The sequence below is a fragment of the Onychostruthus taczanowskii genome, unplaced genomic scaffold, assembly GCF_017590055.1.
Source record: "Onychostruthus taczanowskii isolate IOZ18803 unplaced genomic scaffold, ASM1759005v1 scaffold4, whole genome shotgun sequence".
Taxonomy (NCBI): Eukaryota; Metazoa; Chordata; class Aves; order Passeriformes; family Passeridae; genus Onychostruthus; species Onychostruthus taczanowskii.
The window spans coordinates 8,203,948-8,431,425 of record NW_024501459.1 but is presented as its reverse complement, the minus strand read 5'-3'; the positions used below and the strand labels follow the sequence as shown (position 1 = coordinate 8,431,425).

The 227,478-nt window shown below is 39.2% G+C and overlaps 7 protein-coding genes, 3 long non-coding RNA genes and 1 other non-coding gene across 18 annotated transcripts in view; 8 read left to right on the top strand and 3 right to left on the bottom strand.

Annotated features, from left to right (window-relative positions):
* Positions 1-1,869: 1,869 nt before the first annotated feature.
* Positions 1,870-62,802, bottom strand: CSPP1 (centrosome and spindle pole associated protein 1). 3 transcript variants are annotated; one of them, XM_041412983.1, is made up of 31 exons: positions 62,735-62,802; positions 58,536-58,639; positions 57,868-57,964; positions 53,675-53,775; positions 52,961-52,984; positions 50,621-50,701; positions 48,059-48,160; positions 44,229-44,671; positions 40,497-40,598; positions 39,775-39,857; positions 37,191-37,284; positions 36,170-36,227; positions 32,339-32,529; positions 31,282-31,400; positions 30,196-30,274; positions 29,735-29,855; positions 27,564-27,699; positions 25,362-25,508; positions 23,119-23,231; positions 21,889-22,038; positions 20,529-20,675; positions 19,684-19,788; positions 18,529-18,595; positions 16,989-17,109; positions 16,141-16,286; positions 15,450-15,590; positions 11,645-11,700; positions 10,166-10,229; positions 7,240-7,349; positions 6,943-7,093; positions 1,870-2,612 (listed from the first exon to the last, which is right to left on the bottom strand). In XM_041412983.1, the coding sequence occupies exons 2-31, from the start codon at positions 58,635-58,637 to the stop codon at positions 2,398-2,400; spliced, it is 3,666 nt and encodes a 1,221-aa protein (XP_041268917.1). In that variant the 5' UTR covers positions 58,638-58,639; positions 62,735-62,802; the 3' UTR covers positions 1,870-2,397. The 3 variants fall into 3 exon arrangements, with proteins under 3 accessions (XP_041268917.1, XP_041268916.1, XP_041268918.1); XM_041412982.1 differs by having other exon boundaries at positions 7,234-7,349; positions 16,141-16,283; XM_041412984.1 differs by having other exon boundaries at positions 16,141-16,283.
* Positions 62,803-63,554: 752 nt separating this feature from the next.
* Positions 63,555-73,798, top strand: COPS5 (COP9 signalosome subunit 5). Its single transcript, XM_041412893.1, has 8 exons — positions 63,555-63,852; positions 63,957-64,191; positions 66,701-66,829; positions 67,320-67,385; positions 68,806-68,891; positions 69,698-69,809; positions 70,525-70,673; positions 73,403-73,798. Exons 1-8 carry the CDS (start codon positions 63,695-63,697, stop codon positions 73,485-73,487), a joined length of 1,020 nt encoding a protein of 339 aa, XP_041268827.1. The 5' UTR covers positions 63,555-63,694; the 3' UTR covers positions 73,488-73,798.
* A 15,188-nt stretch (positions 73,799-88,986) lies between these two features.
* Positions 88,987-102,366, top strand: PPP1R42 (protein phosphatase 1 regulatory subunit 42). Its single transcript, XM_041413011.1, is given in 7 exon segments — positions 88,987-89,157; positions 90,408-90,574; positions 91,021-91,159; positions 93,781-93,897; positions 99,159-99,276; positions 100,846-100,974; positions 102,158-102,366. Coding segments are annotated over 7 exon segments (1,008 nt in total). The 5' UTR covers positions 88,987-89,028.
* Positions 102,367-118,138: 15,772 nt separating this feature from the next.
* TCF24 (transcription factor 24) lies at positions 118,139-121,403 on the top strand. The gene is made up of 2 exons (XM_041412972.1): positions 118,139-118,522; positions 121,290-121,403. The coding sequence occupies exons 1-2, from the start codon at positions 118,139-118,141 to the stop codon at positions 121,401-121,403; spliced, it is 498 nt and encodes a 165-aa protein (XP_041268906.1).
* Positions 121,404-124,359: 2,956 nt separating this feature from the next.
* Positions 124,360-127,874, top strand: LOC121340097. The gene is made up of 4 exons (XR_005953257.1): positions 124,360-124,469; positions 125,987-126,094; positions 127,017-127,120; positions 127,534-127,874. It is a non-coding gene; the product is annotated as an uncharacterized LOC121340097 (long non-coding RNA).
* Positions 127,386-127,466, top strand: LOC121340370. Its single transcript, XR_005953290.1, has one exon. It is a non-coding gene; the product is annotated as a small nucleolar RNA SNORD87 (small nucleolar RNA).
* Positions 127,875-128,998: 1,124 nt separating the features above from the next.
* On the bottom strand, positions 128,999-138,525 carry MCMDC2 (minichromosome maintenance domain containing 2). Its single transcript, XM_041412520.1, has 14 exons — positions 138,416-138,525; positions 138,199-138,329; positions 138,047-138,106; positions 137,541-137,736; positions 136,462-136,584; positions 136,188-136,295; positions 134,771-134,899; positions 134,019-134,250; positions 132,158-132,363; positions 131,705-131,871; positions 131,195-131,371; positions 130,390-130,532; positions 129,758-129,867; positions 128,999-129,268 (listed from the first exon to the last, which is right to left on the bottom strand). Exons 1-14 carry the CDS (start codon positions 138,513-138,515, stop codon positions 129,102-129,104), a joined length of 2,049 nt encoding a protein of 682 aa, XP_041268454.1. The 5' UTR covers positions 138,516-138,525; the 3' UTR covers positions 128,999-129,101.
* On the top strand, positions 132,188-138,608 carry LOC121340098. 2 transcript variants are annotated; one of them, XR_005953259.1, is made up of 5 exons: positions 132,188-132,313; positions 134,099-134,301; positions 136,779-136,890; positions 136,986-137,180; positions 138,509-138,608. It is a non-coding gene; the product is annotated as an uncharacterized LOC121340098 (long non-coding RNA). The 2 variants fall into 2 exon arrangements; XR_005953258.1 differs by having other exon boundaries at positions 136,717-136,890.
* A 4,220-nt stretch (positions 138,609-142,828) lies between these two features.
* LOC121340094 (serine/threonine-protein kinase Sgk3) lies at positions 142,829-198,247 on the bottom strand. 5 transcript variants are annotated; one of them, XM_041412517.1, is made up of 18 exons: positions 198,015-198,247; positions 183,003-183,021; positions 168,662-168,866; positions 163,803-163,886; positions 161,842-161,914; positions 158,938-159,013; positions 153,192-153,279; positions 151,233-151,282; positions 150,124-150,181; positions 149,325-149,408; positions 149,097-149,228; positions 147,647-147,759; positions 147,398-147,434; positions 147,199-147,285; positions 146,342-146,437; positions 145,348-145,503; positions 144,213-144,302; positions 142,829-143,756 (listed from the first exon to the last, which is right to left on the bottom strand). In XM_041412517.1, the coding sequence occupies exons 3-18, from the start codon at positions 168,737-168,739 to the stop codon at positions 143,586-143,588; spliced, it is 1,473 nt and encodes a 490-aa protein (XP_041268451.1). In that variant the 5' UTR covers positions 168,740-168,866; positions 183,003-183,021; positions 198,015-198,247; the 3' UTR covers positions 142,829-143,585. The 5 variants fall into 5 exon arrangements, with proteins under 5 accessions (XP_041268451.1, XP_041268449.1, XP_041268450.1 ...); XM_041412515.1 differs by lacking the exon at positions 183,003-183,021; XM_041412516.1 differs by lacking the exons at positions 183,003-183,021; positions 198,015-198,247 and adding an exon at positions 175,933-176,112.
* A 9,845-nt stretch (positions 198,248-208,092) lies between these two features.
* LOC121340224 lies at positions 208,093-211,763 on the top strand. The gene is made up of 3 exons (XR_005953273.1): positions 208,093-208,326; positions 210,538-210,617; positions 211,223-211,763. It is a non-coding gene; the product is annotated as an uncharacterized LOC121340224 (long non-coding RNA).
* Positions 211,764-214,500: 2,737 nt separating this feature from the next.
* VCPIP1 (valosin containing protein interacting protein 1) overlaps positions 214,501-227,478 on the top strand; it is an 18,023-nt gene continuing 5,045 nt past the window's right edge. The window contains exons 1-3 of the mRNA XM_041412555.1: positions 214,501-217,405; positions 222,393-222,479; positions 225,411-227,478. The exon at positions 225,411-227,478 is cut by the window's right edge and continues 5,045 nt beyond it. Of these exons, the coding sequence (XP_041268489.1) occupies positions 214,717-217,405; positions 222,393-222,479; positions 225,411-226,282 (3,648 nt within the window). The 5' untranslated portion in view covers positions 214,501-214,716 and the 3' untranslated portion in view covers positions 226,283-227,478. The remainder of the gene's footprint in view (positions 217,406-222,392; positions 222,480-225,410) is intronic.

Here is a 227,478-nt window from a genome sequence, read left to right as displayed (position 1 = left end):
CTCAGCCTTGTCAGCATCTTCAATTTTGTTAGTAAGAGTGGAATTGGATTGTTCTCCAGTGTGTTCCCACAAAACTGACTGGCACAGGAGAGCAGTGTAAAGAGCAAGGTGTGTGAGTCTCCTCTCTTTCAGGCCAGTGTATATTCCCACAAAACTGACTGGCACAGGAGAGCAGTGTAAAGAGCAATGTGTGTGAGGGAGTCTCCTCTCTTTCAGGGCAATGTATCTGCCACAGACATTCGCAGCAGGCTCCAGAAATAAGTGTAAGTAGTTCAGTGAAATAGCTATGGGAAAAGCCAGAAAAGGGAACTAAAATGCTTAAAAAAGGGATTTTTACAAAACACATGCTATGACCTGTGGTTCAGGGTTTGCTCACAAACTTAATTAGGGTGGAGCACAACCAAATAGCAATTACCAGAGTCAGAAGGGGTAGAACTGAGGGTATTTGAATTAATTGTAGCCTTTCCTCTCGGGCAGTATTTTACTTGTTCAGTTTGTTGTGCTGTGTTTTAGTCTTAAACTGCTGTGTTAGGCCAGACCTAAGGTCTTTGTCTGACAGTGACCAGTAATAATTTTTACAGTGAGTATAGTGTGTCCCATCCAATTCATTGTCATACTCTTCCCCCATGGCTTTAGCCATGTTCTGACCATTACCAGGTGTCCCTGACACTGCTGCCCTGAGCACTATTGAAACAGCCACTGTTCCTTGTGTGTCTGCCCAATTGCTTTCTAAGCATCTGTGTTCAAAATAGAACAGTGAGTACAATGAATTATCTAAAAACTTGGGCAGTTGGTGTTTTGGGGCTCTTTCTGGTTTTAAACCTCACTACTTTTATTGTTTTGTTGTGTACTCCTCTTTAGTAAGAACATTATTCTTGTATAGCCTGGCCTTCTCATGCCTTATTTATTGCTCATGTGAGCAAGGCCCAGTAGTTGTTTAATTTTGGTTCACTGGGAGCTCAGCCTTGGTGTCATTGTAACTCTTCTGTGCCCCTTTAGTTCTTGCAGTGCCAGAGCAGCACCAGGTGTACTCTGGGCGTCAAGTTCAACTTGCAGCTCTCTGAATGCTCACATACATGGTAACTGTCAGAAACCTGGGGTCAGGGGCAGAGAATAAGTTCTCTTTTAGTGATCTCAATATCCATCAGGTCTGGGACTGCAGGTACATTTATTTTGCGGCAGGCTGTCATGATAAAAGGTTAGGGAGGCAGAAGGGCCCTGCCAAAAAGCTGAACTTTGGAGCCATGCAGCCTGAGGTACTGGCCCAGGTCAGGGATTGCACCAATGCCCCTGCTTGAGTGGCCACTGCTGTCAGACCCACACTGTTGAACCTTCTTACTGTTGAGCTAGAAATTCAGGGTAAGAATTTTCCTGACTTGGCAAATCCTCTCTGGAAAGGAACGTATAAGTCATGAAGAAGCTCAACACCACAAAGGTTTGAAAGTAGATCTGGTTAGCAAACATTGCCTGCCACATCATGGAGCTGCTGTAGCCTTCTGACAGGTTTACAAAAGCATGAAGGTGGCAATGGAGTAAAAATAAAAGACCTTGTAAAAAGTTCTTGTTTCCATCAGTGGTTTATTAGGGTCATTTTTTCCTCCTGTTGATCAGGTTTAGGCCTCTGGAAAAAGGAAAGGAAAGTTGCAGCATTACCTCTGTTTCACCTTAGTTGTGTAGTTCACTGAACTAAAATCCTGCTCCATGTCCTTCCTGAAGCTCTGTGCTCTCAATGAACAGATTTTCCATATGTTTTTATTTCTTTGGGGACAGCCTTAACACTCCAGTTTGTTCATGAGTAGATGAAAGCTGAAGCAAATCATAAATTAAGAAAATTGAAGTTGGCTTTCACAGTTTTTATAACAAAAATAATTTTAGTAACAAAATACTTTATTAACTCTTTAATCAGAAACATAAATATATTCAACAATACCTGTATTTTCAGCACACGACAAGTCAGGGAATGTAAGACACATTGTTAATAGTGATTTTCTTCCCATGAAAGTGTTAGCTGTGCTTTCATGCAGGACAGCATTTATCCTGTATGAAAACCAAGTGTCCTCGTTCAAGTTACTCTTTGGGTAAAAACCTAATGCCCTTCTGCTCTTGGGCTGCTCTAATACCAGAAAGTTTTGGAGTTTTACTATAAACCTAAAAAACATCTTTGATTTAATATCAAATTCACACACACACCACGCTCTGTTTCTGAGGCTGAAACTTAAGTCGTATAAAAAGTGCAAAAGCTGCCAAGCCATTCCTCCATAGAAAACATCCCCGCGCTCCAGCTCCGTTCCGCCGCAGCGTCTGATCCTTTATTATTGCTGTTTGCAGTTTCACGGGGCTCCACGCTGTTCAGGGGAGAGCTCTCCCTGCGGCGCTCCCCGGGGGCGCCGGGCAGGCTCAGCCGTGCGCGGTGGAGAGGCCCTGCCAGCCCAGCGGCAGCGCGGGCTCCGGGGACAGCTTGGCCGAGCCGGGCTGCTCCGCCAGCAGCCTGCGGAGCGTGGCCGACGTCCCCGGTCGCAGCCAGGGCTCCGTGGCCACGGTGTCGGTGGAGCTGGCCTGGGACTGGGCGCGCTTCAGAAGGTCGTCCACGTCCCCTAAGGAAATGTCATCACCTGAAGAGGAGAGCAACACGTGTGTTAGACGGGACAGAAGCTCTTCTCATCACGACACGGGACAGGCTTGGCTGCAATCAGTGCAGCAATAATGCTTCTAAATTTTATATATATATATATATATATATATATATGTATATGTAATGCTTTGAAATGATATCTATAATATTGTTTTTAAATGACATTTCTACTTGGCACACGTTTGCTGATGTTCTGGCGAACTGGGCCTCAACAGTTCCCCCCAGCAGATCAGCAAGGGGATACGGATACAGGCAGAGGTGGGTGGGCTCGGCAGAGGGTTCTTGCTTGCCAAAAAGCTTCTATTTAGGGAGAATCAAATCTGTCAGTGCCTGTATGCATAAAAATGCACGTGAAAATAAGGCCATTCAATTCCAGTGGCCTGACTGCACCGTGTATAAACAGTCTCCTGCCGAGGAAGAATTGTTTTAACTTGGTTTAACAGTGCAAATGCTCCTGTGCACCCCAGTGACTGTCATGCTGAAACTGGCTAAGTTGGGATCTTCCAGCTACAAAACAAGCCCCGCCTAACAAAAACCAGAACTGCCTTGCCTATGAACCTGGGGTCGTTATCACTCTGAACTCTACTGTTACTTCTTTCAATTCTGTCAGCAATTATACATACATCTAATACCTTAAACAAATAGTTCTTAGTGTGCATTATCAAGCAACATACATTTTTACTATATATGAAGGGGTATAAAGATGTAAGTTCCTCTGTGCTGTTCATTTTTTGGCTTCACAGCATCTAATTTTTTACTTAAACAAAAAAAATTATGCAAACCTTCTCTATCCATAACAACTGAAAAATGCAATGTTTTCCTCTTAAAACTGAACCACGTCAATGAAGAGGTTCTGGTTTCTTGGTGATAAAGGTGGGCAGAAACATGTTTAAAGCCTCTTGTGGGGTCGTTATCACTCTGAACTCTACTGTTACTTCTTTCAATTCTGTCAATTATACATACATCTAATACCTTAAACAAATAGTTCTTAGTGTGCATTATCAAGCAACATATATTTTTACTATATATGAAGGGGTATAAAGATATAAGTTCCCCTGTGCTGTTCATTTTTTGGCTTCACAGCATCTAATTTTTTATTTAAACAAAAAAAAATTATGCAAACCTTCTCTGTCTATAACAACTGAAAAATGCAATGTTTTCCTCTTAAAACTGAACCACGTCAATGAAGAGGTTCTGGTTTCTTGGTGATAAAGGTGGGCAGAAACATGTTTAAAGACTCTTGATTAGGGAAAAAAAACCATTTTTGCAGAAACATCCTAATTCAAGCAAAACAGAAATGTATACTCTTTAGTGATTAAATAATTCACCTAAGCAATTAATAATGTAATTTAAATATTTGGATGACTTTACAAATTTCAAGGTTTTGTTCTGCGAAAATGATGACTTTTAAAAATGAGATTTTAAACCAAAGCTTCTGTGAGGATTCTCATTAAAAACTGAAAGTTGATGGTCTAAGCATGGGTGTGAGAGCCCAAGGCCTGGAGAAGCAGCAGGCAGGCAGGTGTGCAGGGGTGACGGGAAGGACAGAACTGCACAACCCCACTGGGAGCAAGGGCTCAGTTTCCCTCTTTGTCTGTTAGGTGGGATTGCAGGTTCTAAAACAAAATGCCAAATACTTTTTGTTCCAAAAGAACTTGGCAGGAATCATTAGTTCTGTCACATCAAACAGACAGTGATCTGATCATCCTCCAAGCCTTCCCAGTCTGGATAAAACTTGTCTGCAACACTAGAAGTGAGAGCAGACCTCCCTCTCTCTAGGGCCTGGTATCTCCTGTGCTTGAAGCTGGCAGAGTGAACCTCTTTGTCTCCCAAATCCTGGGTCAGATCAACTCTCCCACGGGTTGGAACCCACAGTTTTCTGCATATGTAGGTTTAGAGGGGTTAACAGCACACAGCAGGAAAAGTGATACCTAAAGAGAATTAATTTTCTGTTTGCTGCTTTAAGAGATGATATCTAGCAACAATAAAAATAAGGTTGTTTAGAGACAAACAAACTGTGACTGTCCAGGCCAGAGGGCTGCATTTCCCCACGCTTAACTACTCCTGCCTTTAAAGCAAAGCCTTTAGATCTTGCAGATGCCAGAGGCAAGAACAGCTGTTCTGCCAGAGCTAAATCACCGTGCACATCACTGGATCGGACTCACCTGGTGCTGCTTTGAGAAAGCACAGCAGATCAGCTGCTCTGCAGAACTTCTTCATCATGAATTTCAACACTTCGCACACTCCCTAAGAAACTGTCCTTAATTGGGACACACATCAAGACTCTTGATAATTCAGTTTGCATGTGGAGGCTGAGGCTAAGGAAAGCTTTTCCTCAGCATAAAATCCTGGTTTAGAAATGCAATGGTCTCTGGATTCCTGCAGAACACCAACAGCAGCACATCTTGTGTGCCCAAATCTGTGAGAATTCCCTCTTCTGTATCTGAGCCTGCTCTTGCTTGTGCCCTTAGGAACACACATACCTTGCTTGACAGAGACTCCATCACCCAAATATTCACCAAGTCTAACTGATGGAAATTTTTTTGGATGTGTAAAAATGGAGGAGAAGGCCTGACTCCTTTTGTCTTATTTTCCAATTAAGAAAACAATATTTTGATGCCTTTAGGATTCCCCACATCAGTGCCATAGGAGAAAGTGAACTGCTGGGAACAGAGCCTCCTTATTGAACCAGATCAGCTCTTAGAACTTATCAAAGCCTGTGAATTGCCATCTCTGGTCATTTCAAGGGAAGATAACCAGGTTCCTTAGTTATATATTTGAGAGATTTGTTTTCTCTCAGCAGTCTCTGAGGGCAGAGGAGAAATGACAGTCCTGGCTGCTCAGAAAGCAAGAGATGCCACAAGGGTCCTTTCAGACTGTTAGGGACAAGGACTAAAAAAGCTTGGCTTCACTCATTTTTTCTGTAACATCCCTGAGCACAAGGAGGGAACAGGAGGGCAAGCAGCAGTGCAGCCTGAACAACCACAGCTGAGCAAGAGGATCTACTGCTGCCTTTCCAAGAGGCACAAATGCCAAGGATGAGTGACGGGTCCCCATGTGCTCCAGAGAACAAGCTACATACAGACATATAAATATAAATCTATATATATACACACACACACGTATCAAAATTATATTTATCTAAAGGCTGAAGCTCTGGAGGCTGTGACAAACAGAAGGCAAGCAAAATAAAAAGTGTAGTGCATATGATATGAGGTGAAATTATAAAAGAGGTGAAATACAACAAAGATACTGAAGTAGTAGTAGTTCACATAGCAAATATATCTGGGTGGAGTAAAATTAGCAAAGAGTTTATTTAGATTACAGAAGAAAATTAGTATGAATAGAGTTTATTTTTTTAGTGACTTAAAACCACAGTGAGGTGGTTAAAACAAACAAACAAAAAAAGGATGAAGTGCTTGTAAGAGTACCCATAGCAACAGAATCAAAAATACTGCCAGCATCTGTACTCTCTTTAAGTTTATAAAAAGGGTACTGATACTGTAATTGCCTAAACAGCATAGCAACTACCTCCAAAAAAAAAAGGGAGATTTCAGACTCGTATGAAAGAATCATTAGCATAAAGTGTATGAACTGGGTCTCAATCCATGTGAGAAATTAAAGGCCATTAATGGTTGCCATGATTGGTACTTCATACACAAAAGGGATCCAGATCAGTCAGCCAGCATTTGGAGATGTTCCAAGACAGCTCCCAGCACCTCATATAAGAAACTTGGAATGAATTCAAGTGTGTGTGTGCAGTGAAAGAGGTATCAGTATCAAATACTCACATGCTCAAATACTGAACGATCATTAATATTAACAAACCACTAGAAAATTGAATTAACTAGAAACTGAAGTACTTCATCATACACAATTCTCTGGCGTATCTTCATGCTGGTTGGACCACAGATATCTGACTCCCAGGAATGCCAATGAACTCACACAGGCACCTCATCATCATTCACCACCCGGGTGCTTTATTTCTTCCCACTGCCCTTTCAGCTGTGCAGCTGGATATCCCCGTCCTGCTGCCCACACTGCAGTGCTGCTCACAGGATAAGTAGAAGTGGCTGGTCAGACAGGAATATGAGAATCTTTTCCTACTCTCCTCCTCTAAACTTAGTCTAAGCAAGTTGTGGTGAGGCGTGCTGGGGAAGCCCTTGTAGCAGCTACAGAGCTCTGTAAATAACTCCTGTGTTTGATTTGATTGCTCACTGTTCTGCTGCATGAAGCCTATTATTATTTGTTCCTTTAATGATTGTAATTACTCAGTGTTCACTACATCATCTCTGCTACAGGGAGCATACCCAAGGAAGGAGATTTCTGCTGGAGCTCGGTCAGCCTGTGCAGTCGTTCCTCATTCTTGCCTTTCACCTGATCCACGTCGAGGCTGAAGTTTGAGTGCAAGGAGAGGCTGTCGGGCTGCAGCAACGGCGTCTGCCCTGGTGGAACTTCCTCCTGCAGAGAATGCAAAAATGTACAAATCCTCCAGTTAAAGAGCACCCTTTTTAAATACACGTGTACTCCCTCAGGAGCCATAACATGGAGTCACTGTGGGAGCACAGAAACTGTCTGACATTACATCCGTGAGTTCTTACACGTACAGCGCTCTCCAAAGCTCTCTGCTTCAGTCGTCTCCTCTCCCTTGCAGAAAGTGGATGCTGTGGTAATAAATTCACTTCTTCTAAGGCAGAAAACATTTCCCCATTAGCACCTGGAAAAACAGGTGAAATAATTTGCAAAGAAATCGAAATACCAGAGAGTGCTCCAACCTGTTTATGTTTTGAAACAAGCCAATATGTTGTACATGACTCTATCACAGCAATGTATTCATTACAAATGTTGTTTATACCCAGACCTTTAAAGCAAATGAGTACTCAAATGAGCACAGCACCTCTGCTTGAAAGGGAGAACACTTGGAAAATCAGAGTCATAAATAAATATGTTACATGAAATATGTAATAGCATTACATGGACTGAGTGTTACATGGAATATGATAACACAAAATCTATGCTTTTATCACGCATCCTTGGTCATATCTCTGCCTTTTCATGTAATAAAATGTTAGCATCTGTTCATACAAGAAAAATAACTACACTTTTTGATCATACTTGTATCACATTACAGTGGGAGGAGTTTAATCTCTTTTTATAATACACATGAACCCTAAGGTCATGTCTCTGCTTCACCCTTGTCTATTTCCCCCTCTTTTGCTGACTCTGGAAACTCAAACACAAACTGTTTCAAACAAGTATTCTGTTTTTTCCTCCAGGAGCAGTAACCCCAGCCTGGGGCTGGCTGATGGCTTTGCTGCTGCTTGGTGCAGACAGTGGGCTCTGTTTCCTACTGCAGCCCCTCTGGCATCTTCAGGAACAGAGGCTCCCAGGAAAAGGAAGGGCTCTGCTCAACAAAACCTCTACAGAATCCACTACCACCAACTACACTTTGTGACAACAAAGTCATGGTTTGGAAAAGGACTTAGTCCAGTATTTGCTCCCAGGAAAAGGAAGGGCTCTGCTCAACAAAACCTCTACAGAATCCACTACCACCAACTACACTTTGTGTAGTCCAGTATTTCACATATAGTAAAAAAAAAAAAAAAAAAAAAAAAATTAAAGGATAAATGTGTATAAATTCTAAACATAAGAATTAAACAATTATTTTGGTTGACATTATTAGGTTTGAAAAATAAATTTGATTGATATCAAACAAGTTCAGAAGAACAAAAAGAGGTATTTTTAAAATTATTTTATATTGTCAGTTGGTTTTTTCCCTAAAAATACATTTTTTATTCTCCTCTCATTTTTTCTCTTCCCCAGTTTCAAAAACAGTACTCATGCTCTTATCAAAAATGTTTCAAAAAAAAAAAAAAAAAGCATAATTTTGAAATGGTGTAAGGGTAACAAATTATGTATCAGAATTCCAGCTACAAGACCAGCTGAACTTCACTATATTCAAAACAGTGCTATTACTTGGAATATAAAAAATGGTTTAACAATGTGAATTTGTCACAACAAAGGACAAGCTTAAGAATTTATTTGTACCATTATTGTATCATCAGGATCAGATGCTACCTGTTCCTGTAAGCATCTATCATTCAGATGCTGCTGCACAGAGATGCTTTTAAATCACTGCATTAACACTAATGGATTCTAGGGTTTTCAATGAGGCAAAGAAAGGAAAAAAAGAAACTAATTTATTTCTAACTGCCTCAAACACTTTATTTCTAACTGCTTCAAATTTCTGAGCCCTAGATAAACTCATATGTAATGCTGACATAATAGATTTCAAAATTGAGTTGGATTTTAAACCCAACCAAAAAAAACCTGAAGCAAAACAGAGGGTAGTACTAATACACAGTAATCCTTAACCTGAAAAGGAAGGTATTGCAGACTACAGAGAGAACCAAATGCACTGAACAAGGCTGAAAGAGCCTGCGCTCTTCCCAGTGCCAGGTTCTACCCTGTACTCCAGGGTTGCATGTTAACAGAATGGGTTTGAATACACTTCAAATGAAAAATTCTGCTTTTAACCAAAGCCAGAGATAATAATCATCAGTTTACAGAAACACTGTTTCATTAAAAAGTACCTGCAGAATTCTACTGCATCTCCCCTATAGCAAAGAATAAAAACCTTGCAAGATGATTTCCCATAGATGACTGAAAGAAATTTCAAGATACTGAAAAGCCTGCTAATGGAAAATAACATGTAAAGGCCTAACTGGTTGGGTTTTTCTAGTAACTGGAAATAAACCAGCACTTTTACATCCACGCATGTAAAGGTTGAATAGAGAGACATTACATGAGGCAGACTATACAAAAGTCTTTAGAAAACTAAGAATCTTCTGCTTCAGATGATGAATAAGTGACAATATCTATAAGTATAATGTTGCAAGTGAAATGAAATAATATGTGAACAGCAGAAAAGTGACTAATTTAGAATGAATTGCTATTTTATACCCATATAATCATACTTAAAATCAAGCATGCTTGTACATCAAAAGAATAACCATGAAAAGAATTGCTGACTGTCTAAGCCCTTTGGATTTCACTGTGGGCAGATTGCAACTGTAAGCTGTGATTGTCAATAAATTATTTGCAGCAGAACAATAGAAAAGCATTGCCAATGCTACCATTGTAACACATTTCCTGAATAAATATTAGCTTTTCCGTATCCAAAGCTGGGAAGATGTCAAAAAAAGCCCCTTGACAAGACTAACCTCCCAGATGAAGCACGAAGAGCAGAGAAAGATGCTTTCTTATGAAAAGATGTAAGGTGGCAAAGGGCAACTGATCATTAAATTTAGGTGTCATCTACACAAATTTGCTGCTGTAAAATTTCATAAATCACTGCATTTTAATTTGGAGACATAACTTCCTAATCCTTCAAACCAATCACCATAGCTACAACCACTGCAACTTCTAAAACAGTAATAATCATTTTAGAGACATGGCTTTAGACTAAACCATTGTGGTTGTCTGTACATGTCTGTACATCCACAACATGGTTAAAGGGAGGTAGAAACTCACCAATAAAAGCACTATCCGATTCCAACAGTGAATTTTTCTGGAATTCATTAGATTTGTTCCTGAACTACAAAAGTGAAACAGAAAAAAATGGAAATTCAGAGGCTGTAGTACATTTCTGAGGCCAAAGGATAATTAATGTAAATTAATTGCCAAACTTCTGCAAAGCAAAGAGCAGCTCTACTGTGTTAATATTCTACTAACCCTGACTTTGTGGTTCTAAAAATCCAATACATTTTTAAAGAATTCATATTCTTTTTAAGCATTAGGGTTTGATTTTTTTTTTTTTTACTTTTTGGTATAAATCCCATTTGCTGAAATTGCCTACACATGACAACTGTTGTGGTAATTTGTGTAACACAGACATTTCCATCAAGAAATTGATCTGTGTCGGTCTGCAAAAGGCTCAGAACAGTCAGTGCTCAAACTGAGCTTTGCACTTAAGGTTTGTATGAAGTATTGATCAAATGAAGAATGATTTCTTATGTTTAACTTATCCCACCACATACAATCTTTAAATAGACATTAAAGCATTAAAATAACAAATTTCTACATCATAATATCAAGAACTAAGACCAATACTCAATGAAGAATGATTTCTTATGTTTTACTTATCCCACCACATACAATCTTTGACATTAAAGCATTAAAATAACAAACTTCTACATCATAATATCAAGCACTAAGACCAATACTTATAGCTCACGTCATAGTTGCAACCATTTATTACAGAAATCCTACTGAGGAATAATTTATGTTGAAAACCACTCTAAAATCAAAGCAGTAGAAACTATCAGAGGAAACAGAATAAGAGAAAACAAATCTTTTACTGCAAAGCATTGTTCTGAATGATAATTTCAGGCATTAAATTACAACTATAAAGTGCATTAATGTGATTATTTTTCAAATAAAAACCGTTTCATTTCTGCATTTAGTTACAGTGTTATCCTCAAGGCTAATGTCTTTGCTGTTGCACAGTCTCCTGTTTTTCATTGTTCCACATTCCCATGAAATACAATTGAACTCTGTTATTCAGTATTTGGTGTTAGTGCAGGATTCTCATTTGACAGCACTTTATTTTGCTCTTTTCACCAAGTCAGAAAATAAAAGTTTGATCTGAGAACAGATCCAATTCTTGACTGGCCAAGTGCATCACTTAAACCACCTGAATTCAGAGCAACTGCTTCTGCTTGGCTTTTTCCACTAATTCTCACCCCCCCAGCAGCAATCTAACATCATATGAATATAAAATAAGTACCAATGAATATAAAAGGAAGAGAGTTAAAGAATCAGGCCATCTCTATATACAAAGATAAGCAACTTGTATGTCAAGTTTAAAGAAGCTGTCATTGGTGTGGATCAGAAAAAGAAGTAAATGAGTTTGCTGTCTTGTTAACTGTCATTCCTTTCTCCATATCAGTGAAAGACACAATATTTCTCACACTTGAAAAAGTAATATAATAAAAAACCTTTTATTCTTACCAGGCCCATGGTTTGTGGGTAGCTGTCCAAAGCAGAATCTTCTTGATCATCAAAAGCTACATAGACAAGAGACAAAATGACAGGATTGACATAAAAATAGTTAATAACAAATCATATTTATTTTATCAGTTTATTATTGCAAAAATGAAGATCAGTATGCATCACATCTTTAAATATACATAAATTGTGCTGAAGGAATGGGTTTTTAAAATATTTGAATGCAACAATTATTCCAGTTTCCTTACGTAAATTTAAGTAGAATCAGAGAAATCAAACAGAAGTCTGCAGTCTATTACTTCTAATCTGGTTTTTGGTTCCTGGCAGGGAATAACAACCACAGCAGGGACTGCAGAAAGGCCCAAGAGTAAATGTACATTCAACATGCTAAGCACACCACACTTCCAGCCTTCAAAGAGAAGTTGAACCAAACAGAGATCATTTCAAAGAGGAAAGTGATAAGCATATATATGCTTTTATCTCAGGATAAAAAACTCAGTTCTGGAGAGCACAGGGAACCATCCTACCTGAAAGTTAAGCTAACAATGACCCAATGCATGCTGGAAATGCAAAGAAGCAGAACTGAAGTTACTTTTCCTAAGTTTAAGTTTTCAAATAAATTATTTTATTAGATTGGTTTTGAGGCAGAGATTCAAGAAACAGCACCTTACTGAGTGTGTAGCTGACCTTCTGTCCAGCATCAGAGCACAAGGGCTGTCAGTCCTCCTGGCCTGACTCCCAGCCCATCCCTGTCACACTGCTCCAGCCAAGCAGCACCCAGCACTGCAGCACAGCAACATCAAACCTGCTCTTGGAGCTTTCTCTCACATCCCCCAGAATAATAATGGTCCAGAAGTCTGCAAAAACTGCCTCCTTTATAGGGACACAGCTAGCATTTAAAAACTTGGCGTATTTAAAACACTGACTTCTCAGTTTATAGTTTCATTAACAGTCAACATATTCCTCTTTCACATAAAGAGAAAAACAAACATATCAGAGGGAAAACTCTATAAAAAGCATGTAAGGCAAAGAACACTGCTTACACATAGTGGGTAAAAAGGTATGCCTTTGCCACAACAGCCCATAACACATTATTTCACTCACAGTATAAAAGTACATACTAATTAATTCATCTTTCTTGCTGCCTTAAATCAGACAATAAAACCACTCATCTATTTTCAGCAAGAGGAAGGTGAAGAATTTGTCTCTGAGGAAAATAAACTGGAAACAGAGAGATGGAACTAATTCTCTTGCTAAGTACTCAGTGACAGACTATAAAGTTAAATGATGTTGTAAAGCAGTAGGAGAGAGAAAGAGAAAAAGCTGTTTAAGGAACCTTTAGAAGCATCAGTAGAAAATTATAAAAATCAGCTGCCCATCTATAACTAATCTAAGCTAACCTGAAGAGGCCTTTCATTGAATGTCATAATGGAAGCCTACATTATCCATTAGTAGAAGTCTCAATGACTCCATGTGCTTGAAATTAATGGAAAATTAAAATCTAAATATTAAATTAAAACTTTCTCAGACTGGTCTACTAAAAAATATTCTAATGGCAGAAAACCAGAACCAAGCCCCAGAGAGATCTCAGCTGAAGCCAGTGAATTATTTTTCAGCATTTCAGTCAATCTCATAAAGAGGAAGACTGAAGTCAAGCCTATACATTCCACTTAGGCATTAAAAGATACTCACAACCATATAATTAACACAGAATGTGATACAGATGTGCTTATTTGCAACTGTGATGTTCTATTATCCATAAGCAGAATGGCCCACATTGCCTGAACACCAGCTCATCTGTCCAGGATAGAACAGGAATCATCTTTAACACTCAGCAGGATACTGAACAAAACACAGCTGTCACCCTTCACATCTTGCTATCAATTCTGTTAATCTTACAGGTCTGGCAGCAGCTAACAGGTGCAAGCCTCAAAGCACCAGTGACCAGAAAAGGCATTCAGTTTTTCCAAAGCAGCATGCAAAAATGTAAATATTTTCCTTCCTTGTGTGCTTGGTTTTATTTAATGCCCAACTTTCACCTAAGGCTAATAAAGTCTAAGGGGCAGTTCCAGGGGTGACTGTGGCAAGGTGGGGGGCTGTAGGAAGATGCCAGGGGATACCCTGTGCTGGGCACAGCTGTTGCCACAATGGAGCTGCTGCAGGACACAGCAGGGCCTATCAGTCATGTTTGTGATGCCTCTGCAAACAAATTTGAGAAAGAGCAAATCAAAGCAAGGCAGTAGGACTGAGGACAAATCTGTGAGAAGCAGCCCTGGAGGCACCAAGGCCAGAGGAGGAGGAGGAGGAAGTGCTCAAGTGCCAGAGCAGAGATTCCCCTGCAGCCCCTGAAGGACACTATCTGCTCTATCTGTAGGGCAGATTGAAAGGTGCAAGAAGACAGAAGCAGCAGAGAGAAATTGCTGTGTAATGACCAAAGTGCCCCCTTCCCAAGCCTGACATCACTCACTGCATTGCAGAAGTAACTTGGTACCTGGGGTGGTAGCAAGGAAGGGGAGCAGGGACACTGAGAATGAAGGAGTGAAACTGGGCACAGGAAAGGGGCAGAAAAGGTGCAGGCTTCATGCTTTTTATTTTCTGCTACTCAAAGTCAGAAATCAAATATTTGGGCTTATAGTAATTAAAAATTTCCCCAAGTCAGATCTGTTTTGCCCACAACAGCAGCTGCTAACCAATCTCCCCATCTGCACCTTGGTCAGCAAGCTTTATTCTTCCTGTTTCCCCAAAGGGCAGGAGTGAGGAGACATAAGCAAAAGAGCAGCCATGTGGGAGTCTGGCTGCTAGCAAAGGCTAAGCCACCACAGAAATAAAGTTACTTTCTCTTCAAAAATTAGTTAGGCCAATCTGAATTACAAAGGCAAACACTTTTCCAAGAGATCTGAATCTTGCACTCAAAACTGAGGTCATTTGTATAGGTTTAAGCAACTCTCATTATAATTTTAAATATCCTCTAAAACAACTGGAAACACTGCTCTTTCATGACTGTTTGTAAAAGATACCTGAATGAACCTTCCATTTGGAATTAATTGTAGCATGCAAAAAAAGGGATAATACAACTACTTTTCACTGCTTCTGCAACATACAGCCAAAATATTTTCCATGTTAGGCTGCTAATGTTTACTATCTGTGTTAGGTGTTTAGGATCATCACTATTTAGTGATACAAGCAACATTTTCCTTGCAGAACCTCCAAGTAGTTACAGTATCTCACATGTGGTTTCTAAAGCAAAGGCTTTTTATGGATACACGTTTCTGTATAAATCAACTCAAGATAATGGAAATTAAAAAAAAATTTCATCCCTTAAAAGGTGAAGATACACTGGCTGTATTTTAATCCATTCACAGTTCAAAGCCATCCTACTTCCTCCATGAGAACTCAAGAATTGCTCCATGGAACTTAGCTGCTAACATTTTTTTCACAGTTCAGCAAAAGAGTTTCATTGTTCTGTGGTTTTCTCCAAGAAACAGTAACAAAACTACTTTTCCTTTAGAATTTTTGAAGTATGAAGAACTATTTAAATTACTTCCAGGGAACCAAAGAGAAACAGTCATAAGTCATTAAAAAACCCCAAAACTAAGTATAAAAGCACAAAAGCTCCCCCAAACACTCTATCGTTTTTATGTTTACATTATGATAGACTTTCAGAGTTCTGGTGTTTTAGTGTTTTGTACTGCACTGCTGACAGTGCACTTGAAAGAAGTAAAACTAGTGCTAGTGGGTTTTAATTCTTATCAAATACACACCAGATAATTTCAAAGTTTTTGTTTATCTCAGAACATTAATTCCTTACCTTCTGTTTCTCTCCTCATTCTCATTTTATCAAGTTTCCTCTGCTGCTCCCTCAACAGTGCCTGCTGTTGAATCTCTAGAGTCTGGTCATCTTTTGGAGGATCAGGATACATGTGCCTCAAGACCATACGTGTTTCAGGATCTACAGAAAAGAGATGAAATTTACATTTATTCCCTAAATTAACATTTCTGAAAAGCATTTTTAAAGAAATATCTAAGTCATAAAAAAAACCATTTTAAAAAATAGTGTTAACGGCCAAGAGGATGAGCAACTTAGCAATGATTTTACAATCTTACTATATTAAAAATACATGTTTTCTAGTAAAGAATAAACAGAAAGTTACACAGAAACATTATTTGTTGGTTGGTAAAAAGTCAAACTCAGTCTACTTTCAATAACACCATGATATCAAATGCACAAGAAGTTTAAGCAGCAGGAACTAGAAGACAGGTCAATGCTATGAGTGATCCCACAGCATTGTGAGGCCAAGAATTCCATGGAATTGCAGGAACAGCCCCACAGAGAGATACACACACACAAACAAAATACTGCCCACAAAGTGCATTGCATGGGCAGTAGCTCATGAAGAGCCTGATTTTTGTTTTTGTCTTTAAATCCTGGAATGGAAGATAGAGGAGAAGGACAGATGTTTCCCTACCCTTCTTCATCAGTAACAAGAAGATCTACCTGCCTTTGTATTTAAGTTCATTAAATTCCCAGATATTCTGTATATTGACAGGATCTGGTGCCTCCTTTAAGGAAGGTCGCCGAACTGGGGCCTGCAGACGAAGCCTGGCCATCTCAAATATGTCCCTTGGATTCTTCTCTCTCCTCCTGCTTGACAGGTTTGTAAAACAAGCAGAAAGCAATTTAACACCATACTATTAATGAGCTGGATGGAAACATAATACTGAAAATGTTCAGATCTTTTATCTTTAAATAAAGCTATCAGAACAGGAAAATAAATTTGGAAGTAATGACACTACACTGCATACTGTGTTATAAAAAAGAGATAACCCACTTAAAATAAAAAATCCCTCATACTTTACAGAGTAGAACTAAGGCTGGTAATTAGATGTGTCTTTTCCAGCTAATTCATATGATTAGCTAATACATTTTGGAAGCAAACCAAATTTATTAAATAAAGAGAATATGATTTTTCAGTACGAAAGAAAGTACTTCCTCAACAGTACAGTATTCATAAGCATATTCAGCAGTAGTACTGCAGTTCACAGGCACAAATTATGCCCTAGAAAAAAAAGGTAATGAGAGATAATTCTGCCTTAGACATCTGTTTTAGACCACTCTTCAAGACAGAGCATTGCAACTTCCTATCTCACCAATACAGCCATTCACAAATTTTAGGAAGAGTCTTGGAAAAATCCCAAACACATTTGAAAAAAAATGAAAAATATTTATATGTAAGTTCTACCTTGATATTTTCATTCTACTCACGTACCTTGGTCAACTAATACTAGCTAGTGATACACAGTAAGTTCCTGTGAAAAATCTAGCTTTTGAAACAGATTAAATTCTTACCGTGTAATTGGTACATTATCATGACTGGCCACATTTAACAACTGTTCCTGCAGTCGCCTCTCTTCACTACGAAGCTGTTTCCTCATCTCTGATAATTCATTGATCACATTCTTCCTTTCCTCTGGAATTTAGCACAAATGATTTAAAAATAAGCCATGTCAGAGCAACTTTGCTGTCTACTTTAAACATAAGTAAAAAATAAAGGGAAAAAACAGATATGAGGAAATGTTAATTAAAACAAGGATTGTACAAACACAAGAATCACAATATTTCATACACCAGAAGTAAGATCAGAGTTTATATTTTGAGACAGCACAAGACCAGAACCCCTGAACCGCAGAAAACATACAAATGTCACTGGAAATGTTTCGCTGTATTTTAAAAAGGAAAAGCTGTGGAATACAAGCGGGTGTTGCCAGCAAATAGCCTTAATCTGAAATATGCAAAGCTACACAGTCCTCAGATAACAAGAACGGCAGTGGTATCTTTTTTTTTCCTGACTCAGTATTGGATATCTGTCTGTCTAGTGCAGATTCTCTTAAGTGGTCAAGAATTCTAACTTCAATTTTTATTACATGCTTATGTTGACTTTTCAGACCTGCTTTGGGTCTATGTTGTTTTTTATGGTCAGGACAGCATTCCTCCACAAGTTAAAGCAGTTTCAGAAATTCCTCACTTTCCAAATAACATACTTATAGTTGGATATTTGACTGACTTTTAGACTTTAGTGTCCAGAACTTAGCAGGCAAGTCTTATTAGTTTAAATCCTCAGAAACGAGACTCAGTTAATATGTCTTTATTTCTCTTGTGACAGAAGGTCTGAGCCAATCAATTTCCAAAGGCTGCATTTAGAACCACTCTGCCTTCCATTTAGTGGAAAATCCACAAACCCCTGGAACGGTCTCAGGTACTTTATGCTGCAGGATAGCAGCATTTGTAGAACATCACTTACTGCTAGATTTCATGTGATGTTTCTTATATACTTGTAAAAAAAAAAGTATCAGCAGAAAGATTACTGATTTCCACCCACATATTGCCAGGATAACTAATATTAAAAGAAACAAAGGAGATCCTTCCAGCACATTTGAATTTCGGAACAACCAGTGAGAATTAAGAGGAATGAGGAGAGGATTAGGCAGACTAACAAAGGTAGGTAGAATTTAAGAGTTAGAGCTGCAATGCTCTACACTCTGTTGGTCTAATCCCATACTAGCAAATCCAAAACTTTCCCATTTTGCCATATTCTGGTCACAGTGGTACCCTGTTCCAAGAGATCCAGCACTTCCCATGCAGACTATTCCATTATCAGAGTTTTACAAAAACATGTTTCCTTATGATGACACACAATGAATGCATTTTTATTTTGTCTTAAAAATTCAGACATATCATAGTAATACATTAATAGTACTAAGCAAGAGAAGACACCTAGACAGAAATGAAAATTTTAAAGGACTCTTCTTTTGCAGGCAAGAAAAGGAACTGTAATAGAGAAGGGTTTGTTGTAATAGAAAGTGAGTTTGCAATGAAGACAAATACCCACCTAATGAACGCAGCTGATTTCTTCTAGCAGGGACAGGTGGAGAAGGAGCTCTGGGCTGTGGAGGATCCTAGTGATCATCATCAATATGAAATGTCATTTGTAAAAGGAAGAAATTTTACATTTCTTTATTTTACAGCTAACTTACATTAACAGTTGAAAGTCAGAACAGTAACCTTACAAGTTGTGAATGCCTAAGGTTTTTTTTAAATCTGATCTTTCAAAGTATAATCCAAATTACTATGACAATACCTATAATGCACTACTCAGAGTTCTAAACAAATCTATTCCAAGTACTGCTAAAGAAATAAACTGACCTACCTCCAGAGCATTCTTCACATTTAGGAAATTTAGGGATAGCAATGGTTTCAAGTGTGACAGAAAATATTCTCTGAAACTGCACTATAAAGTATTTAGCTCAGTTCAGACAAAGAGTTGGTAAAAAACAAACAAACAAACACTTTCTCAATAGAAAGACAGAAGTATGGCCTGAGATTCAAATATCATAAATAATTATTTAATCTACTTTCTTCTAGGAGAAGTTTATTTTAAAAGCCAAAAAAGCCCCAGAGAAGACTATAAAGTAAAAGAAATGAGAGGTCTCAGAACCACTACTGTAACGAAGTAAAAGAAATGAGAGGTCTCAGAACTGTAACTCATTTGTGATGCAGAGAATAGAGCAAAGCATATTAGGAGTAATCTTCTTGTACTTTGAAAAACATAAAGATTACACAAGAATGTCAGTAGCTACAAATCAACATTAAACTTCATGCCTGAGCGAAGTTCTTCTGTGAGTGAAAATTATGAGCTGCTAGATTATATGTAAACTTTCTTGTCCTAAATCTTGAGATCATCACACCCCTGGTAAGGGTCTGGACAGTGTATGTCCTCTCCAAAATGAGGTACTCATTCCTACAGAAAATGCACATGCAGAAAAAAACCTAAAATAACACACCACCAAAAAAAATCTTCAATACTTGAAATAAAATTGAACTTTAAATTTCAGACCTCCAAGACTGATTAATGTAAAGGCTGTCTCTTTATCCCTGCATTGCAGTAAAAACTGGCAAACTTTAAAAACCTGGCATGATTTAATACACAGTACTTTCTTAAATAAACCAGTAAAGTTTGCTCTAACAATCTTGTGCTGTAACATACTTGTGCACAGTAAGACAGACGGCTCTCAGCAGAGGGAATCCTTTCTTCTGTTCTCACTGATTTGTTCTGCAGAGCGGGAACGACGGGTGAAGATTGTCGTGACAACTGCAGGGAGGAAACCAAGACTGAAACTACATCCCTGCAGCTCCTGAATAAAGTGTTATTTTGGACAGGCAGAGTTTTGTTAGTGTCTTCCCTCTGATAGAAAGAAATTTTCCTAAGTGCATAAAATGACTGCAAAAATTATTTCATGTGATTTTTGTTTTCTACCTATAGAAATTTTAATACTTTTTTCCTATGCTGCAGGGTGTTTTCTTAATTTATATTTCAGTTATATATCTTTTTTCCTCTAGACATTTTCTTTATATCTGTCTATTTTAGAGAAATTACATACATTTAGTACAAATTTACTTAGATTTTGTCCATCAGAATTCTCTGTGATGGATTTCTTACATCATCCAGGTCAAAGGAAAAATAATTCAATTACCAAAAACATTATTTTTTTTTTTTAAGATGAACAGTCCTACCAGTCCTCCAATAAACAATTTGATTTATATTTACACCTCAGCAAATGCAGGTCACAGTATTTCACAGCAGATATAAAAATTGAGTGCAGATTATTCATCTTGCTTTTCCTGTTTTTTAATGCAAATTTCATCAACAAGGTAAGTTTCTACTGCAGTATGACTGATTTTTCCATCAGCTGTTCTCTGTGCATTAAGTATACTGCAGTTTGTTAAACTGAGAGGGGAACAACAATGAAGGTAGAAGTCTAAGAAATCAGGTGATTTTCTTAAAATCCAGTTATTTTTTAAAGTTTTCTAGGAAAAGTCACTTAAACATACCATCTTCTTTTCCTCTTCCATCTCTTTTTTCTCAAAATATTGTCTAAGCTGTTCCTCTCGCTTTTCTTCTTTTTCTTTTCCTTGTTTTTCTGCCTCTTTTCTCCTTTCTTCACCTAATTGAATTACTTCTTTATTTTTCAATCTTCGCTGTAACATAATTAATACATAAAAAAAAAGCTCAATTAATAATCTGTTTTTTTTTGAGAAGTTAAAATTACACATCCAAGTGATTAGTATGAAATAAAAAAGCATATTTCAGTAGCCTGACTTCAAATATCCAAATTGAAGTCTATCTCATGTAAATATCAAACAGCAGCAGCCCTGGCTTTGCTAACATCATGAAACAGAATTCCTAATAACTTCTATAAACACCAGTTTGTGACCCCAGATCTGCCATCAGCTAAGGCTAAACTGTAGTAGACATTTCCAAAAATCAGGATTCAATTAAAACATACTGCAGACATGCACCACAATATCACAAGACTACAGAGAAATGATCATCTGCTCTCAGTTTTAGTCGTGTGACTGTGACTAGCAGTGACACCAGGTAGCTCCCTACTCTCTGCTACAACAGCTCTGGTATCCAGAAGACAAGGCTCATCCAACTAATCTGCTCATACTAGGGAAGGAGAATTTAGAATATAAGATAAATGTTACACCTTAGAAATTTTCAAGTCCTACATCCTAATCTTATCTTCCATAATCCCATAGGGCACTAAAGGACTCTTCCTTTTCTGATGGCCTTGTGTGCTCTTCCTACAATTATTTATTATATTCTAAATAATGTAAATTTATTAAAAAATGCAAACCCAAGAAATAAAAATTTGGGGTATGAATTACCTGTGAATTAAATCCATGGGTATTGATAGAGGTTTGAATTTACCTCTGTGAAAAGTATGCACTAGATGTGCTTGGCATTCGTCCAAAACAAATTCTCCTTGCCAATTCAAAAAAAGTCTTTACAAAATATTCCTGCACAGGTACATTTTTCCAAAAAATCTATGAGAACTAGATTTAAGACAAAAACTAGGGTGATATTTTTTTAATTCATCAATTTGATAAAGCTTTTTATTGGCCTTACCACCAATTTCTTTTAGTAAGGAGGGCACCACTGTCATTTATAAAATTACAGTTTTTTCCCTGAAAGAATTAACAATACTTCAAGTTTGTAGTACAGCATGAAGAGTGAGAAGAATGAGCTAGTTAATGCTGACAATCTTCCACCTCTCCTCTGATTAATGCAGACCATTTAAAAGCAAAGACCAATTCATAGGACACTTCTTGGCTTACCTTCTACACAACAAATATTACAAAGGGTTAGTTTAGGATGGAAAGAAGTCACAGTATCAAAATACTACACCTCCTCATCTTTCCTCCTTTTCTCTTCTAGCTCCTCTTCATATGCTTTTTGAATCCTCATCCTCTGCTCTGCAAGTCGTTTTTCCTCTTTTTCTTCTTCCATTCTAAGTTTTTCTCGCTCTGCTTCTTCCCTACGTCTCTTTTCTTCAATCTTAAAAAACAAAAGAAGTATTCAACTGTCAATAGCCAGTAACAATCTGATTAACAACATTTACCACCATGATTTTTGCAGTACCTACTTGCAAAATCAAAAGCTATATGGTGCAACCAAAAGAATCCTAGAGCCTGTCCTATATTTCAGCTTCAGAATTCCCTTAAAATGAGATTCTATTTTACTATTTCTTTTTGGCCATCAGAGCCACCCCTCTACAGGAAAACTACTTATAAACAATACTAGTAAAACCAGAGTATTTCCTAACACTTGCTCTATTCAAGATGTGGTGGAGTAACACTTATTCATTGATTAAATAATAGAAGATGGGAAACCAAAAAGATATGGTAATTATCTTTTTCCATTCCACAACTGCAGTATTATTAGACAAAGTGCTGACTTACTGAAGCAAAATATCTGCCCATTCTTTACTCTATTTGGCAGCCCTGTGCATGGAAAAAAACCCTTGATCTTTTCTTTTCAAGAGATCCACATCAAACGTGACTTTAGTAGTCTCTTAAATTATCTATTATTTCCTTGATAATGGTATTTAATTTCACTGATATTTAATTAATGCAGCATAAGATTAAATGTGAAATATTATGGACAGAGGACATAAGCTGGTTAAGGAACAACCAGGTTTTATATACCATCAATAAATAACTACACTGTGACTGATCACCATTTCATTTTGATGAATGTGCATTTTTGTCATGTAGACCTGCAAGGGCAAACACCTTGGTTTCTGTAGTCATTTATGTATGCAAACCTTTACTCTATGCACAGTTTCAGAACTCAATACCATATTTAGAGACCTGTACTTAAAAAAAAAAAAAAAAAAAAAAGATAGAGCCTAGATTAAAGAAACCAACTATTAAGAAATGCTTGTCTAAGTGATGGTACTATGTAAGCCAAAATCCAAGAAACTCTGTAGTATGTAGCTTTTAGTACACCTCTTGTGTGCAGAATTGGCTGTGATAGCACAGGTAAGGTCTTGGATGGGCAGTGATGATTTACTCTGAGTGTAAACCCTCTCTTTACAATTTATTTCACAGAATGGTATCTGGCACATGCATTCACCTGTAGACGCAGGAAGTTCTTGTAGGATTCCTGTCTCTTAAGCTGCTCTGGAGATGGAGGTTCACCAAACACATTACCTCGAGCAAAAGGAGAGGCCTGTGCAAATGTAATACCTAAGGGAGGGGAAAGGTTACAGATAACAAACAAACTTAAGACAGGAAGCCAGAATGAGGAAGGGGGAATCTGAGACACTTGGCTCAAAAGGAAGCTTATGGCAGTCGTAACTCAAGGCTGTAGCAGGGCTTGAGAGTTCTTACATTTTCTGCCTGCAATAATTGCCAGGTTTTAACTGTTTAATACCATCCGAGTGAGCTGCATTTCTACAAAATAACACCTACTAAAGTCACCTATTCTACCATTCAATCTGCAGCTTAGTATCTAAGAACATTACCGAAAATTAATTAGAATAGCAAACACTTTACAATTTGTAGCTTTACTGCATGCAATTCCTTTTACTCAGAACATACAGTTCTGTTCCTCACGTTTATTCACTCTTTAAAAGCAGAACATCCTAATAGAACAAATATTTACACAAAATAGCAAAGGATGCTACAAAAATCAAAGCCCCAGACAGGCAAATAAAATTCTAAGCAGTCAGAAATCTGAATTCTGTCAGTATAAAATGTTTTCTGTACTATAAAGTTTGAAGTGTCAGGTTTCCTTTAGCCCTGAGTTACGACCACAACATAACCATACCATCCCCAAAGCTCTAGATAGGTGCATTAATTCAGATACCACACAGAGCAGGTTTTGCAGAACAGAATCCCTACAAGAAGCAGAGGAGAAAGAAAGGAAGTAAAGGAAAAGCAGAGTGGGTTGTGTTAACTTTGCAGCTCATGCAGCATGTTCTTCACTCATATCATGTCTGTTCTGAAGGATAGTGCCTCAAAGATGTGCAAGAGCAATAGCTCCACTGAGCTGAGATGAACATTACATTTCCCTATATGGTAACACCCAAGTCAGATGAAAGCATAAATAACACATTAAAGTATTCCCATAGGAATGCACATGTTTACTGCTACAGCCTAGCCTTAGGAGCATGTGTTTGCATACCAAGGAGTACACTTTGAGATTATTTTTCCTTACATGGAAGCAATGCTTGAATCCTTCCAAAATAGAACTAAATTTACATGTGGCTCTTTCATGATGGAGATACTTCCATATCAAAAAGCAGAATAAATTTTGTATATCATTTAGAAGGCATGGGTGCAAGACAGACAAGTTACTGTGAAAGTATCAAGGGAAATGCCTGCTGTGTACCAGCTACTATCCTGCAGGTTCCTCTTTTAACAGGGCAGTGTACCAAAAAAAATCCCACAAAACCAAGTAACCAAACCCACCAAAACATACACAAAGCCACTCTACTACATGGCTGATTAAATTCAAGGTGCAAGACTATAAAGATCCCATCACTGATGTGCTCCACCTTCTGATCCCAAAATAAGTGATCTAAACAGGGGGTTCTTGGCTGTTTAACATTATTACTTTAACAGCCTTCCTGTTTCACTTCTTACTAAATGGTTAAATACACAACCTGTATATTGTAATACTATGAAATTCTTTATTAAGAAGTGCAACAATTCAAACAAGATAAGGAAAAGTAGCATCTAAGCTGAGTTGAGAAGACCATCACCAATCCTGGCCTTTGCCCATGCTAAACTAGGGACAGGTCTGGAGTAACACAGTGCTGTCATTTAGATGTCTCAAAAAATGTAAGAAGATAAAAATGCATTAGCTTTAAAATATGAAAATAAATCAAAATCCTTAGAACTTGGAGGCAGTGCACAGGGCTCCATATGTACCCAATCTACCTGCAACTTTTTAGAATTTGTTTAGCTAGTTACTGTACCAATCTCACCTTAACCTCTAACATCATACTCCTGAAGAACTCCTTTTATTCCACAGTCTCACCTAGTACACAGCTGTATTTTACTGTGTCATTTAAAAATAAGACAAACACGTACAAAGATTTAATTAAAAAACACCAAATTTGGAAAACTAATATACTGATCCTGACTCTTCAGGGCTAAAACAGCTTTAGTTATCATTACTGACAAGACAGATAAGATTTTAAGAGTACAGTGACTGCAATGAAGAAATTTGGGAAAGAAGCATGGTACTGACTTCACAGGTAAACAGCACTAACACTATCAAAGGACTACCAGAAAGAGGAAAAGAACTATGGAATTTTGATCACTAAGACTTATGGATAGTTAGAGGAATAATACAGTATTCTTAAAAACCTGCTATTTTATTTGTAGATGCTTCTGAGTTCTCAGGTCTTGAGGAGGCCAAATTTAGGTCAACAATAGCCCTTTTATCTTCATATAGTCTTGCCTCTGGATTATGATATGCCTCTCCATTCCGCTTGTGCATGACATTCAAGTCCGCTAAAGGAAAGGGGAAATAACTGTTTATGGTGTTTTAATCTCATAAAGACATATTCACTGTAGATTCTCCAAAATACAGGGGGTTTTGACCAGATTCCACTTCTCCTGAGCATATCTGCTATGGGAACAAAAAATTCAGGCAAAGACAAGAACACAGAGGCTAAGGATGAGATTCTAATAATAAGGTACTATTAACTAAAAGATTAGAAGAGTCATTTTGTCACTTTTCTTTTGTCAGGAATGATTCTTCACAACAAACCTCCCTTCTCCCCTGCCTTAAAATGCTATTAATTGGAAAGATAAAGAACTCAAAGACAAAATTGACTGTCAAGTTTGTGTTGACAAGCAGATATTTAGAAACCACCCTTTCTTCTATCTCCTTAAAGCTGTAAGATACTTTTGAGTTTAGTATTGATATTTTAAGTGCTGAATCTCTCTAATTACTGTTGAGGGAAATAAGTGCAATTGAAGCACTGAAGCATATTTTGGTCTTCATGTCTTCAGTAATAATCCAGGTGCATATTTCAATATGTAAGCAAATCAACATTATGCAACATTTTCATCAAAACTTACATGGTGCCTGATTAAAGATGTTAATTTCAGCTGATTTTGAAATGTTTCCATACTACACTTAGAAGGCTCATTTCAAAACAAAAAAGCACTGAAAATTTTCATATTACCTTTTGAAACAGTGTTTTTGATAATTATGAATTACTGTAGTCACTTAAGCACACAGATTCTGAGAACTCTAAATTCCATGCCTCCCTGTAAAGCAACCTTTGCATATATCAGTCTCAAAAGCTATTTACAGATATTCTTAAGAGGATAAAATGACAAGTCTCACCACATAAAAAAGACATGTCAGAAAGCATCTCCTGTTTCATGACACTTGACTCATAGCTTATCCATCATGCTGCCAAGCTATGCTGCGAAAAATATTTTACATATTTAATTCAGGAAAACAGGGTAAGAAGCTTCTCTGTCTTGGTTTCTCATTTACAGACAGAGATAAACTTCTCAGCAATTATGTGCAGAGCTCAGGCCAGTATGAGACCTTTACACTTCCAGTCACACCACTGTTGAAGCCTAGAGGAAGAAGCCAAACACATAAATGCAGCATCTGAAATCAGGCAGTATGAAAGCCTCTATCTGCCCTGAGGATAAACACATGCTTGGATCCTTAATACAAGCTTCTAAACTTTTAATTTGGCCATAAAATCTTTAAAAAGCATTTAAATTTTGCTCACTACTCTCAAAATATACTATTAATTTTGACATATGTTGATCAGGTGTCATACTAAAACTAAACTAAACTATAACTAAAATTAATCACCTTTGTATATAAACTGTTATCCAGTAAATATTTAACAATTTACTGCAAGGGTAGATGAACAACCTGGATCATAGCTACTTTCCAGCTCACTACTCCCATCTTGTATAAAACACCACTTGGTAAAAAGCAAGCCTTAAAAAACATTACTGCTTAGTGCACTTGATATAACCATTTACCAGCAGTGTTACTTTGGGAAGTATAAATATTCCACTTAGCTTTGTGTATTTATATAAACCCATTTCCATTTTTCATACCACAAATAGAGATTTCTAAGCCTAGAAATCATTAAAAAAAAAAAAAACACACAACTAAAAATCTGTTCCTAGGTTCTAAGCCTAGAAATCATTAAAAAAAAAAACCTAAAAACCTGTTCCTAGAACATGCTTAAATAAAAATCTTCACAACAGACTTTAGCATATTTGTATTGCAAATGATTCTGACAGCTTGTTTTCCTCCTTCTCCCTTTACAACTGCATTGTGTCTTCACTTATAGTTGACATATCCTGTGTTTCCCATTTTGTTTGGATTGTACTCTTTGAATGATTCTACAGAAATCAAAATAATAACTCAATTATTCCTGGAGTGCATCTCCTTGAAACAAGTCTTATTTGTCAAGGGCTACCAGAGTTACCAAACAAGGAATAATATGGCTGAATAAAGCCCTTACGAGAGCAAGAAAACATCAGTCTTGAAAAGACAACCCATAATTTTCACAAACATACTTATCAGATTTCCTTCTGCATCTTTGAGAGGAGCACCACCACCACCTCTTCCCCAGGGATTGTAATTCTTCATTTCTGCTTCTAACTTCTCCTTCTCTTCTCGCTCTTGTCTGCGTCGCTCTTCTCTCTCTCTTATCTAAAAACAAACCAGCCAAAATTATTTCCACAATAATATCACATTAAGTAGAAGTTTAATAAAAAGTTAACAGAGAAAACTGAATGCTGTTATTATCTATTTCCCTCATCTACAGCAAGCAAAGCCAAAGTTCACCATCTATACTGCAGACAGTGCATTGCGTTCTGTTGTCAAAACACGCTCGTCCAGTTGTGCATAATCAGAGAAACATCCTACACATTATAAAACTGCCAAGTTCCAGCAATGTCCACATGTGACATTTGCACTAGATCAAAAGTTCCATATCTTTGGATCTTTGATACAGATGTTTATACTGGCTGAAAATTAAAAAGGCAAAATTCTACAATATTACTGCACTTACTTCTCTCAATCTGCTATGTTTTGTTTAACCAAAATGTAGACTGGAGATGACTCCAAATAGTAAATGCCTTAAAAGAATGTTACACAATTCTATAATCATTCATAAAATAGTTTTCAGTGGTTATTCACTATGATCTATATATGTAACATAGGAATGTTCATATGCTTCGTTCTTGTTTTTCTTCAAAATCATTCATGGAATTAAGTCTCCTAACTTATAAAATTTATAAAGTGAACAGCTGTTAAAAAGTCCATCTTTTACTGAAAGCTTTTAAAATATAACTATTTATGTATTTGAAATATATTAATGTATTTTTCTTAAGTTTATTTCTCATGTGCATTAGGAAAACATTTCATTAGATAAATATAATTAGATAAAACACAGTGAGGGTGGTGAGGCATTGGAACAGGTTGTCCACAGAAGTTGTGGATGCTCCATCCCCTGAGGTGTTCAAGGCCAGGTTGGATGGGGTGTCACACAGCATCGTCTAGTGGAAGGTGTCCATGGCAGTGGGGTTGGAACTAGATTTTTAAGCTCCCTTCCAACCCAGGCCACTTTATGATTCTTTAATTTCCCTTCATGAAGTAATCACAATTCCATAAGAGATATAATGATTAAACAAAGACCCATCTAGCCCCTTCAACTGTTTACAAAATTCATCAGTCAGGCTTATCTATAGCAAAAAGAAGAATATCCTAACTGCTTTCAACCATAACAACTATGAAAGACTGTATCATGCCATATTTATTAGACTTTTACGTTAAATTGTGAAGTCTCTCATATAGGAAGGTAATAGTTAGGACTATAGTGAGAAAAGAGAACTTCTCTGAATGCCTTCAGACAACCACAGGTACAGTATCTGCCACTCTTCCTAAATGGTTATTCTATTCTTTATTTCCCCTTGGTTGACAGCCTTTCCTTTCTCCCTTATGCACAAACATAATTAGAACTACAGTATTTTTACAGGTATTATTTACCTCTACCAAGGAAATACATTAAAAAATAAGGTAAGAAAATGTTCACTGCCCCTGAACTGGGTTCTAGGAAAATTTCTGCAAAAGTAACATGTTTCATCATGGTGAAATACATTTCATAACTATAAACTCCCACGAGGTGCAGCAGCAAAAGGCCACTGAAGTGAGTATAGGACTCAGATGTCTGCTGGAACAGGAGACCAAAAAAATTTGCCTAGTCTATCAAAAGAGAAGCTAAAAAGAAGTAAGACACCACCTACAAACACACCTGAAATAAAAATGAGGCAAACATTTGAATAAGTGTCCAAATGATCATGAAGAACTTACAGAAATTAGACTGTTCCTAATAATTATAGACATAATAGAATATCAGAGCAATACAAGCCATTCCTTTTAAGATGCAGGTTCTTATGTTCATAAAAATAATTATATAAAGCTACATGCCTGGAACTGATCTGTTTGCTGTAAGATTCTTAACATTCTCTCTGCCTTTGACAAAGATTTTGGAGAGTTTACTGTCCACCTGAAGAGCTGAAATGAGCTAAAGTAGGGTCAGAGGAAGGAAGTGATGAAAGGAAGGAGAGTCAAAAAGCCTTTCATTAGTAAACTACATAAAAGTCTCTGAAAGAGTACTATAGTTACAACCATTATATGTCAAAAAATAAAAGAATGAAGAGTGAGAAGCTGTATCACTCAGTACCTGCTGCTGTAATTCTTGTTGATAAGATAATGTTGCCTCTTTGGAAGGCTTTGTTTTTTCTTCAGAATACACACCTATGCTTCTTTGTCTGTCTCCTGTGTTCCTCTGTCCAATGTTACTCCTAAATTGAAAAATCACACATATAAAAGAAAAACACCACAGGGTCCAGAGTAGGGTAAAAAATGTTTTTAAATCCTTTCCTGAAGTATTTAAAAGCTGTTGTTTCCCACAGCCTGGCAGTTTATAATCGCAAACATTTTCTTAAATCCATATGAAAATAGTAGTTCACTGAATTATTCTTTTATTATATGGATAGGAATCCTCAATTAGAAGTTTGAAGAGTTGTCTTTAACACATTTTATTTCAAAGGCATATCTGTTCTCAGCAAAATATTACCAACACAAAAAAAGTATCAATATAGATAAATATACACAAAGAATATGAAAATAGATAATACTTACATGGGCTGCTCTACTGGAACTTGGCCTAAAGGAGGATCCAGACTAGGCGTGGGTTGCATTCCCATCATACCTGTACCATCTGCACAGTAAAAATCCAAAACAAACCATTTTTTAAATTCTGAATGCTCAAATATAAATATTTGTCATTATCTAAAAGAAGAGAGTTCACCACTTAAACTCTGTGAGTATAGAACATACAGAACTCTCAGCTTCTATAACAAACTTAGCCAACTCTTAATACCCTCTAAAGCAAGAAATACAATGCCAAGGTACAAATCTATTTCTTAAATTCAACTAAATCCCTTTACATTTTACAAATTACTTCATTAACATATTCTACATCAAATAACAAATTTAAATTACTCGCTTAATGGTGACACATCCTCATTCTTTCCAAATGTCATTCAAATCAACTAGTAAAAGAGTTATTTTTCTAATTTTTTTTCTCCTTTACCTTTTCTATGAAAATAGCACAAAAAATTTTAAAGTATTTCTGGTTTTTTCTCCAAAAAAGCAAAAAAAAAAAAAAAAAAAAAAGAAAAAAGAGAAAAACACCACATAATCCAGTCCCTCCCTACACAAATCACAATAGTTTCAATCATTAAATCATAATGAAGCAAAGGACAGAAAAAGGAGTTCTTAAAATATAAAAGTAGACCACTTCATACATTATTTTAATACATTTAATGTATTAATAAATATCTTTAAAGTATTGATAATTATATCTGAAATTGTAACAACACCTAAACATGTGATTAATTATTATTTAAGTGATTTTAGGAAATAATGTTTTAATTATCAATATTATAAAGAAAATTATCTGAGAGGAGTAACAGCAAAAAATCTGAGACTAGAGCTTGTTCAAGTGATGAACAAGATTTCAGGAAGTCACAGCCCTTTTTATTGCTGGAGAAAATTACTTCATTCAAAAACAGTATGGAAAAAAAAACCCTTTTCATTCAATACACATCTTAAAAATGGGTTTAGTTTGCTGTTACAAGTTCTACATTGTTCATAATTTAACTAGATCACAAGCAGTCATATGATTCACTCTTAGAACCAAGCCACCTAAAATCATCAACTTACAGTATGCAAGAGCAGGATCCAAAGGATTCCTAGCCCCATAAAAGTAATAAGCATCATCATAAGGTGTTTTATAGTTGTCTGTCAAAACCGGTGCTGGAGGCGGTGGCAACGGCGCAAGCCTTAAAGAAAAAAGGGACACAACTCCTTGGTTTCTTGTACAACTGAAAATATATCATCAGAAGTGGGGGGAGGAGAAAGGAGAGGGAGGGAAAGAGAATGGAGCAGGGCCAGGGATAGAAAGAGAATTCATTACAGAAAAACTCTAGATTTAGTTCAGCTGAAGACCTCTCATTAGTGGCATGCAGGAGCAAGACACAATGAATCTCAGCAGGGAACTAGCTTTAGTTCAGCTGAAGACCTCTCATTAGTGGCATGCAGGAACAAGATGCAATGAGTCTCAGCAGGGAGTTAACCTTCCCTGAGGGAGTAGTAGGTGAACCCAGACTATTCCAGAGATCTAAAGAACATAAAACAAGCACGCCTTTAAGTGGCTCATTAATGGTACTTCCTGGCTACATCAGTAAAGAAAACAAGGCAAGATCTGGTCAAAGGGTGAATAGCACAGTACAGCTTCAGCCACATGCCTGAAGCTCCTTCTCTCCCTGAACAGTTTAGCCACAATCACAGCACCTAGTGGAAGCTTGTCCTCAGCCCTGGAAAACTGCTTAACTAATAGGAGCCAAACTGGTGCCATACCAACCTTCTGAAAACATGGACTCTGCAGGGCATGGGCCCAAGCATTCTCACAACATGATTCAATATTACAGACATGGACATAATTTCTACAGCTCAACCCTTATCCTACACAAACATCCACTATGAGAGAGCTGCTTTCAGAGATAATGCAGCCTCCATGGATGCTTTCAAACAAACTATGAGGAAACTGACATTAAAAGTTTACTCCAGTTAGTTTGCTGTTAATTATCAAAATATTATTTCTACCTTCATCAGTTCCTTGGAGAAGGATCAACACTACTACTGAGCTCTACCTCAACAGTAATAACATGCTAAACAACAATCTTACTTAACATGTAAAATGAAAATGATGGTGAAGCACCTGGGAGCTACCATTTCCCCAAGACTGCTGACTACACCCCTCTGAAATTCTTTATCACTCTGAGAGTCTTCATTCACTGGAGAGGCTGAACGGGCTGGCATTGGAGTTTGGAAAGCCACCCTAGGCCTTTCAGGAGGTACCTTCTCTTCAAAAGCTCTTGCTGTGAAACCAAACTGCTTCAATCTATTTGGCTGAAGGGAAAAAAAAAAAAAAAAGAAGTAAGAAAAAGAGAGAAGGAAAAAAAAACAAAACAGTTACCTTATTACTGGGAAATATTCTGAACCTCCACTTACATTGAGTCAAACACTTCACTGAATCCCAACTTTCAAATTTCAAATGTTCAAATTTCTAGTAACTACATTTCTTTCTCCCAGTGATCTACTGGGAATCCACTATTACAAAGAAATCCAGGAATTTTATCAGATATTTACAAAAAGCAACCTTATCATTGGTTTCAGGAAGTATATAAATCTAGTTAATGTCCAGAAAAACGAACATTTCCAGAGGTGTCTGTAGAACAGATTATCTACAGCTGCCAATTTTCCACAGTGACAGTATTCTCATATTATGCATAGAAAAGTTTCTGAGATCCTTCCCCTCCACCTCAAGATTGAAATAGTAATCAGTAAAAACTAAAATAAAATACACACTGAGACTTTTTCCAATAAACATTTCCTTGCAATACCATTATTTTATTTTTTAAATTCCTTTGATCTTATTAATTTTTTCAACCACAAAACTTACAAGTTTTTGGGGGGAGTTCTTTTTAAACCTGAAGTAGCAAATGTTTATTGGTAACTGTCAGCCTCAGAAGAAAGTCAAAAGCAACATGCAAAAAATGTGAAGGCATGCAAGTCAGCTTCAGAACTATCCTACTACACCCAGAAAGCCCTTACAGCAACTGCTCTGCATAACTATTCTAATGTTTGTTTAAATAAGGCAATATAATAGAAGAATGGGAAAAAATCATACACTATATAAATAAAAGAGATTTTGTTCTGAATTTACTGGTCCTAATATTGAAGCCCTTCAACTAACATGCATTTAGAGAAAGTAATACCTGAAACCAGCTACATATTAAATATCTACCAAAAAAACCATATACCCTACAATATGGAAATATTTCAACAAAATATTAAATCTTTACCTCCTCGTCATTTAGCTGCAAGACAGTGTATACAAGGCAGTTAGTACTCACCAATCAAGGACTACAGTTTAGATAAAAATTCTCAAAATTTACTAGACATGAATATTTGCTTATAGCATTTAACTACAAATTTCTAGATGTGAACACAGATTTAGATAACAGATACTAGCTAAAGCATTTGAATTTTATAAAGCAGTCTACAGACTTTTTGTCTTTTCAAATCCAATGTCTTGGATTTGAATGTCTTGAGCTGCAGAACATTTAAAACAGCCTTTCTCACTAACAACTTTAATATGAAAGCATTCCCAAAGTGCCCCGGATTTCAGCTCTACTGCTGATTTCAGATGTGACTTCAGTACTCAGTTCATCCTGGGGATTGTTTCACTTTAAACAAGCAGCACATACAACAGTCTACATTTATAGATTCTTAATCAGGCAGTGCTATTTAACCAACCTGTAATTAATCAAGAAATGCACCTAATTAGAATCTCTCCCTGAGAGGCAATTTAAAGCTAACAGTGACTGATGCTTAATGAATGTAGCAATTCAACTTAATTGAAGGCTTTCAGCTAAATTAGTGCTTTTAAAACACTATGCATGCCGTGTACTTGCTCTAGATAGAATTTTGTTCCTACAACAGGCACTTTGCAGACTCTGACTGAGATGTGTATGGTATATTGAGTGCTGCAGCACAGCATGCTTCTGCATAGTCAGCTTTGATTACACAGAACTGTTTACACTGCCCTTGCAGCCTGCTGAGCCACAAGAGCCAGCATCCTCTGCTCAGTTCTGCCTCCTCCCCTGCCTGCCTCCCAGCTGTATCCTCTATTGCTCTCCCTTTCTCTATGTGAATCCCCGATCAGTCAGCTGACCCCTCTATACCAACTAAAGCAGCAAAAGAAGTTCAGATTTCTGCCAGATAACAGAGCTGAATGAGTTTGAAACAGGGACTAAACAAGCATGACAGAGACTTTATGCAGTGAAGGCAGGAACATGCAACCAGACAGGTGGTTTTCCTTCCCTTTTAGGAGTAAGAATTTTGATTCAGCTTCATTGCTTGTCTGTGTGCATTCTCAGTCTCCTGTCTACCAAGTTTCATGGAAAGAAAGAAATGGTTTCACAGAATATTCAGAGTTGGAAGGGACCCACAAGGATCTGACTAATAGTATCTTACAGCTAGCTATTCATCCACCTTCCTTTTCTAGCAAAGAGGACCTTCTTTCCCCTCTACTGAACACTCCAAAAATGGCACAAGTTTCAATCTGCATCAAAGCATTCCCCAAAAAGAGACCGGTGATAATTTAAACCAGTAACCAGGTAACTTAATAACCAATCTATTCTTGCTTGAAAGTTACCACCCTACATCCTAAACAGCACGTCTCCACCACACCCAACCTGCAATGGTTTGGGCACATAGCAAGCACATGCAAATCACACAAGTTCTGTCAGTCTCTGCAAGACTATCAGTCTCCTAGTAATGTAACTAGTGCTGACAACCTACTCCTGGATGCATGCTAATCAAAATTCTTAATGTAATCATCACCTTACGAAGGAAGTGGAGACAGTAGTAACTGAATTGTCTTACAAACAACACAATACCAAACAACTTGCTTTTTACAAAATCCTATAAAAATGCTTGTAATCCTAAACACTATATTGGATCACTTTTAAAAAATTACAAATTTTAAATTAAAAACTGTTATAATGAGAGCAATTCATCTGCAAAACAACTTTTTTTTAATGAAGAGAAAGCTTTCTGCAGTGTACTTTGCATTCCCAAAGAAAGGTTACTACTGTGTGCATTTAAGAGGCTACCACTGGACACTAAGTAATTCTTTCCATGATACCCGCTGTTGGTACAAATTTGGACACAGCAAAACAAAATGCTCAATAATTTCCATGAAAATATTTTCCTCTGATGCTGAAAGTATGTTTAATGACTTACAGCCTGTGCTGCTTATGGCTGGGGAAGAGTTAATTTTCTCCACAGTGTCTGGCGTGGAGGTGTGTTTTGTATTTGTGCTGAACACAGGGTTGATAATATAGAGATGTTCTTGTTATTGCTGAGCAGGGCTTACACAGAGCCAAGACCTTTCTGCTTTTTCTGCTGCCACACTGGTGAGGAGCCTGGGTGTGGCTGGAGGGCTGGGAGGAGACACAGCTGGGACAGGCAACCCCAACTGAGCAAAGGGATATTCCAGACCATAGGACATCATACTCAGTACAAAAAGTGGGGGGAAGAAGGAGGAAGGGGAGGATGTTTGGAGGGATGGTTTGTCTTCGCAAGATGTGTGCTGAACACCTGCCTGTCTATGTGTGGCTCTGAATTAATTCCTTGTTTTGTTTTGCTGGTGTGTGCAGCTTTTGCTTTCCCTGTTAAACTGTCTTCATCTCAATCTTTGCACTTCCCAGCTTTTACCCTTCCTATTCCTTCTTTCCCCAATCCCACTCATGGGGAAGTGAGCAAGCAGCCACTCGTGAGGCTTCGCTGCTGGCTGGGTTAAACCATGACACAGCCTCATCATCCTGGTCTTCAATTTTGGTGTACACTGATGCCCTGTTAAATAGCCCAACATTTATCATTTTATAGAAACTCCACAGAGTTTTGTGACTAAGCAACCACAGTGTGCATGTGAGAAAAAAAGAATAGGCTATCTAGATGAAAGAAAATCCAAATTTCTTACCTTCTTTTCTGGGTCTTGAGCTCCAGAGGCAGCAACTGAGAGTTCAAGTTCCTTCTCACTGTTTTGTTTTTGTAAAAAAAAGAATCAAATCAGAAAGCAACTAACAACTATATTAATTCTTTCAAAGCACAAATTCACAACTCTGTAGTTAAAAGAACTCTGAAAATACAGGATAACAGAAGACAATGATTCCACTTGAATTCTTCTGGAATCAGGGAAGGAAATTATATAATATTTGTAAATACAGAGAACTCTCAAGAAGTATCTGGCAATCACCCATTTCACCTAGTAAAAATCCAGCTACCATAAAAGGAGAAACCACCACAATTCTTTTTCACTACAACTTTTCAGGACATTCCTAAAAAATTTGTCTTTATTCACATTCAAGAAGTTAATATTAAACACACTGAAATTAATTATTTAAAAGTGCAGCAATAAAGCCTGTTTTGAAATTTCTGGGCTCAGGCTTGTTCTGCATGTACAATTTTTGTCACAATGAGACTGTCAATTGTAACCAATTGTTAAGTCCTTATCCCTTCTCTAATATTGCTGTGTGTTTTTATGTATACAGATTATAATTCAGTAGATAGTGACTAATAGGTAAAGAAGAATTAATATTTTATTATTCTGCATAAGCCAGATGATCAAATGCTTTAAAAATGAAAGGTTACTTTCCAAAATCGGAGGGCAAAAACAAAATAATTTTCAACTTTGCCAACTACTTAGGAAATCCTGTACCAGCAAAAAAAGATAACTTTAGTTAAAGCTTCTTTACTCTTAAGAAACTAAAAAATCATTTGTAAAAATGAAAACGTATCTGGGTTTTCTTTGGTTCACTGAAAGCTTGTGAATACGTTCATTAGAAACTAAAGTTCTCAAGACAAGTTTAATTAAACGCAATATTACTCAGCTGCCTGGAATCCCATAGTTATGAAATGGCTTCTTACCACACTGAATTAATGGAATGCCTTTAAATTTCAGCCATTATCTTTTAAAAAGATAGACAGTAACTTTCCATTACCGTCTCTTATTCCGCTGTTGCTCAGCCATCTGTTCCATTAGCTCTTGTCTGTACTTCTCCTTTCTCCTTTGAAGAAGTTCTCGGTCCTGACCACCTAATGGAAATGACCACACATTTCTGTAAATGTTCCACAAAGTACACAAAAGGTACTGGACAAAAACATTGCCTTTCAGTCAGTTTAGAAACTGAAACACAGCAGACTATCCATTGTATCTCTACTGACTAAAACAAAAAAGATATCTAGTTTTAATAGCCCATTTTTTTTAATATGATGATCAAAACTACTAACATTTTTATTATTATTTTCCTGGTTTTGGTAGGAAAATATAAATTTTCCTAATTTATAGGAAAAGGAAGCTATAAATAAATAAATAAATTTCAAAGCTATTTGGTACAACAGCAACTACAAAAAGTAACTTAATTTTTTTTTTTCATCTAATGTTCACCTAAGGAAGATACACTACAGCACTCCAAAATTATGAGGCACTGCTCTGCATAAAACTGAACATTAAAACTGAAGAGAGTCAAACCCCTGGGGCGGAAAGTAAATTGCTCCATTTCTTTTAGGATGGTTCCCATGACTACTAAGAATTAGCAAAGTATCAACAGATGTGTGTATGTAAAAGGAAATGGCGATAACAGCTCACATAGATTTTAAGGAACACAAAAACTTTTCGTTTGTGGTGGTTCCCCCACAATAAGTGCAAAAGTTTTCCATTATTTTAAAAACAAACCCCAAAAAACATCAGCAGCACCTTCTGTATTGTATGCCTATCAGACACAAAGACTCTTAACATACTCTGTACACAAACTGCCTGGACGTCTGGTGAAATAGACCTGAATAATAAAGAGAAAGAAGCTGAAAAGAAACTAAAACAAAAGCCAAATAAGCAACAGCAACAAAACCTGATGCATGACTGACTGATTTCTTTTTATTTAACTGTTGTGCTGGGACTACAAAGTGACCAGAATGCGCAAGATAACCTCATGGCTTGTGAGTTTGGGGGAGTCTGAAATCACTTCCTATCTTCAAAAAATTCCAGTTTTAATTTACTTAATCTTTACACACATAGTTTACAATACTCTTCTAACCAGGACTGCTAGGAGTACAAATTCACACCTCTGTGTCCTCATGTTACTTCAAATGAGATGACTGAGCAGACCAGAGAGTGACCCTTGTGACAACACTGGTTTAATGCTGCCTTTAAACAGTTTCAAAAAACTGACCTGCTACATACAGCTTTGAAGATCAGGTTAATTCAAATGAAAAAAAAAATAACAGAAATTATTCTGACAACTGTTAATCTATTTTGCCATAATTCAAAGCTAGCATGCCTTCAAAAGCTCCCATCTGAAGAACTACTAGAGTTCTTGCCTTACAGTTTCCTGAATTCAGCTGAGAATGCTATGTCTTCACCAGTATTTCTCTCTATTACACTCAATACTAGTGTTTCCTGTTAAATTTTTCTGGCTACAGGAGAGATAACAAGAATCATTTTTCACCGTACCGTTTTTCATATTTCTGCAATTAAAATTCACTGTAAAGCTGTGTCTTTAACAATACAGAGATTAAGATTTCTCCCATACTTCATTTTGGAAAAATAATTTAATCACTTATCTGGGCCTTAAAATATTAATGAAATCTAAGAAGAAACTTGGGTGCTTCAAAATTAATTAGTAAGTCAAAAATTAATTAGTAAGTTACATAAAGGGGGAAAAGGAGTATGTTTTGCTTTAGTTTCTCTTTGCAAATAACACTTACTTACAAGTCTTGGAGACAACTAGCAAAAGGAAAAACAAATGCTAATTTTTCTAATTTTTAACTATTCACATGGAGAAATAACATATTGTCCTAGATTGCAAGGTAATGTGTGTATTCTATTTGCCATCTGTCAGAGGTGTGACAATTATCTTCTGTTAATTGGGCAGTTTTCTTGATCTCTTCCACAAACCAATCCTCCCTCCAGGAGACATCTTCTGTTAATGGGCCATTGAGTGTCACTGCACGGCTGATAAAAATTACAGCATCCCATTGTGAGGTGCACTGCCCAGAGGGAAGAGCCACGCATTCCTAACTGGACATAATCTGAGATTTTGGGACACCAGGACAGCCTTTCCACTGGATTCCCAGAGAAACAGCTGCCTTTTCCACTGGATTCCCAGAAAAAGACCCACTACCAGATCTTCAGAGGAAGACTACACCCTTCTACAGGATCACTGCTTCAACATAACCACACCTGCCACTCCAGGAGGACTGCAGCCACAATTCCAATTGGACTGCTACCAACACCCTGACCAACAGAGTGTCAGGTTGTATTCTGACTCTGTCAGTGTTGTTTTGTATTACTGCATGGTTTATTTTATTTTTATTTTCTTCCCCAATAAAGAACTGTTATCCCTGCTCCCATATCTTTGCCTGGGAGCCCCTTAATTTCAAATTTATAACAATTTGGAGAGGGGGAGTTTACATTTTCCATTTTAGGGGAGGCTCCTGCCTTCCTTAGCAGACACCTGTATTTTCAAACCAAGACACATATGCAAAGAAAGTCTAACTCAGTGATATTAGTGAGGTTTTTATACATACCAAGAACAAGGCCTGTTGCATACCGCCTTTCACCTGCAGACTTGGCCTGTTCACTAGCTGAAGAACTGATCTGTATCTGATTTCTGGCAAAGACAAAAAAGAAAATGGAGTGATCAAACTCACGAATTTCCTACACAGTCTGTGAGAATCATGACAGACTCACTTGCATCACTATGTGACACATTTGTGACAAACAGTTTTCCTACAATCCAAAGAAATATCCCAAGCAAAAGAAGAAACTGCCTGGCAAAAAACCATTTCTCACAATTCCCATTTGCCTGTGGTTTCTGAAGCCATCAGAAAAACTGACTCAGTTGAGCACTTCACCCATGCTGACAGCTGAATGGTGCCAGTCAAGAGTTTATGTAAGGACTTTACAAGTGTTCTGCTTCTGCCTCACCCACTTAGATCATTTCAGGATGTGCAAAACCAAGACAAGAGGAAGAAAAAGAATTTTAAAACTACTATGAAAACAGGATTCCACAGTATTACTTAATAAAAGTCATCAGTTGGAGAATGGGTGCTCTATTAATTCAAAATTAAAACTTGCTTGCAAGCTTCAATGGCCATTTTCAGAGGAAACATGTCTTGTTATACTATATTCTAGCTGCAGGAAAAACTATCAGGGATTTCAGATAATGTTTTGGGATTTGAAGTCAATATTTTTGTCTCACCATGATTTTGCAGTGCAATTATCAGAAAAAGTACATGATATACCACACCTAGAATCTCCAGTTCTTGAGAACGGCTGCACACGTGCTCTCTCCTTTAATTCATCTTCATAATCTGCAGGTACATCTCTTACCATTCCATTCAGATAGGGCCTTAAAGAAATAAAAAATACTCAGCTATGCTTGCCTAGAAACAGCCAATCTGAAATGGAAGGTTCAACAGTTTTGTGCAAATGCATTTGCTGCCTGAATGCACACTGGACAGCAGAACCAGTCCTGAAAATATCACAAAATATTCTAGAAATAATTCACTTTGCTAGCACTGTCAGGGCAACCCTCTGTCTGGAATGTGAATTCCCAAGCCTGCTTTTCTGCAGCCCTTATCTAATGAGCCTGGTTAAGAGTTTTGAGAGCTAAAGGGCTTTTGACACTCACACTCCATTAATTGAAACAGATCTTGCTGCTCTTAATCCCCAGGAGCCAGCAAAGTCTTCAACAGGTTTTGGCACACAGCTCTTGGGTAAGTCTGGTGAAACAGCCAATTCAGATACTCAGATATGAAAAGCTTCTTCAATGACAGTCTACACTTCCCTACACACCCGATAGACTTTAAAAGGGCGAGGTGACTTTTGTTCAAGGCAAAAGACTGGCAACACCGTAAATACAAAAATTCAGAAGCTAAAATTTGAGTCATCTACATAAGTGAAATCGTATGATTGAAACTTCAAGTAACTTCAGAAATGCCAAATATTGTATAGACACAAGAGAGCTGTTCCTGAAAAGATCTGGGGTAGTAGAATTTATAAACTTTTCTTGACTTGCAAAATAACGGCTCTATAATGAGGACTTCAGGTCATCATGACAAAATAGGACAAAAATAGTTATTCAATGAAAAACAAAGTACTCAACAAATGCTATCAAAGTTATACTTTTTCCAGAGCTGGACAGAGCCATGGACTTCTCAGTATGCAAACAAAACAAAACAAACAAAAAAAATCCACCAAAAACTAGGTAAACATGGGGAAAAACCTCATTCTTTTACATAAAAAGAACCACAGCTCTGTCAATCTCTAATTTAAATAGAAGCCAATAACTAAAGGCAAAAGGATGCAAGCAGATTATTAAACATTGATCTAGCATCTTAACAACCGACCACAACAACATGAAAGGACATTTACCCTCTTGGTGTAAAATGATCTTTCACAATCAAGTTCATCTTTATGACAACAATCAATCTGCTCCTTACAAGGCTGGTCACATAAGACTGAAACACAGCCAGGAAACAGAAAGCCAAGTCTCCAGTGTAATGGAAGGACATAGGAAGGAAGCAAAAAAAAAAAAAAGCTTGGAGTTTAAGAGGCAACCTTTTTTGTAAAAAGTAGCCAGCTTAGCACAGCAGGCCCAGACACGTTGGCCCAATTCAATCAAGAAGCTGCGGTCCCCTGTTTACAGGACAGAACTGACAGCTGGGGATGGACTAAAGCATTCCACTCCTAAGAACTAAAACATTTTGCAATTCTCTCACTTCCCGGTCACCATTTCTGTTTGTTGAAAAATGCCACAGACCTTGTGCCTCCATCAAAACAGAAAGCCTTCTGAAAAGTCCTGTTATGAACACCTGCCTCTCCAAACTAATAAACCCCATATAAACACCCGAGAGCTTCAGTAGAGCAAATAAAAATATGCCTCCTTTTGAATTCAGTATCCACCATGAATCAAGTGTGTTAAGGAAAAGTTGACTTTGCCTGAAATGTAGAAACACCATACTTGCTGATGTTCTGTTTATATAGTTCTGTACAAATTCTTTCTGAAACAAAGTAAGCCCTCAAACATTATCAAATGGCTACTTTTATTTAAATACTACACTCTGTGTCCAGCTGCATTAGACAGTGGCAAACAGTTACCTAACAAAAAGAGGACACATCCTTCTGAGTATTAACTAAACAGAGAATTAATTACTGCTGTTAGTTTCAAAAATATTTTCATTGTTTTTGTTAGACATTGAGTTAAGCTTCTAATTATTTTTCTTACTGAAAACAAGTCCACTCTATCCTAAAACCTCATTTGCTCATTTCTACCAGTAATACACTACAGAATGGAACAAATTTTGAATTTTGCAATATTTTCTCTGAATCTCAGCAGAAAACAGGCAATCTTGTTTCTCTCATCTATTTAACCACTGTTTCCATTTGCTACTCTTTTTCAGAAACACTGTATGAATAAATACACTTTTTTTAGAAGCACACCAGAACACACAGTCTGAACCTTAGCAATAACACTTTTATTAGAGTCTGCCTCTCCCAAATACTTCCAGACATTTCATTTTTTCCACAGACATACTTCCTTTACGATTACTTTTTTTAAAGGCTGAAAAAGAATATCAAGAGCTATTTTTGGAGAAAAATTATTCTAACTCTCTTGGCATTTGAAACTGGAAAAGAAATATAAGTTAATTGAATTCAGAAAATGCTTTTCTAGTAGAGGAGCATTTCCCCTCCCCCCAGTTATTAATTTGCATACTATCCAGAAAATTATCCCTGTAAACAATGACTCAAAAGATCATTTAACCCATCCACCAGCCACTAACAACAAAACATAATAGTAATATTCAACACTGTTCAAAGTGGTACAATTTGCCTTTGTTTTCCTAGAAGTATTAATTCTAGCAAAAAGAAAAAGTGTTTCTTTTGCCTTGCAAAGGAACACTGGTGGTTTCTACATTGAAGCAACAGCAGGAAAATAATTCTGGCAACAGGCTTAACACAAATAAAAATAACTACAACACTCATGTTCCCAAGACCTGGAAAGGGAACAAATTAACACTTTTAAAATATCATTTGAAAATTTATTTACAAAAAAATATGCTTTGTTTAGCTGTATAAACAAATTTTCAATTTGGTGCTGTTTCAGACCACAAGCCATCTGGTTTTGAAAGCAACCAGTTCTTACAATGGAATATCTAAAGGTGGCCAGAATGCCAAACCCTGAATGACTAGGAAGGTTATACTTTTTTTCTTTTAAATGAGTAAGCTAAAAGAGAAAGATTAACAATTTATGTCAAAGTAACCCAAGTGATGTATCAGTTAACACAGTAAAGACTATTTAATACTGAGCAGTACATAATATCAGTTTTCCCCCTAAATGATTTATATAAGACACCCTCTTTTGTTTGGTTTGGGCTTTCGCAAATGTTTACTCCAACTGTGTAGTTATTACAGAGATTAGCACCTATTAAAACCATCAGGATTTGGTTCAACTACACAGATGTTTAAAGCCTGTCATTTAGCAAGACATGGAGTAAAAAAGAGGATTTTTAAAAAACAGACTTTTACGTTTTTTATGCATAGTCACATATACCAAAAATTGAAGCTCAAACCAATTTTGAAATCTGAACTGAAAACTGATTTGCTGTAACTATTACAGACTAAGGAAACAGAGGTAACATCAGGTTCTCAGTGCAGGGGTTTGCTTTCAAATATGTTTTCTGGCAAACCACTCTTCATAAAAATGAATTGTGGACTGCTGCTTCTGGGGTCATTTCTCTAGTATCCTTGGTTTGCTATGATACATAAAATGCCTCTTAATATAGCGTATAGTCTTAGGGACTGATCCAATTCTTCAACACTTTTTCTATAGGTTATTGCAAAGGTCCTTTTCGTAAGTACTAAAGTAGGTACAACAATCCTGCTGTCACATGGGAATCTTCCCCAGTATTTAAAGACAGTAAACCATGGCTATCAACAAGCACTACAGAAATAAAGGAGAAAATGGAATTAAGAATACCTTTCAGCATAGAAACCCCGGGGAGTTTTTCTGTCATAGGTGCTTTCGGATCTAAATCTAGGGTCCATTTCTGCACTTGTCTCAGGATCATAGTCCACTCTGTAGTATCTTCTACCAAAATCACCATCTTCATCAATTCTGTGATGCTTCCTAGTAGGAATTACAGACTGGCTAGCAAATCCATGTCTTTGATTGGGAACATCCAAATCCTCATCAAATCTTTTATTTAATAGTCGACTTCTCAATTCAACCTCATCATCTAACCTGTGGTACCTGTCTTCCTCCAGCCATCTCTTATTTAGCAGCTCTTCACAACCTTCTGTGGAAGTAAAAGCATCCTTCTTGGGAGGTTTTGCACCTGTATTACAGGGCTGGACTTCTGTATGTAATTCTGGCTGGAGCCTGGTAACAGCAATAGGTGTTTTATTCCTGTGCATCTCATTCTGTTTAATGGAAACAATATTGAGAGTTGAATATAAACAAATCACATTCAGTAAAACCTTAGTTTTGTATTTCTTCAAATAAACCCAAAACAAGAAGAAAGACAAGAGCTGAACAAGGAAAGTACTTCAAGAAGTGCTTAAAATCTAAGGTCTTATTCATTTTTCTTGGGGGAAAAAAATGTAGTCTTCCTTTTACCTAATGTCTTTCAGGAGAATGGCTATCAATACTGGACAGATCTTTTATGAACTCCAATCTGACCTTCAGTTTCTGAGGTGCAAGGAATCAAAAAAACACTTCAAACTTTACTTCATCACGTAGTAGAGACTTGATATCTTCATTCTATCCAGATTCAGGCAAGCCTGTAATACTTCTTACCTATGAGCACAACCTTTTAGCCTGAGCATTTTTTAATCTATTTCTCTACTCCTCAGGAAATGTCATTATGAGAAAGGACAGTTAAGCAGATAAAAAACAATGACACTCTGGACTAGCGTTCAATACACAGTCCTTACAAAAACAATGGTTTTACATAAACCCTGTAGTATTTCTGTGTACTAATCTTTGATCTAACCTTTCTGGTATGGAATAAAGACAACAGTAACTCATACTTTACCGTAGTTAATGAAAAATAAATTAAGGATGTAAATGACACCAAACTGGGAAGAAGGATCAATATACTAGACGGTATGGCTGCCACACAAAAGGGTCTTGACAAACTGGAGAAACATGCTGAAAAAAGCTCATAAAAATCAACAAATGCTAAGGAAAATCTCTGCATCTGGGACAGAATAGTGCCATGCACCAGGACAGGCTGGGCACTGAGCACCTAGAGAGCAGCTCTGCAGAAAAAGGCCTGGGTTAGTCATGGGCAAAGAGCTGAACATGAGGCAGCTGCGCATGCCCGAAGTGATGGCTGCTATTCACACCCTGGGCAGCAGTATCTGTGCAGGTCGAGGCAAGTGATCCTTCTCTGCTCATATTTATCTACTATTTAGGTTCTGGTGTAGTGTGCCAAGTCTCTGCCTCCCCTCCTCACAGATACTGATGACCTGGAGAAAGTGCAGGGGGTGCCTACTGAGATGGTTGAGTATTTGAGCTATTAAAGGAGAAGCTGACAGAGTTGGGTTTATTCAGTCTGGGAAAAGATTAAGGAGGTTGTGGACAAACTAGTAATTGCAGTCCCTGTGTAAAAAGGTAGTTACAGAAATACCAGTAGCCATGGTTTTCAAAGAAAAAACAGCCACAGTTGCAGCAAAGGAAAATTCCAATGGGATACAGAGGGACAGAAGTTCAGATCAAGCAGTTAAAGCAGTGGAATGGGTTGCCCAGAGGACTGTGGATTCTCCATCCTTTCAAAACTCTACCAAATAAAGTCTGACCAACCTAATCTAAACTGTGAAGGTAACACTACTCAGACCAGGATTTATCCTATGATTATCTAAACTGCTGGATCAAATTTTGAACATCACATATATAATTTGACTCTCACTCCAAATTAAATACCCTTCAGAGGTGGCATAACCCAAATAAATCCTGACATTTTTTTTTCTGTTGTTCTTTTCTGATAGTAAAATCATTTCTACACCAGAATACTAAAAATGCATCTTAAAGGTCCAAGTGGATAACAAATAAAGCAAAAGAAAAAAAACCCTTGAGTCGCTAAATAGATTTCATTAGGTAAGTCAGCTTAGGAAATGTAAGTGCCCAAACGTAGAAAAATTTTAGAGATTTTTAGACTCAGTTGCACAAAAATAATCTACATTTTTGCCAGTGTTTCCTAGGGATCACTGCTGTGTAGTACTTCAAGCCTTGAAGAAGGAATTAAGAATGAGATATTGAATTCCAACATCTGAAGGAAGCCCGAATGCTGCCTTATAGATGCATTCACAAATTGAAACAGTTTTCAACTATATGAAACTGAAGTGCACTTGAAGGAAAAGATGTTTTGCCTGAGAAAACAATCTTTCTAGAGATAGACAAGAAACATTCTTCTAGACAGAAATTACAAATACAGGGGGATTTGCACTTGCCAACTGTTGTAAAAAAGACAATAAACTTCCAGATTTTTGGGTACAAATACAAGGTCTTTTATAGAATGACCTAGCTTTGACACTACTGTACACTTTAGAATTTTCATATTAAAAAGAAGTGGATGGACTTCTTAAACTTTTCTTCTAAATCTTCTAAAAACTTTCACTAGATGAGAGTCCCAAATTATTACAGTCCATCGCTAAACTGAGACAAAAATATTTTTAAAAGAAAATTGACCTATTCTAGAGAAAATTTTAAAGTTAAGAAGATTTTACAGATCAATATATTGCTTCCAGCTCACAACAATGCTAATCAGATCTAAAAATTCCACTTGCTGTTGCACTAGTTTTGGCTGGGACAAATTTCTTCATAGTACCTTGTATGAGGCTAAGTTTTAGATTTGTGCTGAAAACAGTGTTGATAAGACAGGGATAATTTAATTCCTACTGAATAGCACTAACAGAGTGTCAAGGGCTTTTCTGCTTCTTACACTGCCCCACCTGCAAGGAGGCTGCAGGTACATGGGACATTGGGAAGGGACACAACCAGGACAGATGATCCCAACTGACCAAAGGGATATTCCACTCTGCAGGGGTTCATGCTCAACATAAAGGAAGGGGGACATTCTAAGTAAGGCATTTGTCTTGCCAAGTCACAGTTACATGTGAGAGAGCCCATCTCTCCTGAGGATGGCTGAACACCTGCCTGCCCAGGGGAAGTGAATTAATTCCTTGGTTTGCTTTGCTTTGCTTTGTGTGAGCAGCTTTTAATTTAAACTATTAAACTGTCTTTAACTCAACCTGCACTATTTCTCACTTTCACTCTTCTGATTTTCTCCCCCTTCCAACACAGGGGTGTGTGTGTTTGTGTGTTCCTAGCTGCTTACTGCCATACAAATCAAAGGCCTCAGGTCAGAATTGGACTATACTGTGTCTAGCTCACTTTCAGCAGTAAAGGCTTCTTGATTTTTATTCACAAATGTACAGCTCCATATTCTGTATGGCTGCTACACTTGCCTGGCCTTCTACATGACAGAGGAAAAAAGCATCTACAAACAAAAGCTGAGGAACACTATGTAGAGTTCAATATTTAGTTCAAATAGATAGCTTTTTTGGATATCACTTTTATCATCAAGAACAACTCAGGGATTTGTTTCAGACACACAGAACAATGAAAGCATCCTTCTACCAGACAGACATGATGGAAGGAGGAATCAGGAACTGCACCATGTGAGTTGTAACCAGAACTTGCTTAGATGCATTAATAAAAATGCAGCCTAATTGAACAACATTATTTGTGTATTTTGTCTTACTTTGTACGTCTGAGTCAATAATAAGACTATAAGATTGTATTACCTCTCTGTTTTTCTTCCCTAATTTCCTTAGCCTTTCATTCCATTCTTCTTTATCCCTGAGATATTGATTGTATTCCTTGTTTCTTTCAAGCCGTAATCTCTCCTAAAATAGGCATTGAAAAGGGCATCATAATTTTGCATTTTTAGTAGCTTTTAACTTCATAGAACTGCAGTACTAAATGAATATGCAAACTGTGTGTTTGCCCCCCCCCACCCCTTCACATTCTTTGTGATGTACAAGAAAGGCTTGAATTACTTTGAGGTTTTAGTTTATTTTCTCCTAGCATAGCACTTTCTCTTAATCTGAAATCTGTAAGTGGAAGTCAGCCTCTTGGGCACAAAGTCTAATCCTCAGAGACGCTACTGTGTATCAAGATCCAAGATCCATCTTTAAAACCAGGTAGGTTTCCTTCTGCTAAGCCTATTCCAAAATTTACCAAAGCCTCACTCTGACAATTAGGAATTTCCAATCTGAATGTATTTACAGCTGATTTTCAAACATACAATTTCTTTTTTTGTGTTAAGGTTAGTTGTGACTTGGCCCCCTCATAATTAAAACAGGATAACAAATAAATTAAAACAGGATAACAAACACAAGTGTACACAAGATGTATCAATTACAATTTGAACTGTCGAATTCAAGCAAGCAGATAAACGGACTGCAAAAAGTCAAAAGTGTGAAGAATGCAAGGAAAATCAAGAAAAACAGGATATATGCTTGTTGTCCCAGCTACTTCTGCAACATGATAGCATTTATAATTAGCTTTCTCAGGTCTAAAAATATACATGAATTGCACATCAACAGCCTAATAATATAATATGAAATACAAAAGTCTCCAGATAAAGAAAACTCTAATTTGTATTATTTCTTGAAATTAGTCCCCATTTAGAGCATGGAGTATTTCTTACGCTACCTCATTCCAACAATCACATAAAGGAAAAGAGAGAATTATATTACAGTATTATGAATGAGGCTCTTTTCCACTGCAGCATTTACCAATAAAAAAGCAAAAGTATTTACAAAATCTGACCATCACACATAAATTTACTTTCTCATGAACAAATTTCCAACAAAAATAATTTATATCTCAATCATCACATAAATACCAGATAACTAAAAGTTTTGCAGATTAGACTAATCCTCTCCAAAACTGTTTCATTTTTTGGGGTTTTTTTTCAAGAAAAAAAAAAAGTTGTCTATAGGTTTTCTAACAGTGACAATATAAAGCATGCAGATAGCCATGAAAGCTGCACTGTCTTTAACAGATAGCAAAACACTCAGCAGAAAATTCAATATGCTGTGTGACTGCACATTTGACCTAATAAAGCAAACCAAAATACAAATGGTAACCTCTCAATATTCTGCCCAGAAGCCAAAGGATTAACAGGGCACAGTGTGACATCTCCTGGCAGCTTTTAGGTTCTGCAAGAGCAACCAATAGATGGCTAAAAAGGATACAACACACCTGCACAGAGCTGATATGATATAAACCCATCAATGACAGGACATGTTTCCAGTACTAATACTTATTTAATTTCCACAGAATTAATTAAATATACTTTATTTTTCACTGTTTCAGCACATATACTTGCAAGGGTTAATAAAAAGTTCATGAGAACCTGAAGCTAACATAAACTCAGTACACGTGCACGCTGCCCTCAGGAGTCCTTTCCCCCTTCCTGGGTGTTTCATTCTTGCTGCCTCCTTTTTACACTTGTATAACTTGCAGTTTAGGGCTTTTTCATAAAAGCAATTTTCACTTTGAGGTCTCACCTGGCTCCTCCTACAGCCAAACCAAGAGCACAAGAAGGGCAGAAAGTTTAAGTACAAGGGCAAGGCCAACCCATGCCATAGGAGAAGTCTTGCACCAGATTCCAGTGACAGCATAGCCCCAAACATAGATCAACAGAGCAACTTGAAGACAACAAAGGTTAAAAAATAAACCAAAACCCAATAAAACCTTGTAGTGTGCAAATGCCTAGTCCTTCTCTAGCAACACAGGTTATCTTATTGCCTTGAATCTCTGCTGTGCTATGAGCAATCTTAACAACCAAACAGTAGTATTTGTCAGAAAAAAATATTGATAAATTACAATGTTTCTGCTGATTCAATTTCATGGATCAAATTACAAGCAAATATAAGAAACTGGGACTATAAAGCCAACAGCATGAGGGCAGGAGATCAGATCAATAGTGATTGCTTAACAAAATCCAAGCACAACCACTAGAGGTTTTCAACAGATCAAGTGCTCTAGAAGTGTGCATCAGAGGTAGCAAACCTCAAACTAGTATACAATTATATCTACATAATAAAAACCAAATATCTAAAACTTATGAATACAGGTAACCTAGGATTAATTTTTTTTTTTTTAATTGAAGGAACAGACTTTTCTGAGAATTTACTAATTACCACTTCTAAAAACATTCATTTGTGTAAGAAAAAAAAGAAAAAACCCAACCAAACAAAAAACTTAAATGGAAATATTTTTTTCTGTAATAACCTCAACACCCAGGTACATTTTCAAGTTATACTCCATTTAATTAATTTCCTTCATATATTTACCTTGGCAGATCTTCGCTCATCAATAGGAAGAGATAATCCCTGAGTATATGGATCTACTTCATCACTAGTCAGATAATTTTTCTACATTAAAAAAAAAATTAAAACCATTCAATACACTTTAAAATACCCATTAAAGAGCTGTTAGGTAGTATATTTTCTGAAGTAATTTGAGCAATTTGATGAAATAAAGACTGAAGACAACCTTCACATTCTGAAAATGTAGGATGTTCTTGGAACACATAAATGAAGTTAAGGAATGCAGGAAGTAAATGAAATAAAAGGAATCTTCCAAGACACTTCCTTACTCGAGATGAAAAATTGCTTCTTTTAACAGCAGAAAATATATGTCTGCCTCTTATTTTGACAGATGGAGTTCATGCTAATAGTAGTACACCTCTATCTCAACAGTGTTTTCCACACCAGCTGTGCCCAAATTTTCCAGGATAATGACCCACCACCAAATCTTGTAATTCTTTATGGACCATCAGCCACTTTCAGAGAACTTCTCATCAAAACCAGTTTGTTGCTCCACACAGATCCCTGGGCCACAGCTTGGGACCTGGGCTGTGCAGCAAATCAAAGTACCAGCTCTTCAAACCAAATACCAGTGCTGATGCAGGTCGTTAGATTCCAGGTATGGAGGATTTGTCATACATCCCTCCTTTATTAAAAGCATACACAGGCCATTTCCAGTCAATCATATGTTTTATAAATCTGATTAATAAAAAGATAATCTATTTGTGTGACAGGAGCTGAAGAGGGGAATGGTGAGATACAGTATTTCACTAGCATTGTTTCCTTTCCTTATCTATGTTGCAATGTGGCCTGAATGCTTAGAGGAATGTCAAGAAGTAAGAGCTCTACCTGCTCCAGTACTAAACCACATCATTATAAATGATATTTCAAACTAGACATTAAAATATTTAAGGAATTTAATAATCATGCAATGATATTCAAGCACCAAGACAACTAGATGTATATGGAAAACCAAGTTATTTCTATTAGATAAAATAGAAAATAAATTGTAATCCTCATTATTAAGTAATTCTTTGCATGCATTTTGAAGACATCTCTAGAGGTTACCTCTTATCTTACAAACATCCTTTCCAAAATCAGAACCTGATATGGAAGCTGCATTTTTCTACATAAGCAAGACTAAGCAAGCTATTAACAAAAAAAATTATCACTCTGACAACTGCTAAAAGTTTCACCATTTTTCTTTAGGTGGGAAAAGAAATTAGAGATTGCTATGTTAGTTCTTCCTCAGTCCTTACCAGCTTAATATAGCTAACATGTACTAGACCAAACACACAAACAAAAAGGCTTTGTAAACCCTGAAGTCCAGTTGAGCATAAGACACTAGATGTTAATGTAAAAATTACATTGTTCGGGTGCTTTGGTGATAATTATGAAACATTAAGTTTTTAACACGATAGTCTAATTTTGAAAATAATCTGGAGTTTTAAATTAAAAAAGAAAGAAATGTGGCCTATAATATAAGGATGATTTTGGTTACAGATCAAGAAGACAGTTGCTGTTGCTATTTAAGAATGCTAGTGCATGCTAATATAGAAAATTTATATCATATGCATGTTACTCAAAACCTCAGAAAAAACCAGCAGACTGTGTTTCTACCACATTATCTCCAGGTCCTTTACTGACGTTGTTCAATCTGAACAATTTGGATGGACATCATAAAATTTCAAAATTATTGATACACAAAAGCATAAAAATATTTTAAAAATTAAAATTAATTAAACAAACCTTGTAAAAATAACACCAGAGGTGTTACTTTTTCCTCATAATGCTTGATTGCATTCTTGCATTCTGGCCAGCAGGTGCTAAAAAACTGGCTCTACTGCTTCCCTAAGCACCACTGGTGAGTGGAGACAGGGAAGAAAAAAAACCTGACTCTGGTTGCAATGATATATTTAATATTTATAGAAGTTACTATTTTATTCTAACTTTATAAAATATGTATACTAAGAAAAAAAGCCCAAACTCTTACTATCTACATAACTGATAATCCTTGAAGCAAATGTCTACTAAAACAAAAACCATTGTAGAGCCAGCATTAGACAGCAAAAATGGCAACTGCATAGGGAAAAGGAAATCAACAAGTGTTTTAAAAACTTATGAATGGAAAATAATATATGTAAGTAACCATTTTGCACAAAGCAAGCAATGATGTTAGTCACAGCTAATCACCACAGCATGCATAAATGCACAAAGCACAAATAAAAGTAATGATTTTTTTTAAATTCCAAGAGCATAAAGTTTCAAACAAAGCAAAAAGCAACTAATTTTAAAGAAAAGAAAATAATATTAAAGGCACCCTACCTTTCTTTTTGCCTGTGAAATTCCCTAAAAATCAGGGAAAAGATACTATTCAAAAGGAGTCTTTGAGTCAAAAATATTTGACTTAATATAAGATACTTCCTTTCTTAAAGCAAATCCATTCATTCATTTTAAAAACTAAAGACACTGGTAAATAGTATTTTTATAAAACAGAAATTATTTAGTTCTGTATTTTTTTTGATTCATGCAGAGCAGCTACAGAATATTCCCAAGATGATGACATTTCATACATATCATTTCAATTTTAAATTTACTGTAACATTTAGTAAATCATGTTAAGCAGAACATCAAAGGTTTTTCTTTCTAAAATTGAAAAGAAGCTGCCAAATGGAGTCACACTAAGTACAGGGATATTCTTACCCCAGTTAGAGACTACAGAGTACTTATGTACTTCAGCAAGTATCAGCTTTTAAATTCTTTAGGAAAAAAAAAAAACAAGGGAGAAGCAAAAACAAATAAATAAAATAGAAAGAAGTGTACTAAATAATATGTAGTCACATGGCAACGAGATCTGTAGAAGCCTAAAATACATAAACATTTTGAAATTACTTTCACTCAAGTCTTCAAAATCAGCCATTACACATAATGAATGCCTCCACAAAAATTTTTTCTACATATATTAATTTTCATTAAATTAAATAAGAGAATCATTTTAAGAGACTCCCTAAAGTCAAGCAACCAGACAGGACACTTTACCTGAGAAAGATATCGCCTATAATCTTGTCGAAGTTCCTCTTTGAGTTTATGTTTTTTTCGTTCATATTCTTCTCCAAGAGGCAAACTCAAGCCATAGTCACCTGAAAGTTTAACACCATTAAATATCATTATTTACTGTTCTGTATCAATACAAAGTAAAAGCTATGTCTGGATTTTTATTAGACACAAGCAATAAAAAAATAATTCACCATACAACCAGCAATTAAATGACAGCTGAAAAAAAACACCTTCTCTGTATGAGTAGTTGAGTGAAAAGCATAAAAAAATAGACTGGTATTTGGATAGTTTTCTTCTCATCCTTTACTTTTTCTTCCATTACAACAAAAAAAAAAAAAAAAAAAAAAAAAAAGCAACATAAGCTGAATTTATTTGAATATTGTACATATTTCTTTTGTCAATGTATGTTTCCAAAGAAATCTCATTTGACATGTGAGCTTCTCAATTATTCTAAGCTGTATTTACCACACAATAGAAAAAATCCTTCCCAAATGAAAGCAACAAGCTGTTTGTTTAGCACGTGAAAAATTTGTTTGCTCCTACACAACTAGAGGGAATTTGACCATATGACAGAAAGTAATAATCATTTTTCTTTCCACCTCAGTGCTTTTAATCGTAGTACACCCAAAACACATTAGTACTTTTCTGAGACTACTCATAACAGCTCAGGTCTCATAACAGCTGCACTCTTAAAATATAATAAAATATAATGCTATGCAAGCTGTTTGCTGTTCCCAAAATACATTTCAAAATATTTATATTAAACATCCTCTATCCCAGCAGCCCATCTCTGCAGTCACTTTCACCACTCTCCACAGAGTAGTGAATTCCACAAAATCACACAACAAATGACAAAGATTACAACTGGGAGTGAGTGTGTGTACTATTATTATTTCATATTGTTTCTCTAAAAGCATTTCTACATCTCATGATCTATTCACAATTAGTAGCAATGAGTAAAAGGGAAGAGAAGAAATTCAAGACTTATTCTTAGATCAGTCCTAACTTATTGTAGGGTAGTTTGTTTGGCCTGGCTCAAGATACATTCTGATTTGTTCTATCCTCATGAGCCAGCAAAACAGTGTGACAGGGAAGAAGTGGCAAACAGGAGTCAGCCTGATATTCAAAACCAAAGGACCCAATAGCTGATTAAATATCTCCTATTCCAATCTAAAACAGCCTGCAGAGTCCAACCATCAACCCAAATCAGCATGAGAACTTCTGCACGTTCCTTTTCTCCTAGTTTTGCACATAAGGTAAGTGTGAGTTCCATTTAAAAAAACAATGTACCATTTCACACTTCAGAAAAGATGTTATAAAGCAGAATAGAGTAAAGAAGAAGAAATAGCTTGCTTCAGCTTTGCTCTTGTCTTTTATTTTATGCCTAATTACCATTGAATTAATTCTAGAAGACCAAGAATAAGATAAAAAGCAACTAACAAGTTGGAGGAAAGATTAATTCAGTAATTTCACAGATGCCACTGAAATTCAGTACCAAAAAAAAAAAACAAGAAAAGGAGTGAGAATCCAGTGCTTTGATTCAAATATGTGAAGTGTTCAAACAAAAGGTTTAAAAAAAATTTTGTCAGAAATAACTTTTTTTGGCCACCATAAAAGCACTGAGACAAAAATTATCGGTAATGATCTGGGGGATATTAACAACCCATTTCAAAAACTTACTCTGAGAGAGTCTTGCAGAGGAAAATCACTTCAGTTAACATTCATTCAACCTAATTTCATGCAAACTTTTTCCGAATTCTTCTGACAGAATAAGAGATATACCTTCTTTTTAACTGTTTTTTTACTTTTCTTTATTCTGTATTTGTTGTATCTATTTCCCATTTCATTTTCTATTAACCACAAATAATCACACTGACAATGATTGTTTTTAAATATTACCATTTTAAATGCGTTTTTACAGAAACATGTAATGTTGAGAAATAACTGTAACTTTATTCAGTCTGAATCTCAACATTACTGCTAGAACTATAAAATATACTTTGTAGCTACCAAGGAACAAGTCCCATCTGATTTAATCCACAGGAAATTACAGTGCTTTAAAGCAGAGCAAGCCAGTAATATCAGCAACCATCCATTTCAGCACCCAAATGATTATTAAAAAAAAAGTGCAGGGTTTGGGATAGGTAATTTTCTTCATAGATCTGATATGAGGCTGGTATGGGGCTGTGGTTTGGAATTGCTTGTGATTTATGGAAAAAGCAGTGTTGATAACACAGGGATATTTCAGTTACTGCTCACTCACACTTCCTGCTTCTCATCTACCAACAAGGGGACTGGGGATGCACAAGGAGTTGGGAGGGGACATGGCTGGGACAGCTGACCCCAGAGCACAGGGATATTCCATTCCATATGGCATCATGCTCAGCAGCAAGACTAGGAGAGAGGTTGGTGAGATCTGCTGCTCAATGACCTGGGCATCAGTTGGTGGTGAGCAATTGTTTCACGTTTGCATTACTTGTCATTCTTGAGTTCTACTTCTTTCTCTTTGTTATTTTCCTTTTCATTATTTTCTTTTTTCAATTATTAAACTACTTTTATTTCAGCCCATGAGTTTTTTCACTTTCACTCTTCCAGTTCTCTACCCCCACCCTGCTGGTGCAGAGTGAGTGGCTGTGCTCAGTTGCCAGTTGGAGTTAAACCACAACATGGCAACTCCTAATTTTTCTTTTCATTTAAGATCACCTGTGAATGCCCCTCATCTGTAATACTTCATTGTGTTAGTATATTCAGGTGTCAACAGTTAGGTCAAATTTACAGTAACAAACACAACAAAACATGCAATTATAGCTCTCCAACAAGAAATAAAACTATTTTAATATTAATAAAGCTTAACTGTCTGCCACAGCCAGTGGGATACTACCTTTTGTGTTCTGTTTTCTGTATCATATGTTTCCTCAGTCAAGAAAAGAATTATCAACACTAGGAATAACCTGCTGAACCAAACAAAACTGCCAAAAATGTGTGATAGATACTTATTCAAATGCAGCCCTCTAACCAAGTTTATCCATTATCACTTCTGGAGGCAAGGAATATTCAATTATCATTTCAAGTACTTTTAAGTGAAGTTTTCCTCTAAAGGTCTTTGAGGAGTTTGCCTTGCTGATGGCTGGAAGTTCTATTTATACAGCATCCCTATAAAAACCATGTTTTTACTTAAGAAGCTAAGACCAGTTCAGACCCACAAGGTCAAGCTCCATCCCACTGGAAGCTGCAGAATTACACCAGAATTACAGTAGGCACAGTATGAAAATTAATGAGGTACTAACCCAAAGTGTCTACATGTGAAAGAAAAGAGTTAATTATCAACAAGAAATAGGACACAGAAAAGTTCTGAAGCTCTCAGAACCAACCTGAGCTACACAAGTGTAGCTAAGAAAAAACAGTAGTGCCTACAGAAGGGAGATGGTAGGACAAGTAAGGAAAATGAAGAAAAGAACACTATCACACATTTTCAATTAAATGTCACAAAGAACACAGAGAAAAGAAGAAAAATTACAATATATAAAGTAAACAGATATTAAGCTGGTAGCCACATCAAAATAAATCCAACCATTTCACCTGGTTAAGGCTTCAATCAAAATGAAGTCCTCATTCTTTCCTTGCACAATGAGTAACTATATTGTAACAAAATTACAAAAGCAATAGAAACAGTTTAAACTGCCTGAAAGACACTGTTTAAAAGAAAAATTAGTTAAACTGCATGCATCTTAGCCAAGTTTGACTAGAACTCTTAAGAGGCTGAAAGAAAGAGGCCCTGCTTCCCTGGAATGTACGCTTTTGCATTAAAGTCCAGATGAAAAACAGAATTTAAAAGATTTTGCTCCACCCAAATACAACTGGAAAGGACACTTCACCTATCAAGGACTGTCAAGCAAGTGTTTTGGTTTATTTGGAGTATTTTTAATGGCACTTCCTTGCAAGAAGAAAGAGACAGCTTTTGGCATATTTTCCTGCCAGGAAAAAAAAAAGCCTAACCACAAAAAAAATTGCATACAATGCCAAGACTTTTGGAAGACTGAAGAACTGTTATGCACTTGAATTACAATGATCATCCTAATCATAATGATACAAAGCAGTAACACCCTCCCAAAAATTATCAAAGGTAATTAAATGCTACTGAAATCTAGAAGACATAATTAAAGAATATACTGTACCTAAAGGGTAGTTCTGTTGACTATTTGGAGGTATATTTTCTTTAGCCATGGAGATTAACATCTTGCTAGTTTCAGAAAGCTTCTCTGATTCCTTATTCTGAAAACAAAACAAAATGCCTTATTGCATCACAAAGCAGAGGAAATATCAAATAAAAGAACATTAGTAATGTCATTATTAGCACTGGAGAACAGAGAGATTGAAAGTAATGCTGGATTAATACATTAAAATTACTAATAGGAAAGCTGTGATAAGAACAGATTTTTTTGTTATTTGCCTTTTATATTTCATAGACTTTGGAACAGAAATTTTGAGGATATTTAAATATACCTTCCATTCCCACTCCAACATCCAAGCTCTGGAGTGGGCAGAGGACAGATCCCTGCTAATCAGCTTCCCTAGGGAGCATGAAGGAGTAATAAAAGCCATGTACAAAACTTTTCTCACTTGCAAAACACAAATCTTACTGTGTATGCTTGGTGGCAAACTTGTTTTTAAAAATCCACGTAAAGATATGAAGTACTCAAGTTGGAAATTACTTTGAATAGATAAATCTTTAATATATTCTTTACCAACAAATACAGTTTTAAGAGCACAGTAAGAACAAGCTTCAGTCAAGACTTTGGCAACAGAAGTATTTAAATTCAGGAAAGCTTTTTAATACTCTTACCCTCATTTCCATGTAAGGTGGATCATTTTCAAGTTCTGCCTTATCTTGTGCCAACTTGGCCTTCTGGTCTTCAATAAATTTTTCTAAATCATCCGCCATCATTTCTAGGTTACAGAAGAGATGTAGAACATGGCATTTACATGGGAACTCCAAAAATGTAAAGCTCAATTACTGTTGCTTAAGACAGCAGCTAAAAATAATCCAATTTCTCCCTCAGAACTACAAACCTTAAGATATTTGCTGGGTCAACAAAACAACTGACTTGGGAAACCCATCCATGGAGGAGACTACTTGATGTCTCACCAGAGACAAAATTCAAAAATTCCAGATTACAAGACTGAAGAAACTTCTCCAATCTTTTTTTCCTAACATGGTTGAAGTATTTGGGGGTTGTTTGTTTTAACTGCAAGTCTACCAATGACCCTTCACTACACACCAGCACAAGCTTACTCCTAGCGAGCTATAAAAATCAAAATTGGAAAACACAGAAAAGCAAACATGGGATGAAGGATGAAGGAATCATTAGAAAAATGTACAAAAAGTGCAAAATATATGCACAGTCTAAAATAAGGACCAAATCACACAATTAATTCTGTGCTTAACTTACTATCATGAGAAGAAATTGCTAAGAAAATTATGACCCTCAAATCACTCCATGCAGCTTAAGCAAAAGGATTGCTTATGCAGGTTCCTGAAAAATCCCATCACATCCAGTATCTAAATTAAGACAGCAGGGTTTTTTTGAGGATAATTCAGTATCTTTATGTGATTGTATGAAGTAAACAAGAGGCCAATGATAAAGGTATATTAGAAAACAGTTGCAGGAAGAGGATTGAAGAACTTTAGAAAAACAGCAACCAAAAAAACCTCAAACCACCACATCAAAGATACTAAGGTGACACACAGGTAAACATAAAAGTAATGTGTCCAGAGAGACTGGGATAAATTCTCAGTAGAAGCAAAATGGAAATAAAAAATGCACAAATTCTATAGATAAGGTGAAGTAACTGCATGTTAACTTAATTTACAGAACACATTTGCTTGATGTATTCCTTAGAATGTACTCCTTTAAATTTTTTCTCTTTTTTGATTCATAATATAAAATTATAATATTGTTACAAAGGAGGCAGAACTAGGCCAACCCATTTACAATTCCTAGTGGTAATACAGGACAATCAATGCCAAAAATAAATCCCCCCATCTGATTTGTCCTAAATCTTTAATCTCATTCATTTTGCACACCGATAAAGGATAAAATAAATCTGGAAGAGGATAAGTTTCCAGGCATGATAAATTTTATTTAGCCTATTAGGTTACATAACAATAATGAAAAACTGTTCTGAAAGGGTGAAACAACTTGTCATATTAAAAGAATTTATAAGTTGGTCTCATGCTGCACAGTCATCAAGAGGAAAATTACCACACGTAGGAGGCACCATGAGAAGCCTTTCCAAAAGCTTACTGACAGTAACATCTATATTTCCTATCTCTATTTACAATAGCCTATATTTCCTATTCCTATTTACAACAGCATTTATGAACTCCAGCACTGTTTCCAAATCACTGTATGGGAATGGTACCAAACTTATTCTGAGAGCTGGCATAAGGAAAAGTCTTTGCAGTGCATTTTCTAACTAGCACAAGGAACACAATGAATATTCCAGCATTCTGCACTCCTATCATATTGCTCAAAAGAGAAACACAATAAATTAAAAACCAAAGACAGAACAATTACAGTTTAACTACACAGAAAATTCAACTGGTTTGAAGAAAGCTGGCAACTCCAGGCCTTGGAGAACACTAAGCTGACTAATGCTACAGCACTGTTGATTCAGCATACCTTTAATACAGCACAATTGCCTGCAAGCGTAGCCAAATCCTTCTTAGAAATATCTAGACATTTTACGTCTTAACATCCTTCTAACTTGAGCTGATCTTCTTAAAATATGCAAGAATGCAAACTTTATGAGATAAGCAAAAAGAATACATTATACCAAAAAAGAACTTATTCTAAGCAAACGAGTGACAACTTCAATGTGTAGTATACACTGTTAAGTTCCAAAAATATACCAGCATGCAAGCAAATACCATAATGAATATTAGACAATTTTATCATCTACTGTATCATGTGAAGAGACCATAACTAAACACAATAAAAATAAAGAAAGAACACATTTCTATCTGAGGAGAGGGCTACCACGGCCCCCAGGCATGCAGTGAACTATCTTGGAGGTGACAGCACCAAACTCACAAGGAACTGTCAACTTCACACTGGCTTCCCATGGCTGCACAAACACTGAGGCACAGCCTGACACTATAATACCAATTCAGAACAAAATCATTTATTCTCATTTTAGCCGTGCATTTGAATTCTTTTTGTGCATTAATAGATCCTTGCAATTACTAGTAAAATAGCAGATTCAAAACCAAGCTGGGAGATATCGCTCCACGGGCATGTACACAGCGCAAAGGGAAAGTCACAACACGCTGTAAACACTTAAAAATCTATCCATATGCCCTCAAAATTATGAGGTGTAAGCATATTTTTATAGCTTTTTGGAAAACAAAGTATTTTATAAATGGTATTTCTAAAAAAACCTTTGACAGCACATATCTATCAGCCTTTCTTTAGCTCTTGCATATTTTAATCTTGGATCATCTGCATTCCCAAAACAATGCATTATTCAAAATGAAATGCCATTAAACATATTGCTGCTATATATTCAAGTACTGTCTGAAAATGTCCCATTAAAATATTTTTACTATTTTTTTCTTTCAAGAAGATTTTAGACTTTCATAGCCTCTTTTCTTTATTCAGAGCTTTCACAAAAAGAACTCTTGAGTAATTAGAGTCACCTAGGCAGACTTCAACTTAAGCAAACACACCAAGCAATAGGAAGCATACAGATCTTCAAGAACAATAAGTCAAGTCTGAACATGAGATTTTCATTGGATCTATGCCCAAAAAGAGTTAACAATGTATGTCTCTCTATTCAAGGTATCCAAAACATCTATGTGCATTTGTATTGTATGTACTTTATTTACCTACATATTGTGTAGCTACTTGAACACCTGAAGTGATGATTACTGCATTCCATTTTAATCTTTCCCTTCCCCTCCTAATTGCTCAGGAAAACGCGCAAAATTTAAAATCAGCATGTGCAAGCAGATTTCGTCTCTTCTATGCCACCACAATATCAAAATATCATCAGGATCTCTGGCAAAATGATAATTCCCATCCACGTGAACTGCAGCACGGGTGGCAAGGAGGGAAATGCTTTGAAAGAGCAACTATATGCCACGTCTAGTAATTGTACTGACAAGTTACACGGCCACTAATTGTGTCATTAAGAAACATTGTTTAAAGTTTAACCCAAACTTCCTAAGGAATCAGTACTGACTGCTTCTGTACCCTTGTGAATGGCACTTAGAATAAGCTACTGCTGCCAGAGACACGCTCCCTGGACTTTTCTTTCAAATTCATTGCTAAAAAAGCACAGATTCCAGGGTCTGGCCGTTCACAAATAATAAACTCTTGACTAAAGCAACGCGACTTTTTCGCAACTGAGAAGGCAATCTATCCTCTGAGCAACCAAGCAACAAGTTGCGCGAGTTACTCTCCCTCCTCTACATGGCTTATCTATTTTTCAAAGCACGTCATTTGATCCAAAAAGACACTAATTTCGAAAAGCTTTCAGACCCAGGAGATCAGGTTTATTTCTCCAAGAGCAACAGCTCGGGGAAGCGCCACTCCCCCGGCCTGCAGCGCCCGCCTCCCAACCTCTCCCCCTCCCTCCTGGGCAGCACCTCTGGGGCGCTCCCGGAGGCTCCGCCGCCCCAGGGAGCAGCTGCGGGGCGGGGATGCGGCACTCGGGGCTCGGCCCCTTTCCGGATCGCGGCGCCGTTGTCAGGCAACGGCCGCACAACAAGCGGCCCCTCCGGAGGGCCGGGACCAGCCGAGCCCAGCCCGGCCGAGCCGAGCCGAGCCCCGCCGCCCCCGCGGGGACCCCCAGACCCGGGGGTATGCCCCGGGCGCGCCCCCGCCCCGTCCCGCTCCGGAGCCCGTCCCGCTGCCCAGCGAACCCCCCTCGCTGCCGCCGCCGCCCGCTCCGGACTGTGAGCGGTGCGGGCGATGGAACCGCCCGGCGCGGCTGCGAGGAGAGCCCCCGAGCGCCGCGCCGCCCCCGCCGCCCGCTCACCGGTACCGGCGGCCACGGCTCCGTCCGCGCCCCGCGCGTTACTGCCGCCCCGGAACCCGGCTGGCGGCGCCGCGCAGCGCCCCCCGCTGCCCCGGAGGGCGGCGCGACCCGGCCGCCGCCTCCTCCCGGGCGGGGAAAGGCAGCGGGAGGGCAGGCGGCGGCGGGCGGGCTTCCCAGCATCCCGGAGTAGGGCAGGTCAGAAAGGACCGCAGCGGGTCGCCCGGTGCGGCCTCCCTGCTCGAGCACGGGCACCCTAGAGCACATGGCACAGGACTGCATCCAGACGGCTCTTGAGTATCGCCAGCGAGGGAGACTCCACAATTTTTCGGGGCAATCTGTTCCAGTGATCGATCACCTGCACGGGAAAGCAGTTCTTCCTCATCTTCGGGGGGAATTTCCTGTGCATCAGTCTCCTTGCCTCTTGTCCTATTGCTTGGCACCTCCCAGCAGAGCCTGGTTCCATCCTCTTGACGCCTCCCACTTCAGATACTTATGCACATTGGCAAGGCCCCCTCTCAGTCGTCTCTTTCTCGAGGCTGAGCAGGCCCAGCTCCCTCAGCCTTTCCTCGTGGAAGAGATGCTCCTGTTCCTTAAACATCTGTGTTGCCCTCCGCTGGAGCCGCTCCGGATGTGCTGTGTCTCTCTCGTACTGAGTAGTCCCGAACTGGTCACAGTAATTTAAAAAGCACAGGGCAATAAATCAATTGATAAATAGCGAGAAAGCCTCGGCCCGGCCGCGGTCGGGTTTCCGCGGTGCCGCTTCACGGGGCGCGCGGGTCGGGCCCAGCCGCGTGCAGAGCCGAGCGCGGCCGCTGGGGGCGCAGCGCCGCCGGCGCCGGGCCTGCGCGGACCGTACCACCGTCCGTGTGAGCGGCAGGAACATACCCCCGCCCCGCGCTTGGTTCCGCCGGCGGCCCGGTGCGGCGGTGAGGGGCCGGGGCCGGGGCCGGGAGCGCGGCGATGGCGGCGGCGGGGAGCGGCGCCTCCGGGAGCGGGATGGCGCAGAAGACCTGGGAGCTGGCGAACAATATGCAGGAGGCGCAGAGCATCGACGAGATCTACAAGTACGACCGCAAGCAGCAGCAGGAGATCCTGGCGGCCAAGCCCTGGACCAAGGAGTGAGTGGGAGCGGGGCGGCGGAGCGGGCGGGCGGTTTGGGCGGTGAGGACCGGCGGGCTCTGACGGCTCTGCCTTCCCTTCCGCGGCCTCTGCCTTGCCGCAGCCACCATTACTTCAAGTACTGCAAGATCTCCGCGCTGGCGCTGCTGAAGATGGTGATGCACGCCAGGTCCGGCGGCAATCTGGAGGTGATGGGGCTCATGCTGGGCAAGGTGGACGGGGAGACCATGATCATCATGGACAGCTTCGCCCTGCCCGTGGAGGGCACCGAGACCCGCGTCAACGCGCAGGCCGCCGCCTACGAGTACATGGCTGCCTACATCGAGAACGCCAAGCAGGTAAGGAGAGGTGGCAGGGGGTGTCTGACCTCCCCGTGGGGATCCTGTGCTTCTTGGGAGCTGCAGGAACATACCTTGGGGGTTCCTGGCTTCCTCCCTCCCCCGGTGAGGAAGTGCCTGCCCGATTGTTCTGTCTCTCCTCAAGCATGACCATAATAACTATGTCAGCAGCACGGAATGCAGGGGCCTGGAGACATTTTCACATTCGTATTTCCCTGACTTACAGTTGGTCGTCAAAGGTTGGACACGAAGATCTTGGAGGTCTTTTCCAACTTAATGATTCTGTGAAAAGTAGTGCATTCTCCTTCCCTTTGTGTAAATTATTTTCATTGCTGAGGAAGTGTTTCTATGGCTGAGGCTGCTGGCTGTGTGAGAGAGTGTGTTTCTAAAATAACTGATACTTCTTTCTTAAAACAGTATGCAAAATTAAATATATGCCTGCATTGGATGTACTTAGTATTTGTAGATCAGAATTATGACATTTATTCTTACCCTCTTCTGAGGTCTTACTGTATAGTATGCTGCTCTTTTCCATTTAAAAAAACGTATTTGTGAAGAAGAGGCCAATGAAGGAATAAGTAAGTTTCAGTGAAACTTAATTATTCATATTTATCATTTGGAAATTTAGACGAGCAGGCTTGCTTGTCTGTTTCCCATCTTTGTCACTTTCTGTTCAGAGATCCACTTCATATTAAAGCTGACTATACAGTGAAGTTCTCATGTGCAGAAGATAACAGAAACACAGCTTGGCTCTGTGGCTGATGAGGAAACCAGCACAGCACATCAAAGCACTTGCTGATGTGCTTCTTCCAATACAGGACAATTCTATACTAGAAATAAGAGTTGAAATAACTTTAACTCTCCAAGCTCAAAGAGTTTTGATACCCAGTTGACCCACTGATTTTTAAACCAGCTAAAATTAGAAGCCCCTTACATACTAAGTAGATATAACAAAGGAGTGTTTGGGTTCTTTTGGAGAGTTGGACTTATGTTCATAGCCTTACATAGAGTTGAAGATATTGAAATAGATGTGCATTAGGCTGAATCATAGCATCAGCAAAGAGTAAACATAATGCAGAAATATTTATGTTCTGGGACTTCTTAAAATAATTCATCCCTGTGAGAAAATGCAGAAATAATTAATTTAATCTAGTTTGCTTTATCTGAAAACAATGTTGTGATGCTAATACTCTTGCTGCAAAAAGTTGTAACTTGAAGAGATGTCTTTGCCTAAAGATACAGTCATGCTATCTTTAAATACAGATATATTCATAGAATCCCACTCTTAGGAAGAGTACTGAATTTCACAGTGGTAAGTATATAGCATAGAATTGTAAACAGCTTGTCTTATGTTTAAAACAGTCCAGGTTTCTGTAGGAGTTCTTATGTGACAGGAAATGTTTATTTTCCCGTTGTTTATGTTGTTCAGTTTTGTCTGTAGTCAGTTTCACAATTTTGAAAATGAACTTGTGTGCAAATAAAATAACTCGGCTTTCCTGGTGCTCTGGCAGAGTTTTCACACTGGCTGTTTCATGTTTGATTTTGGCAAGCACTTGTTCCTGGAACAGCTCTTTTTATCATTAGCTGCTAGTTAATGTATCCCCCTATATAAGTGCTTTATAGGTGCTGCTGTTTCAGTTAGTTGATTCTCCATGGACAGGAGCTGGTCTTAATGTAGTTCAAATGTACCATTTGCTTTGAAAAAGACCACACCTTCCTTAGTGTTTTTTGGTCTTTCTCATGGAAGTTGTAAAGAAATTATAAATATTCTTCACCAGTTAAAAACTAAAGTAGGCAGTTAGTATGTTCTGTCTCATTGCTACTGGAGCAGCCAATAAACAATTCCTTAGAGAGGATTACAAAAATTAGGTTCAATGGGTGTGTATTCTCCTGGGTTTTTTTTTGGCTTTGCTCTTTTCTCTTCCAGCATTTTTAGAGATAACCAGGTGTATTATTTGGAAACTCCTATTTTGAGGTTTTATCTGAGAAAAAGTTGTCCAGAATTCATCTTTTGGCTTTTAAACCTGTCTCCAGGCAATAATTTCTGTCACTTCTGGTGTTTGAAAGCATACCTTTGAAGTTATTTTTTAAGCCTACCACTAGTCTAATAGTACATGCCTCTGAGATATGTTACGATACTAAAAAATTAATTCTCTACTGATGTCCCCTACATTATATGAGGTTAGATATACTTTGTTATATGGCTAAGAAATTTCTGAGCCGTGCTGAGCAGCTGTAGCTCACCATCCAGCTGTGTGGAACCTCTTCTGTACTCCAGCTGTCACTGAAGAAGGAGCTCCAGGCTCCTTGAAGACCTTCGTTCTGTGGCAGCAGCTGTAGCAGAGAATGCCAGTGCTGCTCATATTCCAGGGAATATTTCATCACGAGTGGCAATTCCCGTTGATCCTGCCGCGCCTTGCAGCGTGCTGGAAGTGCCGCTGGAGGGCAGCCGGTGCTTTGGGAATGGAGCTGAACGCTGGCGCTGTTTCCCTTCCCTGCTCTTCCTTAGGTGGGACGCCTGGAAAATGCCATCGGCTGGTACCACAGTCACCCCGGCTACGGCTGCTGGCTCTCGGGCATCGACGTCAGCACCCAGATGCTTAACCAGCAATTTCAGGAACCCTTCGTAGCAGTGGTTGTAAGTACTGGCTGGTGGGTGATAACCCTGCACAGCAAATCGTGTTGAGGGGAATAATTTTTGGGTTTCTGTCTCTTAGCATTTTAGCAGTACTATGTACTGTGTACTTTGTATGATGGAGGTGTTAGATCCACACTTTTAACTGGTGCCACTGCTTCTGCTTTGCTGGCCACAAACTGAGCAAAACAGTAGTGTCTCTTGCCTAGACCATTTTCACTGCATTGTTTCAGTTATGGTATAGTTATTAAGCATAAGGGATTTTTAAGTATTAGGAAACTAAGGAAAATTAGCTTGAAAAAATAATTCACTGAAGGCTATTGACATTACCATATTTTTAGAGAGTCTCATACCAGCAGAAAAAGTACTGTTTATGACAGAACTAATACAATTGGCATGAATTACGTTTCTGAAATAAAATTGCTATAAACTTAATTTAAGCCTGTAATAAATAATAAAATGTATGTAATGAGTATTACCTGTATTTCTACAGATTGATCCAACAAGAACAATATCTGCAGGAAAAGTAAATCTTGGAGCTTTTAGAACATATCCTAAGGTAAATAGCTAAAATTATCTAAAATTATCTAGTGTGTGAATGCTGAACTGTATTTAAATTATCGTCTGAGTTTGGTCTGCTGTGCTGTACCGAATGTTCATTCCAAAGGAAGCTGTGCCCATTCACTGGTTACTGCATGCCTTTGGATATTGGATGACATTGATAAAGCTGGACTTCTAGTTTGGTTTTCATAGAGTTTGGCAGTGTTAAATCAGTTACGCTGTCCAGATTGTGGAGCTGTCCCAAAATTACATAGCTCCTTATAGCTGGTTTTTAATGGATATAGTTGTAGGTAACATTGATCAAAATTGTTTTATGTTAGTTCTTCTCTGGTTTTTTTTACACCTAAAACCAAATGTTAATAGCATGTTTAATATCTTGTAATTTGCTTTTCATTTTAGAAAAGGGAGGTTCAAAACTATCTACTTAACTTTTTCAAATATTATGAATCTTCACAAACTAATGTACTAAAAAGTTAATTAAACAATATTGGTTAGACTTAAAACTAAGAAATCACATCAGTATTGGAGATCTAGGTCTCCAGATGCGTCCTCTCATGTATACTTTGGCTGTGCTATTTAATTTCAATCCAGTGGAGTTCAGGTATATCTTTTAAATACCCAGTTATGAGTGACTCATCAAGAACTTCAGACAGCCATCCAGTAAAACAATTGCCAAAATTAATTGTTTAATAAAAATTAAATTTTATAATTTAAAAAAATGTTTGTGAGAGGTCCAGGCATTACTTTTGTGTTGGCAAAATCATAAGAGATCTTAGAACAGTTTGTGATTCAGGAGAATATTCACTTCTGTGGGCAAAACCACTTCATAAATACTTTGAGAATTTTGAACAGGGAGAAGAATCTTGTACCTGAAAACCGAATCACATCTGGAAAATGCACATATGTTTAGGGAGTTCTCACAGTGGACTGCAGGGAGTTCTTGCTTAGTCAGTAGCTGTGAATGGCACCATCTTGGTTAAACAAGCAAATGAAAGTTTTAGGTATCTTTAAGGCATATCCATGGATGTTTCTTCCCTCTTCTCAAATCTTCTTTCAAAATTTCCAAGAACAGGTAGAGAAATACTGTCTAAGAAGAAGCTTGCCCTTTCTTTGATCTAAGGAATTATCTAATCATAGCTTGCCATGTTGCTAATTTGAAAAAAACTCAACTATGATCACTAGTTTGCTTTTGATAAACCTACAAATGTAATGACCAGTACAGTTAGTAAAGCCAAATGTAAACCTGAGATCCAGGAAAATTCCAAATTTCAGACTACCAGGGGAAATGTCATTTTCTCTAGACAAAGAAAAAAAAAAAACTCTAGAACTGTATAAACTAGAAAATTTTTTGTAAAGTTTAGGCATTTTGAAAAGCCATAGAATTACTATGCCATTTTTGCCATTTGTTAAATTTTTAGGGTTATAAACCTCCAGATGAAGGTCCCTCTGAATACCAGACTATTCCACTCAATAAAATAGAAGACTTCGGTGTACATTGTAAACAGTAAGTAACAAAAAACTACTAACTTTATTTGTGTGTGTGTTTAGGTTAGTAATTCACTATGGAAAAGTAAATTTCTTGTAGTGCTTCAAATCTTGAAGTTCACTGTTGCTTTAGCACTCTTGTTTTTGTGAAAAAAGTGTTACTGGCATTTATCAAGAGATGTTTTAAGGGAGAACTCTGCAGAGATAAAGATGAACCTGGTTAAAAGCTTTAGCAGCTGATTTCTGAACACTTTCAAATAGTGATGCCTTGTTGGGTCAGATGTTGATTGATCAGTGGGACTGGGGAGGCTGTGATCCCACTGCCCTTCTTAGTAGGGGCAAGTGTTGTGCAGCTCCTTTCCTTGCATTACTGGGAGTGTTAATTTGTAACACCACTAAAGCCAGGCTTTCAAAATAGGTGTGTAGGATGTAAGATTGTTTGCCTGTTTGTAACATTTACTGCTACCAGGCATTCCTCAAGAAATTAAAAGCAATACATGCAAAGCTATAATCATCTGTAAGTTATTACAGTGTTGAAGAACCCAAGCATGGAATAGGTTGTTAAGAGAATAATTTAAAAACTCTTGCAGTCTTATTTAACAGAACACAGCAGTATGTGTGGGGATTATGTATTAAATCTATATATTAATTACTTATGGAAAATCATACAGAGAATTGGAACTGGCAGTAACCTTAAGTGCTTTGATTTTTTGAAGATATTTGCTATTGTTAAAGATTCTTTGAGTTTCACATGCTTTGGATGTGACAGTCAAGGAAGACATGTTTAGATGGATGCTTATTTTGTGTGCATGTTTGTTTTTAAAGGTATTATGCTTTAGAAGTCTCGTACTTTAAATCATCTTTGGATCGTAAATTGCTTGAGCTGTTGTGGAACAAGTACTGGGTGAACACTCTCAGTTCTTCCAGTTTGCTCACTGTAAGTACCACAGCTGTGTGCATTCATTCATTCATGAGTCTGAAACCAGGCTCTCTGCTGTAAAATGCTTCATAGAACACTGATAGATACAGACTCCACATTAAGAATCTGTGCAATGTAACAAGAAGGGAAGGTTTTCCTAATCATAAATACTGAATGTTCCTCATATCTGCTCTGTCAAAGTAGAAGGTGGGAATAACACGTTTAATTTTACTGAGTTCTCTCTATACACTTAGATTTTGTCTTAAATACTTTTTAACTTTGTATCTCTATAGAGAACTGCAATAAATAACGGTGTTTAATAAGTAAACACTTAAGAAAAAATTGAACTAGTAAAACTAGGTTACAACAGAAATAGTGCAGGTAGACCTTCAGTGTAACAGCTGAGCATCAAAACCTTCCCTCTACAGAAGCCAATTTTTTTTTCTCTTGGTCAAAACCAACTGAGTTTTACTTACTCCTACTTAACTTAGGGCATGGGTTGAAAGTAACAAAAATAACCCAATTCAGGCTTTAGGTATTTAGCATTTATCAGATGTTCAGTTTCTGTTCTCTTAACCACCATTCATGTTCTATATCGTTTCAATTTCAGATATAGATTCAGATATGCAGCACTACACTTTTAAAAACGTTTCTTAGATGTGGTTTATTTTGTGTATAAATGCTTGAATTTATAGCTTAAATTCAAAATATTTATTACTTTCTTTCTCTTAAGAATGCTGACTATACCACTGGCCAAGTCTTTGATTTGTCTGAAAAATTGGAACAGTCAGAAGCTCAACTTGGAAGGGGCAGTTTCATGCTGGGTTTAGAGACTCATGACAAGAAGTCAGAAGACAAACTTGCAAAAGCAACAAGAGACAGGTAAGATAACACATCCATGTGTTCTTCATGTAAAAAGTATTATTTGGTTTTAAACTTTTCTCATGCCTGTAATTGTAACCTGAAAAGATGAGAGATAAGAATTAGGTTATAGATAGAAATTAAAGACTCCAGAAGTCACTAGTTGTTTTTGAAAGTTAAGGAAAATCTCGCCTCTGTTAAACCTACAATGAATTTTTAATTTTAGGTGATTTGGAATAAATTTAACTGTAGTTTGTTAAACAAAAAATTGTTGTAAAATTCCATCAGTATCTGGCAAACAAAAAAAATATTTTCTGTCTAATGCAAAATTGTTACTGTGGTAGAAATTAGCACATTTTTATGGTTAATCAGGTTAAAAGTAACAGTAAATAAAATTGTGATATAGAACATGATTTTAAGAACTACTGTTAACAGTCCAGTAAGTTTAGTTGATACTTGTCTAATACTTTTACTAACTTAAAAATTATTAACTCCTTTTTTCGTATTTCTTCATTAATGTATCTTTTTTTAAGAAATAAGAAAAGGTTGGGTTTTTGTTTATGTTTTTTGTTTTTAAAAAGTACCTTACAGATATTCTGGCCTTTATATTTAGCTACCCTGCCTGACAGCAAATACTTGCTGTTGTAAGTTAATAAACTTCTTATCATAGGTGTACAACACTATTTCAAAGAAGTTGCAATATTTTCCCTCAGTTTTCCTTATGTTTATTGGTGATCAGCTCTGGTTTTTTTGAGCTTTGAAGTACACAAGTTACTTCTCAGTAATACTCACATCTCTTTCCCAATAGTCTTAAGAATTGTATGTGTGCTTAGACTATATCATGTTAGAGTCACCATTTTTCAAAGTAAAATCTTTTAACAGAGGTTAATAGTATCCAACAGCTCATACAGCTGGATTGTTCAAGCGCATTGTATTTGGCAACTTTCAGACTTTGGAAACCAAGAAATACTGCACTTTATGTGATGGTACAAACTCAGGTCCATCTGTGGAGAAGGCAGAACTCATCTGCATGCATCTTAGGAGTGTTCTGAGTGAGATGTAGTAATTACATTGAATAAAGAAACAATTCTGTAGAATCCCTTGGAACAGAGTGCAAAAATTGAACAAAGTCAGGGGTGTTTGCATTTCTGTGTTTTCAGATTTTGAGGCTTTCTGTCCCTCTTCCCCGTCACTTTATCTTGATAACTGAACAGTTTCCTGGTATTCTTTCCCCCTGACACACCTTTGTTTATTTTTCTGGAAAGCTAACGGATTTTACAAGTTTTCTAATAAACATGATCGAGTTGGAGGGGGATTGACTTTATAAACATTCAGCCTATTTCAATTGCAGAATACATTTGCAGTGGAGTTAATGCTGTTGCTAGCTCATGGCAGCCAGGTTAAGTGATACCTCTCAGTTCCTGTAGGGAAATAGAATAGCAATGCTTTAAAGACATGAGGAGGATGGAGTTGCTGATAAGTTTCTATTGCTGTTTGGACTCCCATAATACTGAGTGCATTTTATTTTCCCCTTACTCTCACATGCTTACTCTCACATGCTTAGTTATTCTAAGAAATAGCTCTGTCTCTCATCATGCTACTATATTATTTGTTGCAGCAGTTCTAGGTATTTTTCTTTTCTGTTTTCTATTCAGTCTTCATCAGTAGTTAGTTTATAAATTGTAAGGGATTGGAAGGAATTGTTTTTGACAAAAATTCTGCTTTCCTGTGCTACAAAAGCTACCATAGTCCCCAAAACTGCATGTAACACTTCTAGAGATGCATATATTTCTTTAATTAGTGATCTTTCCTAACAGAAAAGACAGTAGAAGACCTGTGTAGACACAGGACAATTAATTTAGTGTCTCCTAAATTACTCTGAAGAAGTAAGGCTGCAAAGATCACTAAAGGATTGTTAGACATACCTGCTTTGGGAAAACTGTGCTGTAAAGCATTAGCATCAAGGTGCTTACACTGGACTGTATGATAACTTCTGTTACTGTCCATGCACATCTCTAAGCCATTTTCTAAAGGGACATATGCATTAGCCAAGTTGTGCTCCAAGTCAACTTGCTTTCCCTAGGATTCCTTTATCTATCTAATAGTAATTTGTCCCTATTCTCCATGCCTCCATTCCTGATTAATCTTTTGCATTTGTACAGTCTGTTTTTATTTGTTGGTTTGACACTACATTGCCCTGTGGCAGACATTGGGGAAAACCTGGATCATTAGGAATCCTCTCAGCTCTTTGAAGGCTTTGCACATTACATATTTTGACCAATAACTGATTTGTTCTATAAACTTTTCTTTAATGTTCCCTGTAAAATTTCTCAGAGGAACCATGGTAACTGTACACTACTGTCCTGGGCAAAGGAGATGAAGGTAGAGAGCAGTGAGAGCCTGCAGGTATTGATAATATCAGCTGATAGCTCCGTTCCCCTAAGGATTTTCTTGTTGTTGTTCAGATGACCGCAGAGCCCACTTGCTATTGTTAACGTAAGATGTCATAAATTGCAAGACAAAGTTTTCTGGAATTGGTCTTTGTGTGCATAGTTAGTTTGCTTTTTAAGTAACAAAAAGGTATTGGCAACAATTGCTCAATTTCTGTGTGTGACTGTTCCTTTCTGGACAGTTTTTAAGATTCATGGGGTTATGGGCACCCTGAACTTCCAAAACAGCTGGATATCTTCAAGGAAAATGACAGTTCAGTTCAGTTTTTGTCCAACATTGAATTTATGCTTGTTTTTCAGCTGCAAGACCACCATAGAAGCTATACATGGATTGATGTCTCAGGTTATTAAGGATAAACTTTTTAATCAAATTAATATAGCTTGAAGTGCATTACCAGTTGATATGTATCTCCAAAGCAGAAAATACCATAGTTTCTTTTGCTTGGACTTGTTCAGTTTGGGAAATGAAGCTGAAGTGGAAAATTATTCATTTAATTTGTAGTACTTTAATATTTCCCACCTGTCTGACCAGTTTTAAAGAACAAAATGTTCCAAAATGTAGTGCAACTTTTTGTTCTTTATCATAAAACCAGTTTGCAGAATTGTTCCAAAGGAAAATAAATGTGACTTACTGGATTTTGCTCTTAGATATTTATCTCTATTATCCAACTGCAATAAAAGAATTTTGAAACTAAATGTGCATTTTGGGCCTTGATATTTTTGGCAAACGTTTATCTTCTCTTACTCTTTTTCTTATTGTTCTGTGAAAAAGTTCTGTTTGCACAGATTAGATAGGTAACCTAAGTAGTGTAAGAAGTTTGTTTCTCAGATTTTAATATCTGTGCTTAATTTTAAGAATTGAAATCCCACTTGTTTATCTTTCAACAAGTTATTAAATTTAATGGAGCCTTTCCTGATTGAGGTTTACTGGTGCAGCCAGAAATGGTTTCTTTCACAGTAATGAAACATTTATGCATGGTGCAACAGTATTTTGCTTATAGCTTCACACTCATGATGGACATTTTATATTTCTAAATAGCCAGCTATTGACCAGCCCTGCAGTGAAACTCGTCACATGGATAAATACCATTATTTTTCTCCTGTTCACCTTCTATTGCTTGTCATAGTCACTTGTTGCATACAAAGGAACAAAATGAAAAATTACCTTTGAAATATGCATTAGGCTAATTTCAGGCCACAGATACTAAATGCATTAATCATAATTTCTGGCTTACAATGTGGTGCTGCTGCAGGGCTGATCTAAGTTTGTTTTGGAGGCTTTCATACTGCATTTCAATAATACAAGATGTTTGGATTCCTTTTAAGTTTTCATCTTTAATCCTGAGTTTCCTGGGGGTTTTGGAATGTTTACTTTTGGGATAATTTATGCTTTATACAATATGCCATTATGCTTTATACCTTAAGTAACTGAGTCTCCTTTTCAACATTAGCTCTGCCTTGATGGGGATTTTGTTTTTGTTTTGGTCTGGAAATTTTAATAGTTATTGCTCATTTAGGCCTTTTCATCCAAACAGATTCCAGTGGATTTGAAGTTAAGATGCAAGTTATACAATGAAAATTTGTAATTCAGGCAGGGAAACACAGGTACCCTGAAGCAGAAGTTCATCAAGAGTTTTAAAACAGCAACATCCAACTGTATAGGAAAAATATGTTTAATTGTAGCTAGTAAATTTGAGATAATTATCAGATGTGCAGTTTGATTAGAAGAACAGTTTCATTCTTCTTTCAGCATGATAGTGGTGGTGGGGAGTCGGGACAAGAAAACTGTGGTATTTTAATAAGGTATATATTTTCTGGGAAATTGCACCAGTAGACTTCTGTACAAACAAGCACAATATGTAATACACAGCAGTTCCTTTTAAGTTCAAGGAAAACAAAGCAAGTGTACCTGGCTAGTAAACTTCTCTTACTTAATTTTCTTCCACAGGTCTTTGAGACTTTAAATTGAGCACACAGCCATTATCCCAGTCAGTGTGTGTTTACACAAAGAAGCACCCTGCTTTTGTGAGATATCTTATATTTCCTAATAGGTATCTCTATTGCTACTTTGTAGAATTCTCTTTGCATAACATGATCCAAAAGTTTTGCACATTTTGTATCTACCTAAAATATAAAATAACAGTTTGATCTCCTATTAGTCTATGACTGTATTTAAACTGTCTTTGTTTGTGATAGCAGTGAACTGAATTTTTCTGCATGTAGGCTTACACACAATGTTTTTGGACACAGGTGGCTTAATTCAAAATACCAAGTTGTTTCATAAACTACAGCAATATGAATGCTGATGTTTAAATGCTCATGTGAACAGCTGTCCATTGAGTTACATGTCTTGTTACTTGCTGAGCATATGGTGTTGTAACTTAGTTCAAAATTGTACATGTAAGGGGCTGTACCTGTTGCCTGCATAGGATCCTTCCTGCAGTGTTCAGGAACCAGAATAACAGGGCTTTTGTCTTTGAATAGCCATTTTTAATGTTAGCATTATTCCAAGTTCTGAGATCAGAATTCCATGCACTGAGGATTGTTACCACAAAGGAATCATCCCCACCTACACTCACAAACACGTGTATCCTCAACAATGGAGAATCATTAATGGATAGATGCCTTCATTCTACCAAGTAGTTGTGAGGCTTTAAAAATATTAGTAATGAAGGTATTCTTGAGAACAATGCACATTGTTCAGATACATCAATTTATTGTTCCCCATTTGCACCCACTTTTTATTTAGAAATTAGTTTATGCAAATGAGTACCACACATCAGGTAGATGATAGCTGAAGTAATGCAGTAAGTACTAAAGCACATACAAATGGATTCTCTTTGGTAAGATTTTTTGAGACAGGCATGCATTCCAAAATACTGAGTGCCTTTTACATTTCAATAAATAGACATCTTAATGAACACAATTTCTTCATCTAACAGTATTTGCCAACATACTAAAATTGCAGAATGCTAAAAATGCTGAATTGTGTTTGACCTTCTTCCCTATCCTGTTCTGTTTTTCTTTTTTCAAGCATACCTGTATGCTCACCTTTCTCATGTATGCAAATTACATCTCAAAATAGTTTATACATACTAATACCAGCAAAATCCAAAGAAATACAGGTGTATTTGTGACAACCAAATATGAAGGACTAGGCTGAAATTCCTGATAGAATACTGGTTTGCCTTATTTTTGAGTAGGCTAGAAGCAGAGCCATTCAGATTTATTCTGTGATTACTGGGACAAAGATTATCCTATCAGATATCCTATATAGCTTCATTATCCTATCAGATCTGGTCCTTCTTTGAAGTCCCCTTCAAATGTTTGGTAAGAAATGGAATGGCAGTTCTAATAAATTAAATTTTTTGCCTGAAGATTGAATGACTTGGCTTCTGTTGTAACCGAACGAGAAAAAAATACATAATGTTTTTTCTTGCCTTTTTCATTTTTAAATTTACTGCATGGAGTAATGCAGCTGTAAGAGACTGGCTTCTGCTTCCCTGTTTTCCTGTCCTCCAGCCTACATAAAATGAAAATAGGCAAGAGAAGGTGAGGGAGTATGGGAAATGCCCTGCTGATGGGCCATCTCCAAAGGCAGCTGTAAGGAATGCTGCTAAGGGAGAGCACGTGAACCTGGCTGTCACCCTGTTCTAAGTTCTTCTAAGCCTTCTGATGTTTACATTTTTGTAATGGAGTTTCTCATGCACACTTTCATGTAAATAATGATTGTTTTGTATTCCTTTCTGGAGGAGGAGAAATTTGATGGACTGTTTGTCACATTTGTATTTTCTGAAAAATCCCTTTGCCCAGGATTTTTCTCCTGGGAAGCTGCGAAGCCTCAGAGAAAAAGGAAAACAATATTATCTCATTTGCTTCTCCTGTGCTTTGCTCCTTTGGAATGTGTTTGGAGATTGCTTATCCAACAGATGATTGATTGTTTCATTGGTTTCTGCTGTGAATTATTTTGACTTTTTGGCCAATCAGGGTCAAGCTGTGTCGGGGCTCTGGAAAGAGGCACGAGTTTTTCATTATCATCTTTTTAGCTTTCTGCAAGTATCCTTTCTGTATTCTTTAGTATAGTTTAGTTTAGTATTCTTTAATATAATATAGTATCATAAAATAATAAATTAGCCTTCTGAGAACATGGAGTCAGATTCATTATTCCTTCCTTCATTGGGGCACCCTGCAAATACAGTAACTGTTGGTTTGTCCAGTGTTGTTGGAGAGGTGGCAATTTCATCCTCCAATCCACTATCACTTTTGAAAGTCTATAAATATTGGAGTTTGAAAATAAACTTCCCTTCTTTCTACTCTTAGAGGTTCCGGCGTGCGTGTCATTATTTCGTGTCCTATTGCAACACCTGGCCACTTTTTCACCTGTTTTGAATGGATCTAGTAGCTTTCTAGAGTATTCTAGTTCTAATACCATGGCATGCAGTGATTAACAATTTTGTTTGCTTTACCCTCCACCTTTATGTTTGTTAGCTTTCATCATATTGTCGCCTCAGCCTTCTCTCCAAATTGTTACGTTTCAGCTTTTTTACGTTGCCGTTATAAAGCTGCCACTTTACCCACTTGATAAATTTATTTGCCCTGCATACATCCCACATCCTAATTTGACCTTGATACACAGAGCCCAGACCTGCACTGTACTCAAGACTGGATGCACCAAAGTTTTAGAGAGAGGCAAAATAGTTCTCCATCGTTCCTTTGTCTCGCTTGTAAAATGCTAATGAGGTGATCAGGCTATTTATTAGAGTCAATTTTTTTTTCTAAATATGTATGAGCTGCATCCAGCAGCTCCCATTTGTATCCTGAAGCACAGAGATTTTCAAAACCTCAGCCCTTATTCCGAGGGAAAATGAGAGTTAGTAAATGTTCAGTGCTTGCCTAGATCTCTTACATTAGCTATCTGCTGGAGAGTGAACCTTTCTGAAGGCTTATACTAAATGGGATTTTTAAATAATAAGCTCAGTACACTGAAGAAAGACAAATTTTAGAATATGTTTCAATCCCAAAAACTCTTTCTGGCACTATTAGCCACAGGTATCTGGGTTTTGTCACAAATTCTAATCTTTACTCTTAACAAGCAGCCTCACTCAAGTAAAGAAATATTTTTGCTTCAGAAAAAGCTAATAAAAAGGCTGACCTTAAGCTTTTGCTTTTGAGGAGTGTCACAAGTTCTTCAGTTGTTCCTTACCTCACATTCATGCCAGGACAGAAGAAATACTCCTTGAGCTTTTCATAAATTATCTTTGATTCTAGTACTGGAATAACAGGCATCTGTGACCTGGTTACAAGAGCTCTGTTCACTGTCTATCTTTGGTATTCCTTGAAAAACTTGCCTTACCCCTGTTCAGACCCTGTTTGATAAGGGACTCTCATTTTCCTTGCCTTTGGTGTCAGTGTGTGCACATGTGCTCAGCTTAAACAGAATGAGCTCTCTTAAGCTTTATATTTAGTAAACAAAGCATAATGTTCTTGCATTTCTATCACTTATGCCTTTATAAAGTTTTGACTACAGGTGGTTTTGGATATTTTGATTTTACCCTAACTTGTCCAGTGTTTCATGAAGCTTCGGTGTGACAGATACATTTGCTTTAGAAAGTATAAGGTTGCCATGAACCTGGGTACAGGATCACTCCTGCACAGTATAGCACATTGCCCCAAGACATGCAGTGTTTATACAGTAGTCCTCCATTTATTATGAATTGTAATGCCAGTTGATTATTTAATGTTGATTATGAAAAGGTGAAGAATACAAGCTGTAAAGCTAATTGCTGACGTTACTATTTTGTTTATAAGGTTAAAAATATAGTAAATATAATTAAACATTAATCATCTTAATTGTTTTCTCCATTTTGCTAAATTTTGGAATTTTTTATTTTATTTTATGTCAGTGTTTTGAAATAAGCTTGGTATGTTACTTTCTCTTTGACAAATAAATATTTTATTTATTAAATAAATAAACACTATTTATTTAATCTATTTTTATGGCTGTGCCCCAAAAATTCCAAATCAGAATTGGACCCTCATTTTACAATTTCTCACTGAGAGGGATCAAGCACTGGAACAGGCTTCCCAGCAAAGTGGTTGAGTCACCATCACCATCACTGGAGGTATTTAAAAGACATGTATGTGTGGCACTTAGGGACATGGTTTAGTTGTGGACTTGGCAGTGCTAGGGCAATGATCTTTCCAATCTTAATGATGCTATTATATTTAAAGTATTTACTGAAATCCCAATACAAGGTATTTTTTAAATAATACTGTAAACTAGGTTAAGATAAAATGATAAATACTTTAAAAAGTCAAAAACCAGAAAAATGTAAATACTACACAGCTGAGATAGCATCATTTTAAGTGCAAGTCCCTAAGAGTTGAAAATTATTAAAATATGGGGTGATAAAATATAAGATTAATTGCATGAACATAGAACTTTTTTTGTGTGTCAAGTCTTGAAGAACTGACATAAGAGAGTATTCAGTTAGTTGAAAGATTTTTCTTGAGTTAAAAACAATTATGCTAAACCTTTAAGGAATTAATGAAGTATCTTGTTCCTCAGGGTGTATTTTTATGAGCTGTAGTTTTACTTTTCAGAGCCTCAGAATAATATCCACAAGGAAATATGTAATTTAGGAAAGTTAATTTTGACCCTCAGATGAAACCTCTAGCATATGAAATATTTGCTGTGACGTTTGTTTTGTTTTTAATTATGAAAAATTGCTTCATAGAGGGCTTTCTGAAAACTACAGTATTCTGGGAAGTAGTATGGTCCAGTGGATAGGTCACAGGACTGCATCTCAGGAGAGTGGGGTTTTCTTCCTGGCTTTTCAAAAACCAGGAGTGCATAAACTTTAGCGAGGCATTTTTGCCAGAGCTAGTGTCTGTTTTCCGCTATGAAATAAGAACATTGATCATTAGCCTTTTAAAAATGTAGATGATAAAGCATACGTAAGTATTACTGGGTTTATGCACTAAGGGTCATGCATCTCTAGTTTGTCAGACATTACCACCTTTAATAACAATTTGAAATAATGCTGTTAGCAAAGAATGTTTACTCTGTTTTGCATAGTTTTTCTCTTCAGATCATCACAGATAGGAAATGGCTAAGCCCTTTGAGGGATTATAAATGTATTGTGTTCAGAACTCTTAATTTTCAACTGAAACATGTATTCAACTCCTATGTAAATTTGTCCATCATTTCCTGTGTGAATTTCTGTTTGCTCTAGCCCAGATTACCTTAGGGCTTATGTGCAACTGCAGTGGCATTACTTTATTATGAAAGGAAATTAATTTATATGCCTGCATCTAATGGCATGCAATCTTTAGTAATTACAACCATCTGAACTTTCTTCTCCAGCTGAAGACAAGTTGCATTCACATCATTTGAGGTTAGAATTAAGCTTATATTTTAAATCTGTTTCTAAGGGAGGCATTTTCAGTCTGACTTCTACAAAGCTGGAGATCCAACTACAGAAAATAGCAGATACTGTTTCACCTGAAACAAGATGTATTTTATATGGTGATACAAGCTCCAAACTAGCTTCTAATTATTCCAAGTTTCTGTGGAAGTTCTTCCTTTTCCACTTTAAAAATTCTTCTTAGGACATCTGGGTAAAACTCTGAGAGTAGCAAAAATGGTTTAACACAAATATTTATGTAAATTATCAGCTGGGGACAAACAACACATAAATAACATTTTACACCTATTTAAGAATAAAGAATGACTGTGTGAGTACTCAGGTATCTATACAATGTTTGACAAAACAACGCTGAGATACCAGTATATCTTTGGACTGTTTCTGAATCATAGCAGCATATAATAATTTTTACTTTCTATTCATCTTGATTCATCTGTTAAACGTCATTACAAAATTTGCCAAGCTGTTATTTCCTCTATGGTGAAAACTTGATGTTTTGAATTATTTCCTAACACTCATCTTTGGAAACAGGATTTTGCATTTCCCAAATCTATGTTGTCATCTCTGCTGGAGGTAAGATACAATGTTCATTAAAAGAAGAAATAAACACTACAAAGATAAAATGTTTGTCCTAACAAACAAATATTTTTCTAATAACTTCACCTTTGTTTCCAGGCTCCAACAGATTTTAATGCTGCAAATCTGAGATGCCACTTCATTGTCTTTGTTGACAGGAGGTGCTCCAATCCCAGTTGCTTAATTGTTCTGATCATGCAAATGTGTAGTGCAGATGATTTGAAGAGGTCCATCCATCTCCGTGTGAAATTAGCTATAGTAGTATGTTGCATAAATAGAAGCAGCTCTTTATAGCTTCAGCTCATTTTAAGAGTTTTGCTTGCCCCAGCCTGCATACTGGTTGGGTTGTACAAAACAGACTTGAGAAACTTAACAACTTGTGAGGTTATATTAGTTGTAACAAGGCAATCATGGTTTAATAGGATAAAAACTTTTACCTTATTTGAAGTTCTAGAAGGATCAAATGATACAAATACAGATTTTAACTTCAGACTGAACTTGCTCTATTGAAAGGTGGTCTCTTTAAAGATAGTTGAACTTTCTCTTTCCACCCTTATGTTTCATTGTTGTGTTTTGGGGGTTTTTAATTATAATAATTTCAAGGTATTTGTTTACTCCTCATAAACATTAAAGCCTTTCATTTATCTCTGAAATCCTTTGACAAAGTTGTCTGGCTGAGTAGAGCACCAGGTTTTGCTTCTGCCAGGAAAAAAGATGTGTAGATCTCTTGTCTATGCTGCTACAGAAGATGAGCCAAAGAATTGAACTGTGGCCTCTTGTCAATGTTCTGTGTTCTTTTGAATGCAGTGCTTCTCCATTAAAGACTTTTTCCTTCTAACATGGCTTGTTAGCTTTCTAAAAGGAGATCTGAGGATGTAACTTAATCTTGCAAAAGGAAGGCAATATGAAGTGTAAACTTTTCTCCTGTTCTGAACTTAGAGAAAACCTTTGCAGAGGGTTCAGTATTGCTGCTAAATAAATGTAGAACCACTGTACTGTGCATGGAAAATAGGGAAAGCAGAGTGATATGTGTTCTTGGCTTTAGGAAAAAGATATTGTGATCAATGACATCTTGCATGTAAGTAAAACAAGAAAGTAACCTATCCCTCGTGATGACATTTAAATAATTTCAAGCCAAAAGAATATAAAATCCCATTCTTTCCTCCCCACCTTTCTTAGGATGTGGGAACAAAATGCTGTGTGTTCCTGTTGATATGAGATGGGAGTTTGAGATGGTGGCTTCAGGTCTGCAGACAATAGTGTTCAAACACATTAAGTGTGCATAGGAGGATGATAACACTGCTAATTCTCCATTTCTATAGATATTTATATCATTTTGTCACTTAGAGGTCTGAATAAGATAATTCCTAACATCTGTTGATCCAAAATGAATTTGTACTCAGTACAAATTTAGAAGCCAAAGTCTTGAGCATCAATATTAAACTTCTTGTTTTATGGTAGACTTTTTTGTCTAAAAATCGTGTGCTAGCTAAGGAATAAAATATGGAGCAGCCATTCATTAAACATTCATGACTTTATCCCATTTATTAGTGTTAGGGCTGAATGGGCTTTACATAGCCACAGATATCAGTATTGGGACCAGTCAGTTTAACAACTTTGTTGGTGACATGGATAATAGGATCAGGTGTACCCTCAGCAAGTTTACAGACAACACCAAGCTGTGTGGTGTGGTAACATGCTGGACAGGATGTTACCACTCAGAGGGATCTTAACAGGCTTGAGAGGTGGGCCCATGCAAACTGCCTGAAGTTCAACAAGGCCAAGTGCAAGGTCCTGCACCCAAGTAAGAGCAATCCCAAGCACAAGTATGGGCTGGACTGAGAAAGGATGAGAAGTCCTTTCTCAGCAGTGAGAGAAGTCATATCTCAGCAGTGTCCCCTCACAGCCCAGAAAGCCCAGCTGTGTGCTGGACTCCCATCAAGGTAAGTGTGGCCAGCAGGTCAAGGCAGGTGATTCTTCCCATCTACTCTCGTGGGACCCCACCTGGAGTACTTATGTCCAGGTCTGGGGCCCTTAAAACAAGAAAGGCATGGACCTGTTGGAATGTGTTCAGAGGAGGGACACTAAGTTGATTACAGGGCTGGAGCACCTCTTCTATGAAGTCAGGCTGAGAGAGTTGGGGTTGTTCAACCTGGAGAGGCTCCAGGGAGACCTTACAGCACCCTCTCACTACCTAAATGGGCCAACAAGAAGAACAGAAAGGGACTTTTTATAAGGGTATGCTGTGACAGGACAAGGGGGAATGGCTTTAAGCTGAAGGAGGGTAGCTTTGGATTAGCCATTAGGAAGAAATCGTTCTTTGTGAGGGTGGTGAGGTACTGGAAGAGTGGTTAATGGTTGCCCAGAGAAGTAATGGATGCCTCATCCCTGGAAGTGTTCAAGGCCAGATTGGATGGGGCATTAATCTGGTCTACTGGAAGGTGTCCCTGCCCATGGAAGGGGAGTTAGAATGAGATGATCATTAAATAGACCTTCAAGGTCCCTTCAACCAAACCATTCTAGGATTCTACAATTCTATGATTTCTCAAATATCGGAGCCACCACCACAACCCCAAGAGCACAACAACGGCCACAGCCCAGCTCTGCCACTGCAGCATGGCAGTGAGGAGCGGGTGTCTCTGGGCCATGTCATTCTGCTCCAGTTCCTGCAGCAGCCGAGTCATCTCCCGTCTCAGCATTTCCTCACGCTGCCGCATGCGCTCACGTGTGGCCTCATCCAGCTCCCTATTGACCATCTGCGGGTGCTGGATGACGATGTTCCGCACCACTTTAAAGAACACTCGGGCAGCCATGGCCTGGATGAGGAGGGAGAGAAAGGGTCAGATGGGTCTGGGAAGGAGCAGGGAGCAGGTATGGGAGCTGTACGGAGCTGGGAACAGGTAGGAGAAGGGGTGAGGCTGCTGGCAGGGGCTTGGGCTCTTGATGCAGAGTGAGAATCCACATTTCTGTCCCGGTCTTGCCCAGCCCAGCCTCCCCTCACGTGCTTACCTCTGACCCAGGCCCTGAAAACCAGCCCCATTGTGACCCATCCCCTAGGATGTCACAGGGCCAAAGCCCACTCCCAGCCCTACCCTGGCTCTGCAGCTCACAGCTGTCCCTGGCAGCCAGAGCCTTGAAAGCCTCAAAGGACAGACCCACCTGGCAGGACAGGTAACAGGGTAGGATACAAGGTGGCTACTTCATACCAGGTGAGAAGCTGCTAGAAGTTCCCTTCATGTCTGACAGAGCCAATGCCAGCCAGCTCCAAGACAGACCCACCACTGGCCAAGGCCAAGGCCATCACTGATGGTAGTAGCACCTCAGGATAACATATTTAAGAAGGGGGAGAAAAAAAAATTGTGCAACACCAGCAGCTAGGAAATAGAAGTGAGAATAGGGAAGAGAAACAACTCTGCAGACCCCAGGTCAGAGAAGAAGGAAGGGGAGTAGGAGAAAGAGAAGATCCAGGCATCAGGGCAGAGATTTCCCTGCAGTCCATAGCAAAGATCATGGTGAGTCAAGATGTGGCCCTGCAGCCCATGAAAGTCTGTGGTGGAGCACACAGACATCTGTGGATATGCCTGAAGGAGGCTTTGACTCTGTGGGAAGCTCATGCTGGAACAGACAACAATGTAAAGAACCTTCCCCTAAGCAGGAATGAGTGACACGCCCCGCAACCCCCATTCCCCCATTTGCTCTATGTTTTTGTGAATCTTATATTTTCTACCTTTGACAACATAAAACCCAAACTGAAATTAATTGGAGCAAGTTATTTCAGACATATTTTACACAATAAAACATATTTGTTCCTAACAATATTTTGTGTCATTTTTCCTATAAGAGAAAAGAAGTCATAATCTTGGTTTCATTGGAAGCAAACTCCCTGAGCCTTCTCTTCTCCAGACTGGACAGTCCCAGCTCTCTCAACTACTCATTAAAAGAGAGATGCTTCAGTCATCTTTACAGCCCTTAGCTGGTCTCTCTCTGGTATGTCCCTGTCTCTCTTGCACTGAAGAGCTCAGAGCTGGACACCAGCACTGCAGGTGCGGCCTCACCAGCGCTGAATAAAAAGGGTAGGATCTTCTTCTACAATTGGCAATATTCCTCTAAGGCAGCCCAGGACACCATTTGCTTTCCTTGCTGCTACACTGGACATTTTGATGTCCACCAGGACCTCCATGTCATTTGCTCTCAAGCTGCTTTCCAGCTGGTCTTTGCTGGCACCTGGGGCTGTTCCTCCCCATGGGCCAGGCTTTGCACTTTCCCTTGGGGAACTTTTTTCAGCTCCCCTTGGCTCATTTCTCCGGCCTGTTGAAGTCCTTCCTCCTGGCAGCACAACTCACTGGAGTATCAGCCACACCTCCCACTTTTGTGTCATCAGCAACTAATTAGTTGACTTTTGTAAAGGCACGAAAAAGTGTGATATAATTGATTAAACAAAACAAAACCAACAACCAACCAACCCAAACTGGAATAATGTTTCACCATAAAAAAAAATTCATTAAACATTTGCTAACATGGCTTTTTTGTAGAACTTTGCTGTTAAGTTCAGTATTCACTCCATTATAAAACTATGAACTTCTCCAATTCAAGCATGAGGAAAAGGTACTATATGATCTTGGTTTTGCCAGTAATCTATGCTCGCAAGAAAAGTCTAGCATGGAGGAAGAAGAGGCAACACCAAACAGAAAAACTGCTAGTTAACAAGATTTAAAGACATATAGCCTCATTAAGACATTAATAAGGCAAAGAGCTCTTTGTAGGGGTGGGCAGTATGGGGGATGTTGTTCAAAGTCCATTTGCATTAGCAGGTTTCAAAGATTTCTTCTGAGCCAAATCACAGAGTTGGGCAGCAACAGCAGGGAGTTTAACAAGGGCAAGTTCTAGATTCTACACCTGGGATGGGGCTACCCTGGATATATGTACAGACTGGGAATGAGAGGCTGGAAAGCAATGCTGCAGAAAGAGACCCAGGGATACTGGCTGAAGAAAGCTGAATGTGAGTCAGCAGTGCCCAAGCAGCCAAGAGGGCCAGCCATGTCCTGGGGTGCATCAGGCACAGCATCAGGCAAGGAGGGGATTGTCCCGCTCTGCTCTGCACTGGGGCGGCCTCACCTTCAGTACTGTTGTCCACAAAAATTTATTTATTACTCGGTGTACAACAAGCCAGTAATAACACACTTGAGAGGGACATTGACTATTTATTTCAAAACTGCACAAGCCAGGGTGCCTGGTGGAATTCCACAAATCAAGCACACGGACTACCAAAACGTTTTACAATTTATACAGTTTAGCAGATAAAGGAATTAGTGTTCATTGGCTAATAGTTACATAGTTTTCTTATGAATTAACATTCTACTACTGGCTAACAATTCTCTTGCTTCTTATCCTAATTAGTCCAACGCCCAGTCTTTCTCTTCTTTTGGGTCAACGGTCTCTGAGTTGGAAGTTGCAGATCTCCCCCTGCTGGAATTACCTTTCACTCAGTTGGAGCTGCTTTCAGCACAGTTGCTGAGTTGACTTTATTAGTTATTCCCTTATCTTCAGAGTTCTACCAGATGTCTTTGTAGGTCATAAATTCTGCATTCTTTGTGTCCAGTATCAGCGGGGATCCTTTTTCCCAAGCTTTGTTAACCTCCCCCTCGGTCTCAGATCGTTGAAGCATGTCAAGCCCCAAACTTTAACAAGGCAATTCTACAAACAAGTAATTTGTTCTTCTAGATAGCACAGATATCACAGATATTACTTATTAATTAGAGTTTGCTTGTTAGCTGCTGTTTCACAAGTTAAACCTCTCTCGATGATTGGACTTGAAAATATACAAAGATCAAACATGAAAGAACATCCTTTAAAAGGTGTTTACAAAATCCACATTTTGCAACAGTCCTGTGTGCAGATTTGGGCACCCCAATATAGAAATGACATCAAGCTCTTACAGAGGGTCCAGAGGAGGGCAGGGAGAATAGTGAAGGCCCTGGAGAGGAAGCTGTATGAGGAGCGGCTGAGGCCACCTTTTCTGTTCAGCAGGGAGGACACTGAGGGGACACCTCATTGCAGTTCACAATTTCCTCATGAGGGAAAGTGCTAGCTCATGCACTGATCTCTTCTTTATGGCATCCAGTGACAGGACTCAAGGGAATGGCCTGAAGTTGTGTCAGAAGAGGATTAGGTTGGTTATCAAGAAAAGGTTTTCCAACCAGAGGGTGGTTGAGCCCTGGAACAGGCTCTCTTGGGAAGCTGTCACAACACCAAGCCTAGCAAGAGTTCAAGAAGCATCAGAGCAATGCACTCAGGACAAGGTGTAACTTGTGAGGCGCCCCGTGCAGGAGCTGGACCCGACGACCCTGACTGAACCCATTCCGAGTCTGGATACTCTCCGGCCAGCCCCGGCGAAGCCGCGCGTGCGAAAAAAGCCCCGCCCCTTCTCTCTCTTTCCTCGGCGCTGATTGGTCCGAGGGGCGCGCGCGGCAGCCTGTAGCGGAGCGCCCCGCCCCCCGGCGGTTGGCTTGCGGTTGCCGCGGCAACCAGGGCCCGGCGGCGCGCGCGGGCCGGGAGCTGAGGGGAGAGCGGAGCCGGAGCCGGGCCGGGGGCGCTTCCTCCCGGGAAAGCGCCTGGAGCGGATCTTGGCCCGTGCCCGCCGTCAGAGCCGCCCTCCCACCGGCCGTGCTGGGAGGCGGTGGGTGGCGGGGCCACGGGACGGGGAGGGCGGTGTGAAAGCGCGCGGCTGTAGGTAGGAAGGGGCTGGGCGACTCGCTCATTCTGCTGGGTTTGGAAGAAGGACTGAGAAGGGGCTCTGAAAAGTGTTTTTATATAAAAAGCAAGAAAATCACAGTAGAAAAACTGGCAACTCACAATGTCCTTTCAGCTCTTCTTCATCCCTACTTTTTAAAATAAAAGTTAAAAGCAAATCCCATATGGATAAAGGAAAGCTACCGAGCCTCAGATTTGTTTACTAAGAAAGGAAGTTTCTTCTGCCTTCACAGCCTCGATTTTGACGTTTCTTCAATTTCTCCTCATTGTAATGCTGGCAGGCAGGATTCTCTGTGCCAGGTTTAGCACTGGGATGCTTTTTGCTGTCTCCTCAGTTGTTCTGATACACTACTGTGGGGCTTTTGTGTCTAAGCTATAATACATAATATACATTGGTATATTTACTGGCTAAGTAGGTGACCTTTCTATTCTGAGTCAGTATGTCTTTATCCCCAGATCGTTTATGCATCCTGTTCAAGATTAGCTGTTTGCCTTCTTCCCTCTCCCCCATTCTGTCGTTTAAAAGCTCACTTATATGAGCCAGAGTTTGGAAGCAAAAAGTTGGTATTGTTGTGGGAGCCTCTATAGTATGCCTTAGTGGGAAAAACTCACAGTTTTTGACAGTGCAGAACATGCAGTTGTGTGCATGACAAAAGTGCTGTGCAGATATATAATGAGTCCTGTAGCTTAATACCACCTCTCACAGCCTGTAAAACCTGTTATAGAGTCTCCTGTATTTTCTGATTTATAATCACATTATGAGCTTCCATTAACTAACTACTCTGCGTGAGAATTATGCCTGCTGTGGAGCATTGTGCTCATATTCCTTGAAAAAGACAAAAACTAGGATATAATATTCTTAAGCTAACTGGATCAACAAATCAAATAGAAAAAATGTTTTAAATATTTATTAATACACCAAAAACTTGATAAAATATCAGCAATAAAAGGGGTAGGATTTTATAAGCAACATAGTATCACTGTAAATGAAAAAGACATTGGTGAGGATATGTCAGATTTGAAGTACACATGAAAGCTTTGTTGAAGATCTGGGATACAAGTAGTATAACATTTTCCTTCTTGTTTTTAAGGCATTCTGTAATACTACTTAGAAGAGCACGTGGAATACAGTATTAAAAGAAGCAGTAGAGCAGCTTGACCTATTACAGAACCATGGTTCGACTAACAATGGACCTAATTGCTAAAAATGCCAGTCACAAGAATCGTTCTGAAGAGGATTTTGGACAATATCTGCAAAAATTAACTCATCTGAATTTGTCAGATAAAAATATAGATTCAATTGTAAGATTTAATTTTTATTATTCCTTTTAAACTGGCTACTCTAATGTTTTGTAGTTACTGTTATGATGAGGTGTTGTTGGAGAGACAAACAAGGAAAGCCAAGTTGTACAAATGTGTTAATTCACAGCACAATCTTTTCAATCTATCTGTGATTTATTCCTTAAATTTCAGAGGAAGTCTGAGAAAGGAAAGGAGAGTTCAGGAACAGGAAATAACCCGACTGAGGTTAACAAATTTGGACTGGTGTAGTGGCTTTTTCAAATTAGCCCAGTTAAAAATATACTTTTTTTTTTTCAATTGCTCCCTGGGGCTTACTCATTTAAAAAATAATCCACGAGCTTTTCATTTTCAAAGACTAAACCTGCAAACTTAACCCAGTCCTCCTTCCTCTGAGTTTAATAATAGGAAATGTATGCAGGTTTCAATAAGTTCTGAGTTAATTCAGATCCCCTCAAGATACTGAGTAAATTTTGAAACTGCTGAGCCCTGAACAACTGCATTGTTGAATGTGGTGAATTTTTGCTCTAAAAGTGTGATTTCAGTCAAGAAGAAATTGCTTGTTCTGTGTGAACAGATCCTGCAAACACATGGGTTAATTCAGCCCCCTCCTATGCACAGCCATAGGGAGTTAGTAACTGGATCAGTCCATTTGATGAGGTCTGCTTCATCAGCTGCCACAGCAAAGTTTTACAGGAACTTTCATGGGGAGTGGTCTTTTAGTTGTTTCATAGGAATATGTTCAAAGAAGCTCAACATTTGAGTGTAAACTTGAGTTCAGAAATGTACTAAAACAGATTGAAGTTCAAGGTTTTGTAAAAACCAATAATCCTTTGCCAAGAACTGGTTTCCAGTTACATCAGTGCAGTTTAATGGAGACAACTACACAAAAAATTGTGCTTTTCTGAAATCTATCTGACGAATGGATTCACCTGATGATGAATCCCTGATGAAGACAGGGACGGGAATGAAGTCACACTGGATGTGGTGTATTTGCTGGTGATACCTCAGATTCTGCTGGTAGTCCTCAGATTCTGTAGGGCAAAATAGTAATGCCAGATTTCAGTCTTTAATCTGTAGATAACTGGCAGTATATAATAACTCTGGTTTTCTAGGAAAAATAGTTTTAAGAAATGTTTACTAAAGATGAAAACTTATAAATCATGCATCAGAACTTAATTACGAGAGCAATCAACAGCTTCCAGAAGCAGGCAGTGACTGAACGTTAAGTAGCATGTTATTGTTTATTTCAGGGTGACCTCTCTTTCTGTAAAAATCTGAGAGTTCTGTATTTATATGATAACCAAATCAACCAAATCCAGAACTTGGACTTTGCTTCAAACATAACGCACCTTTACCTTCAGAACAATCGTATTTCAAGTATAGAAAATCTCTCATCGCTGAAAAAACTTGAAAAATTGTAAGTTGAAAATAATGTATTCATTTTACTAGTAAAATGAATATTTATGACACTTAAGAATTTTTTTTTTAATTATGTAGCCATTAAAGTCCTTTCAGCTCTTAAATTTTGCTTTTCAAATAAAAGTAATTGCTTATTGTTTTTTTATGAGATGTTCTATGGTAAAAGTAACGACATACCATCTTGACATATATATTTGCATTTAAATTATTTTATTTTTTCAGTCTAGTAATATTAATAATAATAGCAGTAGATAAATCTGCAAAAACCTGCTTGAATCAGTTAAGTGTGTATTCTAAATGTATGCTAGGTTATTTACTTTATCTATCATAATTTCCAAGTATTATTCAATAATACTTGGAAAATATTTTTGTCCATATATTGAAGCCTTGTGTTTGCTCTTACTTTCAAAGGATATTAAATCTATTTTGTGTTCTATTCTGTAGGTATTTAGGAGGCAACTATATCACTGTAGTAGAGGGTTTAGATAAAGTAGGAGAACTGAGGGAGCTACATATTGAAAGTCAACATCTTCCTGTTGGTGAAAAGCTCCTGTTTGATCCAGTATCTCTTAACTCCCTGGCAGTAAGTATATTTTGAGAATTAAAATGAGTCAATTATCAGGAGATCAGTATTTTTAGGAGAAATTATTAGGAGTTGATCATTCTGTGTTTTCCTCCTTTGCCAATTGGTGGCATTATTTCAAATTCTGCCAAGAGACTCCCAACCTATTTCTCTTATAAGGCATCCAGCAAATTCTACTTCATCTTTTTTTCATTACGAAGGATGAAAATGAGAATCAAGAGAGAGAGGAAATAAGGATGTATGTGGATGCCCTATACCAACAGAATGTGAATTAACTAAAAAAGGGGTTGGAATTTATCACTTAATTTTCTTGGTCTGTTTCATTTGTAGTGAATTAGTTTATTGATATTTCAGTGATTTGATTGGTATAGTTGTTTATTTTTTGCCTTTTGTATTGTGTAGAAAAAGGGAATGGAAAAAAAGGCACAAACAGATTTTTCTTCCTGGATATTAAGAACAACACAATCAAAAGCATTCCAGTTTAGTTCTGCAGTTCTTCTATGTTGTGTTATGTCAAGAGTTCAGGAAATCTCTTTGAAGTTGTCTTTCAACATGTTAATTGCTCATAAAACATATAGTTGAAGAGGTTAAAAAGTAGGATTTATTTGCTAATGGATGTAGTTCTGCACTGTAAAAATTCCTCTTGCTGTATCTCCCCTAGTGTAGTCAGGGCTTGATAAGCCTTTTTTTGTGAAGATGAAAAACTCACTAAAAAGTGAGTCTTTTGTTCACATGTATATCATAAATATTTGACCTAGCTCTATTTTTTTCCTGCTTTGAGATTATGTAATCCAAGACATGCATTGCTGTTTTTCTTTAATAGAAATTAGTCATTACTGTGAGAGCATTTGAACTTTGTTCCTTCTATATTGGAGAAATTATCAAAGTAAAGGGAAGTTTTACAGCTGTAATCTTCCCAGGATAATAATGTATAATAAATTCTTCCATGTTTTTCAGCAGCCTGGTCTAGATTTTGTTCTGTGTAGATTTTATTTAAGGCCTTTTGATGTGAGGTTTGTTTTGTTTTCTGTGAAACAACTTTGCATTCTTGACTATGCAACATCTTTGTGGAGGCTAAATGTAAAAATATTCTATTTTATCCTTTAAGTGCTAAGTGTTTGGAATCTTTTTAATGCATCACATTTTACTTCTTAATCAGTTTCTGGCTCTTTTAATGGTGTCAGAGATAAAAGAGATAAAATCCTGAAGCCATATAGCTCTGTGTGTACCAGAGGCAAATGTTTGGATGATGACAATGTCATGAATCTGACTGAGAAGATTAAGTTTATGAGCAGTGTTTATCAGGATGATACTGATAATTTCCGCCTGCAATGTAGATCTTGGTCAAATTTTTGAAGGGGGTTAGTTTTCCTGTATAAACTGCTGAAATAGAGATTTCCAAATAATGGTAAGTCTTATATATTGTATAATTCTAAACTCATTGGATTAGGAGTCCCTTGTCATTTTCTAGAGGTATAAACTTTTTCCTTTTATGTGAAACTACATTAGTATTTCCTGAGATAAACACCTAAAACACATTTAGATTTTTATCTAAAATGTAAAGATCTCTATAACTAGTGTCTGTTACAAATGGCAAAGTGCAATATGTGGCTCAGTAGTGTTCCAGAGAAGGGGTAAGGATCAGAGGTATGGATACCAAGAGTTTGTAGGATCAAGCCTGGGAGAAAAGCAGTGTAGTCCAGCTGTTAAATGAGAGTGTGTGGGTAGCACATATGGGCTTCAGCTCTGCAGTTCGGATGCAGTCTTGGGGCCCACAGTACAAGAAGGACATGGACCTGCTGGAGCAAGTCCAGAGAGGGCCACAGAGAGGATCAAAGGCCTGGAGCACCTCTCCTGTAAATATAGGCCGAGAGAGTGGGGGTTGTTCAGCCTGGAGAAGAGAAGGTTCCAAGGACACCTTATATCACCATTCCAGTACCCAATGGGAGCTTATAAGAAAGCTGGAGAGGCACTTTTTACAAGGGTGTGTTGTGATAGGACACAGGATAATGGCCTGAAACTGATCAAGGGCAGGTTTAGATTAGCTATTAGGAAGAAATTCGCTGCTTGTGACTGTGGTGAGACACTGGAACAGACTGCACAGAGAAGCTGTGGATGCCCCATCCCTGGAAGTGTTCAAGGCCAGGTTGGATGGAGCTCTGAACAACCTGGTCTCGTGGAAGGTGTCCCTGCCCATGGCAGGGGGCTGGAACTAGATGATCTTTAAGGTCCCTTTCAACCCAAACCATTTTATGATTCTATAAAAATGCAGTCAGTTTCAATGTATGTTTCATACTTCAAAAGTGTGTAGCACTTGCAGAACTCTGTAAGGAATTTGAATGTGTTTTAAAAACCCCAAAATTTCTGTATTTACTAAGAATTTCTGAAATAATTGAGAAACAGTCTTATTTTGGTTTCACTTCAAAACCAAAATAAATTACGTTTTAGGACATGGTGGAACTCCAACATAAAACAATCTGTATGGTGTGTGGAGGTGGTGTTTGCATGTTTCTTCTTCATATGTTTGTTCATCTTTTAAGATAATTTTCTGTAATAATTTACAACTTGACTCATACATGGCATGAAAAAAAATATTGCTTTTTCTGCTTTTCTTCCTTCAGAAATCTTTGTCTGTATTGAATATCAGCAATAACAACATTGATGAATTAGAAGAACTGGCAGTTTTGGAAAATCTTTCTTATCTTAAAGCAGTTGACAATCGACTTAAACATATGAAGGTATTAAAGTAAATATTTGTTATATTAAGTATGGGTGTTCAGGAATTAGTCACAGTCATCTTTATCACTAAATATGTAAGTAAAAAGAAATTTTACTTCTGCAGTTACTAAATCTGGCTTGTCAAGCATGCTGTCTTTTCTCATATAAAAATCTTACTGAGACTAAAAATGGAGAAGCATTTACCTAGGATGTAAAAATGTATAAATTTATTAATTAATACTGAAATGAATTGGCTTAAATAGTAACCCAAATCACCAAGACAAAGTCTTGATTGAAATAAACTCTTTCATTTCTGATTTGCATAAACATTTTATTTCCTTAGTAAACTTAACTTTCATTGGTTAGTAATTATTAAAATAACTATTCTTATTACTTCTGAGAACACAACATATTTTTAACAGATTGTTGAGAGAATTTGGCAATTCTCTGTACTAATGAGGAGATTGCAGTATTTTGTATGCATAACCTATCAGTTATCTAGATGAATTTACTCTATTTGGACTCTTCATTTTTTTACACTATAATATTAAAAAATGTTGAGTGATGCTCTTCTTTTTTACTATAGAACCATTAATGCTTTGTATTTCAAGTCCTGACTGGCAGTTGTGATTGAATTTACATCAAAATACAATTCATGTAGGCTTTTGCTGAGTAATTAAATTCACATTGAATATGTTGGTTGCATCAAAATAGCAAAGAGCTTTTTTCGAATAGGCAATCTCCCCAAATCTTCCCTTTTTAAAAGGAATCAATTTCTGAATAAAACATACTACAAAAAAAAAAGTATATTGGCTCTTTCTTTCTTATAAATAAAATATACTTCTGTTGTGATGATCTTAAAAGAAAATTGTCATAGCCAAAGAACCAATTAATTTTAAGAATGAGGATACCAGTTTGGAGACAGAATTTTCAGTATCTTAGAGGAAAAACCAGTATCCCCTGAAACAGAATGAGGAGAGGACAAAATGACTGCATTATTCAGTAACTGTGTATATGTTATTTATTCTTTATTAAATATCATTATTTAATCATCAGGAAATCCAGAGTTACATATACCCAAACCAGTTAGACCTGAAGATTTCTATGTTATACAGTCACAGCTGTTGAAAAATGATACAATTAACATTTGAGTTTGCTATCTATTAAACTCATATTAAGCTCCAGTATACTTTGAAAGTGACTGTTCTGTGTGTTTTCTATACAATCTCCAAGTTTTGAAATATATGGAACAGGGAAGGTGTTTCTATTCATATCTTTGCAGACCTGTAAAATTAATGAACGTATCAAAAGTGTTTAATATACAGTGTAATGCAGGTGGATATCCAACTTTCCAGCTACAATTACTGAGTTTTAAGGGATTACATTTTGGTAAGCTCTACTTATCACTATTATAAATTATTAAATAAATAAAAAACAAACTGTTGAAAAAAGCAGTAAGCCATGAAATGTATTTTTGAAAAAGTCTGTTTTAACTCTGTGTAAGAGGCTTTAGCTCACAGTGCACATCTAGCAGGAGAACAATCATACACAGCCGCTGACTGTTCAAAGAATAGCTGAGGGAAGTTTTGAGTATATTTCAATATTTTTTGCATCCTTGAATTTCATGATTACATGGCATACATTATTTTACAGCTGTGAAAACTGCAAGGATTTTAGAGGTATACAGTTTTATACACTTAATTGGTTCTACTGGCTGAACTTGTTACATGCAGCAAAGGCTCTTTCATTCCCACATGAACTTCCTCCCTTCTCCTCCCTCTTGCCCCTCTCTTATCAAAACTCTGATGTATACCTCTTTTTCATGCCAAAAGCACTACATCCCATTTTCCCTTTCTTGCTTTGCCATCACTGCCATCAAGAACTTCCCCATGAATGTCTGGCATTGATCAGAGATTGTGCCAGTGCCGCATGACAGGGAAGTGTTGGAGAGCTTTGTACCCAGCTGTGCTTCACCTGGTGGGAAGAGAAGCTGTAGAGGAGCTGCCTGTGTCTGAGCAGGTCTGGTGAACTGCTGGAATAACATGGAATCTTTGAGAAAGAGAAAAATATGAAGGGCTTAAGAAATGCATGAAATACAATCTTATGTAGACTTTTCTCACATTTGTGTATAATTATTTTATATTTAAACATTTCTCTCAGCATTTTCACTTTATTATGAAAACCCATATTCCTTTACTTTCTTATCTATGCCACTTTGATTTCAGCATAGTTGAAAATTAGGACTAATAAATTCAATAAATTCAAGCACTTAAGGTCGTGGCTAATACAGGGCTTTGTTAGCATAATTAACAGATATCAAGGCATATGGCCTTGTTTCATTCGACTGAAGTTTATATAATTCAGTCTGAACAGTAGACAGATGAAAATCAAGTAATTTTTCTGAATTCATGCAAAATAACTATGACTAGCTACCACATGCAAAAAGTATGTCTCAGGTCAGTTATCAAGAATACAATTGATTTTCATAGAAGTGGCTTTTATTTGTTTTCTATTGCTCGCTACTTCATTTATTCATTGTATTGAGGTTTTGGTTTGCTTTAGTCGGGATCACAAGGTCTTCTAGACCGCAGTGTATTTGGGTTGGAATTAAGGACATTTTTTTAAAACACTATGTCTATTAAAAAAAACCCACAATTATTTCTTTTTACAAAAAGCCAGAATATAATTTATTTATTAAGTTCATTAGTTTTGGAAATATTATGAGTTGTGAGTCTTTGGATAGATAGAAAAAAATATAGCTAGAAATACTTGGAAAAATCTGTATTTCCCAAGTCTTTAATTTATTCAACCTCTGCCCAGTATTGATTATGACAAGAGGATATCACAAAAGATGAATTCATTCACTTTAGAATTGAGTCAGGAACAAGAGAAAAATTATAGATTTTCTCAAATAGATTATGACAGGTAATCAAACTGGTGACAAATGGCTGTCTGTAGATATAGCTGGGGCAGTTGGATTAGACGTTTCCAATAAAAACTGGAGCATACTGGTCAAATACCAATTCTTAAATGGCCACTGTTAATTGGTAAGAAAGTTATTGCCAGCACTACAGCTGCCTACTCAGGCACTTACCCTTCCCCCTCCCCACCCTCCCCAATGGAATATAATTTGCTCGTCAGTATTTTGTAGCAGACCTCAAAGTGATAGCATGACATGATCATTTATCAAACGGAGCCTGCCCAGAAGAGTGTCTGGTCCCTTTAGTACAGCTTATTGAAAGGCTGGGAAGTGAAAGCACTTTATTAGAGACAGGAAGGCAATGAACAACTAGAGCGTATCGAAAGGGTAATCATATTTCAGCACAGGATTAGTGTGCTCTTAGATAAACATACACTGGAGTAAGCATGTTCAGGGTCATTTATCAAGTAAGTAACAGCTAACAAAAATCTACAGCACTCTGTATACATTCATCAAAGTTAAACTGTATACATTTTCTTTCACTAATAGACAACTTTGTGTTGCGAAACTATTACTTGGAAAAATTCTTTCTAATGAAATCTAGAACACATTATAGACTTCAATTATAGAATCTGAATGCTTAGGTAAGAATAAATAAATATACTTGTTAAATTATTTTTTTAGTAAGTCTAGCCTAAAATAAAATCTACAGCACTCTGTATACATTCATCAAAGTTAAACTGTATACATTTTCTTTCACTAATAGACAACTTTGTGTTGCAAAACTATTACTTGGAAAAATTCTTTCTAATGAAATCTAGAACACATTATAGACTTCAATTATAGTATCAGAATGCTTAGGTAAGGATAAATAAATATACTTGCTAAATTTTTTTTTTTAGTAAGTCTAGCCTAAACTGTTTTGCCCCTGAATTTTGTTTGTGATTAAGTGTTAGCACCTAAACTATGGGGGTTATCATGTTTCTATCCTGATACTTACTGATTAAGCTTTGCTGAATAGTATTACGAGAATTAATAACATTTCTTCATGTGGACTAGTCCTCAGAGTTTCTTGTGTTGTTTTATCCATTTTGATCCTCACAGAACCAGACTTTTGCTCTCTAGTTTTCTAAAAATACATTTTTATCACTGAATAATAAAAGATGATATCACCATCATCATAGATAGACCAAAATTTATATGATTTGGAGGTATGTGGCTGTGCTGCCACTTTCTCTTCGACATGATTTTTCTAAACATGTATTACATAACTGATAAAATATTTCAAAGAGGATTTTCTACCGAGGGAGATGAGTCAGCAAAAGCAGAATTCTCCCTGCTTGTGTTACCCATGCAATTTTCTAAATTTGAAGGAGCTGAGAGATATCTACATTGTTAGAGACTTCGTTGTTGGCATCAAGCTACAAAATTTTACACACTCTGCAGTTTAGAATCCATCACAGCACGATCAGTAGAGTTTTCCAAATAATTACAACAGTAGAACATAAATCCTCTCTCCTATTTATACCTATGTCTTGAATCCCTCCTTAAGCTTTTCACACATACAAGGAAAACCTGTCAAGAATGCAAGTTAAATGAAATTTTGGAAAGAAAGTGTTTCAGAAAATAAGGTGTCTGAGTAGAAAGGACCAATCAGATAAACTTTGCATGTTTTCAACTTGAATTTATTGTATTTGAAAGACAGAGTAGTTTCATCTAGGTCATACTGCCCCTGGGTAACCAGACAGAAATAGAGATGGAGAAAAGTATATTTCACTAATTTCACTGTGTGGGCCAATACTGTAACTGACCACCCACAGTTAGGTAAGGGGGGATTACTGTTTCTCATGTAAAATACAGTTCTACATATACATAAAGAGAGAGGCAGTCCACTGTGGATTGCATGATTTTTAGCTTTTTTTTTTTGTTCTGTACTTTATCTGTGTAAAGCATTTATTCTTCCCCACACTGATACTCTTAAGGGCTCTGTGAGACCTTGGAGGTGCATTAACAGACATTGTGTATAATACGAATTTTTTCATTGGTAGTTCCTAGGCTTTGGGTTCTTATCAGTGGTATTGAAGTGGTACTTTTCCACAGCTGGCATTACTGTATCCTTAAAAATCCAGCATCTTCCAACATCACTGTTTCTTCTGTGCAATTTTGATATATTCAGGGGATGCTGTGAACCAGTCTGTTTGAAAATGCACATTATTAATGTGCATAATACATGTGAATAGTCTCATTGAAGATATTTCTGTGTGCAGGATTTGGGCCTGGCTGAACAAATCACATTACTGTTGAATTTTACTCTGGAGGGGGAAACACAATCACATTGTTCTGTTGTTGTTTCAATTGCAGGATTTGGAGGTTGTGTTAAAAAAATGGACAAAGCTACGCAGAATAGATCTAACAGGAAACCCCATCTGCCAAAAACCAAAGTACAAGGATAGGATTATAGTACAGTCACTGACTTTAGGTAAAAAATTAAATCAATAGCCCACCCATAACCCCCACTCTTTTAGGAAACAACTGAAAAATTAATTGTTCTTGAGTAGCACTATGCATATAAACACAATTACTGCTATAGATATTTATGTCAAAACATGAATTTTAAATTTATGTAGAAAGCTACATAAATTTAAAAAAATTTTAATGATTAAAAAATCATTTAAAATTATTTTATTCAGATAACTATTTAAATTATTTCTTTAATTATATATTTAATTATTAACATGAATTTTAAATTTATGTAGAAAGCTACATAAATTTAAAAAATTTTTAATAATTAAAAATAATTTAAAATTATTTTATTCAGATAATTATTTAAATTATTTCTTTAATTATATATTTAATTATTTTTATTTTTAAATTATCATTAATTATTTTTTTTAATTTTTAATTATTTCTTTAATTCTTTAATTAAAAAATTAAAAATTAAATCTTGTGTAATCAGCTTTACAAGCCATCTTGTTTGATATTAGTCATAATAATAATTTGTTTTATAATAGATGATTGGTGAGATTGTTACAACACAGTTTTTTGTGTTCATATTCCAGATGTTGTGAAACGGATTTTCAAAGATCAGTTTTATCTACTCCCCTAATTTGTAGTAGTTGCTAAAGAGTTTTTGTTGTACAGTGCCAGTTGTGCAGATCCCCACCGTACTGTGTTTGAATTTGCCACATAACGTTCATCCTTAAACTTATAAGCAGTTCACACTTATGTTGTGAGTGTATTTGTTAATCTTAACCCTTATGGTGCAGTTTATATTATTATTGTGCATAAAATTTTAGCATGAAAGGAAGAAACTGATTCTTCTATATCTAAATATTTATACTGTAGAAATAAGTAAAAAAATGCTAATTTTTTTCCTTTTTTTGGGTAAAGGTGGCAATTATTTTTAAAGCTATAATTGCAGAGCTTGGTTTTTCTCAGAGCACAAAATATTGGCCATTTAGAAAAAGAAAAAGCCTATCTGCACAATGAAAATAACAGTGCCTTAGGACAGTACTAATGCAACCTGAATTTGTGGCCACAAGAGGTATTTCATTTGGGCTGACTCAAAAATGAAGGTGCAACCAGTGAATCATAGAGCATAAGGTTTATGGCACCTAAGTGAGTAAAGTTAACCTTAGAGAGGCAAATCTGTGTGACTGTCTCCATGATCAATAGAATTCCTTGATTGCTAAGATGTGCTGTTTCCCTCTCCACCTGGATTTCTGCATCTATCTATACCCTGTGTAAGAGCTTAACTTTTCTGCAGAATGTTCTAGAAAGTCTTGCATGTTAACCAAACATGAAATATGTATATTACCTTTGACATTTATAAAAACTGTAGATTTTTTTTTGTAATTAAGACATATTAACTCTCTCTTGCAGCTTGAATGTGAATATCAGTCTTTATTGGGTATTCTTTTCTTTAGCAAAATACCAGAAAAAGAAAAAAAGACTTGAAGAGAATAAATATAGAGCAAATACACATTACCTACAGCTTTGTATAGTCCTTTAGTTCACTTTGTATCACAGAGAATGTTCTCTTTTGCAGAATCCCTGGATGGGAAAGAAATTCAAGAAATGGAAAGACGTTTCTTAATTAATTGGAAAGCCTCTAGAGCTGCTAGGAAAAATAGCAATGAAAGAATGACTGATGAACATGCAGCCCATGTAGAATTTTGTGAGCAAACTAATCAATTATTTCATGCTTATTTAAAACTTACAGAAATCATAAAATTACAGCTAAAAATAAATATACAAAGAATTGTTTATGGGACACTTGTAGAAGTGATGAGTCCAAAAGACTTGAGTAGAAATTGAGCTTTTCAAATATAAAATTTAATTTTAGCACTAGTTCATATATAGTTTTTTTTTCCTCACACCCCAAACTCCCAGAATTATGGAAAGGGGTAGCTAGTGCATTTTGATTGTGTAAATATTCACATTTACTTTCACATTTTAAAAACATTAAGCATTCTAAATAAATATGCATAAAATATATCAGATTTTTAAATCTATTTGCTTATACTTTTTTGATCTCTGTATATTGTCAGTCCTTTAAAGGCCTTTGCAAGATGCATGTCTAGCAGAAGTCCAAGTTTTAACTTGGAAAGAAAAAAAATGTCTGGGAGGTACAAAAGCCTTAAACCCTTTTTGAGGTTTAAAGGCAACCTGTTCTTCAAGTGGGAAAACAAATTAGTTTTGAAACTCAAGGAAAACCTGAAATAAACTCTGCTGTTTTTTTTAAATGGTGGGAAGGTGGTGGTTGTTACGGGGTTGACTGCAGGTTAAAACATAAATGACTTGACAGCATGTCTTGCTGTCTTGCAGGACTTGGATACACACATTTAACTTGAAATTATTAAAAATGGTTTGAATTTCCATATTTATAAAATAAAATTGGGGGCACTTACACTGCTGCTTTCAGAAGATGAATTAATACAGGATTTTTGAAGACATGAAGGCTGATGCTCTGCCTGCCAGCACCAGCCCTAAAATAATTGGAGTCTGCTCATTGTTTGGAAGCCACATGTAAATGGTATCTGAAAAACTACTGATATAAGGAAGTGCTATCTAATTGAATTTATTCCCTTTCAAATAACTTTAGCTGAAGGGGAATACCTGTTTTAATATTCACCTTCCTCAGTGTTTGCAGCACCTTCTATAACTCCATTTAAAGTTTTCCATTCTCAAAATGGAATGGAAAAGTTTTCCATTCTCAAATTTGAGGTATCATACCTTAAGGTTCATTACACTGTTTTCTGTAACAAGATATATTGGAACCTTGTGATCAATCACACTGAATATGTATGGTTTGAATTGGGATATTGAATTAATCCTTTTTTTCTTTTTTTTTTCTGCAGCTGACTTAGAAGCAGCTTTAGTCACAGTTCCTTTTCACCCCACTCACTCTGTGAAAGAAAACACAGATTTTTTAGATTTGGCTCACAAGCAGAAAGTTGAAAGAAAACCTCTGCCAAGAATCCGTGAAAGAAGAAGTCAGATGTAAACTCGGGTGTGTTTCTCAAACAACTTCCTTTTAATTAAGTTGGTTGCTGCTTGTCTGAAATAATTTTTTTAACCATGTTATATTTATTGTCTTTATTTCTTTGAAAGACAGGGTAATATATTTCAGTTTCTGGTTACAAATCAGTGGACTAGCTAATAGCAGTAACTTTAATGTTACTGGTTTCTGTCATATGCATTTTATTGTAATCATTTTCCACAAAGGTAAAATAATGTTGAAGTTAATTCTCAGAAGTAAGTTAAGGTGTGAGGACCATTGGTGAAGGGTGATGCTGTGGATGGAATTATCTGGAGGAGAAACAATTAGTTTTCATCATTACAGTTTACTTCTAACAGCCATGGTCCAGTTTCACCTGTGGCAATAGTACAGTTAAGTATTTGGGACCTAATATCACTCCTGCAAGATTTTTAATGTTATTTTTATCCTAATAGTTTTATTACTTATCAGCTGAACAAAAAAACCTACATAATTTATACAATGCTGTCGATAAAATAAATAACTGGCATGGGTGGTTTTTTTGTAATTAAATTAGTAAATGTAGTATTCTATTTTACATTCAAGTTAGAATTTATTAGTATGTTTGACAATTTAACTGAGCAACATTTAATGCTATTTTATTTTTGGCACCTTACCACTTTCCATTCTATGAGCATTGTTTATTCTGATTATTTGTTCTGATTAAAAATAGCTGCCTTTTTGTTGAGAAGGGAAGAAGAATTGCAAGTCACAAAGCTGCTCTCTTTCAAATAATAATTTCTATTTATCATATGGCATATATTCTGGTCTAAAAGAGAAACTGAATTTGTCATATATGTACCCATTATTGAACTTTTTTCCCTTTTTTTCTTTCTCAGCACAAAGAAGTGGAGCAGTTAAAAAAAAGAACCGCAGGAACAATGTACTCATTATTATAAAAACTAATATTGTTAGTTTTAAACTATTATTTTCCAGTGAATAACTCAGGCTTCTGAAATTTAAAGGGATACAGACTAATACTCATGCCATATAAATGTTGGGATTTTAAAAATTCTATTGTAAGATGGGTTTGTCCACATGCTCAGTGTTCTGTCACCTTGCATGTCATCTCTATTAGCATCCTGTCTTTTGGGCCAGGCTGAGTAAAACTGTGTTTTGCATTTACCATTCCCCTTAGCCCTAAAAAAAGAATGGAACATGCATGTACAATATCTTTTCTTCTGTAAGACCTTCTGCTATTCCCTTCGAGACAAAGCATTCTGCTTTACAATGGTAAAAAGCTGTCCAGTTGTTGAACTTCTTTGCTTGGCAAATATTTTCTCAGTATTAAAAATCTGGAATGCAATCATGGCTCTGTTGAAATCCCTTTTGACCCTAGAAAGGCAAAGAGAGCACCTTCCTTACTTGATTGAAATAAAATGTCTATATTTTTATTAATTTACATTTGTAAATTAAACAATTTAAGTGATTTTTTTTACTGTTAATCTAGAAGATTTTAGTCTGATTTCACAGAAAGGTTAGAAGAAACTGCAGTCAGATGACATGCATTTAATATTTTCTAAAAACTTCTAAATGGGACTTTTATCTTAGATGCTGAAGGTTGCTGTACCTTACAATTTCACATGTAATCACTGATCCTGAGATGTATTCTAATCTTCTTAGTAGAGGAATTCCATAGAAACCAGAGTTTTAAAGTTTTGTGAATTCTTTAGAACATATATTGGGAAAAAAAACGCCCAAAACCTCAAAAAATAGAAATATTCATTCTCAAAGCTTATGCAGATATGAAAAAATGACAAATCATAGTATTCCCTTGCCAGATCCACTAATTAGGGATATACATGAATGTGCTCACAAGTAAAGGAAGGAATTTTTTTCAAACTGAACAAATACCTGCATTGTTTAATTGAAATTCAGTATCGGACCAAAGAAATTAGTGGGTTTTAATCCTAACCTCTGTGTTAGTCAAATAAATTATTCCAACAGATGTTTCCTCTTTCTCTATACATACTAGGTGATGTTTGACCTTGGCAACTGAAAAATAGGCATTAAATACCTTTCTAATGTACATCTAAGATCCACTGAGGATTGCATGTAGCTTGAACAATGAAAAAACCCACTTATTACTAGATTACTAAAATATGCCATTAATCTTCCCTTTTTGATGATATAAAAACAATAGCAATTTTGTATTGAATTTTAAGTTAATTTTGGACATTCAGAGAAAATTATGGATATTGGCAGGAAGTAATTAAAAGAAACCAAATCACTTAACTATTTTAAAGATACCTAATACCTTCCAATGGGATACACCATTATTAATGTTCCCTGAGTAGAGAAGTTGTTGAAATTTTGATGTTGTAAACTTAATCTGTAACCAGCAGTTTCTGCCCACATTGCCTTACTCAAGGAATTAAATATTGTGGTAGATATTTGTAGCAATTCAGAATGTGGTGGGAAAGTCACCTTTTGTCCCTCCATTGTATGTTATGGGATTAGCAATGTGGAAATATCTTTAAATTATACAGTCAGCATGTAATGAATATGCTGGATTGTGGCAACTAAACACGAGCCACTCTGCTGCCACCATGCACATCATGTATATTTCAAGTTCTAGTCCAAAAGGAAGGAACTTGCAGTGAACAGTGTTAGTTCTCCCTCTTCTGAGGCAAATGCTTGTATGAACGTTGTATTTAATTAATTAAATATTTATCTATGCCCTGAGTTGTGGTGATATGTGTGGTCTGAAATCTACATAGGATAATGGATATTTGATAACAGATATGAATGTGCATGTTCTGCATGTATACTGGGTTTTTGTTTATATGAATCTAGCTAACATTATAATAAATAGAATTTTTACAGCCTGCGGCCTATGACAGGTTTTTGGGATGAAGTTTTACTGAGACTATAATATGTATACCCAAAACATAAACTTTGTAGTCATACACCTCACGTTACAAAATATAGCTCTCTTATTTGAGAGGGAGGTGGGGAAATATGTTACCTCTGGGCGACCTAATTCTTGTTTGCTTACTGAATATCAATTTCAGCAAACATCTGCAAATTCAAAACTAAAATATATCCTCAGTCTTAGCTGCAGGAGAAGGAGAAATACAGATTTAAGACATAAACCAGGGCAGTTTTAGCTGTGCACCCTCGAGTTGGTTTTAGCAGTGAAGAGCTTACAAACACTCCAAATGTATTCAGAATTAGGTGCATTGAACAGTTAGAGATACCAGCTGGAGCACTTTGCCAGAGCTGAGAGCATGCTTGGAACAGACATGGAGTGCCTTTTCCAGCAGCCCGTTTCACTGCCTTTCCTTGGTGATGGTGTTGAAGGAAAAATGTAAACATCTTCTTAGTGAGCTCTACAAAGTATCAATCAGCATTTAGTGCTGAAGGCTGTGGAAGAGAAACGTGAGGAATTTACTTGCCGTTGAATTGTTCAGCCATGACATAGGATATGAAAGGAGTCACCACAATGCTAGATAAAGTGTAAGGATAAAGAGATAAAGTGAAGTTCTGAAATTAAATAGGGTTGCTGAAGCAGAGCCATTTGAATGAAGGTCGGGTATTAGAAGTTTCTGGTTACTGTGGCCCATGTAAGGTCTCAGCAGGCAATTCAGCCGGTTCCCTTTTTTTTTTCTTCTTCTTTTTTTTTTTTTTTAATGGAGAATATGCACTACCTGTAAAAGTGAGTGTAAATACTTTTGCAGAGACATAATTAATATTACAGTAATCTGCAGCCTAGTGGTATTTTTGGTATCCATATTTACAGCCTTGCTGAATATGGTGCTGGATGATTCTCCCCATGATCATTCATACTCTGTTCAGAAGCAAAAGTATAACTGTCATTACAAACATACAAGACACAAACGATGTCATTGTCTTCTGTCTAAACTTCTTTCAGTAGTGATAATTTTAAAAAAAAAATCCAAGAAGAAGTAGGTCTACTATATGCCAAATCTGTAGTGCTTAACACTGCCATGTCATCCAGTGTCCTAAAGGCAGTGATAAAAGGCATCCGTTTTTCCAGTGCCCTGCCTCCCCACCCCGTTCTCTGTGCTGCTGCCTGTGCCCAAAGCTGAGGAGGAGTAAGGATCTCAACGGCACTGGCAGAACACGTGCACTGATAGACCCCCCGTGCCCTTGAAAAGAGTACATTCTTTGAAACCAGGCTGAGAGCACATTTGCTGGTGAGCAGATTGCCAGCTAGACTATGCATACTCCTACATGTCTGGCTGACCAGATAGAGCATAGACACATTCTTGATGGGCAATCTGGCAGGAGCACATTTGCTTGCAATAGTCTGCTCCCTCTTCCAGGAGATAGGGGCTGTTTCCTAGACATTTAGAAGACTGAATGGCACATGTGACTTGTCAGCCAGTAGGTGGTCAGCAACTTACCAGGGCACATCTGGGGCTGCAGGCTGTCAGATGCTCTCAAGAACATTGAAACCCAGACTGTCTGAAACCTTCTACATAAAATACATGAATATTTAGAATGCTTTAGGTTGGAAGATCATTGAGTCCAACCATAAGTCAGTAACATTTTAAACAGAATGCAGAATGAGAGGGGAATACTCAGTAATATTAGTGTGAGTAATGTCTTGTAACTGGGTCCATCAAGACTGTATCAGGAATTAAATACTATTTTAGGATGGTAAACAAAAAGCAAACTCAGATCTTTGCCTATCTATTTTTCATGTGTTATATGCTCACCCTAATAGTAACTAGATAAATGAAACATTCAGTATGTAGTATTTATTTTTTTATTATCCTTAGATCTTTGTTGTCAGTACTTTTAGAATACTGTTGAGATAAAACTTCAAAACTTCATAACATTTTTGGTCTGCTGTATTAGCATTGCACATTTTTTATTGTGTAACTGACAAAATTATAAATATCACTTTAATAACAAAAATATGAATCTAATTAGAAAACTGTTAAAGAAGTAATGCTGTGGTCTTAGGTTTTTAAAATACATATCTGCGTGGGAGTTTGAAAAAGTAATTTGAGGTTTAAATAAAGACTGCTCCTTGAATAGGAATATATAAATAAATTCTGTCATTTCAGTATAATTCTGTTGAAGTCAGTTCCAATAATCTAATTTGCTGCAATGACATAACACTCTTTCAATATTTGCCTTCCTGTGTCCTGTCACACATTATGCAGGTACACTCCCCTCTCTGAAAAGTTGAAAGCAGCTGCTTTAACAAAGCTGAGGTGAAAACACAGTCACTGTGCCCTCATCTAGCCAGACGAGCTACTACATTTTGGAGGACAGCACTGCAACTACTAATTCCTTAGTAGCAGCTATACCTCCTCAAATTCACTTCCAACACCTTGGGATGTATCCCATCCAGTTGCAAAGACTTGGATATGTCAGATTTACCTTAGTGCTTCCTAAATCGGTCATCATCTACTATTGGTAGAATTTCCTCCCACCAAAAACTGTTCCTGGGACCTAAGAGGTGTGAGACAAGGCCTTACCAGTAAAGATTCCGATGCTTTTAGAGCTTCCACAGTACTGTTGGTGTGTTAGAAGTACCAAAAGGAAAAAAATTAGACATCACTGTCCAAATACCTTCCCTTGATAATGCTGTTACCATGATCAGAACATATATCAACACACAGTGCTTGAGTTACTGATCTAAAGCTCATATTTGAACTTTTAATCCATAGCAAATAAAAAAAATCCTGTTTTGTCTAATGCTCTATTATTTCTTTCTGTATGCAGGTATAAAGCAGTACACAGCACTGCCTGTGATACAGCTTTAAAAGCCATACAGTTCAAAAGTTCTGAGATAGACTGGGGAAAAATAGCCAGAAAACTGTCAGTGTTCAAGATGTGCCCATTGATTTTTCAGGATGAGGATTCAGATGCGATCTGTTAATATGGGATAGTATGTGATTGTATTCAGAGTGTAACTGGTAAAAGTTAAGTGCAACTGAAAGGCTCTCTTCCCTGTTTTTCTTATTTTTTTTCTCTGTGTGGTGTGCAAAGTAGCTATCCTAACTAACAGAGCTCTGAGGCAAAATTATTAATTATGTGAACCTGGTTATTTACAGTCACAAAATTATAAATGCTATATATTGCAACTGGAAACAATACTTTTTACTTTTCTAGGAAAAAAAACAGTGATTTTTTTTTTTTAATTTCAAGTCACTTGGTCTTAAAGTATTCTACGAATTCACTGCTAAAAAAGTTGCATTTGAACCTTACCTCTTCAATCAAGCTACAGTGTAACCAGACACTACAGAAATGACTGACTACATCCTTCTGTTCTCTTAATTCTGAGCAAAATTAATTGCTGCATCAAAACCAAGATAAATCCAAGCCAGCTGTGAAATGATCCATGTAATAGACTAATACTTTAAATCAAAAAGAGTTTTGAATCAATAAGCTCTTCCTTTCTTGGAGAGTTAATATGTTAGACTGCCATAGTAACCACTGATTGCATGTCCAGTACAGTTGGGTATAATCAGTTACACATAGTTGGTAGGAAAATATTTTGGAATAAAGACTGACTCTTATCTGATTTCATTTATATGAAAAAATGCTTTGATTATTAATAAGATATTTTTTTTCTTATAGGACTTGGAAATTGAAAGTATTTGATACACATTTATGTAGGAAAAAAATGTTAATACCATTTTTGTCCATGGAAAATGTAATTTTATAATAAAGGGATGTGCAATACCCCAAATAGACAGATTCTGTCAATTCAGAATATTCTGGTTCCAAGTTTGACACTGGTTAGGGAAAAAAAAGGGCTTTCGCTGCAACAGCCAATAATCCTTGCAATAGTTAAAGATCTTTTTTTTCTAATCAGAAGCACTTGATAACACTGCTTATAATTTTTATACAAATGTTGAGTGCTCCCAGGAAGTGTTAATGACAACGGGAGCAATTGGTGCTTTCGTGTGGTTGTGACAGGAAGATCTCACCTGTCTCCTCTGATCTCTCTGATGTAGGTTGAGGAGGAATCTGAAGCAACGACAGAATTGTTTGAATTCTAAAAGCCAGAAGTTAGAGGATGTGAAGATTTAGCCATTATTGATTTTCTTTTTCTCCCTCAAAGCTTACAAAGAAAGATACTGGTGTCCTTTTGGAGATGTCTGCGTCTTTTTAATCTCAAAACCAGACAAAATTAGGTATGTTGAACTTAACACTGCTTTCTAAGAACATTGGGAAAAATAAGAGGACTGCCTATTTATTTAGAAGTAATGCTTTGTCTCAAAAGCATGTAAAAACATCAGCACATGCTAGGTTAAACTGGTTGCCTAATTCTTAAGCTTGCTCAAGAAATGAACTGGTTTTAGCCAGTGCCTTGCCTAGCAGCTTCCTTCCCTACATGGTACTCAGCAGTTGTGCAGTGGCATGTTCACAGTAGAGTCATGGAGTCATTAAGGTGGAAAAAGACCTCTAAGGTCACGCAGTCCAGCTGTAAACCTAACACTGCCATATTCACCACTAAACCATGGTGTGGTGAGCACCAAACCACACATCTATACATTTTTTAACACTTCCAGGGATGGTAATTCCACCATTTCCCTGGACAGCCTGTTCCTATGCTTGACCACCCTTCCAACAAAGAGTTTTTCTCAACAGCCAATCTAAACCCTCCCTGGTGCAACTTCAGGCCGTTTCCTCTTGTCCTGTCACTTGTTACTTCAGAGAAAAAAACAGCCCTCACCTGTCTACAATCTCCTTTCAAGCAGAAAGAAGCCATTAGCACATGATTTTTGAGAAGACCTGTAGTACTAAAAAATAATTTCCATCATTTGGATTTTTACAAGTTCTGGTGAATAATGTGGAACAGTTGGCAGAGGAGGCACGGAAAGATTAATGATGTCTGTGCTGGTTAATTTTTTGATTGGGAGCATCGTTCATTATTTTAACTTCAAATTCTGTTTGTTTGGCTTCTTTGCACTAGTTTAAGTTATTAAATAAATGCTTGAGACTTCTGATATAGGAAATTCCAATCCTACAGATAAGTAAAGGAAAGCCCAGATTACAAATTGCCCCTGGGAAAAGACCTTTCCTAATGCAGTTTCTCTCTGTGAATGGCAGTTCAGCATCTTGTGCTTATGGCCCTGTCTGAAATAAGAAAGGAAATTTTCCTGAATAATGAAATCAGGATTTGTCTTTTTACATGGAATATTTTGCGTATTTTGTGAACATTTATAAAGATAATTTGGTTGAGATTATTAAAATATATTTAACTCCTGCATGCATTCTCCCCTTGAATAACAAGATCTTCATCATATGTTAAAGAACAAGATTTCCAAATCTAAGATGGTAAATGAGTGGTACTGTAACACTGAGGCACCAATGTTTCTGATAAAGTGCCCTGGTTTAACCCCAGCCAGCAGCCAATCCCCACGCAGCCACCCACTCACTCTGCCCACTGGGATTGGGAAGGGAACAGGAAGGGTGGAAGCTGGAAGACTCATGGGTTGATATAAGACAGTTTAATAGGGAAAGCAAAAGCCACACATGTAAGCAGAGCAAACCAAGGAATTTAGTCACCACTTCCCATGGACAGATAGGTGTTCAGCCATTGCCAGGAAACCAGGGGCTCATCACATGCTGTAGTTACTTGGGAAGGCAAACACCAAACATCCCCCTGCTTCCTCCTTCTTCCCCTGCTTCAGGTACTGAGCATGATGTCATATGGTATGGAGTATTCCTTTGGTCAGTTGGGGTCACCTGTCCCCACATTGTCAGTCCCCATGTCCCCAGTCTCCTCACCAGCATGGTAGTATGAAAACAGAAAAGACCTCATCTCTGTGTTAGCCCTGCTCAGCAACAACAAAAACATCTCTAGATTATCAACCCTGTGTTCAGTACTAATCCAAAATACAGTCCCATACCAGCCACTGTGAAGAAAATTAACTCTACCCCAGCCCAAAGCAGTGTATAAGGCTGGTGCATCATTTGCCTTCAAAATCAGAACATTCCAAATATGAAATAAAGCTCAGATGTGCAGCTGTTAGTCCCTTACTGAAATCAGTACTAACCTAGCACGATTCTTATTCTATCTGTAGTCACAATGATACTCAGGTCGAGAAGGACAAAAAAGCAAACATTAAAAAAAAGGTTGATTCTTTAAGCAATTTCCAAAGAATGTCGATAGTGTTGATGAGCATGTTCACAGTGTCAGCTGCTGACTGCTGACTCAAAGCAGCACATTAGGAAATCACTGCCTGATCTCTATATCGTGGTGTTATCTTTGCATCTTACACTTCCCTCTGCCTTACACACACACTCATTTAAAACTATTTAATGGATTCTTGCTATTTGTTAATGTGGGTTATGCTGTGTAAGCCACCTAGAGCCTGGCATATTTTTCATTGGTTCTGAGTATTTCTGGATTAAAGATTTTAATTTCTTGTATGATAAATAAAACATTGAAGACCTGAATTAATTACTCCCGATGCAACATGTGCCATGGGGTTTCACAGAGAGAATCCCACAGCCAAGCAACTGAAGTCTAGCTACAGCAAAGCCCTAAGAAAGTCTTGATATCCTGGTCTAACACTTTTGTACACATACACACCCCCAGAATGGAGCCCTTCTGATACATATTTTAAAAGTAATTTTTAAAGTAATTACTACTGAGAAAATGTTATAAAAAGTGTATTGACTCACTGTACTATGACATATTTAACATAACTCTGGAATATGCTATGGTTCTACAGTACATTATCAACATGGCATTTGGCACAAAGGGGAAAAAGTATTTAATTAGAAATCTTCAAAATATTTGTTTGGATTTGGAATCCATTATGCTAAGATTTCCCCAAGAAGCAAAAGTTGTGAACTACAACTTATTTTTATTCTCCTGTGGCTGTGTCCTGCCTTTGATGTGCTCCCAGGCTACAGCTGGAATCTGTGGGACCTAACCAGATACAAATCTGTGTGTGGTTCCTGCCGGAGCTGTTTTACTCAGACAAGCAATGTTTCTGTTAGTTTCTGTCAGAAGCACCAACAACTGCTGCACCATACCAGCAGGCAAGCACACTTGAGAAATCCTTATACAGAAATAGGAATGGGAGAAAATTAACAAATTGGAAAGAAATACCCTGAATGTTTGTGCTGAATTGTAGCCAAAAAGCCAGAAACTAATTTGACATAAAGGGAGCAGAGTGTACCTGGAAAAACATCATTCTGTCTCTGGTAGAATTCTTCTTACCTAAATCACACTGGAAATCTGGGACTCTGGCAGTTTTCAGATTTGAGATATACTGTGGAAGGTAAGGCAGGAAAAGTAATTCTCAGTCATTTGTCTGGGAAAGAAGAAACAGCTGCAGCCATTTGTTACAGCTTTAGATTTAAATAGTGGGTTGGTACAAGAAAATAATCACTGGATGTCTTTGTGCTTGTAACAGAGGAGATGTCATCTGATGGGAGAAAGTCTTGATGGAGCAAAGAACAACTATTTCTACATTTCTATCTCTTCAGGTTTTCAAAATGTGTTTAAAACACCCCTTTTTTGGTAACAAGTCTAGCAGCCAGAGTGGTGTCTCCAAACACTGCTCAGTTTCTTACTGTGCAATCTCCTTAATCACACTCTGCAGTACGGTGGATTTGGCATTGTCTAAAGATGGCAATGGGAGTTCCAGCACCACTTCTCTTCCAACGCCTTCCACTGGATTTCCTGCACTGAGGCAGAACTCTGTACAACGGGAAACTCCAAAAAAAATACTGTCATTAATCCAATCAGAGCAGAGCACAGCACAGCACTCAGAGTCTGCTAACTTAGGGTGGCTGGGAAGTCTCAGAGTGTTGGGACACCTGCTGTTAAGTTCTCTGTCAGTGACATAGTTGAGCATCCCACAGCCTAGTGAGGAGAAGTCCCCCTTGAGCAGGCATTTTTTGGGTGGGCAGCAGACCGAGAACCCTCCTTGGGTGTGGGAGAGCTGATCCCCAGAGCAGTGTGCTGGTCTCAGTCAGGGCGTGTTTGGCACTTACAAGATGACAGAGGAGCCCCAGTGGAACTGAGGCTGGAAGGCAAATCTCCCTGCTCCCCAGGGAGTCTGGGATCAGTCCTTCCACATCACATCACATCACAGAGTCAAGAGTGTTTTCAGTACAAGCTTAAGGATATGTTCAAGAACGGCTTGTTTGAGCCCCAGTGGCTGACTGAGCAGAGGGATGTCTGCCGAGTGCATTTTTAAGAGGTTTTGACTGCAGAAAGGATTCAGCAATACTCACTTGGGCTGGAGGCAGCCCTGGAAACCCTGAGGCAAAAAAACCCGTGGCTTAGCAGGGCTGCTTGGAGGCTCCTCCACTGTCCTCCAGAGAAGCAGTGTCCATGCTTTTGCACCCTGGAGGCCAAAGGATGGTCTGTGGTGCCGGTGGAGTCCATCGTCGCGCCCGTGTACATACTGACAAGAGTAGCTTTTGTCAGAGTAGCTCCTCATGGCTGAAGGGAAACCCCCACCGAGGCTGCCAGCACCAGGCAAAGGTAAACGCTGAGGCACAGTTTCAGTACTTAGATTTACAGATGGATTTAAGTACTGAACTTAGAATTTAGTGCTTAAATTCAGAACCGACAGTATTCCTTGCCATCCAGCCCGGCGGAGGCGGCTCCTCAGGGCTATGGATGTCAGCCCGAGGGCAGAAATGGTGGCGGGGTCTCGGTGGGGCCGGGCGGGGCCGGGTCCCGCCCGCGGGCAGCCCCGGCCCGTTCCCCCCGGAGCGGCGCTGGTGGAATTCCCGGGCCGGAGGTTTGGCTGGGACGCGCTCTTGGCTGCGGCGGGCGCTGTGCGGGCGCTGCCGGGCCGGGGCTAAGGCAGGTGTCCGGCTCCCTCTGCGCCGCTCCCGCCCGCCGGCTCCTCACCGGGCTCGTCCCTTCCCGGGACTTCCAATTATCGCTAAACTTGAAGTCCTTAATTTTCTTGGCTGCAAACCCGGTAACGAATCGCTCAGACTTTGTTTTTCCACTGCTCCCGAGGCTTGATTTATTGTGTCTCTCTTATCGCACAATCGGCTTCGTTCAAAATGTTATTCTGGGCTAATTCCATACCCCGGTATTTATTTTGACTGTCCCTTCTCATTAGCGTTACTGATTTTTAATCGCTCCCCGTTCCCGGTTAAATCCCCTCTCTGCCCGGGCTCGCCTTATCCCGTTCGTGTTTCCATCCCGGGCGGGCCGCTCCCCCGGAGAGGTGCCGGGCAGCCACGACCCGCTCCCCCCGCGGCTGCGGCACGGAGCCTCGCCCGGGGGAGCCCGCTCCGCCCGGGAACATCCGCGAGCCGGAGATGCGGCGGCGGAGCGAAGAGAAAGGGCTTGCTTTTAACAGGGCATCGCCTGAGCTCCCAGCCCAGCGATTAAATTTCTCTCCTCCAGCAAAACCGTTACTTTATCCCAAGAAAAACAGCGCGAGCGGCGGCGCAGGGCGGCGGGACCCGCACGGACCCGGGGCCGGGCGCGGGGGAGGGCGGGGGTCGAGGGGAGCGTGAGGCGATGCCGCCCCGACAGCTCCGTGATTGATGACCCACCCGCCCGGGAAGGGGCGGTCGCTGTCGCCCAGGCTGGAGGGGGGAGCCCGGGGGCCAGGTGCGACACAGCCCCGCCGCACCCGCCGGCCGCGACGCCTTATAAACACCGGGGCCGCACGGGGCGCGACGGGAGCGGGGCGCCGGGAGCCTCCGCAGCGGGCGGCGGCGGTAAGTACATCCCCGGCCGGGCACCGCGGGCTCCGGCCAGCTCCCGGGCAGCCGGGATGCGGGAGCGGGATGCAGCGGCCGCCGCGGGCCGGCGGGGCCGTGAGCGCCGGGGCTGCCCCCGCACACCGACAGGCAAGCTCCCATTCCTCTGCTCCGGAGAAAGGGATTTCGTTACTTGTCACCGGAGATACACGGAGGACAAGGCCTTTTAAAATCGATGCAAAATAATTCAGATTCGCTGTATTTTGCCCCCATAAGGAGCAAGGGAAAAGTTTATCTAAGGTTTCCACCTGTTTGTTTTCAGTTTGTGCGCTCTGCTCTGGCGTTTTCCATCTTTTCCTTGTCTGTGTGGGCAGGTTGCCTTCATCGCCATTTCATTCACACAGAGTATAAGACTAAAATAAATGTTGTGCTGGGGTTTTTTTTGTAAAAGATGTCAAACCAAACAGAGTATAAGACTAATGTTGTGCTGGGTTTTTTTTTTTTTTTGTAAAAGATGTCAAACCAGTCATGTCTTTGTAGTGTCATGTAAAAACACAAATGCATCTGCAGGCATTAGAAATACTGCACTAGAAGGGCTTTAGAAGCAACATAAATACTTTAAATTACTTTCACAGCCCTGTCCTCAACTCTCTCAGCACACCAGGTGGCAAGTGGGTGCTTGCAAAAATTACTGCGATTATTTTAAAAACCAAACCTCTTCCTTGTAACATTTTAAAAGGGAAATGACTGTTGCCCAGAGGCTTTTTATTTACTTTAGCTTTTAGCAACATTTTTTGGACCATGAGGTTTTGGCGATGCCTGGAATTGATGCACCTGGAATGGATGTCCTGATTACTCCGGGGAGAAGAGGGATGCTGCCCAGTCCCAGTGTGAAACAGAAGTGATCCTGGCTGTAGATCCAGGAACCACTATGATTTGGCTACACATATGTACATACCTACAGCAGATCCTTTTTTTTGTGTAGCAGATTTTCCCAGGCCATTTGCTGTTTTTGTTTGATAGGAAGTCTGACAGCAGGGAAATTTAATTCAGAGTGAAATCTCTAATTTCTGCAGCTGAAATTTTGTCCTTTTTTTCCACAGGCCCAGGATTTGATTTCATATAGATGTGAAGTTCCTAAACCAGAAGATCCTATTTCCAAGGGCACCCCAGGAGATAAGGTTTTTAGGTACGTGCATTACTATGTACTGTATGTCACTTGAAGTCATTTCAGTTATAAATGTGGTTCTACACCAGCACAGCAAAATCAAAATGTGTGTAAACCTGCCCTAGTCCTGTATTTCAGTAGAGGAGCAGGTATTTTTACTAACCCAGTCTGTCCCTATCCTTGGGTAATCCAGATTTTGCCAGTAATTGGGGAAGACTTCCTCCTACCAGTGGGATTTCGATGGGATGGCAGTGAGAAATCCTACTGTTAAACATAAATTGTTATTCTTCTGCCAGTGAAGATCATTGTAATTATCTTAAATGAATGTGTTGATGTCCATTTCTACAGTGATGATTTTTTTAAAACTAAAATGCATCTAGATCTGACCATGCCTTAACATGAACAATCAAACAATCACCAACAAAAAAGTATATAATGACTTTTTTTTTAAAGTTAGAGGCAACAGCCAATGTAAGGATCATTTTTCAGCCCTCACTCAAGATGAGCTCATGGAGTCTTAATGTAAGATTTATTTTATACTGATCATAAACACCACAATAAAAAGAATAGTGAGATTTTTTTTTCTCTTTGGTTTAGAGTTATAATGTGCATAGAATATTTCACAAATTATTTCAGTCTAAACTGTACTGCTACTGAATAGACCATTACATGATAATACTCTGTGCGCCACATTAATTGCAAATTAACCACAATTAATTACTAAAAATGATAACAATAAAAATATCTTCTAAATACCATCAAATTATAGCATTGCACAAAGGTTTATTTACAAACCTTCCCTTGTCTTCGATAGAAATCTTTGACCTCAGTGTGTGCTTGAAAAGCTCTGCAAAATCAAGAACTAATTCTTGTAAATGTATATATTCAGTCATTTATGTGCATCAATGTTATTTAAGCTTTTAATTGCACAGTATTTGGATGAAATTAAAAGGCTTAACAACTTGTTCCTGCCCTTGTCTAGCCAGGCTGTCATAGGAACAGACACGAAAGCCAGGATCTGGGACACCCACAAGGGCTGCTTGGCTGAGGACAACAGGATCAGGTATTATTCCAGCTAAGGAGTGCTGAACGTTGGGGAATATTGATTGAATTTAATTTTTTTTTTTTTTTTGTGGAACTGAATGAAGTAAAGGACTGTGAATTGTATTACAGGCAGAGGTGACTGACCAGCTTTACAAAAAGCTGAGAAAAGACCTTGAGGTCACTGTTTTCAGGTTTTCTTTAAATAATTTTTTGATGTTTTCAGAAGGTTATTTTGCCCCCCAATGGCCAAAATACATCTTACAAAATTCTTTTGAAGTTTGAAAAGTTTTTTCTTATCTACATCTTATGTAGATAAGAAAGAACAAGCATGTAATTTCTTTAGTAAAGTTAGAGTGGGAGGAAAGGAGAAGTCAGTTCCTGATCCTTTAAAATTATGGGCCAAGTTTTGCCCTTCAAAAACTGAGTCTGTGCTCTGTGGCTTCACTTACTGATGCATTTGAAAATTATATTTTTCTTTCCATAGTCCATGGAGCACTGATCACCTATAAGACTGTTCATAAAATGATTGCAGTGGAAATAGAAAACATACTAACAGTTCCACATCCCAAATCATAGAGTTTTTTAAATTGCCTTTAGCCTAATTTTTAGTTGATTGTAAATGGCAACCACTGTGGCAGTGCCTCTGGGTGGTGCCTGCTGGGTTTTCTCAGAAGTCATCTCTGAGCTATGAGTGACTCAAAAAATTTGCTTTGTGTAATACTGCAAAAAAAAAAAAAATCAAATACTGATCATTGCGAAGATTTTAACTTCTGTTCTGTACCCTTGTGTGATGCTGAATTTGTAAGCAGCGAGTGGAAAAGCAGCTCACAGAGCTGCCTTCCAGCTTTTCCTAGCACAGGGCAGCGCCTGCGTTTCTGACCATCCTTGTTTTCGGAACGTGCTGGCTCCAGCTCACCGCAGCATCTTCAGAGATGCTCTTGTTGCTTGCAGGACCCTCCACCGATGGACTGTGGGCCCTTAGCAGAGAGCAGCGAGGAGACCCGCAGCCCGGGCGCCGAGCCCGATTCCCCGCCGCCCTCCTCGGCCGGCAGCAGCTCCTCGCCGGCGCTGGCGGGCGCGCCGCGGGCCGGGGCCGCTCCGGGCCGCCCCGCCGCCGCCAACGCCGCCCGGGAGCGCAGCCGGGTGCAGACCCTGCGCCACGCCTTCCTGGAGCTGCAGAGGACGCTGCCCTCCGTGCCGCCCGACACCAAGCTCTCCAAGCTGGATGTGCTCCTCCTGGCCACCACCTACATCGCGCACCTCACCCGCAGCCTTCAGGATGAGGAGGAGTCACCGGGAGAGGGCTTGGGCGCGCTCCGCGGGGATGGATACCTCCACCCTGTCAAGGTAGGGGAGCTGAGGGGCAGCCACCACCTTCTGTCGGTGCGTGAGTACACCGGCCTTAGACACGTAATTGAAACGAAAGTTTTCTCGTCCCTGTACCTTGCCTAGAGGTATTACATGGAAATTCTGCCTGACTTACCGCTGGGCCTAGCGTTAGGGGTCTGATGGAAATACCTTGGAGCTTTGCTCCTCCAGCTTCAGGAACTTTGCACCAAAATATCAAATCTCGTGTAGATCCAAACCTGGTTTTTGGAAGTGAAGGTCAGCACCACAGGAGTCCTTGCATCTTCTTGGTCCTTGTGTGGAAACCTTGGTGATCCTCACAGACCCACTGGATTGTCACTATGATATTTTTATGAAAATCCTTTGCTAGGATTTTCTCCTATTCTAGATGAGAAGCTTCAGAAAAGAAATGTAAACAATAACTATCTGATAGCTGTGGAATGTGGTCTAGGCATTGTTTACCATCAGGTACATCTTTGGTCCATGTGAGTTGTTTCAGCTTAATAACCAATCAAAGATCCAGCTGTGTTCAGGCTGTGATTAGTCACAAGATTTTGTTATTCATTCCTTTCTATTCCTTTCCAACCTTCTGATGGATCCTTTATTCTTTTTAGTATAGTTTTAGTATATTATTTTAATATACTATAGTATCATAATGTAATAAATCCACCTTCTGAAACATAGAATCAAGATTCTCATCTCTTCCCTCATCCTGGGACCCTCGAACACAGCCATCACTGGATCCTGCTGTGAGGGGTGTACTTGGTGAGGTGACGCTGTCCCACAGCACGGATCCAGCCACGGCTGGGCCTGCTTTGGTTCTGCTGCCCCGGCAGCCCAGTGCCGACAGCAGCGTTAATTACCAGCCGTGTGTTAATTACTGCCATGAAGGTGCTCTTCTGAAGCATTTCTCTGGTTGGTATACACTCTTCCCTTTGTCAAAAAAAGTCACAGCAATGCAGAAGGGATGAGAAAGGGGAACTGCTCTCAGAGAGGAGCGGGCTGGAAGCTGTTTCCAAATGCAGCGCTCACTGACTGATGGGGCTCAGACACGGCAGGGTGTTTTCTTTGGCTCTGCTCACAGGGAGGGAGTTAGAGCACTGGGGTGTTTTCTTTTCTAAGAGTCTGAATTCAGAATGATTTAATTAAGATGAATTTGTGAAGTAATCTCTAATTTCTAAAAAGTGCCTAATTCACAGAGAGTTCCTTGTTCGCAATGTTGGTTGCTATATTTTACAGTATGATGTGACCGTAGGCTTCTGAGGCCATTTAAATGATTAGCAGACTCATAAAGAAAGCAAAACCTCTATATCAATTAGAAGATGGCTATAATTTAAGTAAAAAAATACTGTGATGTATTTAAAAATAAGTTCAAAATAGCTTCTGTTAGTTCCCTCAGTCAGAGTGAAAGGACACAGGTCTCTTATGGTACTTTTTATCCAGCTGCCAACTACTACAGGCAGAAAAATACTTTTGAATAGTTATTACAGCAGTTAAATGATCCAGACACCCGTTTCTCAGGCTACTGGAAGAGAGTAATACTGGATTCACTTAAGCAATTATTTTTTATGACTATATTTGATGAATGTGTCACGGTCAAATCCTAGTATGTGCTTCAGAAACCCCAAAAACGCAGGATATGAGACAACCTTTAAAGTTTTTAACTAAACTGATAGATTAAGCATAGTAAATGCAAATAGTGAAGAAACTTAAATATTAAAGTACAGTTGTGTGTACACTGAATGAAAAATATGGTTAATGACTTTGAACTTGGATTGTTTATTGGTGACAAACGCTTAACATCACACTTGAAATTGCTGAATGAGCTCGTGCAGTCTTTCTAAGTGAGAATATGTGGCTGCTTTAGTTCTTTGAACAGAAGAGCTGTGATTTTTCTGCAGCATTCTTAAGTTCCCCTTACCCACAGGAAAGGTGCCAGTCTGTTCCCAAAAGAGTCTTTAAAAAACTGCATTCTTTTGGAACAACGTGCTGGCTGCATTTCAGGTATTTTTGCATCCAAGTTGTCTCTTCAAGCATCCACCTCTCTAATAGTGACCTTGGCACAGCAAACGGAGCTGGGTGCTCCCTCCCAAGTTCTGGGTGCCCAGCTGTGGCCACCTGCACCACAGGGCTGCTTGCAGAGAGAAACCTGCTGGGGTTAGAAACTCAAGCTGTCAGAATAAATATTTAACACCAAGAGTAACTGATGATTCCAAAAATCAGTGAGTGTAAAGATGAACTGTGTCATCTGAAACCGCTGGAGCTGACAAGAACAAGATGCTGAGAGTGCTGAAGACTGCCAAGGTGCAATTACATTAAATTCCCTTAGACTCCCAGCCTTCAGCAGCAGCCCCTGTGGTGTTGTGGGGCCCAGCCAGCAGGGACAGGTGTGGGGCTGCAATCCCTGCAGATGCAGGTGTATCCCTGTAGCATCCCTGGTGCCTTGAGAAGGAATTCTTTGTTTTATTCTACTAACAGAACATCTAAGACACAAACTGAGCTAGACTGACTGGCCAGAAAGGCCTGGTCCTGTCTGCTGGGGCATGGCAGGGTTGGGAGCTGTGCCTCTCAATTAATTACCAAAGCAAATACCCAGGCTGAGCTCCAAACAAGCTCCAAACATTTTTCCATCGAATGACAAAAGAGGAACTGTTTGGTGATAGCAACAGTTTCCTATTTTCTTGTACTGTGATTCCATCAGATCTCTGCTGAGAACTGCAGTTGGAGTGCAAAGATCTCAGTGCTGTGCTTGTCTCCTCTCTTGCAGAAGTGGCCCATGCGTTCCAGGCTGTACATTGGAGCCACGGGACAGTTTCTGACTCACTCAGCACAAGGAGACAGCGCAAGCCATGGGGAAACATCAACATCTTCACAGATCTAACCTCCCTTCTTGCTTTGAAAAAAATGGTTATTTATTACACCTTATATAAATATATATTTAAGTTAAAAAATCAGTATCTACAGACAAAATGTAATTCCTGAAATGCTGTTTGTGAGGAGAAAGAATTGATTCTTAAATGTAATTAATACCTCATTAAGTTAACGTGACACATCATTGGTTTCTATCACTGCTGCCATCTGAATGAGGGAGAGCGGGAGAGCGGGAGGTGGTGACTGCAGCCAGTAGCAGCAAAGAGCTGCCAGCAGAGTGAGGTATCCCTGTCCTCTCTGGGACAAGCCCTGTAAGAAAAGAGAGGAGGAGTTATGTGCTAATGGCCAAGTACAGGGCAAAACAGGCTTGGGTGAAAAGAGAAGGGCAAGGCTAAAAATAGCAACTGTAATCCCACAGACTCTCTCCACTGCTTAAAGCCGATGGCAGAAATCCCCTGACCACGGCTGTCAGGTCAGGGCTCCAGCCATCGGATAGTCCTACACATTTGTAGCTATTGCTGGGAATATGGATGCATGTTCATGGAGTAAAAATGTGCTGAGAGACCTGTCCCCCCTGCACAGAGTGCTGCTGCAATTTGGGCACTGCTTGTACCCACCTGCAGGACCGTGCTGCATGTTACGGGCTCAGCCTGTGTTTGCTCCCCCGGCACAGCCACGTGTCTGCTCACCACACCACGGCTCATTTCTTTTAAGGGGCTCACATGAACCCAAAGTGTTGGCTTGTTCACTTAAACATCTTTATTTAGGCAAAAGACGTTGAAACTAAATGCACAAATGTCATCTGTTATATCTGTTCTGTAAAACATTGTACTTACATGGTTTGTTATTGCTGAGGTAAATGTTCTATTAAATATTATTCAGTGAATATTACAAACTTTGAGTTGCAAAATCTATTATCAGCTTCTCACTGTACACTATTTTACATTTATAGTACACTATAATATTCCACATTTATAGATGCTTCTTCTTTCTGAAAGCGTCATGGTTTAAATTTAAAAACTGTATTTAGAAAAACAAAAATATTAGCCAGAACAACTTTCATAAAAACAGCACAGTAAGGTCTAGAGCTCTCAACTGCCCCTGCAGCATTCTGAGCTTTTAACAAGATGTTATACCTGGAAGGGACAGTATTCAAGAATAGGAAGAAAAAAAAAAAAAAGATTCCTCAGTGTTTTTAAAAGGCTTATTCCTTTAAATGGCATTGAAAGATTCTGACTGCTTAACCAAGAAGCAGGGAGTCAGTTGGACAGGAAGAATTTCTTCAAATAAAGGGTTGTTAAACATTGGAATGGGCTGCCCAGGGAGGTGGTGGAGTCACCATTCTTGGAGCTGTTCAAGAAAAGTCAGGATATACCACTTCGTACCATGACCAAATTGACAAGGTGGTCATCACTCAAAGGTGATCAGTAGTGTTTTCCAATCTAGTTCATTTTGTAGTGCAACATGAAAAATGCTTTAGTAACAAGGGTTAAAAACAGGGAAAGTTATGAATGGATGGCAGAGAGAATACATCTCAAACTCTTTATCACTGAGCTGCAAGAACTGTATCAGTTTCTCATTGTACATTATGATATTGTGACTTTATAGATGTTGTCTTCTTTCTGAAAACTTTAAATTTAAAAATTACATTTAGGAAAAAAGGAAAACCAAAATACTACCAAGAACAACTTTTGTTAAAACGTATGGTAAAATCTGAGCTCTCCACAAGCCCTGCAGTATTTACAACTAAATATTTACAATGCTCTGAAGGCAGCCAGAGAATCAGAGCAGCAAGCACTGTAGCTGCTTACTGTAGCTGTATCCCTAAGACTTTTTCAGTATTTTATGGAATTATTACAGGCCTGTAAGAACATGCACAATTACAACAGCAGTTTTTCAGTTAAAAAGAATTCCCCGTATTTATGAGTGGGGATTTTTTTTCCCCTTGAGACAGATTATTCTGCATCAGAATTATGCCTTTCCTTCCAGAAGACAGCAGCTTAGGCAACACGCTCCCTTTGACCAGGGCAAGAGCTTTTATCTGATATAAATTTACACAGCAGGATAACAACAGATCCTCTGAACCTGCTTGCTTCAAACCTGATGTTTGGTTCCAGTGCTACTTTTCCTAGGAACAGTTCATATCCTCGTGTACTGAAACACAAGAATTTGGCATTTAACACTAGGAATATGCACGTGCCTAGGAACACAGCTGTAAAATGTTATAAACGAGACCAGGCTGCCGGTACTAAAGTGATTTCAGCATTTATTATAATAAAAAGAAAGGCCTAAAGCAAGGGGGCCCGCGGGCCGAGCAGGAGCGATCCCGTCGAGGATGCTGCAGCGCCGGCGCTGGCTCTTCCTCAGCAGCGACGTCCCCGATGTTCCAGGTGCAGCGGCACAGCTTCCCTGGCTCAGATGCCCCTTTTTATCCTGCTTTTTTTGTCCCTTTGGATTGCTCTCTTTTTGGACCCTTCATTTGCATTAAGGTTTTAGGCGCTTGATTGCCTATTACAGTTCTGTCCAGGGCGGCTCGTTTTGCTTGGGGAGTGGCACACTTTACTCGTGTGTATTTCTTACAGCTACGCATTTAACCCCTTTTACAATATAACAATCGAACTAGCAGTACATGCTAAACAATTATTAACTATTTCACAACAGTTTTTAACCTATTTTTAACAAAATGTTTATACACTGCTATCAAAAGCTGGCATTCTTCATGGAGGAACCTAAAAGATCTCGGCAAACTTCGGTCATCGTCATCACAGCTGTTCCCTCGAGGTCTGGGACAGCTGAACCTCCCGGGGACACGGCAGAGGCGCTGCCCGTACGGCACAAGAGCTCCGCTCCGGGCTGCCCGCAGCCAGAACTCCAACAGCGCCTGCGGACACGGATCACTTCCCCCGCCCATCCCAACCCCGCCCCTCGCCGCTCCCCCATATCCCTCTGCGCGCGCAGCAGGAAGGCGCCGCGCCCCGCCCCGTTCCGCCGGGTATTTAGCGGGATCCCGGGGGGGAGTTGGCCTTTCCCAGCGGGACGGAACCGGAGCGGTCGGGTCTGCCCGCCTCCAGTCGGGGTGCGTGCCTCGGTGGGTGCGGGGATGAATGTGGTGGGTCCCGGCCGGTATCTGGGAGGCTCCTTTTGGCGGCGGATCCCGGGCTGGCGAGGGGCGCCCCGGGGAACGGGGAGTGCCGGGCGTGGGACGTGCCCGTGCTGATCCGTGGCTTGGGAGCCGTCCCGCCGTGCCCCGGCCTCGGGCGTGGGAGCGGCAGCAGCGGCCGCCGAGTCTGATTAGTACAAATTAAAGGAGAGGAAGTTTAGGTTGGATATTGGAGGAAATTCCTTGCTGGGAGGGTGGTGCGGCCTCTGGAGCTGAGTGCCCGAGGCCATGGTGGTGTGTAAAGACGGGCTGGATGAGGCCTTGAGCAGTCTGGTCTAGTGGGCGGTATCCCTGCCCGTGGCAGGAAAGGGATTGGGGCTGGATGGTCGCTAAGGTCCGTTCCAGACCTTTTAATATTCTGTGGTTCCGTGTGGATCCGCGGCAGTCCGTGTGATCCGACAGCCGCCCGACCTCCGCCGTGCTCCTTGGAGCAGGTCCTGCCTCGGCAGTCCAGACATGTGCTCGTCTGAACAGTCGAGTGATTCCTGCCCTTCTCAGAGGGATTAGAAATGCTCCCCGGTGGGTAATGTGAGCAATCCCGACATGGCAGGTCAGAGCAATGGCTGTAATCTCAGGAATTGCAGGGATGGTTTTAGGTGCTTTTTTTTGACAGCCAAAGCTGTCACTTGAAAGAGGAGTGATTGTCACGCTGCTGCAGCCGTGCCTGTGTTTCCCCTGGGCGCTGGGGTGGCACAGTCACTCCAGCCACACGGGCTGCCCAGGAGAGCGGGTGCCGTGGGAGACCGGGATGGACCTAATTACCGTGTGCCACGTGGTGGTTACTTGGAGCTGTCTCTTGGCTCATCATGTCTTGAAAGGAATGGCAGACTGGACATCAGAGACACTTGGTTTTGCTGACAGATCGTTTTCATCAGCAAATACCTGTCATAATTCAAAAGATAAATTACCTTTTTTTCCTTTAGGGAATTGGGCAAGGGCTGTGAGGTGACCTAGACTGCCTTTGTTCAGGTTATAGGCACGGATCCGAAGTGGTGGGGTCTGTCAGGGACAGAGCCCCAGGAGTATCAGCAGCCTCTGATAAAGCTCTCCTGCGTTACAGACTGCACTGGGAGTGCTGACCTCAGTTCAACTGGTGCTAAAACATCAGTGAGTTCCCCAGAGTGGTGCTTGTGAACTGGGGTTAAAGGCTGTACCCTGCCAGGGTGCTCCTCTCCCCAGCCTGGCTGGTCATTAGGAGCACTGTACTTGTCCTGCAATTAGTCATTCCTTACACTGGAGCTTGTTTTAGGAAAATGGTCATGCCTCTGCTTAACCTTGATCTCAGCTGATGATCTGTCCCATGTAATTACATGAGAGCATGGGGCTCGTGTTTCTTGGACTGGCTTACTGTTCCCAAAGAAGTGTTAATGCTTTCTGCTGCTGGCTCAGCAGTGGAGCTCTCTGAATCAAACATCTTCTTTTCATTGTTTTAGGCAGAAAGTGAAGCTCAAGATGAGTTTGTTGCTGGCTTTGGAAATCCTCATGGACTCTGCCATGCCTTGCAAGCAGAAAGATGCCACATGAATTCTGGAGCTACAGAAGTAAGTATTTCTTATTGTACTTAAAGATGTTGAGGGAAGCATCATGAAATCCAGGTCAGAGTTCTGAAGCTGTTTAATGGCTTGCAAAGTCCCTTACAGATGGAAAAAAGAGAAATTTGATTGTATGTAGGGTTAAGAGATTGAAATCTTAACAAAAGGTATTATGGCAGCTAAAAAAATCTCCTAAGACTTGCTCCCCAGAACAAAGCCAGAGCAATCCAAGAATCCCAAAGGAGTCAAAAGGGAGAGGCTTGTATCAGGGAACCTAGTTTTTAACTGGGGTAACATGACTTCTGATTTAAAGAATTCATGGATGTTAGCTGAAACTGAGAGAATTAAGTGAAAAACAGTATGTTCAGATGACAATCCATGCTGGCACTTCAACTGTGTCAGTCTTGGAATGTATTCCAAAGGGAAAGGTGACTGTGGTAGTGAGCTTTATTTGTAGAAAGATACTTGGCATTTGGGGTTTGTAAGAGAGGGACTTGCATTTTTGTGCCTAAACAGGTCAGTCTTGGAATGTATTCCAAAGGGAAAGGTGACTGGTAGTGAGCTTTATTTGTAGAAAGATACTTGGCATTTGGGATTTGTAAGACAGGGACCTGCATTTTTGTGCCCAAACAGCTGTTTTTCCTCTTGGTTGTACTCAATCTGTTCTGTGCTTAGCAGTTAAAATGAAGGCTCTGCTTCAGCTTATGGAAGTACAACTCTTGAGACAAACTTGACCAACTCCCTTGTATTTAGTACCTGGAAAAGCTTTATATAGGCAGGAAACTGCTGGCATAGTGATGATGACCCTTTGCCGTTTACCCAACTGAATGTTGTGATGAGCAGTGTTGTATATCTGATGTGCCAGCTAATCAGTAGGTTTTTCCACTTTGATTTGCTCCTGTCATTTCTGATTTTATATTTTTTTTCCAAGGTTCTGTGACATCAGATGACCACCTCCGCTGTCTTCCAGCCTTGTGTGAGCACACAGGGCCAGAGGAGAGTCCACCACTTGTAGAAGTGTGGGTGTTTAAGGAGGTCAGTTGCTTTTTTACTGTCATCGTGCTCAGGCTCCTGCAGGCTGTTCTGCCATCCAGGGAAAGCCTGTACTGGCCATGTTGGCTACCCTCCTTTCCTTGTGGTACTGCTACAAGTCTTCCAATTTTCAGGAGCTCATGGGAGAAACTGGGGAGAAGCAAGGATAAAATGTTGTGCTCTTTCTGCAGAAAATACATTAGTACTACTTCTCAGAAGTAGTAATTTATAAAGGAGTTCTTTCAGTCTACGCTTAAAGAGTAATTTTCCTGGCATAATGATGAGACTTTTTTGCCGTTTACCCATCTGAATGTTTTTTGATGTGTATCTTGAGATCTGAAATGCCAGTGAGGGTAATACCTTTGTGTAAGATTAATTAGGGGTACAGGAAACTAACTCATTGTTATTGTTCTTAGCTTGAAAACAGCAGCCTGGAATGTGGAGTTCTAATGCACTTGGAAATGCTTGCATTGCCCTTCCTGCTCATCAGAAATACAGCTTGGTTCCGTAGTACAGCAGGGGAGTAGCTGTTCACTGAAAACAAATAATCCTGGAATGAAGTTCGGGGTAGAGTGTCACTCCAGAAAGAGAAGTGGCCCTCTGGGCAGTCTTAGAACTTACTATGAATTTCTGAGTGTATCAAATAAATGGATCAAAAGTGAATAAGGCAAAGACTAAAATGTGGGAAAATTTGTGTTTTCTAAATGAGTGTTTGCAGTGTTAGTAGTGGGTATGAATAAAATCTTGTATTTCTGTTTTCTGTAGCTTATTTTTTTTGTTGAGGCTATGGGAGCAATAGCACTCTGGTCCTGCTGGATGACATCCTGGATAGGAGTAACACAAACCTTAATTATTCAGCTTGTCCAGATTTGACAGGAAGTCTGGACAATTTTACTGCAGCTTTTTAATTTAAGATGTATCTCTTGGATGCCAGGCTTTCTGAGGATTATGCCTAGTGCTAGTGCTTTCCTTATATCCTTACTAGGAGGATGAAACACAGGAAAGCCCACAGCTGGAGAAGCATAGGGTGCTCCAAACACCTCATGCCCTAGTACACATTCTTCATTTGTTTTTACAGTGGGGTGGCGCTGGACTCACTGAGTTACCTGCCTCAAAAAAAAGACAAAGTTACCACGTTGTCTAATATTCTTTTACCTAACTGTAGCACTCTACTATTCCCTGCAGTCTATATAAAATAATGTGGAAACACTGGGTTTTGCAGGTTGGGAGGGTTTGGAGGGTTTCTTTTGCGGTTTGTTTTGTAGGCGTTTTTGTTTTGTTTGGGTTTTGGCTGCAGGAGCATCTGGCATCCTTGTCTAATCTCGTGTTGCTGTAGTGTAAAAGATACAAAACATGAAAAAGCAGTATGGTAATACTTTTATAATAAATTTCAAAATCTGTACACCATGAATAAGTAAAGACTGACTTAAACTATGAAAAGAAGATTTTTAATGTTAAAACTCCTTAACCATTTGGGTGATACATTTGAAAGGAAGCAACAAGAAAAACTGCAGCATTCAGGTAGCTGAAATGAAACATTAGATTCTGGTGGTTTAATTTTTACTTGTAGTCTCATTAAAAATCCTGAATCCTAAATCACTCCTTGCTTAGCTGTGAATGGAGAGTGGTAGCCAGGAAGAGAAGTTTGGTTGGGACTGTATTCTGAAGCCATGGCTTTCCAGGATGAAGACTTCCCTGCTGCCTTCAAATAACTCACAAAACTTGTAATTCAAGTCCTGTCAGCTATGCTTTATTCCTTGGTAAAACATCACTGAACTGTCTTCTGTTTTTTAGTAATTTTGGATTTCTAATTTATTTGGATTTTTTTTAGTAATTTTTTTTTATTTTTTTCTGTAGTCTCTCAAAAAGCCAAAACACTGAACTGTCTTCTGTTTTTTAGTAATTTTGGATTTCTAATTTTTTTGGATTTTTTTTTTAGTCTCTCAAAAAGCCAAAGCCTCAGGCTTTACTTAGAGTGGAGTTTTTACTCTTCATTAGTGTTAATGTGAATTCCTGGGCTATAGGCAGCAATAAACTTCAGCAGCTGATGGTGACACTGCATGAGGTAAATATCTCTCTGTTGCAGGGAGTTTTCATCACTGAGGTCAAATGGAAATACAGGATTGGGTGCTACACATAATGCAGATGTGCCTAGGCAAAGAAGAAATTAGGCTATAAGACTTGATATTTGCCAGTACTTTGAGGGGAAAAAAAGAGCTGTGATGCAAATTGCGTAGTAATACAGTCCTAGATCATAATTCTTGCCTTGCTTCCAAATCTGTGAACAAGTATGACTGATGCTTAATAAACCAAAAAACCTCCAACCCTTGTTTTTGGTTTTCCCAGGGAGGGAAATCTGCCCTTAGTTTAACCTGAGCCGGTGTTAGAGGGGCAATGCCTTAAATAAACCAGTATGAAGGACAGACTTGGTGCTGGTCTGTGGCCTCATTACATCATTACATACAGCACTGAGACAAGCTGACAGACTCCTCCAGGACCCATCCTCAGTGGAAGTTCTGGATTTTGATTTGAAATTACCTGCTATTGCAATCAATGGATGTAGCATTTTTGAATTTTTTCAGACTGACAAATGTGACAGTGATGCACCCAAGCACTATGGAGCTGTTGTGTGTTACTTACCGTGTTTTAGGGTCAGCGATGACTCCAGTAACAAGACTGCAATCACTGCATCTTCCTCAAGTACTGTCTGCCTTAAACTGAGCTTGGCATGAGCCTTAGCCAGTGAAATCCTGAGAGATCAATACAAGCATGTCAGAAATGAAAAATAACTGCAGGCATGAGTGCAATGTGTATTGCCCTGTGTCAAACACTTGCATAAATTAAAAGTGGGGTGGTTTTTCTCATACTTCAGCTGTGTGGTTACACTTATCACTGACAAAATACATATTATGCATGAACTTTTTGTGTTAAAAAGTGGAACTCGGCATGTTCCATTAATACTTCTTTTGCTCCCATAATAAAGCTGTATATATTTAAATCCTTTTTTTTTTTTTCCCCTTGATAGCTTTAATAATGATACATGTGTTATAAATGGCTGGGTTGGTTTGGTTTTGTTTTTTTGTTGGTTTTTTTTGTTTGTTTTGTTTTGTTTTTTTTTGCCTGGCAAAGTTGTTTGAACTTTCTTTTAGCAGTGTCAAAATATAAAATAAATGGCATTCATAAATAGTAAGATTATTTATGCTTGAACGTATTAAACAAGCTCCTGAGCAGATTAGCACAATTTCTCTTTGAAAATGGAAAGTAGGACGTACAGAATTTTTAGTGCAGAGGCTGATAACGTTGATCCGTGAATGGAATCTCTTCTCACCCTGCGACTTGCAAGATAGTAGCCCTGAATGAGACTTTCTGCTTCTGAACTCAGTTCAACATGAAGATTCCTAGCATGCAAAATAAACTAGAGAGAAGGCATACATTTTAAATATTGAACAGGAAAATAAGGAATTTACCTTTTTTCACACCTTTTCATATACCAATGGCCTAGTAATACCATATATTCTAGCAATAGCTTTACTAGTAAAGACAGTTGTCACCATTTGGCTATACTGAATAAAAAAAAAATATGAAAGATGATAATAGGGACACATCTTGGATAGTAAAAATATTAGAGAATGGTTTGGGTTGGAAGATTATTCCATTACAACTTTACTCCAATGGGGCACTTTCCACTAGACCAAGTGGCTCAGAGCCCTGTCCAGCCTAGCCTTGAACACTTCCAAGTGGGAATCATCTGTTACGCTATAACTATTGACAATTTAATTAGAATTCAATGTTAACATCTACTGGTTGAAAACCTTTTGGTCAAAAACAGATATTGGAGATCTGTTCTCTGTATAACTGTTAGTATGTTTTCCAGAAGCACTCTCAAACTGTATTTATTATACTGACCCTTTTCAAGATCTGAAGCTGCTTTTGTCAATGATCCAAATGGTGCTAGTGGAAATGTGGGGGAAAGGGTGGAAAGTAATTATTAAAAGTAAGCAGACAGCAGAGGGAACTTTCTGATGCCAAACCCAGTAAGATATTCACAAATATAATGCCTCTCGTATAATTTGTTACCTCCTCATAATCCTGTGTTCTGAACTGCTGTGAGACTTTGTACAGCATGGCTTCAGGATTAATGGCTTTTTTCAAGGTATGATGTACAACAGGAGAAGACAGGCGACAGGAGGGAAACTCATTGTAGATCAAGAGCCCAAAACCATCTACAAGGTTAACTGGAATCAAACTCACATCCTAAAGAAAAGATCCATAGAAAGAAAACATCTACTTTATTTTGGGCTTTTGACTTAAAGAAGCATCACAGTGTTTTATATCTGAAATATCCCATATCCACTTATACTGCAAGATTATCTAATGAATTACCTGTACCACTTGGTAAAATGTTGTTTGAATGACACCTACATTTTTGGGAAAGCTATCTCATTTTAGAAGATACTTGATTTAAAGTTACTTAAGTTGTGACTTTCTGGGAAATGCTAACAAGTTTTATTGTTTTCATTATTGGTGGAAATAAACACCAGCGACAGCTATGGCACAGTTCCTCTCATAGCAAGGCACGTGCTTTACCATCTGTCCAATTAGAAAGTTCTCCTTTTGTATATGTTTCTTTGAGGAAGAGTCCACATCTACAAAGGACCAAAAGTTGGTCTGAACTGAAACAGTAACTTGTTGGTCAGCCTCTTCTCCATACTTCTTCCCAGGAATAAATACTGTTGTTGTTCTGCTCTCTAGCACTAGGACAAGACAAAATTCATCAGTTACGTGATGGATTTAGCTTAGCTATAAATTCTAGCCCCACACACATCTGAAATCAGTCATGATTAATGAATGTCTGTAGTGTAGCAGATATAAATTTACAGGACCCTGGCTTTTTTGTCCTTGTGTCTTACACAGACCAATTAAAAACAGCGTAGAGATTTTTGCAGCATTTGAGGGCCATAAGCTGGGGAACAAACCTAGCCTTGAATTTGCATACTTGTTTACTTCTGTCCCCTCATTTGTTAGGAGGTGGGAGATTACCAGACTGTAGAAGTTCAAGTTTATCCTTTTTATATGAACTTAAGTCTCCTATGTAACAGATGCCACCCTTGGCCAGCACAGCGCTGCAGGCTTGAATACTGGCACTTCCAGTTCCGTGTTTATCTTTGGACACAGAAGGAAAAATGTCACTGGAAGGTGGGTGTCGTATGCCACGGGGCAGAAGACATAAGCTGTAATTCAGAAGCCTGGAGGATTAAATAATTCTGTCAGTCATAAATTGTTAAATTATTAACTTCTAAAAAAACTTGATAAGTATTAAGACACACTTAAAAAAACAACAAAAAATCCTTAACATGAAACCAGCATCAAAACTAATTGTTTAAATACAAAAGGTTCATCAAGCCTGCTTTCTAATAGCTGTTGTCAAGACACTATTTCTTAAGGATTAAACATGTGGCAAATCATGGGTTGCAGAAGTGAATCCTAGGAAATCAAAGTTGTCTTGTAATGTAACCCCACATTGTTAACTCCTCTTTCTATTCTACAGAAACTTTTCCAGCGATTTAAAAGTTTAGAGGATTAGTAATTCTGGCCATCTGGGAAAAATGAAAAGGCTGGAACTTGCAAGCTCTGCCTTCCTGAGTTACACACTCCCCTCCAATTCTTTTGGAGAAAGAGGCTATAAAAAATCTTTTTCATCCCCTGTACTATGTTCCTTGGCACAGGGAGGTTGCAAATTGTCTCTCTGGTTCTACAATCAAAGGCTCTTAATGATTTTAAGATGTCAGAGTATGGTTTGCCCCACTAATATGACCTGGGAGAAAATTACTAAGTAAAATTAGTAAGAATTAGTAAATAGGTATTGCACCAATGGAAATATGTAGGAAATGCCTACTTTGACAGGCTGCTTATAGTGAATACTGTGCACATGAAAGACAGTACAAATTACAATATCAATGATGATTTACAGTGTGCAACTTTAATATTAACCAGATGTTTTGATTCTTAAAACACTGAACTGCTGTTTGTCTTATGAAATCTTAAACTGGGAGAAAAGAAATTTGCAGTTCATGTTTTTAAAAATTTGAACTAATAATTCCTACAACTAAATTTTAAAAAGGTCAAAGTTTTGGGATTTTTGCACAACAAAAAATATTAATTAATTGGTTGAATAGCTTCCAAGTGAAAATAAAATCCATGCCCCTTTCAGAGATCTTAAGTTATGAAAGGAGAAAGTAATCTTGCTTAAATTAATGTAAATCTGAGCATATTGTATTTTTCTGCAGTGTATGTAAAATTGTGTTAACAGTTTATTGTTGCATGAAATAGGTAAATACATAAAATGCATAGTGAAAAATATTGAAAGATAACAACAAGCAGATTTATGGTTATGTGTAAAGATGCATTTGAATTCTGATACCATATTTGAATGGCTTTTGTGAAAAAGAGATAAAAATGTAAGTATCTATTTATACACTGCTTAATTATTCAAAAGGCTGATAGCTGGGAATCAGTGATGAGAGAGCTTACATTGACACAAGGTTTGAAAATATGAGCTTTTTTTTTTTTTTTGTTACCAGCTTCTGGGACAGCCTTCAGTTTTGATTTTAGGAGAACGAGCTTTTATCTGAGCTCTACAAAACAGTGCTAGTGTTATATTCTTACTGTACTCTTACAAGAGTTTTAGGAGATTTTACAATTAATGAAGTTCTGATCTCGAGTTACGTGAAAGAAACAAAAATGTCCAAGGGATAAAAATTGAGTACTTAACTAAGCTGGAGCCTTGTATATTCTTTTAAAACAAAGACTCTAGCTCTTCATGTAAGACCAATCCTATAATCTTTAAAAAGACTAGATTTTAAATTCTAATTTAGGTGAAAAAAGAAAGGAATCTCTTTACCTGTCAATTACTAGCGTGTCACTTGTCATAATCAAGAGATCCAGATAATCTGCATTTTCTTTTTCACATGTCTGTACTAGACTCAGCAATATTGCAAGTTTAAGAGTATTGTAAGTGCCTGGTGGAACAACTTGAGAAGCAAAGATGTTGGCCAGGACAGCACTAAACCTCCAGCGTGAACTTGAAGTCAGTGAGAGCAGATGCTTAAAATTGTCACTGACAAAAGAAGGACCTAATGGAAACAAAGTACAGGTGAACAAACACATTAAAGAAACCTGTGCAGGTAAGTTAGAACAAATCACCATTGAATTCTTGATACAAAAGCTTACCAAGAACAAATACATCTTTATATTAAGCACAAATTCAGAATTTAAGCATCTGACACTGTTAATTTTGCTTGTAAAAAGGTAGCAGACATGATCTGTTAGAATTGATTGCAATAAGAAAGGGAAAACAAACTGAAATATCAGGTTCATTTTATATGATTACAACGTACTTTCCAATGGATAGGAGAAGATGGAAAGAGAAGTTGAAGAAATACTACATAATTAGGGAGTTTGCCAATGTATGGAAAGCGGGCAAAAGCAGATATTCTCAAATAACAGCAAGTACACATTTCAGACTGTAAGAGGAAAGTCCCTGAGTGGTTTTATATTCTGGACCTCTAGATAATAAAAAACACTGCTAATTCTCAAGATTTTTTTCTAGGAGGTTTTCCAAGGTTTAAGTCAATTTTAATGGAACTTTCTTACCATTTGGTTTATAGAGCTGTACACTATTGACTTCTATACATGCAGTCATTTGTAGGCCGTTATGTACACAAGCTGGAATTCCTATAATCCTGTAGTGGTTTCCTATTGTCATTTTATTGGCCAGTTCATCTGCAAATAATAAAAAACTAAGTGCAGGGGGGCAAAGCTACAGATATGTTAGGGCATAGAAACAGTTTTAAAGACATGGTCAGAAAACTTCTACACATTCTGAACGTTTGATTTTATGTTTTAACATTGGCAGAAAACAGCTGGAGGCCAGATTAATAATGGACTAGAATAAAATGAAACATACAATTTTAATTATTTAGTGCAAAAGATAAGGAAGGCACAGCAGGTTAGGGAAAATAAATTTCATGATAAAGAAAAATGACAATGCATTTAGTCCTGCATTGAAAAGCAAATGGATAGTTTTTTGCAAGTATATTTCCTACTCTGAAGTTTGTGGCATCACCATTATCAGTCACAATATCATTATAGGACATATGTCCTATAAAATGTCAGAGAAAAAACACAACACCATAAAAAGGAGATCCAAACTACACAGATTTCAAAAAGACCCACAAATAGCTTTGTGAACCTTTATATTTCTGTGCACCTTAAGAAACCAAATCCCATTTATTTTTTGAAAATGAGAATTAGATCCAACCAGATCTCAATCTCAGCCTGAGAAACAGTGTAAGCACACTGAGCACTAGAGCCAGCAGAAATTTACTGCATGCAACTCTCAGTATCTTGACCATAGATTGTTCTATAAATTTTTATTACAATTTTACTACTACTCATTCTTTCTATTTAGTTTTCAATAAATGAACCATATAATTCCATAGACTTTTGAAATGGATGAGGATTTTTTGTTGCTTGTCTCCGTGTTTTTTGGGGGTCTTAAGAATTAATGGAAGTACATTGCTGAGTTGTGATTTTAGTTATATATTAACATTAGAAATCATTTAATGTTTGTGGTGGATGGCAGTGGTAGTAGAAGCCAAAAATCCTGATGGAATGTGGAAAACAGCTAGATTGAGGAAGGATGTTAAATATACATGAAGTTAGTAGAGAACAGCATGACCAAAGGAAGTAGAAAGGAGGAAAAAACAGGCAACAGTTAGAATGATGCACTGCTGAGCTGGCCAGCGGATTTTAATTAAATGGAGGTGTAAAAGTAACACCAGAATTTTTCTATGTACACTCCGCAATCACCTGTGCACACTGCTTTGTCACCTAGCTATTTTTTATAATTAATTAATTCATAATTAAGGGGAGTAGCACAGAAAGAACTGCAATGTAAATAATGACTTTCACCATTTTAGAAAAAGAAAAAAAAATAGAGCTACAATTGCAAGGTATTATTATAGATCAATTCTAAAACATTTTGACAGAACTCTGAAGTTCAGCTTACCTCTCAAGAACAATGTAAATGCCTGAATCCTAAAGTGTGATTTATCAATGGAATATCCTTTCAAAGCATTCAGAATTTTAGCATCAATCATTTCAACTATTTGTTTATCTTTCAAAACAAAGGCAAAGAAAAAGGTTAATTCTATTGAAAACATCTCTTTTTAAAAGACTGGTGTATTTTAAGTGGGCTTTTTCCACTTAAGTATTTTGTTTGCTTGTTGTATAACAGAAGTAGGAAACGACCAGATCTAGAAGTAAGATTACATAGATCCTACCACCAAGTACTCTAAATTTCATGTCTTCCTGCAGTGGTGAAGAACACAAGGTACACACAAAATCAGTCCTCACTGTAGCAGACTCTGTAGCTCCAGGACAATGCACTCTGATGCACCTAAACCCTAAAATAAAAGGCAATAATTTACCAACCATTTAAAAGGAGGGCATAGCTTTAGTTTTAAATTTCCCATGAAGAACAGAAGCAATTAAAATACTGGATAGTGAAATTCTACATTTATTACTTGTTTGTTCAGATGAGCCTCCCTTACATATGCCACTAAAATAACCCATCTAATTTACTGTGTTTGGCCACGAGATGGCAGCTTCCCACTGCACATTCCCAAAATGAACAGCTTGGCAGGCCTTTCTTGAGGAGTGAGCCACTTCTGCCTGGCGTGGGAATGACATATGGATAGTCACTATGAGAGGTACGTGTCCTCGTAAAGATGTCTGTGTGACTTAAACTGCAGTCTCCAAACTTTGGGATTTTGCATCTCTTTTGTGTCTGTGCGGTCTCTTACAGAAGAAGCAAAAAAACAGCCTTAAAAGTAGTGCCTTAGGGCCTCTCTCTGCAACGGGGCAAGCAGCTCAGTAATGCTACTCCAAGCAGTCGTTCCACAGAAGCCGGCTACTCATCAAAGCACCACTTGTTCTATGCCAGAAGCTTTTGCTTGTTCTGTGGTATTTTTTTATAGACAAACAGTTTCCAAGGAAAAAGGTATGTAGCTTATTTACTTTTGAGATATTTTATTGCTATTTAAGATATTTAAGTATTAAGTTATTTAAGGTATTAAATATGTTCAAGTTCTACACGTGACTTATGTTTTCTCCTATAAACGATCTTCAGCATAAGGAAAAGGGACTGCTGGCATAGCTGTTCTTCCAAAACATTTAATAATGCTGAGCAAGTCCACTCCTTTCAATTAACACAAATCCTGCTCTGTTCATTACAAAAATGTATGCATAATAAAACTATATAGGAAAATACCTTTGTTAGGCTAGGTTTTTAATGTCTTATTACCAAATTTATTTAAAAGCTTTTGAAATACTACTGATTAATTTTTATATTTCTTACTACCTTCAGAGAATGGACAGGTTTCCTCAGTACAAAGAAATCTTGCTCCTTGTGTGTATTTTGTTACAGTTCCCATTGCAATCACTATCCCTTCAGACATATAAAATCTTTGAGATGTGTGATTAAAGGGATATGCAGAAAGACTCAGAACATAACTCGGTAAAGGTGGCAAATGTGTTGGTCTCAGCAATATACTGATCTAGCAAGAGACACGATAGCATTAATATCATAAAACCATATTTTTATTTAAAACTGCTTTACTTTTCATAGACAAACACACAATGTGATATATAACTTGAAAAATTTCAGAAACACATGAAGAGTAACTAGGTTTCATATTAATTAATCTCACAATTGCAATGTAGTAGGGTGAGACTTCCAGCTATTTTTAATCATAAATAATACTGCAACCAAAGGGAAAATGAAAACTTAATACAACAATATTTGTTAATATTTCACTATACTTAGAAGATTCAAGATCTAAATGGAGAAAACCAATGTAGACTTACCTGGGCTTCTGTCTGTAATTGTTCAATTAATGATAATGTCTTAATAGCTACAAAGCATACCTGTGATGGAAAAATAACTTCATTTAAAAAAATGAAAATCTTGTTAAAATTTACATGATGCACTTTTGTCTGCTCATCTATTATACACTTACTGACTGAAAAATCTGTGCAGCTTGTAGGGGATTATGAAGAATATAGTTTCCAAGAGTTGCATCCAATTCAGCAACGTCAGAAGGATTAATTGAAATTACGAAACGATAAACAGCATAACTTTGTTTTGAGTCTGTAAGAACAAAAGGTATTTTAAAATAATGGATTTGTTAACATAACATTATGTATCAATTCAACAGACTGTGTATTGAGTAATACCGTTGTATTTTTTGCAATCATGCACAAATTTCTGAAGGCCACCGCTTCTGTCAAGGTAGACAAGGACAACTTCCTTCATCTTCTGTATTTCAGGATCCATCTTCCAAGATCTTTGCACACTTTATCCAACTGTGGGAATAAACCATGAAGAAATGCTGGTAGCACTGGCCATGCTGTAACAGTAATAATAAAGGTACGTACTAACAAAGCCACACAAAATTAAAATAGTCTCTTTTTCATGCTAGGCAATTCTTGAAGGATTTTTAAAATTCAGTTCAAAGCTCTTTCCAATGACTGACACATACTCTATTTCTAGAGTAAATTTCTGAAGAATGCTCTAGTGTTTTCATTTCTTTGGTGAATTATTTCACTCTCCTAATTCCCTAACCCATGAAATTAAATCTGTTTAATTTAACCTCCCCTGTAGATTTTTTAATCAGTCTATCAAAATTTTGGTGAATTATTTCACTCTCCTAATTCCCTAACCCATGAAATTAAAGTCCCTGTTTAATTTAACCTCCCCTGTAGAATTTTTAATCAGTCTATCAAAAGTAATTCTTAAAATTTTATCTCCCTTATTTGAGAAGTCTGTCATAGCTGTTAAAAGTGTGAAACTGGGCAACATCCCTTTTCTTAAAATCTGACTTTCCTACCCTGCTGTGATCTCCTGTAGCACCCACTTAAGGTGCTGATCTTGCACTTACTTCCATGCATGTACACAGACCTTCAATTCTGATTCCCACTAGTAAAGCTTTTACAGCTACGGTTTTGGTTTGGTTTTTGACTGACCTTTCTCTTTAGTGTGATTTTCATTGTGTATTACTCACATATTTTTCTTTTTTTTTTTAAGAGTAGAGTCTTGTACCATGAAGCACTACTTTGCAGAATTTAGAAGGAGAATTACTAAGGCCAAAATATGGTATTTTGTATATATGCATCTGTTTCAATGTCTTTCGTATTTTCTTCTGCAAAATGTCCTTAGTTCTCTCTGTAGATGACCAATATGAAACAACACTCGAATCTTCAAAAATAAGACAGCTGCCTGGTAAAGGATAGGACAGGGAATTACTGAGCTGATGAGGGATCAAAGCTCACAGCATATGAGAGATTCCCTGTAGGAGTTCACAGAAATGACTTTGGGAGGACAAACAGATCAACATCCAAGAGAAGTAACTGGATTTCAGCACAACTTCAGTAAACTCTGTGGCCTGAGACCTGTACACTGTGGTCTGAAACGTGTATAATGCCTGAAGTAATAAATTAAAGGCACAAGTTAAAAGACAATTTATAATAGGGGTTCCCGCCCACACCCGTTTGTGTCTTTGGGATTACTGCTGAGCGATTACTATTCCATCCCTTGAAATATTCAGCAAGAACGGCTTAAAGAAATGTACACGCATAGATCCACTGTATGTCCCTGGATCCTGTTACCCGGGCTGGATACGCAGGACACCACATATGATAGGGAAGACTGAGCATTGTGCACTGAGCAGCCAGCGCCTAAGCTTCGGAAAATAAAGCCCGACCAGGGTGATGGTGTTCGCCAGTGTCCCCACAGCCAGCTGACCCCACTCCAGGTGTGACTCGGCACATCAGCATCTCCTGCCTGGCTTCAGCTTCCATGCCATCGGCACCCCTGCCTCACAGACCTCCCCACCAGTTGTTCACCAGGCTTCCTGCCCCCCGTTCTCCCCGGCGCCGCTGGGTCGGCAGCAGCGGGCACCGCGGGGCCCGGGCTGCCTGCCCTCAGCCCCGCGGGGCCGCGACGCCGCTCCTTGTTCCCGCGGCGGAGGCGAGGCCGCCCTGTACGGGGCGGCAGCGAGGGCTCGGCAGCGAGGGCTCGGCAGCGAGGGCTCGGCAGCGAGGGCTCGGCAGTGGCGGTACGGCGCTCCCGGTGCCGCCCCCTCAGCCGGCGGCGCAGGGAGAACCACGGCCCACAGGGCTCGGCCGCGCAGGGGCAGCGCCCGTGCTCAGTGCGAGGCCTCAGGAAAGGCAATTCCCAGCCCATCCCACACCCACAGCTGCCCCAACCCCGAGGCCACCGCCGGGACTGGCGCCTCGGCCCCACACAGCTACTGCCTTCACCCACGGGCAGGGCACTGGGCACGGGACATGGCTCTGTCAGTGTGCAAAGCACACACGTACTTAGAGAACCATTTTCTCTCATTAATACACATTGCATATTTAACTGTTGCCTTTAGCATGGCAGACACTTCCAAACTTAGCTCTCCAGGAGAGCACCTCTGAACTCTGTGTTGTATTTCAGTTCACATTTTTACAAGCATCGGGCTCTTCAGTCAGTCCATCTTTCCTGTGGTCTCTCGTTCCCCCCTCAGACCGAGAGATCGGAGACCACAGCAGCAGCACGGCTCCCGGGCTCCACAGCACCGGAGAAAGGCCTGCTCCTCGTGGGGGGCTTGGGCTCCCTCTCTGCAAGGGGAGCAACAATCAATCCCCTTCTGCTACAGACAGGCAGAACAAAAGCCCCTGCACTAACAAAACGGCAGATTTTGCCTTCCTCTGTTATCAAAACAGGAAAGGAGTAGCACAAGTGGTTCCTGTGCAGGTCCACCACTCTCTAGGCTTTACTGCGTCTTTCAGGTATCACTTTTCATAGCTCAGCCCTGGGTGAGGCAGCTACAACACTCCAAATGCACGTCTTACTTGGGAAACCATCCTCATGGGATGCACAGAGATGTGGAACAAGAGCATTGGGTACAGAAATACTGTGAGGCTTTACTGCCTGATGTTGTACAGTCTCTTAACCTTTAGTTCAAAGAACTTACGTACCTCAAGTGATGTGCTGAACACATTCACACTTTGCCAAAAAGGCAGACTTTGCTGAAGGAAAAAGCTTAATAAGCAATTATTAAGCTGCTCTCCCAGAAATAACTTCAACTGCCACAATATTTTTTTAAACAAAAGAACCCCTGAATTCTGACACAAAAAAGAACCCAAAAAAACCAAAACCCTTCATCCAGTCAGGCACCTAGGTATGAATGTCTTGGAATTCAAGACAAAAATTAAAAAGGGTGCTAGTTCCAACAATAATTTCTCAAGTATTCCCTGTCCTTCCCATCCCTCTACAGCACTGTACCTCCTTGCCATAAAGAGAAGGCAGTTACAGTAGCCACATAATTATACAATAATTTCAGGAGCATACACACTAAAAATTCAGTATGAGAATGGATACTTCCTTTCATACCACCTATTTGTTTCCCAGTCCATTAGCAAGCCATGTTTAAAAAAACCGAAACAACAAAAACCAAACAAAAAACCAACAAACCAAACAAATCAAATCACTAAACCCCAAAAACCAAAAATACTGACAACCTCCTCCCACTACCCCCAACTTAAAAACCCCAGGGCTGTTACTTCCAAATTATTTTAATGCCAAGGAAACTATTCATGTAGTTATTGGTTGTCCTGAACAGCTTTTTTCAACCCTTGCAGAAAAGAACTATAGAAAATGAGTGCCAAGCCACCATTCTGCTCCCACAAATGATACAGTTCCCTCCTTCCTCCGCTGCCAATGTCAATTCTTACTTTTTAGCCAATCACTCCTTCCAAAACCTCATGTAGCAACTGCTAAGCATCACTTAACCGCTATGCAGGAGACTGTGCTCTAGGAGATGCTCCTTGAGATAAGCAAGGAATCCTGTTTAACTTTTGTAATGTATTGATGTAACATTTATTTCAAAATAATTATGATTTGATACACCCTCTCCCCCTAGGTTCTCAATTCTTATCAGATCTTGACACAGTATATTTATTTTAGCTGCTTATTTTGCAAAAAACACCAATGTGACTTAGATACTGAAATTTATGTAATATTCATTCAATTTATGTATCATTGTGATGTATCAGTACCTTACCAGACTTCTCTCAAATCAAGGCATTTAACTGAATCTATTTGTGAACAAAAAACACTGAACATTTTTGGAGTAACAGACAAAAATAAGTTGTTATTTACAAGTAATATATATAATAAAACTACTACCATTATATGCCTTTTATACACTGTAACTGCAGTCAATTTTTGCATTATTTAAAAAAAATTTCCTTAAACAGAAATTGTTCAGAATTATGTTTGTCCATACAAGTGTATGTTAGGAGAAATACAATAGCTTTTCACATTTTTAAAAATCATCAGTGTAATTTACATTTTCCCCCCAATATCAAGTGAATATTTTAAAATGGTGCAAACTGAAACACAAAGACAAGTAGCTATGAGCATTGAAATACAATCAATTTGGAACATAAAAGTGTTTTAAACTACCAATCTGTGAGAAAAATCCCTAATATTTGGCATGATCATCTCACCACCCACCCCCAAAATGTCAAAGCTAACTGACTTACTTTTAAAGTAACCATGATTATTGCATATTAGATCTTTGGAGAAGCAGAGCTTTAACCAAAAATATTTTTAATGTAGTTGAAGTATAGACATACTTAGCTCAGGGAAGAAAGAAAAGTAGAACACGTAATAAGTAATGTTATCAAATCAATCCAGTTAATTTGTTCTGTCCTTGCTTTGAGTAATCGCCCATACCTCAGATAATCCAGTTGAGTCAATAGGTACACTTCAGCAAGTACAAGAGCAACAATCCAGTTTTATGTGACCAAGTTTTTGTTCTGCAGAAGTCCTTTAAGAATCTTGGTCCTCAACATGTATCATTTAAGTGCTGACAGGTAAATTAACACATACTCCAAACTGGTAACAGGGAAAACATTTAACTTTTTTTAAACCAGGATATACAAAAGACAATTTGCATAGTTACAATTCAAGCACAAAGTCACTGTAAATAAGTACAAAAGCATTTATAAATTTACTAAATTTGCTGCTGTTTGTGCCAGCCAAATTAGATAGGTATGAATGTAAACTCAAAGGGATTGAGGAGAACAGTCAGTGTTTTTGCTTAAAAAATACATAGAGAATGCTTTTTAAAGGTTTTAAAAAATATTTTCTGCAGCAGGAACAAACAGTTCAAACCCCAAAGAAAGCCATCCAAAATGCCCAAATTCTTCCTATACAGCAGAGAAAGTTTGTTCATAGGTTTCAAACCTACATACAAGACGAGGCACTATTTACGCTATTTTGGAATGTGTCCATAACCCTAACATTTCAGTTCAACCCAAGACTTCCAAACCACTCTTGGCTTCTAAGTCCCTAGGAAAACCCATCTTCAGAGGGTGGTGCGTAAGAAAATCCCACAAATGCATCATCTGCCTCTAGGACACTGGCATTAACAATGTTGTAGTCAGAAGAAACACAAACTGAGTATGGAACCATTTCTTCTGTGAACACTGCATCAAAATTCCCAATATCGTCTGGTCCAACCTAGAAAACAGAAAGATCTGTCAGTCATCAAATTAATACAGTGTTTTAAACTTGTGCTTGTCCTAGAGATTCCAAATTTAACTCTCAAGGCTATCTATTTTCTTGTTATATTCTATTTAAGCAAAGAAATTTAAGGAGGCACATCACTCCATCTCTGAAAATAGGTATTAAAAGGCTGGGTTTTTTTAATTGAGGTTGGAGTTTTGACCAAATCCTACATTCTTAATGATCCAGTAAACCTAAAAAATATGAAAAAAGTCTCTCTTAGGGAGATTAGCTCAGGTGGTTAGAGCATGGTGCTAGGAGCACCAAGTTTATGGATCCAGTCCCCATATGGGGCATTCGCTTAAAAGCTGGTCTTGATGATCCTTGTGGGTCCCTTTCAACTCAGAATATTCCGTGATGTGTGATCTGAGATGCAAACTCTAACACCATCGCCACTCCCCAGGCACCTACCACATTAGGATTAAATGGTGGCGGAATCTTCTTCTGAAGAAGATCAGTCCAGCTGAGAGATTCGAAGAACGGGTGCTTTTGGATTTCAAGCTGTAGCAAACAATAAAGATTTTAGATATTTCATAACTCCATCCTGTGCATCGTAGTAAACATTACTGCATACTACATGTACACAGAGAAGTTCTTATGTGCATGTCCTTATCAGTTTGTTTATTCACAATTTACTTTGCAATAAAAGTTGTAGTCAGTAAAAACAACAATTAAAATTTGTGAGACTGCCTCTAAAAATGGTTTTCCTTCTAAAATCATGCTTTCTGCTTTTAAGCCCTAAAATCAACAGACCGGAAGTCTACCCCAGAGCAAGAATGTCTTCTGTTAATATCTGTTCCTGCCTTAAAGTTTTGTTAGTTTTTGTAAAGCATATCACTGTCTGAGAAGCAGCTTCTTCAACAGCTCTGCAATATACTTACTATTCAAGAAGCAGCAAACAGCTATGCTAAATCTTTGCATCTTGCTCAGTTACAAGGTCCACAGACTAACATAAGGACTGCAAAGCAAAGACTACAAAGATCCCACCCCTACTGGATGGAGTACATCCGCTAGATCATTCCTCATCGCACAGTTCTGAAGACACCTGTAACCTTCTCACATCAACTTTTTGTGAACATAAGTTTTGTTGCTACACTGGAAAAATGTCTGCCATAATTTTAAGGCTAAAAAAAAGCTGCCTGTTTGCATGGAACTAGTGTTCCTCTTTACCTGAAGACTGGTTTCCAAATCATTAGTATTACCACATGACAGCCTTTTCTTTTGATTATTTCCCAGTTTCACTATGAATGGTGAAACCTACTTCTGTGCACCTTAGTGACTGCTACACCAGCAAGTGTTTTTCCTTTGCTGGCAGGTACAACAGCAACCAAGCTCAAAATACCCCACACAACAATCATTGCTTTCTTATCCCCAGGAACTTCCAGGGATAGACCCCACTGATGTCTTCACTGAAGAAATAAAAAAGAGGAAAATGGAGACAGATGCAGGAATGCAGTTCTATCTCCAACTATGAATCCTGTGCTGTGCACATTAAGTTGGTGAGTCCCTGGTGAAATAGGACTTGATAAATTAGGACATCACTTACAAAGTCCTCCTTTGCTCCAAGTCTGCTTTGCCTATCTTTCTCCAAAAGTTCTTCCAGGATAGACCAGGCTGTAAGACTGATTCCTGGGCGCAAAACCAGGGGCTTATGAAGAATATTATCGTACATCTCAGCAACATCACGGCAGTAAAAAGGAGGCTAAAAAATAAAAGTTCTACATGAATTTGAAGCCACATGCAATGTTGTTTCATATGTTATGTATGATCAGTAAATGATTCTGTAAGACATGCAAGACTGCTAGCAGTGAAGCAGAAAACTCCTTTTTATGCACTGCTAATTTCTAATTCAGTCATCACCACTGCCAGAACTTTACACTTGATAACTTCCCACCACCCGCCTCCTCTACTCCTATTAGTGTTCTCACACTAATAAGTAGCCATAGATGCCATCCAGCTTCAAAGCTCCCACTGAACTTGCCTGAAAAGAACCTGATAATGGGAAAACAAATCCATCTCCCTATTTAAGGTCCTACAGGAAGAGACAGAACTCAAGAAAACCAGAAGAACAGATTCTTACTGGAGTAATTACATATGACTAGAAGAAGCATAACAAGATTTTTTTGTTCTAGTGCTGTCAAAAGCTAGGAGAAAACCTGGGATACCTAAGTTAAAAAAAAAAAAAGTATTTTTCATTTGATTTATTGCAATATTTGACAAAATTTTACTTATAAGCCGTTTTAGTTTTTTTTCTGTATTATCACTGTTGATTCAGGACTCTCACAGTCCCTCAAAATGATGACTACTGATTTTGCTGATTTCTCAGATTTTGCTTTTCCATGAACTGTCAGATACCAGGAGGCAATGCAAAATCCAAAAGAGAAAAACAAGTGCTATGTAAGTACAAGACAATCTGTTAATCTGCTTAAATGGAGTATTCCAATATTATAAAAAAGTTAACATCTTTAACAACACTCACAGTTTACTTCAAATAAAAGGGAAGAGGGGAGGAAAACAAACTTTACATATCAGGTACATACCAGCCCATAAAGCATTTCATAAAGAACTGCACCAAGGCACCACCAGTCTACTGTGTTGTCATAGGGCTGCTTTTTAATGACTTCTGGTGCAAGATACTGAAATGAACAAAAAAAAAGTTCTTTAGAGAATGAGGCTAGCTAGCATGGATAAAACCTAGGGTTTAGTCACTTCACAGGAAACACTTTCAAGAAAAGTTGCTTTGTAAGAATCAAATGTTTCAGCTAAACACTACACCTCACCCATCTTTCACTACATTCAAAGGTCTTTCCTGTAATTTAAAGTATGTTTATCAAATTACCAAAGTTTCTAATCTTCTGTGGTGAATCCCTCATATGTGTTCAAGCCTTCCACATTCTATGTTTTCCAGTGCAGTTTTCCCAGTAAAAAGACAACAGAGTTCAATAACTCAGTCAGCAAGTTCAAAGTTTTGTGCATATGCAATGGTTTGACTGAGGCACAGGTATTAATTCCCTATAAACTTACTAAGAATCAATGGCAGGATATGGTAGAATAGATCCACACTGAAAAATCTGTAGCAGCTGTTACATAAGCTAAGTGTCCTGTGTCTACCCAGCAGTTAGGAGAAAACAGTATTTCAAAAAGGCTGGAAAAACAGAGGAAGGAAGAGATGAGTTATGGCCATGTGGTTAGCAAGCAGTAGACACTGCATATTAGGAAGAAGAACAATGAATAGATGTGTAGGGAGCTTGTCTTTGGGTTGGTTTCATCTTGTTTAAAGAATGCAAACCTCCCAGGAGTACAAAAGACAGTATCTGACCTTCCAGTTACACAAAAATTAATAGCGCTCAACAGTCATTAATTAATGATAAAAAGCTCATGAAAGCTGTCAACATACTTCTGGGGTCCCACAGAAAGTTGCAGTGGTATCAGAAGTTGCAATCCCTTCTTTACAAAGTCCAAAGTCTGTCAAGACAACATGACCCTGTTTAAGAAAGAGTGATAAGTTAAAAAGAGACCATGCTCAACATGTGAATACACAGAAGTGTCAATTTTGTGAGAGAACACAGAAAACAGAAATAATCTTGCATACTTACTAGTGAATCTAGGAGAATGTTTTCTGGTTTTAAATCCCTATTAAAAAAGAAAAGGTAGTAAATCAAAACAGCAGTCACAAGTGCTTCAGAGGCAAGGGGTTTTATTATTCTTCAGCTGAAAGCTTCAAGTTTTGATGAAAGTGTTATGTTCAGGTTTCCTGTAAGATGATTTCTTTATTCGGTTTTTTTATTCGGTAATTTGCCCTATTTTGATTTTCTGCAGGACACGTATACCTTTCAGAAACTTACCTGTAGACTATATTTATGGAGTGTAAGTAGCCCAGTGCACTGGCTATTTCAGCAGCATAAAATCTGGCTCTGTGCTCAGGAAAGGAACGTTCTCTTTGTAAGTGAAAGAACAGCTGTAAATATGCAAATAGGAAATAAAAACGTTACACAGACAAAACAAGTCAGGTTAATAACATGTAATTTTACAGTGAAGAGTAACTTATTTTGCTGTCCACTTTTTTTTTTTTTTTTTAAAAGCACCATGAAATAGAATTGTTTTTTCTGCATGACATAGTCATTTGTTTGTTTGTTTTTGGTTTTTTTTGTTTTTGTTGTTTTTGTTTGTTTGTTTGTTTTTTGGTTTTTGTTTTTGTTTTAAACCACCATGAAATAGAATTGTTTTTTCTGCATGACATAGTCATTACTTTACTCTCTTCCCTGCTTCTTTTTTGTGTCTCAGATGGATAGGTAACTCAAACACGTTCCCTTAAAACCAGGACTAGTCAAAAGCAGCTAGAGTAAATCACTAAGCTGGGAATGGAAGCTGGTAAAACTAAATCATGCAAGATTGCCACCAAGGAGAATATATAACCTGGTGTCAAATAAGTCATCTTTCATGTCTGAAAATGTGTGTATTCAAAGATTTGCATAATTATTTATAGAATTGTATTCTGAAATAACCTAGATGTAGATCACTGTGTGAGATGTATATTCCAAGATGATCCACCAGTTGTCTCTACTACAGGGAATTGTCTGACTGCAAATAATTTGTGCAGATACAGAAGTCTAGACAAAGATTAAATCACAAACATACAGATTCAACTATAGTACACACTCACTTGTAAAGATTTTAAGAAAAATGAAATTTTCTGGTTTCTGCCTACAAAATTCAGGAAAAACAAAAAGCCACCCCAGCTTTCCAAGCTTTCCATTCAAATTTGAAAGCTGCTTTGAACTGTATTTTAGTTTGCCTGAAACAATGCAAAACTAAGTTCTGACCACAGTTCAGAGCAAACCAGGATTTTGAAAATACAGTCTAAGTAAGGTACATTAGACAAGAGAAATGCCCATCTTGTTCTAACTCTGACACAATATAATAAATTCAGCTGTCAGTTTCCTTTCTTTCCCTTTTGAAATATCAGCATCTCAGTTAATGCACATGCAAGAGGAAGCCAGTGTTCCATGGTGAAAAATGTAAACATAAGATTAATTTGTAATTAAAGAAATTTTATATAACTCTAAAATACAGTATTTGTATCTGACAAGCATGAATAAATTTCGACTGAAGTTGTCAATAAGAACAGGAACAAGGTCCAAACAGACACAGAGGTCTATAGCAACAGCAGATAATAACACAATTTTCAAAAATGGGAGAATGTGGATCACAGCCCATTGTAAAGGATCACTTCACTCCTCCCACCTAGAATTAGCCGAATAGACAGACTACAATGCAAACAAAACCACCACATACCTCTCCTCCATTAACAAAATCCAGGACAAAGTAAAGCTTTTCTGTTGTTTGGAATGAGTAATGTAGTCCAACCAAAAATGGATGTTTCACATTTTTCAAAAGCACATTACGTTCAGCCATAATATGTTTTTGCTGCAAGAAGTAAAAGATCAATAAGTAAACAGGAATGATTTTGTAATTAAGGAAAAAACAAGGGAGGTGGGTGGAAAAAAGACTATTTCTCTTAACCTCTTTCCTATTGAGAACAATTTTTTTCTGCAACACTTTGACAGCATAGTATTTCCCATCCAGTTTTCGTTTTGCAAGAAGAACCTGTGCAATTCAAAAGAAAAGGAAGAAATCTGATTATTGCAGTTCACATACTATGGATAATATTTTATCGTTTTGGCCTAACTGGAAGGGGTTCATGCTATTTTTTTCACAATACAGTTTCTTTGTTTTTCATACAGTCAGTCAACAATGTAACTGCCAAGAGAGTGAGCTTACAGTTCAGTAAAAACTTATCCAACAGTGGTATCATGAAAGACTGAATTATAACATTTGTTTTCCATGACCTGCTAAATCTCTATCAAGATTAATTTCAGCTTTTTTTGAGGATAAATTGTAAAGATAATTGAATGAAAAATAACAACACGAAGAAGGATTCTCCTTGGCATCTTTGTAAAATATCAATACTTAAGTCTCACAAAACAAGAGGAAAAGCACGATTTGTACTGCAGCTGCTGCACAAGCATAGGGGTACCTCCCTTCCTCCCTAGGGGAAACAGAGGATCCCAACTGCATGGAACGAGAAAGGGAAAATCTCCCTTTTGTTAGTCCCAACAAGTGGCTGAGGCAGCCAACAGCAGCAGCAGGGAAAAAAACGGCAGGGCCACAAATCAGCAGCAATGAGGATCCAACAGAACAGTTTATGGGCCACCCCAGTGCAACACCACTTCTGGAACCTCTGGCCAAGTCTCCAGTCACTGTGTGCGAGAAACCAGCGAGCACCCTTGCACCACCATAAGACACAGGAATAAAAGCTCACCTTGCCAAAGCTGCCTTTCCCAATAACTTTCAGGAAATCAAAGTCTGTTGGTTTAGCACTGAAAGATATTTATGAAAGAGACAGGTCATCTGGGCAGAAATTACAAGCCTTATAGCTGTACACCAGTGTACTGTAGCACCCTCCTTTTCTTTGTTCCACCCAGCACTGCTTCTGCAGACCTGTCCTCAGACACAACTCCTCTTCATTTTGCAATTCCATTTTCCTCTAGGGAAAGTGTTCAAGTTGCATCCTCTGAGTTTATTTTATTTACTAAGTTTAACCTTATGATGTAAAGGAGAAGCAAGACCATTGTTTCATTCTCCATGGTCGATTTTTTGGTAATTTGTAAGTCTCCATTTCCCCATGACGTCTACTGGAGCTCATTTCCAGCAGTCCAAATGGATTCTAAAGCTTACATAAGGAAAGGAAGGACCAAATTTGTTATCTATTCCCTCTTATTTGTTCCATTCTTCCCTCCATCCAATCCTCCCTTGTTTTAAATTTCAGTAAGAGGAAGGAGGTCCTAACACCTGCCTCTTCTTGGTGTTTGCATGAATTCACTCTCAGTTTTTCCATCTCCCACATCACCACTCCTTTCAGTTTTTCCCAGGATTCCCTTACTCTTTCCTGAATACAATTCTGTCAGCAAAACAATTATCCGTATTTTCAAACTGCAAAACAAGTTACATCACCATACACCTCTCTATTTATTGCCCCTGAAGGGAAGGACTCTTGTATTTAATTTCTTACTGCAATCTATTAACCACTTCCTTCTGCTAGCTCAGAAAAAATCTGTGAGTAAAGCAAAACCAAAATAGCAGTCCTCTCCTAGAGGAGAAAAGCAGATTCACACAGAACTGAGAACAGAAACTCTGCAGAAGACACCAAACAGAGACACAAGTTACCACTGCAGCAACTGGGTTGTAGCACCAACAAGGCAAGCTACTCCTCTGGCATGCAATAAACCAAACTTGTTTTCAGAAACTGTGGGATCACTCCCCAGGTCAGTCTAACTTTTCAGGCTTTAAAATTAATTTAAATCCCATTTAATTAAGTTTTAAATTTACATTAAATTGAATTACATGAAATTCAATTTAATTGGAACCTACTGAGGATTTCCAGATGGTCCCAGGTTGATATTCTGTGAGGTAGAGTTTAACTGTTGGGAGAAACAGAGAGGTTTACTTGTAATACTTTTTCTTCTCTCTTATCTTTCAACCAATACTAATTTCAAAATACTCTACTGATCTGCTCAATCCATACTTTTACACTTGTTACATTAGAGTTTTAAAGAGATCTAACATCTAGATTGGGAACTGAAATACCTGGCCATCATCACCTTGTCACAAATTCTTTCTACACACATCCTGTTCCAAGATGAAGGTAATAAAATATCTGTGTTCATTCAGAGAGGAAAAGATCAGAAATAAAAACCAAAGAGTATTTCAACAAACAACTTGTTCCTCATTCAGAACTTAACCCTTTCTGTGCTTGCTTCATGAACATATTTTCTACCTTTTATTCCCAATTCTTCAAGATCTTACTAATACAATAATTTTAAAACCACACTGTTTATATAAGAGTAATTAATGAAAGACACAGTGCTTTTAAAAACATGGAAGTGAACATTCTTCTAACCCCAAGAAAAACATTACCAACCTTTTCTATCCTGACATTAAAGGTTAAACAACTCAATTCCTGGAATTCCATGAATCTTACTGGTACACACCCAGGCAGAATTTGTAAATTACGGGGAGCAGAGGAAGCCACTGTCATTTAGATGATTTTTTCAATTTTATTTTTGATTTAGAAAAGCGGTATTTGTACTCTCATTGTGATTCTGGAATTTATTAGAGAAGAATAAACTGCACTCAAATACAAGTTACCGGGGGACAGGCTGCCGGGCAGCACAAAGCAGTACTCCAGAAGTGGAAAATGGTCTGACAGCAGCAGCAGCACTGGATGCCACTACTCACTGAAATGAGCCAGTGGTGCTGGACAGTTTTGAAAGAGCTACTGTAAAAAAAGAAAAGTTTTTTGTTTGTTTGTTTGGTTTTTTTTTTGTTTTGTTTTGTTTTGTTTTGTTTCTTGTTGTTTGGTTTCATCATTTACAGCAACCATAAGGTGAGTTTTCCACCAAAAATATGGGGACCAGGCCATTATGCAGTAGCTCTGTTTTTGGAATTTGTTGTGGTATGACACATCATTAATTTTCCGGAGATGGTTTATATCATTCCACATTACTTAAAATACCTTTCAAAGGAGGAGGAAACCGGTATCTTAAACTAGTGACTTTAAAATGAAACTTTCAGAACACATTAAATCTCCCATGGATCACACACAGACTGAAACAACTCTTACATCTTTAAGAAGCACTGAATAAGAAAAGAAGTACTAATATCACATCTTTATGCCAAATAGTAAGTAATAGAGAAGACAAGCTTAATATGGCACTTCTACCTTCCTAGAAATACTCCTTTTCTCAAACAGCACTGTTTCTGAAGGCTGCAAACTATTTTCAGAGAATACATCCAGCTATATAGTAGCTTTTTCGACAAAAGAAACTTCAGACCTCACACAGTGTTATATGTGAAATGAAATCAAATCCATCTTTCCTCCTAAGTGAATTTTAGAAAGACTGCATTTTTTCCCCTGAGAGAATTCTATTTCTCCCCATCTTTAAAAAAGAAGAATGCACAAGCAAACAAAAAGACAATTAAACATTCAATCTCCCCTGCTCCTTGCCAGATGTTCTTAGAAAGAGCTTTTGAACACACTGCAAAAACTCTGGCAGCTAAGCTATGACTAAAGTTTTGTTTCTTTAACCCATACCCATACAGCAAGGGGGGAAATAAGCAAGGCAAAGCCAGCAATCACTTTTACTCCTCTCTGCAGTTCACACCTGACAGAAAAATAGCTTACAGCCCACAGTGGAACTGTGTTGTTCAAAAGAACAGGGAGGGGATTTATTGCAAAATGTACCAGTAGTTTTCAGTAAATAATATACCTATGAAGATTGCCCTCAAGTAGCTAAAACTTAGAAGACTGTTCTACTTCTGTTTTATTACCTTCCGACTGCTCCTTTCATCTTCATCTTCAGATGGATCTAACTGGTGTTTTGGGTTATCCATCTGAAGAAATGCTCTGACATCTGGGCTAGAAACACAGTTAACTTCATTAGCACACCAATAATCTGCATGATTTTCAGCCATAAACAAAGAGCATAGGACTGAACAGCAGTATACAGAGGAGTTACTTATCACAAAGTTTTATATTTAAGTTCTGGTAATTAAGAACTGTGTACAAGCAATACTTTATTTTACAGCAACATAATTCAACAGCCAAGTGTGTTATACAGCACAAACTTTTCACTTGCAAAAACCTGACATGTTAAAGTATATGTATATGAAGACTTCAGAAGGAAGCCCTGCAGAACTGCATTTAAAGATAATTATCAGAAGAAAGCATGAATTCTAACTGGCTAGCAGCCACCAAAAATCCAACTTTCTTCCCAAAAATGGAAGAGTTAAAATTTTTGTTTTCTAAAATTAATTGAATTGTCCAATACAATAGGGAATAAAATACATCATCTGTATGCGAAGAGAAGACACGTGTTCCAAGAGATACACAGCAGTAATGTTCCTCTCCCCATTCACTTTAAAGCAGAAGATAAGTGATCTTGTAATCAGAATTCCTTCTGATTACAAGACACTATCAAAAGAGTGTTAATAAATCCTTTCATTCAGCTGCAGGACACAAATGCTTCAGGAATTAGCAACAGGCTTCCCACAGTACCTAAGGAGATGCATTTTATCTTCAACAGCAGTTTCAAGCTCTGTCTTGGTGGGGCTGGGGAAAAAGGACTGAGAGAAAGGTGGGAAAGTAAGAGAATTCCAAGAATTTCTTCTTACAGGAAGAAAGGCTTGTCCAACAGATCAAAAGAATGTAACATCTTTCTGAACCACAGCACAGTGCAAGTAAAGGATAATGTAATACAAATGAGGAAAAATGAATTCCTAAAAAGATGGGTATTGTCTATATCCTGTATAAACCACTTCAAGAGATGATCTGAATCAGTTCCTTCAGTTCACTAAAAGGCTTTCCTACATTTCAGAGACAAAGTTGTTTGAGAAGGACTCAGGGCAGTCACTGATAGGAAACTTGACAAGAGCCATTCAGTACAAGAAAAGCACTAGCTTACTGTGGAGCTGCTCTTTTAATCTGTCCCTAGAATATATAAAATAGGGTAATTTTAAGTAAGAAACAAATGTACTCCCTATTTTCAATCCATTCACCTTCCACATCTCTGACCAGTGAGGATCAGAAGTAAGAGATGAGCTGTTTCTGACACTTCTCCAGCTCCTGTAATTTCCTGTCAGCACTACTGAGCCTACCTCATATCCTAGGCTATCTGAGATTCCCAGTCTTCATCACTTACATTCTGTATTCCTAAGTCCTATTTGAAATACATTTCAGTTACCTTCAGCCTTTCAGGTTTAAAGCACAGCAACAATACTGTTCACATAATTTCCCACCATTATTTCAGTTTAATACTTCCCATTTTATATGAACTCCAAATTCTGATCTATTTCAGCATCTGTCTTGTATCCTGAGGCCAGGAAGACAAAAATCACAGTGGTTTGAATATTGTAGTAATACTGCTTAATGATGCAACAATTTAAGTTTCAGAACGTTTGGATATCATAAAATCAAGAATAAAAAGTTATGGTTAATGCTTTTCACTAGACAGAAAAAAAGAAACAGAACTTAATTACTTTCAGCATTATTTATTCTGGACAACTGGCTGATTAAACAGAGCATGTTGTAATACATTTCAAATAGTTACTATAGTAACTTTGTTCATGACTGAATTCACAGCAGGAAAAACATAAAAATATCAATTCACAGGAAAAGGCTGCTGTACAGTTGCAGGGTATCCCACACTCCACAATCACCAGGATCGTAACTGACTGATGTTACACTGTTCACATTTGCAATTTTAAAAGCACTGCAAAGAACTACTGACTAAAAATAAAAAGTTTTATGTACCAATTTCTTAGGCAAGATTGCAGCATGTTATGCAAAATGCTCTACAGATTGATATGACTTCTATGCTGTATTAACTCACATGGATTAACTCAATGTATTTAAGAATACACGGAAACTATTCCTAAAATAACCTCACCTATGAAATTAAAAGGGTTGAGAAAACCACTTAAAAAGGGATACTCAGTATACATTGTACATATACTACCAGCAAAAGTTGGGTTTGTCTGTATTTTTATGATTGACTGAATAAATTTATTTTGTGGATTATCTCTGAAATACACAAAAGAGTGTCAAGCTCTGCTTAATACTGTTGCTTATGTAATAGTCATTCTGCATTAGTCTTTCTGCAAAAAACAATATAATAGCACATAAAAATTTTGGATGCACAGAGAAATATGAACAAACCCAAAAGGTCACACAAATTTTGAATCAAAATGGTAAAATTAATAGCCAGTGACAGAAACTTAACATTTAAGACACGCTTTATTTAAATAATAGTGTCCAGCTCCTCCCTCTTCTTACCACATTTTCTTAAAAAGTAAACCACTAATAGCTTTCTTACAGAAAGCAAAGGTTCAAAAAGCCCTAATACAGTAAAGCACAGTAACACTTTAAAAGAGGACAATAATATAGTGCAAGGTTTGCTTTCCCCAGCATGAACTGCAAGATTCTACAATTCAGGGGTTTCACATTCACTTTTATATTCATCAGATTTTGAAATCAGAAAAACCTGTGACTGATTTTCTTCTAAGGAACACATTCAAACCCTGCCTCTCACTTAGAGAATGGATAACTCATTTCCCTGCAGGTTGCAGAGTATTGTCATCCTTGAATTCTTCAAGTGTTATGCAAATGTTCTCATTCTCATTAAGGAGCTACTTTGGACTATTTAAAAATAACTGCATTACATCTTTAATGCATCCTCTATTATACAGTTTTTCAAACAGGTTTTCTTTGGACATGTTCTGACAGACAGCCATTAAATGCATTAATACTTCAGTGAAGGCCTACATCTGAGGGGGCGAGCAGCCCACTTTCAGGAGTTGTGTGGTGTTTTAGGGAGGCTCACAGGAACAAAGTCCCCGCTCCTATTAAGGACAGCAGTCAGCAAGAGGGACACATTATCAGACCTTTATCCCTTCTGCCCTATCTACCCCTATCTTTTCTTGGAATACCTGCATTCTACCTGTGAGAGCAAGCTGTTTATCACAGTAAGGTTGCTGGGGAAATGCAGCTTGAAGCTCGTCCACCTAACTCACAATTTGGACTAAGCCAGTGATCTCATCCTCTATTCCACTTGACAGTGACTGCAGGAAAAACTGTCACAGGGTCTCTCTCTAAGCACTCCAATACACCTTAGGTTCTTCTTGGATTTTTCATTGAGCAAAAAGGTCTGGCTTTGATACAATAGTCAAGAAATGTGCCAGACTCAAGAAAAAACATCCACTTTTGGAAATGGAAAATAAGAACACAGTGCTGCATGCTTCAAATAATAATGTAAATATTACCATCTTGGACACACTGAATCTGACAGTTGTGCTTTTCACTTCAGATGTTCAGGTGCCTTACCTTGAATCATCCTTAAGCTTTTATTGAAACAATTCTCCTACGCAGGACTTAAAATATATGACATGCTGATATTGGTTTTAATGCTTAAAAGATGCAGTGGAAAGTGGATTTCTTCCAAATGGTTCTGTGAGAATACACAACCCACTAAGTCTTCCTTGCACATCACTAACTTTACATAAGTTTTTTGACCTAGTTTCAAATTTAATTAGCACATCAAAGCAAAACTAAGAAAGTAAGGATGGACTATCTCTGAAGACTCAGTCACCAGATATCCCTTGAGTAGCTTCCATCAGATTTTACAAAAAATTCCAAGCACCAAGATCAAAGATTTGGTATTTTTTCTATAACAACATTCACTGGCACAACAGAAAAGGTGACAGATTACATAATTATTAATATGATTTGTTGCAATGCAACACTGCAAAAAGGAAAAGCTAACTTCAGAAAAACAATCACTTTGCCGTGATTAAAAGAGAAACAACACAGAAATTACAACACAATTAAATGCTTTTGCACTAAACTGTGGATTAAATGCCTTTTCCCCTGCTTAATTCAATATTTCTTTAAGGGTGGGGTATAGGAGAACAGAGGAGAACAGATTGTCTTGTAAGACAAACTTTGGTCTACATTTATTGTTTTTATTGTAGAACTCTGTTTAATAAGCTTATTATTGAACACACTTTCATCAGCACCAAACACTATCAGGCCTATGTCTTAACCCTGGTTTAAGTCAGTTTAAAGGATCAGGAAAGCTAAGTGCCATATTAAAGAACATTGGTTTTTCTACAGTTACATTCCAACACAAAACAATTTTAAAAGCCCACAAAAATTTAAGGAGGCAGGTAGATTTGAGGTTTGATGAATTTTTTTTTTTTTTAAGCACACCACTTTATGCTGTCCAAAGCAAAAAAAAAAAAAAAAGCACAATTTTACCTCTGGAGAACAAATATTGTATGTTTTGAAAAAAAAATATTTGGTAATTGGATATGCTGAGAACCAGAGGAGGAAATTGGCCTAAATAAACCAGTATCCTTTCCCAATGAAACGAAATAGATTGGTTTTCAGAAATTTGTTATATTAAAGTGTTTTTTATTACTTCCCAAAGAATAGTGCCATGAACACAAATCTCATAGTATTTGTTCTGGTGGAAATGTATCCTTCCGTAAAGACTTTGTTACTAATTTTTTTTTCACTCATCAAAAGAAGTATATATAAAATGCTCCTATTTTTATTTTTCTAGAAAGGGAAGGAAGTATTTCTTATATTTCAGGTTGATAGGACATTAAATAATTCATTTGTTGTGAAAAATCTGACTGCATGCTGCGAACTGCAGCGATATTCTGTTAAGAGTTACTTTTTTCCTCTGGGAAATGGGCAATTTCACAGGCTGTACAAATAGGCTAATTAAACAAAACATTTTCATTAAAGACATTTACTCAACACTAAAGGTAAGCATAGAGCTTTACCGTTTTACCAGTTCAAGCAACCTAGAAAGCTGCATGGATTTAGTTGAAACTGATTACAGCTTTGGACTGAAAGAAGGTGCCTGTTTGCCCTGCAGTGAGCTCACAAAGTGCTGCTCTCCAGATTTAACTGGAGCTGACTCTGTCCTAACACCACCTCCCATTCGCCACTGGTAGTGGTGAACACACCTGCAGTTCTGCAGGGAAGAGTTTAGGTACAAACTTATCCATCATTTCCTTTAGGCAGCTCAGCTTGGTTATCCCAAACCATCTCAGCAAGCCAATGAAGCCACTTGGTTACCGTGCTTTAAAGAAGTTCTGGAGCACACATGAACTGCTCTTAACAAAAAAAGGATGCAGGCAGTGACTGACTGCCAGCCACACAGCAGCAAGTGACAGCAGGGCCCTCAAACAGTACAGCCACTGGCAAAACAAACACCTGCCCAGCACAGCAACAGTTTACTCTGCACCCCTGGAATAAAGATCAGTTAATTGCCTGCAAATTGATTTGTAGGTTGGTTTTCAGAAAACAAAAACACTTCTATACTCTTCAGTCTGTAGATTTTTCTTGAATGGATGGCCATATAAAGTTGGTTTTTTTTCTACTGAAGAGCTCTGAACAGGTAAAATACATTTTCTGGTTAAATACCTAATTTGCAATTTTGTATTTAACATATCTTTTCATCTCATGTCTTTTCAACAGCCCTTATAAAACAGAAATGAAACTACTTACTGGTTGCATAGCTCTGGCTGTCTAACTAAATTTTGAATGAATTCATTCAGTCCTGCTCTTCTCTGTTTAATAAAATCTGGAAAAAACAGATTTATTAGAATCATCAGTCAGCTTGTGAAAAAGACTTATTTTCTTATTCAGGTTTTTTAGGATTTAAAACAGTAGTTAAAAGGAGACTGGCCCATGACTGATTTAGAACAAGATTGGCTCTATATATGACAACTGCAAGCTTTAAACATTGAACTGAGCTGAGAGAATAAATTTCAGTGCCTCTGTAACACTACTTAAAAATGTTGAAAGCCAGGTGGATTAGAAGAGCCACCCTGTCCTTCAAGAACAGTGTGTAACCACAGGGGGCTAACCTGCACAACCTTCGCTGCACGGGTGAGCCCCTCAGCACCTGATTCCACAGAAACAAAAACCCCAAGAAGCCACAGGCAAAACCTGACATCAGTTGCACAAGTCAAGTTTTTACATGAACAGTCCCACCAAGCAGCATATTTCCATAATATATGTATGTCAGGGGGAAAATTGCACAATTCATCCTGCCAGCAGGCACTCAGATAAAGCTGAAGTTATCGAAGATAACAAAATAAAATACTTTCCTTTAGATTTTGGACATCATCTCCAACATTAAAAAAAGATAATCCTCAGAATCCCTTCCCTTGTCTAAAGCTTAAGACATGTAGCTATTCTGTAGCAACATGGAAAGACACAGAAAGGATTTAGATTAGAAATAGAGTTCTAACAAAATAAAGCATAAAATGGAACAATCCTATCTTTCATTACTTGTATCAACAATGATTTGTATGGAAGAAGGAATATTTAATTCTAGCACAAACTTTTAAAGCATTTCAATGACTGTCATATTCAGATTACTGGCAATTATTAAAATTTTTAATTAAAATTAAATTCTAATTAACAGCTGTACCTGCAATACTAAGAAAAATGTCCGTATTGCTTCAGGGATATAATCCCTGAACCCTTCCTAGGGTATTTAATAATCCCAAATTACTGACATCTAACAGAAAGGTAAATTTGCATACAGATATTATATTATGGGAGTGAACAACATCAGCAGTTTCAGTGTGGCAGATGGACAGTGTCATCAGTCACTCTAAGCCTACAGGGCTATCCATGCTGGTGAACATAAAACACCTGTAACATCTGAAATTTTCAGGTTCTATATTGTGGCTGGTTTCTGTTCCTTTTTTTTCGAGTTAAAACAAGATTAATTTTAGAATAACTTAAGTGCCAATAAAATTGGAGCATTTAAATGGCAATTTAAATGACAGTATTTTTGGCAGTTTTGGGTAAAAGGATGTAAAAGTCTCACTCTGCTGCATTTCCATGCAATAGTACAATGCTGCATACCCATGGATAGATTATAGAAGTAAAATATCTTTTCAGCACTTGTAAAATATGTAGCTTGTTTCAGGAGCCAGCAGAAACATTACATCAAAGCTTCACTAAATCAGTGTTAAGAAAAAGAATTATTTACGTAAGCATCATGGCTCCATCTCCACCCTGCCTCCCAGCAAGAAACATCTTGAGAACTATTTGGTTTCTCATGCTTCAAGGATTTCAGTGTAGTTCACGGAAATTTAAAACAAGTTTGAGGGCTTTGTTTTACATATATGATTTTAATAAAGTTTTAGTTGAGGTTTTTTTCCCTGTTAAAACTCCAGTTTCCTAAATTTGGCTCCAAGAAATCCACCTGCATATTTGCCTGTACGGCAAACCAGACTGCATGGCATTCTCTGGTCTTCAGCCAGCTCTGAGAATCCCAAGGTCAGAGAAAAGGAACCAGAACTAAACAAAAAGTCCCTGTAGACAAAATACATGTAGAACTTTTGGCAATTGTTTACATCTTTATCAGAAGAGAACATCAGAGCTTGGATACTTGTATTTGATTATTCTAATGAAAAATAAAACAGTATTTCACATCAGGATCCAGATGATTAACTGCAACTGCCAAAAACTAGGTTTGTTTGTCAGAACTTTAAAAAACCCAAACATACACATCCTAAGAGTTCAACAGCTTTGGATCGGTTTGTTCCTCAGCAAGGAGAAAATGAACAATTGAAACAGGTGCAGGAGGAGATGAAACTGCAGCCTGACCACATCAGCAAGCCAGGGGAGGGCGAGAGGGGTCCAAGAGCAGCAGGAAAAGCCTGAAGTAAAAATGGCTTGAATGAATAGTACAAACACACAAAGCAGTGGCCTGGCCTTCCCATTTGCCTTTTTATTAATTAATCCGTGGTGCCACCCAGGTTACTTCAAGGGAATTTTCAAGTGACTTCCATTAGCATTTCACAGTGTACACAGCAAGCTAAACGGCCACCCATCACTGGTAAGCGGAGCACAACACGTTCACATCGGACACGCTTCCTGTTGCTGTTCCACTTACAGAAGAAGTTCCTTTTCACCAGAACTGTACAAGGAAGCACATTCAGATACAGAGAGGTCACAAGTCCTCAAAGATAAATCCTTGAGTTATTTCATTTTTCAGAGATGGCTGTGAGGCATGTAACACAAAGAAAGTTCAAAATGGACTACGCATAATGCTTAGGAAGAGTTTGGGGTTTGCTTTTGTAGGAGAGAGATCCCATCTCCCATGTGACAGTTCAGAATGAGAATCCTGAATATGGGAGGGCTGGGAGGAGCTACAGCCTTCAGTGCAAGAGAGGCACTGGGCGACCAAGCAATGCTTCGTTCACTATCACAAGGTAAAACACCTACCCACGCTAGTTCCTGCTCTTGACTGAAGCATGACTAAACTTTGGTTTAGTCACTGTTTTGAGGACCGCTGCAAAACTCGTATAAGACAGCTTCTTGTAGGCTGGAATAGATCAATTTTCATATAAAGAAACTGACAAAATGAAAAACAAGATGATGACATACCAGGATCAAAATTATCTCCAAATATTCTTTTAGCTGGAATCTTCAGGTTCATGGTGGGAAATTGCTTCTTTAGCTGAAAACAAAACACATAAAATTGGATTGTGCTTAGACATTAAAGTACCTAGAAATAATTGCATTTTGTTTGTTTTCTGATGAACAGTTTGAACACCTGATTATTAGTAATTCAGCTCCGCTATGCCATTTCCTCTGCTCATACCATGGGGGAAAAAAACATACCCAGAACAATCTGTACTCATTTAGTTTGCAATAGACATATAAATTCAAAGGCCATCTCAACTTCATTTTACAGACTACTTGAGCAACAGTGCAAAATTATTTGCCCCAGGTTATAAAACCAAATTTCAGTGTTGTTTTTCTTTTTCTTCCTTCCTCCACCAATTCTTTATCTCTTTGAGTTTGTTTTCCTTTTATTTGCTTGCTTGCACAGGACTGTATGCATGAGGATGGGATACAGGGGATACAGGCATCTGGGTTTTGTCCAAATTACATTCTTTAAGCTTTAGAAATCACAGGTGGTCTACCCCTACATCAAAATTATAAGCAGATGAACTGTCTATTTTAGGATCCCGCACTTGATAATTTAATTATTATTACACTTGATGAACTGACCAGAAGATCGTACACAACAACAGTGAATAATCTATTTTTAAAAAATTCCAAACCTGGCACTCACCAAGCCTCGACAACATTTATTTCCCCTTCAAGTGCTCCAGAAGAGCAATCTTAGTCTCATCCCTTTTAAGAGAGCAGTTTTCTAATACATTAGCTGGCAATTCTTCCCTTAGCAACGCCAGTATTTCTTTCAGTTAGCAGCACAAGTTCTTTTTGGTGTATATACTGTATGAATTTCTGAACAGAAACTGGAGTCAACGTCCTCCTGGTTATGCCTCCCCAGGACCTCATCTCTGCCCATGTTAGAGAGACCAGGGCTGAACAAACTTCAGCAGGGCAAGGCCAATTCTAATTGCAAGAGAACGTGGCAAAGGAACAGGATCACCAACACTCCCTCTGAAAGGAGGATTTTCTGTTTTCACATCCCTTACAGGTTTATTCCTGCAAGATGCAGGCAAAGCACAGCATGGGGTATCCAGGGGCATTTCAGCTCAGACATTTCCAAGCTCACAGCTCGTGTCTGAAGACCACTGCCACATGCAAATCCATGCACAGGGAGGCAGAAGAGAGAAGGCTTGACTGCTTTCCAGAGAGACAGTGGAAGGGAAGGCACAAATAAGCAGCTGGTAATATTTTAGTATGGGAATCAGAAGGGAATTATTTCCTCTTTTGTTAAAGCAAAAATTATGGTCTCTAAACATGAAGAACTGGAGGAAAGTATGGACACAGCACACAAAACTCATACTCACATCTGAACAAGTATTTACTCCACTTGCCCACTACGTAAAAACAGCAAAACCCTCTTCTAGCAACAAACCCAAGAAATCCATACTCAGTTGCTGAAGTGGGCTATTATTTTGGAACACTGACCACATTTTTTTGCACAAAAAATCACGCCTGCTGTGAAACTGCAGGTATGAACTGCCACCAACGACTGACTACAAAGTTTCTACTAAGAAACAAGGATTTGTTCATTGCTTTCAGTACTTCAAAGAAAAACACATGCTCAGGAGGAACATATCTATCTAGATGTTTTGCAGGGTTTTTTCCCATGAACAAAAGCACATGTTTTGACAACAACTAAGCTGGAAGATTCATTAAGCTATGATCCCAAGGAACTATAAAAACCGTGACAAATAAGTGGATTTTGAGCCTGAAATTCAAACAAACTGAAGTTTAAAAAACCCACTCCATCATCTTCTTTAATTAGACTCCTATGGTTGTTAAATGTTGACTCAAACTCCTCAAGAGAGGATTAACTCAAACCACAACACTGCAAGCATTACTCTGCTGGTCTGGCATGATTTCATAGCTTGCTTTTTGCTTACCGTATTGTAGAGTTTATCAAACTCCGCATACCGTCGAAAGACAAACCACTCATTTCTGCCAACAGAGACCAACACTTTGTAAACCTGTAGGAACAAGGACAGTGTTATTGCCCACAAAGCTTAGTAAAACTTCTCAGGTTTAATCTCTTGGTGAAAGTAAGGGCAGGTTGTTAAATTTATTGTTTAAGTGCACTTATTGAACCATGTATTTCTTATAGCTAAGTCACACAGACATCAACAGAAATGATTAAAAGAACACCTGAAAGAATCTGGTACTTTGCAGAAAATTTTTTAAATAACAGGTAAGTGAAAACTAACACCACAATTGATTTAGAGGAGTTTCATAAATCAGTTAATATCCAAAAAGAACACCTGGCCATCAGATAGTAGTCTATTAAAATTTAATATGAAATTTGTTAACAACTCAATAATCCATAATAAAGACAAATATTAAAGAAGCAAAGCATTTAAAAACACTGAAGACTGCCTTCACCAAAACCTAAAGAGAAAGTACATATGGAAGGTATGAAGATAACTGTTCATTTGACACCCTGAATACAGAAGAATCCTGGCTGATAGCACAATTGTTCAGGGAGGAGGAAGTGGTGCTGTGGCAGAAATACAGCCTATAGAACATAACACACTACCATGAAGGGAGCTATAGCTGGAACCTGCTGCACACTTCAGGCCTTTCAAATGCCACGTTACAGAGGACTTCAGCAACTAGACAGATTGTCAGTCCCTGGATTCATAAACCTGGTTGGCAGCTGTGTGTCCAGCAGGCTTCTCCTGTCTCTCTGGCAATTAGCTGTCTTCACTTCTCTACTTTCTTGTACTTCCAGAAGGAGCTCAGCTATTCCTTCCTTCAGGGAAGAGGATGGGCACAGCAAGGAAATGGGTGCAGAGCGCTGCTAATTCCCAATGCAGAGTACCGGACCAATGCCCCAGTCTCCCTTGCCCGGCAACAGCACCCTGGCTCTCTCTCTAACGCCCACAGTGGAAGTGGCAGCCACCACCATGGTTCCTCAGCCTGAGGGCTGCAGCCAGGCTGTGCTAACTGCTCACACAAGCTGTTCTCAGTCCCCAGCCCTGGGGAGCACAGGAAGCTGCATGGAAGCATCCAGCAGAATGCTGATGAGACCTTCTAAGAAAATCCACTTTGCCTCATACTGCTAAGCAAGTGTTAGCATAAAACCTACCCACTCCCCTTCTAGAGCCTCCCTATGCTGTAGGCAGCAAAAGCTTTAGCTGCAAAACTTAAGTACTGCCCTTGTGATCTCTTATACAGCAATCAAACCCTGAAACCAATGTTCAAACACAAAACACCCCTACTCCCCATGACTGCACAGCACATCAATGCCAACACACTTGAGGACCAAGGCAGCTGGGCAGAAGCACAGATAGCAGAGTGCACAGGCAGGCATAACTCAGGATACGAGATGATATCCACCTCCTTGGCAACCGCTAAATTTAAACAGTTTTGTTCTCAGAGTAGCTGTAGAACAATGACACAATCAACATTTTTTACACAAGACAACATAAAAAATCCCTAAGAGCTCATCCAGTTCACACCACTAAGCTCTTGCACACCCCAACCCCAAGGAACAGCTGCAAGTCCAACAGTTATGGACACGCTGAGCAGTAAGAAAACACACAATATGCACTAAGAATCTGGTAAAACCTAAAGCCATGACATGTCAGGGCTGTCTTACTACTCTCAGCTACACCTATGTAATGATCAGAGACGTGCAATGCTTATTTCTAGAAAGGTGGGGGGGAGGAATGTAGACTTGCTTAGATAATAACCTTTTCAAGTCTAATTATTCCTAATCCTAATTTGGTCTTAGAAAACTCCTTAAACATAGATATGATGCATCACACCTCATAGTATGTGGGTAAAAACCACAAAGCTTTGAGAAAAATAAAAAGGCAGAAAAATAAACAGAATTCCTGAAAATAACACCATAAAATGTCTTCCTAGATACAGACAGGACAGGATCCAGCTATTTCTGGATGCAGTAGGATTTCTTCACATAAGAAGTAACTGAAATTAAAAGCCTTCAACTCTGTGGTAGCTCATGCTCCTGGATTAAGTGCTTGATTTTTATTAAACAAAGAAAAATTAAAAGGTAGGCTGTTTTCTAATTTTGACAGAGCAATCATTGAGAAAGTAAGGAAATTATTTATTGTCAACAAACAGAAAAAAACCCAACCCCCAATTTCCACAGGGCTGGGGATTTATATTATACATCACAGGTTTGAGACAAAGTTTTCAGATTTAATCAGACAAACAGCACCCTTGAAAGAGATTTTTTAATAAGCCCGAATATGATCTGGGTGTAAAGGGAGATGAGAACAGGTCAGAAGAGAAAATTAAGCCTCAGACATCAAACAGCATAGGGATAAAAGTGAGAAACCAAAACAAAGCTATTTGTCAAAACAGGCAAAAGAATGACCTAATATGCAGCAAGGACAGAAAGCAATTAATATAGGCTATATATGGTCCAAAACAAGGAAATACTTTACTCCTTTTATGGAGAAAGTGAATGCTGAACCTTCAGAAAAATGAGGGACAGCAAACTGATGTGGATTTACATAGAACCTGGTTGCCATGAATTAAATGGGAGCAAAAGAAGTTCCCTGCCAGAACCAAAAAAAATGCAAACATGTAATCATTTGAAAAAAAAATAAAAAAAAAATTGGTATTAAATATATCAAAAGTATGCAGTATTTAACAAAACCAAATAAAATATTCAATAAAAGGTCATGAAAATGTTCAGGAGGTATGAGAAGTTCACTTTCAGAGACAAAACTGAAAAGCTCACCTAATTATGAGAATGATGCCTGCTCAGAGACATGATTGTTTTTAAAAATGCTTTATCGGAGTGAGGAGAAAAAGTAGAGCTAGCAAAAGCTAAGATGCACACACTTGTCTTGTTTCCATGCCAGCATTAAGTGAGCCATCAAAAGGTTTGAGCTGAAAAAAAGTTTCTATTCAGACCAGTAAGATTCTAGAAGAGTCTCAGAAGCAGCAGTGACACACAGTGAGCAATGGTAAGGTGAAGACTACACAGTCTATACAGTCACCTGAAATCTTTCCTAGCCTTTATCACTCTGACCTTTCTTTTCACCCCAGGTGAAAACCCTTCTTACTGCTCTCTATAGAAATGGCATTAGTGTGACCATCAAAAGAGACAGTTATACCTACCACAAATTTGCTAAGAGCTGCTTCCCCCTGTACCCCTTTCTCACTCCCTGTCAAAGAACTGATGGGATCCTGTCATTACACACAGCCACAGAACAGGGGACACCGTAACAGCACTGACACATGCTGGAATTCACAGTTTCTGCCATGAAGTTTAGTATGACCCTCACTTCTGTTACCAAATCCTAAAATATATGTGATAATATTCGAAAGCTTGGTTGTGAAAGCACTTCTTGTCAAGCTGCTAATTACTCCCTGGCACAGAAAGGAGAAGACAGCAGGACAAAGTGTACCTCTGCACAGCGTAATCTAGGCTGGATTCTTTCCCCCCTCCTCTTTCTGCCTCCCATTTCTGATGTTTCATACTGCTTTTTCAAGGGCACACCCAAAAAAAGTGGCCTTGCACTGCCCAGGCTGTCTCACAGACCTTCAGGTAAAATGACCTCGACACCACAACATCAGTACATGCTCAATGCACCATGCTGGCATATTTTAACTGCAGAACTGCCAGAACTGAGGCAACAAAACAGAACTGTTCTGCTCAATTTTAGACTTTCACAAAGGTTTTCCTGCTCACCTGAGTTCCACATGAATGCAAAGGTTTAAGGAATTAGTAAAGTTCTCTTTTGTTTAAAGTTCCCTTTACTGGCACACTCCTTCCCCCAGCTACATCTTGACACACTTGTAGAATCAAAGAACACTGTTCTTCTCCAAAAAAGGGAAGTGAAGAGGAAAAGGAGACAACATAGCTCCTAGTAAAACATTGTTTTGTTGTATTCTTCAGACAGCAACTCCATATTGTTTCCACAGTGTTTGCATTCCTCATCTGAAGAGTGACTAACTCACTCAATGAAAAAAAATCTTACAGGAAGTTGCACAAGAGCAACGAAACTGTTTGAGCGTTCTAAAGAAGTATTTTGATCTTGTCATTTAGGATTATATAGAAGACAAACAAAAATCCATACCACACTACTTTATTTTTCAGTATGCAATGCAAAGAATTTCCCTCACAATAGGAAGACTTCACAACCAGAAAGTCAAACTAAAAGGTAAAGAAAGAGGGAGAGAAATGACAAGAAGTGGAAATGGGAACAGGATAGGAAAAAACTCATAAGCATTAGAATCAGAAACAGGAAGGAAGACAGAAAAAAGGTTTTGAAAAAATTTAATGGTTTATAATTTTTTTTCATTTTACACAAAAAATTTACAATAGTATAATAGGATATCTGTGAAAGAATGGATGTCAAAACAAACAAACAACGCCCACAAAGAACCAAATTCACACTTTAGCTCTTTACAAAATAGACATTTTCATGAAAAATCATATACAATGCCAAAAATGGTATCAGAATATTTTCCCTCTACTTGGATACTTAAATATTTTATATAAGCAAATGCAGCTATTTTGTGGAAAAATCAGCAGAAATTTGTAAAGGCAAGTTCTTTTTGCAGAAAGCAACACAGGTAAACACTGTAAAATATTCACAACTTTTCACAGTGGACTATGGCCAGTGCTCACAAGAACAAGGAAACTGATTTCCATAAACCTATTGAAAATAATACGAAGCTTAGTAGCAGAAGAAAAGAAAGCAGCACTGCTAGGCACCAATAGCCTATGCCTTTGCTCACAGTGCTTACTCTCTTACATACTTACAGTAAATCTCTTTTTCTTCTCTCTGTGTTCATCAGAGCTGGGAATGCTAACACTTGGGCAGCTCTCTTTGAGATCCATTGTACGTTTCTTGGGACAAATTCGTTACAGGACCCTGCTCTGGGTGCTGCAATCAGGAGGTCTCGTCAACGGTGCTGCTCCAAGATCCGCAGCTTTTCTTGAGAAAATCTGAATTCCATCATGTTATCTTAAAGTGAACAAAGAAGGAAAATTTAAGTACAGGAGCTCTTAACTAACATTGCTGAAAACCTGTGTGACAAGAACTTTTGCTGGCAGGAAATACACATTAATATATAATGCACATATAAAGCCACAATCATGGCTATTTTGTAAACTTTCATGCTTGTAGTTCTTTGTTGTTTCACTGAAATCACTCACATTCTCCGAGGACAGAGTGCATCCAAAAAATCACTGAGCTGTGTAAACATACTGGAAACAGATTTGGGCCCACTACAGAGAATACTCTGTAGGAACAAAGGGCATGAAGAAATAATTGAAGATGACAACCTGGTATCAGACATCTGAGAAATGCCACCAACTTGTACATTCAGACCTATTTCTTTCAATACCAAAGGTTTTCAACTGCATGAGTCTCTACCAGAGGGCACTTCAGGTTTGTCAGAACATGCTGAGTGCATTTTAATGTCACATCAGAGATGAAAGACAACACGAAAAAAACTAATTGTTCATGTGAATTTTAGAGAGGGACACAGGCAGCATCATGTGTCTGTCTGAATATTTACCTTCTCTGCCCCTCCTTCCCCTTACCAGGCGTATTTTGTGTTTGGCAGAACACAGGGTGTAAGGTCACCCTTTCCCTTCAGTGCAACAGTTAAGTTTCCTTGCAGAAGGTGAGAAGGGCACAACACAAGAGATTGAGAATAAAGCCATCAAAAAGGCAGAAAGCTTAGTGCCAACTAGATGCCTCTTCACTCATGGAAGGACAGCATTGTCCACACCTGCCCTGCGAACAAGCACATTATTTACCGGGCCCCACTGATAACAACAGGAGCTTCAGCAGTACTTAGGAGCAGCCAAAATTAATGCTGCATACACTTCTGTTTGGGCCTGCACAGCATAGCCATTCGAGCTGCTTCACTGAATGCAGCACAGCTGTAGAACAAGATGTGTCTGATCAACTCACAAACATGAGAAAAGTGGCTAAGAAAGAGGGAGACCTCAGTTCACTTCAAAATAGCCAGAGGAAAAAGGAGTGCCCAGTTGAACACTAACTCCCTATTTTCTTAAAACAGGGAAGTATAAAAGTCAACTCTATATTTCATATCATAAATTTCCAAAAAATACAAACTAATCCCATGTAATTCTGCTATTAGAGAGACACCCATATTTATGTTGGCGCAAAGGCCAAAGCTCCTGGAATCCAGTGAAAAGATTTGTTCTTGATACCCAACTAGTCTCAGTCAGTCAACTCACTATTTTTCTTCCTCTCAAAAGCCAGATCATCAAACTTCATGTTGTAATTTCTCTTTCTGCCATTTAAAATTAAGTTAATTTTCAAAGATCTATCTGATGACTTGAACAAAAAGGCATGTTTACAACCACTATAATCACAGCTAAGTGACAGATCATCCATACTGCAAGGTATTTAGAAAATTATTTTTAGCTACAACTGCATTTACCTTAATTTGATTGTTCCCTACTTCACCAATTAGGTAATTACAGTGTTGAGCAGGGTTAAGCTTCTCCCCCACCCTTATTTGACTAGAACACAGTTCATTCAACATAGTTACACAGACCATGGTTTTTCTTTTCCTTTGGAAAACTGCTGTTAAAAGCTTTGTTAAAAGGCACACCTTCCATAATTTTATACCAGCATGAGATTGAGTGTTTTCCCAGTGCCACACACTAAAACAGAGATGTAAAGGTTAACTGAGCTCTTCCCCATCATAAGAGGTCCACTAAAACAGTCAACAGGCACCACTTCCAGTAAGTGTTTCACTAAGCTTAGACTTTACTAAGCACTTGTGTCAATCTTTATCTACTTCAGGTGCAGTATCAGGAACTGAGCATAAGCCCCTGTGTTTTATCTGTCCTACTGCTCATCACAGAAAAACAAGTAAAGCTTTAAAATGGATTAGGTGTTCCCTGATTAATATCACTCACTGTCCTTCTCCTCTTGTAAATCAACGTTTGTTACAACGGTTTCCAAGATGCCTGTACTCATTTTCACAATACAGGCTGTATATCTCTTATCCCTTCAGTTTCTTATTTTTAGTGTCAGAGTTTTAAATGGCAGTACAGGAGCCTTATGGATTAAAAGCTGTAGTCTTGGAAGACAGAGCTTTATTTCATATCTGAAGTTGAAAGATCTCTGAAAAACAAAAGGAGGAAGTGTCAACCAGATTAATTCAGGAAGAGTTTATTCATCTTACTGGGGAGATGAAGAATAAATCATCTGAGAAACCAAAACTGTAATGTTCACATTTCGTTCTTTAAGCTGCCTGGAAGATCACTGGCTGTGATTATTTTCTTTCCCTGAGGCATCTCCTCTGAGCCGTGCCTGGGTCACCAACACTAAGCTGAACTGACAAACTTGGAAGAACTGCATTTTCACTTTGCCACTAAGCTCCAGCGGATCAGAGCTTTCTTTCAATTTCTATTTGCCTCGAGCATATCAGCTCTTGAGAACTTCTTACATCTGAACTGTAGGTCTGACTACAGAAATAGGGACAGACTTGCCTTAATCTTTACCATGCTGCAGTCAGGAGCAGAGCTGTAGTTTAAATAGCAGGTGAAATCACTAATGCTGTGATAACTACATGAAGTAATAATGGAGAGAAAACAGTAGAGGCATTTTTATCCACAGCCTCAAAAGCAGAAACTGCAGCATTTTGAAGGATACCAGATATGAGTGAGTTTAACACTGTCAGCAGAGAAGTCTGTACCTCTGGTTACAGCATTTCTGGAACTAAAAACAAGCAGCCCCTTGGCTCAACTTTGATAACAGACCAAAGAGGAAGGGAATTTCAGAAAACCACATATCAAAGTAAGTCTCCTCAAATCAAACTTGACCATCAGTGAAAGATGTAGACAATGTAGATAACCTGCAAGACAGATTTATGCTGAAACCAGTATTGTCCAGAAACAGCTAAAACTTAAACAGGCTTATGGAGGCCTGGAAGAGAAGAAAGCACAGAAAAAGTTAGAGTAGATCAGAAGTCACCAGTCCTCCTGGCACAGTTTCAAGCCTATCGACAGTTACACTGTCCATTCTCTCCATGGGGGCTGTCCAGAAGCCAGCAGTATTTTCACTGTTTCCTGCAGGAAGCCACAACAACATCAATTTTCAGGCTGACCCTTGCCTGCAGTAAAGCAAGAGCATGGCAATAGCAGAACCCTGACACCACGAGAGCATACAAAAATGCACTACACCCACAAATTAATGCCTGACTATAAAATCTTCAGTGCAGCTTCCTCATAGCTGCATGCAACAGGTAAATATGACATAGTTTAGCATATGTGGCATTCTTTTACACTCTTCTACATAAGCAAACTGTATTATAAAATGTTTCTGAAGTTTAATCAGACTATTTTATTCTGGACTGAAACGTTTTCTCTTCTTTTTAAAATGATAATGGCCGAAAGATGGTATCACTGTATAATCAAAAGATCCTTTTTCTGGGTGCTTATGCTTCAACCTCTGCCTAGAATGTCCAAGGCTAGATCAGGTAGTTGTGCACTTACCTGGTGCCTCTCCAGCTGCTGCCACATTGCCTTAAATACCTCCAAGGCCAGGACAAATCACACTCACTCTTTGAGTAAGACAAGGGAAGCAGAGACAAGAACTGACAAAACCCCCCAAAGACTCTCCCTGCAAGCACGTTTGGAGGCGCCACCAGGATCCATACCCATCGGAACAGCGTATAGGCACTTCCCTATACACTAATAATCTGCCCTGAAGGACTTAGTTTGGGACTGAACCATCATTAAACCAGCTGCTGAAAATCTCACCTGTGATTCCAACTACAGAAGGAACCTGCATATGAAGAAACTGAAAGCAAGGCACAGGAGGCACTCCTATTATTCACTACGAACACTACCCGATTTCTTCTAACTTTAGAGAAAGTATCAACTTTGGCATGCTTTTCATCACTTCCTCTGTCTTCTCCACAAATACACTGATAATGGCTCAACGTATCACTGGGCCTTACACAATCTTGTAGAAAACCCAGAAAGTCTACTTTTTCTCAACCTTTCTATGGAGAAATAGTGTCCCATTCTTGTTACCAGACAGCAGCTGACACAGAGGAAATGGGAGACAATATATTCAGAATCCAGTGCAACAGAAATGCAGGATGAGGCCCTGTACATGAAGTCAAATGGTTCATACAAAGTCAAAGGCAAAACACAGATTGCTAATCTTTAAAGGCAGAGAGATGGCCAGAAGCTGTTCAGTAACAAGGTTCTGGAGAAAACAGGTTTCATTCACAAAAATACAGCCTTTTAAATATCACATTACATACAATTTTTAATACACTAACCCTAGACACGAGGGTAGACCTCTAGCGAGACTTCACCTGAATTAAAAAACAGAGCACTAACCAAAATACTCTAGTCAATCCCTGGCTTGTCTCCACACTCCCTTCTAGAGTACAATTTGTGAGAGTTGAGAATTGAGCCACTAGTATAAAGGAAAAAGCCTGCTCCCTGTTTACACATCCACCCACCACCTAGCAGTTTTAAAAATTTCTAGTAACACCACTCCTCTGCAGCAACATGGGCAAAGTCCAATTCAACTGAATCTTTCTAGTTAAAGGAAAGGATTGCAAGTGAAAACACAACCAAAGGAATGAAATAACTAATTATCCTCTTTTTGTCTCTATCAAATTTACCTTGGAGAAGTCAGGCAAACATTACCTTCCCACGACTGTACTGCACCCAAGAACATCCCTTCTGCCTCACCTCCAAAAAGAAGCTCCACTAAATTACTCTTAACTGGCATATAACAAGATTTGTGGCTTGGATTAGACCTATTTGCATTCATATTTATTACATGACAGAACACAGGTTCTCTGCTGTGGTAAGCAAACCCTGAGTAATAAAACAGGTCTTAAGAACAAATACTGCCAGTAAGAGGCAGTTGTCCTTTAATCCTGAACACATCTCCATAATAATTCCAACTTTAGCCGGTGTCCACAGTACCCACAAGGAACACTGTGTGTCTCAGATGGTACAACTTACGCAGAGTATATTTAAAAAATCCAGTTTGTATTACACTTGCTACCTGCATATTTCTTGGTGTGCTTTCTCGGCCTGCCTGTACACCAGGTCCAATTAAATTTCAAATGTAGATGCCTAAGGATAGCACAGCTCAAGAGTTGCAGCACCAGCATCATACTTTGAAGAGCTCTTACAGACAGCAGCCACCTGCAACATAGTCAGCTCTACATAAGAGGGCAGTCAGACTTCAGTAAACACCAGGCAAACAATCCAGCCTTATTTTACCCCTCTGAATGAAAATTAAATGAGAGAACACCACATTTCAATTCCAGACATACTGGACACGTTCTTACATGACCTTCAACAGAAGTCACCAGTGGCTCCCCCTCGGTTTCACTGCATAAATACAAAAATTCCAATCTGTTTAAGATGGACATTACTGCTAAGGCATGGAACATGGAGAGAGTTCCAGGGTTTTATGTACTGTAATCAGCAAAAGGTAAAATCCATATAACAGAATATAGCAGGATAATAGCATAATGAAATATGTAAATCCAAGTTACAGGCCACAATCCAGAAATCACACTTTTGAAGTTTGGGCTTTACAGAACTGATGGCTGCCTAGAACCATAAAGCTGTTGGATAATGAAAAGGCAATAACTTCAACACTGGAATACAAAAAGCAACCAGGGGAAAGACCCTTTAGCAATATATAAACTGTCCAGTTCACCACCAGTTGATTCATCGTGTTACATCAGTGCAACCACAGCAAGTATTCTATGTCCATTCTTCAGGGACAGTTTACAGGCTCCCACAGGTGAGAGCATACACTGAACTCTCACATATTTCTGTGCTGCAGAGAATGAGAAGGTTCAGTTCATAAGGATTCACAGATTAGTGGCTTATATACAGAAAACAGAATTTGGTGCAACAGCATCAGATGCGGTGAGGCTGTAATTTACATCACAGGTGGGAATTTGAGGCTGGAAAGCAATTTTAACACATTATGTTGTTATTATTATTATTATGTTACATTATCATGTAACCACTAGTGCCTACTTCTTCAGCTTTGCCAAGGTTTTTAAAACAACCAACAACCAACTGACATGGGCAAATCAATTGTGCTGCATTTCTGATCTAAACAAGAATCTCAAAGTATCTTTTAAGAAATAGGTCAGTTTCCTAGCTTTATGTTATGAGAAATACCATGCATGGAGACTACCTTAACAGCACTGAACTTTCCAAAATGCTTTCCAAAAGCTACTAACAATTTCTCCTGAAATCTAAAGTATCATAAAGCCTTCAGGAAAATACTCCTCCATATGCAGCTTCTGTTTTTACCATTAGTTCATATTACAGTCATTGAAGAGACTGATGTGCAGGTGAAGGAATAAAAAAAGGTCAGAACTATATTTAGACACTGAGACTGAAACAACACTAATGTTAGAAGAATCCAAAATAGAGTCACATCAAACCTTAAAAATACAGTCTCATTCTGCGTGTGTCTATAAAACCACTTGGAATGTCTGAAAGAAGCTATAAACAAACCTTAGCTACAAGGACACTGCAGCAAGTGATATTCACTGAAATCTTCAGTGCAAGAAGAACCATAAGGGCATCCAGGTGACACTGCTGTGCTGCAATGAAACGCACTACCCGCATGATACCATATCCTAAGTTTAATGGGGAATAAGAAAGGTGCATTCCATGCTGCAAAACTACTAAACTACTGCACGTTTAAAGCAGCAGTTACACCTCTGTGAGCTGCTAGAGGAGGAAAACTCACATAAAAACACACACACACACACAAAAAAAAAAAAAAAAAAAAAAGGACGACCTGTCAAAAGAGCTTTAGCCATAATACTTTACAACATCCTTTTAATTAACCTCCACAAAATTAAATTCCTCAAGGGTACCTGAATTTCGACAAAGCAGCGTTGCCTAAGACGCTTCAGTGCTGCTCTTCCGAAACAGCAGCGCGTCCTGGCTGCGAACCGCTCGGAGAAGGACGAGAACGAGCGCGCAGAGGCCGCCCCGGCTCCCGGCCCTGGGTACCACGGACCCGCACCTACCTCCTCCTCTTCCTCCCCCTCCTCCTCCTCACGGGCGCAGCCACCGGCCTCACCGCACCGCGAGGACCTCGGCAAGCTTCTCTCGCCTTCACGCCAGCAACTATTTCTGGGCTCCTCGACTTCTAGGAAGTTGAGGCGCTCCTCCCGCTGCCGGCGCGGCGCCCGCCGCCGCTGCCCCGCGCGGCCATGGCCCGCCCCCGCAGCACAACGCGCCCGGGGCTCGGCGGCCGGGAAAGGGAAAGGGAAAGGCGGCTCCGCCTGGGCGCGGAGGCTGCGGCCGCCCTCTCTCTCTCTCTTTCCCTCCCTCCTTCTCTTCTTCCCTCCCTCCCTCTCTCCTCGCCTGCCTCCCGCCCCTTCCCGCCCGCGGCGCCAGGCTGCCCGCCCGCCCGCGCAACCCTCCGCAGAGCCCGGAGCTCGGCTTGCCCCGGGCTGTAGGACCGGGACGGGAGGTCAGATCGTCTCCCCCTCCAGCCCTATATATATCTAACAGCCACACTAAAATAAAACACCTTTAAAAACATATTTTGTTTTAGGGGCAAGTTTTCACTTCCCCTAGTCCCAAGGCTTCAGTCCCCTCTCCCCTCCCCAGCCCCTAGAGGGATGCTCCTGCTTCTGCTGGGCGGCTCCCCACAGAAACTCTGGAAAAACAGCAACGCTCTGGTAAAAATAACTTAAAAACACCCCTGCGCACACGAGGGGTGCCAGTTTAACTCTTCAGTGGGCCCAGGGGTGCCCGCAATCCACCGGCAAGGCCGTCATTAAACCAACCAGCCGCTGTAATGACAGCTCTCCTTCTTCATGGGCAGGAGCAATAACACAGGGAAAATGAGATAGGTTTGTATGGTATCTAGCACTTATAGTTTAGGGAACTATTTCTGCAGCCTCTGAAATTTCAGGGCTAAGTTTCAACACCCCCACCAAAATTCAACCGGACGTCTTAAAATGATCTGTAACTTGCTAAGTTTTCCTTAACAAATTGAGGCAATAAAACAGTTATAAAAATATAAATTATAGGGAGGGGGAAAGCTCCTTTAATGACAGTATCACTCCTCACTTTATTTTGTTAACGAGATCTAAAAGTGTGAGACAAACAGGAGTTAGCATGGATTCTGTTTAACAGAAAAGACCACCACACCTATTAAGTTAAAGCCTCGTGTTTACTGAGGATCTGCTATGCTTTCAAACATTCAGAGAAGGCTTAAGAGACAGGGAATATCTAATGCAAATGGAAACACTCAGGATAAGTTAACAGCTTATGCCATTTTAGCTTCCTCTCTGTAAATACCTGAAATGTTGCTTGGGATTTCAAAGGCCACGTAGAGAATGAGCAAGTGTGAAAATGAGCAGCCCACTCCACTGTATTAGCAATGTAACACAGGGGTGTCCCCAAAACCCTACATGATGTCACGAGGAACTGTTCTATTGATTATGGAGAAGCTCCACGTTCTACAGGCCTGCCTTCACAAGACTTGTGTTTGGGCCTGACAGGACATGACGGTGCTCATTTCAGCAGTCACAGGTATTGGCAAGCATCTGGCAAGCAGCAACTCAGGAGATCCTGTTTCTGAACAGCGATGCTGCACAAGTATTCCTGCATAATACTGCACTCATGTGTCAGGCACTGACAGTCATCCAAGCATTCTCCAAAAACAAATCAGAGAAGCAGTCTGGCAGTTTTTAAAATACGTCAGTGTTTGCCTTAGTGTGTTGTAACTGTGTCCACACAAGCTACAAGTCAACTGGATCACAAGCTTCCATTTCAGCAGAGTCCACACAGGAAGAAATGAGGAATTTTACCATCCTAACCTGCCCTTTCCTGATTTTGGAGTTTTGTGGTTTTGGATAGGCACTGCTAGATATTGAGACTTGGCATTGTAGCAACAGCCTTCTCTTGCTCCTTCGGATCTGGCAAGGTATTAGCAGTCACAGGTATTGGCAAGCATCTGGCAAGCAGCAACTCAGGAGATCCTGTTTCTGAACAGCGATGCTGCACAAGTATTCCTGCATAATACTGCACTCATGTGTCAGGCACTGACAGTCATCCAAGCATTCTCCAAAAACAAATCAGAGAAGCAGTCTGGCAGTTTTTAAAATACGTCAGTGTTTGCCTTAGTGTGTTGTAACTGTGTCCACACAAGCTACAAGTCAACTGGATCACAAGCTTCCATTTCAGCAGAGTCCACACAGGAAGAAATGAGGAATTTTACCATCCTAACCTGCCCTTTCCTGATTTTGGAGTTTTGTGGGTTTGGATAGGCACTGCTAGATTTTGAGACTTGGCATTGTAGCAAGCCTTCTCTTGCTCCTTCGGATCTGACAAGGTATATGCCTCTGCATTCACGGAGAGGTTTTAAAGAGGCTTTGTCAGGACTTCTCGTGGTGAGCCCCAGACCAGAATGCTTCTGAACTTCAGTCAGTTAGAATAACTCATTGGCAAATAATTTAGTCAGGTAATCTGTATTCAAGAGCTATTTCACTTTGCAGTTGTTGAGCTGTGTTCTGCTTCTGTCTGGTTGATAGTTTTCAGTTAATCATTCACTCATCAGCAGATCAGTTAAATGGAGCTACTGGACTGATTTACAGTGCAGCCTCAACCCAGGAAAGGTGAGAAGATGACCCTGGCTGGGAGATAATTTAACTCTGTCTCCCTGTCCACACATTCTGAGCTCTAAACTTTTGACTAAAGAGCAGCTATTTGCCCTTCCTCACACTGAACATCCCTCTGAAGACTGGGCTGTCCAGCGGTTAATTTTATGCAGTTCCTCTCCCTGTTCTGGCGTAGGTAATTAGAGATTAGCAACACCATACATATCCTTAAATTGTAATTTGCCTGAACAAATTCCACAGTACATTCATCTGTCTAGTGCATCATGCTATGCAAAACACTGTTAAGGTCCTAAAATTTAAATAAATTGTAATTTACAGATTTGCTTGATGAGCTTTTAAAGACTAATATTCTAATGTCAAGGTGGATACCTGGTGGTTAACTGCATAGCACACAGAGAAATGCATGGAACTCAGCTTGCCTTTTAGTGAAGTTAAAGGTCAGCATTCACTCTGACATTTTTGTCCCCAGGAACTCCCTTGCATTCCCCATTTATGTTTTCTGGGCAGTAATACACACAGAGAACCTCATTTCCACCCCTTTGCAGTACTTTGCTTCTAAGGAATGTTACAAATCCATGTAGTGTACTGCCATCCCAACTATTTAAAGCCTTTGCACAAGGAATATCAGTGATTGGGTGGTGGGGGTGGAAAATACGAGAAAACAGAAGAGAGATGAAGGAACCATCTCAACTCATCGCAAATGTGAGAGGTCACAGAAATGCAGAGTGCCTTTAATATGTTTCTCCAAGCCCAGGAAGAGCAGGTAGCAACAATATGAACTATTCAGTTCTGTTTTTACTGAAAATGTCCTTAAATTAGTATGAAAACCTTGTCCCTGACCAAAGATCAAAAGTCTCATTTTATAACATCAAGAGAACTATACAGAAAAAAATAGAGCATAAAAAAAAAAAAACATTTTAAGACACAGACAAGCAGGAATACAGATGAATTGTTTAAATGCAGCCAGGAGTTTTGCTAGTGAATACTGTTCCATATGAATATACCATGAAACTTTTGTATACATTCAAATATTCACTCAAAAAGCACAGCCCAAACCACATGACAAGCGCAGTCCAAGAATTTTAGTTATTTCTAAAACACAGCAGGTCATTGAGCAACAAAATCATTACTTCACTATCAGCTTCAAGCATTAACACCACAGCTCTCCATTTCAGTTCTTGCATCTTCAAAGGAATAGCTTTGCCTATCTCGGTTAACACCAAGCTTTGTATCCTACTCCTCACACAAAGGAAAACACAACCTCCTTGCCCCAGAACAGACTGTTAATAGTCAAGACATTTGGACACTAAGATGAGATAGTGTTTGAAATTCAAACTTCTTCTGTGGCGGTATCTTGCCAACTGTTAACTCCAGTTAAACCCAATGTGTCTGTTTAAAACCCTCCAAACATGACACGGTAATAGGTATGAAGCAATCTTTTCAGTAATTATTGTTAGCCTTTAGCCCATCAAGCCCTGAACTTAGACTTCATTCAGGAAACAACTCATGGCCAGTGTTAACAGTAGTTGCATGTGCCAGTTGTTTTAATCAAAGAGCCCAAGTGCCAGCAGGCTGTACCCTCCTGCACAGCACTGAGCAGTCTGAGTTCATCACCCTTCAGAAAGGCCTCAGGCTGCAATGGATGGGCCTCACAAACACACAGACACAGCGGCCCTGGGCAAATACTGTCTAACCCCAGGGATTCTGGCTGCCACAAGGACCCCATAAATGTATGAAGACATATGCACCTGCCCTGTTCTATGAGTTAGTCTCACACTGCTTTCCAGCCTCTTGTTTGGCAGCTAATGAGGCTATGCTCATAGGCCACCGCCTGGTCAGGAACAGAAGAGGTTTGGGCATGGGCCAGTTGGGACCCAGCATTCAGCCCTGCAAAACCTGACAGGAGAAAACAGTGTCCTGTTAGACCCTTTGGGCTCTTGAGATTACCAGAAAACACAGGCTACCATGGACAACATCAAGTAAGAGAAGACACTGGGTGGGAAAGTGAACCAACTGAAAGCCTGAGAGTTAAAACGGTGGAAGAAATGACAGCTGGGCAAGATTTAAAGCTCACAAAGCAAGTGCAAGCAACAGTATCACCAGGTAACTGTTCTTCACTGAAGCTGGTTTTGTAACACTTAATGAATGTATGCATATTAATAGATTTCATTTAACTCGCTTTCATAGTTGCATGCCTGTGCTTATTACAGGAGTCTGAGTAATGGTTCAGTTTTACATGAGCTGCACAGAGGAAATGGTTTTTTCCCTACTTTCTTTTTGTACGCTAGATCAGCCACAGAATGTCTTAGGATGACAGTCTTTCAAGTTGAAGGAATGAAATGAATACTCAAAAGACTGATTCATTGCAAACATATACTTCAACCCCTTCTCCCAAGCAAACTAACCAACCCACCAGAAACTACCACAAGCCACCTAAACACGGCGGTGAAGATTTAGTATTATCTTTTGACAAAGCATAAGGACTTGGCAAGTAAAAGGAGGCTTCATTCACAGTGACATAGTGAACTGCCAGTTTTCCAGCACTCCAGACACAAAGATGATGATCCATGAATATTACAAGAAGAATGTCCTGGAGCACAGAGGTTAATGAACATCCAAACCACGATCTGCAACAACACTACGTGGATTCTCCCTCAGCCTAGCAAACAAATCAAAATTATGGAAAACTATAGAAAAACTGCAAGAATCTGCATCATTTCGTGAACATCACAGAGTGTGTATAACATGAACCAGAAAAATGACAGCAGCAGCACATCAAAGAAATTCTTCACAGAAGCTCAGAAGAAAACAGGTTTAAATCAACTGAAGCATATAGTGAAAAGGAACACTAGTACACAAGCAAGCATTCTGCCAATAGCATAAATGAATGATGAAATTTCAAAGCAAAAAAGCAATCTCAGGCAGTGAAATACCACCTCTGCAGTTTCAATACATGTATCTCTGTTTTCCTGTCCCCAAGTACTTCCCTCATGCACACACCAAAATGCATTATTGTTTCTCTACACGGACTACTTTTTCTCAGGTCAGTTTCACTTTTTTCAGTGATTAGTTTCTAGAAATTACTTAACATGTAAGGCATTTATAGTGAACGGTGAGTTCCGTGCACATGAACTGTCTGACCGATACCCTGCTGTTTACATCCTGTTCACTTATCACTCCAACAGCTGGCAGGGTTCCACCAGGAGACATCACCCAACCGTGGCTGTGTCCTTAGGAGAAGCACAGCTATCAGAGGGCACATGGCTCCTATCTCCTTTTGCCCTGCAGCTGCCCTCCCTCACTGCCAGCGTGCCCAAGTGAAACCTCCACGAACTAGTTCAGCTGCCAGAAGAAGAACAGTGAGAATGCTGAACTCCTGATGGCCTATTTCCCTTAGTTATCAGTTATCCCACAGACCTCGTGTGGATACTGCCTCGAGCCACCTCCACTTGCTCTCATGGAAGCACGAAAGATTTACATGGGTTCCAAGAATATGAGGAAAAAAGAAGCACATTGGACCTGGCTTACCACCAAGTTCTACAAGGGTGAATACACAGATACCAAAAGGGAATATACAGATATCTAAAGGACAAAGATACCCAGCTGCTTTATAGGCATAAAGCAACACATGTACTTGACGTGTCACATATACAGCTTATTGGTATATGCTGAGATGTTCTGAGACTAGTTTCAGCAGACATGCATAAAACACAGTAATAAATTTCTGCACTGGTAAACACTGTGAACCTGAAGTTATCAAATACAGCCCATAAAGTATAAATTGTCAAAAAACCCTCCCAACTGACAGCATTGTATGACCTGCATTTTGCTCTCACCAAAGACTCTTTGGAATTCCATTTATAAATACAGTTCTATAAAATAGGTCAAGTCTCTGAGTTTCCAGGAGATCTGAGTGATTTGTGCAGGAAGGTATACCAAGGCTAAGTATAAAAGAAAAAAATCTCTGTAAGTGGTAATTCTGTATGGATGTTTCTTATTTCAGACTCCTGAATCCCAGCTACAGCACGTTCTGCTAGAATTGCAAATACAGGCTGGGGTGAACAAACATGCTTTGGTAAACAAGTTCTCTGGCACACAATGTTATGTAGGTGGGGTCTACCCAGAATGTCAAGGGCTCTTCCTCAAATTGTAGAGATGAGCAAGAACACAAGGACCCCGTTTGCATTTTCAAGCAATTTACTGGTATTCTAGTCAAAAGAAACTCAACAAGGGCTTTGGTTTGCGGTGTGTATGTCCCCTCACAAAAGGCTCACAGGCTTTTTCCAAAATAAAAGCATTTTAAAGGCAGCCTAGGATCTACAGAATAGGCCAGATTTGTTTTTGCATCCAACAAACTGTTTATGGCAAAAGACACATCAATTCCACTAAAGCATTGTGGAATTGTTATGCACCAACTGAGAGTAGAAAAAAGGTAGCAACAATGGAAAAAAATTCCAACTTACCAAAGCAGGAAGATGTATCCTAAAATCCAAAATGGACACAGATTTAGGACAAACGTTTCAAGAGTTTATTATTTGATAACCTTCCTTTGCTTATTTGTTTATCTAGTCATTTCCCAGGTTTCCCAGATTTCCAACCCTATTCCTGACCCACAGAGAAGATGTACATTCATCTACTAGCCAGAGAGTCTGATTTTTGTTCTCCAAGAACATTTTCATTTTCACATTTTCTGTCCTGGGAACTATGTGTCAGTGTTTGAAGGGTACATGTGAGTCTGAACTTTCAAGTGAGTTTCAGAAAGGGTTTATATAAAGATACATCATCAATATATTAAATAAAGATGCATATGGTCCTCTTATACCAGGTAAAACCAATATAACAAACAGCAGGTACAGATGATCAACTTCTGGAATCCACTAAACTAATTATTTCTTTAACTTACCTTTTTTTTTTTATAATATGGCAATCTAGCAGAAGCCAGGTAATGGAATATTGTAAATCTAAATATGTAGCATAAGCAACAATTAAATAAATACATCTAGTCTCAATACTATTTAAAGACCACTGTTCCATTTTGCAGCTTCGAAAAGGAACATCGGTAATATTTAATATTTGAGGTCAACAATTTTTTGTTGTTAGGTGTTGTGGGGTAGGGACCACATGGAACGAGGCAAGATATTGTAGGTTACACAACTTGACTACTAGGTAGGAGAAATTATCACAAAATTGTATCTATTGACATTTAGCTTTGATGTACATACAGCCTTTTTAAAAGGGACAGTAAGAACCAGATTATTTAAAAGACACGGTATTTTCTTGAAGCATTGTTCAAATTACTCAAATGCTTCATACGAAAATGTCCCTGCATGTAATCCAAGCTACTCTTGGATGTATCAAGAGCAAGACTCATTCCAACTACAGTTTTCTCCAACAATGCTGTACAAATTAAAGTAGTTTTTTTAGATGACAGCACAATTCTAAGTTTGCACAAGAACACAAAAGATCAAAATGTCAGTTTTCTAATTACATGGCAATCTTTGTGTCAGCCTGGTTCATTAAATGTTTTTATAAATCTTTGAATCTAAGAAAAAAATTTTTCTAGAAATAAGATAAAAGATTTTGTAAAGCCATGAAAACTCAAGATGTACATCTCCTGCACTGAAGCTCTTGATAAACACATTGTTATTGCATTGGTATTAAAATATGGGACATGTATGGAATCTGTATAACGTTCAAGAAGCCACCTACAATCAATCTCTGTTTGGATGCAACTGCAGTGGCAATGAGGATCTCCTAACTGGAATCTGCACCATGCTAATAGGAGCAGTGTTGGAGGAGGGCACTAATATCTCTCACTCTTGGATGGTCTGAAGCACATCCCATGCAAGCACTCCAAAGTCTCTCCATGTCACAGCAGCTCTGTTTCCCCTCAGGTCTGGGATGAGTCAGTAGCAGTTTGCTACAGCAAATTGCTTCCGATTCAAATGTACCTTGCATTTATTTAAAAAGTGTTGCGGTAACAGCCCTTCAAAATACCCCCTTGAGAAATAATGTTTCATTGTTCACCTTTATGTAACTGTGGTTCTCCCAGGCCTACGCTGCTCTTTTTTTTGATTTGTTTGTCACCAACTAATGCCTTCCCGAAAGCAGCTGTTGCCACACCAGAACCTCAGGGAAGCTCAGAACCTGCCTGTGCTGCGGTCACCTCCCCTAGGGAGCCTGGGGTGCCGGGAAATGTCCAGCCAAGGGGTCCTCACCACACACCTCTGAAGTAAAATAAAGCTGGGATAATTGTGGACATTTTCATCCATCACCAATCTACCTCCCCTGATTGACACAGAAGCGAGTCCAAAGTCAGAAAATACAACCACTGTTTATTTCTCACTCTTACAGGAATGATGACTAATTTTGAGAAGAGAAATGCAGAAGTAATCAGGATTTTTTTAAAGTCACAGTAAGGAGGTTGGCTGTTTCTACTGCTGATTCCTATTTCCAGAATTCCCATACACATAACTGCTAAATGAAGTTTTTCATATGCACTTTATGGCATGCATTGTGAACTGTCCTGGTTTCAGCTGGCATAGAATTCATTTTATTTCTATTAGCTGGTACAGTTCTGTGTTTTGCATGCAGTATGAGAACAGTGTTGATAACACACTGGTGTTTTAGTTGTTGCTAAGCAGTGTTTACCCTACGTCAAGGGCTTTTCAGGTTCCCATCCTCTGCCACTGAGCAGGTGCACAAGAATCTGGGAGGGATCACAGCTGGGAACAGCTGACCTGAACTGGCCAAAGGGATATTCCATACCTTAGAACATCACACTCAGCATACAAACTGTGGGAATATTTCAATTCTTAAACTTTTCTCACCTCCATCCATGGATTGTACCCTTCTCCAAGTCTCCCCTGCATCCCACCAGAACAAGGGGAGTGAGAGAGGGGCTCGTGGGCTGGTTGCCACCTGGGGTTAAACCATAACATGAACCTGCACAGTTAAACTTGTACCACATTTTAAAATCTGTTTTGTTGGAAGGATGTGCCAAGTCACACAAGTCAGAGCAATTTATGGGACAAACAAGAGGCAGTAGAACTTCTATCAACTAAGAAAAGGACCAGTAGTTGAGTGAAACAGAAACTGAACAAATAAAACACCAAAGAAAAAGACATTTTGGACATTTCACATAAATGAAAATCTGAAAGTATTAATATGCCAACCATGGTGGACAGGTAGAGCCAAACTAAACTTGTATGGCTGTTTGAATTGTGGAGGTATGAAAACATGGGATTTACATGGGATTATGTTCAGTTTTGTTTTATTGTGTGTCCAGGAAAGTTGAGAGGGGACACCATGACTTCCTGTAGTGTCTGGAAGAAGAGAGGAAAACATGCAGAACTCACACTCCTTTACTTTATAACTAAAATAATAATAATTATTTTGAGATTTTCTTTTGTAAAGAAGGAAGCCACCCAATAAAAAACCCCAAACATATATGGTGGGGGGAGGGGAGGGAGGGCGGTGGGGACAAATTTACTACAAAAGTAAGTCAATCAGATACTAAAAAAAGATTATTCCAGAGAATGATTGTTAGTATCTTCTGAACACACAAATTGTGGAATGTGTCTTACATTTTAACCAGGTCCTTTTCTTTTCCAAGTGTGGCAGCTCATGTCACAGCTTTAATTCAGAACTGATGGGCTTCCCACAGCAGGGTGGGTGCCTTTTCCACTCACCCTGGATGTGAAACAAGTCAATGGTAAGCCTTTAGCATCACTGCTGTCACCAAGGTGAACATCCAAAGGTTCAGTTGTCTCTTGGGAGTGGAATGCAGCACAGCATTCCCCATTCAAAACAGCAAGGGGAGGCATTTCAGTTAATTGCTGAGGTCACCCACATTGAGCAGCCACTCGTTCCAATGGAGTGGTTCAGTTAAAATGTTCTACTGTCATTGCTGTAATGAGCCAAGGAAATAAATCCATGGTTGAAAGAGTCTGGATCCAGCATCTGACCTTTGTATAGTGTCAACAACTTGTGGAACAAAATCTGGACCATCCCACAAATGGGCTGAGGTTACAGACCAGAAATGGAGACTATATGATCTTTAAGGTCCCTTCCAACCCAAACTATTCTGTTATTCTGTAAATGCGAAAGGGTACACTCTCCTTAGGTTTTAAATTGATGTTTCCCACTATGGCAGATCCATTGTCACAGCAGAATGACAGACAACAAGCACAATGGCAGCCGGCAGAATCTGAAGCCTTGCAAAAACAAGCCATTTGCACTGACAGGGCTAATCAGTTTAAACAACAACAAAGCCATTAAAAACCACCTACAGCACCAGGGTTATTTGTTTGATATCTCAAATCTACACATCAAACAGCTAGCAACTTGGAAGTAAAAGCAAAGAGCCTGAGCGGGGAATCTACTGCCATGTGGTATCTCAAAGTCACATGGTATAAGGAGCAAAGGCCTCTGAATTGACAGCACTTTAGTTTAGTTAAGACTTAAACTTCTTATATTTCAAAATCAGCCTGTTTTTAAATTTAAAAAAAGGTGGTGGATCCTTTAGATTTGTTTCTAGACAAATGGAAAGCAACCAGTTCAGAAGAAAAGTCGATGAAATGCCATTAAACGGGAGGTGGGGGAGCCCAAGAATGCAGCAAAGAGAATGTGAACACAAGAGACACTAAGAGGGGAGACAAGAAAGAAGCAGCATTTCCTCTACAAAACAATACAACGTGATAATCTGTGCTTGTATCCTGTAAAAATAAACACAAGCAGCACCAGATTTATTTGTCAAGACAGGCACAGGACGTGAAAACACAGTCAATTGCGAGCAATAAATATAAAATCTGCAGAAGTACATAGTTATGAGAATCAGCATGGTTAAGGTAGAATTATAATGAAAAAAAAAGACTAGCAACAAAAAGAAATCTTTATTATCAATATGTTTATAGTCTAAGAGCAAGAAAAATCTTCTGGCCCTACACAGAGAAAAGCTGATGAGAGATGACACCCAGCAGACCATCATGTCTAGGACACCAGTCTTCACCAAGGGGGTCAAATGCAAGCAGGGATTGGCATAAATAATAGTAATGACAGGTAAGATTTCAGAAGGCACAGGAGAGAGACAGAGAATGTATGAATGCACCTCTGCACAATGGAAAAAACCCCAAGTAAACAAACCAAAGCAACAAAAACCAGGTAAGAATATTAAAGACCCAGTGAGTCAGTTTATCTTCAAATTCCTGGGGAAAACAATCCAAAACAGATCAATTAGCAGCACCTGGAAGATAATCCTAAGTAATAGACAAAAGAGATTTGTTAAATCAGATTGCTAACTTCCTCTGACAGCCTCCCAGAGAGGTAGGAGAGAAATTACAGATGTCACACCTTCCCTTTAGAAAAGCTTTGAAATTGCCTTGAGATGTTTTAACAACTGGGTTACAGAAGCAGGAAGAATAAATATTAGTTGTGGATGTGAGAAACAAAGGTTAAATGTATCATCATCAGGACAGGGTAGTGATCTGGAAGAATGGAGTGAAATGTAGTAGGTTATATGCAAAATATTGCCCACAGGCAGGAAATGTCTAATGTGGAAATACAGGATGGGAAACAAGGCCTCAGACTACAGCAGGTCACAAAGACAAATGTCATGCTGTTCTAAGACAAATATTGCTGTAAGATATAAAATAAGAGTGAAAAGCCTGAGCATAATCTGCTGAAATCAGAAAAGTCCTTCTACTTCACTCTGTTTTTGTCTGAATACCTAGGGCATGGTGGTCCTACCTGTGTGGGTCTAGGGAACAGAAATAAGAATGAAAACCGGTCTAGAAAATGTGATTTATGGGGAAGTGGGATGGACAAGCTAGTGGGGGGTGGGGTGGGGGGAACCCACTTGAGGGGTGGCTGTTACCTTGGAAGACTACTTCAAAGAGAAGGGAATTGTCTCTTCAGGACAAGTCCTAATGAGCTTAAAATGAGCATAGAAAAGGTTCAGGTTAATAAGCACTGGAGAAGGGGAGACAAGAACATGAAAAAACTCTTGGAAGGGTAGTGAAGTAATGGAAGAGATTTCACCAGGAAAGAGCTTTAAAAACAGCCAAAGCAAACACTTCTTCATAAAACAGATTGCATCTTTGGGGCAGAGACCACTTGAGACTGAGACCTTATGGCTGGGAGCAATGGTTGAGGAATGTCATAGTGGCAAACCAGAAGTGAGGGGAGGAAAAAAGTGGTTTAGAAACATAGAGATAAGCACTGAGAGAAGTCAGGTGACAGGAAGGAAGCTGGGGAAAATAAAGATGAAAAAAGAGATTACCATTTGCAAGGAGAGTAATTTCAGAGGTGTGTTACACTTTTATGAGCAATGGCTTATGAGGATGCACCTGAAGTCAGGAGAAAATACAAGCTCCACGTGCCTGGATCTACTCTTGCTGCAGTTTTTATTTTAATGTTTTAACTTAGCAAACAATGCAGTGCAAGAAAAGCATATGCACAGAGAAGAAGAGAGTTGATGCTGAAGATCAGCAGCCACATGACCCATGCTGGCATGGCAGGCTGTATGTTTTGCTTCAACCCATCTTCAGCCTGGTCCTGTGCCTGGTTCAGTGCTAAGAGCACGCTGGAAGAACATCTTCCAATCTTACTTCATCTGAAAGGAATCCAGCTCATGTTCCCCCGGGTCCCCGAGCAGACTGAACCACAAGGGATGTACTCCAAAAGCACACTCCTGAACTGAACTAATAATGAAACAGAGACTCATCTGAAGCCAAGCCAGAGGAATCCAGGGACCAACCGTGACATCCATGTGGCAGAGACCAAAGCAGGACACACCAGCCATAGCAGACCAGAACAGCAGTGCTTTCTTCCACTGTTACACTGATATAAATGCTTTGCAGCAACAAGCATGACTGGAGTGACAGTGCTCACTCTCTAGACACCAGGCACTGACTGATTTGAGACAACATATTGACGATTTTAACTGACATCTGATGTGACATATGGACATCTTTGGTAGATCTGTAAATACACTGGAACAACTATCACAATATTTTAACTTAGCAACTGCATTTGCTTTAAAATAACATTGCTAATAATCTGTCTTATTTTTCTTTCTTTTCTTTTCTTTAAATTAGGACCTATGTCTAGGGACTTTCTGACTCATAAATTAAAACAGCAAAACCAAAACAAAGGGCCAAGCACCCAAGTCATCAATCTTTTCCAGCTGCCGAGTCATAGAGCAGTAACCAAGACAAAGAATGTTTCAGTTTCTGCTTGCCACTTTCTAATATCAACATATTTTCATTTAATGAACTTTCTTTTTCCAAAGAAGTGACAAATTGTGCACATGTCTGTGTGTGTCCCTGTTTAGATTCTGAGATGCAAGGCTGTCCTCTGTTCCTCATGCTCTGTAGCTTCTGAAATATTCAGCCCCTTCAGATTCCTTCTCAAGGTCTGTTTTGTTTCATACTCTGTGCATATCACACATCCAACATGGTTCCCTGAATAATGATCCAGGATTTGACTGGGTGGTTGATGATAAAATTTCTTTCAGGTCATTTCAAGTGATGCTCCTATGAAAAACAGTAAACTGATTTCTGCATGCATTGGCAAGTTTGCAGTTTAAATTTTGAGTAAAACCCTGTAAGTGCTATGAGATTCCTCCTTCTACCTCTATTTCCATTCTTTATAAATAAACCCACATTTTATCTGTAAAACCTCACAAAGAATTTCAACTAGTATCAACAAATACAATTAAAACATTTGCAGAGAAATTCAAGATACTTTTTAGTACATGAGAGAAGCTACAGAAATCTGGTTTTATTCTCAGATAATTAAACAAGGGGATAAATGGCTGAGGGCATAAAACATAAGAATATCTTAACTGAGGATCTGAGCCAGCTCATGTTGCAGAGTTGTGTATGCGAGACAGGCATTATTTACACATTCTGGTGAAGTACTCCACAGATTTAACATTTTAAGGCAGTTTATGAATATCTAATGTCAATTCACATAAAATGTGCTTAAACACCCAGATGCTATGACCAAAACTAAATGAGTCATAAATCTGAAGTTCATCCGAACTGGCGAGGTTAAGTCAAGCTTCTAGTTTAAATTTACATTGCCTTGGATGTGTAAATCAACATCCAAGCAGCAAAATTTACTTTTAATTGGCTTGGACCGTAAGATGAACTCTTTCCTTTTTAGTCTGCCTTCTAATTTTAATTGGGTAGAAAGCTACTGTAAATATTTTCTTCTTTCTCACCCCTTCTTCCCAAGGTTTTTCATAAACAAGTGAGGTATTGTTTAGCTGCTGTGCTCTAGACCCCACACACCCCAAAGCAAAACAGAGGAAAAGTATGTGTTCAGATTGCTACAGAGCAGGATTTTATACATTTTTGATCACACACCAGCAAACAACTTTCCTTTCTCCAAACAAACTGATCAGTGCAACTTATAGTGTCTTTTTAGCATCGCTTCTCATCAGCTGTAAGGACAGAAGACTAGGCTTGGAAACTTCGGCAAAGGAACCTAAACAGATTTGCTCAGCAGTCTCCAAGTCTCTGGTCAACAGCCCTGTGCTGTTCAAAGCCCAAGCACAAGTGCATCACTGTTCTCTCATTTAAATGTAGAATAATTCTAGGATTCATGGCAATGCCAGCTTAAACTTTGCTCTAAAGAAACCCTTTGTTTTCAAATAAATCAGTGCCTGGTTTTAGATAATTCTATAAAGAATCCTATTCATCCACCACATAACCTATTAGTTAACATGAAAAGAGCACCAAAGAGGCAGCCAACCTCCAAAAAATTCTGAAGAAAAGTGAAGTTAAACCAATCTATCTGGCATATGCCTTTAGAATTACATATAATGTGTGTGGACACACACACAAGATGTAAAAGCTCATTGCAAACAGCACTATTCATTCTTGACACAACCACTTTACACCAAGACAGCTGAAAATTTTGTAGCACACATTCTCTCACCAGAGCACAGTAATTGTCTGTTCTTCTGTCACTGCTCAAAGTGTTACCCTATTTTCAAGGGACACAACCAAGGCACAGTTTTGGGGTTCTCTGACACAGAAACTCCATCTGTTTACTATCAGGGCTCTGAAAGCAGAAGGATGGCAGGAAAGAATTGTTAGTCACAAAAATTCCAAAGACAACAGATATTCTCTTAACAAAGGCTGATTTGGGAGGGTGACATTTAGATATTAAAATAATAAAATGCGACTTTTTCACTAGTCTGAAAAATCCATGACCCCTTTTAAAGAGCAACTGATGAAAAGAAGTTATTTACAAGATATTTACCATGAGTACTGGGAGATTAAATTAACATTTATTGCTTAAATGAAACAGGGCAGTCTAGTATTTGAAAAAAAAAAAATCAGGAGGCTAATTGGATAATTGGATTCTAGGCTATCAGCATCCACTATGACTCCAAATAAACCTCTTCTGTCTCAGGTATTACCGCTCATAAAACATTGCTATATAGTCCTTAATGCTACATGATCTTTTTACTTATCTTTTTATGAAAACATAGCTTTTTTTCATCCCCCCCGCCTCCCCCTAACACTTTAATATATTCAAGATGCACCACTACTATGGCAGCAAGGAAGCAGAAGTCTCCTAGTTCTTTGATGCACTTGTCTTCAAGGCATTTGACAGTCTGGGTACTTTTGCCAGGTAGTTTTTACTTCTGAATCGTCCTAAGTTTTCTCTGTTTTTTAGGTTTTGGCAGCATTCCGAACTTGTAGACTTAAAGTGTTTTGCTTTTGCAAAGTATGGTTAAGTCCCATCCAAAGGGAGTACAGGAGTTATTTTCTTCTTTAATTACCTCCTGTCCCTCTTCTATGCTCTTTCCAGCATTAAAGCAAAACACATACCATAAACCGGAAATTCTGCCATGGTTGACTGAAAGCATTCGTTTTCTGAATGCTCAGTCCTTTCTTCTTTACTAAATTTAGTATAAAACATATTTTAGGGTTTGATAAGTGATCCCAGTTCATAAACACCTAACACTAGGAATTTACAAACAAACAAAAATCTAAACCTAAACTATTATAATATAAACACACAGTAGTTCAGAGTCATGCAGACCAAGTACACTTGCATGCTAATGCATTCAACATTCCTTCACTTAAGCAGGAACTACACAGGGTATGGAAGAGGCCAAAACACAGACGGTCATGGGCTGCAGCACATTCTCTAGATGAGTTTGAGGCTACTGGACTAATTTTGTTAGCCTTGAGAAGAGGTTTGAGAGGCACCTAACAGCAGCCTCCCAGTGTCTTGGAGAAGGTTCCCAAGACAGACTGGCTGGTGCATTGCATGAGAAGGAAAATCCCCACAAGGATAACTGACCACCAGGACACGGTGTCCAGGGAGGCTGTGGGCCTCTGTCTTTGGAGGTTTTCAAAACCCAGGCAAACATAGCCCTGAGCAACCCTCTCTGAACACTCAGGGTGAGGAGTTAACTCACCACCTTCCAAGGCTCCTTCTAACCAGAATAACAGCATCATTTAAGATGTTTAGCCATGAGCAGCACTTACCCCTCCAGCTTATCTTCCTAGCTGAATCCAGAAATATCACTGTAATGCAATATTATGTACAATACCATGGGTCAATAATCTTCACAGGTGCCCATTTTCTCACTAAAATACCAATCTGAGCACAGATTAATTATGCAAAGCTCTAAAATAGCTATCAAGATAGTTACTGAAAAATCGATCTGTGTTTCCAACTCGTGCCTTGTTTTAACAGCAAAGTTATAAGGTCTCAATATATGGCACACAGTTTGCATATATTTAGGTATCAGATTTTGCATCCTATATTATACTGATAAATAGCTGGAATTGCCTTCAGATGCATGGCTCTTAAAAAACCACTCAGATATGGGGTATAATTCTGTGGGGCACAGCAAATCTATTCTGATGCACCTGCTGCATTTGCAACATTGAGTCCAGGATGGGAGGCAAAGCCTTCCTTGGTCCAATGCCTGTTCCAAAATACTTTGCAACTAACAATATAGTGAAGATGTTTTCAATAGTTCTGTTTCCCTAGTTATTTCACAACAGTGAGCAGGAGATGGAGAAGTACCATTGAAGGAAAATGAATCCCAAGGGCTGGAAGAGGCAGCAGCAGCAAAGCAGCATCACGGTGCCTCGTAAGGCAATGGAAACATGTCGGTCCTGCTTCTCTTCAGAGGCAAATGATCAGAAGTTGGTACCCCTTTGGTTTACTCCCAGAGGAACATAACAGTCTGTAAAGCTATGCAACTTCTGCACTGGCAGTATTTTGCAATAGTATTTGGCAAGACACCCAGCACTAGCAGCTTGCCAGCTGCCCTCACTGTTTCAAACAAGACTGCCAAGAAGTAAGATGTGACATGTCTTTGAATAAAGGAGCTGTGAAATAAATTTAGACATCAGTCTTGCTTACCCACAATCCCCCAACCTCCAGGTGCTTTCCTGCCCTAAGCCACAGAAAAGACAATAGTTGCAAAGTAAAGCATTTCAAATATGAGGGAATATGGAAGTTCTCTCTCCTCCTCAGGTGGTGCTCACAGGGTGTCGGAGAAACTGCAGTGAAAAGGTCACATGAAGATACAACCTTACTTCTTCCTTTGCTAAAGAGCAAAGAGAAAGAATCCTAACACAGAACTGGGTAAGGGAATCTCCATTACAGGTCAGGACACCAACACACAAATCTGTGGCACGGAACATGTAAAACACCACCCAAAAACCTTCATAAGACAAAACTGGCAAAGCGACACCTACTGCCACACAGATACACTGTGTGAAAGTGGTGGGCCAGGATGGAGATTCCTGCACTGGAAATGGGGCTTTCTGGAAGGAAACACTGGACATTTTCCCCACTTCAGCCTGCAGGCTTGAACTTCTAAACTGGGACTACAACCAGCTGTCACCACCCACTCAAGATCTCTGAGCCTGTTCTCCCAGGCCCAGTTCTCTCCTAGAGAAATTAGTCAAGTAGCGATCCTCTCTTCAAACATAGAGGATGTCATGGAAATGCTCACTTCTGATGATCATCACCAGCAAGCAACCACCAGATCCCAGCCCTCCTCCCAGTAGGACACACACTGCTGTGACAGCATCAAGGTTCTGGCTCCTTCATGCCAGCCTTGGGCAACCTGCTGCATCTTCCACCAGACGGCCCAGGCTGAACACAAGGAGCCAAGCGAGCCCTTCTGCTCGCCTCCTTCAGCCTATCCAACGCGGCAGAGGTGACACAAGATGTGGGTTTGAACCCCTCAGGCACAGGAGCAGGAGCCCAGGTTTCAACTAAAGGAACACAGCCTGCTGTTCAGACAAATGCCACCACAGCAGCTCCCAGGGAAGGGTGAGCACTGGCTCCTCTTTGGGCAGCATTCCCAAAAGGAAACACACAGCTGCATCCCAGGCGATCCATCAGCGCGTGTGTTTACGATGTGCTTGCCAGGTGTCCCACTTTCTTCATCTCCTAAGGGCTTTGGTGCTCAACTGCAGCAGCTCTAGATAAGGCGCTTAAGAACTTTCTGCTCAAAGGGGAGATCCAATATGTTTAAGACACTTTCAGAGTCAGGCAGACACAGTGTTAGGTGGTTTGGAAGACCTTGCGGGAATAAATTCTGTTTGAGAATTAGGAAAGCAAGCAGGAACCAGATTAACATATTTTATAATGTTCTTAAAGCAGCGAAAGCCTTTCAGTTCTACTTTGGGAAATGTCTTTTCTTTGTAGGAGATTTTAGCATATGGATAATACCTAAACTAGAACAAAATTAATCGTTCAATACAAACACTCAAAGAGCTAACTTCAAATAAAAACAACATATTGCTTTACTACGGCTCAGTCTACATAAGCACATACATTATTTACAGTAGTTTCTAGTTTCTTGGCCTACAGAAAAAAAAAATCATAGCAGAATAACTCTTCAATGACTTAGGGATGCGCAAAAATGAAGTCACAAAACAAACCAACAGTGACTTTCCTTTTGGGAAGCGCACATTCCTTCAAAATAACATTCTTCTTAATGACAACTGAAGACAGCCAAAACAAAAACATAATTTGGAACTGCAAATATGTGTAATCTGAGTTCTATTTCCATGCAGAAATGCAGGGTATTTGTGTATAAAATGGCTTGTAGCCATGGGACAAAAGAGCCCTAGTTACTTGCATGCAAATTATAAAACTGAAACCATCTGGAGAATGATCTGGGATATATGGAGGACAGCCCAGGAGACAATTGATGTGTGGATGTGGCTGAAGGATCACAGCTTATTAGCAGCTTATCCTGTATGGATAGGAAGGAAAATAGGATTTGACATACCCTCTTATACAGTGATGATTAACATGAACCTGCAATTAGTATGCATGGCATTTTAGATTGACAGATGAGTTCCATCATAAACCCTAGATCCCAAGAGAAACAAGAGATGCTTTGCATCTAGTTTTATTTGCTAATAGCTGGATCATTTTATTTAATATACTTTGTTTTTGGCCCCCAGCATACCCTACTGAAATATTTTGTTGCTGGGTCAAGTCAGCTTTGGAGGCTTGCAGCTACTCCAGCTAGCTAGGCTGAAGCAATTCTGCATATTAAAAACCACCGATCACTATTTTAAACACATGCCATTACAGTCAAATTATCCACCTACTTGTGGATTGACTTTAAACAAGTCAAAAACTGAACAGAGTTGTGATTTTAAAGTGCTCACATCTTAAAACTTGAACTATTAGCTCCCTGAAATACATTATTTTAAAAGCAGAGTGGACTAGGAACCACCCAACTACTGTACCCCCATAAGTCTTTTGAAGACTTCTGTTCAATAAGACTTGAACATCCAGCTTTGTCAGGCTTCTTAGAGAGATACCTGTGTCCCTGGAGAATGAGAATGCACACACTGATTATAAAAAGCAACAACTCCTATGGGCTGTTGATTATCACGATGAAGATCCCCTCAGAACAACATAACCAATGAATTACACGTCTTGCAGCACTCTGGATGCAGCCCATGTATTCACCAGTCCACATAACTTTCCCTGAGGAAATGTTTAATCCTCTTTGAAGATTACAATAGATTCTGAATTTATTACATTTGCATGAAAGAAATTAAATGCAAGGGCTGTCAACATCAATTTTGAGTGTCCAGTATAAATGTCAATGCTATTTCAATGCTTAGACCACATAATAAAGAGGCTGTAGCACTTACTGGAGAGAAATACAGAGATCACTAACTGGTTTTTGCTGCCAACTAGTGCATATTTCTGCTCTTCTCAAAAGAGAATCTCAAAAATTAAGGGAAAGAGCCTGAGAGAATTCAGACTTAAAAAAAAAAAGCTTTGCAGGAGCATGTAAGTCTCAGCAAGGAGAAGCCAAGGAGCTCTGACCAATGCTCACAAAAGCACTGAGGCAGACATCCTACAAGTAAAAAGTCATGCAAGTGAATATTACTCCTTCAAGCTCGATCCCCCTCTCCTTAATTCAAATCCCTCAAGTCTGCGTCAGAATTTTACCTTCCCATAAAACATCTGTGCACTAATACTTTGCAACTTCTTCTGCACAGGAGGAGGAAGCATTATTTTAATTCTCTCCCTGCCTCCAACCTTCTCTCATGCTGAAGGTGTTTAAACGGGTGAAGAGACAATTCCAGTCCTTGCCTCTCTGGCACAGAGACCACCAGACAGAGGGACTGCAGACCCAAACCGCGTTCACTGTTTTGCCTCTGCAAGGCACAAAGCAAAGCTAACCAGGGTCTCCTCATCCTAATGGGCCAGAGGTAAAGGATTCTGGAAAAGGGCTCTTTCACCTGCTCTAAATGTAAACGCCCAGCCATTCTTCACCTCTTAAATGCCTGATTCCAGCATAGCTTTAGTGTCTTTATGGAGTTAAGTAGTGGAACTGAAATGGAGTTTGGTGGTGTCCGTAGTTGCATCCCAGAAAGTAAACCCTCCCACACCGAGCCAGCCATGCAAAATAAAGCATAGTATGTAAAACTACGTATACACGCGTAAAAACATTAGGGCAAGAGTACTAGCAGGAGCCAGTAACACTGCTGGAGAAGGGTGGAAATTAAAAAAAATCCGTGAAACACTAAATGACCTTAAAACTTCTTTGCATACACAATATCTAAAATTATAGCGGCGGGGGCGGGGGGAGCAGAAGTTTCTCCATGTTTGTTTGTTTATTCGCCTGCGAGCACTTTGCCCCGGGTCCGTGAGCGGACCGCAGCCGCTGGAGCCGCACGCCCAGGCGGAGCGGCGCTTTCCTGCGGGAACACTTCCAGCCCCGGCCCCTCCGCCGGAGCCTGGCGAGGGCCGCACCGAGCACGCTGCCCGGGACCGCCGGCGGTGTGCGGCGGTTCGGGCTGCAACAAAAGGGAAGCGAAACGTCCCCGGGTGAGTCCCGTGTCCCCGGGTGAGTCCCGTGTCCCCGCGCCCGCGGAACCTCCGCGGCTCCGGACGGGCTCCCTCTACCCCGGCCGTGGGAGGGGGCACGGCTGCACCCCGCGTACCTGCCTCCCTCCGGCCCTCCGTCCCTCCGCCGGCCGGGGCGGGCCGGGGATGTCCGTCCGTCCGTCCGTCCGCTCGTCCGCCCGCTGGAGCTGCCGCTTCCTCCGCCGTGCCGCGTCAGCCGCGCTCCTCCCGCCGCGGCCGCGGGATGACGGGCTCCCCTCGCGGGGCTGCGCCCACCCCGGAGCGGCCACGGGCCACCGCCGCTCCCCGCCGGCGCAGGCGGGGCCGCTGTCGCTGTCGGTGTCGCTGTCGGTGTCGCTGTCGGTGCCGCCCCCGCCGCCGGCCCGCCCCGAGCAGCGCCCCCCGGGCGGCGGCAGCCGGGGTCAGGCGGGGACGCGCAGCCGGCCCCGCTCCCGCCCGGGGCCCCGCGGCTGCAGCTGCCCGAGGGACCGCGGAGCCTGCGGCTGCCGGCAGGCACGGGGTGTGCGATCCAGGCTCGGATTACCGCGATCCTCCCGCTAAACCGGCAGATAATCCCGGGCGACGCCGTGCTCCCCACACGCGGCACCCGGCTGCGCCTCGGGAGCGACTTCCGAGAGCTGACGGCGCTGCCAGGCCGCTGGCAGGGACTGTGCCCCATCGGGACACGCACGGAGCCTGCCCAGCACCGGGCCGCTCCGCCCGCTGCACAGCGCTCACACCCTGGCACGGAAAGATGGTTTTAAATGCCGATATTTTATCCATTTGGGGCCGCAAAAGCGGATCAATCGGGCGGGGTGGAGGAGAGGGGCATCAGAGACATCAGCTAGGGTACAGAAGCATCCTCCCCACTCTGTCCTGTCAGCATTATTTTGCCTTTTTTCTCAATAATCGCCTTCAGTGCTCATTTCTCACAGTAGGATGTGGTAAAAATAGTTATCAGTTAGTCTCAAGCAACATTTGTTATCTCTCTTTTGGCTGCTTTTCTATGCTTCCTGGCACACTTTCTTCTCCACAACTTACCACAGGATGCAGCACAGCAAAACTCACCTCACCCTTAATTTGTGCAATCCAGCTCAAAACACTTCTATCAGATTCATGGTTCTGGGTATGGCCAACTGAGGTCCCCACATGGCACACTTTAGGAGATGGCACCAGCTCAGATACTTCACAAAATGATTTCCAGGGAGGCCTCAGTGAGAGGATGCGAGATGAGGGAAATTTTTCCAAGCACAACCAGGACACAGGTGAATTGTTTTGAGTGGTACTAAGAGGAAGGGAAGAGACTGCTGAGGACAGCACAGCTCTTGCATCCTGAGATGCTGGAAAGTTAGAGACTATAGTACGGGCAAAAGTGAATCCCAGAGAATGAGCTCAATATGATGGTCTGGTATAGTTAATCTGTTGTCATAGTACATCTTAAAAGAATGATTCCTAAATTACAATGTCTCTTCAGTACAGTTTGGATAGTTCCTTCCTTCCCAGCTTTCAATGAAGCAAAGGAGTGAGATAAAAAAGTACAGCTAAAAGCCACATCTTTTAGGAAAGGTAGGTATAAGCAGTTCTTGCCAAGGTGGTCATGTTTTCATGCAAACTTCCTCCCTTCATCCAGGGATTTTGCTACCATGTTTTAGTGGGAATACTGTTTTGACCCATCATTATGCTCAGTCACCTGAGCAGCTAAAATTCATTGCATCCCAAGGCAAGTGGTCAATGTCTCAATCTCCAGGTGAAGATCAGAGGCAAATTATGTCCCTTAGGGATCCATACTGGGACTAGTGCTCTTCAATGTCTTCACCAATGGCATGGACAAAGGGATTGAGTGCACTCTCAGCAAATTTACAGATGACACCAAGCCAAGTGGTGCTGTTGAGAGGCCTGAAGGACAGGATGCCATCCAGATGGACATGCTCCAGAACTGGGCCTACGGGAATCTCATGAGGTTCAGCAAGTGCAAGACATTATACCTGGGGCAATCCCCGGTACCAGTGCAAGCTGGGGGATGAATGGATGGAGAGCAGACCTGTGGAGGAGGACTTGGGGTGGATGAAAAGCTGGATGTGACCCAGCAATATGTGCTTGTGATTTAGAAAGCTGACTGTATCCTGGGCTGCATCAAAAGCATCAGGGCCAGCGCATTGAGGGAGGGGATTCTGCTCACTTCTTTGCTGTGGTGAGATCCCCACCTGCAGTGCTGCATCCAGCTCTGGGGTCCCCAACACAGGAAAGACGCGGACCTGTTGCAACAAACCTTTGTCCAGACAAGGGAGGTCCTTAAAGATGTTCAGAAGGCTGAAGCACCTCTCCTATGAAGACAGGGTGAGAGTTGAGATTGTTATAGGAAGGTTGACCTTATAGCACCTTCCAGTACCTAAAGGGGAGCTAGAAAGGAACTGAAGATGGTACTTTTTACAAGGGCAGGAAGTGATAGGACAGAGGATAATGGCTTTAAACTGACAGAGGGTAGGTTTAGATTAGATATAAGGAAGAGAAATTTTACAATGTGGTGATGAAACACTGGAACAGGCTGCCTGTCTGTGAGTGGTAGATTCCCCATCGGTAGAAACATTCAGGTTCAGGATGGATGGGGCTTTAATCAATCATTGCAGGCAGTTTGGACTAGATGGCCTTTAGAGGTCCCTTCCAACCCAAACTATTCTATGATTCTGTGTGTCTGTGATCATCCTAACCTTATGTTTCTCATAAGGCTTACACACATTTATGTTAGCACATGTGGGTGTCCTTGATCCATCTTGCATGTGTAATTATTTAGAATACAGTCACACAGAAAACTATTTTCAGGATGACTTCCAAAAGGCAAATCTCCAGACAAAAAGATTATGCAGTTCGACCCATTCAAGAGACCCACCCCTGTTATGCAGAAGTAATGCTAAAAAGTGATGAATGATTCTAGCTGTATTATTACTTGGGAGAAGGGGTTTGATTAACAAAACTAAACATTCCCTGTAAGGCCTAGATTTTCAGGAGTTAATCTGTCAGTATAAGAACCCTATTTCTGCACTGGATTACATTAGCAGAGACAGAACTGAATAATAGATGTAACCATTCCTTCCTTCCCCTTCTCTCACAAAGAACCTGAATGAGGAAAAGGTCTTGAAAGATCTTCTCCCATATCAGGACAACACTAAGAACAAAAAATGTTCTTTCCCCTTCCTAAGAAGGAAAAATCTGTTCCATCCCAAAGTAGCCTATAACCTGATGTATCATCTCAACATAGCTGAGCTTCTTAAACACTGCATAAAGTGCCTACAGAATTCCTATTTCCAAAGCTCTAACTAGGTATACTTGTATTGTTTATTCCTTACCAGAAATTAAAAATTTTTAAAACAATCCATCTTGAGTGAAATCCACTTCAGTTAACTAACACTAACAAGAAACTCTTTCTTGAGTTTTCCTGGCACTTAAAAGAACAGAGAGATGGCACAAAGGAACACAAAAGGTCAACTGTAAATAACATATTTTATCAGTTGAGGGGTCTGAGGTGCTGGAAGTCTCTTCTACTCCTTTTTGTGTGCATGTGTGTGTAGAAACACTACAAATCCTTGTTTGACCTGATATAATTAATTTTTTCCTGCTTCACATGCACTTTGGCACAAACTAGGCAACTGGGGAAAGACACGGTCCTCTTACAGGTGACAGGTTGCCATGCTGGCAGCCTGGGGAAAAGTTTCCAGTCTGGACTACAATGTGCAGATGCAGCCACGGTGGTGGAGTTTCCAGCAATGGAAAGTTCATGCTCTTTCCAAGTTTATTTCTCTCCACCAGACACTTTTCTGTTGCTAGTTAGGCTATTACTAATCCTGTACAGACACAGCAGAAAACTTAAATATCAAAGAGAAAATTAACCATCTCCACTTCAATGTAAGCAGAGTTCACATACAGTAAAAGCCTCTTAAAAAAAAAGGAAACAAAGGAAAAAATTACTTGCCACTACAGCCAACCTTTTATTTCATCTTAGTTTTCCTATAAGAATGGCTTTTTCCTCTTGCTCTGGTGAGGACACAAGTACACCCTCAAGGTCCCTAATGCCATGTACTCTACACTAGGAAGCACTAAACTTAGAAAATCTTTAAAAGATCAGTCTCAGGCTGGCTGCTGAGCAAACAAAGCTAATAGATGTGCCTCATTTGTTTCCTCATGTCTGCTCCACTGTTTGTTTTCTTCTCTTATGTGTATCCTTCCAGACAGGTTGATTTGTTTAACTACACTCAGGTCAATGTCTGAACAGCACACCTAAAAGCACCACCAATACAGAAGGAGAAAACAGAGAAAAAACAGATTATGATGATGACATTCTGCTTTTAAAGGATAACAAAACTCCTGTCAACATCAACAGTCTGGTCCGCAGAGTGAGGTCAGAGTAAACCCTTTGTGTAGTAACTCAGTAGTTGTGGATATGATGCATTGCTATCTTACTATGAGAGGCCAAACAAAGGGGAGAAACATCTTTTGTGAGGTCACCAGGACTTCTGCCTTCTTGCTATACTTTCTTTCATTCTCCTTCTCGCTTCAGCTATTTGCATGCCTCCGCCTTTCATCCCTTTGCACGTCTTTCCCCCTAGCAACTCTGCCTTCATACATCCTACTTCTGCCTCCTCCCACATGAAGAAGCCACGTAATAGCACGGGCTGAACTTCAGAGGGGAAATTGCAAAGACAAATGGTTGTTAGCTGATGTAGACTTGTAGCAAGCTCTCTAGCACTATGGGCTATGAGCCAAAGTAGGGATGAAAGAAATAGAGCTTGACCAAGGACAAGTGGAGTAAAAGAAGTTTTAAAAATTTTGAAGCAGAGAGCAGAGTTATATAAGGTGACCTTTTACCTTGGCTTTCTGTTCAGCAGACCTGACAGTACATGCTCAGGCTGGGTAGATCCCCCACAACTACATACTAACCAGGTAATAAATTGATGATTACGTATCATGAGAAAGGCTTGTTGTGACATGGATTCATCTGCCACTGAATCCATGTTCATGAAGGAGCTCCTGTCTTCAGGCATGTAAATTCCCTTTTTTTTCCACAGCAAGTTCCTGAAGGAATTATGAAGTTCATCTTCAGGAGTCTAGCTAACAGTTCATATTTCTAATATTCGTACCAGGTATAGTATTGAAAATGCTTTCCCCTAATAAGGTAGTATAACACATTTTACTGCACATTTGAAACATGGACCACAGCAGTTAAGATGAAATTTTAACACAAATGTCAAATAAAAAGAAACTTAAATGCTTTATTGAGCTCCAGGAACTTAATTACCAAATCACATCTGGGGATCCCTACCTCTCATTGTGTCTTCAAGAAAAAAAGTCTAGATGGGATTTTTGCAGAATTGGAGTTCATGGACAGATATTCAGAGGAGTGTAAGCCATGTTTCCTAGTCTTAGTTGTTATTAAGTAATGGTTATTTGCTGTTTGATCCTGAGACATGATGAACATTGGTGCAAGATGTTGCCAAGTTTGTAGGTCATATTTCAGGACATGTAAGCACTGTTGCTTTTCCCCTTTCCCCCTAACTAGAGGCAGCTTTCAAGTGAATAAATACAGTTCTTTCCCTGGAATGGTGAGAGGTGTGCAATTAAGCATCATATCCTCTGTCTAGGTAGGTAGAAATCACACTTTATTTTCTTTCTCCTCTTCCAAAACCAAAATTTGTTATTCCTCAATCATATCATCTTACTCAACTGTTGTGACATATTGTGTTGCTATTTCATACTTTAGTGTGTTCTCTGCAAAGTTCAAAGTTAATCACACCAGAAGTTTAGCTGCCTTTCAGCTTTTGTTGCTGGATGCACTGTAACACCCATCCCATTCACACCACAATCCTGTTAAATTTTTGCATACAAGGCACAGCATGTTTTTTGCATTCAGGATCCCTGCTGCTGTGAACTATTTATCACATGAAACATCAGTGATGCTACAGCATCTAAGAGTCAACCTCTGCAAGCACAATTAGCTAAAATAATGGAAGACAGTATATTTTTCAAATCTGTAAAAAGCTGTTTTGAATTATTTTTAAATTTAAAATATTTTCAAAATTTGAAACTGTTTACTTTAAATATATTAAATTACAATTCCCAAACATCCAGCAAAGAATTATAAGCTATTTCTCTACAACAAGATACAAGAAAAAAGGGCAGTATGGTATGTATTACAAAGATGAAACATAGTTGTTGTATCAAGATACCTCCAAATAGAAATCCAAAGAATACAGCAAACAAAATATGAGAAGACATATAATCATTTTACTCAATGCAACTGTAAAAGTTAAGCAGATTGTAAGTTAGAGACCCTAAATCAAACCCTAAGTCTACTTTTGCTTCTTAAAACAGTTGTATAAAAGGGAATTGGGATTAAATCTTAGTGCTATGGCGGGGGGGGGGGGGGGGGGGGGAAGTGTCGTAATATAGCAATGTAAGTTTCCAAGAAGATAAAATTTAATTAACTTACCAAAGTTTCACTTCAAGAAAATATCCCACATAGAAAACAAATTTATTTAATGAAATGGTTTTTTTGTTTCTTCTCCTTTTTCCTTTCTGTCCTAGCTGTGGTTGCCGTTTTGGGGAACATGAAAACCCCTGCCTCATGTGTTTCCCATGAGTTATCAGGAAGTAGCAACAATGAGTCAATAGCTTTCACAGATACAAAATCCCAAAACCTACCACAAATTCATGGAGGTGTTCCTGTATGTATTAATACAGGAGTCAGGGTCTGAAACCTTTAAAATAAGAGAATAAACCCTTTGAGTGGGCAAGATTACAAGACTGTAAGGAAGCTGTAATCCATTTCCAAGTGAAGTGGAAGGGTTACTAAAGTTTCTATATGTGAATTCTTTTATGTATGTGTCAGCTGGAAGTGTTGTTACTTAATGCTTACTCATCAACGGGCAATATTTCCAGCTCTGCTGATAGCAAAAGTACAACTTAAAAATGAAATAAATTTTTTGTTTTCCTTCAGTTTTGTTGTTCTGCTTTCTTATATTTTCTGTCTTCTGTTCTATGAACTCTTCTGCCCTGTAATGCAATTCAAATGCAACCAGACTAAGGAAATGGATGACATCTCTACCATAGGGGCAAAATGGGGAAGAACTGAAGTAACTATCTTTTTTTCTTTTTTTTTTTTTTTTAAGTCTTGCACACAGACATAAGCATAGTGAAATTTAGTGGGCATACAATGAAAGGGTAGTTGAACTGTGCAAGAGAGTAGGAGATATCTACTGTACCCTGGGGTCTTCAGTGTGCTGTAAGTCTGGGCTAAAATCATCCATTTTGTAATCAACTTTTGCAGAACTCCAGCAGGAAAGACCCAGCAAATGTCCCAGGTGTTCTGACCAGCAGTCCGTGGATCTGCTGTCAGTAGAGCATATTTCAAACACCAGTAGCTTTCTGCATCTGAGGTAGTTTATTTGGTGGTGGCAACAGCTGGAAGTTTATGAGAAATCCTTTGGCACACAATAGGAGATGGCTGCTTGTTTGGGAAGAGTCTGGAGTCTACGGAGTGACCAAGGCACAATAAAAGTAGGGATTAGATAAACCTAAATCAATATTAAACCAGCGGTAAAAATGGTTCTCCACTTCAGAGAATTTTCAGATCCTATCTGTTCCTAAGGATTTATTTGTCTTTCCTACACCTAGACTTGAAAGACAACATTTTGGGTGCAGTTACATATCCTCTACTTTCTTCTTTGTCTTATTCTGGCAACTGCAGAAGGTTTACCTGCAGAAGGCCTTCTTTGAGGGGACCGGTATTGTGCAACAAGGATGAGGCATTGTTGTGATTCCCTTTCTGAGGAGCTGGTGTTTCCCACTCTGCCAGACTGCTTAGGTGTCCCCCTGTGTCAGAGGTTCCACAGGCATTTCTTTCTTCCCACACCACAGAGAGTCAGTGAAGTGCTTTGGAAGAGCCGAGGTGGGAATAATGCTCTTGGAGGGGTAACAGCTTCAGTCAAATATTCTTTGGTCTGTAGGTTACTATAGCACTAGCTAAATCTTGCAGCTCTGCTAACCCATATATCAGAAGGTAATCTCTCAGTCTCTTTTTCTCAAACTATCATTTAGCTTTTTTTTCTATTTTTCAATGTAGCAAGTTTTTGTCTTCATCAGGAACACTCCCCCAAATTTCACCTTGAGTGCTGGGCTGGCTACTCCTGGTGTAAACAGGAGGTGAACAAAGCTTAACAGGACAACAAGGAGTGGATTTATCAATCATATTCACAAATGGGAAGGTAGGAAAGGGTTGTGAGTAGAGCAGACTATTTTTCATGAAGCCATAGTATCTCTAACATATTTTTTCTGATTTTCTCTATGTCTGTATCATGATTCTTTACGAGATTTTAACTCACAGTTTGTGTGTTACCTGCCTCAGTTACCTTGCTCTTGCGTGCTTACATGATGACATCCATTCTTTCTCTCAACTTTATTTCTTCAAGATCATGATTATTTTGTTGTTGATTTAGCTTAGACCTTTCCCTGTCGGTTCTCATGTTTCTTGAAATGAGGTACTAGCACACCCTCTGCTTGCTGCAAGTTGCCATGTTGATCCTTTTGTATCCCTGTGACACTCACTCACTGAATCCTTTAAAAGGCTTTGCTTTTTTCATAACAATATATGTGGCTGACTCACAATCAGTTTGTGATTCACTGTAGGCCCTGATCCTTTCTGAAAAATGTTTCCAATAAATGTGCTCCTTTATCCTGTGATTATAAGTGAGATGTTATTAAAATATTATATATGCTAATTTCTAATCTTATTTATTTCACTAGCTTGTCAAGAGAATTTTAAACTATACATTTCTCCCTCAAAGTGCTTGCAACTCTTTCCAGCTTGGTGTTTCCCACAAGTTTGATAAGGATAATCTTGCATGTAATTAATGAACAGACTGAGGACAGATGCCTGCATAACCTCATTTTGATATGGTTTTACAATTTGGTAGTGACCAGCTGTTCTGCATATGCTGTGGTTACGTAAGTTTGCTATAATCATGGCTTTTCTATCTAGCACAGCAGTATCGGATCAGTACATTTTCTGCCAGCTTGATTGTAAAGTGCAGTGTGAGAGGGTACCAAAACTCACGAATGCCAAGATCAGACAGCTAGCACTTCTTCTGCTGTATGTGCTCTGCCCTCACCGAGAGAAAATAGGTAACCATATTGGGCTAGCATTGTCAAACATTCCCACCAGAAATAATGCACTTGCAGTGCTATCCTTATATCCCCTTTATTACATCTTACTTTCTGCTTTTGCGTCATTGGATTTTTTTTCCCCATCCTGCTTTCTATTTGGTAATTTGATTTCATGGATTTTTGCCATGTGGGTTTGTTGTTGTTGTTGTTGTTGTTGTTGTTGTTGTTATTGTTGTTGTTTTTGGTTTGGTTTGGTATGGTTTTTTTTTGAGGTTTGGAGTCAAGGTCATTGTTTAGCTGAAGTGATTTTTCTTCACTTTACTGTTCCTTGGATCAAGCTGGCTTGCACATGTAACCTCAGATTTTTTTCTGAATGATTTTTGATTTTTACTTCCTTCACATTCAATATAATCTGGAAATGTGGAGAGTTCCCAAGATGCTGTATCAAAGTTGTCTTTCTTTCACTCTCTTGTTATTTCATCAAGTTGTGCAACTTGTTTGACACTTTACTCATCTAGGTTTGCTCAGATTTAAATCTGGAAAGCCTTCCCCATAGGATGCCTGACATACTCTGTATGGACAGAATCTCTCTCAAACTTTCTGCCTGTGAATGAGCTTTCTCCTGCTGTACCTGCAGATAGCTCTTAGTCTGAGTAGTGAGCTTGCCTTTAGTACGATTTTATTTGAATAACCTCTCCTTAAAATTTTATCCCCTGAGTCATCCTTATGCAGTGCTCTATAGTATCATACCATAAGGAGGATATTTCCTCTGCAGTCACTTGATCCACTGGCCTGAAGAGTTCCGGACCTCAGAACAGGCACTCACGTTCTCAAAGTGCAGATCACGGTGTCCTGTCATTCTCCAGCACAAAATGTTCTTCGAGACCAGCATCTGTCTTGCGAACCCCCACGCTTGTCAGGCAAATGAATTACCAGCGCGTAGGCAAAGCTCGACCTGATTGTTGCTGCAGTGTACAACCACGCAGGATGTTCGGCAGCTGGACCCGCTGCTTTTCCTTATTTGCTTGGTCAGAAGAAAGGCAGCGGAGTGACAAAGCAGTGCTGTCCGACAGCACCGATGTCTCCTGCGTGTGGCACGGCGCTTCCCGGGATGATGGGAAGGTTCCCTCGGCGAGCTTCTGCTGACACCTGCTGCCAGAGCCGAGCCAGCACAGCCCGGCGGGCGCGGCGCCGGCCCTGCCGCGGGACTCCGGGGCGCAGCTTCGGCTTCGGACTGCCGGCGTTGGATGGGAAGAGGTAAACGCCATCCATGGTTTTATGGAAATAAGTTATATAGACCAGAAATGGCAAAGTCCCCGAGAGCAATTTGGTGGGATTTTTGTTTTGGTTTGGGGTTTTTGTTTGTTTGGTTTGGGGGTTTGTTTGGGTTTTGGTTTTTGGTTTTTGTCCTGATAAAATTAGTGAGGACAAGAGTTAATTAAAAGTCACTTTACGCATTTTCCATTATAGAAGCCAATGAGAAAATACTTCTCAATGACAAAAAAAAAAAAAATTACTTTTTTTTTTTTTTTAATAGATGGTGCATCATCATTGTTACTGTCAGTGGTTTTACATCAGATGCAAGAAAAAGCTGTTCTGCAAAGAAATTCCTGCCTAGTAGTAGGCACCCATTTCTTTGGTTTTACAAACCTCCTTTTCACTTATTTCAGTACTTAGAAATCACATCCAAGACACGGAAGTGTGTAGAGGATGCCACTTACTGGAAGGTTATTAGTGAACTGCAATGAATTAATGAACACAAGAGCTGTAGTTTAGACCTTTATAGGTGCATAAAGGACCAAGAACCTTCTGAGCTATCAGAAAACTAGAAACTATTAGAACATTTGGCTACTGGTGGTAAGGCTGTTTGTGCATGTTGGAAGGTGGGATGTAATGCTCAGCTCAGTTGCCAAAGAACAGGGCAGAAAACCAGTTGGAAGGGTTCATCTGCTTTCAGTTTTAAGTGTTATAATATCTAGTTTAAAAAGCCTCAGGAGAAAATTTAAGGACAGAGTGGATTTGTTTGTTTTTCTTTTTTTTTTTCAACTAGTTGATCCACCCCCCACCATTTTGCCATTTTGTATTTGTGCATCAGGTTCTCTCTCCAGCCTTCAACTCTGAAAAACACAGGCTCTCAGCCTGTTAAATACTTCCAAACTTGAAGCATAATCACAAGCCAGGCGTCACCGCTATGTGCTCTCTGTAAGAAGTATTTGATGTCTTTGTCCCCCATTTACATCCTTGACTTGGCAATTCATCTGTACTGGAAATGCTATTCTTTCTTTAAACTGTGTATTTGCAGAGAGAATCTCACTTAGAACCAGACAGTTAATTGGGACATTTAAATACATGGGATTGTTATACAGATTTAAGTAAACCTTTAACAGCTGATGAGATCAGTGACTGCATACACTGTGAACATACAAATCAATAGGACAGTGAGTGTGTTAGGTGCTCAACCTATTTTATTTTGAGGCATTTATCTTTTAGTGTAATGGGATTGTACCATTCGTTCAATTTGTATTTGACAGAGCACTATGGAAAGCAGATAAACATTCACAGTAATTGCCATTGAGGCTTCCATATAATCAGGTTACACATCTAAGCTAATAACACTTACATTCTCCTTTTTTATAACGGTCTACTGCCCTAAAGATTGATTTTCTATTGACAGTTCCTGAACACTGGCAGTCCTGATGAATCAATTTTGTTTGCCAGTTGTGCTGACATCAGTTCTCAAAGCAATATTCAGAGTGAAAAAATGTGGGGCTTTAACTTTGCAGAGGAGTTTGCATGTGAAATCAATTTGAAATGTTTTCAAGATAGGGCCTCAGAACTGGATTTTGAGCCAAGAAATAAAAGGGAAGCATAGGTAAACAAACCCAAACCAGTGTTGAGCAGCTTGCCTTGGATGTTGAGATTGACCAGCATGAGAGTCAGCTGTAGAGCTGTTCTCACTGGACTGGGCTGTACCTGAACCGCCACCTGGACATTGATTTTGATGCAGTAAAGACTTTGAGCAGGTTATTTGAATGGTTGTAATTAGTACTGGAAGCTCTGCCCAATATTTCTCTTTTAATATTGTTTTCCTAATGCATTAATGTTTTGCTAACACACATTCCACACTTTGAGCAGCCCAAATTTGGTCTCGTGTAGGAATGACATCAGTGTTAACAGAGAACAACTAATAGTGGTGTGAGTTGCTGAACCTGGTGCAATGGCAGCCGTTCAAGCTCTGACTCTGTGAAAGCACTGAAGGAAAACATTTTTTTAATTTTGGAGGTCATTGGAAGGCAGTAGAAGAGGGATATGGAAGTTATTCAGTTGGATGTATCCAGGACACGAGTTACCAGCCCAGGTCCCCAGGATAAGTCAGGTGCTGTTTTCTGACTGCCATTGGCTAACTATTAATTAACCCAAATGTTCCTGAAAGCCGCAGCTGCTCAGTGGTCATTCCTGTCCTTCCAGAACACTGCTGGGCTGCATGCTGCCTCTGAGGACCAGGAGAAGAGGAGGCCTGTGACCAACACCCCTCCGGAATTCCACAGGTAGCATGGTGGCAAGAGCTTGGGCTTTTAACAACGCCTGCTTAGGTGCTTATTAGGGCAAAATAAGATACAGAGTTCAGCAGTGGTCAGGAAGTGAGTGCCAAATTGGCTAAACAGGAGCAAGAAGTAAAGAGCCCACACAACACTTGAAGCTGCTCTGTGCAGTGGAGCACATGCTGTTGTTCTTTCCTTGTACTGCTAATAGTACTTATGATATCATAAGTACTATCCAGTACTACACGTTTTTTAGATGCTAGGTTGTCACATCTAAATAAAAAAAATGTTGCATTTATGGGGGGAGGTGTGATGATATTGCCATCTTCCCTCTAGCTCACACTTGTTTCTTCTCTCCTTTTTTCTTGAGTGTACATATAGAGCTTTCAGAGCCAGGTCAGGCTAAACTGCCAGTTTTGCATGCTAGGCAGGATCAGCTCTGCAAGGGTTTCAATGAAGAAAACACAGATTTTAGCTATCCTTTCTGAGGAGCATGTTGAAGTGTAGCTGAAGGCTGATAATAACATTCACTTCTTGACAACACAGACCATCTTCTAGTTTATCATGATCTGTTCTTTGGCATGCTGCACAAGCCTTTTGTTTCTGTTTAGCTGGAAACGTCTGTCATTGCCCTACCGAAGAAACAAGTGCCTTTGAAAAATAATTGCTTTGACCTGGGAATGGCCCATTTCCTGAGGGTAAATGACAAAGAAGAGACAGAATAGCACTGGGTGAAGATCAAGCTGAAATTTTTACATCTTCCATCCTGGGCCTGAAATGAATGCCTGCTACTTTGACTGTCAGTGCTTGGTTCTCATCAACGAAGTGGCACGAGTTCAGGTATGTCCTGTTGCTGACAATTAATCACTCTTCTGACCCATTACAAATAGACTTAACTTTGTAATCAGTGTGATCTTCAATCCTACTTGCTTGACTGTGATGTTGTTGTTTGCCTGTGAAAACAGCATGGCTCTTGCCATGGTCTCTGGTAGGACTCATTGCTACACTCTGCAGGGTACTTACCAACCAGGCAGACACTGTATTTCCTGAATTTTCCTGTAAGACTGCTTAAAGATTTAGTTACTTGTGTAATCTGTATTCAGCGTTACAACACAGAACTTCCTTATCCTGTTTGCCAGATACAGTGTATAAAGCTTGTAAATAAAGATGCATTTAATTTCCATAAATTATTAGTTTGCCAGAGAATTGTGATTTTTATCAAAGATTCTGTAATGAAAGTTTATTGTTGCAGAAATTGCTTGGGCAATCAATCATGATCATAAGTTTGCATATAGTTGGAAAACTTATAAATGTCATTCATCAAAAACATCTATGTTAATTAGGGTCAAGCCACCATAAAAGATAGATTCCCCTACTGAATATAATTTATCAATGAAATTAACGTAAGGAATAGAAAGGAGAAATGTTTTTGAATATACAGTCAGAGTGTTTTCATAAAAACATCTGGCTGGAGAATAAACAAAACATCATAAATTCCATTGGCTTTGACAGTACAAGTGAATTATTTCATCAGGGTGCTCTCTATTATTGAGAACAAAGTGCTATTAAATGGTAACAGAAGTGTTTATTTCCCATATGTGAAAAATTGGATTGCTCCAGAGGCCAGCGATGTTATGGAAAAATTCTTGTGACAATTCTTCAAAATGCAGGCCGGGTTAGCACAGGATTGTCACCGGACGATGCCCTGAATGGTGCCCATTCTCAGTAGCTGCCACGCAGTTTCACAGAGCACAGAGGCTTCCCTATTTGCATTTTTACTGCGTTCCTGCTGCTTATGAAGGGGAGACTAAGGAATGAATGGGCACAGACTGCTGATTTATCCCCAAGTACAAGGCACATTGGCAGGATTGTGGAGCTGGTGATGCTGCTACCTTACTGTCACACACATTAAAAAGTACTAGTAGCAGGCAAGAATGAAAATCTGTCTCATAATTTTCATCTTTTCTTCTTCAAACCTGCCATATATTTTAAAAGATCAGATAAAAAATTACACTGTGGAATGCATACATTTACACACACACACACACACACACACACACACATTTTCTGTGCTTGACAAATTACTGAAACCGAAAGGGAATGAGCATGCACAGCTCAGCTGCTGTCACTGGAAGGTGGCAGTGCTTAGTCTGTCACAGGGCCAGGCCCGGAGCCATTTTTTTCCTTAAGCCTGTGATAAAGCACAGAAACAGATTTTTTTTCCCCCTGTATGTATTAATCATCTGAATCTTTATAATTTAAATGTCAGATGCATAAATTATTGTTCATGGATTAATGAAAATGAAAAATTTCAATCCCTTTGTATTGGAAAGTACAAGCACAATACTATCTCAATGATGCAATCTCTATTATTTTAATTCTAATTTTAGATCATTTGAGTGACTATAGAATAGGTGAGGCCTTGGGATGTAAATTCCAGGTGTTTGTTTGGTAGAACAAAGGTGATGGAGGAGGGAGGAAATGGTCTTTTTTTTTTTTTTTTTTTGCCCTTGTGTTCACAGGGATAGGTCACTGGTACTTGGAAATACCCTGTGAGATTCCACTTTGTCCTCCGACATTCAGTTTTTGTTTTCCTTAATTTAAGGATAAATCTTTATCTGGAAAAGCGTTCAGAGAGCTTAACTCCTCCATTTGCTGACAGTATCCCTCCTTGAGCTCTCCACATGAATACGCTGCCAGCCCTGCAATTAGGTTGGAAGTTGTGAACATTATTCCATTTCTTTTTGGCAACAGTATCGTTTCAGACGGCCACTGGAGATAACGTAAGCGCCAGCCCCGTTCCCTCATTATCTCCTTACGTAGCACCAGCTGGAGGGATCACTCGTGTTAACAGCTTGCTCTCGCGTCTCCTGGAGCCTTGTTTTGTCGCTATCAGCAGCCGGCAGCCGGGGAACACCTCCGCTCAGATAGCTCACCCCCCGGACAAGCAGCCCGGCGTGGCTCCTCGGGAATCGAAACCCCGGCGAGGGTGCGCTGAGCTCCGGGCGCCCCGAGGCGCTGCAAGGGCAGGCGCAGCCCGGCCCCGGCCCCGGGCCGGGCCTGCCTGCGGAGGCTGTGGGGGCAGAGCCTGGGGTCACGGCCCGTGTGCCCGCGCCTGCAGGCAGTGCTGCTGGCAGGGGACTGCGCCTGGCAGGACACGCTGCTCGCCGTGCTTTTGGAAAGCTCCGTGCCCGGGGAGCCCTCGGGGGTGCTCAGATTCCCCTTCAGCAGCACTGCTGAGGGGAAGGCTGGGGCCGGCCCCCGCCTGTCCCTTCCTGTCAGCCCCTTGCCGGCAGCAGCCTGTCGGGCTGGGCAGCCTCCCGCCCCCGAGCCTGTCCAGGGGAACAGGTGTCACGGGAGGGAGCCTCGCCCGGTGCTCCTGCGGGGCGTGGGCGGGCGGGGGGCGAGGAGGGATGACACGGGGGGTGTCACCTCGGAGCCGCCCCCGAGGGGGGCAGAGGAGGCATATACGTAGAGTGTCGCCTCAAACCAGCACTCGAGGGGTACAGAGGGAGAATATACACGTGGGGTGTCACCTCAGAACAACATCCGAGCGAGACAGAGCAGGAACGTACATGCGGGGGGTGTTACCTCACACCCTACTGCCACCCCCAGCGCTCCCGCAGGAAGCGCAACAAGCGCCGCCGAGTGCCCTGCCCGTCCCTCCCGGCCCACCCGCCCGCGGACTACGCTTCCCAGCAACCCCGCCGAGCCTCGCCCCTCCCCCGCCCTCCCACTCTCCGCCGCATGGCATCACGGTCTCTGTAGTCTCTCCGTGGCACGTAGATACCGTCTCTACACTGGGCCTTGACTGCGAACGAAACTATCGCTCCCGTCCGCCCCTGCGGCGCCGCGCGTGCGCCACCGGCGTGGAAGTGCGCGAGGCCGCGGCGCTGCGGGCACTGAGGCGGCCGAGGGGCGGTGAGAGCGGCGGCGGCTTCCGCGTCGGGCGGGGGGCGGCGGGCGGCGCTCGGTACTGCACGGGCAGCACCGGCACTGGCGGCGTCTGAGAGGCGGCGGTCGTTGTGCGGCGCGCAGGGAATGCGCCTGTGAGGGCGGCGGAGGAGCGGGTGCGGGTGAAGCCCGGGCTGAGCGGAGCGGAGCGATGTCCCAGCCCCAGCAGCCGCCGCCGCCGTCCCCTCAGCAGCAGCCGCAGCCGCCGCCTCCGTCCGCCTCCAAGAAGCGAGACCGGCGCATCTTCTCGGGCACCTGCCCCGATCCCAAATGCCAGGCGCGGCTGTTCTTCCCGGCGCACGGGCCGCAGGGCAGCGGCAGCATCGAGTGCACGGACTGCGGGCGGCGCCACGAGCAGCGGCAGCTGCTGGCCGTGGAGGAGGTGACGGACCCCGACCTGGTGCTGCACAACCTGCTGCGGAATGCGCTGCTGGGCGTCAGCGGCGCCGGCCCGCCCCGCAGGAACACCGAGCTCGTCAAAGTCAATGGCCTCTCCAACTACCACTGCAAGCTCCTGGCCCCCATCCTGGCCCGCTATGGGATGGACAAGCAGACTGGCAAAGCCAAGCTCCTCACGGAGATGAACCAGGGAGACATCTTTGACTGCTCCCTCCTGGGCGACCGCGCCTTCCTCATCGAGCCAGAGCACGTCGAAACCATGGGTTATGGGAAGGACCGCTCCGGCAGCCTCATCTACCTGCACGACACCCTGGAGGACATCAAGAAGGCCAACAACAGTCAAGAGTGCCTCATTCCCGTCCACGTGGATGGAGATGGCCACTGCCTTGTGCATGCAGTCTCACGAGCGCTTGTTGGCAGGGAACTGTTCTGGCATGCTCTGCGAGAGAATCTAAAGAAGCATTTTGAGGCGAATCTAAGCCATTACAAGGCACTTTTCCATGACTTTATTGATGCTGCGGAGTGGGAGGATATTATCAATGAATGTGACCCTTTGTTTGTTCCTCCAGAAGGTGTGCCAATGGGCCTTAGGAATATTCACATCTTTGGTCTGGCCAACGTGCTGCACCGGCCTATCATCCTGTTAGACTCCTTGAGTGGAATGCGAAGCTCCGGAGATTATTCAGCAACATTCCTGCCTGGTCTGATACCTCTGGAAAAATGCATGGGGAAAGATGGCATGTTGAACAAGCCGATCTGTATTGCATGGAGTAGCTCAGGACGTAACCATTATATTCCTCTGGTTGGAATAAAAGGTGCTGCTTTACCTAAGCTGCCTAGGAAATTACTTCCTAAAGCCTGGGGAGTTCCTCAAGACCTCATCAAAAAGTACATCATGTTAGAGGAGGATGGTGGTTGCATTATTGGAGGAGACAGAAGTTTGCAGGACAAGTACTTGATGAGGCTTGTTGCTGCAATGGAGGAGGTTTTCATGAGTAAGCACGGTATCCACCCCAGTCTTGTAGCTGATGTGCATCAATATTTCTACAGAAGGACTGGTGTAATAGGGGTCCAGCCCGAAGAGGTCACTGCAGCTGCCAAAAAAGCAGTGATGGACAACCGCCTTCACAGGTGCCTCATCTGTGGGGCTCTTTCAGAGCATCACGTTCCCCCAGAGTGGCTGGCTCCTGGGGGGAAGCTGTATAACCTGGCAAAAAGTACCCACGGCCAGCTAAGGCCTGACAAAAATTACAGTTTTCCCCTGAACAGTTTGGTGTGTTCTTACAACCCTGTGAAGGATGTGCTGGTACCAGACTACGGCCTGAGCAATTTGACTGTTTGTAACTGGTGCCACGGTAACTTAATGCGTCGTGTCAGAGAAGATGGGTCTGTTTTGTATATCGATGGAGACAGAACTAATACTAGGTCTTCAGGTGGCAAATGTGGCTGTGGATTCAAGCATTACTGGGAAGGGAAAGAATATGACAATCTGCCTGAAGCTTTTCCTATAACTCTAGAGTGGGGTGGAAGAGTGGTGAGGGAGACTGTCTACTGGTTCCAGTATGAAAGCGACACCTCTTTGAACAGCAACGTGTATGATGTCGCCATGAAACTTGTCACCAAGCACTTCCCCGGTGAATTTGGTAGCGAGATTCTCGTGCAGAAAGTTGTCAACACAATACTGCACCAAACTGCCAAAAAGAACCCTGATGATTATACCCCTGTAAATATCGATGGTGCTCACGCCCAAAGAGCTGATGACGTACAGCAAGGACAAGAGTTAGAGTCGCAACTTCCAACCAAAATCATTTTGACTGGACAGAAGACTAAAACTTTGCACAAGGAGGAGTTGAATATGAGCAAGGCTGAAAGAACTATTCAGCAGAACATTGCGGACCAGGCTTCCGTAATGCAGAAACGGAAAAGTGAAAAATTGAAACAAGAGCAGAAAGGGCAACCCAGGAGTGCTTCTCCTGGGGCTGTTCGTGAGGGGCCCTCGTCTGCACCTGCTACACCAACCAAAACCCCTTATTCTCCAACGTCTGCAAAAGAAAAGAAAATTCGAATAACCACCAACGACGGGAGGCAGTCAATGCTTACCTTGAAGTGCACTACCACCTTCTTGGAACTCCAGGAAGGCATAGCGAGAGAATTTAATATTCCCCCATATCTGCAATGTATTCGCTACGGCTTTCCTCCAAAAGAGCTTCTGCCTCCCAAAGAAGGCATGGAAAATGAGCCTGTTCCTTTGCAGCACGGTGACAGGATTGCCATAGAAATTCTGAAGGGCAAGGAGGAAGGCAGGCAGGCTGCCTCAGCTCACTCAGCCCATGCTGTGAAGCACGAAGATGTTGCTGTGACCAGTAAGATCTCGTCGAAGGATCTGCAAGAGCAAGTTGACAAGGAGATGTATTCGCTGTGTCTTCTGGCAACACTCATGGGTAAGGCTGACTTGGTGTTATTCTTCGAAATTGTATTTTTAAGTAGAAGATAACATGTTGCAAACTCTAGTTACATACACATTTCCCTTTTTCTTAAATCGTGCTTAGTCTTGTAGCTGAAATGTAGCTGTAATCTTGTAGTTTATTCCTTTATTAGAAGGACATTTAATATGCTGTCAGTGACTTTTAGAAATGTATATATGAGGTATATGAGATACTTGTTCTTCCTTTGCTATAAAGTCCTCTTTTAAAAATTGCTGTTTAGAGGTGATTTCATTTCCTCTGCTGTCCTGTCTCTCTGTTTTTCCTGCCTCTCATTAGGCACACATTGGAAGTATATGTGTGAAACTGCAGACTTTTTTTTCCTACATCTCCCTCAGGTTTCAGGAAATAAATTCAGAGCAGCGGTGAGAAGGGGACGCTGAGTGTCCCCTGCTCATTGGAAGTTTAAGGAACAAATTTTCACCTTTGTAGTAGGAGGAAATCCTGACATTTGGCCCCACAGGGAGTTGTCTTGGTTTAAGCGTATCAATTTGACATTTTCTCCTTAGGTAATCCGTTAGTTTTAAATGAAGATCTGGTCTTTTTAAAGATTTAAGGAAAGTGCTATTTCCGAATATAAACAGAGGAGAAACTGAAAGAATCTAAACATGGATCTGAATTCCAAAGGTCAGACATAGGGTTGCAAAGCTATACTTGTAAATTATCAGTCGTGTAAATCTGACTGTGAATAATTCAAGACAAAAGGACTTTTCTCAGGTGCCTGTGTTTTTAATTTTCCCTTTTGAACTCAGGAGATTTGGACCCCTGTTTATGTGTTTTGTTCATCAGGTTTCACAGTTCTGGCTGCTTTCTGGCAGGAAGTAGAACTGTAATTATCATACATTCAGCTCTACGAACCAGTTGAATAGTCATGTTTACAGGTTTTTTTTGTGGGAGCCTTCTCTTGCTGGAGGGATTTGGTGTGGCTGAAGCATGTGATGTTTCAGAAACGAAACAATTACGTAATCACAGAGTGGTATGTCAGAAGTTCATCAAGCAGAACTTTGATTCTTTTCCAAGTGTGATTGTTTTACAAGATAGTGTGCTGAATCACTACCCACCTCATCGCACTGACATTTACACCCCAGTTCCAAAGTGCAGGAAAAAGTTAAGTTTGAAAGTTGTCTTCACTTCTAGATTAAGCTTAAAAGAGTGCTTTCCTGTTTGCAGGAAATACTGCTGGAAGTATAGTTACTGACTTCAAAAAACTTTGGCATGCCTTGAAAACATCTTGGTTACTTAAGCATTAAGGTGTGTTATTATTTCACAGGTAAACATCCGTAAACTGGGAGCTGATCTTGTATGCAAGAATAGCTTTTTGTCTTTGCCATCACTGCTGTTAGATTCTGCTTTAAGAGCACCAGTTAGAACAGAATTTATCTCACCCTTCTCTGGCTGCATCCATTGTGCATTACTAATAGAGGTAAAAGCAGCAGCAAGTGATAAACCAGCCAGTTATAAAACCTTATGCAACTACTGAATAAGATGCTGTTATTATATCATGGCTTTTCTCATTGGGTCTTCATTTTTCTTTAAAAATACTTGTGAGAGAAATCTAGTTACTAGACTGTTCACAACTGCGATTTTTCAACAAATTAACAAACTTCCTAAGTCCTTGCACTTTCTTAAGGGTGGCAATTCCTCAAGGTGGCATATTCAGCCTTTTTGAGACAAGAAGCCTTAATTTTTCAGAACAGCATTTCTGTACTGCTAAAAACTGCTGCAAAGGTCTGAGAGCCAGCTTTGTAACTTTGTTCTGCTAAAAGCATTCCTGTAATACAGTGAGATTAAAATGTGTAGAGGGGAGATGCTGTTGAGATAGCTCATTGGGCTAGACACACTTTTCTTTTCCCCAGTGCCCATAGTGGAATTGTGTCTTCAAACATCCATAATTATTCATTCTGTGTGCTTAAAACAGTTTCTTTCATACAGAGTCTCCTGTAGGCTGAAGTATTTTTCTTATTTCAGCTACTAGAATTTTTCTTTTCTGGTCTCAGCTACTTATTAGAATTTTAGATCATATTCTTAACTTTTTTCTGTATATAATTTTTAAAAAAGCCCTGGGAAATTAAATACTGTAATTTCTGGAAAAATTAACATATTATGCATGATTTTTTGTAAAGCTTTCCCTTCTTTTTTTTTTTTTTTTTTTTTTTTCCCCTAGCTCAAAATGCAGAATTCTGTAGGGAAATTACTAAAGGAATTGGAATTTTGCATTAACATATTTAAAACATTATATTTTAAACCAGATTTAATTACACCCCTGCAGAGGCACTTTGAATATGTGCAAGCCAGATATGAATTTATTTTGATTGGTTGGTTTTTCATTGATGAATTCATCCATACACAAGGAATCGAAATAGCCAGGTTTAAATTTAGTGTATTATGTGATACGAGGATTTTCATGGAATTCAAGAGCTTGCTTTGAAGCCAGCTGAATTTCTCTATAACATGTTTATCAATTGAGTGTTTTATTTGTGTTGCACTTTGTGTGTTCTCTCTGCTGTCTGAAGTGACAGTCCTGGGCTTGCAGCAGCTGCAGGCTGACTTATATCGGTGAACAAGGCCTGTTTGTGGGTAGGACAGTCTGGATTTGTTCCCATACCTTAATGTTCTGGGATTGGGGTCTGGTCTGAGGAACTGTGTACTGGAGTAGGAGCAGTATAATCTCTTTGATACATGTAGTGTCATGAGGGAGTTTTTAATCTAACTAAATGATCATCCAAATTAACTTGTGACCTATAAACATCTTGCTGCCATGGCAAACAAATCCAAAACAAACGGTAAAACTCAACAAAAATGTGCAAACCTCAAATGCAGTTTAGTTGAGTCACACACTAGTTCCTCTGATCTGGGAAAGTCCAGTTGTAACTGTGGGCTTTTTTGTCTTCTAGTGGGAGATGTCTACCAAAACAGTGTCATTAGTTTGTATTTCTTGCAGTGGCTGATGCTTTTGTATTGTGAGCCCTGCTCTCTATGCTTTCCTGCATGTAGTACTTGTTAGTATTGCATAAAAGGCTGTCTAAACAGTGATGCTTCCCTTGTGCAAGGCTTGAAAAATCATGCCCACAGCAAATAGGGAAGCTTTCCTTGGAAAATGTCAGTAATTTTAAAACTGGGCTTCTCTTTAAGTCCAGTGGTTGCCTTGTGGAATGAAAGGGAGTCCTTCAAATGGTAATGGATTGCTCAGTGCAGCAGTAAAGGAGTCCTTAGTATGGAGTCCTGCTGGCTGTGGCCTCTTCAGGCTTCAGTGGACTGACAGCTGTATTCTGATAGTTCTCAGTGCAGTGGTTATTTTGATTCCTGTGGGCAGTGTTTAAACCATCAGGGAGACTTGGAAGAGGCACAGCAGCAGTGCTCTGCAGACACCGTGTATAGGGAAGTGCATTTCAAATTGCCAGTGAGAGAAAGGACACAGCTAGCAGTGCCAGAAGACTTCCTTCAGTGGATCATGGAAAATAAGAAGAAAGAGAAGTTGGTTTATGACTTCAATGTTCGTCTTGGAAGCGAAGGCCGAATTTGTGAGCTTGATGTGCGAATGAATGCAATGAACCTGAGTGTATATGGTTTGAAGGAATAGTTTCAAAATTCATCAGATTATATCAGTCTCCTGTCTTTAAAATATCCAAAGTCAGAATGTGGTGAATGTGCTCTGTACTTTTGTAAAGTGAATGGGGCCTTGAGTAATGCCTGCAGTGGAGAGGTGAGTGACAGTTGTGGGGGAACAGACGAGCAGGGAAGTATCAAGAGTCCTGTGCCTCCTGTGCTCTTTTATTTTATTTTCCTTATAACAGCAAGCAAAGATATATTGGTGGGTTATATTTTACAGCCTCACACATTCCAGCTTTCTCTATCCAAGTAGTACAACCAGTTAACTATAGTTGAAGATTTACATTTTCCAATCTTAATAGAAATTTGAGAGCTGTTGTTACTGAGATTTCAATTTCTACGGAAGGGGGCAATTTCTATCAAAAATGTATTGGTATGTTCCTTGTATATTTGATGGAAAGTAGGAAAAACAATTTTTTTTCTGAAAATGTGTATGCACAGTAGTTGTTTCTGCATCAGGAGAATAGAATTTATCAAAACTTTCTGTTTGTACTGCTTAGACAGCTACAGCACATGTCACTTCTCTGAAGCAGGTAAGTGGTTAGCAAAATAAGGAAAAGGGTATAGGCAAATGCAGATCTGAAATGATTGAGCAGGTGCTGTTAGGTCACTGATATTCCATCACTGTAACCCAATTTTTCTGTTCTTTATATTCCTTTCCTTATGTAGTCTAGGTTGTTGTTTTCTTTTTTTTCTCCATGGCATTTAAAGTTGTCACATTTCAATGCCATTTTTGGCATTGTTGAGAAACACTGGTTATACAGGACTGCCAGGGCCTCGTGGTTGGTATTTTGTTTCTAACTGTCAAGAAAAGCAAGGTACAAACACAGCTTCTATGCAGCTGCCTGGGTGAATGTTTGTGTCTCAGCTGCAGTATTAAGTCTGCTGTGTGGTAGCTGTGAAATTGAGCTCTGATTTTTGAGAAGGTGTAGGGATATAGAATTCAAGTTTTAATGAGCAAGGATGTGTGCTTGAATTTTGGAAATGTGTTAGTAATTTCCTAGTTTAATGTTGAAAGCAGAGGTAGGAGGGGAATGGAGGCTCATGTTTAGGGCTTGGCAAAGAAAGAGGAGCTGCACCTTGGATCAAATCAAATTTGGGAACCTTTGTTCTAGAACACATAGGATATTTGGCTGCAGACAGTGGTATGTTTTTCTAAAAGTCTTTCAATGTCCCAGGCTCGTGTTCTGTGCATTTGCAATAAAAATTCAAATTTTTTATTGCATAGAAGAAAGTGAGGGTTCAACTTTTGATTTAAGGAGTTATATTTTTGGCCATTGTCTGTAATATGAAAATACAACTGTTTAATTGTAATGTTTGTGTTTGATTTTTACAGGAGAAGATGTTTGGTCTTATGCAAAGGGGCTTCCTCAGTTGTTTCAGCAGGGTGGAGTCTTCTACAGCATAATGAAGAAAACAACAGGTATTTTTTTGGTTTTGTTTTTATTCCTTCCTTCCTCTGTTTCCTAATCCTGAAAATTGTAAATTGGTACTGAGTCACTTCTAAGCATAAATATTTATTTTTTGAAAGTCTATTGCTATGGTAATTTTTCATTCTTAAATATTGGAGAACTCCTAATGCTCCCTCAGACAGACTAAGACTAGAGAATCTGCCTAAACCTATTTCATTGAATTTAAACCTCTTACTTTCTGAAATTTCTACTTCCTGAATTGTACAAACAGCTTTTTTTTTTTTTCTTAATGACAATATGACCAAAAAAAGTCAGCTGACTTTTTTGTTTTCCATATCTTTTTCTCCTGTAAAGATCAAACAACGAATCATAACACTTATTCCTTTACTTTAAGATGCTTACTGGATAAGGAGTTTACCTTCCTTGTGCTTCTTAGCAGATATTTCATACAGGGTACTGCATGTTTTAAATTTAAATTGTTGGTTAAATTTGTTTTTTATATTCCTAAGATTATTGTTCAGAAGCAAAACTATCCATCCCCTTCTTGAATTGCTGAATGTTGCATCTTGGGTTCTGCGCAGAATAACCAAGCAAGTGGGGTACCTTTGATTTTTAGGTGGCTTTAAAAATACTGCCTACAAAAAATAGCAGCTGTTTCTTTAGAGAAGAAAGTACTAAGGAGTTATTTTCTCCCAAAGTTATTTTCTTGATGAAATCTTTCCATTCACAGTTTAACTGTTGTGATTTCAGCTGTTACAATGGTCCCTTTACTGCTTTCTTGTTTGATTTTTTTCTTAGGCAGTTTTATCAACCTTAACTTTATCTTACTTATTTCTGGAAATGAATTAAAATGTGTGATATACTCAATGCCTACTACCTCTCACTGAATTATTAGCCTGATAATAGAGTTAGCATGCTAAGTGTCTTATATCTGTTTCCTTTTAGTTTTCCTTCTTTTACTATGCTTGTACAGTAACGAGTGGTGTATTGTTTGTGGAATTAAATCAGCTTACACAGGGCCTGATGGAAATGGTGTTTTTGACCAATTAATGGCTAGCCAGATTTGAAATCCTGAAATGAATCCAAGGAATTTTAACCCAACTCTCAGAAAATGTCTAACTTAAAAGTAATTTTTCCCAGCTTACTGTGTAAGAAATAAGGCTGTAGCAGATAGTAGTGTAAATGCCTGCATACAGAGAAGTGCACTGGTTTCAAATACAGACTGTCTTGGTAGGTACAATTGCTATTTCAGCATTAGTACACTTTTACAATTCCAGTGTGCAACAATGTGGCTCATCTTTCCACTTTAAGAAGCTACTTACCTATTTGTAATGTTTTAGATAATGTAATAATGCACCTGTCATACTGGACCTTGAGAACAGTCTGTGAAGCGTAGGTACTGTTAATCGGTTGAAACTTGATTTAATAGATCTTGTTTAAGGTCTTACTTTGAGATGTTGGGATTGCAGTTTCAGAGGCAGTTTTGGTCATTCATAGGAATTGTTTCAGTTCCCTCTTTTGCAAATGAGAATTGAGCTACTAAATTACATATCTAAACTATGTTGTTCAGGCGAAGTTAGACAGATGGGTGTTTGAGGTTAAATTTTGTTCTGCATTTTGGCTGTTTGGTTATTGGTTCCCATGGATATGTAAAGAAAGGAGCCACATGTCTGAAGCTCTCAGAATAATATCTTATTTGTAGGTCCTCTGCAATTGTGGATGTGTGAATAAGAAGCTGTGGAGGATGAGTGAGATTAATAAGTAGGTTCATTAGGATGAAAACAGTTTAATAACTTATCAAATTATTCAATGACCTTTCCCACTGTTGCCCAGAATACTCATTTTGAAAGCATTGTGTTTGGTAATACAGAACTAGAATTTGCTTGTTGTGTTTCTTCCCTTCTGAATAATTTCTGGTGGTTTTCTTCAAGAATTTTGAGAAAGAGAGGAAAAATCCCAACAATTTACCTGTTCCTGGCACCTTGTAAACTGTGTTGTTTTCATTGTAGCTCTCCATGCATAGCTGATGGAACTAAAGTGAAGAGAATGGTTGCAGCCAAGTTTTCATCTGCAGATAGCTTTTAACTCACAGAAAGCCACCCTCACTGAAGTGATACCTTCCTGCTTTTACCACAGCCTGCATGGGACAGAGTTGAAAGACTTATTTTGTGTTTTATGATGATAAACTGTAAAGACTGAATGTTGTCCCTTTTTGGCACGCAGAAATTTCAGAACTTAAAATTATCTAGTGAACTCTCAGTTTTAATAGATTGGTCAAATTGTAAGTGGAACAATTAAACAAACAGCAGAGCAATAATATTATGCCTTATGTTTGTTTTGTAAAGGTTAATAGTTATAATATCCAGGACTATTAAATACAGTAAGCTTGAAACACTTCTGTTAATCTAGCAACACTTCCTCTCAGAGAACAAGACAAAGTAGCAAATGGGAAATTCCTCAGGCTTAGCAGCAGTTAGGCAACCAGAAATCCTACTACAGTTCTAACTGGTATGGAAGTAGTCTCAAATAGTATTTCTCCAGATAGTGTTTTGAAATGTTGTCCTTGTCAGTTTTTGGGTTTTGATTTGTGATGGTTTGGTTTTGTATGATTTTTGGGGTGAGGGTGATGGTAGTGATAGGGTTTGGCTTCTTTTACATTACTGCAAGCATAGAACTGCAAGTCGTAGCGGTGTGGTCATTTTATCTTGTAATAGTACACTACTGTCTCTTCATCAGAGTCATCATAGAAGGCAGCAGCATCTTTGCAGCATGCTCTGGTTATTGTATGGCATAAAAGCCTATGTTTTTTCTCCCACAGTAGTAACTTTCAGTGTTTGATTTTACATACTTGATGCAGTAAATTAAAATACAGTAATTACTGTGTGTTCAGAGCATGCCTTAAAATAAGTTAGCACTTTGAATAACTTTTCCTGTCTTTATAGGTTTGGCTGATGGCAAGCACTGCACTTTTCCACATCTGCCTGGTAAAAACTTTGTGTACAATGCAGCAGAAGACAGACTAGAGCTGTGTGTGGATGCTGCTGGGCACTTCCCCATCGGTCCTGATGTTGAAGAGCTGGTTAAAGAGGCCTTAAGTCAAGTGCGAGCAGAAGCTGCTTCAAGAAGCAGGGAAGCAAGTCCTTCACATGGAATACTGAAGCTGGGTAGTGGTGGAGTAGTGAAAAAGAAATCTGAACAACTACATAACATAACTGCATTTCAAGGGAAGGGTCATTCCCTAGGAACTGCATCTAGTAGTCAACAACACGATCAAAGAGCCAGGGAAACACCACTTTTAAGAAAGCATAGCACAGAAACGGACTTCAGTCCTTCTGCTAAAATTGAGCCTTCTGTATTCACAGCTGCTTCTGGTAACAGTGAGCTTATTCGAATTGCTCCGGGAGTTGTGACAATGAGAGACAGCAGGCAGCTTGACCCCACTTTGATTGAGGCACAGAGAAAAAAGTTGCAGGAAATGGTCTCTTCTATTCAGGCTTCAATGGATAGACATTTGCGGGATCAGAATACAGAGCAGTCAGCATCAGTTGATGTATCTCAAAGAAAAGTAGAGGCAGTGAGTTCAACTGCTAAAACTGGGAGCTTTCAGGCTGCCTTACCCGAATCACTCTCTGCACCAAGTGGTACTGAACACTTGAATACTGAATCAACTGATGGTAACGTGGTGAATTCTGTGGGAACAACATTCCCTGCAAGGTCTAAAGCACAAAAGGGAAGTTCTGTTGAGGAGCTTGAGGAGATGGATAGTCAAGATGCAGGAATCACTAATGCAACTGAGCCAATGGATCACTCTTGATAGGTTAAAATCTAATAAGTGTAGAAGAAATTACTGTTCAAATGTAATGTTTATTGGCTGGGCCACACAAAGTGATTAGTTATTAAATCTTGTATGTATGTCAAAGATTATATCATCTTATTCAGTGCATGATAAGCATGTGATTGGCAATAGCTTTCAATATTACCATACTGCTGCCCAGGCTGGCTCTGTTACCTGTAAACTAGTTATTAGGAAATGCACTGAGATGAATATCTGCTGTACATGTGGGTTCTTGAAAATTCTTTGTAATTTTTAATTTCTTAGAAGTCTTAAAATTTAAGCCCATGCAAGGTTCTTACCGTGCTAGCTTAAGGTTACTGGAAGGGCTAGAACAGGCAAAACTAGATACATGGCAAAGTTAATTCTGTCCCAGGTACTTAGTTCCAATAAAAAATACCCTATTGTCATAAATTAAGACATACATTTCAAAAGGTAACTGAAACTAAACTTCTGCTCAATTTGATAATGCGGCATATACAGTGCTTTTAATGACACTTTGCTGGCACTTCTCCAATTTAATGACTTTTTCATTCATATCCTCCTCTCAGAAATCTGGGACTAAGTGTAACTTTAGTAAATTGAAGTCTAAGTTCTCCTATTGTCAGTTAGAAAGCAAGTTAGAAAAAAGGCCACATAGCATATGATGAAGATACATTGAATGTGGTGTGGTTATGCATGGCTGTCTGAGCCAGCACAACCATTTTGGTGCTCTCTTGGTAGCATTTCCTCCCAAATACCAAACTGGTCAGGTGGTTGTGTAACTTTTGAGACAATTATGAGAGAGAAGTAGGCAATTGCAAGTAAGAGCAAATGTTCAATGGCAAATCCATTTCTTTTAGAAGACTTAGATTGCTAGCATTGGTTAGAAATGGCAAAAGTGAAATAACAGCTGTCCTCTTAAGAGCAAATTAACAATTTATTGGAAGGAAATGACTCTCTAACACACATTATCCTAAAGTAGTTGGTGATAATTGGGCTTTTAGAAGCTCACTGTTTACTCTGTGGGAGCAAGGGATACATGCTGTTTCAGGGTCTATAAAGACTACCCACCTCTCTCAGCCTCACTTCAGTTTGTGATGCAGGTTTCCCTGCATCAGTGATAATCGAGCTGGTATCCACTTAAGTAGTGTGTTCATCAGACCTGTAGTGCTAGTTTTTAAGAAGCAGCCATTGTG

What these genes read in the sequence shown, in the direction of transcription:
- LOC121340094 (XM_041412517.1), bottom strand. Translation starts at nt 168,739, where the DNA reads ATGGATCTCAAAGAGAGCTGCCCAAGTGTTAGCATTCCCAGCTCTGAT. An exon ending in ATTTTGTTAATGGAGGAGAG is followed by an intron (nt 147,760 to 149,096) that starts GTATGTGGTGGT and finishes GCATATTTACAG; the next exon opens with CTGTTCTTTCACTTACAAAG. An exon ending in ATGAAATGCTTTATGGGCTG is followed by an intron (nt 145,504 to 146,341) that starts GTATGTACCTGA and finishes TTTATTTTTTAG; the next exon opens with CCTCCTTTTTACTGCCGTGA.
- CSPP1 (XM_041412982.1), bottom strand. Translation starts at nt 58,637, where the DNA reads ATGATGGCGGATGATTTAGAAAAATTTATTGAAGACCAGAAGGCCAAG. An exon ending in TGGAAGAGGAAAAGAAGATG is followed by an intron (nt 19,789 to 20,528) that starts GTATGTTTAAGT and finishes TCCTCCCTGCAG; the next exon opens with TTGTCACGACAATCTTCACC. An exon ending in GCAGAAATCTCCTTCCTTGG is followed by an intron (nt 2,613 to 6,942) that starts GTATGCTCCCTG and finishes TCTCCTCTTCAG; the next exon opens with GTGATGACATTTCCTTAGGG.
- TCF24 (XM_041412972.1), top strand. Translation starts at nt 118,139, where the DNA reads ATGGACTGTGGGCCCTTAGCAGAGAGCAGCGAGGAGACCCGCAGCCCG. An exon ending in GATACCTCCACCCTGTCAAG is followed by an intron (nt 118,523 to 121,289) that starts GTAGGGGAGCTG and finishes CCTCTCTTGCAG; the next exon opens with AAGTGGCCCATGCGTTCCAG.
- COPS5 (XM_041412893.1), top strand. Translation starts at nt 63,695, where the DNA reads ATGGCGGCGGCGGGGAGCGGCGCCTCCGGGAGCGGGATGGCGCAGAAG. An exon ending in AACCCTTCGTAGCAGTGGTT is followed by an intron (nt 66,830 to 67,319) that starts GTAAGTACTGGC and finishes GTATTTCTACAG; the next exon opens with ATTGATCCAACAAGAACAAT. An exon ending in TTCGGTGTACATTGTAAACA is followed by an intron (nt 68,892 to 69,697) that starts GTAAGTAACAAA and finishes TTGTTTTTAAAG; the next exon opens with GTATTATGCTTTAGAAGTCT.
- MCMDC2 (XM_041412520.1), bottom strand. Translation starts at nt 138,515, where the DNA reads ATGGATCCTGAAATACAGAAGATGAAGGAAGTTGTCCTTGTCTACCTT. An exon ending in ACAGCTCTATAAACCAAATG is followed by an intron (nt 134,251 to 134,770) that starts GTAAGAAAGTTC and finishes TGTTTCCATTAG; the next exon opens with GTCCTTCTTTTGTCAGTGAC. An exon ending in GAACACAGGATTATGAGGAG is followed by an intron (nt 130,533 to 131,194) that starts GTAACAAATTAT and finishes CCTTCTCTCTAG; the next exon opens with TTTATTTTGCATGCTAGGAA.